General features: G+C 43.7%; 3 protein-coding genes and 1 pseudogene across 18 annotated transcripts; 2 read left to right on the top strand and 2 right to left on the bottom strand.

Moving 5' to 3' along the window:
* Positions 1-12,098: 12,098 nt before the first annotated feature.
* KCTD21 (potassium channel tetramerization domain containing 21) lies at positions 12,099-28,300 on the bottom strand. Of its 10 annotated transcripts, none has more exons than XM_034666277.1 (4): positions 28,186-28,242; positions 17,072-17,532; positions 15,954-16,035; positions 12,099-15,177 (listed from the first exon to the last, which is right to left on the bottom strand). In XM_034666277.1, exons 3-4 carry the CDS (start codon positions 15,954-15,956, stop codon positions 14,365-14,367), a joined length of 816 nt encoding a protein of 271 aa, XP_034522168.1. In that variant the 5' UTR covers positions 15,957-16,035; positions 17,072-17,532; positions 28,186-28,242; the 3' UTR covers positions 12,099-14,364. The 10 variants fall into 10 exon arrangements, with proteins under 10 accessions (XP_034522168.1, XP_019652011.1, XP_034522170.1 ...); XM_019796452.2 differs by having other exon boundaries at positions 17,078-17,532; XM_034666279.1 differs by having other exon boundaries at positions 17,120-17,532.
* Positions 27,979-78,442, top strand: USP35 (ubiquitin specific peptidase 35). The gene is made up of 11 exons (XM_034666267.1): positions 27,979-28,783; positions 34,728-35,172; positions 36,215-36,347; positions 37,879-38,008; positions 38,405-38,506; positions 40,016-40,174; positions 44,481-44,674; positions 73,446-73,539; positions 74,471-74,577; positions 75,067-76,318; positions 77,284-78,442. Exons 2-11 carry the CDS (start codon positions 34,737-34,739, stop codon positions 77,449-77,451), a joined length of 2,775 nt encoding a protein of 924 aa, XP_034522158.1. The 5' UTR covers positions 27,979-28,783; positions 34,728-34,736; the 3' UTR covers positions 77,452-78,442.
* Positions 78,443-79,458: 1,016 nt separating this feature from the next.
* On the bottom strand, positions 79,459-131,458 carry GAB2 (GRB2 associated binding protein 2). 7 transcript variants are annotated; one of them, XM_034666271.1, is made up of 11 exons: positions 131,158-131,289; positions 109,259-109,404; positions 106,572-106,741; positions 104,779-105,022; positions 88,947-89,539; positions 87,658-87,752; positions 86,297-86,561; positions 85,027-85,117; positions 84,686-84,788; positions 83,064-83,189; positions 79,459-82,511 (listed from the first exon to the last, which is right to left on the bottom strand). In XM_034666271.1, exons 2-11 carry the CDS (start codon positions 109,324-109,326, stop codon positions 82,368-82,370), a joined length of 1,899 nt encoding a protein of 632 aa, XP_034522162.1. In that variant the 5' UTR covers positions 109,327-109,404; positions 131,158-131,289; the 3' UTR covers positions 79,459-82,367. The 7 variants fall into 7 exon arrangements, with proteins under 7 accessions (XP_034522162.1, XP_034522161.1, XP_034522160.1 ...); XM_034666270.1 differs by lacking the exon at positions 131,158-131,289 and adding an exon at positions 111,059-111,195 and having other exon boundaries at positions 109,259-109,399; XM_034666269.1 differs by lacking the exon at positions 109,259-109,404 and having other exon boundaries at positions 106,572-106,670; positions 131,158-131,458.
* An 8,906-nt stretch (positions 131,459-140,364) lies between these two features.
* On the top strand, positions 140,365-141,655 carry LOC100470078 (annotated as a pseudogene).
* Positions 141,656-254,964: the final 113,309 nt, after the last annotated feature.

Below are 254,964 nucleotides of genomic sequence, written 5' to 3'. Positions count from 1 at the left end.
CAATAGGAGCTTAAGGGGTGAGCTAAAGAAAGCTTCCTGGAGGAGGCACCATTTGATCTAGATCTTAAAGAATTGGGAAGATTTGGCACACTGGAATGAATAAAGAGAAGGGATAAAGTTCATATGTAAGGCTCTCTTATAGCTTCCTGGACCTGACCAGGAGACATGCTGAGGCCTCATTAGTAAGCCAGTGTGGAGAGGAGGGTAGAGTACAGATGGGAAAATTCTGCTGTGGAACATACTAGTCCTCACTTGAATGGGACCGCCAGTGGCACTGGCATCTGGGGTCCAAATTAGAGCATGGGGCTGGGCGCAGTTGTAGGAGTCTGCAATGGAAATGTTTTCCCTCATTAAGAGCCCCTTTTGAGAGGGCTTGACCCCTGAGGTCTTGAGGGTACTATGAGGAAGCACCATGTATTAGAGTGGGCTCATGCTACTTAACGGCATCATAGGAGTGAGCTCTGGATTTTCTGCTGAGCTCAGTGAGGTATATTTCCATCAAACTGTCTATGTCTCCAGTATTTCATCTTCCATTGCAACATGATACAGTCTTCTTCCAGTGCCCAACTGCCAGCCCTTCATTCCCGTGACAACCCACATCTCATGATAGACATGTTGTAAGGAAAATGGAGACCGGAGCTTGCTAATGTTTCCCCTGCCCCAGCCCCTTTGGAGGTGATTGTTATTGCATCTTATCCCATGAACCTTCGGCATCTTATGCCGCTTCCTTTGAAGTTCATGAACACTGAAAATTCCCAGATGGAACCAGGCTGCATCACACATCATGGGAAGAGTGGGGTCTTCCTCTATCAGATGAACACCATGATTCCATAAATCCTGAATGTAAACTAGGGGACAGATGAGAATCAATCTGAGGCTCCCAGTTATCTGCCTCTCTAATACGTGGGAAAATGCAGGCAACAGAGGCTATAACTACCTAATGCCAGATTTGCCAGGAGAGCTTGGATTCCTTAGGCAACACTTCAGCAGGCCATGTCGAAGAGCTTCCCCAATTTGTACTGAAAATACTTCACTTGCTATGCCCGTATCGTAGCAGGTGGCAAGAAGCATATTTATTGCAGGGAGGTAGTCCTTAGGAGGCAGAGTCTCAACCTATGTTTGGAGAGACGGGTCCACGGGCCAGAGTGTAGACAGGAGGACTGACAGAGCTAGACAGTCTTCTGAACCCAGGCAAGGAAACGGGTTCAGACAAAGCTTTGGTTTCTGGCAGAAGAACTGAACCAACCCAGGGTAAGGGGAATGTTGGACATCAGAGTTCCTTGTAGGCTCACTGGACCAGGCTTGGGGCAGTGAGATCAACTTCAGCCTGGCTTGGTGTATGAGACAATCTGTCTACTGAAACTTATATGTGAGTTTCTCTTGTATGAATACAGTGGGAGTATTGGTTTTGATTAGGTTTGTTTACATATAAAAAAAATGGGCTGATAAGGCTGACATTCTTTCATAGAATCATGAAGGTCATCAGTCCTGGGCTGATAGAGCACTCCGTGATGTCAGTGGCCCAGGTTCCTTCTCTATCATGGCTCCACCATCCACAGCATATGGCCTTCACCTCATGGTCTGTGACGGCTACTCCTGTCACATGTCTGCTATTCCAGCCAGCAATGGAAGGGAGGGACAAAGAGGGGCACACTCCCTTAACTTAGGGACAGGCCTCAGAAGTAGCCCACACCACTTCTCACATCCTATTGGTCTGATTTTAGTCATATGGTCGTACCTAACTGCAAGGGATGCTGGGAATATGGTCTTTCTTTCTTTTTCTTTCTTAAGATTTTTTATTTATTTATTCGACAGAGATAGAGACAGCCAGCGAGAGAGGGAACACAAGCAGGGGGAGTGGGAGAGGAAGAAGGAGGCTCACAGCGGAGGAGACTGATGTGGGGCTCGATCCCATAACGCCGGGATCACGCCCTGAGCCGAAGGCAGATGCTTAACTGCTGTGCCACCCAGGCACCCCAAGGGAAATATGGTCTTTCTTTTGGGTGGACAAGTGCCTGGCTAAATTCATTTCTTATTACAGAAAGAAGTAGGGAGAAATGGATACCAAGGGGCAACTCGTAGCCTCTACTGTAGTCAGTTTATCATCTATTGTCCTAAGGGACTGGATATCCTGAAGTCATTGGGTAAGGATATCTTTGTGGGAAGACAAGTCTCTTTTTTGAGGGTATGATGATTCTTTGTGACAATCGTGAGAGAACAACCGAGTACCAGAGAAAAAAACTCTGTGAAAGATATGCCTGAGATAGGCAGGCGAGAGACCAGCAGTCTCTCTGGGGGTCTTTCTGGGGGTCAGGACTTGGAGCTGTCTGCATAGGCTGAACAGGACCTTTGGTGGCCTCTGATGCATGCACAGAATGAAGCCTCCCCATCGGGTGTTGCAAGCTGAAGAGCAGTAGACCGGCCCCGAAGGGGATCTAGCTCTTGCTGTCCTTAATGTTTATTTCCACGTTGCCATCCCCTGATCCCTAGGGTGAGTCTTAACTGCCTGTGTGTGGTCACAGCTGTGCCATGTGGAATTATAAGAGGGGGTTCCTAGCCAAGTTTGAAGGCAGACTCCATCAGGGCAGGCCCTTTTCTGTTATGTAAAGGTTGCACGATGGTGAAAGGCACATGCCTTCATGGATTGCTTCTACTGCATTTAACCTCTGCTGCTTCCCTCTCTTGACACCACCTAGCAGCCTTTCTCTGTGGCAGTGACTTGGAAGCAGGGAATGTCTCTGGCTTAGCACCATGTCCCCCGTGCCACATACGTGTGAAACACTCAGTGATTGAATTGAACGAAACTACTCCACACAAAACCCTTCATAGTCTGGTTCCGGGTACATTCTAGTTTATTCCCTCAGCCTAGACTCTGCCTAGTCTCTAGCCTCAATGGTCTGCATAAAATAATAGCAATATTGATAATGATCCTGCATTGAGTGTGTAACAGGTGCTAGGTGTTGTTCTAAGTGTTTATGTGCATTGACTCCTCTGATCCTTACGGAATTCTATAGGGTGAGTGTAATTATTATCCCCAGTTGTCTGATGAGGAAATTAGGCTCAGAGAGGTGGACTACTTTGCTGCAGGTCACATAGCCAGCAAGTGGTAGAGCCAGGACTTGAAGTCAGGTAGTCTGCCCAGACCCTCAACCATTCCCAGCCCCCGCCGTCCTCCACATCTAGTGCCTCTGTTTCAGAGGTGGCCTTGCTCCTTCCAGTCACTGAGCCTGGGCTCTGCTGGAATACCTTTCCCCAATTTCTGGCTCTGGCAAGCTCTACCTGCCCTTTAATGTCCAGCCCAGATATTGTGTCCCTGACCCCACCAGCCAGGGAGGGAGGCTGCCCCTCTTTCCTCTTTGTTCCCTTTACTAGTTACTCCCAGCCCTGCACTGGGAGCTCTCCTGAATTAGGCACGCCACCTCATGCCTTGGTATCTCAAACCCTCGGCATAGTGCCTGTATGTGGAAGGTCCTTTGTGTTTGTTGAATGAGTAACTGACCCCATTATTTCACACACAAGGAAACAAGTCCAGAGAGGCCAAGGGACTTGTCCACATCACAAAACAAGTGAGAGAAAGAGCCAAGCCTAGCCCCCAGGACTCCTGACTCTCAGCCCTGCTCTCTCTAATACACAACTACCCTGTCTGTGCGTGGAAAGTTTGGAAAAGCCTTCCTGCATCTTTGAGCCTTTCTTAATTCTGTCTTACATTTCATCCCCAAAACGACCTCTTTGAGAGTGCTAGTGGGAGAGTAAGTTTTGGCAAGTCTTGTCTGGGAGTCATGAGACAACAGGGAAAAACAGACAAACAATCCTGGGTTGTATTTTGCTGACCCAGTCCTCAAAAACAGCAGAACAAAACACTCAAAACTTGAGCTGGGGCCTCTGGCCAGCAGGGCACCAAATCAACTTGGATGGAATTCACTAAATGGATCTTCCTCCCTTTTCTTAAAATGGGGGCCTTTAGAGAGGAAATGTTTTCTAGTTTGTCTGGGTTTTCTTTAAGGCAAGGCAAAAAATATTGCACATTTCACAAGGCCCTAGAAGCTTCTAAACAAACAAGCTCTATGCTATCTCACTCCCCCATCCTGCCCCATCTCCCTGCCAAATTTGAGTCCACTGTGTCCCTGGATGTGAAAGCTCCCCCACCATCTGGTCAGAAAAGGCCAGAGAAAGAGCTGATCACCATTAATCACAGCTGGAAAAATCAGAGAAATTATTAGGGAAACATTAAAGTTCTTTTATTAATTTTCAGCTCCAGGCTTCTGTACAAATAGAGCAGCATGGCAGTGATGAGAACACAGGCTTTTGAGACAGCACATCAGGGTAGGAATCCTGGTCCTACCACTTCCCAGCTGTATGGCTTTAAGCAGCTTAATCACCCTCTCTGAACCCCAGTTTTGTTAACTGTAAAACTGGTTGTAGTACCCACTGCATAGGTTGTTGAGAGGACTGAATGAGATAATGCAAGTACGGTGTCCAGCATTGTGCCTGATACCTAATGCATGCTTGATCGATATTATTATTATTATTGTTATTATTATTATTTGCCCATGATGTCCTTCATGGCTAAAATGCCCTTCCTTGCCTTGTCTGCCTATGAAACTTCTACTCATCCTTCAATACCCATCACAAGGATGTCCTCCTTGGTGAGGCATTTCATCCTCTACTTCCTACAGAGCAGGAATCTCACTGGGTAGAAATCATTTGTTTCCCTGACTCTCTTTCCCCAATGGGTACTGTCAGCCAGGAAAACAGGCTCAGATCTGTGCCCCCAGGCCTTAGGATATGGTATGTACATCCTTAGATTAGAAACTTGAGGAGGTTGGGAACAGGGGAGGCTTATAGGGCTGGGGGCTGCACAACCCCAGGGAGCAGTAATGACTTGTATTCTCATCTTCCCTGTGAGTAGAACCCCCTGGAAGTGTGTGACTTGGTGGCTCCGAGCCTCTGTGTCAGGTAGACTTGGTCTCAAATCTTAGCTCTGCCACTTTCTGCCTGCATTCCTTTGGGCCATTTAATCTCTGTGGGCCTTAGTGTCTTCACTTGTAAATGGGTGTTATGCTAATGAGCTCTCAGACTGTTGTTAAGATTAAGTAAGATCATGCAGGTAACACTCCTGATGGTGCCTGGCCCATGGTAGTTGTTACTTGGCACTGGATTTTTAATGAGAGGATACACTCCAGAGTTGAGCATCTGACTGTGTAATTTCAAGGCAGTGTGAAGAGACGGAAGAACAGTACTCTAGGAGACAAGAACCCTGGAAACAAGGGCTGTGTGTGTGTATTTTCTGTTTTCGACCCCACCATTGTGGTCCGTCTTCTCATCTCTGACCCAGGCCCATGCTGGTGGTAATCACCATACTCAGTTGGAGGAATCAGAGACAGAGGGGTCACCAGGAGCACATCCAGGCTGGCCAGGCTGGGTTCAGAGCATGGGTTGTGGAGGCAATTGCCTACAACCCCCCCCTTCAGGCTCTTCCTGGTTGTTTGACTTCTCTGTGCCTCCACTTCCTCACTGGACTAGTCAGCCAGGGTGCCCTCCCAAAGTACCACAGGCTGGGTAGCTTAACAACACAGGTGTATTTTCTCACAGCTCTGGAGGCTAGAAGTCAAGGTGTTGGCAAGGGTGGTCTTCTTCTGAGGCCTCCCGCCTTGGCTTGCAAGTGGCTGACTTCTCCTTTGTGTCTTCACTGGGTCTTCCCTCCTGTGTCTGTCTGTGTCCAGATTTCCTCTCCTTATAAAGATACAAGTCATGTTGGCTTAGAGTTCACCCTACCTCATTTAACTTAATTACCTCTTGAAGACTCTCCAAATACAGTTACATTCTTAGGGACTGGGGGTTAAAACTTCAACATGTGCATTTTGGGGGAGATACAATTCATCCCATAACACTCACCCATAAAACGGAGATCAAAAATTGTTCTTACCTCACAGGGCTCTGGTGAGGATTAGAAATACTCATAACAGTAAAATACTTGGAATGTTGGTAGCTAAATAACGTTAGCCCTTATTGTTGTCAGTCGTATTTCTTGGTCATCGAAAGAGGGGGCCCTATGCTGGGCACTGGGGAGGGAGGTGGGCAGGAGCAGGTCCAGCCCACAGGAAGCTGACCCAGCCCTGCCACTGACCAGCTTTGTGGCCCTGGCCACTTTCCCTATTGGAGGGTGCCAGGGGCAGAGCTCAGAGGAAAGTGAGACTCCAAGCTCCAAATAGCCCAGGGGAAAGAAACAGCGCACAGACCTGCAGTGACACTGGCCTGGGCAGCTCAGGTTGGATCTCACTTTATCTAAGACAGTTTCAAGACACAATTTATTTTATATTCCACCACATAAGAATAAATGCTGCCAATTATAATTGTAAGATATTATCTATTGTCAAGTCCCTTCCTGGTTTCAGGGATTCTGGAATTTGAAAAAATATGTCTTCGAAATGATGAAAGAGAGTATGTCCTTTTTCTTTGCTTTTGGCAGCAAGGATCTGCCGAAGGGGAGCAGGCAAGGTCATTTGGCCTTCAGCCTCAGATTTTGGCCGTTGTTCAATGTCAGATTTATGCAGGGAAGTAGGGTGGTGAGGTATCATCCCAATGAGGCTCACCACTTGCCGCACTAACCAAACCCATGGCTGAGAAACAGATCTAAAAGGCTGCTTACACCCCACTCGAGATTTTGGTGGACCTAGTGAAATGAGCTAATGGCTCTGGAGCCCAAAAGATCTGGGGTCTGGTTCTGACGCTGTTATTCACCAACCAAGAGGTTGAAAGAAGAGAGTCTGGGGTGCAAAGAGGGTTTTGCTAAACATGCGTGCACAAGGCAGCGTATGGAGAGAGGGCTGGGAATCAGGTGTTCTGGGGTCCTTCCTGGCAATGTAACTGGGACAAGGGCCTCCACCACGCTGGACCTGTTTCGTCATGGGGAAAGCAGTGGAGTTCACTCACTCATTCAGCAAACATGAACTGAGGAGCTCCCTTTGGAGGCAGTGTGCTGAAGGCTGAGGGTGTGTACATGGGGTGTGCGAGGTGGTCCCTGCTTTAGGAGAGCTCTGTCCAGTGTGGAGAGCAAGCAGTATGGAGAGGAAGGAAAGAAGAGGGAACCAGGTACATTCCATGCATTTTCTCACTTAGTCCTTATAAGCACCCCATCAGGTAGGTAATACAGGTATTTTTATCCCCGCTTGGTAGATGAAGTCATTGAGACAGAGAGATGATGGTGCTTGCCAGGGTCACATGGCACAGCCAGAATTTGGACTGGTCGGCCTGACTAAAGGCCAGTTCTTTCCTCTTTGCCTTTCATGGTCGGTTATGTTTCCTTCTAGCACAACACTCTCAGGTTCTATGCCAAAAAATAGACAATTGATGTCACGATCTGATAGGCTTCTCTGTAAGGGAGCCCATCTCTCTGCTCAGGAGTGATGATGGGCCATCAGCCTGTCTAACCCACTTCTTCTTCGAAGGAGGTGGCGGTACCACGTTTCAGGGGAATGAACCTCACCCTCACAAAAGCTTTCAGACTCCACTCAGGGGAGTGCCAGTAGGTGTGACATGCCATCCAAGTGACTTCACTTTCCCTGGTGGTTTTAGTCCCAGCAGCACTTAGTAGAGTCCGTTGTTTTGCATTGGAAAGTACAAAAATCCCAGGATTGCTCCGTTACTGAGTATCACATTCACAGGATGAAAGGCTAGGAGAAGACATGCAGGGCCAATTCCATGCCTGAAGCCCCTTTGACAGCCCCATCAGGGGACTTGTGGTCTCTGCTCACATAGTCCCAGAGCTCGGGGGATCATTTTTCTATCCAGCTTCGCCTAGAAGAGATGGCTGGCTGGCAGAGCTGACTTCACCTTGCTGCATTTTCCCAAGAAAGCTTCCAGGCCAGGACAGTGAAGAGATTTGCCCACGGTCACCTAGAACATTGCAGGAAAAGCCTGGATCAGAGTCCTGGCACTCGGAAACCCAATTCTGTTCTTGGCTTCACAGTTGAGTAGAAATAATCCTGAAGGAGGATTCGGACTGGGTTCTCACCTCAACTTGGCCACTTAACTTGAATTAAACGACATTTAATTCAATAGCCAAGGGCCTACTATGTGCCGGGCACATACTTACACTCAGTGTGGTCACAGGACAGTCATTTCCTCTCTGTACTTCGGTTTCCTTGTCTTTGAAAAAAGCTTCTCCTGTGCTGCTTCTCTCAGAGTGCTGTGAGGATGAAGCGAGAAAAAGGAAACAGAGTGCTTTGTGCCCCAGAAAGTGGTGTGTACACTGGGGAGTTGCAGCTAAAGCTGGCCATCCCATTGTGGTCCAGTCTGCCTTAGCACTGCCCACGGTACTGGGATATGTTTACTTGTCTTTCTCCCACTGTACTCTCCGTGGGGGGGGGGGATGTTTGGGTTCATCTCTGATTTCCCTGAGCCCCGCCCTGGGTTTGGAATGTGGCGGGTGCTTAATGGAGTATATGAATAAACAGAACATGTGATGATCCAATTCTCACGTCCATGGAGATGCCAACCAGAAGGGCACCTGAAGACTAGAGGAGGGAGAGCTCAGTGGGAGGGTGGTGGAGGGTGAGAATGCTGTCCACTGTGGCTGGGCAGGGTTTGGGTCACTGGAGAGGAGAGGGTGGGACAGTCCAAGCAGTGGGAGTGGGTTAGGCAAAGATCAGGAGATGGAAACCCACGTGTATTATGCAGGGGACACTGAGAGATTGGGCAGGTAAGACGGAAAGAAAAGATGAGGACAGAAAGTGACGATGAAGATGATGATGATGATAAGGGTAATAAGTATTATAGTTAAGTATACACTTTACTCCAGGCACTGCTCAAAAAGCTATAGATGTATTTCTCATTGATCCCTTGTAACAACCCTATGAGGTGAGCATTATTACCTCCACTTTACAGACAAGGAAACAGAGAGGTTGAGGAACTTGCCCAAGGTTACATAGCCATTAAGCGGCAAAGTCAGGATTTGAGTCCAGGCAGTCTGACTGCAGAATCTATGCTCTTTACATAGGTTGAAGCCTGTCTGTAAAGGGCTAGGAACTGTGGAATTTTTCTCATGCTATAGAAAAAAGTTTGAGCAAGACTTTGGAGCAAGAGGGAGTCTGAGCAAGAGAGGACATCACAGGGTAAGAATGTCTTATTTTGCAGGGGGCAGAGGTCTTTCAAACATCTATCAAGCACCTTCTGTGTGCTGGGCACTGGCGATACGATGAGCGAGACAGAGCCCCTGTCCTCCCAAGCACGGGGTTCTTGCTGGGGCAGGCTCCCTGTGGCTCTCCAGAGCCCACTGTGTGCTTCTTTTTCCTCATGATCAGCGACATCACTTTGGTAACTTGAAATCGACTACAGCGAGAGTATTTGCACCATGGAAGTTGGCCAATGCTACCAATCAGGGCTTTTCTCTGGGAGCCGGTGGATACATATTCAGCAGCACAGTGCTGACTGTGACCAGCTGCAGTGTGATGGCGAAAGTCCTCACCCGATATAGGGCGGTACAAAGGGGGGTTGGGGCTGATTCTGGGCGGTGAGCAAAGGAGGCAAGGCTTCCGCAGAGCACGAAGGATGAGCAAATGCTTGCTGCGAAGTCAGGGCAGGAAAGGGCAGCTCGGGCAGAGGTGTGCAAGGGCACGGCGTATTCAATCCAGAGTCCTGTGAAAGGACACTATGGATGTGAAGGAGCTTGGGAACCTATGAGGCACCAAACAAAAGGGTGTTTATTAAGCAAACCCAATATGGGATTTATAAAGTGAACTAATTGGGGCTGCAGAGGGAATACCCATGTCACAACACATTAACCTTTGTCTTTAGCTGGCAGCATCTTAGAGGATTTCCAATGTGACTCAACTGGGCCTTTACCCAAAACCTCAGTAAAAGGGAACCTAGGCTTTGGGGAGGGACCTGGCATGAGAATGGACTAGAACACTCTAGGGCTGCCAGCTAGCTGGGAAATGTTGACAAAAGCTTTGAAATGCTTTGTATATTGGGGTGGAGGGCCAGGGAAGTCGGCGGGAAATAGGACCAGGCTAAGTGAGGGTCAGACACATCTGGCTGGGCATGCACTTCCTGCCCAGAAATCAGAGCCAGAAAGTGGCACCACAAGGCTTGTTCTCTTTCGTGTCAGATGGGGTTCTGGGTGTTATGGGTTGCTCAGTGAACTTCTGGCTTCCATAGGCCGCCTTTTCTCCTCAGGGCTCCCTCAGTCCCTGTGCCCCAGACAGGGGTGAACATGGCATCAGATTGTCTCCATGGTTCTTTGCTTGGTGCCACACTGTCCTGAAGGTTCTGAAGGAGACTGAGGTCACGGGGCTGTCTAGGCAGAGCTGGGACCCCACAGGACCTGGAAAAAAAGCCCAGTCCTTACTTTTGATGGGCTGGTCACTGAGGTGGTTTAGCTCTGCAAGATAATCACAGGGCGTCCTTTCTCTGTCAACTGCCCCCATCATCCCTGTGTCACCCCCCCACCCCCCCACACACACCCAGGCAGACTCAGGCTGTCAGGAAAGGGGTGGGCTAGTTATTGAGATATGTGAGCTGAGAAACTGGTCTCAGACTGACCTTGGCCCAGCCCCTAATCATAGTAGCCGGTTTTAGGAATGCTTTGTAAAAGAAAGCTGGACATTTGGGGTGAACCAAGGGGCAGTTACAAAAGTGCTAGGTTTGGGGGGCGCCTGGGTAGTGCAGTCGTTAAGCATCTGCCTTCGGCTCAGGGCGTGATCCCAGCGTTCCAGGATCGAGTCCACATCGGGCTCCTCCGCTGGGAGCCTGCTTCTTCCTCTCCCACTCCCCTGCTGTGTTCCCTCTCTCGCTGGCTGGCTCTCTGTCACATAAATAAAAAATCTTTAAAAAAAAAAAGTGCTAGGTTTGAGATCATACATCTGTTTACAAAGCAGAGTGATTGCACCCTGGTCTATGAGGCTGTGTTGGGCACTGGGGTGTATGTGGGGGAAAGGGGGCACCATGGCCACCTCTGCACAGGGAGCTCTGGCCTGAAGGCAGAACAGAGAGGCACAAGGCTTGCCCTTCAGAAAAGGGCAAAGGGCTTTAGGTGGTTCTGAGTGTGTGAGGTCACAGGAAGGTCACAGGAAACAGTGCCTGAGGTGGCCTTCAAGTACGCAGAGGCCCTATGTGGTGGCTGGCCTCAGGAACTGGTAACACCAAGGGGCCTTAGGATCCCCTCTGGCACCCTTTCTGACCGTCCCTCTGCATGCTTGGCACCATGCCTGGGGCAGGAACAAAGAGCTGACAAGCTCCCGTGTGCCTGCAGTTGCCCTTCAGTTGGGGCAGAGCTCTCACTGTGCACAAGGCTGAACAGTCTTCTTGAGATGGCTGATGACCATGAGATCTTGCTCAGGGCAGGGAAGAGCTCACAAGGTGCACGTCCCTGCCTCCCAGGGCATGCTCACCCCAGCTCCCTGGCCCTCTGGGACTGTCTACCTGTACCACTCCGTGTTCCGTCTCGGCTTGGCCAGGCAGACGCTGCACTCACCGGAGAGGCGTGCAAGGCGAGGGTGCTGGATGCACCACCTGTGGCTCCCCCGGTGCTGGAGCCCCGTGTGAGAGCTCCCCCTTCCTGCCTGCTTCCGGCTCTCTGCTGTTTCCTGGGCCCATGGTACCTGCTTAGCTCTGTCCCAACCCAACCTACACTTAAAGGCCCAACTTGGCCTTCTATCAGGCCCTTTGTGAGAACTGAGCTTGCTTTCCCCAAGTTCCCACAGCACATCTGTGGTTCTCTAAGCCTTTTCCAGACTGAACTTATTTGTGGCTGTTCGCATGCTCAGGGCCCACACACCAAATGCTCTAGGCAGGCCTGCTGAGTTGTGCTCTCGGGGTGCTCCTGGCACGGCGGCGCATCACGATTACGTCCCGAAGGAGCAAGCGTTTACGGAGTTCCTAGGCGCCAGGCCTCGCTAGGAATTGCCACAACCACCAGCTCATGGAAGTCTCATAACACTGGGAGGTGGGGTTGTTACCCCAGGAGGAAACAAATCAGAGTGGCCCGGTTACTGGTCCCAGGTCACACAGCAAGCGATGGAAGCCAGAACTCATTCAGGTCAGCTTGATTCCAAGGCCAGGGGTTTTTTCCCCTTAGAAGCAGACACGAAATAGCAACACCATTTATCATGTACACTGTATTCTCGCATCCATTATTTCGTTTGATCCTCACAACAGCCCTGTGAGGTAGGTAGGGTTATGTATTACTGTTATGCCCATTTCACAGACGCAGAAATGGAGGTGGCTCAGTGAGGTGAGTGACTTGCACAAAGTCACACAGCACATTAGTGGCTTCACAGATCCTTTACTTTCTCTAACATCAAGCTGCGTGTATTAAGAAGCACCGAAAAGATGGGAGAGAGAGACTTTTTATGGAGGAAGAAAGGGCAGCGGTGATTTACAAGATTTCTTCCTTCAACTGTTTTGTTGTCACAGTTTCTGCTGTCTGTTCTGATTTGGGTTCTCCTGGGTGACCTTCTTGGCCTTGGCCTGGGACAGCTGTCAGAGACTCCTGGGTCCCACTGTTGGGGGAAAAGGCTTTTATTCCCTAACAGAGGCAGCCTTGCCCACAGCCCAGCATACTGGCTCCCTACTCCCAGGGTGTAACTACGGGAAGACCCTTCCTCAGCCCATCTCCTGTGGGGGACTGTGTCACTAGGCTTCCCTGGTTTTGTCGGAAGGCCTCTGCCCAACGGGGAAGACTGTGGGACTTCCAAGGCCATACTCCAGGGATGGATCATAATGCGCAGTTTTGAGGCCTGCACTGTTCCTCACCTCCTGGGAAGTGTTGGCTTGGTGCGTCTTGCCCTGGACCTTCCCCCAAGGAGGTCCACAGGCTGGTTATGACCAGAAACAGTACCACAGGGGAAGGTCACTTCTTTCAGAGCAGTGTTGTAGGGGCTGGACACTTCCTCCAAGAGCAGTGCTATGGTTCAGCCCAGTCCCAGACTCCTTGCTGCACACTGCCCTGTAAGCCCCTGGTCTCCTTCCTCTGGCAACATTTTCTTGGGGTGGCAAATCTTCATCCTTCAACAGGAGGTGGTCAAAAGCTATGCAGAGCCATGGCTGGTGAGAAGGTGTGTGGAATGAGGGTCACAAACAAAGCGAAGCCATCAAAAAATGGGGCTGATTTACAAGGGATGGCAGGGGGGTGACCCTGGTTCTGAAGACAAATCCCAGGGGGAATCCTAATGCCAAGTAATAATATTGTTAGGATAAGTGTCTGGCTTCTTAATAAGGGTGACTATTTTGAAAGAGGAAGTAAATATTTGGGTGAGAAGGAAGGTTTAGAACCAAGACTAGAAAATGGGAGTGAAGGACAGATTTTGGTTCGAGGTAAGGAAGGGTTTTTTAACAGCCAGCGCTGGCCAACCATGGCAGGGACTGCCCTGGGCATGACGAGCTTCCCTTTGCTGGAAGTATGCAAACAGGGATATGGGATTACTTGAAGATGCAGGGGAGAGGCACTCAGCCCCAAATGGGCTGGGGTGCGCTGGGGGCCGGGGAGGACGAAGCGACCATTGGATTATTTTCCAAACCCTGAGAGTCCATAATATTATTTGTTTAAAATGACCTGTTTCAATGATACTTCAAATTCTTGGGGAAAAGGATTACAAAAGTCAGATAAGAGTCCCCATTGTGAAATGCCTTTCATCGCACCGGCTCCAGATACTCTAAAATCTTCATAGGGACAGCAGCTCATTTTTGAAGTGAGAAATCCCCAACTGTCTACATTTGGCCCAGTCAAGAGGGATATCCCCATCTTCTGAACCTTGCTTGGACACTCGCTCCTCTTGGCCGTGCCACAGCTTAGATCTCTCCCCGCCACAGTGGGAGCCGAAAACGCTGCTCTGAAGTCCTACCGCACTTCCAAGCCGGCCAAACATGGCTGCCCCTGGGCGAACAAGTCCAAGTCCCGGCTGCATCCTCGGGACAGAGGAGCAGACAGGGTGGGACTCTCTGGTGACTCTACGTCCTGGAGAACTGAACGGAGCCTCCTGTTTTCACCCTTCCCCTCCACTGGGGGCTCCTTTCACAGAGGGCTACTGCCTAGTGGTACAGACAGAGCCGGTGCCTGTGAAGAACCCGCCATTCCTCTGTAGCCAGCAAGCCCTCCTGTGGCCTTTCGGACACACCGGCAGACACTTCACCTGTTGTGACAAACTGCCCATCTCTAGCTCAAAGCGGCAAGGAAAAAGGTGGCTCTGTTGAGAGGACACATGGATTCCTATAGGGAGACTGCATTGTGGGGGGAAATCAAGTCCTGCTACGCGGTTAATAGATTAGTGTAGTGCCCTGCCTCCCACCACTGGCGAGACACTCTCCAAGATCGTGGCTGACGTGGAGCTTCTTGGGAGCCCCCCCTCCAGTGCTGCTGGGGTCCTTTTACCTGTACCGTATTAATCGAATAATCTTATTGTTCATAAAATCCACGGCGTGTGGGTGAGAAGAATCGATGCAGAAGCCGTCACTCAGAGCGATTTTCAGCACCTCTTCCACGAAGACCTGGAAGCTGTTGATCTGCTTGTTGGCCGGCACCACCCAGAGCCTCTTGAGGTTCTGCTTTGTGTACTCCTCCTCCGGCAGGCCCTCCACGTTCGCCACCCAGTCCAGAGTCAGGTGGTTGGGGTCCTGCAAGTGGCTGGTGATGGAGGACAGATTGCCATTGGAGCAGTAGAAGAGCTTGGAGCCCAGGAGCTTGAGGAAGAGGCAAGAAGTACTGAAGATGTTGGCGTTGAAGACCTCCATGCTGGAGGAGGAGAGGCTGTAGATCTGAGGTGCCTCCCGCACGGTGAAGTGGACTGTTTGTACACGCTGGTTCAGGGTGATGTTGAGCATGGCGTTCTTCTCGGCCTTGGAAAGCTCCACCTCCTTCTCCTGCAGCGCCTCAATCAGGGGCTGCACCTGGTAGAAGTCAGCCTCCCTTCGGAGCAGGCCCATCTCCTGGAAGTCCTCAGGCAAGTCCAAGTGGGAGGTCCGCAGGAAGTTGAGGATGTAGCGGAACACTTTGCCGTCGCGGTCAATGAAGCAGTTGCCCTGGCTGTCCCTCTTGGTGGGCATCTTCCCACTGAACATGGCGCCCAGCATGGAGTCGGGGAAGCTGGTCAAGGTTGCCAGTGAGGTCGTATAGAGCTTCCCTCCAACATTCAGGGTGATGGGGTCAGACATGGCAGGACGCTGGGGTGCTGGAAAGTAGTCCTGGGCAGGGAGAAAAGTGAGAAATTACCCAACGCTATCTGGGGTCTTAGTCTGTTGGGGCTGGTATAAAAGAATACCATAGACCGGATGGCTTAAGCATTTATCTCTCAGTTCTGGACGCTGGAAAGCCCAAGATTAAGGTGTAGGCAGATTTGGTATCTGGTAAGGGCCATCTTCTCACTGTGTCCTAATGTAACAGAAGGGGCAAGAGAGCTCTCTGGAGTCTCTTTTATAAAGGCATTAATCCTGTTCATGAGGGCTCAACCCTCATAGCCTAATCACCTTCCAAATGTCCTACCTCCTCATACCATCACAGTGGGGATGAGGATTTCAGCACAGGAGCTTGGGGGGACACAAGCATTCAGTCCCTAACATCTGTGTATGCATAGCTCTCAACTCCTCATTATAGATCAAGCCTATAGTCCTAGAGGTTGGAATGAATTAATATGGAACAAACGAATGGTTGATAATCACCACACTGTCTAAAGCATATTAGGTTCACTAGGGAGTTTAAAAAAAAAAAAAGGAAAAGAAAAAACAGAGCATGGGTCCTACCCTCCAGAGATGGTTGTAATTGGTCTTTAATATTCCAGCATTGGTATTTTTTTAAAAAGCACCCTTGGTGATTCTAAATGTTAAGACAGAGAACCACTGTTCTAAGGAATGAAAAAAAAAATGTGCTTGGATTGGATGCTCTGTCACCTGCTCTTACACACATTTGTTTACGTAACGGTCATACAACTTTTGACATAGATGATACCACCATCTATCCCTACCATGCAGACGAGGAACACTGTCAGGATTCATTCCCCACGCTGAGAGACGTGAAGGGCCATGCCAGGATTCAAACCCAGGTCCCTTTATATGAGAGAGAAAAATATGTAAATGCTTGCTAGCCAAATACTGGTACCTTCTAAGTACCTAGCAAATGCTCTGAGACTGATGTCTTCAAGCCCAGCACTCTTCCTGCTGTACCAATGATGCCTTCTTATTATTTTTCTTTTTTTTTAATCTTTTTTTTTTTAAAGACTTTATTTATTTATTTGACAGAGACAGCCAGCGAGAGAGGGAACACAAGCAGGGGGAGTGGGAGAGGAAGAAGCAGGCTCATAGCGGAAGAGCCTGATGTGGGGCTCAAATCCCGTAACGCTGGGATCACGCCCTGAGCCGAAGGCAGACGCTTAACTGCTGTGCCACCCAGGCGGCCCTTCTTATTATTTTTCTATCTCAAGGCATTTATGATGACTAGCTATGATTAGTGCCATTTCCATCTATCTCCCAGGCTTACAACGGGCCACTCGGCCCTCTGGGCTCTGACACCCTTTCTTGGACTCTCATCCTCCTGTAACCTTGCTATAAGATGCACTTGGCTCCTGGTGGCCTGCCCTTTCCCATCATGATGGCACCTTGCCTCCTCTGAAACCTTTAAGTTTCAGTGCAAATGTGGGGCTCTGCACTGAGCACCCTTTACCAGATCCTTAACAAAGCTTCCACTGTCTAAGGCTGGTGAGTCTCCTTCGACCTGAAGTCTTGGAGTCTAACTTCTCTTTAAGGTTCTAGAAAGCAGGGGATGTCCCCTCTCAGCTTCCTACATGATACTTTCCCAAGATCCCACCTGTGGAACAGATTAGGCAATCCTTCCCTGATGCTGGGCCCGAGGGGCACAGAGAAGAAATGGCCCCTGGCTGCCCTCAAAAAGAGCCCAGCTGGCGAGGACACCAAGACAAGAGGTAGTGAGGGTGCAGTGACAAGGGGGACGGACCAACAGCTGTGGAAGTAGGTCGGAAATGAATCCTGGTATCCTTACTGTCCAGATGGGAAAACAGAGGTCTGAGGCAGGACCACCCCGAAAGTCACCCAGCAAGGGTGGCGAAGAGGTCAAAGTACTTCTCACCCTCACCATGCCTGCCTTCTGAGGTTGGCCGCACTAAGACCCCCTTACTCCAGAGGATGGAGACTCTTGCCAGAAGACGGAGGCCATGCTGGCAGACAGACCTGCCCCATCCAACTGTCTGGGGGGTCGCCTTATGATTCCTTCCTCATCTCACGGGGCACCTTGATATTGCAGAGGCATTAACCATCTGGAGTGCCTGAAGAGAAACAAGCCATGATGAAGTTGCAAAATCGGCAGCAGAAGCCTGGAGCAGATGGGCTGCGAGACGGTGGGGAAGTCCAACAGAAGGGGTGTGGCGAGGGGCTGAGGGAGGGGTGGCTGCTGTGTGGAGACGTGCAGCTGCGGGGGAGATGTTTGGCTCAGGGCTGAGTCTGGTCAGTTCGCTCTCCAGAGGGCCCAGGCAGGAGACGGACCCAGGAGCCAGGGCCACCCCTTCCTCATTCCAGGATCTTCCTTTCTTTCTAGAAGGTAATTTGCATATTTTAGTTTTCAGTCTCTCTTTCTCCTTAAGGCCCAGCCTCTGCGAAGTGGCTCAGCTCTATGGAAAGAGCAGACTCAGGCGTCAGAGAGGCTGGGCTGTCTTTGCTGATGGTTCTGTGGGCCGCAGACCCCGTATCTCCTCTGTTCGTTAGTGCTGAAGAGCTCAGAGCACTGGGGGTGGGGGAGACAGTCAGGAGCCGGAGGGCAAATCTGGAGGCTCTTGGGTGGGCACCCAAACTCCTCTTTTTCTGCCTGCAAAAGCAGCAGAGCACCTGCTGTCCTGTCATCATCTGGGGAGAGGGCTGCGCCGGCAGATGGGGGGAGGCTGGGTAGATGCCAGGTCTCCTGACCACCCCACCCCCAGGCTAGGGTGCTCTCTGTGGTATTCTCCCCGTGCCCACAAGTCACAGAGCTCCTCCAAGTGCCTATTCTCTAGGGGCAGAACCATCGTGTCCACCATCACACACGCACAGGCCCCGGCCTAGAAGGCACAATCACAAGTGAAGACAGGAACTGGCCGCCTGCGGGGCGCTGAGAAGCTTCCTGAGTCTGCTTCGTGCTCAGGTGGGGATGGACCATCCTCACTGAGCTACAGCCCCCTGGGTGCACTCAGCGGTCTCCTGGACATCTCCCCCTGGATGTCCCACGGGTACCAGAAGGCCTAATGCAGAATTTCTCTTCCCCCAGACCCACAGTGAACTCTTCTCGGCCACCCAAATGCCTGAGCTCAAGACCTGGGAGGCAGCTCTGACTTTTCATCCCTAAAATTTTTCTCGTTTTCTCCTCGAACCCATCCCTAAAGCTACTCCCAGAGCTCTGGCCTTGCCGCCACTTTCCTTCCATCCTCATTTGGTGCCCTGCCTTCTTTCTGTCCACCTTCCATTTCAGTCTTCCTGAAGCACTACTACCTGCCCATACCACCTTCCCCTTCCAGGCTCACCTCCAGCGCCGCCCCCCATTCTATGCTCGGGCACTCCAGACACCCCTGCACACATCCTCACACTGTCACCTGCCCTGCCTTTGCTCTCCCTACACCACCCTTCTCCACCTTCTGTGCTGTCAACCTTTACAGCCCCACCTGTGAGTCACTGCCTCTGTAAGGCTGTCCCCAGGAGCTCTCCTCTTGGGGCTTCCTGGCCCTTTGCACAGTCCCCCTGGCAGTGCCCACCAATCCATCACGTTATGAACATGGCCCTCCTCCCTCGCTTTAACAAGATGCAGATCACTGGACATCCACATGCAAAAAAAGAACCTCGACCCACATTCTTAGACCATGTAGGAAAAATTAACTCCAAACAGATCATGGACCTAAATGTAAGATCTTCTGAAAACTTTAAAACTTCCAGGAGAAAACCTTTGTGACTTTGGGTTAGGCAAAGATTTCTTGGCTGGGACCCAAAAGGCACAAACCATAAAAAAAAATTGACAAACTAGACTTCATCCAAAGGAAAATTTTCATTTCAAAAGACACTGTTAAGAAAATGGAAATAAGTGAACTGGGAGAAAATATTTGCGGAACATAGATCTGATAAAGGACTGTTAACCAGAACATATAAAGAACTCTCAAAACTCAGAAGAAAACTGACAACCCAATGAAAAAACAGGCAGATGATCTGAACAAATATTTCACCAAAGAAGATATATAAATGACAAATAATCACATGAAAAATGCTCAAAATCAGTAGTCATGAGAGACGTGAAAATTAACGCCACAATTAGATACCATTACATACCTATTAAAATGGCTCCAATAAAAAACGTAACAACACCAAATACTTCTGACTACACAGAGCGATGGACACGCACATGTGTTGCTGGTGATAGGGCGACATGGTACAAGAACTGTGGAAGGCAGTTTGACATTTGGTTTCCACATGACCCAGCCATCCCACTCCTAGTTATGTGCCCAGAGAAATGAAGACATAGGTCCATGCAAAAACCTGCCCCTGGATAAGTCTAGCAGCTCTATTCATAATTGCCCAAATCTGGAAACAACTGAAATGGAAATAGTAAACAAATTGTGGTACAACCATACGACGGACTGTCTCAGGAATAGAAAGGGACTAGCTCCCGACATATGCCGCAACAGAAGCGTCTCAAAAGCGTTACGTGAAGTAGAAGCCAGCCTCAAAAGGTTACATGGTAGGTGATCCTATTTACGTAACGTTCTGGAACAGGCAAAACTGTAAAGACAGCATTCAAGAGCTGTGATTGGTCCAGCCTGCACTGGGGAAGAAACTGGCTACACAGAGGCATGAGGGGATATTTTAGAGTGATGGAAATTGTGTCTTGATGTGGGGGTAGTCAAATGACTCTTATAAAGGTTCTAAATTCAGTGAGTTCAAGCTCCATGTGGGCATGGAGCCTATTTAAAAAAAAAAAAAAGGTTCTAAAAATTAATTTAACTGTAGACCTCAAAAGGGTGAATTTTACTCAATGTAAATGACTTCATAAACTGGAAAAAGAATCAAGAGCCTGATTATGTCATGAAATCATACAGTGGGTTGTGACCAGCTACATACACTGTTGGGAAACTTTGTTTCAGTTTGTTTGTGTATGAACTGGATGGTGATATGAAGTGTATCTTCATACTGGGGGTTGTGATAAAAAATATTTTTGAAAACCACGGCCCAGGTTGTGATCTCCTTGAGAGCAATGACACATCTCATGTCCCTGCAGGGGCACTGCCTAGCACACAGTAGGTGACGGTGACATGGTGACGGGGGAGGGGTAGGCAGCAGGGATGGAGTGAGACAGAGAAGGAATGAACATTTACTGAGTGTTTTACTACATCCAAGGCCTTTACACTCACCAGCTTTAAAAATTCTTACAGCAACGCTAAAAGTAAGCATCATTCTCCATTTGGCAGATATCAAAGTGGGACTCAGAGACTGGTGACTTGCTCAGGACACACAGCCAGCTCGCGGAGAACCCATCCTTGGCCCACTCAGGCTGCAAAGAGTTGTAATAGTGATAAAAGGCTGTACTAGCTTCAAACAAGTTTGAGACTCTGCAAAGCAGCCTTAGGAACGCTGCCCTGCGGCTTGCTTGGCAGGATGGCTACCACTTACTGAGTGCACACCTCCTGCTCTCACTACGTTAGGAACTTCATTTCACGCTTGGTAGCATTTATTTGTAATAAAAATATATAGAAAAGTATAGACGATGGTATTATTGTGTTAAATGCTGGACATGCGTTCTCTCATTTGATGTCGTCGCAAGCATCCTGTGAGATAGAGACTGTTACCTCCGCTTGATGGGTGAAGAAACCGAGGCTCAGAAAGTGTAAGAGTCATTGGAGGAGCTGGGACCTGAATCCAGTTGTGTGTGGGTCCAATGCTTCTGATCATTCCTCCTCCCTGCCACGGGGTCTCAACGTGAGTGAGAGATGCACACTCCCTTATTCTCTGTCCAGACCAGAAGGTAGGGTCCTTGGGTTGGCTAGTCCGCTGCTAGCCTGGGCTCTACCCATTCCCATCAAAGGACATGGGGACAGGACCCGAGGATGGCCCAGAGAGCCTCCATGGCTGACATAGGGCAAGCCCACTGAGAGACCCAACCCGTCCTATTTCAACAGCAGCAGATGATGTCTAATGACAAACTGTGGAACACAAAAGCCAGGTTTTTCAAAGCCACATTAGAAAAGAAGGATGAGAGGGGCACCTGGATGTCTCAGTCAGTTAAGCATCTGCCTTCAGCTCAGGTCAGGATCCCAGGGTCCTGCGGTGGAGCCCTGCATAGGACTCCCCGCTCAGCAGGGAGTCTGCTTCTCCTTCTCCCTCTGCCCCTACCCCCTGCTGTGCTCCCTCTCTCTCAAATAAATAAATAAAATCTTAAAAAAAAAAAAAGGTGGATGAGAATGCAAACTGAACCAGGAAACAGATAAAAGAAATCGTACCACTGCTTCCGAATGAGTAATTTTTTCGGAAGCAGGAGACTTTCCAAGTCTGCCTCTCGACTTGAAAAGAACCAAGAAAAAGATCAGCCCTATTTCCCTTTTGGGAAAAAAAAAAAGACTAGTGTCAGACCAGGAAATTATGCCCTGTTGATCGTCGGACCATCTGACTGGGGTGGGAAGGCCAGGGGGCCTGAGGACTTGCAGTTGCTGCCGGAATTCTGTCCTCCCTGAAATGGGTCTGTGGCCCAAATGGGAGGGCCTCCTGAGTCCCAGCCTGGTGCCGTGTAAAGGGCAATTCCAGCCTGGGGCCTGAAAATCACCCAGGCGCAACCTCTACATTTCTGTGACACAGAAAATAGAATTCTTTGAGAGCAGATGTCCTGTAAGGCAAGGCAGCCAACATGGCTCTAGAGTCCTACTTTAAAACTCTGTCCTGGCACCCACCCGTCCCTGCGGGGCTCATGAAGGACACAGCTAATGCTCGCTGAGTACCTGCTGGGTACCATACCCGCTCTAGCTGTGCTACACACATTAGCTCATTTAAGCCCCATACTGCTCCTTCAAGGAAAGTATTATCTCACTTTACAGATGAGAACCTCAGACTCTAAGAGGGAGGGAACTTGACCCGAACAGCGACAGGGCCAGGATCCAAGTCTAGGCCTGTCTAACGGCAAAGTCTGTGCTGTGAATAAAGGCCATGGAGAGATCTGGCACTTGTGCCCTTCCTACCTCTTACCAGGTTATCTTACACTTGCCATCTCAATTTGATTCTGACCTACATAAAGAGCAGGGCGTAGAGAATCAACATTTCCTGAGAACCGAGCACATGCCCTGAGCTACGTGAGGCAATTTTCTAGAGACAGTTTCATTAAAATACCAACCTGACGGTATGAGTATCACCCCAATTTTTACGGTTATAAAACTGAAGCACCAAGTAGTGAAGATAGCTGCTTAAGATCACACAGCTGTGGGTAGCAGAGCTAGAATTCCAAACGAGGTCTCTCTCCAAAGCCTGTGCCCCCTGCAGTAATACAAGCCATAATATTTTATTAGGAAGCATAAATAGGGTTTGAAAAGACACCTGTAATTCTTCGGAGATGACATATCTTAAAGTTGTTCTAAAATTAACTACAATTGTTATGTTATCCTTATCCAAATCCCAATAGTATTTTTTTCCCAAGGATTAAAAAAAAAAAAAGATTAACAACCACTCTGGAAAACTGTATGGAGGTTCCTCAAAAAGTTGAAAATAGAGCTACCCTACAATCAGCAATTGTACTCCTAGGTATTTACCCCAAAGATACAAATGTAGTGATCCAAAGGGGCACCTGCACCCCAATGTTTATAGCAACGATGTCCACAATAGCCAAACTATGGAAAGAGCCCAGATGTCCATCGACAGATGAGTGGATAAAGAAGATGAGGTATATATACACAATGGAATACTACTCAGCCATCAAAAAATGAAATCTTGCCATTTGCAACGACATGGATGGAACTAGAGGGTATTATGCTAAGCGAAATAAGTCAATCACAGAAAGACAATTATCATATAATCTCACTCATGTTTTAAGAAACAAAAGAGAGGATCATAGGGCAAGAGAGAAAAAAATAAAACAAGGTGAAATCAGAGAGGGAGACAAACCATAAGAGACTTTTAAACTGAGGGTTGCTGGAGGGAAGGGGAGGGTGGGGTAACTGGGTGATGGCCATTAAGGAGGGCACATGATGTAATGAGCACTGGGTATTATATAAGACTGATGAATCACAGACCTCTACCTCTGAAACCAATAACACATTATATGCTAATTATTTGAATTTAAATAAAAGAAAAAAAAAGACTGAAATCTTAACTCTGACAGAACTGATGAGTGATAACCTGAAAGAATATTTCAAAGAGTAACTACCTTAAATGCTAGTTAAGATAACTAGTAACTACTAGTAATGCATTAAAAAGAACTATAACGCAGTGACATTTCAAACTGTGGTATTAAAACAATAAAACAGAGAAGGAACTTTGTAATACATGTGTTGAAAAGACTGATTAGCAATTATACACACACACATACATATATTTATCTCCTTACAACAATAACTGAGATCCTGGCAGGACCGATCATATTATTTTTATTTCACCAATGCAGAGAAAATAAATCCCTGGCCCAGGGCTTCATATACATTCTTGACTTCTGAGTCATGATCTGGAGGAGGTTCTGGGCTTGGACATTCTTCAGAGAACCAGTCCTTTGGAGGCAGCCTGGGTTCTTCTCTAATCTGGGTCTTGAGCAAGAGACTGAACCCTGCCACAGAGGTTTTAGCCAATAGTCTGTATATTCATGGAGTCCTGGCATAGGCATGAACTTTCTGTGCAATTTCCTACAGTACTGCCCACTGGGCTTCTATAATGACACTACTTGCCATGCAATCTATTCCTTCGACACAGTGAGGACCACATGCAAGAACAATAAATCTACTGATAATTATTTCTCTCCCTGCCCATTCATCCGTTCATCAATTCTTAGCTCTGCTCAAAAAGCCTAGAAATGATTCCAGTAGCAATGAGCACACCTGGCCCCAGATCTTGGTTTCTAAATGTTATCTCCTACAAAAAGAAACCAGGGTTTCCTGGGGAAATCAATGATTCCAGGACTTTGACAGAAAAAGTGCAAGGCAAGCCTGGGACAGCTCTTGCCAGATAGCAAAGAAGCAATCAAAGATTAATGAGATCCTGTCAGAAGAACACAGGAGATTTTAAAAGTTCTCATCAAAAGAAAAAAAAAAACCTGATTTTTGTAACTACGTGTTGTGATGGATGGTAACTAAACTTATCATGGTAATAATTTCACAATATATACATATATCAAATCATTATACGTGATTTATGTCTCAATTAAAACAAAACACAACATGACACAGGAGCTGGCCTGAAGGGACACTCCTTGGCCAACTTTGGAATAATCTGAGTACCAAAAAGGATTAATGATGATAATGGGCTATATTACACACTGAATTAAAAAAAAAATCATGAGTCTATGTCACTCCAAAAAGAAAAAAGACAGGGAGAGGAGAGCGAGAAAGACACAAACACAGAGGAAAAAATTATTCTATAACAAAGAATACCAGTCAATAAATACAGAAAGAATGGCATAATTAGAAAATCACCATTTTGCAACCCTCAGTGTTGCAATTTGGGCAAGGATCGTCAATGGATGTAGTGAGAGGTACAGGGAACACACAATTTTGACAGCCTTGACAATTACAGAGATGGAGAGATCAGGCAGTCGTGACCTTAACCAACAATCAAATTCAGCATTCATGAACAGAAGAACGCTGATACCATACGCTTCCTGATGTGATGCAGTAAGTACACAGCATTGTGAGAAAGAAAAAAAATCCTGAATCTGATCATTGATAAAAGAATCAAACACAAATTTACACAGGTTAAGGAGGCTTTCTAGATTAAATGAGATGCTTAAGGAGATAGAACTAAATATGACACATGAATCTTGACAGCATCTGGTAAAAAAACTACATAAGATATATTTTGGCAGTTGAAGAAATTTGAGTACCCACTGTCTGTTAGATAATATTGACTTCTTTCAAATTTTCTCAGGTATGAGAATGGTATTATGGTCATGTCAGATAATTCTGTAATTAGGACACATGCTGAAGAATTTAGGGGATAGGTATCAAGACATCTGTAACTTTTACATAGTTCAGCAAAAAGGTGTGTGTGTGTGTGTGTGTGTGTATAAAAGCAAAATCAGCAAAGGGTGAATTAGTTCAGCTAAGTGAAAGGCCACTCTTTAAACTTTTCTGTAGCCTTGAAAATTCTAAAAATATTTTTATTTTGAAAGGGGGAAGAAAAGAATGCTCCCCTCATAGGACTACAGATGTAAAATTCCAGCCAAAGTGCCGGACCCCAATAAATAGCCAGGTTCAATAAACAGGTTTGTTATTACTACTCCCAAGAAGCGTTATAATCTGGTCATTCTCCTCTCCACGTACTGCTGTGCTTTGGAGGATGAGGTAGCGAACCAGGGCAAAGCTAAAAGAGCCCACAGTTGGGGAGGAGATAGAATTTAAACCTGAGTGGTCTCTCTCCATAGAACCACCACTCACAGAAAGCACAACGTGAGGCCTGCCTGTGTCTGTGCTGGGATCCAGGCTGGGAGAAGACGGCTGTCCAGGCCTTGCTTCCCCTGCCTCCTCCCAAACCCAGGGTCTCTGCTACTACGGCAAGAAAGAAACTCCTGTTACAGCTCACCGAGAATGTTGACAAAGAAGGGCCCATTCTGGGCCTCAGAAATGAGGATGGGCAAAAAGAACTGGAGGAGTTTGGCATCACCTAGGCCCGTGTTCGAATCAGGCTCTGCCACTTCACTAGCTCTGTGGGCCTGGGCCAATTCCCGGATAGATGGTGACTGTAACTTCAGCAGTAATGATAACGGCTGACATTTTTGAGCAGTTATTCCTACGCTAGGCACTTTATGTCTGTTAAGTTCATAGATGAAACAGATCCTATTATTACCCGTACTTTAGAGGCCAACCATACCGGCCCTCTCCTATCTCTGCAGTTTGGTACCTGCCATCCCTTCTGCCTGCACTTTGAAGGAAAAATCCCATTCATCTACCAGGCCCTTCAGCTGGAATTCCTTCCTTCCTTCTCTAAATTTCCAGAGCATTTTATTTTCACCCCTTACCAAAGCCTGCTTTACCTGAGTAGACGGGTGCCTGGCCATCCTGTCGGGGCTAGGATCTCCCCTCTCTGTATCTCCTGAAGCAGGCAGAGTAGGGGAAGGGGAAGAAATTTCTTCCCCTGCTTAGTCAGATCCATTTTCCTCACCCCAGACTGACACCTACCAATGGGGGGGCAGTTATTAACATCTCCCGAATTTTAAAATATTTTTATTTTAAAATACTTTCTTGGGGCGCCTGGGTGGCACAGCGGTTAAGCGTCTGCCTTCGGCTCAGGGCGTGATCCTGGCGTTATGGGATCGAGCCCCCACATCAGGCTCCTCCGCTATGAGTCTGCTTCTTCCTCTCCCACTTCCCCTGCTTGTGTTCCCTCTCTCGCTGGCTGTCTCTGTCGAATAAATAAATAAAGTCTTTAAAAAAAAAAAAAAACTTTCTTGAAGTTTCAATTTGGAATCTATGGCAAGGCCCAGGTGACCACCTGAAAGTAAATGTAGGAATTCCCACCGTGTAGGAGATAGCTTGAACACGGCCGGGTAGATTTTAAGGGTGACAATACTCAGAGTGATTAATGTGTTTCCCAGTAAAACCAGATGAGACTCCTACCACCCCCCCAACCCCAAACCACCAAGATAAAAACTGGCTCACAGCCCTGGGGACTGTATGGGAGCACTGCCCTTCACCTCCCCTTCCTGGCCTCCCCACACCCAACAGCTGTATCTTCAGCCCTGTTTTGCCCAGTTCATATCTCTAAGAAGCCTACAGGCTGCTCCATTACCCCACAACCCACACTGTAGTGGGAAAAGGTGCCGTCTACATTCAGGTGATACATATGGATCCTGCGAGGAGCTGCCCAGTAGGGCACAGCATAGGCAAAGGTGAGCTGGAGGAGGGAAGCCACCTCACCTGGCAACCTGATTTGCCCAGGCACAGCAGAGTATGCTCTTACCTCGTGCACACTCCCAATAACCACCACCATCCCCTATCCCTTTCCAGATTTTTCTTTCATCCTCTCAGCTTACTCTCAGGCTTCATCTTGTGGTTTTCCTCAGGCACAAGCACTCTATTTCAACCGCTCTCTTCCTTATGGCCTTTCTGCTCCTCGCAAACATTATAATCTATATAATTCAAATGCATCTCCTCATTTCATCCTCACACCGTCCATAGGAAGGTTGCCTTACAGGCTGGCATTCAGAAGGATTGAAGCTGGTCCTGTCACACAACCTGCGTAGGGCGAGACATCTAAACTTGTTTCTTCCCTGCCATTCACTCCAGATTAAACCTCCGCCTCCTTGAGGTGCAGGAAATAAAGCAGGGCATTTAGAGTCGGGAGTCCTGAGTAGTTTTGGGCAAGTTAGTTCACTTCTCTTTACTCCTGGAAGCAGATACGGTGATGCCTCTACAGTGTGTAAGCGTTGAATGAGATCATGTGTGTGACGCACTGAGTTCAAGGGATGGGCTCCTTATTTCTATCACAAGGGAAGGAACGTGTTCTGTGCATCCACGGGTGTTTCCCCACTCGGGCACCCTGGTACCCAAACCATATTAGCGCGTGGCCGACCCTGGGCTTTCCAAGGCCGTGAAGGATCCTTTCCATCTTTGTGTCTCTGGCCCTCCTTCTCCAGTGCTTTTTGGCCCATTCCAACCAGTCGAACCTAGGCTTGCCTTATCGGCTTTTTCAGCACTCACTCCCCAGCCCTGGCCACCCGCTTCTCCGACCTCACCCGAGTTCTCCTCCTCACCTAGAGACTCCGCCCCTCCTTGCCCCACCCACCAGACTCCTCCCACGGTGTCGACCCTCTTTATCCGGGCTTTTCCAACCCTCCCCATCCTTCAGACTCCTTCCACCAGCTCCGCCCCCTCTCCCCAATTATCGCCCCCTCCCCCGCAGCCTCTGGCGTTGCCATCCCCATTGCACAGATGAGAATGGCGAGGCTAAGGTAGGTAAGATGACCTCTCATAGTAGGACAGGTGCCAGGTGGGCCCGCGTCCCCTCACCGGCTGTCTCTGCGTCCCGCGTCCCCGGCCGCGCCGCACCTACCTCCTGCCCTCGCTCAGCAGCCTCCCCTCCACGGGCGGCCAGCGCAGCTTTGCGAGGGTGGGGAGGAGAGCCGGAGCCCAGCCCAGGGGCGTGGCGGCGCGGGAGGCGCGCGCAGCGCTCCGGGATTTGTAGTTCTCCCTAGGCTCTTTGCGGCACCGCACGCTTAGAGCAAACTCCAACTCCCAGGAGGCATTGCAGTGAGCCCTCCAGCTCCCCGCCTCGCCCCCTCCAGATCTCAGACCTGCTGGCCTTAAAGGGGACGCGGCCTGAGTGGCGGTTCGCGGGGTGGCCCCCGCTCCGGCTCCTCCCCGTTTCCCGCACCTCGCCCCTCCCCACGCTTGGTCCCGCAGCCCCGCAGCCCAGCGGCGGAGCTGCTGACTCGGGCTCCCGGGGTTCAAGCTTGTGCAGAGCTGGGTGGGGAATTTGGACTTTGCAGTGAAAGCAGCATCCCTGCCAGCTGGGACCTGGCGGAGGGCGTCCCCACTCCAGGGGGAGCAGAGGACTCGCCCTGACCTAGCCTGGCCTAGCCTAGCCCTGCCAGGCCTGAGCGCCCCGCCCAGGAGCCGGCTCTGAGGCCGGGGCCACCGAGGTCCCAGAGGTAAGGGGGCCGGGGGCGTGTGGGCAGGTTGTGGGGAGGGAGTGTCTGCACCCGGGCGGTTCTAGAGCCTTGGGCACGCGCGAAGGGCTCTGAGAGTTTGGGGCTGGGAGAAGGGAGGTCTAGGTGCATCTTGGGCCTCGCTGTGTGACCTTGGGCGAGTAGCTGCCCCTCTCTGGGCTTCCACTTCCTTCATCAATTGTGTTTGGAGGTGATCCCTCCCTCTCTCGCAATACAATGAAGCTCACCGGCCTTTCGTGGGGTCCGCAGCTCCGACCTGGGCTGGGTGCCAGTGCACCGGTATAACTGGAAGGAGGGGTGGGGCTAGGATAGGGCACAAACTGGGGGGCCAAGAGGTTGCAACCGCTTGGAATGGGCTTTTGCTCTTTTCAGCATCCTCGGCCAGGCGTACCCCCCTACAAGACTTGAGACTCCGTGTGTTAGCCTGGTGCCCGCCCTTCCAGAAAACCTGGTGTGGGGGTGGGGACGTGGCTATCTTAAGTATGTGAGGGGTGGCCCCAGAAGGGATGGGTGATTGTGGTGGGTTCCTGAGAAGGGAATACATGCTCTCTCCTCCCATTCCGCTTCAGTTAAAGAGCCCTTGCTTTTTACCAGTAAAATCCTTTCTTTCTCTCTAGCAGACAATTTGGTGGCCCAGACAAGGGCCTCCCAGTGGGAGGGCAAGGGGATCCTTCCCAGGGCTGCCTTGGGGAGAAGAAATTCAGTCAAAAAAATTCAGAGACAGATGCTGCTGTCCAGAGACCTGGTAGGGGGCTGCCAAGAGGGACAGTCTAGTGCTCCCCAGGCAGCTCGGGCACCCAGGGGAGTCAGAGGAGGTAGACTGGATGTGAGGAGGCGAGAGGAGAAGAAATGGGCTCCTCAGCTCTTAGGTGCTGAGTTGGGGCTTGGAGGGTCATCTGTGCTCTGGAGTAGGGAGGGGTTGAGTGCTGAAGCCCCCTCCCTGTCCTATGAGATTCTGTGAGTTTTTGACCTGAGGGATAACCAGGGACAGGGTTTTTTTTTTTTCTTTCTTTTCTTTTCTTTTCTTTTCTTTTCTTTTCTTTTCTTTTCTTTTCTCTTCTTTTCTTCTTTTCTTTTCTCAGTTTTGGTTGTTTGAGTCATTTCTAAATGACTAAATCCTCACTCAGTCCTGTCCAGTGACCTCTGTAGGGACTTTCTTGGCTAATGTTTGAGTGTCAGGGTTATGGATATGCAGGACCAGACCTGGCAATGACTGGGCCAGTCCCTGGAAGGTGCTTTTCTAGTGATAGCTTTAGTTTTATCTCATCTTGCTGTCACATATCTCCCATTGGCCACTTAGCACTCCTTCACCTTTGTGCCTGGTCCTTTGCTGGGCACTGGGCACAGATAGGGGATTGGACCTCCTCCAAAGGAGGTCCCAGCCTGGTGAGGGAGATAGACATAGAATCCAGTGACACTGCTGAGGGATGAGAAAAGCAAAGAGGGCCTTGGGAAGCTCAGAGACTTAGACTGCAGGGGGGTTAGGAAAGGCTTCCCAGAGGAGGGGGCATGTGACCTGGGCCTTGGAGGATGAGTCAGAATTTGCCAGAAGAGGGAGAAGCCTTTCCCAGCAGAGAGGACATCACCAAAAGGTGGGAAAAGCCCACTGCCCATATTCCTTCAGATTTGTCACCAAACAGTGTTTGTCAAGTTCATGTCCACCCCTGCCCCCCATCAGCCAAGTGTCACAGAAAGGGCTTGAACGTCAAGCTCAGGAGTTCAGATCTTACGCTGAAGGGGCTGTGGAGCCTTGAGAGTTCTGAGCAGGGCATGGCAAGATGGAGCTTATCATCTCAGGAGATTAATCTGACTGTGTTTGCAGGGTGGGTCACAGAGACCTGGGAGGGATGAGGAAGCCTGAATTGGGGGGCAGGGCATTGGACACACACACACACACACACACGGTGCTTTGGGGGTGGTGGAGATGAGTCAGGCTTCACCATGCAAGAACAGAGATCTGTCAATACACAGTGGAAATGTGGAGGGTCATCCAAAAGGGACAGATAAAGGGATCTCCCCCTCCCACCTTCCAGGGGAGAGATCGTGATGTTCCTATATGCTTACTGTGTGCCCCGGAGCAGACTGGGTGTTGCTGGGACTCTCAGGCTGTCATGCCAGCAATGAGAGATATAAGCCTAGGGCTCGGGGGAAGAGCAGCAGCATTGGGTGGGAAAGGCTAAGGGGTGGTCAGGTGGTCATCTCCCATTTGGGGGCTCAGAGGCTCAGAACGGTGAAAGATCACCTGCCTTAAGGCTGTGGGCACCATGGGGCATAGTGCCTGGGCTAGATTCGAAGGCTGGACTCTATTCTGCAGAACACATACCTCTGTTGGAAGATGGATTGAGGGAGGGAATGAGGAGATGGGGTTAGAAGGCTACCGCGCTAGTCCAGGCAAGAAGTAAAGAGGAGCTGATCTTGGGGGCTGCTGGAGTTCAGGGGGAAATACTAAGTTGGCAGTGAGGGATGAAATTACCAGGAGAATTGGTGAGATCAGGAGTGTGTATCTGCTTGTCTCCTTGCCTGACAGTGTCTGTTTCCCCACTTGGTGCCAGATAGCCCAAGAATAGACTCATGAGTGCCCCAGCCTTCATCTTTTTTATACCTTGTCCCTTTCCCTGTCAGGGCTGAAATGGTCCCCATTTTCCAGGTGAAAAAGCTGAGGAGCCTGGCAAGGACTCAGCCAAGGTCACCCGGTGATTCAGAAGCAGAGAACCTGGGTCTCATGCTTTTCATGCGGGCTCTGCTAAGGGACGACAGGGCCGCTGTGTGCTGCTGGACGCTGCTGAGCTTGGTGCGGGGCGGCTGTCTCTGGGTCAGAGCCAGTGTCGACAGGCTGTCTCCTGTCCAGAGCCTAGAGGAATAATCCACCCTCCCCTGAGGAATGCTGGCGGTCTGCTGCTTCCTCCCCCAGGGAGACCAAGTACAGGTTCTTATCCCACCCTGTCAAGGCTCTGTCCCTCTCCCATGTTGATCCTCCCTTTCCCATGAGTGCCCTAGGGAAATCAGGCCTTGTCCTGCCTGCCTTCTGTGGCTTGTGATGAGGTCAGGTGAGCTCCAAGCCTCTAAAATCCTTTTGCATGAATGCACCCACGATATTGAGTGGATTTAGTTGGTGACTATGGTGACAGCTGACCTCAGACTGCCTGTGTGGGAGTGGGGGCAGGTAGGCAGGGTTTGCCTGGGGTGGCCAGGCCACGGACTGCACGGAGGCTGCATGGCTGGCCTCGGAGATCACAGCCCTCACAGAATGGCACCACTGCCGGGCTTCCAGTTGCCAGGTGCAAAGGTATCGGGCAGAATGATATGAAATTGCCAACATCTGCTCCTTTGCTTTCATGTGGTTCAACCTAATATCACTTATCCCCATTTTACAGAACAGAAAAGAGGCTCATGATGTGATTTACTCAAGGTCACATAATGAGTTGCAAGACTAGAATAAAATTTGCCCAAGGTTAGAATGTAAGACTCTCCATTCCTAGTCTGTTTTTCTTTCCACTTCCAGAACCTTCCCTAGACCCAGAACTCCATTTCTGCCTGCCCCCAGGTCCTCTTCCTGCATGCATGATGTCAATATCCCATCGATTAGGGTTTCTTCTTGGCTGCCTGAATAACAGGATTTCTTGGCATCCTGGGTTGAAAGCATATTAAGTCCACTAGCCTGGAGGGCAGGAGTAGGGGCTTGCAGGGATGGTCTACAAGGGAGGTTGGTCACAAGCACTGCCTAGGAAAGAGAAGACCAGGGGTAATGGGAGACCAGTTTTTAAAGACCCGTGTGAAGGCATTTTGAGATTATGCCTTTCGTCGGCACTCTTTACCAACATGTCTGCCTCCACCACCAGAGTGGAAGTTCCTAAGGGCAAGGGCTTTGCTTCTAAATTGAAGGGGACTGATTCACTGAGCACTTCCCTGTGCCCAGCAGCACACCAAGGACTTTATATTTGCTTTAACAACAGCCCTGCAGGGTGGAAACAGACTCAGAGAGCATAAGTAACAGGGATGGTAAGCGGACTTCATTTCCAGATGAACCTCATTCAGAGTTAAAAGAGTTTAACACACTATTCGAGGAGGCTTGGAGTGGTCCTTGGCCATATGAATTTATGCTAAGTTACCAGGTGGTTCTGAGGCAGCGAAGCCAGTGTTTGGGAACCACTGATCTGTACTCTGGCTTCACCCACAGTAATCTCAGAGTTGCCAGCCACTGAGAAATAAGTCCTAGTCCCTGCCTTGGGGAGCTCACAGCCTCATGAGAGAGACAAACAAATGGGCCCATTGCTTTTAACACATGCAATAATGGAAGCTTGGTCTCAGCCAAGAGCTAGGACAGAGAACGGAGCATCTCCACAGGGCCTAGCACAGTGTCCGGGTCCCACAATATCTGTGGTTCTGAATAAAAGTTTCTGGCCCCTCATTTAGTAAATGTATGGCTTGTCTTCACACCAACTCCAGGTCTCAAGAATAGTTCTTGCTGAGCCAGTAAGTTTAAACACCTACTGTATGCTGGACTTTATATCAGGTCCTGCCTAGACTGGGATTATACAAAGAAGAAATGGCCCTGTCTTCTTGTAGCTGAAAGTTGGATATGAAGAGGACAAGCTTTACCTCTGTGAACCAGGATGAGAATCAGGAGTAAAAGTGGGTCAGCTTGGGAGAAAGGCTTCCAGGAAACTGCCCGAAGGGAGAGGAAAGGCAAAGGGAAGGCTACTATGCTCAGAGGAATAAGGTAGCAGTAACTCACACCATATTTTGCATTTGCATCTTCAACAAATGCCTACTATGTGCCAGGCACTGGGCTAGGTGAGTGAATAAGACTGACATGGTTCCTGCCTTCAAGAACCTATATAGTATAGTGAAGGAGGCTGACTCCAACCAAGGAATCATAAGTCCTGCAAAGGAGGACAAGGTGCTCTGAAATTAACAGACATGTTTGATCCAAACAAAGAGGTTAGGCAAGTCTTCCCTGAAGAAGTGAGTTTGAGCTGAAGTCTGCAGGGTGAGTCAAGCAAGGAGGGGAGGGAAGAACCTATGCAAAGGGCCCAGTGCGTCAAGAGTGAGGGGCTGGTGTGGGCTCAGGCTGGGGAGGGGCAGGCAGGGCCTTGAGTGAGCAAGGCTGTGGAGCTAGGCCTGGAGGCAGGGCCAGGCCACAGACACAACATGCTCTGCTTCACTGGAAGGAATTATGTGATCCCAGCTGTAATGGAGGAATAAGCCACAGGTGGCTGTAGGAACGGAGGGTGAGGGATGTTCTAACTGAAAACAGCTTGTTTGAGGTAAGCTTTGAAGGAAAACAGGAGTTTGTCTGACTGTGAGCGTGCGGTGGTGATGGTGGTGGAGGTCTGGGGAGATAGGATGTTTCAGGCAAAAGGCACAGCATACACAAAGAAGTGGAGCCTTGGAAAGGTGTAGATCACTTGGGAAACAGCAAGAAGTTGATTTGGGGCAGAATAAAGCGTGCAGGGATCTCCCCGTTGACCCTTCCTTGGGACCCTAAGCCTGCCCTCCCTCACTGGAGGTGTGATTTTGTGTGTGCTCCCTCTCATCTTCCCCGGCAGGACAGGACTTGGCCAAGATTCTGGACAGCAGCTTCTATATCCAGCTCCTACCAGCCCCACGAGTGGTTGAGGTCACCAAGGAGGGCTGGGGAGAGAAGGGCAAGAGTGGGGGAAGGGGTGGAAGGTTCAGATACTGCCTTCGTGAGATTGAAGGCGCCCATCAGCAAGAACCACAACTCCCTGGGGGCTCATCCCATGCCAGGCATTGCACTTTACTTCATTGCAATACCTCCCCGTGAAGTATCCTCTCCCCATTTCACAGGTGACAAAACGGAGGCCCAGAAAGGTGGTTGCTCGCCCCAGGTCTTAGTGCAGGGGACTATTTGGGGAACTGGATCTGTTGGGCCCAGTGTGACCCTGTTCCCTGTCTCCTGTAGCGTGGCGCCATGGACAAGATCCTGGAGGCGGTGGTGACGTCCTCGTACCCCGCGAGCGTGAAGCAGGGGCTGGTGCGGCGCGTGCTGGAGGCGGCGCGGCAGCCGCTGGAGCGGGAGCAGTGCCTGGCGCTGCTGGCGCTGGGCGCGCGCNAGGTGCTGCGCACGGTGTGCGAGCGCCCAGGGCCCGCTGTTTGCGCGCAGGTGGCGCGGCTGCTGGCGCGACACCCGCGCTGCGTCCCAGACGGCCCGCACCGGCTGCTCTTCTGCCAGCAGTTGGTGCGCTGCCTCGGCCGCTTCCGCTGCCCGGCCGAGGGCGAGGAGGGCGCCGTGGAGTTCCTGGAGCAGGCCCAGCAGGTGAGCGGGCTCCTGGCCCAGTTGTGGCGCGCCCAGCCCGCCGCCATCTTGCCTTGCCTGAAGGAGCTGTTCGCTGTCATCTCCTGCACAGGTGCGTGTGGACTGGGGTGGGAGTGCGTGCGCGCCAGGGGCCGGAGGTGCGCCGGGCAGGTCTGCATGTGCAGGGACTTGTGCTTGGTGTGCCCGTGTCGAAGTTATGGCGCGCGTGCGTGTGTGTGTGTGTGTGGGGGGGCACTAATGCACAGGTGGGGGAATGTGATGTTCCTTAATTAGCAGGGCTCTCCTGATCTCCTGCTGTGAGTCCCATCCTGTGGTGGGTGCTGGGCACGTATGGAGGAGCGGACCCAGATCAAGCTGGCCAGGAGGAGGACCAGGGCTGAGTGAGACAACAGAAAGGGGTGGGGGGGGGAATGTCATCATGCCCTTTGGGTCAGGTGGATTTTGTAGAAGTGGTGACCTTTGATTCAGGTTTTGAGAGCTGGGCAGCAGCAGGGGCAAGGTGTTCAGGGCAGGCAGAGGTGAAGTTCTGGACACCCGATGGAGCCTGCACATCTCAACTCTGAAATGTAAACTCTTGGTCCTCCATTGACAACTGTGGTCCTTGGACTACAGTATAAATGAGCAAAGTAAGGTCTGTACTTTTCCCGATTATAGGGCTATTCAGTTGAAAGGAAGAGAAAGCACCGGGTAGGAGAAGGAACCAAGACCCGGTGTATAAGCCCTTATCCAGTTGGACAGCGCGTTTTGATGACTAAATGTTCTTTTTCACCTCTAGGCCTTTGTGTGTTCCCATCTGGAATGTCCTCCCTCCCCTCAAGTCACACAGCCCTTCTATCTGTTCTTGCCAGCTCCAGTGTTACCCTTTCTTACAGCCCTTGCCTATATAGGCACAGCTGGGGGTGGGGGGTAGTGCTTTTGTCTGTGCTCAGTACAGAGCTGGGCCCCAAGCCATGGCAGTGAAGGTTTGTTGAGCAAATAAGCTAAGGTGGGATCGGAGGCTGTGATGTTGTAGGAGGTGGGGAGGTGGCCCCAGTGTGTCTAGTTCCTTGGCAGCATGAGGGCATGGGGGGATTGGGGGAGGTAAGGAGCCTACCTGCCTTGCTGAGCTCATCCCAGTTCCCACACTGTTCCAGAGGAGGAACCGCCGTCTAGTGCCCTGGCCAGCGTGGTCCAGCACCTACCATTGGAGCTTATGGATGGTGTTGTCCGGAACCTCAGCAATGATGACAGTGTGACAGACTCTCAGATGCTGACTGCCATCAGCAGGTGGGCTGAGGGTGGGGTGGTGGTCAGGTCTCTCTCCCTCCTTCCACTGGGTGGGGTTGCTGGACTAGCCTTAGTGTCAGAAGGCCCAGAACCTCATGCTTTTTTCATTCATCCATCCTTTCTTGAGCTGTGCTCTGTGCCTGGCCCAGGGCTGGATGTGGGAGATGCAAAGAACCTTTCCCTAGTGATGTTCTCAGGTTGGGTGCCAACTGTCTGATCCTGGACAAGTCAATGAATTCTCTGAGCCTCAGTTTCCCCCTCTAATAGCAAAGATGGTATAAGATAGTTGTCAGGCTTCCATGGGGTCATACTAGAAGTTGAAAGTATGTTACAGAGTGCTTTTTGAGTTTGGCAGGTATGATAAATGGAATTTGGGTGCTTTTTAGCTCACAGCTTTTGTGCATTCTCTCATTTCATTTGAATGTCATCGCACCTGTGGTCTAGCCACACCTGCCTATCAGTGATCCCAGAATATGCTGCCTTCCCTCCTGCCTTTGGCTTTGTAGATTCCATTCACCTGGCATGCCTCCCCCGCCATGCTTTCCATACCTGTGTGCAGATCTCCCATTTCCATTAGGCCTTCTTGGATTTCTTGTCTTTAGTGTGTTAAGAGTGTGGGCTCTAGAGGTAACCTGGTTGGGTGCAGATCCTGGCTCTACTGCTTCTTGCCTGTGTGACTTTGGGCAAGTCACTCCACTTCTGTAGGCCTCTGCTTCCTCATTTATAAGATGCAGTGTAATTGAACCCATTTTACAGGGTTGTTGCAAAGATTAGATAAAATGGGATAATACACGTATTAAGTGTTTAGAGCAATGATGGTAGCTACAGTCATCATAATTACTATTGCTTTGCTCTGTCATTGTTCTGTCTCTTTATGGCATGGTCTTATGAGTCTAAAAATAATGATATAATGCCATTTTCCTGGGCATGTACTATGCGGCGGCTTCGTGCTCTGTGCACAGAAGCATTATCTTGTGGGGGTCAGATGGGTTAATACACGTAAGGCAGGTGGAGTAATGCGTGGTGCAGAGTGAATACTATGAGAGTTAACTTTTAATCCATACGACAGCAACCCTGAGGTAGGTATTGTCCCCATTTTACAGAGGAGGAAACCGAAGCTAGAGAGAGGGACTTGTCCTAGGCCACAGGCAAGGGTTTGCTGGAGCCAAAGCTTCCAGTGTGGCAGGGGTGTGGGGCAGTGCTCTCCTGCTGTTGGGCCCCATGGTCCAGGCAGAGACTGCCAAAAACCCTGTTCTGCCACTGCAGCCTACTGTGTGGGGTGAGGTTTGGGGTGTTGAGAGGGTCAGGCTCCCCTCCTGCTGGGCTGGAAGCCTCAGTCTCTGCCAGATGCCTGTGCTGGCCTCATTTGAAGTTCTCAGAGGTGTCTTGTCCATCCCACAGACCCCAGGGCTGCTCTCTGAAGGTGTGGGTTAGCATGGGGTCTCAGGACATTATAGCTTGTCCCAGGGCTGCTCCCACTGAGGCATTTGGGCCTCCCTGGTCTTTGTGTCATTGTCACTCCCCTCTCCAGGATGATCGACTGGGTGTCGTGGCCCCTGGGGAAGAACATTGACAAGTGGATCATTGCACTGTTGAAGGGCCTGGCCGCTGTTAAGAAGTTCAGCATCTTGATCGAGGTTTCACTCGCCAAAATTGAGAAGGTTGGTGGGCCCCTGTCCTGGCCCTGGTTTATGGCTTTTCCCACTTAGCTCTTGCCAGGGATAGTGTGGGTCTGGGAGGCAGAGCACTGGGGCTCCCACCCAAGCTTGCTGTGACCCAGGACAACTCACTGGGCCTCAAACTTCCCCCATTCATTCCTCTGCTCATTCAAGAATATGTGTCACTTTTGGTTTGTCTATCCCTCCATCCCTCCTATCAGATATCTGTCTTGCTATCCATCTGTCCATTAACCTAGATCTGTAAGACTACCTGTGTCTTGGTCCTGCATGGGTCTGCTCCTTCAGCTCTGATGTGTCTGACCACGTCTCATGTCTGTGGCTACACTTGGCCTCTGGGGCCCAGGCTTGGGAAACTCCTGACCAGGAACTCTCTTCCAGGTTTTCTCCAAGCTGCTATACCCCATTGTCCGGGGAGCTGCCTTGTCTGTCCTCAAGTACATGCTTCTGACCTTCCAGCACTCCCATGAGGCCTTCCACCTGGTAAGGGCCCTATGTGCTGCCCTGAAGAGGGGTGGTCCTCCATCCCCCACTTGTTTGGCTGGAGTCCGGACATGCTGTCTCTATTGGGGTTGGGGGTTGGAAGCCCAAGACCTTGAAGTCCTGGACGTTAGGACTGGAGGAGACTTGAAACTTCATTTTACAGACAGGAGACTAAGGCCAGAGGATGTGTACGGCTTACCCACAGGCCCACAGTAGAGTGACAGCCCTAGAGTGGTGATGACTAATGTTGCTTAGGTGCCTGGTGTGTGCCAGGGATGGTACTAAAGACAGCACGTATATTAACTTTCAGTTCAGCCCTAAGAGAGGGAATTCTATAATTTTTTCCATTTTTCAGCTGAGGAAACTACAGTTTAGGGAGGTTAAGTCCCTTGTCCCAGACACACAGCTGGTGAGCCATGCAGGAAAGAATCTAAGTTGGTCTGACTTTTGACCAACACCCAGCACCCAGGTGGCCTGGCCTCCAGGTCAGGGCCCTTTCTGTTATCTTTGGGGCCATCCCTTTGTGGGGGGAGGAGGGGGCTGGGGAGAGAGGCTACTCTCTTACCTTCTTTTCCCCAGGCCTGACCTGCAGATGGGGCCCTAGATTCTGATGGCTCCTGGTCAGGGCAGAAATTTCATGCTTTTCAATTTGCTGCAGTGGGAAAAGCACAAAACAAGGGATTGGGGTACTGGGGGTTGAGTCCCATCTTCGCCATTTGCCAGATGTGGTGACCTTGGGCCAGGTGCTTACCTCTCAGGACTTGGAAGAGGGTAAGCCCCTAGGATGGTGGGAGAGGGTTAGACGAGGTGATATTTGTCAAGAGCCTGCTGCATACTAAGGACTGGATAGATACTTGTTTCTTTCCATCCTTCTCCTGGGCTCCCTTATCCCAGTTCTTGTGGGCTGACTCTGTCCATCCTTGGGGCATTATGGTAGAGCACCCCCATGGGCTTGAAAGTTAGCACTCTTTAGGTCAGAGGAAAGAAATGGGTTTTGTCTCAGACATCAGCTTCTCCTATAACACATGGGGGGAATTTCTTGGTAAATTATATAATGTCTCCAACTTCAATTTCTTCATCTAAAAAATGGTGATAATAATTGCCAAATAAAGTCACTGTGAAGGTGAAGTGTTTGACACTAAATGTTTTGTGAAAGAATGGTGGTGGAAAGAAGAGTAGCCCTGGTCACTCAGGCCTCAGGCTGTTCTGGCAGGCCAGTTGGCTGTGGTTTAACAGCTGGGACTTGTGCCCAGGCCACCCCTCAACTGTGAGGAGGGAATTGTATATCCCATTTAACGGATGAAGAGACTGAGGTAGGATATCCAAGGTCATATGTCTTGTAAAAAGAATCACTTGCCTATATAGTACAGAGCTCTGTGTAGGCAAGGGGACAGTGGCCAGGTGGTCAGACCTCTCTGCCTTGAGGAGCTCTGGGTGTTTTCAGCGTTGACCACCAACCTGTCTCGGGTAGTAAATGGAACTGAGCCTAATTCTGCTCTGCTGTCTCAGCTCCTCCCACACATCCCTCCCATGGTGGCCTCTCTGGTCAAGGAGGACTCCAATTCGGGGACCAGCTGCCTGGAGCAGCTGGCGGAGCTGGTCCACTGCATGGTCTTCCGGTTCCCAGGCTTCCCAGATCTGTACGAGCCTGTCATGGAGGCCATTAAGGTGAGTGACAATCTTCCCCCTGCTTCCTTGCCCTGCTCCAAAAAGGGTGCTGGTTTGGGTCTTGCTCAAGGCCGTAATACAGATTAATGGCAGCCCCCCATCATTTGGTCTCTGCCTGTCTCCCATCACCTCCCCTGGCCCATCCTGTGCTTCAGGCACACTGAGCCACCTGCCCTTTCCGCGGATGGGTCATTGCTCATGATTGCTCCGAGCCTTTGCATACGCCATTCTCTCTGACTATAAACCCTTCTCTTGTTCTGCCTGGATAGCTCTGATTCCCATAGAATCTTATCCATGAAGGCTCTGCTCAAGTGTTACCTCCCTCAGCCTTCCCTGACAACTCTCGATACCCCCTCCCCACCCCTGGCTGGGGCAGGACTTTTCTGGGGCTCCCATAGTTCCCACATCCCTTTGTCATGTGTTGTCACTGTCTGTCTACCCCCCTAGCCGGAGCACTCCAGAGCAGGGATTGTTTATAAGTGTTCACATGGCTTTACTGATGCCCTGCTTTGTGCCAGACCCGGGCTGGGAACTGGGGACACAGGCACGAGGCAGACCAAGTCCCCTCCACTGAGGAGCTTGCGTCCTCGCGGGGTGACAGGCTTGCACAGAAGTAACTCTGATGTAAGTGGCTTAGGACGTTCCTGTGAGGACCAGAGAAGGGAAGGATCATCTCCAGTTAGAGGAGGAGGCTGCAAGGACGAAGGGGCTTCTGACCTGGGCTTGCTAGGTGCTAGGACAATAGCATGTGTAGGTAGTGCCACATTTGATAATGTCTTCCATATATTTTGTTTTTTAATGCTCACAAGACACAAGGAGTAAGAAGCAGGTACTGTTGTCACCTGAGTTTCATAGATGAGGGAAATGAGGCTGGAGAGGCCTGGTGACTTGCACAGTCATGCAGGTGGTGAGAGACACACACAGGCAGGGTGTGTGGTTGCTGAGCCCTTTCTTATTGCCTGATACAGAGGGCAGGTCTGAGCCGGGTGAAAGGTGTCTAGGTAGGTGGTGGAGCTTTATAGAACCTCTGAACTGACTTCCATTTCTGTAGCACAGCAGGTAGATAACCTGAAAAGCATCCCACTACAGAACATCTAGAAATGCTTGTTAAAATATAACAAACGTCTTTTTAAGTACATAGCTGAGCTTGCAAGAAAGTAATGGGGAATCCCCAAGGGCCAGAAAGGAAGCAAGAACTGGAATCCAGAATGGTAAGTGAGAGATGATGCTCTTTTGCCCTGTGGTGGGGAGGGAGGGGGGAAGGGTGTAACGGTAGTCACTAAGCCACTTGAGCTTGTAGGGACAGGAGGTGATGCTTAGGGCCTGCTCCACGAGGCTATTAGCACTAAGAGGCCCATGTAAGCCAGCACCCAAAGGCTTTACTGTTAGTTAAAAGAGTGATCTAGAAAAATGATGGTCTCAAATAGATGTTAAGGAAATCTTTATGGATTGGTCTGCACTCTGGATTAGGAAAAACAAAATTTTTCGTCATTGGCTTGCTCTCATGTGGGTTTAGGAGTTTATGTTCTCATTGTCTTTGGGGTTTTGGGACCCCTAAGCCCAAGCCCTCACATTAAAAGTAGTTACTAACTTGTAATACCCAAGAGTTGCCTTGTAGGAACAGAAATGAAAGTGCTTTCAAGTCACAAAGATAAAATTCTGCTAAAGATGAGTTTATAATCCAAAAATTACACAACACACAAGGGAACAATCCACCATGAGTGAGAGTCAGTTGATACTTTAAGTGAAACCTCCGGCATTTACTTGGATCTTCTCAGTTTTTCCAACGTAAGAGGAAAATGCATTTTTTTAAAAATAGAGCCAATCTATAAGAGAAGCAGCTACCTTGCTAGACCACAAGCTGCCTGTCACTGGAGCTAGACGAGCAAAGGGGGCAGGGCTTTGACTTGTTGGAAGGGACTGTTACTCTTTCCTGCTAGCTTGTGAGCTTCTGGTGGGCAGGGACCATGTTATGATTTCTGTGCCCGGCAAATATCTGTGAGTGAATGAACGTGACTGTCGTGTGAAGGGTGCGGTCATGGAGGCATGAATAAAGAGGAGGGAGCATGGCCCTGCACTGGGCACTGATGGAAACCCTCACTGAGTGAGACTCAGGCTTTTCACGCTGGGGCTGTGGCCCGATCCAGGGGACGGTGGATCTGTAAATACCGGTACCACTAATGCAGGCAGCTAGACTTTGTAAGATAGGTGTAGATCGCACGTGTACCCCACTTGAGAAGATCCTGGAAAGTCTTCTAGAGAGGGGCTATAGGAGTGAGGCCTTGAGGGGACTGGCAGGATGAGGCCCCTCATGCATCAGAGGGAGAGGTGTGGGAGTGTGCAGTTTGTTAGCAGAGCGGAAGGGACGTCGGAAGATCAGACTGGGGGCCTCATACCAGACCGACTGTGCTTCATCTAGCAGATGTGGGCTTCTCCAACCTTTCCTCCAAAGTACTTGAGCCTAGATAGGGGCTTGCTTACCCAAGCAGGCTGACACAAGCTCAGTGTTTCTCTAAAATCTCATTTTATCTCAGAGATTCAAGTACATGTTTCATAATTATAGACATTTGTTTTAATGCAAACGTTTTTCTTCCTTGAATATTAGAGAATATGGCTCCAGGGAGATATGCTACCTTTGTCCTGTGGCTTTGAATACCTCTTGGTGTGAGTCAATGTGAGAGGCAAGGCAGCAAATTATCCATAGGATTTTATTGTTTATAAAACTTTTACATGTTTTCTATGAGCACATCCTTCTTCAAGGCTCCTTTATAAATAAACTCTGAAAAGTTCTTTCAGGCAGTTTCTCTGGGAGCTGTGGTTCTTGCTAAGGCAGCCGTTGCATGTCACATGGGGAGCTTGAAACTTATTTCATAGTTCTGTTTTATTTTTGTAACAGTACCAAGCCACCTTCTTTGGGGAAAATGGCATTTTTTTCCTACTGTGGATAATTTTGCATCATGCGTGTGTGCACATGCGTGAGGTTCTGTCTTCCTGCCTTTTTGTCCCTATTTGTTCATGTTGTGTATGGGGTGGGGATTGGATAGGGGATAATAGGAAGAAAAAAGGAGGGACTAAGAAGATAGTCCCCCCCCTTTTTTTAAATTTAGAGATGGGGAGGGGCAGAAGGAGAGGGCGAGAGAGAGAATCTTAAGCGGGGCTCCATTTCATGACCCCTGAGATCATGACCTGAGCTGAAATCAGGAGTCGGACACTTAACCATCTATGCCACCCTGGGGGCCCCAAGCCTGTATCTTTTTATCTTGCTTTTGGCAGCTCCTATATTTTTTATCATCTGTGAGAGGTGACTGATCTGATAAATGTTTGTGGGAAATGAATGTGCAGAAGTGTTAAACCACTGCTTGAGCTGGACCTTCTGCTGTGACCAGATGGTGTGTGCTGGGGAGACCAGGGCCTTCAGTGCTAAGCTGGTCTGAAACTCTGGAGGCTTGGAAAATCTAGGGTCTGTGCTCAGGATCTGGAAATGATAGGGCTTAGAGGAATGTCACTTAAATCTATTAAGTAACTCTGTATTATGTTTAGGTGTGGTTTTTTTTGTTGTTGTTGTTTGTTTGTTTTTAATAGATTAGAACCCGTGCTGGGGAATGTTCTTTTAGGTGCATCTGTTTTAATATAAAAAAGAATGAGTAAGAAAGCATGCTAATCCCTGGTCCCTTGACCAAGGACTCGTATGCTCCCACCCTCCTGTCTGTGGGATCGTGCTGGGGAGTGGATGGCAGACCTAGAAGGTGGAGGGCAGGTGGGAGCATCATTGTGCTCAAGAGCTGTGAAAGTACGGAGTAAAGTAGGCGTGGCCTCACTTGACAATGTGGAAATGGAGTCAGAGAGGCTCACTGAGTATTGCCAGGCAGTTAGGACAAGAGTCAGGACGAGGCCTGAGATCTTGACATCGTCAGATCTGGCCGGTGTGCCTGTGTTGTCATTGCTTAGAGTGTGTCATACTCTGGGCTCCTCTAAGAATATACAGATTCTTTGTTTATTGTCTCTATGTCCCTGGAAAATTCTTTTCTCTGAATCTTAGTTTTTTTTATCTATGAAGTGGGCATTTTACACCTTCCTAAGGCAGTTGTGACACGAAAGGTGATATAGAAGGCTCACGTGTCAAAATGAGAACCTAGAATAAGTTTGGAAGCAGAAGGCTGTTAACATCTATATCTGGAACATTTGTGGGGCCCTGTGCTTGGGTGGGGGTGGGGTAGGCTGGAGTCCAAGAAGGCTTCCCAGAGGAAGTGATACATTTAGAGCTGACCATGGTCCCCACCATCCTGCTGGCTTGTTCCCTCCTCAGGACCTCCATGTTCCCAATGAAGACCGCATCAAGCAGCTGCTGGGGCAGGATGCCTGGACCTCGCAGAAGAGTGAGCTGGCTGGTTTCTACCCCCGGCTCATGGCCAAGTCAGACACGGGCAAGATTGGTTTAATCAATCTGGGCAACACATGCTACGTGAACAGCATCCTTCAGGCCTTATTCATGGCTTCTGAGTAGGTGCTGCTTTTGAATTTAGTGTCTTTTCCTCCTTCTCTCCTTTGGGCTCCCTGGTATATGGGGTGTGGATGAGGGGTTGGAGAGGGTAGTGGAGTGTTGGAAATGCTTTGCATTGAATGGCGTAATTCCCTGAGGTTTGTGGGCACATGAAGGGACTGATGAGAGGCCCCTGAGGGCTCCAGGCCATTGACAAGGCAGTAGGTCAAGACTGGATGGGAACTTGAGATGGGACTTCAGAGGCTGGCCTGTAGCGGGAGGGGGGTCTGCTCTGGGTTGGTCAGCATCACTGATTTTTTTCCCTGGAGTCCAAGGGGATGGATTGTGTTTTCCATTCACTCTCATATTAGGCATTCTTTGCCCCCTTATTAAAACAAAATCTTAATTGGCAGTGGCTACCTATCTAACTTCAGGCTTGCTTAAAAATCACTCAAGGTTTCAGTCACAGAAGTAGGCATCTTTTTTCGCCCTGGTTTCGTGTGTGTGTGTGTGTGTGTTAAAATGCATATAACACAAAATTTACTATATTAACCATTTTCATTGTGGAGTTCAGTGGTATTAAACACATTCACATTGTTGTGCAGACATTTCCACCTTGTAACTCTTTTCATCTTGTAAATCTGAAATTGTATACTTCCTAAACAATAACTTCTCATATTCCCATTTTCCCTTCCCCCAGGCTCTGGCAACCCCGTTATACTGGCAACCCAAGTGTTGCTTTTATGTTTTGGCCATTGTGAATACTGCTGTAATGAACATGGGGGTACAAATAGCTCTTTGAGATCCTGCTTTCAATTCTTTTGGGTGTATATACCCAGAAGTGGAATTGCTGGGTTGTAGGGTAGTTCTGTTGTTAACTTTTTGAGGAACCTCCATCCTGTTTTGGAGTGGCTGCACCACTTTACATTCCCACCAATGGTGCACGAGGGTTCCAGTTTCTCCACATCCTTGCCAACATTTCTGGGTTTTTTTTCTTTTTAAGAGAGTGGGGGAGAGGCAGAAAAAGGGAGAGAGAATCTTAAGCAGGCTCCACGCCCAGTGCAGAGCCCGAGGCGAGACTCCGAGATCATGACCTGGGCCAAAATCAAGAATCCGTTGCTTAACTGACTGAGCCACCCAGGCGCCCCTCTGTCTTTGTGATATTAGCCGCCCAGTGAGTGTGAGGTGCTGTCCCATTGTAATTTTGATTTGCATTTTTCTAATGATTAGTGATGTTGAGCATCTTTTCACGTGTGCCTTGGCCATTTGCATATATTCTTTGGAGAAGTGTCTATTTAAAGTCCTTTGCCCATTTTGAATCAGGTTGTTTGTATTTTTATTGAGTTTTAGGTAGGGGTTCTCTATATATTTTGGCTATTAATCTTAGATACATGATTTGCAAATATTTCTTCCATACCGTGGGTTGCCTTTTTGTTCTGGAGAGTCTTTTTTTATTTTTTGTTGTTAAAAGAGTTTGCATATGTTTGTTTTTTATTGAGCTGTATTTGACGTTATATTAATGTTGGGCATACAGCATATCTGATATATGTATGTATCATGGAATGATCAGCACAGTAAGTCTTATTAACATCCATCACCACACACAGTTGATATTTTTCTTTCTTGTGAAGAGGACTTTAAAGATTTACTCTCTTAGCAGCTTTCAGATATATAATACGGTGTTAACTGCAGTCATGTGCTATACATTACATCCCAGGACTTGGTATATAACTGGAAGTATGTACCTTTTGACCACCTTCACCTCTTTCACCCACACCCCCACCTCTGGCAACCACCTGTCCATTCTCTGTATCTATCATTGTTTTGTTCTGTTAGATTCCACATGTAAGTGAGATCACACAGTATTTGTGTTTTTCTGTCTGACTTCATTTTGCATAATGCCCTCTAGGTTCATCCAGTTGTGACAAATTGCAGGATTTCCTTCATTCTCATGGCTGAGTAATATTGCATTATGTATATAGGGAATATATGTATTTTCTTTAACCATTCATTTGTCAGTGGACACTTAGGTTGTTTCCGTATCTTGGCTATTGTAAAAAATGCTGCAGTGAACATGGGGTGCATATATCTTTTCAAGTTAGTGTTTTCATTTTCTTTGGATAAGTACTCTGAAGTGGAAATGCTGGATCATAAGGTAGCTCTCTATTTTTAATTTTTTGAGGAACCTCTAGTTTACATTCCCATCAACAGTGTGTAAAGATTCCTTTTGTTCCACGTCCTTGCCAACACTGTTATATCTTGTCTTTGATATAGCCGTTCTTTTTTTTTTTTTTTTTAAAGATTTTATTTATTTATTCGACAGAGATAGAGACAGGCAGTGAGAGAGGGAGCACAAGCAGGGGGAGTGGGAGAGGAAGAAGCAGGCTCATAGCGGAGGAGACCGATGTGGGGCTCGGTCCCATAACGCTGGGATCACGCCCTGAGCCGAAGGCAGACGCTTAACCGCTGTGCCACCCAGGCGCCCCTGATATAGCCGTTCTAACAGGTGTGAGGTGGTCTCTTATTGTGGGTTTGACTTCCCTAATGATGGTGATATTGAGCACCTTTTCATGTACCTGTTGGCCATCTTCTTTGAAAAATGGTCTGTTGAGATCCTCTACCTGTTTTTCAGTGGGATTGCTTTTTTCCTGTTAAGTTGTATGAGTTCTTTATATATTTTGGATCTTATTAACCCCATCACAAAGGTGATTTGCAAATATTTTCCCTCATTTTGTAGGTTGCCTTTTCATTTTGTTGATGGTTTCCTTTGATGTGCAGGAGCTTTTCAGTTTGATGTAGTCTCACTTGTTTTTCTTTTGTCATCTTTATTTTTAATGTCAGATCAAAAAAATCATTGGCAAGATGTCAAGGAGCTTACCGACTATGTTTTCTGATGGGAGTTGTATGGTTTCAGGTCTTACGTGCAAGTCTTTAATCCTTTTGAGTTGATTTTTGTGGTGTAAGAAAGTGGTGTGGTTTTATTCTTTTGCATGTGGCTGTCCAGTTTTCCCAACTTCATTTATTGAAGAGACTGTCCTTTCCCCACTGTATATTCTGGGTTCCTTTTTTGTATATTAATTGACCGTATAAGCATGGGTTTATTTGGGGGCACTCTCCTGTGTTGTATTGATCTATTTATTTTTTTATGCCAGTACCATATTGTTTTTGACTGCAGTAGGTTTGTAATGTAGTTTGAAATCCGGAATCATGATGCCTCCAGCTTTGTTTTTCTTTTTTAAAATTGCTTTGGCTATTTGAGATCTTTGTAGCTCCATACAAATTTTAGGGTAGTTTGTTTTATTTCAGTGAAAAATGCCGTTGTCAATTAGATAAGGATTGCATTGAATTTTAGATTGTTTTGGGTAGTGTGGACATTTTAACAGTATTCTTCCTATCCATGAACACAGAATACCTTTCCATTTATTTGCATCTTAATTTCTTTCATCGATGATCCTCATTCTGACACATCAGAAGACCAAGGTAGTGGCCTAACACTATGTCATAATGCCTACATCATTCAGTTTGCTTCATCTCATCACGTAGGCATTTTATCATCTCACATCATTACAGGAAGAAGGGTGACTACAGTATAATAAGATATTTTGAGAGACAGACCATGTTCACGTTACCTTTATTACAGGATGTTGTTATATTTTATTATTAGTTAATTATTGCTAATGTCTTACAGTGCCTTATTTATAAAATAAATTTTATCATAAGTATGTATAGGAAAGAACTGTATATATATAGGATTTGGCACTATTTATAGTTTCATGCATCCGTTGGGAGTCTTGGAACATATCTCCTGCAGGTAAGTGGGGACTACTGTACAGGTCTTTTACCTTCTTGGTTAAATTTGTTGCAATCGTAAATGGGGTTTTTAAATTTATCTTTCTTATGGTTCGCTTTACTGTATTGAAATGCAGCAGATTTTTGTATCCTACAACGTTATTGAATTCATTTATTCTAAGGATTTTTTGGTGGAAGCTAGGGGTTCTTTTTATATGTAATATCATGTCATCTACACATAGAGCCAGTTTTATTTCTTCCCTTCCAATTATGATGCCCTTCCTTTTTCTTGCCTCATTACTGGCTAGGACTTCCAATACTATGTCGAATAAAAATGATGAGAGTGGAGATCCTTATCTTGTTCCTGTCTTAAAGGAAAAGCTTTCATGTTTTCACCACTGAGTATATTGTTAGCTGTGGGCTTGTCATAGATGGCCTTTATCATGTTGAGGTATGTTTCTTCCATACCTACTATTTTTGAGAGTTTTTATTAAACATAAATGGATATTGAGTTTCCTGCATCTATTGAGACAATCATCTGATTTTTATCCTTCGTTTTGTTGTGTAATGTACCACATTGATTGCTTTGTGGATCCATCTTTGCATCCCTCCAATAAATCCCACTTGGTCATGTTGTATGAACCGTTTTGTGTATTGTTGAATTTGGTTTGCTAATACTTTGAGTATTTTTGTATCTGTGTTCAGGGATATTGGCCTGAAATTTTCTTGTCATTGTCTGATTTTGGTATTAGGGTAATGCTGGCCTTCTAAAATGAGTTTGGAAGTGTTCCTTCTGTTTTTTTGGGAGAATTTGAGAAGGCTTGGTATTAATTCTTCTTTGAATGTTGGGAGGAATTCACCATTGAAATCATCTGGCCCTGGTCTTTTGTTTGTTGGGAGTTTTTAATTACTGAATCCATTTCCTTACTAGTAATCAGTCTGTTCAGATTTTCTACTTTTTTCTGATTCACTCTTGACAGTTTGTATGTTTCTAAGAATTTCTCTATTTCTTCCGGGTTGTCCAATTTGTTGGTGTATAATTATTCATAGTAATATCTTATCCTTTATATGTGTGTGGTATTAGTTGTAATGTCTCTTTCACTTCTGATTTTATTTTTGTCCTTTCTCATTGTTTCTTAGTGTAGCTAAGGGTTTGTCTAGTTTGTTTATCTTTTCAAAAAAAACAGCTTAGTTTTATTGCTATTGTATTTTTAGTCTCCATTTCATTAATTTTTGTTCTGATCTTTATTTCCTTTATTCTATTTTTGGGCTTAGTTCTTTTCCAGTTCTTTGAGATGTAAAGTTCGTTTATTTGAGATCTTTCTTTTATCGTAATGTAAGCATGTATCACTATGGTTTTCCCTTTTAGAATTGCTTTTCCTGCGTTGCATAACATTTAGTATGCTGTATTTACATTTTCATTTGTTTCGGGGTATTNTGGGCTTAGTTCTTTTCCAGTTCTTTGAGATGTAAAGTTCGTTTATTTGAGATCTTTCTTTTATCGTAATGTTAAGCATGTATCACTATGGTTTTCCCTTTTAGAATTGCTTTTCCTGCGTCGCATAACATTTAGTATGCTGTATTTACATTTTCATTTGTTTCGGGGTATTTTTTGATTTCTTCTTTGACCCATTGGTTGTTCAGTCGTATGTTGTTTAGTCACCACATGTTTGTGAATTTTCTGGTTTTTTTCTTGTAAGTCATTGCTACTTTCATACCATTGTGGTCAGAAAAGATTCTTGATGTGATTTCAGTCTTCTTAAGTTTATTAAGACTTGTGGCCTAATATATGATCTGTTCTGAAGAAGGTACCATGTGAACTTGAGTAAAATGTATATTCTGTTGCTTTTTGCTAGAATGTTCTGTAAATGACTGTTATATTAATCTGTTCTAACATGTTACTGGCTAGAGTATTCTTGGTCAGAAGTTTTCTTTCCATACCAGTCCCTTCTGGTCTGCAAAATTTTTGCAGAAGATATGGTGATATACTTATGAGGGTTCCCTTGTATGGAACAAGTTGTTTTCTTCTAGCCACTTTTAAGGTTCTTTTTGTCTTGAACTTTCAACAACTTAATTATAGAGTGTTAATGTGGGTCTCTCTGGATTCATCTTATTTGGAACATTCTTGGCTCCCAGATCTGGATGTCTTCCTTCAGAAGGGAGGATCTTCAGAAACAAAAGGATCTGTTTCCTTCCCCACATTAAAGAAGTTTTCAGCCATTATTTCATCAAATAAGCTTTTTTTTTTTTAAAGGAGACTTTTTTCTTTTTCTTTTTTTTTTCTAAAGATTTTATTTATTTATTTGTCAGAGACAGAGAGTGCGAGAGAGCACAAGCAGGGGAGTGGCAGGCAGAGGGAGAGGAAGAAGCAGACTCCCCGCTGAACAGGGAGCCTGACATGGGGCTCAATCCCAGGACCCTGGGATTGAGACCTGAGCTAAAGGCGGACACTTAACCAAACTGAGCCACCAGGTTCTCCTCATCAGATAAGTTTTGCGCCTCTTTCTCTTTCCTCTCCTCCTGGGTCACTTTATATTGTGAATATTGGTCTGCTTAATTTTGTCCCATAAGTCCTTTAGGCTATCTTCACTCTTTTTTTTTTTTTTTTTAAACTTCTCTGATGAGATGAATTCCACTGCCCTGTCTTCGAGTTTGCTAGTCATTTCTTCTGCTTGATCTAATCTGCTGTTGAATCCTTCTGTTCTATTTTTTGGTACACTATTGTGTTCTTCAGTTTTGTGATTTCTGCCTGGTACTTTCTTATATTTTCTTTTTCTTGGTTCAAGTTGTCACTCTGTTCATGCAGTGTTCTCCTTGCCTTGGCGAGCATTTTTATGCTTATTGTTTTGAACTCTCTGTCTGGTAAATCACTTGTCTCCATTTTGTTAACATCTTTTTCTGAGGTTTTATCTTATTCTTTCATTTGGAATATAGTTCTCTGTTTCTTCTTCATCCTTGACTGTCTGTGTTGGTTTGCGTGCATTAAATAAAACAACTACCTCTCCCAGTCTTGAAGGAGTGGTGTTGTGTAGATTAACCTTTTTGTTCATCCTTGCTCTTGCTTTTACCTGTCTCTCAAACCATTGTGATTGTCCGAGCAGCCTACTTTGTTCGTATTAGCTCTCAGTAGTTCAGACTATGCCCAAGACCTGTCAGTGTCCTAAAGGGAAGGATCTCCGGCATCAACTAGATGCAGGGCTTACTGGAAGCCAGAATCTCAGGCAGCAGCTTTTAAAGTGTACAAATATACCTCTTTCAAGGGAAGACTGGGAGATGGGCATTTGCATCTTTGAAGATAACCTAGTAGTTAGTCCTCTTTCTTGGAATTACTGTGCATTTCTGTCTGCTGCCTTTCTGCTGTTCCCTGGTACAGTAGGCCAACTGTTTTCTCTTTGTTATAGTGCTGTGTGAGTTGCAAGTGCAGGCTCCATTTGCCACCAGAGCCAGACATTCAGGGATGTTCCCTGGGTGGCAACTGCAAGAACCAGGGCTGCAGATGTGTGCATAAGCTCCTTTCTGGGAGACTCTGGCAGCCTGGAGTGAGACAGAGGGAGAGTGCAAAGATAACATCTGTTAGTCTCTGCAGTCTTTGGAAAGTTTTTCAGTTGGCCCTAGATGTGTGTTAAATTAGAAGCGCACACCTCAGGCTGAACTTTTAAGATAGACAAATGGACTTTTTTCACAGAAAGACTGGGTGTGATTCACTCAGCCGCCTCTGTGCTGGCTCCTGGGGGGTTAGTCATGAGTGGGTCCATGCAAGCCGTTTAAGTGCTGTTTCTCAGTTTGCTCTAGCATTGTTGGTCTTGTGGGCATTAGCCCCGTTGACTTTCAAAGGTAGATGCTTTGGGGGTCCATCCCTTAGGTGCAGGTCTTAAAAGTAAGGGTGCCAGATGTGGGATTCATACCCTTCCCTCCTCAGGGAGAAGCTAATAGTTGTGATTTTCCTCCGGATTGTGGGTCACCATGCTGGAGGTGGGGTTTTTGGTGAAATTGTGTCTCCACCTCTCCTACCCATTTCAGTGTGTTTTTTTTCATTTGCCTGATGTGTAGAAATTGTTCAGCTAGTTTTTAGATTTCTTGCAAAGGGAATCGTTCCATACGTAGCTGTATGTTTAGTGTGTCTGTGAGAGGAGTTGAATTCAGGATCCTTCCATCTTGACGTGAAACCCTGAATGGTGCCTTTATGTACAAATTTTTTAATTTTCATGAGGTCCAGTTTGTGTAATTTTATTGTTTGTGCCTTTGGTGTCTTCTCTTAGATCATTGCCCAATCCAATGTGAAGTTTTTGTGCAATGATTTTTTCCAAGAGTTTTATTGTTTTGGATTGTAAATTTAGGTCCTTGATCCATTCCGAGTTTTATACATGGTGTTAGGTAAGGGTCCAACTTCATTCTGCTTATGGACATTTAGTTTGCCCAGCACCATTTCTTGAAAAGCCTGTCCTTTCCCTCATTGAATGATCTTGGCACCTTGTCAAAAATCACTTGACTGTGTTCATGAGGGTTTATTTCTGGGCTCTGTATTCCATTCCATTAGTCTCTGTGTCTGTCTTTATGTCAGTACCACATTCTTTTGATTACTGTAGCTTTCTGTAGTAGGTTTTAACATCAGAAAGTAAGAGTCCTCCAGTTCTTTTCATCTTTTTCAATATTATTCTTCATTATTTGTGATCCTTTGGAATTCCATATGGATTTTAGAATTTTTTTTCTGGTCCTGCAAAAAATGTCATTAGATTTTCATAGGGATTGCATTGAATCTACAGATCACTTTGGGAAATGACATTTTGACAATATTAATTCTTCTAATCCATGAACATGGAACGTGTTTCCATTTATTTATGCCTCTAATTCTTTCAGCAATGTTTTGTAGTTTTCGTTGTGCAATCTTTTCTCTCTTTTTAATGCTGTTGTAATTGGAATTGTTTTTGTAGTTTTCTTTTTGGATTGTTCATTGTTGGGGGTATAAAAATGCAACTGGTTCTTGTGCGTTGACTTTGTATCCTGCTATTTTGCTGAATTATTAGTTCTAACAACTTTTTCTGTGGTTTTAAGGATTTTCTATGTACAAGGTTATATCCTTTGCAGACAGTTTTACTTCTATTTAGTTTTTGCCTAATTGCTCTGGCTAGACCTTCTAGTCCTTTGTTGATCAGAAGGGGTGAAATTAGGCATCCTTGTATTGTTCCTCATCTTGAGGAAAAGCTTTTAGACTTTCACCACTGAGTGTTATGTTTGCTATGGATTTTTAATATATGGTTTTTATTATGTGGGGGTCATTTCCACAATTTTTATTGTGTAGAGTGATTTTATCATAAAAGTGTATTGACTTGTCAGTTGCTTTTTCTATATCAATTGAAGTGATCATGTGGCTCTTACCTTTATTTTGGTGATGTATATACATTACATTGATTTATTTTTTTGTATGTCGAACCATCCTTGCTTTCCAGGAATAAATGCTATTTGGTCATGGTATATATGGCCTTTATTATTATTTTTATTTTTTTAATAGTACAGTTCACTTTTTAAAACATTTTTAAAGTTTATTCATTTATTTAAAGTAACCTCTACACCCAATGTGGGGCTTGAACTCACAACCCCAAGATCAAGAGTAGCATTTCTTCCAACTAAGCCAGCCAGGTGCCTTGGTGTATACTGCTTTTAATGTGCTGCTGAATTCTGTTTGCTTATATTTTGTTGAGGATTTTTGCATTAGCACTCATAAAGGAGATCGTTCTGTAGTTTTCTTGTGTGTCTTTGTCTGGCTTTGGTATCAGAGTTATGCTGACCTAATAGAATAAGTAGGAAGTGTTCCTTGCTTTTTGAGTTTTTTTGAAAAGTTTGAAAAGGATTAATATTAGTTCTTTAAAGATTGGTAGAATTCTCTTGAGAGCCCTGAGGTCCAGGGAGATTTTTGATTACTGATTCAACCTCCTTACTAGTTTAGGTCTAGTCAGACTACTGTTCATACTACTCTCTTATTATCCTTTTTATTTCTAGTGAATTGGTACTGATGTCCCCACATTAATTTCTTTTTTTTTTCCCACGTTAATTTCTGATTTTAGTAATTTGAGTCTTTTTTCTTAGTCCATCTAGCTAAGCATTTAATTTTTTTTTTTTTTTAAAGATTTCATTTGTCAGAGAAAGATTGAGTGCACAAACAGGGGAAGCAGCAGGCAGAGGGAGAAGCAGGCTCTCTGCTGAGCAAGGAACCCCATGCAGGGCTCAATCCCAGGACCCTGGGATCATGACCTGAGCCAAAGGCAGATGCTTAACTGACTGAGCCACCGAGGTGTCCCATAAACATTTGTTGATTTGTTGCTCTTTTTGAAGAACCAACTTCTGGCTTTATTGTTGTGTGTGTGCGTGTGTGTTTTTTTTTCCTATTTTTATGTTTTCTGTTTTAATTTTCTCTGCCCTAATCCTTTATTTCCTTCTAGCTTTGGGCTTAGTTTGTTCATTTTCTAGTTATTCAAGTTGTGTATATAGGTTTGCGATTTGAGATCTTTCTTGTTTTTTAATATGAGCGTTTATAGCTGTGTTTCCTCTTATCACTACTTTTGCTGTATCCTGTAAGCTTTGGGATGTTGTGTTTTGTTTTCATTTGTATCTAAGTAGTTTCTAATTTTCCTTGAGACTTTTTTTTTTTTTTTAATCTTTGATTGTTAAAAAGTGTGTTGCTTCGGGGTGCCTGGGTGGCACAATTGATAAAGTGTCCAAGTCTTGATTTCGGCTCAGGTCATGATCTTAGGGTTGTGAGATCAAGCCCTGAGTGGGGCTCCTGCTGGGCGTGGAGCCTCTTTCAGATTCTCCTTCTTCCCCTGTCCCTCCCCCGACCTCTGTCATTCTCTCTCCCCACCTCTTAAAAAAAAAAAAAAGTTTAGTTTCCTCAATTTTGTGAATTTTCTAGTTTTCTTTATGTTACTGAATTCTATTTATCCAGGTGTGGTCAGAGAAGATACTTTGATATTTATCTTTTAAGATCTGAAACTTGAAGTCTCGTGTGCACTTGAGAAGAATATATATTCTGCTTTTGGGTGAAGTGTTCTGTATATGTCTGTTAGACCTAGGTGGTTATTGTGTTGAGTCCTCTATTTCCTTACCTTCTTTCCGGTTGTTTTATCTGTGATTTTACGTAGGGCAGGTTGAAGTCTCCAACTGTTACTGTAGAAACGTCGATTTCTCCCTTTAAGTCCTCTCAGTTTTTGTCTGTCATTTGGTGCGTAAATTTTTGTTAATTGTTACCTTTTTGCTGTATTGAGCTTTTAATCAATATATAATGCCTTTTTTGTCTCTTGTAAGTTTTTTGATTTAAAGTCTATTTTGCCTGATATCAGTACAGCTGTCTCTGCCCTGTTCTGGTTTTCATTGGCATGGAATATCCTTTTCCATCCTTTCACTTTCCACCTGTTTGTGTCTTTGGATTGCAAGTGAGTCCCTCACAGACAGCCTAGAGTCAGATTGTGTATTTTTATCCATCCTGCCAGTCTTTTTTTTTTGATTGGAGAGTTTAATCTGTTTGCTTTTGCAGTAGTTATTGATCAGGAGAGACTTCTGTCACTGTGCTCTTTGGCTCTTACATACCCTATAACTTTTTTATCCCTGATATCCTGCATTCCTGTCGTCTGCTGTGTCCAGTTGATTTTTCATAGTGAAATGTTTACATTCTTTCTTAATTTCCTTTCGTGTATATTGTACAGTTGTTTTCTTTGTTGTTACCATGGGGATTACATTTAACATTCTAAAATTAGAACTTTCCAGTTTTAATTTATAGCAGCTTAATTTCAATAACATACAAAACTCTGCCCCTTTATAGCTCCTGTCACACCTGTTTTGGTTGTTGATGTTGCAAAATTACTTCTTTATACTCTGTATGCCCCCAAAACATAAATCAGTAATTCCTTTTTTTTTTTTTTAAGATTTTATTTATTAGAGAGTGAGTGAGAGCGTGAGTGGGGGAGGGGGGGTGGTAAGGGGAAAGGGAGAAGCAGACTCTCCACTGAGCAGGGAGCAGGAAGCAGGGCTGAATCCCAGGAGCCCAAAATCATGACCTGAGCGAAAGACAGCTGCTTAACAGACTGAGCCACTCAGGTGCCCCTAAATCAGTAATTCTTAAAAAAATGTATGTCACCTAAATAACATAGAGGAGAAGATAGTTACAAACCAGAGTTAGAGAAATTCCTAGCTATTACATTAATAATTTTTTCTTTACATGTATCACTCTCAAATAATGTGGAAAACAGAAAGTGCAGTTACAAAAATACAGTTACAAACCATTGCTGAAACAACAGTAGCTTTCGTAGTTGTTCATGTATTTGCCTTTGTTGAGATCTTTATTTCTGCATATGGCTTCAGGGTACCGTCAGAGTACTGTCCTTTTACCCCACAGGACCCCTTTGAGCATTCCTGCAGGGCAGGGCTAGTGGTCACAGAGTCTCAGCTGTTGTTTATCTGGGAATGTCTTGATTTCTCCCTCACTCTTGAAGGACAATTTTGCCACATTTCTAATTCTTGGTTAACAGTTTTTTTCTTTGAGCACTTTGTTTGTCGACTGTCTTCTGGCCTCCAAATTTTCTGATGAGAAATCTGCAAATAACTATTTGCATAATTAGTATTAATGATCCCTTGTATGCGATGATTCATCTGTCTTACTGCTCTGAAGATTTGGTCTTTGTCTATTGATTTGTCATCTTGGTTTTTTTCCCTTTTGTCTATTTGATTATAATGTGTCTCAGTGGGTCTCTTTGAATTCATCTTACTTGGGGTTTGCTGGGCTTCTTGGCTCACTTATGGTTTAATCCAGTTTGGGTAATTTTCAGTCATTATTTGTTAATATTCTCTCTGCCCCTTTTTCTCCGTCTTCCCTTTCTGGGACTCCCACGAAGTGTATGTTGGTCCTTTTGATGGTGGCTTTCAGGTCTCCTAGGTTCTGTTCACAGCTGTGATTATTTCCATTGTTCTGTCTTCAAGTTCAAGGGCTCTTCTGCCTGCTCAAATCGGCTTTTGAATCCCTCTAGTGAATTTTTCATTTCAGTTACTATTCTTTTCAGACCCAGAATTTCTTTTTGGTTTCCGTTTGGGTTTTCTGTCTCTTTGTTGACATTTTCATTTTGTTTACATTGTCTCCTTGACTTTCTTCTCACCTTCCTTTAGTTCTTTAATCACATTTTTTTTTTTTAGAAGGGAAGGGAGGGGCAGAGGGAGGGAGAGAATCCTAAGTAGGCTCCATGCTTAGCAGCTCGACTTCATGACCTGAGCTGAAATCAAGAGTCAGACACTTTACTGACTGAGCCCCCCAGGTGCCCCTTCCTTTAGTTCTTTAATCATCTTTAGGACTGATACTTCAGTCTTTGTCTGATTCATTGGCCCTTAAGTCTTTCTCGGGGACAGATTTTGTTGGATTATTTTTTTCCCCTGGAGTGGGCCACACTTCCCTGTTTCTTTGTATGTTCTGATTCTTCATTGAACTCTGGACATTCGATTTTAATATTGTGGTAACTCTGGAAATCAGATTCTCCCCCTTCCCCATTGTTTGCCATGGGTTGGTTGGTTTTTTGTTTTTTAATTGTTGTAGGCTGTCTCTGTGTTGAAGATCAGCCTGAGGTGTAAACAAAATGTCTTCTTTTTCGTTTCTGAGCCTTTCCTTGGACGTATGCAGTCACTTTCTCTGTCTATGCAGTGTCTGAATGTTCTAGTCTTTAATGTCTGGCTTCTGAAATGTGAAAGGTTAAAAAGGAAAGGAAGGCAGAGGAGTGCTGGCCCTTTAAATCTCCTGGCGGTTGCTTCAGCTTGAGGCGGAGGGGCTTGCAGTGGTACTGGGGGTGTCTGTGTCCGGCAGCAGTGGCTGCCTGCCTCTGCACCTCTGTGATCAGAAGCAGCACTCAGAGCATAGATCCCCAATATTGGGAGGTCGAGTACTTTTTACCCACCCTGTGTCCTGCAGGCTGTGTGTAAGCTGTTTTAGAAACATGTACACAGCTGCCTGCCATTTGGCTGGCGGGTGAGGGATGGATAACGGCTACTGTGCTAAGAGGTGGAACTGATAGCGGTTTACGGTGGAAGCCTTCCCCGCCAAGCTGCAAGCTTTCAAAGGACTCCAGAGTGTTCAAATCGTCAACATTAGACAGATTCTGCCAATGCAGTTGTTGTTTAGGTCAGGAGACTGTTTCCTGGTACTTACTACTCTGCCATCTTCCCAGAATCCCTCCTCCCTCTCATTTTAAGACTTTTATTTTTTAACAGCAATTTTAGGTGTATAGTAAAACTGAGAGGAAGGTATCAAGATTTACCATACACTTTCTGTCTTCATAGTTGCATTGCCTCTCCCATTATCAACATCACTCAGCAGAATAGTAGAGTTTGTTTTTTTTAAACCAAGGATGAATCTACATTGACACATCGTCATTCCCCCAAAGCCTGTAGCTTATGCTCACTCTTGGCGTCATGCATTGTGTTGGTTTGGGCAAATGTATAAGGACGTGTATCCATCACTATGGTATCATACAGAATATTTTCATTGCCCTAAAAATCCACTCTGCTCTGCCTCTTTGTCCCCCTCCAGTTCCTGGCAATCTCTGATCTTTCCACGGTTTCCATAGTCTTGCCTTTTCCAGAATGTCATATAGCTGGAATCACACAGTTTCATATCAGTTTGTACTTTTCACATTGGTTTCTTTCTCTTAGTATGAATTTAAGGTTCCTCCACTTCTTTTCATGGCTTAGTAGCTCGGTTCTTTGTAGTGCCGAATAGTAGTCCATCATCTGGATGTACCACAGAGCATCCATTTACGTACCGAAAGACATATTGGTTCCTTCTAGGTTTTGGCGATTAAGAATAAAGTTGCTGTAAACATCCATGTAGAGATTTTTGTGTAGACTTGATGGTTGAACTCCTTTGGGTAAATAACAAGAAGCATGATACCTGGATCAGAAGGTAATAGTATGTTTAATTTTGTAAGAAATTGTTAAAAAAAAAAAAAAAAGAAAAGAAAACCTGCCAAGGTCTCTTCCAAGGTGGCTGTACCGTTTTGCATTCCCTCCGGCAATGAATGAGAGTTCCTGTTGTTCCACATGCTTGCCAACATCTGGTGTTTTCTGTGTTCTGGATTTTAACTATTATAATAGGTGTATAGTAGTATCTTGTTATTGTTGTTTTATAGTAGATCTCTAGAATTCATCTAGCATAACTAAAACTCTGTGTCCTTTGATCACTTTCTTCTCTCCCCTGCCCCCGTCAACTACTTTTCTGTTCTCTGCCTGAGTTTGACTGTTCTGTGTATTTATTTATTATTGAAATAGAGTTGACAAACAATGTTGTACAAAATACTGATTTGACAAATGTACATTATGGTAGGCTCACAAGTGTAGCTACCATCTGTCACTGTATAACACTATTACATTGATTATATTCCCTTTTATCCCTGTGACTTATTCATCCCATAACTGGAAGCCTGTATCTACCATGCCCCTTCACTCATTTTGCTCATCCCCTCAGACTCCTCCCCCTGGCAACCATTAGTTTTTTCTTTGTATTTATGAGTCTCTTTCTGCTTTTGTTTGTTCATTTGTTTTCTAGTTTCCACATATAAGTGAAATCATATGGTATTTGTCTTTCCCTGTCTTATTTCACCTAGCATAATACCCTCTGGATCCATCCATGTCATTGTAAATGGTAGGATCTCATTGTTCTTTATGGCTGAGTAATATTCCATTGTGTGTATATATACCACATCTTCTTCATTCATCTATGGACAGACACTTGGGTTGCTTCCATATCTTAGCTATTGTAAATAATGCTGCAGTAAACATAGGGGTGCATGTACATTTTCAAGTTAGTATTTTTGTTTTCTTTGGGTAAATACCCAATGGTGGGATTACTAGATTGTATGGAATTACTGGATTAATTTTTTGAGGAACCTCCATGCTGTTTTCCACAGTGGTGGTACCAGCTTGCATTCCCACCAGCAGCACACCAGGGTTCTGTTTCCTCCACATCCTTGCCAATGCTCATTTCTTGTCTCTTTGATTCTACCATTCTGACAGGTGGGAGGTGGTATCTCACTGTGGTTTTGATTTGCATTTCTCTAATGATGAGTGCATCTCATTGAGCATCTTTTCATGTGTCTGTTGGCCATCTGTGTCTTCTTTGGAAAAAGCGTCTGTTTAGGTCATCTCATATTTAAATTGGATTATTTTTTGTGTCAAGTTGTACAGGTTTTTATATATTTATATAGTAAATATTAATCCTTTTCTTAATCCTATATTAATCCTTCAGAGGCTATAACATTTGAAAGTATCTTCTCCTATTCAGTAGGTTATCTTTTTGTTTTGTTGGTTTCCTTTGCCGTGCAAGAGCTTTTCCAAAAGTTTTTTTATGCTTTTGTTCCCCCTTGACTGAGGAGACATATCTAAAAATAGGTTACTAAGGCTGATGTCAGAGAAATGACTTGCCTATGTTTTCTTCTAGGAGTTTTATCATTTCATGTCTCACATTTAGGTCTTTAATCCATTTTGAATTTATTTTTATGTATGGTGTGAGAAACTGGTCCAATTTCATTCTTTTGTGTGTAGCTGTCCAGTTTTTCTAGCACTTTTTGGTGAAAAGACTTTTTTCCCCATTGTATATTCTTGCCTCCTTTGTTGTAGATGAATTGACCATATAATTGTGGTGTTATTTTTGGTGTCTCTATTCTGTTTCATTGATCTATGTGTCTGCTTTTGTGCCACTATCATTCTGCTTAGATTACTACAGCTATGTAGTATATCTTGAAATCTGGGATTGTGATGCCTCCAGCTTTTTGCTTTTTTTTTTTTTAAAGATTTTATTTTTTGAAAGAGAGAGAGTACATGAGCACAAGCAGGGAGAGGGGTAGAGGAAGAAACAAACCCCCTGCTTAGCAAGGAACCTGATGTGGGACTCAATCCCAGGACCCCAGGATCATGACCTGAGCCGTAGGCAGATGCTTAACTGACTGAGCCACGCAGGCATCCCTCCAGCTTTGTTCTTTCTCAAGATTCCTTTGGCTATTCAGGGTCTCTCGTGGTTCTCTACAAATTTTAGGATTGTTTGTTCTAGTTCTGTGACACGTGCTCTTGGATTTTGATAAGGATTTCATTGAATCTAGAGGTTGCTTTGGGTAGTATGGACATGTTAACAGTATTAATTTTTTGAATCCGTGAACATGGAATATCTTTCCATTTGTGTCGTCTTCAATCTCTTTCATCAATTGTTTTATTGTTTTCAGAGTTCAGGTCTTTTACCTTCTTGGTTAAGTTTGTTCCTAGATCTCTTATTCTTTTGGTACAATTATAAGTAGAATTATTTGCTTAATTTGTCTTTCTGCTACTTTGTTCTTAGTGTATAGAAATGCAGATTTCTGTATATTAATTTTGTATTTTGTAACTTTACTGAATTAGTTTATTCGGATAGTTTTTTGAAAAGGTGGAGTCTTTAGGATTTTCTACATATAGTATGGTACCTGCAAATAGTGACAGTTTAACTTCTTACTGATTTGGATGCCTTTTATTTCTTACCTGATTGTTGTGGCTAGGACTTAAGTTCCATATTGAATAATAGTGGTGAGAGTGGACATCCTTGTCATTCTTGTTCCTGAACTTATATGAGGGGCTCTGTTTGTCACCATTGAGTATGATGTTAGCTGTGGGTTTTTCATATAGGATCTTTATTGTGTTGAGGTATGTTCTAACACAGGGAGAGTTTTTTTTACCATGAACAGATGTTAAATTTTCCCAAATGCTTTTTCTGCATCTATTGAGATGATCATAAGCTTTTTATCCTTTGTGTTGTTAATATGTATCACTTTGATTGATTTGTGAATATTGTGTCATTTGTACACCCTGGAATAAATCCCACTTTATTGTGGTGAATGATCCTTGTAATGGATTAAATTAGTTTGCTAATACTTGGTTGAGGATTTTTGCATCTGTGTTCAGCAGGAATGTTGGCCTGGGGTTTTCGTTTTTTGTAGTATCTTTGACTGGTTTTGGTATCAATAATGCTGGGGTCACAGAATATATTTGTTTTTAATTTGTTGTTGTTGTTTTATCATAGAATATATTTGGAAGCTTTCCTTCCACTCTATTTTTTTGGAATAGTTTGAAGAGAAGTAGGTATTATCTCTTCTTTAAATGTTTGGTAGAATTCACCTGTGAGTCTTTCTGGTCTTGTACTTTTTTGGTAGTTATTTGATTACTGATTGAATTTTGTTATTAGTAATTGGTCTGTTCACATGTTCTATTTCTTCTTGATTCAGTTTTGGAAGATGGTATGTTTCTTGGAATTTATCCATTTCTTCTAGGTTGTCCGGTTTGTTGGCATACAATTTTTTGTAGCAGTCTTTTATGATCCTTTGTATTTCTGTGGTGTCAGTTGTTAGTTCTCTTTTGTTTCCGATTTTATTTAGTTGAGTCCTCTCTTTTTCTTGATGAGTCTGGGTAAAGATTTATCAATTTTTAAAAAAATCTTTTTAAAGAACCAGCTCTTGATTTCATTGATACATATTTTTTTAGTCTCTATTTCATTTATCTCTGCTGTGATCTTTATTATTTCTTTCCATTTACTAACTTTGGGCTTTGTTCTTTTCTAGTTCCTTAAGGTGTAAGGTTAGTTTGTTGGTTTGAGGTTTCTCTTGTTTCTTGAAGCAGGCCTGTATTAGTATAAACTTCCCTTTTAGAACTGCTTTTGCTGTATCCCAAAGACTTTGGACGGTTGTGTTTTCATTTTCATTTGTCTCCGTGCATTTTTAAAAAATTTCCCCTTGATTTCTTCATTGACCTACTGGTTGTTAAGTAGCATGTTGTTCAGCTGCTCCGTTGTTGGCTGCATAGATACTTTTAGTTGTTACATCGTCTTGTTGGATTGATCCCTTTATCATTATCCCTTTCTTTTTTTTTTTTTTTTCTTTTTTTCTCATGTCACAGTTTTTGTCTTAAAGTTTATCTGAGTATTGTTATCCCACCTTTTGTTTGCTTGCTTGCTTCCGTTTGCATGGATCACCCCAGAACACCCCAGGCTGCACTGGCCTTGGCTCCAGACACCACCACCAGGCTCCCCCTGCCCTGAGCTCCCCAGACCTTCCAGCTTGCTTGCAGTTGAGCTTCCTCTGCCCCACCAGGGACACAGGGGAGTGGCACGTTTCCTTTCAAAGCAGTGAAAGGAAAAAACCTACAATAAAGAATACTGTACCTGGCAAGGTTATCATTTAGAATTGAAGGAGAGATAGAGTTTCCCAGACAAACATAGTTAAAGGAGCTCATCATCACTATAGCGGCTTTACAAGAAACACTAAAAAGATTTCTTTAAAATGGGGCGGGGTGGGGGGAAGGCTATAATTAGAAATAAGAAAATTATGAGTAAAAAAAAATGTAGTGTTATGTCAACATATACATAAAACATGGTGGGGGGAGTAAAAAGAAGTTCTTTTAGAATGTGTTTGAACTTAAGTGACCCTCAACTTAATATAGACTGCTGTATACTTAGGATGTTATATATGAACCTGATGGTTACCACAAACCCAAAACCTATAATACACAAAAAATAGAAAGCCAAGCTTAACATTAGGGAAGGTCATCAGTCACAAGGAAAGAGAGTACAGGAGAAGGAGAAAGGAACAAAGAAGAATGATAAAAACAACTAGAAACAGTTTTAAAAATGGCAGTAAGTATGTACCTATCAGTAATTACTTTAAATGTACCTGGTCTGACTGCTGCAATCAGAAGACATAGGGCGGTGCAATAAAATGGATAAGAAAACAAAACCCGGGGACCCCTCAGTGACTCAGGTGGTTAAGCCTCACACTCTTGATTTTGGCTCAGGTCATGATCTCAGGGTCAAGCCCTGCATTGGGTTCCACACTGGGCGTGGAGCCTCCTTAAGATTCTCTCTCTCCCTCTCTCTCAAACAAAAACCAACCAACCAACCAACCAACCATCTAGATGCTGCCTACCAGAGACTCACTTCAGACCCTGGCAGGGTAGCTGTAGCTGAAGCAGGTGCAAGCCGAGGTGGTCCCAGGGTGCTCGGTGCAGAGGGCATCCTGGAGGGGTAGCTGGAGCTATGGCCTTTGTGGTCCAGGATATGCCAGGGTGCTTCGTGCAGGGGGTACCTTGGGGTGGCTAGAGCCGAAGCAGGGTGTGGGTAGGGGCATCTCAGAGTGCTCTGCACAGACCGCTGAGGCTGGAGTGGTTGCAAGCTATGTCCAGGATGCTTGGCAAGTTGGGGTCCCCTGGTGGGGCAGCTGGAACTGAGGCAGGGTGTGAACTAGGGTGCCCTGGTGGGGTGGCTAGCACCAAAGCAGGTGTGAGCTCTTAGGTCCTGGAGCGCGCCGAGCTGGGGGTGCCCTAGCAAGCCATCTGGAGCCAAAGTGGTGCAGGTCTGGTGTGTTCCAGGGTCCTTTGTGACTGTGTCACCTTGGGGAGATGACTGCAGCTTAACAGGCTAACCAGGGGTGACCGGGTGTGTGCTGTGCTGGGGTTGACCTGGTGAGACGGCTCAGCCTTGGGTGGGCGAGGGGCCTGGGGTTCACCGAAGGGTCAGGCCAGCCATGGTGCCTGGGTCCTGCTCTCGTCTGTGCTTTCAAGGTGGAGCGGACCATAAATTGTGGTGCTCGCCAGCCCCTTTATCCGAAGAAATTTCCAGCAGCTCCCCTGCTGTTTGGCAGGGTTCTGGGGCTGGTTCCTTTATATTGTAATTGCTTTTTTAAAGTAAGGGTTTTGTTTTTGTTTTTGTTTTCTGTGCCTCTGCATAGACAGATCTGCTCATGGTCCCTCAGGACTATTCCTCCCCACTGCAGAGTCAGTGGTGGGGTTTTGAGCATTGGTTTCTGTGTCTCTGTCTTTCGTGTCCTCTGTGTGGTCTCTCTCTGTCTGTTGTGCAGAAGCTCTTCAGTCAGCCCTTACTTCTTCAGGAGGAATGGCTCTATAAATAGGTGTAGATTTGGTTTCTGGAGAATGTGAGCTCAGGGTCTTATTGCCATCTTGGACCAGAACCCATCTCGTTTTAATTTGCGTTTCTCTGATGACCTATGATGTGGAATGTCTTTTTATGTGCTTTTTTTGGCATCTGTAGATCTTTGGTAAGGTGTCTGTTAAGATGTTTGGCCCTTTTTAAAATTGAGTTATAATTGACGTACAGTATTATGTTAGTTTCAGGTGTACAACACAGTGATCTGACATTTGTATACATGGGGAAATGATCACCACAAGAAGTCCAGTTACCATCTGTCACTTTACAGTGTTAATACAGTATTATTGACTGTATTCTCCATGCTCATGATTTATTTTTAACTGGAAGTTTGTACTTAATTCCCTTCACCCATTTCACCCCTACCAACACTCCTCCTCCCCTCTGGCAATCACCAGTCTGTCTCTGTGTCTGTGAGTCTTGGTTTTGTTTCTTAGATTCCACACATAAGTGAAATTGTGCTGTATTTGCCCTTTCTATTTTACTTATGTCACTTAGCTTAATAACCTTAAGATCCATCGATGTCAGAAAGGGCATGATTTTTATTTGTTTATTTTTTTAAAAAGATTTATTTATTTGAAGAGGGTGGATGAGGAAAGCATCTCAAGCAGACTCCCCACAGAGCCTGGAGCCCGACGTGGGGCTTGATCTCAAGACCCTGAGATCATGACCTGAGCCGAAATCAAGAGTCAGATGTTCTAACTGACTGAGGCACTCAGGTGCCCTATTTTTTAATTTATTATTTTTTTTATTTTAATGATTGAGTAGTGTTCCATCATGTGTGTCTGTGTGTGTGTGTGTGTGTGTGTGTGTATGGAAAATATATGTGTATATAGTGTGTGTGTGTGTGTGTGTATATGTGTATTGTATGCCTTTTATTTCTTTTTCCTGCCTAATTGCTTTGCTTAGGACTTCCAATACTATGTTGAATAAAAGTGGGGATATTGAGTATCTTTGCCTTGTCCTTCTCTTCGAGGAAAAGCTTTAAGCTTTTTACTGTTGAGTATGATGTTAGCTGTGGGTTTGTCATATGTGGACTTTTGTATGTTGAGGTGCATTCCATGTATACACATTTTGTTGAGAATTTTTTTTGTAAGTGGATATTGAATTTTGTCAATCTTTTTCTGTATTGAGATTATCATATGAAATTTACATTATATTTAGTCAGTGTGATGTATCATTGTTAATTTGTGGGTGTTGAGCCTTCCTTGAATCCCTGGAATAAACCCCACTTGGCTATGGTATATGATCCTTTCAGTGTATTGTTGAACTCAGTTTGCTAATATTTTGTTGAGAATTTTTGCATCTATATTCTTCGGGATATTGGCTTGTACCTTTCTTTTTTATGTGTGATGGTGTCCTTGTCTGGTTTTGGTATCAGGGTAATGCTGGCTTCATAAAATGAGTTTGGAAGCTTTCCCTTTTCTTCAGTTTTTTGGAAGAATTTGAGAAGGCTAGATACTCATATTCTTTGAATTTTTGGTAGAATTCACCAGTGAAGTGTCTGGTCCTGGACTTCAGTTTGTTGGAACTTTTTTGATTACTGATTCAATCTCCTTATTAGTCATCAGTCTACTTATATTTTCTATTTCTTCATGATTTCGTCTGGGAATAATATTAATTTCTAGGAATTTATCCATTTCTTCTAGGTTGCCCAATTTATTGTTTAATAGTTCATAGTAATATCTTATGATCTTTTGTATTTCTATGGCATCAATTGTAACTTCTTCCGTTTTTGATTTTATTAATTTGAACCCTCACTTTTTTCTGTGTTAGTGTAGCTAAAGGTTTGTCAGTTTTGTTTGTTTTCACAGAACCAGCTCTCAGCTTCACTCATCATTTCTATTGTGCTTTAAGTTTCTATTTCATTTATTTATGCTCTGATCTTTATTTCCTTTTTTTTTTTTTTTAAGCTGTGAGCTTTGTTCTTTTTCTAGTTCATTTAGGTGTAAAGTTAAATGGTTTGAGATTTCTTGTTTCTTGAGGTAGGCCCGTATTGCTCTGAGCTTCCTTCTCAGAACTTATTTTGCTGCATCCCATAGATTTCGGGATGTTGTATTTCTGTTTTTGTTTTTGTTGTTTTTGTGTGTGTGTATTTCTGTTTTATCTCTAGATAATTTAAAAATTTCTTCTTTAATCTCTCCTGTGACCCAGTAGTCTTTCAGTTTTAACACGTTGTCTAATCTCGACATATTTGTGATTTTCCCATTTTCCTTCCTGTAAATGATTTCTGGTTTTAAACCATTATGGTCAGAGAAGATGCTTGATATGTTTTCAGTCTTCTGGAATTTATTGAGACTTCTTTTGTGGCCTAATGTGTGATAGATCCTACAGAATGTAGCATGTGCATTTGAGAAGAATGTATATTCTCCTGGTTTTGGTTGGAATGTTCTGTATTTATCTGTTAAGTTCATCTGGTCTAATGTGTTGTTGAAGGCTGATGTTTCCTTACTGGTTTTCTGTCTTGATGGTTGATCCATTGATTTAAGTGAGGTGTTAAAATCCCTTAATGTTGTTTTGTTCTCATTTTCTCTAAGTGTGTTAATATTTCCTTTATATATTCTGGTGCTCCTATTTTAGGTGCATACGTATTTAAAATATTATATCTTCTTACTGGATCAACCCCTCTATCATTATGTGGTACCCCTCTTTGTCTTTTGTTACAGTGTTTGTTGTAAATTCCATTTTTTTGATGTGAGTGCAGTTTTTAAAAAATTTTTTTACAACTGTTAAGGCACTTTATTTATTTTATTTTTTTATAATAATATTTTTTATTATGTTAGTCACCATACAGTACATCCCTCGTTTTTGATGTAAAATTCTATAATTCATTAGTTGCGTATAACACCCAGTGCACCATGCAATACATGCCCTCCTTACTACCCATCACCGGCCTATCCCATTCCCCCATCCCCCTCCCCTCTGAAGCCCTCAGTTTGTTTCTCAGAGTCCATAGTCTCTCATGCTTCATTCCCCCTTCTGATTGCAGTTTTACCAGCTTTCTTTTCATTTATATTTGCATGGAGTATTTTTTTTTTTCATCCCTTCACTTTCAGTCTGTATGTCCTTATCTGTGAAGTGAGTCTCTTATAGGCAGTGTATGGATGGGTATTGTTTTTTATCCATTTTAGCCACACTTTTGATTGACGAATTTAGTTCATTTACATTTAAAGTAATTATCGAGAGGTATGTATTTATTGCCATTTTGTTAATTGTTTTCTGCCTGTGTGTGTAGTTCCTTTCTTTTTCTCTTCCTCTGTGTTTTTATGATGTTTTAAAATAGTATGTTAGATTCCTTTCTCATTTTCTTTTTGTATTTACTATAAGTTTTGGTTTGTAGTCACTGTGATGTTCGCAGGCATAGTCTTGTTTATCTAATAACATTGTATTTTAAGTTGATAGCAGCTAATGGTTGAACACATTTGAAAAGTACATTTTTACTCTTCTCCCTAGTTTCATGTTTTTGTTTTTTTGTGTTTCTGAGAGAGAGAGAGTAAGAGCACATGTGTGTACAAGCAGAGGATGGGGGAAAGGGAGAGGAAGAGGGAGAGAATCTCCAGTAGACTCCTTGCTGAGCGCAGAGCCCAGTGCAGGGCTTGACACAGGGCTCGATCTCGCAACTCTCAGATCATAACCCAAGCCGAGACCAAGAGTTGGATGCTTAACTGACTGAGCCACCCAGGCGCCTCCCTAGTTTCATGTTTTTTATATCACTTCTTACATCTTTTTTTGTGTGTATATTAGCTAATTATTACAGTTTCAGTTAATTTTGTGAGTTTTACCTTTTAACCTTCTATCTTTATAACTGATCCATTATTTTTACTATATATTCAGCTTTTCCAGTGAGACTTTTACTTTTGTGCTTTTCTTGTTATTAGTGACATTTCTTTTCAGTTTGAAGAATTCTGTTTTATATTTTTCATAAGGCCTTTTTAGTAGTGAATAATTCCCTTGGCCTTTGCTTGTCTTTAAAGCTCTTTCTCTCTCCTTCAAATTTGAATGATAACCTTGCAGGGTTGAGTATTCTCGGTTCAAAGTTTCTCCTTTTAGCACTTTGAATGTGTCATGCCACTCATCTGGCTTGTCAGATTTTTGCTGAGAAAGCTGCTAGTAGCCTTAAGGGTTTTATTTTTATTTGAAAAATTCTTTTGTATGTAACAATTTGTTTTTCTCTTGCTGCTTTTAAGATGCTTTAATTTTTGACATTTTGATGATAATGTTTCTTGCTGTGGCTATCTTTGGGTCCATCTTATTTGAAACTCTCTGGGCTTTCTACGCTTGGACATCTGTTTCCTTCCCCAGGTTAGGGAAGTCTTCAGCCTCTGCTTTTTCAGATATGTTTCCGGGCTCTTTCTTTCTTCTATGTCTGGGTGAGTTCACGGCTTTGTCTTCCCCCTTGCTGCTTTCTTTCAACTCATCCATTCTGTTGTTGAGCCGCTCTAGTCTATTTTTCATTTGAGTTGTTAATGTTCTTCACCTCTGTGACTTCCGTTTGGTACTTTCTTACTACCCTGTTTTGTCGTTGTTGAAGTTCTCATTGTGTTCATCTAGTCCCCACCCACACCCCTTTCCCAAGCTCGGTGAACATCTTTATGCTCATTCATTTGAATTCGTTATCAGGTAGATTACCTATCTCTGTATTCTGACGTTTTGTCTTGTTCTTTTGTTTGGAGCACAGTTCTCCGTTTCCTCATCTTGCTTCACTCTCTGTCTGTTTTTACGTATTAGGCAGAACAGCCGCTCTCTGTCTTGAAGGCGTGGCCTTTTGTAGGTGGTGATTCTTGCTCATCCTTGCCCTAGTTCTTGGTTATCTCTTGAACTGTGATTTTTCTCAATCACCTGATTTATTCTTCATCTGTCCCTGTTGATAGGGCCCTATATGAGCATGTGCCAAGACCTATTAGTGATCCAAGGGGAGGGATCCCATTTAGCACCTCGTTGCAGGTGATGGGAAACCAGACTCTCAGGCAGGTAGCTTGTAAAGTATGTGAATATATTTGGTCCTGTGCTGCTGCAATAATAGTCCCTGCTGGCCTCCAGACCAGATCTGGAAGCATCCCCTGGACAGCAGTGTTAAAAACCAGGCTTCCAGACAAGCTCCTTTCTGGGAGTTTCCTCCAGCTGGAGTGAGGCGAAGGGTGTGCGCTAGGATCGGTCTCCTTGCTCCTGTTCCCGGGGAGTGCTTTCTCAGCCTCTAGATAGGTGGGAAACCTGAAGCCTGTCCCTTAGGCTGATGCTCCGGGCTAGGTATTTGGCCTTTTTCACAGGCAGAATCAGGTTGTGTTTCAGTCTGTTGGTGCAGTGCCCTGGCGGTGGTAGCCTGCCAGGAACTGTCTTGTGTGTGTTACCTTTCTGTGGAGCTCCCTGACACCAGCCCTCTTCGGCCACCAGGGCCAGGTGCTCAGGGGGCATCTCCTGTGTGGATGGTGCGTACCCACTTGCTTGAGCAAGGCAGCTGGAGAGTGTAGGGGGTGGCCTTGTTTGCCGGCTTCAGAAAGCCAGCGAAGAATGGCGTGACTGCATATGCTCTTGGGCTTCAGCAGTGAGTGGCAGAGTGCCTCGTCTGTACACACGCGCCAGCTTGGGGGCCAGGGACCGTTGCAGCCACCGCCGCGCTAGCAGATTGTAGCTAGGGAGTGTGAGCAGTCCGTGACAGTAGGCGTGCGTCTGTCCCAGCTGGGGAGCAGGGGAACAGTGCCGCCGCCTGTGTTGTCCGGCTCAGCCAGCGCTGGGATCACACTTGCTCCTTCCTGTCTGTCCCGGCGAGGTGGTGGAGGTGGTGGAAGGTGGGTGCCTGGACGGGTTCGCCTGTCTGTGCTGGCAGCCTGCGTGCTGTGCAACAGTGGTGGCCCCGCCGCCCCTGTCAGCAGGGAGCTTCTCAGCTGTCACCGCTCCTCCACCTGTTGTCTCCAGATCAGGAAATAAATTGATCTGATATACAGTGTAGGTACTTTGCAAACCACTGTGTTTTCGCTGGAGCTGGGGTCAAGCCCTCCAGGGGGGATGCTCAGTGTATTAGAGCATTTGGGGACCCCTGGTTCTGCCGGTCACGTGCTGTGGAGGCTCCTCTCTGTCCAGTGCAGATCCCAGGCTCTGTGTGCCAGCTGGGAGGCATCAGCTCTTCTGTCCCCAGGCAGAAGCACCTGTCTAGGGACGCCCCCCCGTTGTGTCTGTGCCCCCGGCATGGGGTTTTCTGCAAGACCCTGTCTCTGCTCCGTCTAGCCATCTCAGGGTGGTCCTTCTGTCCTTTGTTGTGGAAAAGCAGTTCCTCTAGTTTTCAGATCTTTCTCAGAGGGAACCGATGCATAGGTGGCCGTGGATTGGGTGTGTCTGTGGAGTTCTGGATCTTACTGTGCTACCGACTTGGACCCTCACTCCCTCTATATTTGGTCCATTTTTAAATCAGTTGTTGGTTTTCTTACTGTTGAGTTTTAAGAATTCTTAGTATATTTTGGATAATAGTCCTTTATCAGATGGGTCTTTTGCAGATATTTTCTCCAAGTCTCTGGCTTGTCGTTTAATTCTCTGGATGTTTGCTTTCACAGAGCAGAAGAATTTAATTTTAAGGAAATCCAGCTTATTATTTTTGCAGATCATGTCTCTGGTGTGGCATCTAAAAAGGCATCACCATACCCAAGGTCATAAAGGTCTTCTCCTGTGCTACCCTCTGAGAATTTTATAGTTTTGCATTTTATATTTAGGTCTGTGATCCATCTTGAGTTAATTTTTTGGGACGAGTGTGAGGTGTGTGTCTGGGTGTATGTGTGTGTTTTCCGTGTGGATGTCCAAATGTTCCAGCACCATCTGTTGACAAGACTGTTTTTTGCTTTTGTTCCTTTGTCAAAGGTCAGTTGACTGTATTTGTGGGGGTCTATTTCTGGGCTCTGTTATATTCTATTGATCCATTTGACTCTTCTTTCACCCACACCACACTTAGACATCTTTTTTAAAAAAAGTCACAGTGCAGGTAAGCTTTGCCCTGGCTTAGGGTATGACCTCAAGTAGGTTTCTCCTCTCTGAGCTTCAGGTTCCAGTAAGGGGAGGTTGCAGCTACATCTCTAGCACTTTCTCATGGGTGCGCTTCTCAGACCTGGTGAAGGCCTTGTTTTTCCACTTTACGGTCTGCTGCAGGCAATGTTAATTTTTGTAAAATACAGTCAGATGACTTACCAGAAGAATGATCACGTGTTTATAGGGTTGTAGTGAGGTCACATTGCTGTACACGTTCCTAACCGCTCACTCAGCTTCTGAGCTTAACCTTTGTGACGGATGGCGAGGGGGACCACACTTGGGTAACGCTGTTCTGCGCAGCGAGCTCAGGCTGGAAAAGTGCCTGACCTGGCTGCCCAGAGCTGCTTGTGAGAACAGGAGCTCAGGTGAGGCCTGGGAATTGGCTTGTTCCAAGACAATGCGGGTGTCAGCAGAGGCTCCTTCCCCTCTCCGGCAGGATCAGACCCCATCGTTGGGAGCCCGTTCCCCCTCCCCACCCCTGCCATGTCCTCTTTGTGCCGCACATTGACCCCTGCCTCCCTCATTCGAAGGCAGGGGAACCACTCAGGTGGTGTTAGGGCCATGGCGCAGGGACCCTGGGGGGGTGGCTGTGAGAGCGGACTTGGAGGGGCCAGGTTGGAGCAAGGCCAGCTGCCCTGAGCGGGTCTGAACACTATTTCCCCAGGAAAGAGGAGATGGGTGTGAGTGGCTGTGGTGGCTGGGGATGATCCTGGCACAGACCAGCGCGTGCCACAGAGCTCCGGCCCCACCACTCGGAGACTGTAGAGCTTGGCACATTGGAATCTTTGAGTCTTAGAGTCGTGGGCTCTCTCAGCTGGAATGAGCGGCAGGGCTCACTTCCTTGTCCAGGCTGGGTGTTCACCTGCACTTCTTCCCTGGCCTCTGGCCCAGGCCTGAGCTTTATGCAGCTGCTCCGCCTTTAGGCCAGATGCCCTGGCTGCCTGTGCTGCAGGCGAGTTGAGGCTCCTTGGATGCCCTTGGCTTACCCGGGATGCTTTTGCTTTATTTTGAAGCTTCAGACATTGTGTGCTCAGATTGACTGAGAACAACTCGCAGCCCCTGATGACCAAGCTGCAGTGGCTCTTCGCCTTCCTGGAGCACAGCCAGGTCAGTTGGGGGTTGATGGGGGGTGAGTGCGGGGGAGTCGGGGTATGATGGAGAGGAGGCTCTGGTCTGACACCCTTCCCTGCATCTGGCTAGAAGGCCCTATGTCGTGGTGTAAGCTGTTGAGCCCCAAGTTGGGGCTGGCATGGGTTCATGGTTGGTTTAGTGCCTTATGGGACAGAAGAGGGAGTGCTTCCTTGCACCCCCTTCTGTGTCCTGATGCCCAGGTCTCTCCCATCAGTGATTCACACCCTTGCATTAAGCGTTGCTTTCTCATCTGTCATATTTGGGCACTTGCATTGCCAGGCACCCCGAGGGCTGTATTTGGTTTGTTCACTGTCTCTGCCCTCGTGGGACCTGAAACCCTTGGGCAGGCATTTTGCAAGGCCCTGTGGGGGCCACGGAGAGGTAGAAGCCACAGCTCCTGCTTCATAGAGCTCACAGTCTGGTGGGCAAGGTGGACCTGCAGATAACAATCGTGACGCTTGAACGGAGGGAAATGCAGTGTTGTGTGCATGCAAGGGAGGGAAAAGCTGATTGTGGTGGGGGAGGGGACCATTGGGACGACCTCACGGAACAGGTGTCCGAGCATCTGGGTCTTGAACTCTGTAAGCTTGTGATGGAGGAAAGGTATTTTAGGCAGAGGGAATGGCAATGAGTAAGGGTCTGGAAAGAAATAGAAGGTGCGCTGGGGAGGAGCGAATTCCTGGAGGATTGGTGCATCTCCGCAAACCTGGTGCCGTACTCATAGGCTGCATGGGCTTGGTGGGAGTGGATGGGTCAGACACAACGAGGAATGAGGAGGGCTTCAGGGAGGAGGCCAGGAAGTTGAGGACAGAGTCTCCCCAGGGTCCCTCAGGCTCAGGACATGGCAGAGCTGGTTAGTGAGTGGCCTCTTGCTCCTGACCCTGCCTTTCACCTACCTTGGTCCTAGCGGCCTGCCATCTCTCCAGAGAACTTCCTGTCTGCATCCTGGACACCCTGGTTCAGCCCCGGCACCCAGCAGGACTGCTCAGAGTACCTGAAGTACCTGCTGGACCGGTAAGGGGGGCAGACCCTGCGCGGGGGCTTCAGAGCTGGAGGAGGGTGCCCGTGGGAGAGCCCACCTCTCCGGCTGCGCGGCCTCTCCCTGCAAACAGGTGCCACACCGTATTCGCGGAAGGCGCGGAGATGGTGCCGTGAGGGGTGGGCAGGGCTGCGTGTGAGGGACCTTTGGGAGCCGGGGTGGGGTCAGCGCATGCACACGCGTGTGCTCTGCTTGCCCGAGTGCATGTGCGCGTGTTCGGAACAGCGCATGGAGAGGGGACATATCTGCACGTGGTGGGTTTGTGTGCCTGTGTGGAGGGAAGTATGTGCACGTGTGCTTGGCTCGTGAGTGTGTATGCGTGGATGTTGTTTGCACACGCATGTGTAGACCCTGTGCGTACGTCCACACGTGTGGCTCCTAGATTAGGTAGATGGCCCAGATTGGCCTGAGCCCTGGGAATGGATCTGTGCGGATGTATGAAGGCCCCGTGCTCTCTGCTCCAGGCTACACGAAGAGGAGAAGACGGGGACGAGGATCTGCCAAAAGCTCAAGCAGTCCAGCTTGCCCTCCCCTCCCGGGGAGCCCCCCAGTCCAAGCCCCACGTCTGTGGAGAAGATGTTCGGAGGCAAGATTGTGACCCGGATACGCTGTCTCCGCTGCCTCAACGTCTCCTCCAGAGAGGAGGCCTTCACGGACCTCTCTCTCGCTTTCCCCCCCACCGAGCGCTGTCGCCGCCGCCGCCTGGGCTCGGTGATGCTCCCTGCAGAGGACCTCGGGGGCCGGGACCCCCCACCACCCTCCCCAGCCCAGGTTCCAAGCAGGGTGGGTCCTCGGAGGCAGAGGAAACACTGTGTCACTGTGTCCCCCCCCTCCGTCCTGGACATTGAAGGCCTGGGCCCCCAGGGACGTGGGGGGCAGAGCAGTGGGGAGGAGAAGGTGGAGAAGGAGGAGGAAGTAGAGGAGGAAGCACAGGAGGAGGAAAGGACCCAGGAGGAGGAGGAGGAAGAGGAGAAAGAGAAGGAGGAGGAGGAGGAGAAGGCGGAGAAGGAGAAGGAGGCCGAGACCACAAAGGAGAAGGAAGAGGACGGCCCGGAGCCAGGGAGCCACAGGGGTGCCGCCGCCCCCGCCGGAGAGGGTTCCCGCTCCGTGCTGGACCTGGTCAACTACTTCCTGTCCCCCGAGAGGCTGACGGCGGAGAACCGCTACTACTGCGAGCCCTGCGCTTCGCTGCAGGACGCCGAGAAGGCGGTGGAGCTGAGCCAGGGGCCGCGCTACCTCATCCTGACCCTGCTGCGCTTCTCCTTCGACCTGCGCTCCATGCGGCGCCGCAAGATCCTGGACGACGTCGCCATCCCCTTGCTGCTGCGCCTGCCTCTGGCGGGGGGCCGCGGCCAGGCCTACGACCTGTGCAGCGTCGTCGTGCACTCCGGAGTGTCCTCGGAGAGCGGCCACTACTACTGCTACGCCCGCGAGGGCGCCGCCCGCCCGGCCCCCTCTCTGGGCGCTGCCGACAGGCCCGAGCCGGAGCACCAGTGGTACCTGTTCAACGACACTCGGGTGTCCTTCTCCTCCTTCGAGTCTGTCAGCAACGTCACCTCCTTCTTCCCCAAGGACACGGCCTACGTGCTGTTTTACCGGCAGCGGCCCGGGGAGGGGCCCGAGGCCGAGCTGGGCTCTCCCAGAGGCCGGACGGAGCCCACGCTCCACAAAGATTTGATGGAGGCCATTTCCAAAGACAACATCCTTTACCTGCAGGTGAGCAGGGCCACCGGGGCCTCTGAGCTGATCTGGGTGGCGGGCTTCCCTGCACAGCCTCCGGCCTGGAGGGTGTCCTGTGTCCTTTTTCTCTACCCTTTCATTGACCCCTTATGCTGGGAATATACTGGTGGAGAGAGAGAACCCCTTACTTCAGAGGAGCAGACGTCCAGTATGCCCAGTTGTTTATTAACCCTTGTCCTGAGTGTGCGAGGGGCACCATGGGGTCATGTGGTGAGAAGTCGAGGTTTGCGGGGGCACCTGGGGATCAGATGCTGCCCAGAACGTTCTCTCATGTACCGCCCCTCTTTAGAGTCAGGGGTGGGATCAGAATACTTAGCAGCTGGAACAGCAGAGCCCCGACCCACCAGACTAGTGCCACCGGGCCACTTGGACAGCAGCGGCCGGAGTCTGTGAGGACACTGGGCCGGCTTTACATTTCTGCTGGGCCTTCCAGGCAGAGGCAGGGCCGCGGGAAAGGACCGTCTGTGAGGCTGGCCTCCGTTCAGCCCGGGGAAGAGGTTTCTCACAGGCAAGTGCTTTCCCAGTGCTTTGAGGGGCAGTGAGCTGGACACCTGTGTCCGGACACCAGGGGGACCCTGTGTGGTGTGACATGATCCTTGAAGTCCCTGCACCACGTCCTCCCCGGCGCCCTGGTGAGTCCTTGTCAGTGACTCAGTCTTGTGTGCTGAGTTCCTTTTTCCCAAGGGGCTAGGAGTTTTTACTGGGAGAAGAATGGTTTTGCAGCCTAGATGTGGGGTGGAAGGATGGAGCCATCCCAGCCATCCTCCCCGAGGGCAGAAGCTGAGGCTCCTCTGTGTTTGGCCCTGGGCACCACGGGGACACTCAAATGCTCTGCTGGATGGCACTAGGGTGGGGCTGGGGGCACAGTGCAGGGAAGACTGGCTTGGGAGCCTGANAATTTTAACCCCCCCCCCCCCCCCCCCCGGCATCTGTGTTCCCAGGAGCAGGAGAAGGAGGCCCGAAGCAGGGCGGCCTACATCTCTGCACTCCCCGCATCTCCGCACTGGGGGAGGGGCTTCGACGAAGACAAGGATGAGGACGAAGGCTCTCCGGGAGGCTGCAGTCCTGCCGGTGGCAGTGGCGGTGACTTCCACAGACTGGTCTTCTAATGTGGACCCTGCCCCAGCCCACCGCAGGGGAGGCCTTGACCCTTTCCTTCTGGGAACTGGGTGGGGACCGAGGCAGAGGCGCTCTGCCAGGTGGGGTCTGAGGGAGACTGTGGGGGCAGGTCCAGCCCTGAACACAGGCCCTTCCAAGGGCAGGAAAGATGGAGAGGAAGCTTCTGGGACACTGGTTCTCAGCCTGAAGGGTGTGCAGAGACGCAGAGACAGAGGTGAGAACCAAGCGCCTGACACTGGGCCTCAGGCCCTGACACTGCGATCAGCCCTATTAAGACGTCTCACCCAAGTGTCCTGGTCAACTTGAAGCAGCGTAGATGGACACTCTCTGGGCCTTGTCCCTCCGTCCCCCCAGCAGACTACGTGACGGGGCTGAACTTCACAGCTCTAGTGTTTTGTCATCAAACAGCATGTCCCTCCTCACTCCTTTCAGACAGTCCTGTCGCTCTGCAGTATAAAAAAGCAGAGCGGGATCTGGGGCCTGTGTGTCGTACTGCGGCCACCTCTTGGGCTCTCTGAGGGCGTTCCAGAGCCGCCGTATGGGGTTGCCTGCACCCTCGATGGTACTTTGAGGGGAGTGTAGGGGGGAAGCAGCCTGGCACGGGATCAGAGACTGTCCATGCATAGAGGGGAGAACAGTCCCCCCCACCCCACAGCGGGAGACCCTTAACCCCCAAACCCCATCTCCCCTAGCCTGCCTCAGTGCCTGAGATGCCACCATTTGCATCCCCTTTCTGGTGAAGATAGAGAATCCTTATTTTACTGCAACTATGTTTGTGTTTCTCCTGAAGCCATCGTCTGACCTGAGGAAAGCTGGCTGGCTCAGCGCCTCATCATTTGAGCCGTGGCCTAGGGGCTGGGGGGGGTGGTTTGGTGAGGAGCAGATAGTGACCTCATTGTGCCCTGACACTGCTGTACCCTTCTACATGGAGAGAAGAGACTCGGGGTCTCAAACAGGAATAAAAATAGGTTCTGCGAAGTCTTTAAAGATGTCATTCTTTCTGCCTCAGTGGCTGTGATGGCGGCTGTGCCCTTTGTTTCTTGCTGTGTCTGGGCAGTGAGGAGGGTAGAGCCCGTGCCCTGTTGGCTTGTGTGACACACCACGGGAGGTGAAAGTGTGCTACGCCGAGGCGCTTGCAAGTTAAAGGTGAGGACTGGGAGGACCCAGAGGGTAGAGCTGGGACCAGCAGTGGGGATACCGCCCAGATGCAGGCACCGGCAGAGGGAAGGACCTCTCATTACCCCGAGAGGCAGGTACCCAGACTCCGGGCTGCCCGAGGAGATCCTGTCAGGGGGACTCACCTATCGGGTGAAGCCAGAGCCCCTGTATCTGGGGATTTTTCAGACCCCGAGAACTCTGGACTGCCCAGAACTGGCTACGGCTGCTCCCACATTCTTTCCTCCTTCCTTGGGAGAACGCGGTGCAGGTGTGTGGCTCCTCCTGGGACAGACTTGGGCACCGGCCAGGTGGAAAGGGGGGTAGGTAGCCCCCCAGTCTCCGCAGGTGCCAGCCCATTCTTGGAGCTGGAGAGGCACGCAAAAGCCCTTTCCACCCCAGCCCTGCCCATTTGGGGGAACGAAGCAGGGGGGAGGCAGGGACAGAGGCTGGGCTAGGGGCTGCCTGCCCGTGCTGTAGGTGGAGTTGAGTTTTGGCCCACATGTCCCAGACCCTTGGGACATCAGCCCTTAGGGATCAGCAGAACTGGGCTGGTAGTCTGTCAGAGACCAAGTCGTGCCCAGAATTCATCTCGGCCCTCTGTGCCCCTTCTGAGTGGGTAGAAGTTACAGTTTCCATGTTATGCGTCAGGAACACACATTCCAAGGTAAGGAGGATTCATTCTTGTTCCCGGTCAAGACAAGGGCCCCATTACTTCCTATTAAAAGGAAAGGGAGCAGACTGGCACCGAGCCCTCCTGAGGGTAACCCCCGGGCAGGAATTCTGGGCGGGTGGGTTCCCTCCCCGGCGCCTTCCGACGAGGCAGGCTCCAGTGGCGTCTCTGGTTGCTTCTAATGGACTTTATTGTTGTCCTGCTCCAACAAACAGCACAGTAAAAAGGCCCCTGCAAGCTCCAGGCCTGCGCTGTGTCACCACAGCAAAGACAGGACCCACCAGAACACGTTCCCACCCCACCCCAGACCTACTCCCAGGATAAATACATGTTACACATTTTTTTTTAAAAGAAAACAGAATAAATTAATAACTTAAGTGATTAGGCACCAACAGTGATTTGAAAAATTAAATGTCAATTTTAAATTGTATAACAGGGCAAGAACCTAAGACTGGGCCGCTAGCCCCTTTTCTCTTCCCGACAAATAGACAATTCTGTGTGAAATGATTCTAAATTTCAAGACACGTGTAACCAACACACAAGAATACACACCACCAACTAGAACAGGACAGCTTGCACCTCGAGGGGCCCCCTCCACAGGCAGCCCAGGGAGCTTGGGAAGTCCCAGAGTGTTGGCTCCCAGAGGAGGGAGCTGCAGTGCTCCTGGGCCCAGCCTCGCCTCCCTCACGGGTTGCAGATGGAGGAGTGCGAACTGCATCCGGAGCTCTTGTCGGAAGGGTGCGGGGAGGGTGGGTCAGCCAGGGCTTGGGGCAGGCCCTCGCTCCGCTCACTTCAGAAGGGGAAGGGTTGTGCTTCTCTCCTAGGAATGGGGCATATTTGAAGGGTTTCAAATGTAGAAGTCTCCAAAGTCCATCTCGGGGCGGGGGGGGCGGTCACGGACTCCTGCTCTAGGTACGCTCCACCCTGGGAAGCCAGGGCCTCCGTAGCGGGAGCGCTCCCTCGGCACAGCTCAGCCGCCGTCTAGTCTAACCACCTTTCACGGTGGTGGCTCCGTGGGACCTTGCTTCGCCCATCTCCCTGGAAGCCCCCCCCCCACTCCCTCCCTGCTGCTTGTTCCTGCTGGCCCGGTGCCATGAGTCTGGGTCTGCCCTTGCCAGGCCACCAGGGAGGTAAACCAAACTGACAGGTGTGTACTAGAGACCGGGTCCTTTGAAGCCCGTGAGCCCGTGTCCCCTTACACTCCTGTCTGCCCCTCCACCTGAGGGATTGGAGCTGCAGGAACCAGGAGCCAGAAGGAGGCCTCCTTGAACATTAGATCTGAACACTCAGTTTCTAAAGACTCTGACCAGTTTCATTCACCTCGTGGTACGCTCAGAAAGTGCTCACGGCTGGGGGCAGCGCCACTCAGCGCTCCCCTAGGAAACCCTTGCAGAGAGGGCCTTAAGGGCACACGGTGGCAGCCACTGCCATCAGCCCCAGGACCCCAGCTTTGCCCTCCTTCCCTAGAAAACTGCTCTGTCTTCCTGCCTCACAAGCCCCTCTCGCACTCGCTTTCCCAGACCCCACCTTCTCTGGATCTGCACCATCTCCTGCAGAAGCAGCCTTGCTTCCAGTCTCTCTCTTGGCTCTTACCAATGTCCCGTGCCTCAAGTGCATGGCCAAACTGCTTAATCCCCACGTTCCCAGAACCTAGCCAAGGCAGCCATTAATCAGTGCTCGCTGAGTTGAGCTGAACTGCTAGGAGAGGGGCTACTGTGGAGAAAATCCTCCCGACCGGAGTGGGGCTTCTGTGACCATGGCCAGGTGTGTGCTCGTGGGAACCCAAAGGTGAGCTGGAGTCACCTCCATGAGCCAGGGTGGGAGGAAGCTCTGCAACCCGCAGATTGGTCTCTCTCCTCCCCAGCCGAGGACAAAGTGCCTGGTGGTGGGGGGCACAGCTGATGTGCCGGCCTTCACCCACGGGAGCAGAGCCAGGCCTCTCCTGCGCCCAGTGTGGCTCGGGACCACCAGGGAGCGCAGCTGGAAGATGAGCTGGGAAAACACCAGGGGCTCCCGGGACCACACTCCTACCGGCCTGGGCCCCGGCAGAAGCCCCAGGCCTCCCCCAAGTCCTCTTGGCTCCCCCCTCACCTGCACTGCTTCCCCGCCTCACTTCCGCCCCACATCCCCCCACTGGCTGCACTGCCTGCCTGCCTCCTGCCTCTCAGCCCATCAGTGACCTGCCCACCCCCACCACCTGTCTTGCAGAGACACACTTGATGTACCCTCCCCACTACAGCCGACGGCCCCTCAGGGCCTGCAGCACCTCCCGTCCACCCCACACGCCCTCCCCACCCGGCACCGCCTTCCCTCGGCACCAGCCTCCACCTGCACCCTGCAGCACCCAGCACTGTCCCAGCCGCCTCTGGCGGGGTGCACCCATGGAGGAGGGCCTGAATGCTCCTGGGGCCCTAGTCACCCCCTGCTCCTGGTTTGTGGTTGCCCATCCTCCTCTGTTTTCCCTCCCTTGCCGCTGCCTCCTGCCTCTCCCAACCCACAACAGCTACACGGTGGCGGGGCTGCTGCCTTCTGTGTCCCTCGAGACCACTGCCAACCTTCCTTCTCAACTCATCTTTCAGGGGCCTTGCCTCTCCCCTACCAAGACAGACAAGGAGGAAAGTCCATGTCCACTTTGGTCTGCTGGTCCTGGGCTCCCTGGGTCAGCGAGACGACATGGCATCTTCTGGGACTGAAGGAGAGGTAGCCCAGTAGCTGGAGGGAGGAGGGCTTGAGGGCTCAGCCCCAGCCCCTCCCCAAGCCTAGTAGGTATTCGGGTCTAAAGGACAGGAAGAGGCTGAAGGATGCTTTTTGGCAATAGCTCTAACTAAGGTGGGGAGAGGCATGGCCATTACTGATAAAAATCAAAGGTGGGCCCCGAGTGGGCAGAGGAAGTGCCTCGATCAGGCCCTCGCCTCTCAGGAGAAGGGTTCAGGGTCCCTGACATCAAGTGCTTCAAAGGCCAGAGTGGCAGGAGGGGGCACCGGGAGAGGAGAAGGTGTGTGAGTGGGGGATAGGCGGGAGGAGCCAGCTCGGGAGATGCTGCCCCCGGGCACCTCCCCAGGCACGGTGGCCCCTGCGTCACAGCTTAGCGCCCTTGGAAGGCTCCGAGGACTGCCGCACATCTGTCCACTCCTGCATGGTGTTCTGCAGGGCCTGGGTTTTCTCCTTGTCCACCTGAACGTAGTCCACCTTCTCATCGGAAGTGACGGATGACGTGGATGGCTGAGGACAGAATGGGGAAGTGGCTGTGAGTTATCCGGACGGCGGGGAGAGGAGATGGGCCTCAGGAGCCTGTATTGTTTCTGAAAGGGGCCTTTAAAGCCCAAAACACATCATCTCTCCTGATTTCCCAGCTCCAAGGGCACCCAGGCCTTCATCTCTGCCTCCACCCACCTCCCCGTGAAGGAATCAGCCGGGTGCCAACGAGCACCAGCCAGAGGGGAGCACTGGCAGCCACCCTGGTGTCTGGACGGGGCAGCTGAGTGTGCTTCCTGGGGAGGCTTTCCGGGGCCCAGGAGTCCCTTCTGGAGGTCCCTGTACCAAAGGCAGGGAATGCAGGTGGACAGTTCTCAAAGACAAGCCAGGACACAGGATCCCTGAGCCTTGGGTCGCTCCCCAACTCACTTCGTAACCCCGAGCAGACCGCAGCTTCTGGTGAGCAGTACAAGGGGGGTGGACTGGCTGAGAAGGTCGGACAGACCTCGAGCCCTCTGAGGCCCAGACTAAAAGGCCAAGCAGTCAAGCAGTATGAGGCTGAGTGCTGGGACACGGTACCTTGCGGTGGGGACTGGGGGAGCCTGGCTGGAAGTCCAGGGCCAGGTAATCAACGCTGCCCGTGCTCTTCTTTGGGGCGGGACTGTTGGTGCCACTGGGAATGGGAGATGCAGACACTGGATTTTGCTATCACAGAGGAGGGAAAACCCGTTAGTAAGTGTCGGAAACAGGCTAAGCCTCCACCCAGAAAAACCCAGATCTCTGGGAATCGAGTGCCCACTCGGAGTCACACACTGGGCCAGGGGCTTCTCATGTCCTCATTTAAACCCTCAAAACAATCCTGTGATGTACGTTTTCTCACTACAACTGTGGTTCAGTGTACAGCCGGCGAGCGGGGATGGGAGCGGGTCTGGTGTCGGGCTCCCAGACCCGCCGAGCCCTGCTGTCCTGCGCTGCCTCCCTCTGGGGGCGGCGGGCCAGGTCTCCACAGGCTCCGGACAGACCCCGTGTTTGCCTGCTGGCCCCCAACAGGGGACCTTTCCTTTATGCCCTGGATGCTGGAAATTCTTCAGTGTCCCTGGCCTCGAGCGGGGCAGCCTTTTCCCCGGGCTCCCCAGCAGCTCTTCAACGGAGACAGTCCAGGCTCCTGTCTCTGTCCCCAGGCACCAACACCAGCTTGTCTAGGATTTTCTTGAAGTCTTATTCTAATGAGAATGCCAAGAGTCCTATGTTCTGTTTCTTGGCTCCTGACTGGTTGATTTGTTCTTTCATTACTGTTGCAGCAGCTATGCCTTTTTCAATGAAAATGTCAGGGGGGACGCTTCTCATGGGCTGACCGTATTTGTACCTCTGTGATGGCCTTGGTCACCGTGCGTCATGGTGCACGTGTGCCCTCACCACTGAGGAGATAACTCAATAAATGCTTACGCTCACATTCCTGCTCATGGTTATGGCAACAGCACAATAAGAAACGAAGAGGTCTTGACTTTTGAAAGATTTTTAACAGGACAGAAGGAGGAAGTCAACTTTGAAGGCCGCTCTGGTCATGCTCTATAGGCTCCCAGGGGCACTTCTGAGGCACCTGTCTAATCCCCTGGCCTTTTATTTTTTTTAAAAGATTTTATTTATTTATTCGACAGAGATAGAGACAGCCAGCGAGAGAGGGAACACAAGTAGGGGGAGTGGGAGAGGAAGAAGCAGGCTCATAGCAGAGGACCCTGATGTGGGGCTCGATCCCATAATGCTGGGATCACGCCCTGAGCTGAGGGCAGACGCTTAACCGCTGTGCCACCCAGGCACCCCTCCCCCCGGCCTTTTAAACCTTCTGTGGCTCCCTGTGGCCCACAGAGAAAGCCCAGACTTCCCAAGACAGCATTCGGGCTCATTCATGATCTGGCTCCAGCCCAACCTCCACCTGTAGCCAGCCGGCTACGCCCGCCCATCCTGCAAGTATATCCCCACAGCACAGTGAGAGAGGCGGGCCTTCCTGGCCCTTTAAGACCACGGCCTCCTCGAGGGCAGGGACCGTGCCTTCCTTGCCTCTGATGACGACCCCGCTGTGCTCAGCACCCATGCACACGGGAAGGATGGCAGCCGCAAAGTAGTCCCATCCTGTGGGGGGCGTGCGGGGGGTTCCAGGCTACTCCGGCAGGAGTCACTCGTGCGGGGTGCAGAGGACTCACCATAGGGACATAGTTCTCTTCGCTGTCTCCGGAGTCCGTGCTGGTGATGCTCTGGGTGGAGATGGGGCGGCAGTACTGGGACGAGCTGCAGTTGAAGGTGTGGCTGTGGTGGGGAGAAGACCGTGACCGCGGTCACACCCAGACTCTGCCCCTGGAGCTCTGTGCTCCATCACCAGACGAAGGTCTGACACGGGGCAGGTGCAATGACCCTCCCTTCAGAGATGAGGAAACCACGCCCCCAGAGCCCGCTCCGCTCACGGCGCGAGCATCAGCATGCAGCCACTCCCCTCACCAGCCTAACAGCCTGGTTCCAAGCTCCCACCTCCCTGGCGGACACTCACATGGCCCTAGACCAAGACTTGGTGACAGGTGACTTGAAGGGGAGCTCATCGATGACAGTGTTGTTTCTCAGGTCCAGTGGTGTTGGCTTTACTGGAGCAGGAACAGAAAGTCAAATGATCAGCCTCTGATGATAATGCCGCACATACACACACGTACTTATGCACATGTGACGCACAAGTACATTTACACAGGGAAACTGAGGCTCAATACGTTCTGGGATCTTTGCCTGTGTCGGCAGGCCTTGAAGTCGTGTCTCCAGATTCTGAACGATACTTTCTTTGCAAGCATATCCTGCAGGAATCATATTTTCAGAATCCAAAATGGAGACACTGGGTCTGACAACAGACTGTTCCCCCCAGATCTGTGGCTGTATATGAAAACAAGAGATGGGGACTGCGACGGACAAAGTCACCGGGACTGCTCCCTGCCACTCGTGGACCAGGACAGTAGAGCCTGCCGTGGAGGAAGGCGAGTGCCGTAGGCCCTAAAGGCTCCACTTCAAACTCGAAGATCTCGATTCCCCGTTGACCAGACCAAGTGGGGGGGCAGTTATCCTGCCCAGTTACTCTACTTCTCCTTTCGAATTCCTGCCCCGGACCCCCCGCCAGCAGACTGAGGGAGCCAGTATTTCTTCCTGGTCTAAATGCAGGGGGCATGGATCTAGCTTTCCCGAACATCCGCTGGGTACCAGACTCTGTCCTAGATGCTTTCCTCCAAAACACACCACTGTCCCCACCTCATAGGTAAGAAAACTAAGGCTCAGAGAAATTGAGATGAGTTAGCCAACCGAAGTCGCACCCTAGGAAGCGCTGAATAAGGGTTCCAGCCCGCACGCCGCTGGTTCGGGAGCCCACGCCTGCTGTCACAGCGGGGGTATCTCATCAGTTCATACAGTTCATACAGGCACTTTTAGACACAGTATCTGTGTTGCTCAGTGCTCTGCCAGGCAAGTAGTCACAGTTCTCAGATGAGTAACAAGGCTCAGACACACAGAATGATTTGCTTCTCATCTCAGGTGGTGAGCCGGAACCAGAACGTGTCCTGTCCTTCTGGTGCCCACACCCCTGCCCATCAAGGCTACTGGGGTGGCCGGTCCCTAGGCTGCTGGGCCACTGGAACGAATTTGAGCGTTTGTGTGTGAGAGTTTGGGGTGGTTTAGGCTCCAGAGGCTAACACTTCCTGGCAAGGAAAGTTCAGGATCCACCCGATCCCTAAATGAATGCAAACAGCTCCTGGACACTGTCCAGCGATGGGACAGGGGAGACTTACCTTTCCGGTCAGGTTTGAGGTTGCGGTTGACAGGCGGTGGCTGGATCTCACTCCCTCGGCTGGGGCCCCGGTGCATAGAAAGGGCTGTTGAGGGGTAGCTAAGCCCCTCAAAGTGGTGGGGTCCTGGGCTCATGGGGATGTAGACACTCTGGGAGTTATCGCCTGCTCGCTCCGTGGCCAGCAGGGTGGAGGACCCTGGATTCATGGGCACATAGTTGTCCTCGGAATTGGTGCTCTCTGACCGGCCCACAATGGTTTTCCCTGGCTAGGAGGGAGAGCAGAAGAAATACAGCGGTAACTAGTGAGAAGAAACAGGAAGGGGGTGAGAATCTGTCTGCAAGGCGAGGAGAGTTCTAACTGGGTTAGCTGCCCTGGGAAGCTAAGAAGGCAGGCCCTGGCAAAACCAAGCAGACAGGCACAGTAGGAGGCAGAAAGAAGTGAGGTCTGTGGGTCCCTGCTAGTTTACACGATCCCTTGGGACCCACTTGCAATTTGTAATAATCCTCTAGTATCACATAACCCCTGGTGGCTCGGTCCACAAGGCTTTGTGGGGGCCTGACCAGGCTGAGGGGGGCACAGGCCACAGACCGTACAGGTTTGTTTTAGGACCTGCCCTTCACCTCAGGTCCAGACTCCCCATTAGGGGGCTGGATCTGAAGCCCGAGCAGGGCCGGGAGCCCAGAAGAACCCTGAGCCCTGGCCAGCGAGGTCTGGGCCAGCGCGCTCCCCAGGCCAGCTCTCAGGGCGAGCGCCAGCTGCAGTCGGAGCTGCCGCCAAGTTACACAACGCAGGCACCCTGGCCACGGCCTTTCTCCAGCTCCTGCCCTGTCTGTCCACACAGACGAGTAAGCTGCTTCTGCTTCGGTTACCCAATTTTCATCATTTCGGTGGGTGTGACGCCAGGCCCTCGTTGGCTTGGAGAGCTGTGGCCGGCCCCCTGTAGAGGTCAGCCTGGGATCCAGCACTCACACCGTAATTCTGTCACCAAGTCTGCCTCTGAGTAAGGCCCTTACCCGGAGTCCCCCGCTGCAGCCCCTCCTCCCGGTGGGGCCTCACGGAGAAGCCTGCTGCCTTAGGTTCCCCACCCCAGAGCCCGGGGCCTCTGCATTCTAGACCCGTCCTACTGACCTGAGGGGTTGGCGAGCCTTGTGGTCTAGCTCCCTAAGGACACTCCCTTCCTCCACAGCAGACACCTGCACCTTACTTTCTGAAAACCCAACCCAAGCATCTGGACGGAGAAACCAGGCGGGGTCTGAAGAGGCAGATGCCATCACTCTTGTGAGCTGTACTTTTTGTTCCCTGGGGTGTGACCTTTAACCCACCTGGGTGGGCCTGAGGACCCCTGGCTAAGCGCCACTCACCAGGAAAGAAGTGACCGCATCACTCACGGACTCGGCAGACCGGCCTGCACTGTCTCCACCGCGCTGCGGGTACTCGTAGGACTCACAGGAAGAAGCTACGAGACAGGAAAGAAGATCCATGTGCTGACACTTCCCCAGACCCTCACCAGTGTTGCTCGGGGTCTTACGGATACTCCAGAAGACACTACTCTCAAACCCAAGTGATAAGGTATTGCTTCCATCCATCCCTCCTCAGTTCAGAAACTCCTCCCAGGCTACGAAATCTCGCTCCAGTGTTGGCACCTACAGAGGATCTGTCCTTAACTTGTTCTTCCCTCAGGCACACCCCCCTCCTCTAACTCCTACGGCACTCCACGCCTGACCCACTCGGTCCCGCCATCGGTTATATGAATACTACAGGAATAATGATACTGGACTAATTTATACATGTTGGCTTTATTTCTCCAACTCGATGCAAGCTCTCTGAAGGGTAGGGACATGTTTTATGTACATCGGTTTCATTTCACTTCCAAAGCACAAGGTGATTGAGCCAATGGACTGGAAGAGTACTGATGGACTGAAAGAGTACTGAGCCAAGACTCAGGACCCCAGGTCCAAGTCCTATCTCTGTCCCTGATTGACTCTGCAACCCTGAATAAGTCTCTTCCCTACCACCGGCCTCATGTGAAATGGAGACATGGAGGCTTTGTCCCACCACATGCTCAGGGTCACTACGTGGCTTAGCCAGCAGGATGGATAAGGGCGGGCATCGCAAGCTATACAGCATGATACAAAATGAAAGGCATTAATGCTGCTGTACTTTTTCATCAAACAGACGAGGCTTATTCAGGGTTGGAATATGCTCAGGGCAAATGAGTGACAGTAAAATTTACACACTTCACAGAGAAATCCAGACTTTAGCCAAAGAGACTCTCGTGTGGTTTAGAAGATATTTAGTAGCTCAAAATTTGTTTTAATAGTCTGTTAGTCCACATAGGTTTGGCTCCAGTTCGAACTGGTCCTCTAAGATTTATTTTTTCAGTCTTTGATTTATATAAAAATGAATTAAATACTATGATTTGGACTTCCAAACCCATAATAAGTTGTGTTGTGGTTAACCGAGTGGAACAGTAACTGCTCTCCAGCAGGGTCTGCTACACTCCTGCATTGCAGGCACCCACTAACAGCCTCCAGGGCTGGAGGACCAGCCAGGGAGGGGTTTGGGTCTCCTCCGCACGGATGCCAAAGATTACTGAGAACTCCCAAGCTACCTCCCGTTCCCCGGGGTCACGGCTGGAGCTTACACCAACCTCGGTGCAGTCGGCTGTTGTCCATGGCTGGGAGGGTGTTGCGCCTGGGGATGGTGGCCGCGGCAGAGATGGATCTGCTGCTCTCATTGATTGGAGGTCTCTGTTGAGGGCTGCCCCATCGAGGTGTTTCTGCCTGACTTGGCTTGGGAGGCCGGGGCGGGGGAGCGATGGCCGAGTCCCCAGGAGTGGCCACTGCCATGGCATTATGGTTCTTGTCCAGCGTGAACGTCCTAGGGATCTGGTAGGCTGAGAGCGGGGTGGCTGGAACGTCCATATTGTCCACTAGGAGGTCCCCAAACTCCCGACACAGGGTGTTGCTGGGCGTCTTGAAGGTGTATACGTCCTCGTTATCGGTCTCAGAGCCTGTGAGGCTACCCTTGGTGTGGCCGTGGGAGGCCAGGCTCCGGGGCAGGTCGTAGGTACTGTCTCTGAATTCCGTATTGTGCCGGCTTGGCTTGGGGAGGCTATAGAAGCCATGGACTTGACCACTGACGCCGTTGACACAGTGTCCGTTGCCCTGGGCAAGCTTCTGTACGGCTGTGTCGCTCCTCATGAGAAACGAGGCCCTCGTGCCCTGAGAGAAGCTGGCACTCCTGAGAGAGAGAAGAAGGGAAGGGATGCGGCAGGTTAGAGGGGGCCAGGACTGTCCACCTGGCGAGGCAAGCTGGCATGTTCCAAGTCCCATGCTGGCTGGCTGGTGCAGAACACCAGGCTGAGGAGGCCAGCAGGCCTGAAGTTTATCACGGTTTACTAGCTGTGTGACTTGCATGAGGCACTCTTTCTGAGCTTCGGTTAATGCATTTGCAAAAATGGTGGTTAAGCAGACGTGGACATTAGACTCCAGTAGATCTAATATACAGACGTTCAGTCAATGTTTCCTGCCCCTCCCCCAGACGGCTGTGATTACCCCTCATCCCTCCAAATAAACAAACACTGCAGCTGTACCACCCGCCTGTTCTTTGGTTTAAGTACCACAGAATGTACACTTTTGTATACAAAGGCTGTGAGACAATGGAAAGAACCCTTAAAGTGCGGTTACACGCTAGCAAACAGGCCGTTTTACCTCAGTCTCCGTCTTCCCACTGTAAAACAAGTCAGCTAATGGCTGTGGAAGTTATAAGTTATAAAGAACTGTTCCAACGGAAGCTATCAATTTATTTTCTATCACGTATTATGGTTTATGGAAAGGCATTCAGCAGGGAAACAGCTCTTTCCAGAAGACTAAAATTTTATAGGAAAAATGGTTTCCCCTTTGGGAACTATATTACAGACAGAAAAAGTTTTGAGGATTACTGTTTTAAAATGTAGGTTTTTGGGAAATAAGGCAAGACTGAACAGTAAGAAAAGACCCAGGAGTGGAAGGATTTGTGTGAGCTCCACTCAGGCACCCCCCTCACCACCCCCACCCCCACCCGCCACTCCGAAGGCATGGCCTGGAGGGCCTCAGTGGCTCTCCAGGGTTCATCTGGCTGTGAAGCTGCAGAAGCCATTGGCCTTATGAATGTGGTTTTTAAACTGGATTCTGTGTTGTGTGGAGGTGGGTAGTGTGGGAAAGTGGAAGGTGAGGTTCTGAGCAAGTAGGGATCCAGGTCTGCTTTCCTCTCTCACATTATGATTCTTCATAGGATTTCATCGAATCACTGTTCTAGAACAATCCTTTATAGTAGCAATTCTCAGCCTTCTGGAAGCTGTAAGCTTCTTTAAGAACCCGATTCAAAGTTCTTGGCACTTCTTACCAGCATGAGGCAAATCTTGTATACATATAAATTTACATGCTATAGCTAGGGTGGGTGAAGCGCTCATAGCCTTCTGAAGCAACATGCTGGAACTTTTGCCTTGTATGAGCTCTTTTAGCTCCTGGGGAACTTGTTATTTATGGATGCAGCCACCAGATGGTGATAGAAAATAGGGCGTATTGCACTGAGCACTGGGTGTTACACGCAGACAATGAATCATGGAACACTACACCAAAAACTAATGTACTATATGGTGACTAACATATCATCATCATAATAATAATAATAAAAAAAAAGAAAACAGACCCAGTAGTTTAGAAAGAGGAAGGGAAACAGGTGTCTACGCCAGGCTCTCCTGTAAACTGGCATCCTTGACCACTGGGGAGTTCCATTTCACTCCCCAAACCTTCAGTGGCCCTCTTCTCTAGGCCTCCGTGTTCTTTCTTTCTTTTCCATTTCACACACATAACCAAGACAAGCACCATGGACCTAGATCACTGAACATCTAGCCTTTAGATAATGGAGTGCTTGGAACACAGGATGGGAGAGCCAATGGTAGATAGAAGGTTGGATGTCCCCACTGAAAGCTGTTCATTTAACGCACGTTTACTGATGTCCTATTTTCCATTTGGGCCGGCACAATGGATACACAGATGCCTCCTGCCCTGGGGGACAGAGCGGTAGAGAAGGTGACATGCATACAAATCATTACAATCAAGTGGGTGAGTACTCAGCTCTTGACAGATTGATACTAACCCTCCCTGGTGCTGGTGGCACAGAATGTCAGGGGAAGCTTCTTCAAAGATCTGACCTTTGAGGGAGTCTTGAAATTGGCCAGGCAAAAGACAAGAGAAGGAAAAAGGTGTTCTAATTAGAGGCACGAAGAAGTAGGACCACCTAGCAAGGGAAAGGATCTGCACGCTGCTCAGGCCGCCGCAAGCATGTTAGGAGCCGGGGCTGAGACGTGACCTCACAGGGACTGGGCTGGAGCTGCTGGGAACAGGGGAGCCCCTGGGGGGTTTTAAGGCAGGTTGGGGAGAAATCACAGGTGTCTTGCAATAACCTTAAACACTGATCCATGTTTCACATAATTTTATTCAAACCTTAACCTGATTCAGAAATGAACTCATCACCTTCTTCCTGACTCTCCTGTCTTGAGAATGCACCAGTCACTCAAACCAGAGACCAGGGAGTTACCCACATGATAATTTTTCACTCAAGAACCCTATCAGGTCCTGTTGAATCCACCCCAGTTCAGGTCCTCCTGGGTTTCCTTCCACAAAAATGAAAGGGCTGGTAACTAGTCTCCCTACCACCCTCCAGGACCTCTCGGATCCCCTCAACGTCCTCCAGACATTCACTTTCCTGACTTGCCGCTTACACTATTTTCAACACTGTGCCACTGCCTTTAGGACTAAGCAGTATTCCGGCTCTAATTCACCTTTCCAATCTCTTCTCCCTGTGCCCCTGCCCACTCGCGGATCCACTCAGCAAACGTGCCTAGTTCCCAGCAGGCCCCGGGGCAGTTAAGCCTCTGGGCTCGGCTGCGCCATTCACCCTGTCTGAAAGGCTTCCTACTACAATCCGGCAAGCTCCTGATCCTACTTATCCTTCAAACTCAGCACAAATGGCACATTAAAAAAAAAAAGATTTTATTTATTTGAGAGAAACAAAGCATGAGTGGGAGGCTGGGGGCGGGCAGAGGGAGAAGCAGACTCCCTGCTGAGCAGGGAGCCCCACGAGGGGCTGGATCCCAGAACGCTGAGATCATGACCTGAGTTGAAGTCAGACGTTTAACTGCGCCATTCAGGTGCCCCGACACACCTCTTTTTTTTTTTTTTTTAATGATTTTTTATTATATTATGTTAGTCACCATACAGTACAATCCCCGGATTCCCATGCAAAGTTCGATGCCCCACCAACACACCTCTTAAAGCTGTTTCTTGCCATCCTCTACCTCCAAGCACAATCAGTCACTGGCTCGGCTCTTCTTGGAGCGGGGAGCAAGTGTGATCTGTGCTATGTGCCACCGGCACTGGTCTCCTCCACCCACCCGCGATTCCCTCCAGGAGAGAAACTGTCTTATTCCTGCTCTCTTCTCGGCACCTGGACTAGTGCTGTTCCATGGAGACTGAGGAAGAAAGGCTTGGTGAATGGACGAGCAAATTCCTATAGAAATAAACGAATAAATAAAGGAGTGTCGGTGCTGCCATCCTGAGCTTCCCGAGCGCGGCTGACGCTCCAGTCGGCGGACTGAGACCCTTGCCCTTCGGAGCCCAGCAACTCAGGTGAGTACGTGGCGCTGCCCTGGCACCCTCCTCTGGAGCTGGCCCAGCTGCTCACGCACCCCCGAGCGTGTCCCACCTGTCTCTGCTCCAGCCCTGGGCCTGTCTTATTTAGCTGCCTCTGGAATGCTTCTTTGATGCAGTGGAACTTTACACCAAGTACCAGAAAGAGCCTTTTTGCTCCACAAAGGTGTGACAGGCCTCCCCCTCTCCACTTCCGTTACTCCTTCCCGCCGCACCGCCGCACGCCGCGACCCGCAGAACCCTGGCCGCGCCTCGTGCTAAAGCGGCTCGGGTGTGGGTTTCACGCTTCCACCCGGGGCCGCGCTCCCAGGACGCAGGGGACACACCTGCCATCCCGAACCCTGGCCCAGTGCCCTCGTGGGGCCGGGTCCGATGAGATGCGAGGCGAGGGGCGGGTCACCGCTTCAAGAACCGGGTGAAAGGAGTTACAGGAGGGAAACAAGCTCGCCGGAAGCTGTGCACTCGGACAGACAGACGGACAGCAGCAGGGCTGTATCCACACCAGCCTCTGCAGTCCGCTCCAAGCCGCTGCCACGGTGTGCCCCCTCTTTCAGCAGATCCAGAGGGGGGCTGTGAGCACTCGTGAGTTCTGCGGCCTTTACTACTGTCGTTAAACCCTCATGGAGGCCTCGGTCACCGTGGGGTCCTGAGCTGCTCTCCTGGGATGAATACTGGGAAGCGGTGCATTTCCAGAGGCTTCCCTTGCCTGGCTCTGGGCTGACAGGGGGCTCCTGGAAGGAGCGAGGTCCTGGGCGGGGCATGTCCCGCGCGAGGCCATCTGAATCCCCCCACAGTTCTGAGATCGGAAAGCCCGCAGATGGCCGAGTTGCGCAGGCAGATGCCGGAACACCAGCGTGTAGGGGAGCTCGCTGGAGGCAGGGGCAAGGTGGAGAGAACGCACCCCGTCCAGCCCGCAGCGCCTGCCCCTGCTCCCACGCCCGTGGCCGCTGGTGGGTGGCCCGAGCCCATCACCTCTTGCTGCTGCTGCCCCGGCCTTAACACCGGCCAGAAACTGCTCCCTTATCTTTTAGGAACGGTTTCCTAGTTTTCCTCAACGCTTAGTTTTGCAATAGTTCTTTGGCCTCTTTCCACATAATTTCACATACCACAGGACACCTTGATTTCACTGTTTTCCACCGTACTCTTAGTACCTTCACGAAGAAGGCCCAGTCTCATTTTTAGTAGCACGTTCCCATTTAAAGAAAGTGACTACGCACATGGTCGTAAGTACACTGATCACCATTTGGTTCTGTAACAGTCACTGGCCGTCTGAAGAGGTTATACGGACCATTCTTCTGCATTTAACCCATCCCACGTGGATCCTTCGATGAGGGAAGAAAATTCAGAAAATGCTATCTCACAATCTCTGAGAGGTGAGGTGATCTTTGCATCTCAAACCCTTCTGGCGGCAAGTTTGTGCCTGCCTTCTCATCGTGGTTACAGAGCAGTTATAATAGACGAACTAAGTGAAACTAAAAGTTGTATATTCTCTGCCTTTGGTCAATCAAAGGCACTGGGTGAATGAGTCAGAGATCTTAGAAATGATTAATCAAAGGTAAGTTCTCCATCGCCATTCGCCATTGCTCCTTTTACTAATCATGCACCGTCTCTGCGCGGAATACCGCTGCAGGGTCCGTGACGCATTCGGGCTGGAATCCCATCCCTCGAAACCGCACTCCCCCCGCCTCCGGCCCCCCTGAACTATGGCCTTCCGAGGCACGTGACTCTCCACACCACATCACCTGCTAAGGGTTAACAGCCTCCTGGAAACAGGAGGAAAGAGAAGGTCCGGAGTCTGAAATGAGGCCCTAAAGGCTGGAGGGCAACAATAAATCCAGGCAAGACAAAAAGGACTCCGCTTGTCTTGATGCTGTCTGTTCAAAACTCCCTCCTTGGCGAGACTTACTACTTTGAGGAGCTACTTATTTTTGCCCAGGGGAAGAGTGAGATTTTGAGAACTGAAGTCATTTTAGCCGGAACGCCTATCCAGTACTTGAAGGAAGAATAGTGGCTAAAACTGTAGTGAAGGATAAGTAACTCAGAGTTTTATCTCTAAGGGGGTTAATTTATTGTATAGTATGTCAGGTTCCCCCATAAATGAAAAAAGGAACAGATAAAGGCTGGTTATTATTAATCTCAGTAAATACTCTTTCATTATAGTAATCCCAACAGACATATTTATGTGTATGCTAGCCAGGGATGAATGAGCTGGGTCTCTCTCCCAAGTTCCCACTCAGAAGGAACCCTATGAGGGGCGCCCGGCCAACTCAGGCAGTGCAGCGAGCGACTCTTGACCCCGGGGGTGTGAGTTCGAGCCCCACACGCTGGGTGTGGATATTACTTAAAAATGCAATAATTAAAAAAAAGATGTAACCTTCTGAGATTATTTTGGAGATCCCGTGAGGTAACTAATATGAGTGGGCTTCGTAAACTGTAAAGCATTCTTTCTTTTTTTCCAGAGCGCCTAGCATGTAATGTGAATGTCAGAAGCAGGACGGCAGTACATCTGTCAACATTCGGCATCATCAGTCTTTTTTCTTTTACCCATTCCTGTGGACATGAAGCCAACGTTTCCCTGGTGACTCAGCATCTTTTCATTTGCCATTTCTGTATCTTTTTTGGTGAAGTGTCTATTTAAATCTTTTGCCCATTTAAAAAAAAATTGGGTTGTCTTAAGTTGTAATAATGCTTTATATTTTCTAGAAATAAATCCTTTGTCAGATATATTTGTTTTGAGTATTTTCTCATATTCTGTGACTTGGCATTTTGTGGGGTTTTTTGAAGAAAAGTTTTAATTTTGATTCAACTACTTTATCAATTTCTTTTATGAGTCCCCTCTTTTTGTATCCCGTGATACAAATCTTTGCTTACCTCAAGAACACAGAGAAGTTTTCTTCCAGAAATTTCATACTATCAGATTTTACATTTAGGGTCTCTGACACATTTATAACTTTTGAGCAGTGTGGTATCAATAAGGGTTTTTTTTTTTAATTCTATATGGACACCCAGCTGTTCCAGCACCATGTGTTCAAAAGACTTTCATTTCCCTATTCGCACCTTTGTCAACACCTGTGTGCACATGCACGTGCGTGCACACACACACACACACACACACACACTTTTCTGTTCTAGGGAGCTCTGTATGTTTACCTTTTCATCAATACAAAACGGTCTTGAGGAAGATAAAGACAAAGATTTGTTTGAGAGTCTTGAAATCAGGTAGTACAAATCCTCTAACTTTGTTCTTTTAAAAATCATTTTGGTTATTCTAAGTTATTTGGAATTTCATATCAACTTTAGAGGCAGCTTATCAATTTCTCTGAAAACTCTTGCTGGGAATTGGATTTGGACTGCACTGGAGCTATAGGTCAATTTGGGAAGATGTGCCCTTTTAATAATATTGGGTCTTCCAATTCACAACAATAGCCTATCACTCTCCTATTTAGGTCTTTCACTTTCCTCAGCAGTGTTTGATTTCAGCGATGAGGTCTTGCATGTCTTTTTTATTCCAAAGTAGTCCAAGTTTTTTGGCATCATTATATAAGGATTTTTTTAAAGTTCGGTTTCCAAATGTTTGGAAAAATTAGTATGTAAAATTATTAAAATTAATTAAACTAATTAAAATTAGTAAGTAAAAATTATTTTGTATATAAAATCCTTTATCCTGTAACGTTGCTATAAATTCACCTCTTCATTCTAGTAGCTGTTTTTTAGACTCTTTAGAATTTTTATATAAACAATGAAGTTACCTGCAATACAGAGAGTGTTCCATCTTCCTTTCTCATCTTTGTGCCTTTTACACTTTTTGTCTCCTTATTGGACAGGCTAGAATCTCTAGTACAATGTTGAACAGAAGTGGTGAGAGCAGGGGCGCCTGGGTGGTGCAGTCATTAAGCGTCTGCCTTCGGCTCAGGGCATGATCGCGGTGTTATGGGATTGAGCCCTACATCAGGCTCCTCCGCTGGGAGCCTGCTTCTTCCTCTCCCACTCCCCCTGCTTGTGTTCCTTCTCTCGCTGGCTGTCTCTATCTCTGTCGAATAAATAAATAAAATCTTTAAAAAAAAAAAAAGAAGTGGTGAGAGCAGGTATTCTGTCCTTATCCCTAGTATTATGAGAATATGCTTAATATTTCTCTGTTAGGTATGATATTAGCTGTAGGTTATCCTGAGAAGTCTGCTATTAATTTGAAGAAGCTCTCCTCTATAGTTTGCTAGGAAAATTTTTATGAAGAGGCCTTGAGTTTGATAAATGCTTTATGTGCATCTACTAAGGTGATGATTATATTATTTTTCTCCTTATCCTCTCTCCTTTTATTTATTTTTTTTTTAAGAGAAGTGGAGAGGGAGAGAGAGAGAAAGAGGAGGGGGGATTGGCAGAGGGAGAGAGAGAATCTAAAGCAGGCTCAATGCCTAGCGCAGAGCCTGACCTGGGGCTCAATCTCACAATCCCAAGATCATGACCTGAGCTGAATTCAAGAGTAGGATGCTTAACCGATTGAGCCACCCAGGCGCCCTCTCCTTATTCTCTTGATGTAATGAATTACAATGGCTGGTTTCTTAATGTAAAACCAACCTTGCATTCCTGGGATGAACACCACTTTATCATGAACTATTATCCCTAATGATGTATATACACACATATATTCCCTAATATATTAATATCCCTAAAACACACACACATTAATTATATATTTTTAAGTTGGATTTGATTACTGTTGGTTGTTTTTGTAAAAGAAAGGATTTCTGCATCTATATCCACAGGGCCTTCCGATTTTCTTTCCTGTAATTCTTTGTCTTTGGTATCTGGGTTATTCTGGTCTCAAAAAAAATGAGTTGCAAAAGGACCCTCTCTTCTTATGTTTCCTGAAAGAATATGGGTAATATTTGCGTTACCCCATTTTATAGAATTCACCAGTAAAACCACCTAGGTCTGGTTTTCTAGGTATTTACCCAAGAGAAATGAAGCAAATGTCTACACCAAGATTTGTTAGTGACTGTTTATGTACAAATGCATCTTGATTTGTAACAGCTGAAACTGGAAATGATCCAGGTGCCCATTAACATAGGAATGGATAAATAAGTAGCGATATAAAGGTACACTGAATTACTACTCAGCAATAAAAAGGAACAACTAATGATACATGTAACAACATGGATGAATCCCAAAAGCATTATGTTGTGTGAAAGAAGTAAAAATAGTGACTACTATATGAGTCCACTCAAGTAAAATTCTAGAAAATGATGATTAATGTAGTGATAGAAATATTGTCAGTGGTTCCTGAGGAATGGGGTAGAGGGAAGTATGAATTACAAAGGGACATGAGGAAACTTTGTATGTATTGACACTGACTGTACTTTAATTACACCTCAGAAATTGTAAAAAAAAAAAAAAAGTAAATAAAAGTATGGGGTGGGGGAAAAGGGGGAGGACTCTAGAACTGAAAATTCAATAAAAAATCATCCAAAATGAGCACAGAGAGGAAATAAGATTTTTTAAAAATGAGTAGTATCAGTGATGTATGGGTCAGTAGTAAGTGGTCTAATGTGAAGAATAGAAGGAAAGCAGAGATGGAATGGGGCAGAAAAAAAATTTTGAAGAAGAAATATTGGTAGAAATTTTGTTGTACTTGGTCAAAAAGAGCAAAAAATAGAATCAGAAAGCTAAATGAAGCCCAAACCAAGAAAAATACACCTAGGAATATCAAGTCAAACTGCTGAAAAACAACGAATAAAAGTCAGCAAACAGACAGAAGTACAAATAGCCAAAATAATCTTGTAAACAAAATGAGAAGTCTCATACTTCCCTGATGTCAAAACATATTATTACAAAGCTACAGTAATTAAAAGTGTGGTACTGGCCCAAAGACATAAAGACCAATGGAATAGAATATAAAGCCCAGAAATAGCCTTCACATATATGATCTAATGATTTTCAGTACAGATGCTCAGACCATTCAATCTTTTCAACAAATGGTGCTGGGAAAATTGGATATCCATATGCACAAAAATGAAGTTAGATTTTTACTTTACATCATATATAAAAAATTAAAAAATAGATCAAAGACCTAAACATAAGTGCTAAAACTATAAACTCTGAGAAGAAAACACAGGAGGAAAATGTTCCTGACAGTGGATTTGGGAATGCTTTTTTTTTTTTAAAATATATGACACCAAAAGCACAGGCAACAAAAGTAAAAATAGATATATTGGACTGCATCAAAATACAAAATTGTGCATCAAAGGACACAATCAGCAGAATGAAAGGCAATCTACAGAATGGGGGAAATATCTGTAAATCATGTATTTGGCAAGCTGTTAATATCCAGAATATATAAAGAACTTCTACAACCCAACAACAACAACCATCCAACCAGATTAAAAAAAAAAATGGGGAGAGGCCTACATAGACATTTCCCCAAAGAGATACAATAGCCAACAAACACTGAAAAGACGCTGAACATCCATTAATCGTTATGGAAAAGTAAATAACCCACAGCGAGGGGTGCCGGGGGAGCTCAGTCCGTTAAGTGACCAACTCCTGATTTCGGCTCAGGTCATGATCTGAGGGTTGTAAGAATGAGCCCCTGTCTGACTCTGCACTGGGTGTGGAGCCTGCTTGGGATTCTCTCTCTCCCTCAGCCCTGCCCCACCTCTAAAAACAAAAACAAACAAAAACAGAAACAGAAACAAAAACAAAAACAAAAAAACCCAAACCCAAACCAAACAAACAAAAAACCAGAAAAACTCCCAAACCACAGTGAGATACCACCTCACAGCCGTTAGCATGACACTACCAAAAAATAACAAATACTGGCAAGGATGTGGAGAAATGGTCACCATTGTGCACAGTTCTATAATAGTGCAGCCACGACGAAAAACAGTACAGCAGTTTCTCAAAAGACTGAAATTAGAATTACCAGAGTATCCAGCAATTCCACTTCTGGGTATGTACCCCAAATAGCTGAAAGCTGACTCCCTGAAGAGTATCTGTATACCCAGGTTCACAGCAGCGATATCCACGACAGCCAAAGGTGGAAGCAACCAAGGTGTCTATTAATGGATGAAATAGACAAAATGTGGCATAAACAGGCAATGAAACTGCATTCAGCCGTAAAAAGGAAGGATGTTCTGACACAGGCTATAACATGGATGAACCCTAAAGACATTATCCTAAGTGAAAAAAGCCACTCACGAAGACAAGTACTGTATGATTCCATTTATATGAGTTACGTAGAGTAGTCAAATTCATACAGACAGTAGAAAGGAAGGTGTTGGGAAGTAGGGGAAAGGGGAAATGGGGAATTTTTAATGGGTGGAGGGTTTTAGTTTTGCAAGATGAAAACAGTTCTAGAGACTGGTTACATAACAATGTGAAAGTACTTAACACTAACTGAACTGTACACTTAAAAATGGCTCAGATGATAAATTTTATGTGTATTTCACCACAATTTTTTTAAAGAGGAGAAATAAAAACATTCAGAGGAAGATAGATACATTACTATAGGATTCTAACAATAAAAATAACAGCTCCCCTCTCATACAATGAATGGCAGAAGACTACAGAAAGTTATCCTTTAAAATGCCGAAAGAAAATAAAAAAAATAAAACCATCATTCCAGAATTTTATATCCAGCAAGATATCTTCCAGAAATGAAGGTGAGGTGCGCCTGGGTGGTACGGGAGGTTAGGCAACTGACTCCTGGTTTTGGCTCAGGTTGTGCTCTCAGGGTCGTGAGATGGAGTTCTATGTCAGGCTCTGTGCTCAGTGGGGAGTCTGCTCAAGATTTTCTCTCGCCCTCTCCCTCTGCCCCTCCCCTCCACGCACGTGCACTCTGTCTCAAATAACTAAAGAAATCTTTTTTTAAAAATGAAGGTGAAATATAGATTATTTCCAGATAAATGAAAACTGGGAAAACATGTCACAAGGCGACTCATATAGAAATGATAAAGGAAGCTCATCACGCTGAAGAGAGGACCAGGTGAAAACCCCACTAGGCAATGTTTAATATCTGCATTCAACAGTCACATATAGTAATGAACTGAGGAGGGAAAATTATGCAGATATTTACTATTTCTGCAGCTCTTCCTTCATTCCTGAAGGTTCTAGTTTCCTTCTGGACTATTTTGCTTCAGCCTGAAGAAACTCTTATCACATCTTTAAATCAGCTCTCTTGGATATTCTCTTATTTTTCTTTCATTTGGCAAACTCTTGTTTTCATCCCTAAAGGACAATTTTTCAGGATATAAACTTGTGGGTTGATAGTTTTTCTTTTCTTTCCATTCATTTTTATGGAATATGGTTATAATACAGGCTTTTCGAGTTGGGTCTGATAATTCCAACAACCAGGTCATGCTGGGGTTGGCATCTGGCTTCCCTTTGAGGACCAGTTACATTTAGCTGGTTCTCTGTATGCTGAGAAATTCTGGATTATACATCCTTAGCATTGTGTTATCATGTTGTGTAGATGCTGGGTTCTGTGACAGTCCTCTGGAGAGCGCTGAGGTTTTTGTTTTGCAGCTGTCACTGTGGTCAGACTCAGGCTGCAAGTTCCGTCTCTCCTCCCGTATGTGGTGGTGCAGATCTTGGCTGAGCGCTCAAAGCGCTTGCTGTGCTCGGCAGGTCTGTCCCGCACATGCACAGCTCATGGTGAGCCCGAAGACTTGTGTGGTTTCATTCTTAGAGTCAGGAAACCCCTTCCCCAGCTCTCTTCACTCTGGGCACTGCACCGGTTCCTCTAGCAAGAAAGATGGGCTTGCTCTCACAGTTTCAGCTGTCTGCCCCAGCGCGCTGCTGTGTGAGTGGCCCCGCGCCCCCCCGCCCAGGGCAATGCCAGGAGATACAGAGGATTCACCTCTCTAGCAGTGCCCTCTCCACGTTTTGCTCCCCTTTATCATTTGCCTCATTTTATTTTTATACAATCAAGACGATTACAGGGCAATCGTATTTTGTCCGTAGTTTTTACTTGCGATCGGGGGGAGGGGTAGCCTGTGTGTGCTGCTGCGACCACACAGGGATTGGCACTCCCCACCGATTTTTTAGTTTCTCTCTCTCCTAAATTTCACCATCTCTTCACTCTAGCCAGCCCCACCTCTTAATACCGTGGATTAAAGCAATTAATGCACTTGCCGTTGTATGCTGCTAGAACCCCCCCTTTTTTTTGAGAGAGAGAGAGAGAGCACAACACAAGCAGGGGAGGGGCAGAGGGAGACAGAATCCTAAGTAGGCTCCACACACAGTGTGCAGGCGGATGCAGGACTCGATTTCATGATGCTGAGATCATGATCTTGAGCCAAAATCAAGAGTTGGATGCTTAATCCACTGAGCCACCCAGGCGCCCCTCTCCCGCCAGCTCCTTTTAAGAGTTAAATCTCTTTCAGTTTCTGCCTGCCTTGTGATTGCTCTTCAGTGCCTTCAAACAGTTGTTTTTTTATGTTGTGCCCAGAGTTTATAATTGTTACAGTATGTTTAGTATCATGCAAACTACTCCAATACCTCTAGAAATTATATGGTGTTTCTGGACCGAAGAAAGCTTCCTTCCCACCCTCCATCACTTGGGAATTCCGTTAATGTTGTTTGAACTTATTTTTTCAAAAAATCTCCCGAATCCTGCTCCTCATTCCCCTGCTCCCACACCCCCACAAGTGAAAGCAAAGACACAGAGAAAAGCACAGCTTGCTCAGGGCCCCACACTAAGGCTGCTTCCCCAACTGCAGATCCGTTTTGTCTCCCCTATTATGTTCTCTCTCTGTAACACAGATGTGTTTGGATGTTTTTTATGTACCTACTATATGCCCTTGGTCCTGTCTTCAAAGGGCGGTAATATATTAATATAAGTATCCACACTATGAAGCAGAGCATTCCAAATGTGTGAGAGAGAATAAAAACTGCTGTGGGAATTCAGAGACGTGGATCTCAGCTAGGCAAATTAACCGAGGTTTTACAGAGGAGGAGGGGGTGCAGAGAGTGGACCCTAACTGCTAATTCAAGCAGAGACATTTACACATCTGTTCCCTGCTGCTCTCGCAGCCGCATGGGAGCGGAGGCGGTGGTAGTTATTAGTATTATATAAAGCCTTCCACTTCAAGTGTGATCCGAAGGCAAGCCCTGGAAGCGAGCAGAAAGGTAGGCTCAGGACCTGCTGCAGGCCTACTGATTCAGAATCGGCATTTTAACCAGATCCCTAGATATTTCATAGGCACCTTAAGGGTGAGAGGCATTAATAGGAAGTCCACTTTCAAGAGAATGATGATTTTAAGACCTCACCTTCTCTACTCCGAGGCAAGGTCACGTGAAGTGGGGGTGGGGCACAAGGAGAACAAATGCTCAGAAGCACTCGGAAGTGCTCCTGTCACTCTGCTCATCAGGGAGCCTGAGGAGGAGCTCTTTCCATTCTACAGGTCTGGAAATGGAAGCTCAACGAGGTTCAGTAAGTGGCCTGAGATCACAAAGAAAGTGGCAGAACCTGAATCTGGACCCGCACCTGACGGACTCCCAAGCCTGTACACGCTTCTAGCTTCCGCACCCTGCCTGCCCGGCGTGGGAGCCAGGGGCATCGGGGCTGTTTACGGTGCGGCCGCGAACTCATTCCATCATCTCGGCTCATTCATCCCACCTGTTTCTGAGCTCAGCTCTTCCCGTCTAAGTTGATGGAGTTTGAACTAGTGAAAGTTCACAAACAAAGGAATCCCGAGGCGTCAGGAAAATGGGTATTTGAGGCCACCTTAAGACAGAGCGCAGGCAGCAGGGTGACGTAGTGTGGAGTGCAGGACCGGAGCCGAGCAGCCCTGGGCTCTAGTCCTGCCTCTGTCACATCATAGCTGGGAGCCTCACTGTCCTCATCTAGGAGACGGACAGAATGATCTGTATCGGCTATCAGTGCATTTGACTGGTTCGAGTAAGATTCTGCTTAAAAATGTTCTATGACGTAATACATAATACAGTGAGTTCTCTAACTGCCTTAGTTTTCATAACACAAATTAGGTGTTTCTAAATGAATTGAGACACATGATTGGTCCTCTGCTGGCCAGGATTAGCAACCGGGGACTGGCTCTGGCAAAGCCCATCACCTCTGTGCTTTTGTTACCCTAACAACCAGAATAAACGATAGTAAAAATATGTATAGGCTCAGCACCTGTGAGAGAACTAGTGGTGTCAGAAATACATAGACTATTATTCTAGAGCAGAGAGTCCTTGTTCTAGAACCTTCCGTGGTGATGAAATGTTTCCTTACCTGTGCTGTCTGAGAGGGTAGCCGCTAGCCACACGTGGTGACTGAGCACTTGAAATGTGGCCAGTGCAACTGAGGAACCTCAATTTAAGTTTTATCTTATCTGAACCCATTCAAATTTAACTAGCCACCTGCAGATAGTTCACGACCACACAGAACAGAGCAGCTCTGGAGCAAAAGTGAGATATGGATTTGTTCAATATTGTAAGACTTTATAGCTATACTCTTATTGCCAACAAGTAAATTGACGGTTTTTTTTCCCCCAATTCTGAAACTCTAGTCCCTAATGCCTTTTTCCCCCCAGATTAAACAAAACATTTTTATAGCGTGATTTCTGATAATGAGAGGTTCCTCTGGAATCTGATCACCACTCTGTAGCAGCACAGCTGACACCAGTACCATGTGAAGGTTACCTAGGCAAAAGAACGATGCTTTGTTAATAAATCTGTTCGTCTGAGAAAATAGTTTACTCCCTTGTCTTTGAAATTAAAAACAGTAGGACTGAGCTCCCGAGTCCCGAGTGGGCACCCCAGGCACCGCTGCTCTCTGCGGTCTCCTACCTGGCGTTTTCCGCTCTCCGGCTGATGCACTGATGCAAGTAGAGATATTCCTGAGGCGCACTGGTGGACAAGGCAGGCTGCATGTGGTTTGACACCGGGGGCTCAAAGGTGAACAGGGTGGGCTGGCTGGAGTGCGATGGGGCCGAGGACTTCCGCTCTCGGAGAAGGTGCTGACTGGAGCTGCTGAGCTCAGCTGGAGAAGAGCGGGGGCCATGACTGGCGGAGGAGAGGTTTCTCAGGGAGTCTGTGAAACAAAAAAGGAAGAAAGGTGTCCTTATCCCCAAGTGGGCTGTCAGAGGAGCAAGAGATATTAAGAGCAGAGGCAACGATCCAGCCATAGTCGGCAGCCTCCTCTCCCCGTCACACACCTGCTCCTCCTTCTCTGCCTCCAGGAGAGGAGGGCTGTGGCCTCCTGGTGGACAAGGAGATGCCCTGTCCCTCAGTGCTGCTTCCGGAGTCACCTGGAGGCCGCTCCCTGTCACAGCCTTGATGGTGTTCGCCCAGCTCCCAGGAGGTGTGGCCGCCCATGGCACGGGGGTGTGACTCTGGCCCTCAAGCCAGGCCAGCCCTTAGAGCAGTAAGTGCCACTGCCTTCCTCCTCTTCGGAGGCTCCTGCTGTCATCGCCTCCATCAAAGCTCAGGCTGGCTTTGTTACATGAGCTTTGCTTCCTGAAGACTCATTAAGTCAGACCCTGGGCTGTGACTTATTGCATTAATGATAAAAGCACAAATGTATTTGGAGCAGACTGTCCCATAAGACTGGTCCCAGCTCCTCCTGCCTGCCCTACCAAGTCCTCTTAAGAACAACAATGGTTCCCATTCCCCAACACTTGTGCCCACCATTCTGAGTTGGTCTTTTTTCGCTTAACTCTCCTCTTAGACTTCCCTCTGTTGTGCTAGAAAAGAAGCAGGGTATTAAAGACAGATCACAACTGAGAGTGCTACCCCCCCCCAGGCCAAGGGCATTACTCATTCGGCTGGTTCTCTAAGCCTAGTTCAAGTTCCTGAGCCTAACACACAAGGCCTTTGACAGTCTCACCTACTTCCTGCTTTTCTCCTCCTGGACCGAGGCATTCGGAAGCTTCATCAGTCCCCAGGCACACCAGCCCCTTTTATGACTCTTTCTTATGGGCTTCTGCTGTTCCTTCCGCCTGGATTTCACTTCTACTCTACTGGCACTCATTTGCAGACTTTAAGACCCTGCATGGATATCATATTCTCTCTGAAACCTTCCTAGATGTGGTGTTTTTCTGGCTGCCAATAGCACTTGGCCCATGCTTCATTGTATCCACTGTCCCTCTGCCTCCTTCTCTAGCCCATGAGTCTCTAAGACAGTGACTGATGCCGTTAACGCCTACGGTTCCAGGATTTACCCAATAAAGGCCAGGTGCACAGAGAGTTCTTAGTCTGCGTTTGTGGAACAAGCAAAAATGTTCATTCGGCATACAATAATTCCACAGTGAAACTTCTCGTTCAAGAGAAATAAAGGTTTAAAGATGTAACTTCTGGCGATGTGACAGCTAGTGGGGTGTGATGTTTTAGTGGTGGTGATGGTGGCTTGCTAGGGCTGTTCAAATCTTTTCAGAGGGGACACACTTCTGTTTCTACTCCCCGTTATCTGACCTATGTTCGTGCCCTTCTCATGGCCCTAGGCAGGATCACCAGCTCGTTAGTGCTCTATCGGATTAATAACTCTCCAGGCTTCTCTGATGCAAGACAGAACAGCTTCTGCCAGTGTCCGACAGCCGGAGCCACGCGCCCCTGGGGAAACTTCCATCGACAGCTGTACTGACCTCCAAAATGAATTCCCATTACAGGTCTTCCAGTGAACTGGATGTTTGTTAGCAGAATCAATGGCTTCATGACTCCATTAGATGTGCAAGATGAACTCTCTAATGGCAGGGGGGAAGGTTTATGCTCGGGGATGGAGAAGCAGGGCGCCGGAGACGGACACAGCTGCGGCCTGAGAAGACACAGGGAAGGTGCAACGAGAAAGCCTCTGGGGCAATTCCACCTTTCCCGTGGTCTTTTCGGACTCCTCCACCCCTGCCTTCCCTTCAGTGGGGGCATTTTCAGGGTTCCACCCAGACCGTCCTACAGCTTCACTCACTCAGGAGACTCCCCTGGGGTAATCTTTCCCAGCCAGGTGATGACGGCTCTCAAAAATCAATCTTCAGCTCAGTTCTCTATCCTGGGCTCTCGTCCTAGAACCCTCTGTGGGCTGGGCATCTCCATTCAGACGTCCCACATGCAGGTCAAACTCAGCGAGCCCCCTCCTGTGGTCTCCCACTCTGCGAAGTACGTCAGCGCCACCATGCCATCGGTCCTGAGCCAGAAACCTAGGCATTTTCTAGGGCTCTGCTTCTCAACAACTACACCCGCCACTATGTCGCCGCCTGGCTTCAAAGTCTTCAGGGGATCCCTGTCATGCTCAGGATGACCTGCAAAGCTCTCTCTTTTTAAAGCCATTTTCCTGTTTATTCCTTCAACCTTGTTTCTAGCCAGTCCTTCCTTGTGTTTCAAACAGAATTTTGGGAAGACAGTTAACCTTTCTCCCTCCTCACTCCATACATTCAGCTGTAAACTCAGCGAGGGCAGAGACACTCTCTCTTCCGTAACAGTGTCATCCCTGGCATCAAGCCCAGTGTGTGATACAACTCCATAAATACGTGTAGATTAATAAAAAAATGAAATACATAGCAAGAGGTCATAGTCCCTCCATATCGCTCACTGATTCGTCACCACCTCCAGAATCAAGTCCAGGTCCCCAAGTCCAACAAGAAAGGCCATTCTGTCACAATCTACTTAGCCCGCCTGTCACCCCACACATCCTGCGTGCCCCCTACACTGCATGCTTTGGGCTGTGGGTCTGTATAAAAGAGGAATGAGCTGTTCTCAGGGATGGGGTCCTCTGTTCAGGCTGTGGAATCACATCTGTGACCCAGGCTGTTTACCTACAGAGCTGGATAAATCATTTCACTTCTCTGAGCCTCAGTTTCCTTATTTACAAGTTGACACAGGTGGTCACAAGGATGAAATGCATAAAGGGTTGAGACAATTTGGCATATTTTAAGTTCTCAAAATGTGTCCTAGGCACTTCTGTATTCCTGGCGCCTAGAGCAGTCTCAGCTCACTGTGGGTATTGAGTACATACTTGCTGAATGACTAAAAGAATTTTCACTAGCACAGAATCAAATATGCTTGTTTCTTGTGGTCAAAATAAGAGGGAATTTCAAGGTCTGCTAATAAGATGAAGTAGGGGTTACAATGAGGTGGGCCCACTTGGAATTCCATTCTATAAATACAAAGCCATGTCTATGCAATCAGCCAGCTCCATAATGATCTGCAGTTTCAGAAAAATTCCTTCAAAGCTGTTCTGGGGCTAACCCTTGCCCAAATCTCACTTCTGCTTGCTACTTTAGAAGATTTCTACCTGAATGTAAGTGATTATTCCTTAGGGTCTATACTGGATTGAACAATGTCCCCCCAAAACTCACATCTACATGGAACCTCAGAATGTGACTTTGTTTGAAAATAGGGTCTTTGCGATCTTATTAGTTAAAATGAGGTCATACTGGAATAGGGTGGGTCCTAATCCACTGATGTACCCAGAGACAGAGCCATAGAAGGAGAAGACCGTGTGATGGCAGAGGTAGAGACTGGATGAACAATGTGATGTAGTTCTAGAATGGACTAGTACTCAGCCATCTAATGAGTGAAGTTCTGATCCATATTACGACATGCATGGATCGTCAAAGCACTATGCTAAGTGAAAGGAACCAGCGATTAAAGGCTACAGATTGTAATGATTTTATTTATATGAAATGTCTAGAATCGGCACATCCATGAAGACAGTAAGTAGACCAGTGGCTGCCTGGGGATGGGGGTGGGATGGAGGAGTGGGGATGGGGAGCGACTACTGATGAGTATGGGGTTTCTTTCTGAGGTAATGAAAACGTTCCAACATTAGATGGAGGTGGTGGGTACACACAAACCTGTGAATATACTAAAAAACAATGACTTGTACACTTTAATGTCATAATACATAAGTGAATTTTAAAAAAACATACACATGCATAAACACTTTCGCGAAATATTAAGTCTGTGCAAGAGAAGAATGGTCTAATTAAATACATCTGACCTTTCCTTCCTCTCTAAAGAGAATGCTGAACACTCAGTAAATACCAAGTCCTTACCAAAGTAGATTGAGTAAGAGACAGTCTCCCTTTCCTACCTTCAGTTCCCTGCACCTCCTCCAACCCCACCGTCCTGGGCTTTGCTCCACAGTCATAGCAAGGCAATGGGAATTTCAGCAAAACAAAACAGCAAGAACTCCTTGGGGTCAAAAGACCCAAGGTGTAAAAGGTGAAGGAGATATTGGTGTGAAAACAAATGCTACACTCACATAAAACGTGCATAGGATTTGTTTTTATTGCCTGGGTACCCCTTGAGGAAAGAAAAGAACGAGAAAGGACATTACGCGATGTGTGGCTGGGCTGTTTTTGGTATGTGGCCACAAGGCTGTTGTAATGATGTGTCTTGGGTCATTAGGAAGGGCAGTAATACAGCAAGAAGAAAATGGACGTTTCCAGACTTCTGGCCCGGGCTTCCATCTCCAAGTCTAGACTTAAGATAATGCCAGAAAACACTTGAGTCAAATTTGTTTTCTTTTAAACAGGGTTTTATTTTTCCCTCTTCTCCCTGGCTTCTTTTTAGGGCCCTAAAAATCACTCCCCTTCCTTTCCACAATCACCCCTGGGAAGCCTGCCCAGCACACAAACACTCCGCCCACCTTCTTGCAAAACTCTAGAACAGGAAAGCTCTGAAGGATTTTAGTAGAGGGGCCCAGCCCAGCCCAGCCCAGCCCAGCCCAGCCATCAACTGGCTAGTGATAACAGGAGCAGGAAAGGGGCGGTTGGCGGGAGTTTCTGGAAAAGATGACTGGCCAAATAATGACTGGCTCCCTTATCTCAATGCCCTTTTTATCTTTATCCTTTCCCCCCTAAATCCCCACCCCAAGCCTCAGTGCGTGTCAGAACCCATTAAGTGGTAGACCAAAGCACATGCTGGAGCCCAGGCTGGACTCAGAACCTGCTTCTAACTCCTCGCTTTATGGCCTTGCACAGGTTACATAAACCTCTTTGATCTTCACCTGTTCAATGGGGAAAATACATAATTTTCCAGGGCTGCTGCAAGGTTTGAGATCATACATATAAAGCATTTAGCATAGTGCCTGCCGTTCTTACTGCTCCCATTCCTTAGTACACGGGGAACTGCTGAGGCCTTGACATTGGCCAATAGGTATGGAGTTGCTTTCCGAGCAACAGTGAATGCTTGGAAGGTCACTGTTGCCTCTGTTTCTGTCCCAACTATACCCTGTACGATGTTATATGTGGAAGGAGAACAAAAAGGACACTACGGACTATAATAATCACAGCTACCATTTATTAAGCACGTACTACGTGCCTCTAGTCTACTCTGTGAGGCAGGTATTATTTCCATTTTCCCCCCTTCTTTTTTGGACGAAGAAACTGAAGCCCAGTAAGTTAATAATGAGCTCTGGGGTCACACAGCTAGAAAATGGCAGAGCCTATGGGAAACAGATCTCACTTTCTTCCAAAGCCAATTCTTTCCATCCATGTAGAGAAAAGAGTTCCCACAAGATCCCTATGTGGTGAACGGTGTTAGCTTTATGAGAGGCAGAATCAAGTAACGGAACGGGGGTCTAGGCCACGCTCTGCTGTCAACTGGCTGAGTGGCCTTGGGAATGCCTTTTCACCTTACTGGGCCTCGCTTTCTCTGTTCAAAAAAGGAAGAACTGGGATGAGATTGGGGATACACATCAAAGCCATCTTTGGGAAACATAAGAGAGCGGTTCAGCATGAGACCTAATGAGTCATATGTATACAGGGATTTAGATAAGATCCACTGGTTTGGCTTTTTACAATCTCTGGTTCTTAAACCCAGGGCAGAGGTAGAAGGGTTGGGGGTCAACTGAAAAATCAGGGGCAAAGCAAGCCAAATGAAAAAACAAATTCTTCCAAAAATCGTTTTTTGGGTCATCAAAATTATACACTGGAAACCACCCTTGTTTCTCACTGGCTTTTCACATCATCTGCCTACAGCTAACTCCAAAAGGCACAACTAGTAACAGAACGAGCCTTGATGTGGGTTCAGAAACACGGGTTCTGACGCTACCCTACTACAGGGCCTCACGAAAAACTTTTAGTCTCTCTGCACCTCCTTTTTCATACTGCCAAATGCCGAAGAGAACACCCACCTTCCAAGGTTCTTTTGAGGATCTGATGAGATGGAATATGGGTAAACAGTAATTATTAAATACTCAGTAAATGCTTGCTGGCTTGACACCCAGAAGTGGAATGGCAGTAACATTCTAAGGGTTCCAACAGGGAAAAGACGATCGATGAAAGACTTCTGAAAACAGAAGGGTATAGGATTCTATGGAGTAAGTCGTCCCTGCAGAAAGCTGACCGAGAAACAAGGACCAGAAGGTGCAGAGGTCGAAAAACAAATGCATGCTGACAGGGCCTGAGGGCAAGACGGGATCGAGAGCTCGAGGTGATTTTAACTCACAATCACATGAAATCATTTAAAAATGAATAATCCTCAAAATCGTCTGACACACATCATAATTAGAGGAATATTTCACAAATTTAAAGCCAAGCACAAAAGAGCTTCACTCGACACAATAACTCACATAATACGGCAACTGGAAGGGGCCTGGAGTCTAACTGCTATTCATCACTGCCGTCTTCCCACGTTCCCAAAGCTTCTCGTTTCCGGTTGGAGACACTGTGGCCCAGAAAGGTGAGGCTACTTGTCCAAAGCCACACAGTAGGTCAGACCTCAATCCTGCAGTAACAATTCAGAGCTCCTAGTGTGGGGGTCCTTCCCCTGCACTGCAGGAAAGATTTATCAGTATCTATCAGTGTGAATGAAGACGTAGTCTCCATAATGTGTGGGGGAGGGGAGGGGCAATCAAGTCAGGGCATCTGATCACCAGGACACTGGATGGCAGGATTGGTATTTTGTTATGAGTTTATTATGTTACATTTGCATGGTAAGTAAACATTTGCTGGATCAAACTACTAAAGACTAGTATAAATAATTCCCCAAGCTCAAAAATACATCTCCTAGTGTTTACAGAAACTATAAAACAGAGGAAGAAAAAAGGGGAGGCAGAGACAGGCAGTAACATGAGCCCCTGGGAGACCTTTTCGGGACTAGGCTGCTCATGCGATCCCCCTTCCAGGAAAGGATCTGAGAAAGAACACCCCCCACCCCCACCCCCCCAGGCTCTGTGAGCCAAGTCAGAACATCCTGACCTTGACACAGAGGATCTCTAAGCATACTTTAGCAGAAATCGATTGTGTGAAGGGCGCAGGGGAAAGAGAGTGACTGTAGCTGAGAGGCATGTCAGTCTCTGGTCACACACCCTTACATAACCTCGTCTGCCTGGGGGCCCCTCACGTTAGAGCAAATGCCAGGCTTTCCATCAGGTCTCCAGTTAGAATGAATCACGCACGCCTTCCTCTAAACCTTTCACAGTACCTCGTTCTGTCGGGTATTCTCCATCAGGGGCTCACAAGTCTGTCACATGGAAGGGGACAGAGGGCTGGTAGAAGCCAGGATCTGGCCCATTTCTGTTTCTCTGACAGTGTTTAGCGCAATGCTCTGTGCTTAGCAAAGGTCTGGTTGAGAACAAGGTGTTCGATAAACATACCACGGCGGTCGGTTATTCTTCTTTGGGTCAGAAGCACGAACGAATAGCTCCAGGATCCCAATGTAAACTGTTCTTGAAGGGTGGGAGGAACTGTTACCACTTTGTGGGGTTTTCTGGGTTGTGTATGTATCTGTTTTAGGACAGCCAGCCTATATTTAGCCACGCATTGTCCTGTTGGTTTTAGAAAGATCAGGTTCCAAATTTTGTTTTCCCCTCACCTGCCGCACGTATGGCACACCTTAGCTGTGACAGAACTCACTCCTGCTCCTTTGAGTGGGGCTGGCTTGGCCAGGTGGTCCCCCCTCCAGGAGTTAATTCATATTTAGAACGAAACACTTGTCATTTACTTAGGGTCATGAGCAGGGACTGCAGATACCCTACTCGGAGGTGCAGGCCCAGCAGAAAGAACGGGTCTTGTCCTTGCTCTACGGGTTTATAGCACAGTTAGAAAAACCGAAGGATTTCTCTTCAGGGCAGCACTTCCTCCTTCCCCCGAGGAACTTTGGGAACCTAACAGTCGTCCCATAGGAATCAGTCCATCCAGGGGGCACCATAAGCTCACACGGCAATGATGTATTTGACTCCTGTGACCTTCCCACAAAAATAGCAACAATATATCTCTGTATTTTAAGCTTATCGGCTTTATAAGAGGTGAACTCCCCTGCCTTCTTTTACAATGACTTTCACTTAAGAGACAACTGGCAAACGGTGTGAAACACGAATGTCAGACACTAACAGGAGTTCACCAAGATGCCTGGCTGGCTCAGTCAGAAGAGCCTGCTACTCTTGATCTCGGGGTTGTGAGTTCCAGCCCCACATTGGGTATAGAGATTGCTTAAGAATAAATCTTAAAAAAAAAAAAAAAAGAATCATCAGCAATGGCAGAAATCACCAGCATAATACCTGAAACTCTTCTATTTTGGGCGGGGAGGCTGGGACTCTCGGACCTCAGCTTGCTGAGGGAATTAGGAGATCTGAGCATGATGCGAAGCCGAACTCTGGCTTCAGGAGATGTAGTGTGGTAGGGAGAATGAACGTGGATTTTGAAATCTGAATCTCAGCTCAGAAGCTACAGAAGCTTCTTAGCTACAGAATCTTAGCTACAGAAGCTAAGGACGGTATGTGAAACTAAGAGTCCTAATGTGTATGTGATGTGAAACAGCAGCCTGCAGGGCTTGTGCTAGGGAGTAGAGAGACGCCACAGTCCCTGCGTGTCAGTGCTCCATGGAGGGGGGTTCTCCCTCGGCACTCCGTTGTGGGAGAAGAGCTTAAGCTGTGTGTTCACAGGCCTTCAGGGTTTGATTGGAGCCGGGACTGGTGCCAGAGCGTGCGAATGGCCTCAGCTGACCTCGGTGTGGTGAGCAGAAGACCCCAGAGGCAAAGAGGCTGGCAGGACCTATATCACAGGACCCTGCTGTAACCGGCAGCTCTTTCTTAGCTGCTGTCTCGAGTCCTGGGTCACAATGGGCTCCTGGCTTCATATGTGTAGCTTTCCTACTCCTCTTCCAGCCTCGTATTTTGATGCTTCGGCAACTCTAGGCTTTCTCTGCTGGCATCCAAAAAGAATCATATCTTTTTAACACCTCTAAAAGGGCCAACACCTGAGACCACATGCACGTGTGTCTCGGAAGGCCTGCCAAGATGTATTATTACTACACTAGAACAGGAGTTGGCAAACTGTGGGCTGTAAGTCAAATTGGGTCCACTGGCTGCTTTTATAAATAAAGTTTTTTTGGGACACAGCCATGCCTATTCATTTACATACTGTTTATGGTTGCTTTATATACCACAAGAGCGAAGTTGAGTACTTGTGAGAGAACAGAAGGGTGGTGAAACCTAAAATATTTCCTACCTGGCCTTTTACAGAGGAAGTTTGCCAATCCCTGGACTAGAAGTTCTCATTCTGGTTTGTGTAATCACGTCCTCTTTCAAAATATTACCATCTAATTTAAGTCCATCATTAAGGAGAGAGAGGCTGAAACCAAAACCAATGAATCCCAAACTAATGCTTTGAAAAAAATCAAGAGGAGGGGCGCCAGGGTGGCTCAGTCGGTTGAGCACCTGACTCCTGATTTCAGCTCAGGTCATAATCTCACGGTTGTGAGATCGAGACCCGAGTCGGGTTCCACACGGGGCGTGGTCTGTGCTTAAGAGTCTCTCTCTCCCGGTGTGCCTGGGAGGCTCAGTTGGTTAAGTGTCCAACTCGCAACTGTGGCTCAGGTCATGATCTCATGGGTCATGGGATCAAGCCCTGTGCTGGGTTCCACGCTTAGCAGAGAGTCTGCTTGGGATTCTCTCCCTCTCTCTTCACCCCTCTCCCCACTCATGTATGCTCTCTCTCACTAAAATAAATAAATACATCTTTTTAAAAAATTCTCTCTCTCCCTTTCCCTCTGTACCATCCCTTCCAAAAAAAGAAGAAAGAATCAAGAGGAGAAATCCTAAGAAAGGCCAGTTTGGAGACAGCATTAGTATTATTATAAGATCATATTCTTTTTCATTTTAGTATGTCTTGGTCACAGACAACATGCTAATTGCTGCCTAGCTTATAGAATATTAAAAGGTTCAAGAGAATAACATGATAAACTTATTGAACCAGGCTTGGAAAGAAATCACCAGATTGTTCTTGCTGATCCTTAATGATTTATTCTTCTTCCATATCACAGATGCACAGTTCTGGAAATGACCAAGGGATCATTTAGTTCAAGATTTTATTTTACTGATAAGAAATCTAAGGTCCAGAGAGACCACATGATTTTCTTATCAGTGACTGATTGGTCGGCCTAAGCAAGAATGTCAGTCTCTCGTTTTTCAGTTCAGTGTTTTTTTATGGAATACATCAGATTGGAAGAACAATAAACATTATAAGCTCGAGTGGACTTTTCTACTTCTAAGGAAAGTGAAAAGAGCTTTCATTTAATAATCTAACACTGTTCCCTGAAGTTCTCAAAAAAGTCCAATATTATGACTGGAAAGGGTCAGAATTATAATTGACATGTTCTTTGATAAAACAGTAATGTTTTCATACGTGTACATAGTACCTTCTCATTTGCTTTGGTATAATTAATACAGAAAAGCATGCTGGGATTATGACAAAGATTGAACCGAATCTACAGATCGATCTGGGAGAAATAACATAGTAACAATATCGAATGTTCTACTTTACAACATGATATCTCTCTTCCTTTGCTGGGTCTTCTTGAATTTCTCCTGGCAGTGATTTGCCATTGTCTGTATAAAGATGTTGTATTTTTTTTGTTAAATTGATTCCTAAGTGTTTTATTTTTTGTAAAAGAAATTTTTATTTTTATTTTCCAACTGTAGGCTGTTCTCAACAACTTTGACATTTATAACAGCCCTGAAAAGTTGGCAGGGCAATGATCTTTCCAGATTCATTTCAAATAAGAAGACTAAGACTCAGAGAAATAAAACGACTTACTCAGTGTTACAGAGCTCTCCGGAAATGCCCAAACCAGGACTCAAACTCAAGTCTTTTTCACACCAAGTTGAAGGGTCATTCGATTATGCAGCTCGATGTGAGGGTAGAGAAGGAGGATATACTTATAAATTACAAGCACTACACAAATATCCAGTGGCATGAAAAAAAGGAAATTATTTTAATATGACTAATAAAGAGTCCAAGGCCCAGAGAGGCCTTTCCTGCTCACCTGACCTAACTGGGTTTCCAGTCACCCCTTATCACGTTACTCTGTCTTCTCTTCATCAAAGTGCTTATCGCTACCACTTAAATATTTTGTTTTTCATCTGTCTTTTCCCACTTGACTGTCAGCTAGTTTAAGAGTTTGAACCTCACGTGTTCTGTTCACAGGTGATGCTTCAGTGCGTTAGCCATAAAAATCTGCCTCTCGATCTCCTGATGTGGGCAGCATAACTGACTGACAGCCCCAGCTGCTGGCCTCCTGCATCCCTCCTGATTTCAGCTCAGGTCATAATCTCACGGTTGTGAGATCGAGACCCGAGTCGGGTTCCACACGGGGCTGTTCTCATCCAGTGTCAAAGGAATGGCAGTAGTTACTAATACAGGCCTGTTCCTGTGAGGCACAGGACTCCTTTAATGGGAGACCTTGGCTTGAGAACCTTTGCTGGTCTGGTGGAAACTGTCCTAGAATTGCACTGCAGTCTAGTCCTCCTTCCTGCCTTCTCTCCATCACAGGTGTCAGCCCTGACCCCACTGCAGGCTCTGCCCCCTTCTCTGGCTCCTTTCCATGATCCCTCACAGGTGTCTCACCCAATAAATCTCTTGCAGGTCTTAACTCATCCTGCAGCGGCTTCTCAGAGAACCTGAGCTCACATACCCAGGGTCTAAAACAGTGCTTGAGGAACAAATGGTTGGCTGAGGTTCACACTGCAAGCAAAACCACAGACCTAGAATTAGAACCCAGATCTCTGGTCCATCCGTCCAAAGCCTTCTACACTCAGATCACTGATCATCTGAGAAACATGTCCTTGGTGCCTCTGTTCAGGGGGGATAATTGCTCTGATGAATTTGAGGGCAAAATGTATTCACTAACGGCCAAGCCCCACAGCTGGCCTCTCAGCTCTGTTTGTAATTATGTGGACTCTAGTGGGCGTAAGAACATCTGTCCTAGATTCAGAGAAAACTGAAGTGATGGTTTTGGTCAGTGAAGAAAATCTGGCTTATGTTTAAATTAAAAGCAGCAAGAGCTCTGTGTGATGCCCTCTTAAAGGAGTCTAAGGAGAGCACCTACAACTGGCAGACTCAGAGAGCAAAGGCAGCGGTGAGGCTTTCCCGGGTCTTTGGGCAGGTGCTGAAGACCTGGTACAGGGACCACGATGACTTGAGGAAAGAACTCCACCTAGAATTTCAGGATATGGTTTAACAGTTAAGGGCATGCATGCTGGGACCAGACTGTCTGGGTCTGAAGTTACTGAACATCTCTGTGCCCCGGTTTCCTCTTCTTAAAATGAGAATAATAATAGGGATCTACCTCGTAGGATGATAGGAGTGAAGATCTGCGAAATGCTCAGAATGGTGCCTTGTACACAGTAAGCTCTACGTAAATATTAGCTTTTATAATTAACAGTAGTAGTAGACACCGTTGTTTTTAAGCACCTCAATAAATTAAGTATAATGTATGTCAAACCAAGCAAGGTTTATTTCATAAACATACTAATCACACACAGTAAAAAAAACGCTCTTGAGTTTGGGTAAAATAGAGATAGGGTTACTTCGGATGTTTCGGTTTGGGGGACAGAATAGCATGGTCCGACTACTCAAAAGGCTGCCATGAAGATCACCGGGAAGGCAGTGACAATTCATGGGCCATACGTTTACGTGATATTCAATGCGCACTTGTCATGTACCAAACACTATGCTATGTAACTGAAGTGGGCTCTTATCTAATCATAATGACCTGGTGAAGAATGTCTCGTTTCTATTTTACTGATGCAGAAACTGAGGCTCAGAAAAGTAAATTAACTCATCCGTGTTAAGACTGAACTCATCTATGTTGTGGGTTCATGTATTTATATGATGGCAAGACCTATGCTCTTTGTACTAAACTGGCCTTCTGAACCAGTACATACATAAAAGCATTTATAAATCATATGGCCTCATGTAAATTCAAGACGGCATCACCATCAACATCATCTGGAACGCTAGCAGGAAGCCAAGAAACCCACGTGCCAATTCTACCCTTGTCAGTTAGCTGTACGATCCCGGGCAAATTAAGTCCCCTCCCCTGACCTCTGGATACTCCGTTACCTGAGGAGTCTGGAACTAAACCTCCTCTCAGGGCATTTCAAGACCTCATATTCTAGAATTTTCTCCTTCTATGAAATCTATTCCCTTCTCTGTCTTGGCTGCGTGTTTTGTCTAATATGATTCACCAGCAATGAGGAATTTTGTTCGCTGACTTCATCTACAAAAGGGGTAAGGAGGTGGGGAATAAAAGCAAACAATAAACAAATGATAGATACGTAAAATGAAGTTTAGGTCACTGGCACACCCTGACTCTTCAGCCTAGTTAATACATCATTCATCTTGCATTTTTCTTTTTCTAAATGTTTCTTCATTTTTGTTCACTACTGTACTTTATAGCATTGTTTCCATAAAGGGAATTTTATTCTCTATGTCCTGTGAAAAAGGTTAGAATGTTTTCGAAGCTTCCTTTTTTCCTCCACAGTGAATTTCTCGAAACAACAATATTTACAAATAAGTTGGAGTTTTTCAAACATAATTGTGTAACTATTTACAAAGGCATAACCAAATACAGCAACTAAATCATTTGAATATTCTTTGGGCAGCTACCATGTCTCTAGAATGTGGTGTCAGAAAGATGAAAGTTGTTTCTCACCCTCAAGCCTCTCACACATCCCCCCCGCTTCCCAAACTTTGTGTTCGGGCCTCAAAGAACCAGATCCAGATCCTCATGTCTCTGGGCACGTGAACAGCAGGCCCTGGAGAAAGTAAGAGAAACCTGCCTTCTGAGGTGATTGCTGTGTTAATCAACCTGATTGTGGTAATCACTTCACAATGTATGCCTATATCAAGTCATCACTATGAACGCTTTAAAAGCAGTTTGCCAATTATACCTCGATAAAGCTGGGGGGGGGGAACCTGGTATGTATAATTCTATTTATAAAAAAAGAGAGAGAGAGAGAGAGAGAAATCTGAATTAACTGAGAAAATCCTGTATTGACTCATTTTATCTGAAGTTGACTAACACTTCAGCCTCTATCTCTGACCAGATGGGGCCCTGACACTGACGCTAGATTTAGAAATTTAAAAAACAATTTTTCCCCCATACTTGAGGTTTACCTCCAATTTTTTCCATCTGCTAAACATATCTTGGCACATAGCCAGGCATGGTTCAGTTAAAAGCAGGTGAGTCTTGGTGAAAACTAGGGGGCCTGGGACCGGGAACTCGACACAGATCAGGCGGGCAACCGCTGGAAGAGCTCAAGGGTAGTCTGGAGGAAAGAACATAAACTAGAGAACATGGCAAGGCTCCTGAGTCCACGGAGAACTCATGCTCCACGTGTCACGCTCCTCCCTCTCACCTGTCCCTAGAACAGGACCTGGCTGACTGAGAGAACAGAAAGAGAAACTGGACATCACCTAGAAATGTGGAGTCGAGTCCGTGAGGAGGAGGAAGCCTGGGCCAGGAAAGCAGAAGCAGATCTTCAGAAATTCAGGCAGAGAGACCACTGGTAACCCAGCAGTCTGTCACTGGGCAGTGGGGCCCCAGCCTCTGGGTTAAGGGTTTGGGTAAGACTGTAGTCTCTGAGAGGGGCTAAGTAAGATCAGGACGGAATCCAGTCCTCAGTGGAACTGGAGACTACAGGCAGGTTAACAGGCAAGTAACTTAAGAGCTGGAAAAGCAGGCAGAATCCTGGGGTCAACTCCAGCTTACACACCACATTAGGGTGAGAACTGAGTTAAAGGGACATGGAATCTCAGAGCTCCGACTTTATGCTGGGACGCACTGTGGGCGTGAGCTTGAAGGAAGAGCTCGAAGGCCTCTGGCCATCAGTACAGACACAGAGGCTGGGGATCAGGTGGTCCTGACACCGGCATCACCTCTAGATCACCGTTTCCCAGACCTTTCCCTTTTATGGATGAGTTAACGCACTGCCTCTTTTTTACCTGTTTGTGTATTTTTAAAAACCAACATACAGGGCAAACACTTTTTAATTATGTCACACACACACACACACACACACACACACACACACTTTAACAGATGTGCGCACCCATACAAGGAGGATCTCAGAATGAAGGGAAGTTTTAAAATCTGACTACATTTAGTTTTAGGAAACTGACTACATCTTCCTCATGTTTTTCATGTTTGTTGTGGACGGAGAAGGATTCCCGTGGCTCAGCACTGATCTGCATTCCCTCTTTTGAAACATCTGCAGAGGACCAATATTCTCACCCTGTGTTCCCCATTCCCAGGCCGCCAAGGGAGGGGGAGGGCAGGCCCTCTGGGTCTGGCTCCAGCTGCAGCACCTGACTCACTCCCCTGCACTCTTCAGGGTGGCTTCCTCTCACCTGCCTCAAACGTTAGGTTCCACGCGCGATACAGTTCACAAGCAATGCAAAGAAAGATGGTTGAAAATTATCATTTTGGTCCTCAAACTTTAGTGTACAGTTGAAAAAACTGAGATCAACGCACTGAATCAGTAACAAAGCTGAAATTTAAAACCAGGACTTTGATTCCCAATTCAGATCCTAGAGAGAGATGACCGTACCTCCTGATTTTGTTGAGCTCAGAATCCTGCCCAGAGCTGTACCTAAGTGGATGTTTAACCAGAATCAAGGTCTCCCGAGGTCCAAGGTGACCTTACCCCTAAAGTCAAAGTCCTGATTCTACCTCTGGCGAGAAATTAGACTAGGCTATGGAATCTGGTCTAATACTTTAGTACCTTCCTTCTCCAGAGATAATCAGAAGCACTCAAAGAACAAAAAGGGGAGACTCCTTTCTAGCAGTCTGTGGGTTTTGGCAGGTAACACTAGACCTAATCCATGCTGGTGGCCTGGGTTGGCTAGGGGGAGTGTCTGGTATAAAAGGGAAAGCAGGAAGAGGGATCAAGGCTTAGAATGAGAAGAGGGTCGAGTTTCTCCCTGTCGCCCTCTCCTCCTCCAGAGGGGTCTGGGCTTCCCTGCAGGCTGAGGCTGGGGGCTGCCGGGGTATCTGTGGGGGATTTTACGGAGTTCATGTCCCAACTCAAAGCCTACTCTCGGGGTGACCAGACCCAGCTGTAGACAAAAGACAACAAACAAACAAACAAAAGATTGAGGAGGAAGGCCTGATATTTCTGGATTATTTAGAATAACATTTTTCTTTTTAAAAAGGCATGAGGATTTCAGATCTGGCTGGAAACTGGTCTGGATGTTTATTTTCCTCATTGTCTCAGTGGAAAAAAAGGGTGGGTGATTCAGACAGCAGCCTCCGCCTCTGGGCTGGGGCCCGGGTCAGTCTACACTCTGTTCTTTGCTCCTCAAGGGACTTGTGTCGGCGTGGGGAGAAGCTGCATTTTACCTCCCACATTTGCTCTAAGCTTCCAATAAGGATCCCCCAGAGGAGCTGAGAGATCTGAGCTCAGCCAAAAAACCAGAGAGCAAAAGGTAGGGGAGGGAACGAGGAAGGAGATGGTCCTCCCAAGGATGAGAAGAGAGAAAGGGTGAGGTCTTTGAGAAAGGCCTGTTTCCTTCCCACCCTCCTCCACTCCTGGCTCTCCCACTCACTGTGTCTGGGGAAAAGGACCAAGGTCACCAGAAGGCATCTGGGTTGACTGTGTGGCTCCACCGCAGCCCTCCCTGCTGTCAGATTTCCAGAAGAAGGGGTCTGGTCCTGACCTTTAAGGCACCATCCTTTCTAGAGAGGAAGGAGCTCTTTGAAGACACCACCCTCCCAACCCCAGTAATATTCCACCACTAGAGACTGAAGATTTCCCAAAAGCATTCCTCTGGGTATCATTTGATCCCAGGGGGACCCAGGACTTAAAACAATTCTGTCGTTGCGTTACTGGGGAAACTCAGGGATTATTAGAAGTTTCCATACTTATAAAATACTTAAAAGGTGGGGCAGCCTCACCCAAAACTGTGGTAGAGAGAAGGTGGGGAAGAGATAAAGAACAGTTGGTTGAAACTCTGGGAAGTCCTCATTCTACAGAGTTAGATATATGCGACTACTGTGAGACTCCCGACAAGGAGCTCAGGAGAGGGAAGATGCTAAAATAATACCCAGGGCACGGAGGAGGCTCTGGCCTCACTTCAAGATCTTCAAGAATTACTAACTATACTCCCTGAGCTCTAATTCGCAGTAGTTTGTTGGCTACTCAAGATGGATCATGCTGAACGACAAGTGTTGGCAAGGACGTGGAGAAAAAGGAACCCTCTTACACCGTGGGTGGGCATGCAAACTGGTGCAGCCGCTGTGGAAGACAGTATGGAGGCTCCTCAGAAAGTTAAAAACAGATCCACCCTACGATCCAGTAATTGCACTACTGGGTATTTACCGCCCAAATACAAAAGCACTAATTCAAAGAGATACGGGCACCCCTATGTTTATTGCAACATTATTTACAGCAGCCAAATTATGGAAGCAGCCCGTGTCCATCGACTGATGATGGATAAAGATGATGTGGCGTGTGTGCATGTGCACACACGTGCACGCACACGTAATGAAATATTATTCAGCCATAAAAAAGAATGAAATCTTGCCATTTTCCATGACATGGATGGAGCTAGAGAGTGTAATGCTAAGCAGAGTAAGTCAGAGAAAGACAAATACCATATGATTTCATGCATATGTGTAATTTAAGAAACATGACAAATGAACAAAGAAAAAAAAAGAGAGAGAAACCAAGAAACAGAGTCTTAACCATAGAGAACAAACTGATGGTTACCAGAGGGGTAAACCATGGGTGGGGGATGGGTGAAAACACGTGATGGGGATTAAGGAGGACACTTGCTGTGATGAGCACGGGGTGATGTATGGAAGTGTTGAATTGCTATACTGTACACCTGAAACTAATATAACACTGTATGTTAACTATACCCAATTAAAACAAAAGTAAATTAAAAAAATAAGACGGATCATGCTGCCTTGCTAATTTAGCCCTCAAAGGTTAATATTAACGTATAGACAGCACTTTACTTTCTAAAGGGTCAGTTCTTGGTGACTTAGAAACCTCCTGCTTTTCCCTCCAGCTGGCTATTTTGTGACCTACGAGCCACGGTGGTAAACAGGTCTGTGAAGCAGGGCTAGGACTAATGAGGAGTGAGAGCGCACAGCCTACGGATGGAGTTAAAGCCTTGGACCGGAGCCCCAGCAACACTGCTTTCTGTACTGTTTAACCCTTAGCATCCTTACCCGAACAAGAGGAATAATGTCACAGCCTGCCTATCTCATTTTGTTTCTTTACACTCAAAGGAAACTGCATTAAGTGTTTTGTCATCTGTAAGTTCCGCTAAGAACACCAGACACTTAAATCACATCCTGTTCACCTTGACCTAGAGATACAAAAATCATCACCACCACAACCACTACAGGGAAAACAGTGAACCAAGCAGCTAGTGTTCACGTTGTGCACCTATCCATTTTCTTACTTTCCTTCCAACAACGGACAGGGAGCATCGTGTCTACTTTATAGACGATAAAGCCTCAAAGAGATAAAGTTACTTATTCAGTACCATAGAGCAACGAAACTGCAGGGCTGGGACTCAAGTACAGCTAGTGTGGCTTTCAGAGTCCCCGTGAGAGCAGCACGGTCACTGAATACATAACAGAGGGAGGGGACCAAGGGAAGGAGGAGTCCTAGGCTCAGAGGATTCAAAGGGGTGAGGGCTTCCTAACAGTGGAGGACTCCTGAGCCCATGAATAATTCATCAAAGCTCTGTGCTGCGAGCGGGTTCTTTTTGTGTATGGTGCATCTGCTCAGGGACAGCTGCCTACCACTGGGCCACAAATGTGAGGACTTGGACCCGCCCGCTCATAAACAGCTCAGAGAAGCTTTCTGCTCCCTTACTCTGGGGACTGAAGGCTATTCGGATTCCCAGAGGAAGATGGGGTTCTTATTTTTGCTTGCGTGCACACCGCCCCTCCCCCTCCCCCACAAACACACTAAACTCCACACATGTGATATGAAGTCTTCTTGATATTCTTGGAATTGCTTTTCCTTCCTGAGCATCATCCCTAGTTTCCTTTTGGAAAGAGTTCCCTGTCAAGAGGTTGTTTCCTCCACCCTTATGCCAGTATTCAGACTCCGTTTCACTCCTGGTCTGTTCTTGAATCCTAGACATTGCTGGCTAGAATATGCAAGGAATTGGAGGGTGGCAGTATACAGAAGCTGGAGGTGGCAAGAAGGCTTTAAAAGAAAAGACTCCATCTGCCGTGGAACCTCTTCCAGATGAAAGGGAAAAACAGAAGGTTGGGGTTTTTTTTTTTTTGCTTTTTTTTTTTTTTATTAGGTCCCATCACAACTCTTACATAAAGAAAGAAAGAGGGTGTATGTGCTTGAAGGAGGCTTCTCCAGGAAGAAATTTCTCCAGGACCACGCAGCGAGCAGGGACACCGCATTGCACAGCTCTAGGGGACAACTCCACACAGAATACAATGCGAATACTCCTCTGCGGAATATGAAACTCGAGGGGCTGCCAGACATCTGAAGTCTGTCTTGGTGAATCCACAGAGGAGCAGAGCCATTGGGTGAGAAGATAATTTTATCTCTATTCAACAAAAGGAAACTGGGAAAACATGTGACCTGTTCATATAATCCCAGAGTTGTGATTCGAAGTCAGGAATCCTCACCTCCAGCCCACAAATTCACCAGTAGAGTGTGGTGACTGGTTTCGAGGCCTGGAAGTTACTAAATTCTTGGAATATTCCAGCTGAAGGATGTGAGCAATATGAGTTGGTGAGGACGAAACCTGAGTTGGCTGTAGGACCCTCTGTGGAAGGGGTCAGAGAGTGCTTCCAGTCCAACACGTAGTGTCCAAGGGGGCAAAAGTGCCTGGGCTTGGTCCTAGCAGATGTCTGTATTGCAGAAGGTCAGAGACAAAGCACGTATAATAATACAAAGTCAGACCTGGGTTAGACGAGGCTCCTGGCTCTGTCATTTTCTAGCTGTGTATTTGCAGTCAAACCGCTCCTACCGCAGAAGACTCCTATGAATTTTTAGTGCAGATTTATGCAGAGCTCCTAGGACACATAGAGTAGATGCTGACTATATTGCTCCTACTGTTTTCTTTTGTGGCCACTGAGGGTTAGGCGCCAGTACAGGGTGCTTTCCCCATAAGCTGGCTGCTGACACAGACACCCCAGAGCCTGGGCTGTTCTCCGTAAGCCGCGGCACAATGACAGCAGTGTTGAATTCAGGAAGCCTCCGGGACAGAGGACACTGGGGAGTCCACGTGAACCCGCCAAAGCAGGCGTGAGGACAGAGAGGAGCTGTAGTCCTGGAGTGCTAGACAGGGAAGAAGAAGCACTCAGTCTCCTTGCTTGAAAAAAAGGGGAGCATAGTTAATAAAAGTGATGAAATGAAATAAGCGAAAGTAGGCAGTCAAATGTTAATTTCCTTCCTGCTTTGCCTCTGATCCTGACTCTCAGCTTAAAAACCCCCACTGATTTGGGTGATTAAGCTTTAACCCCTTATCTGAGGGTTTTATAGATATAATCCATTTTAAAGAAAGTCTCTAAATTAAAACATAACCCATTATGTGGCTGAATCTTTTAACACACCAGATTCTCCTATGACAGGGAAGAAAAGCCTACTGTCTCCCTCAGAAAGATCTCACAAAGAATCCTAACCTCCTGTCACAGACAAGTAACATCTTTGCTCTCATAATGAAACCACCTGGCATCTAATAAAAATAATCCCCTTAAAAATGAAGTCAAAGGTTTAAGGGAATATATTTTTTAATAGACAAAGCTGGTGAAAATATACTAACTTGATTGTCACCCCCTTAAGACTTTCCCTCCCTCAGTGAGCTGGTGGTGCACAGGCTGGGGTCTCCATCCATGGTCATGCCTCTATTCCAGCACTCCCCTGTGACTGCCTGTTAGCGGTCTGTCCCTTCCACTAGACTATGATATCTGAGCACTGGAACCCTTCTGGTCATCTTTGTAGCCTCGGTGGTTGTGACAAGGACTGTCACAAAACAGATGTTCCATAAAGGTTTGCTGGATGAATAACTGAATAAACAATGTTTGAATGGGCAAATGAATCGTCCTACTAAAGAAAGCAAGCCCAGATAACGTGGTTCCACACATTTGTATTTGAACTGTACTTAAATCCTATACAGTAAAAGTAAGGATTCAGGCATTAATCACTTTTTAAATATGTGATTAAAAATATATTTGCACCAAGAGTAATTTTTGTTACATCTCAAGTACATTTCTCTTGGTAGGAACACCTCTAATCCCACAAGGAAATAATTCAATTAAAAGCAATTTGCTCATATAGATCAATGGAACAGAATAGAAAACCCAGAAATAAACCCACAATTATATGGTCAATTAATCTCTGACAAAGGAAGAAAGAATATGCAATGGGAAAAACATAATCTCTTCAACAAATGGTACTGGGAAAACTGGACAGTTACGTGCAGAAAGAGTGAAACTAGACCGCTTTTCTCGCACCACACACAAAAACAAACTCAAAATGAATTTAAGACCTAAATGTGAGATCTGAAACCATAAAAATCCTAGAACAGAACACAGGCAGTAATTTCTCTGACATTGGCTATAGCAACTTTTTTCTTGATATGTCTCCTAAGGCAAAGGGAAACAAAAGCAAAAATAAACTACTGGGATGTCATAAAAATAAAATGCTTCTGCACAGAAAAGGACACAATAAAAAAACCTAAACTAAAGGCGGACTACTGATTGGGAGAAGATATCTGCAAACGGCATACCTAATAAAGGGTTAGTATCCAAAATATAAAAACAACTGATACAATTCAACACCCCAAAACAAATAATCCAGTTAAAGAATGGGCAGAAGACATGAACAGATATTTTTTCAAAGAAGACATCCAGATGGCAACAGACACATGAAAAGATGCTCAACATCACTAATCATCAGGGAAATGCAAATCAAAACCACAGTGAGATATCTCCTCACACCTGTCAGAATGGCTAAAGTAAAAAACACAAGAAACAACAGATGTTGGTGAGGATGTGGAGAAAAAGGAACCCTGGTGCGCTGTTGGTGGGAATGCAAACTGGTGCATCCGCTGTGGAAAATGGCATGAAGTTCCTCAAAAAGTTAAGAACAGAACTACCCCAGGATCCAGTAAGCACACCACTGGGTATTTACCACCAAAATACAAAACAATGATACAAAGGAATACATGCATTGCTATGTTTATAGCAGCAGTATTTACAACAGCCAAATTATGGAAGCAGCCCAAGTGTTCATCAACAGATGAATGGATAAGGAAGATGTGGTGTGTACATATGTATGTATGTGTGTGTGTGTGTGTGTATGAATATCCCATTATATATTCCATATATATATTCATATATATGTATATATTCCATATATAAAAATAAATATATTCATATATACTACAATGGAATGAGATCTTGCCATTTTTTTTTAAAGATTTTATTTATTTATTTGACAGAGAGAGACAGCCAGCGAGAGAGGGAACACAAGCAGGGGGAGTAGGAGAGGAAGAAGCAGGCTCCTAGCAGAGAAGCCTGATGTGGGGCTCGATCCCAGAATGCTGGGATCACGCCCTGAGCCGAAGGCACACGCTTAACGACTGCGTCACCCAGGCGCCCTGAGATCTTGCCATTTGTAACTACATGGATGGATCTAGAGGGTATAATGCTAAGTGAAACAAGTGAGAGAAAGACAAATACCATACGCTTTCACTCCTATGTAGAATTTAAGAAACAAATGAGCAAAGGGAAAAAATGAGAGAGACAAATCAAGAAACAGACTCTTAACTATAGAGAACAAACTGATGGTTACCAGAGGGGAGATGGGTGGGGGATGGGTGAATCAGGTGATGGGGATTAAGGTGCACTTATCATGATGAGCACTAAGTAATGTGTAGAATTGTTGGATCACTATACTGTATGACTGAAACTTATATAACGTATGTTAACTATACTGGAATTAAAATAAAAACTTAAAAGCAATTTGCTTTCTGATTACTTCCTCCCCACCCCACAATTACCTATTTTCTAAAAAGCTGAGGTATTTTTTGGACCTATCTCTCACATTTATGAAAGCTTTGAGACTGGGGTGGGGGAAGTAGTCTATGGTTTTTCCTCCCTTGTTCTTTTGATTCCTTTTTATTTTCCCCCTCTTTGCTTGTTTCTTTTTTGCATGCAATGTTCCTTCATCGGGAACAAAATAAAGGGAAAAACAAAAAAATCCATGAAGCCTATAAATGACAACGATTTGGGGAAAACAGGAAATTCCATACAGGAAACAAAGATTATACCAAAGATTTTAAGAGTAAAATGGGGACTCCTAACCCTTCTGCAAGGAAGATGAAAATCACAGAATTCCTAGGACAGCATGTCCAGTCCAGGCACGACAGACTACATAATTTGGAGAGCCTGGCGCAAAGTGAAAATGCAGTCTGTTCAAAAATTAAGAACTTTGACACAAATAAATAGAAAGATATCTCATGTTTATGGATTGGAAGAATTAACATTGTTAAAATGCCCACACAGTTTCAGGGAATCCCAATGAAGATTCCAATGGCATTTTTTACAATAATAGAAAAAACAATCCTAAAATTCATATGGAACCACAAAAGATTCCAAGTAGCCACAGTCATCCTGAGAAAGAAGAACAAAGTTGGAGGCATCATACTTCCTGATTTCAAACTGTATTACAAAGCTGTAGTAATCAAAACTGTATGGTATGACATAAAAACAGACACACAGATCAGTGGAACATAACAGAGAGCCCCACATGTATGGTCAACTAATATTTGACAAGGGAGCTAAGCATACTCAGTGGTGAAAAGACAAAAAATGGTGGTAGGAAAACTGCGTATTGATATGCAAAAAAAAAAAAAAAAAAGGAAACTGGACCCCTATCTTAACTACTCAGGAAAACTAACTCAAAGTGGATTAAAGATTTAAATGTAAGACCTGAAACCATAGTACTGTATGGTGACTAACATAATATAATAAAAAATCATTAAAAAAAAAAAAAGACCTGAAACCATAAAACTCCTAAAAGAAAACTTAGTGAAAAGATTCCTTGACATTGGTCTTGGCAATGAGTTTTTTGGATATGACACCAAAAGCACAAACAAGAAAAACAAAAACAAACAAATGGAACTACATTAAACTAAAAAACTCCTGCACGGCAAAAGTAACAAGATGAAAAGGCAACCAAAGAAATGGAAGAAAATACATATTTTCAAACCACGTATCTGCTAAGGGGTTAATATCCAAAACACATAAGGAATTCCTACAACTCAACAGCAAAAACAAAAGCAAAAACAAATAACCCAATTAAAAAATGGTCATAGGATCTGAATAGACATTTTTCCAGGGAAGATATTCATATGGACAAGTTACCTGAAAAGATGCACAACATTATTAATCATTAGGGAAATGTAAATCAAATCAAAACCACAATGAGAGATCACCTCACACCTGTTAACTGGCTATTATCAAAAGGTAAGAGGTGAGTGCTAGCAAGGATGCAGAGAAAAGGGAACCCTTGTGCACTGCTTGTAGGAACATAAACTGGTATAGTCAGTACGGAAAATGATTTGGAGGTTCCTCAAAAAATTAAAAACAGAACTACCATATGATCCAGCAATTCTGCTTCTGGGTACATATCTGCAGGAACTGAAATCACTATCTTGGCGAGATACCTACACTTCCACGTTCACTGCAGCATTACTTAGAACAGCCAAGACATGCAAACCATCTGTGTCCATTAATGGGCGAATGGACAGAGAAAATTTTATAGATGTAATATTACCAGCCATAAAAAATAAGCAAGGGTGCCCCAGGCCCTCGCCATTCAGAATGAAGTTGTGAAAAGACGCTCATGGCGAGGGCCCACCCTTGAGACTCCTAGTGAACTGATCTGGCATGGATCCTTGGCACCAGCATTTTAAAAATGCTCCTCTTTAATTCTGTCATGCAACCAGGTTTAAGAACTACGGATTTAGGCTCTCCACCTGTCTCAGAATAAAACCTATTTCTCAATCATCCCCAAGTTGAGGATGAGCCCAAAAAAATATTAAAGAGCATTTCTGCAACTCAAAACTCAGTTAAGAAAGTTGGGCTACTCGGAGTATCTGGGTGGCTCAGTCGGTTGAGTGTCTGACTCTTGGTTTTGGCTCTGGTCATGATCTTGGGGTCATGGGATCAAGCCGCATGACAAGCCCTGTGTCAAGCCCCAGAGCCCCATGCTGAGCTCTGCGCTAGGCAGGGAAACTGCTTGGGGCTCTCTCTCCTTCTTCCTCTGCTCCTCCCCCACTTACACTCAAGCGTGCTTTCTCTCTCAAATAAATAAATAAATCTTAAAAAATACAAAGTTGGGCTACTCTTTTATGAAAGTCCACAAAACCCAAATATATATCCGTATTTCCCCCTTTCACCTCTCCCCTCTCAAGTGAACATAAAAAAACACTGGATTATGCATCCACAATAATCACAGAGGACCCCAAACCAAAAGAAAAAAAAGGTGGCAAGTGTAACTATGGAGGGTGGTCTGAAGCAGACAGGCTAGAACAGGCAGAGCTGGGCCAGAGAAGGAATCCCGGTGCGGGCTGCCCTATGGGGTGAGTGACACGTGAAGAGCACAGAGCGCTGGAAAGTGGAGGGAAGGGGGGAAGGTGCAGGGCTGACAAAGGGGTGGTGTTGGGGTACCTGAAGAAACACCACAAAGTACCTTTAGCTTCATCATAACCTCAACACATCTCAGGGTCCCATCGGAACGTAATTAGGGCCAGGGGTCCCTCTGGTATTTGGCCAAACGCTTCCCACTCTCACTCTTTGCCTATTACTCCTCTGCCAGACAGGAGGGCTTTTAGCGGCCGTCAGCTGTCCCTGCTCAAGGAATCTGAAGGCCTTCATTGCAGCCCCAACAGCTAAGTCCCCTCCAGGAAGCATCCTGGTCCTCGGGAGAAAGGAGTGGGTTTGTTCTCCTACCTGTGCTCTCCTCAGCCTGATTGAAGCCACAGATCTGGCAGATGCTCTGGACCCACTTATTCATGTCCTCCTCGGTCTCGGCCACCAGATAAAAGGTGCGCTCGCTGGTCTTGATGTCAAACACAAAACTATCTTGCAGCTCCTTCTTGTTGAAGGTCAGGCCTGCATCCACCTGCTCACAGAAGTTCAGGTTGATGATCCTCAAGGGCTTCTTAGAGTGATCATTCTTGTAGTATTCCAGAACATCTGGGTCACCACTCATCCGGCCACTCCGTAGGATAAACCAGCGTTTCTTCCAGGCCTGAACAGGAAGGAGGAAGAAGACGGAAAAAGTCATTAGTTATCTCAAAGCCTCTCACAGGTGTTCAGAAATCACCAGGTAAAGGATGGGGACTGTTGCACCTGCAGGCTGAACAGGGCCCCTTTCTCCTTCATACTTCCCCGGAGTTTAAAAATTGGAGGATGATTTTAGAATGCGTATTAGTGCAACATTTCACTATGGAAACAGGGTCTTATCACTATGAAATGAGATGTGGCATTCCCATGTTTTAGATCAAGAAGTTAGAAGGAGACTAAAACATTTTTGAGCAATTATTCCCTAGGCTAGAATACAGACTCAAACTCACAGTGCTTATGGACGGGGATCGCACCAAGGCCTGGTGAGTTGAAGCAATGTCACGTACAGCAGGGAGCAGAAAAACAAGTTCCCGAACTTTTAGTACACTGTGCTTTTTACCAAATGATTATGCCTTGGAAGAGTCACATAGAAAGCCTTTTAAAACTTCTCAGAAGCACAGAACTTTAGGATTTTTTCCCACTATCTTGCTCACTGTGATAGCCCGAGTACTTATAATAGGGCCTTGCACATATTAAGCACTCAACATTATCACTGAATAAACTCCTTGTATCATGCCATATGATAGAATTTAACACTTGATTACATGTTTTCTTATGCTGTCTGCTACATTCCATCTCTTCAACAAGACTGAGTCCTTTGTGAGCAGACCCATTACAACGTGGTAAAAAGATGTTACATGTAACGGAGCTTTGGGTGAGTCTATGTTTAACCACTGACTTGCTCTGTGATCTGCAGACTAAGTCACTTATTGCTTTGGAGCTTGCTTCGTGTGTAAAATGAGAATCAACGTCACCACTACCTGCCCTCGCTACCTGGCAGGGTTTTCATTATGCAAATGCACCTAGAGCACTTGGTACACAATCTGGGAGCACCAGCAACGCCAAGGACTGGATTACTGTATTGCAAGTGGGCCCCCAGGCCACCCAAAAATTCTACTATGGTGATCTTGTCTATCATTTTCTCATGCTCTCTGGCAACAGTCTCTGAACTTTCTGAGTCTCCAGCATGTCTACTCCTTTGTTTCATGAGAAAATATAAGCAATTAAGAGAATTTACACATGTGTCAGCACCAGATTTACCCATTGGCCTACATCTGCAGCAAAGGGGCCTGTTACTAGGGAGCGTGCACAGTTCATCCGATCGAAAGCCAGTGTCCTTCCGTTTGTGCGTCCCCTCTCACCTACAAGGGGACACCACTGTATCATTCCCCCATTCTCGGGAATCACTGTGTTTTCCCTTCCTACTAGGATCATTTCTATCAGGACACCAACATCCCCCATCCTGGGAAAAATATTTAGAGCTTGACTTGATTCCACATTCCCCTCCAATTCTGGCCCAGTTTTCGGATCCACTTTTCAGGAAAACTTCAGAGTTTTCTACACTACTGGATCTTTGTTTCCTCTCTTCCCATTCTTTTTTGGAAAGCAATCTAATCAGGCTGCCCCACCCCTACCACTGACATAACTCAAGAAAGGTGTCAATGACTTCAAGGCCATTAACACAACTTTTGGGTTTTACTTGATCTCTCAGCAACACCTGATACAGGTCTGTTCTGTTCTCTCTGAAGCACCTTCTTCCCCTGGCTTCAAAACTCACCCTCAATTCCCCTATCCCCTGGCCTCTCTTTTTCAGACTCCAGGGCTGGTTCCTCCTCATCTCCTTGACCTCTAAATATTGGAATGATCCCAAGCTCAATTCTTAGACTCTTTCTCTTCTCTTTCTACACCCGCTCCCTAGGTTATTGTATTGTTTCACAGCTTTAAAAACCACCTAACTGCTGCAGTTCCCAAATTTATTTCTCCAGCCCAGATTCATCTACTGAACTCAAGTCTTGTATCCAACTCTTCACTAACAGGCATCTTAAATCCAATGTGCTCAAAACTCTTCGTATCCTCCAAGCCTGTTCTTCCTGCAATCTTACCCGTCTCAGTTAATAGCAACTCCAGCTTTCCAGGTGCTCAGACCAAAAATCTTGATGTCATCATTGACTCCTTTCACATTCCACATCTAACCCAACAACAAATCCGGTGGGTTCAAACAGTTGAAAATATATCTACAATCTGGTCTCTTTGCACCTCCACTGTTATTCACTTGGTCTAGCCCACCATTTTGTCGTCTTCCTGCTTCCACCCTTTCATCCTGCCACCAAGGCTCAACATGGAAGCTGATATAAATCAGATCATGTCACTTCTCTGCACAAAATCCCCAAAGGCTTTCCATCTCAGAGTAAAAACCAAAGTCAGCAAAATGGCCAGTGGGTCTGACTTGCTGGGCATCGGTCTCCCATGCTACATCTCTTAAACCATTTTCTGCCACTCCCTGCCTTGGCCATTCTGCTCTCACCACACTGGCCACATACTTCTGCCTCAGGGTCTTTGCTCTAGGTGTTCCCTCTACCCGGAATACTCCTTCCCCAGATAGCTTTCCTTCAAGTCTCTATTCAAATGTCCCATTGTCAGGGTGCATTCCTGATCACCCCAGCCTAACACGTTCTTTCCCCCTTATTCTTCAATACTGTTCTTACTCCTACTTATACCACCTAAAATACCACATTTTTGTTGAGTTTCTGTATCTACCTCCCAAAATGTAAACAACAGGGCAAGGATTGGTTCTTTTTATTCCATGTAGCATCCTCAGTGTTTAGAATAGTGCCTGACTACTGGAGGAGATAATGCTAAGTGAAATAAGTCAAGCAGAGAAAGACAATTATCATATGATTTCTCTCATCTATGGAACATAAGAACTAGGATGATCGGTAGGGGAAGAAAGGGATAAAGAAAAGGGGGGTAATCAGAAGGGGGAATGAAACATGAGAGACTATGGACTATGAGAAACAAACTGAAGACTTCAGAGGGGAGGGGGTGGGGGAATGGGATAGACTGGTGATGGGTAGTAAGGAGGGCACGTATTGCATGGTGCACTGGGTGTTATACGCAACTAATGAAGCATCGAACTTTACATCGGAATCCGGGGATGTACTGTATGGTGATTAACATAATATAATTAAAAAATCATTAAAAAAAAAAAAAGAATAGTGTNCGGAATCCGGGGATGTACTGTATGGTGATTAACATAATATAATTAAAAAATCATTAAAAAAAAAAAAAAGAATAGTGTCTGACACATAGCTGGCTATCAATGAATAGGTACTGGATTAATTAATTGACCAATCATTTTCTTACATGAACTCCTTACAGCATCCAGTAGGTTATAGGGATATAACTGGTGCCTAATAAGCCTTAGACTGAAATGAAGAAAAGGTATAGATAGATAGGACAGAGCTGAGGGAAATAAAAAAAATAAGCACTATTTATTTATAGTCACCTAAAATCTTGCCCAGGCCACCACTGCTTATAGAATTCTGTGTGTGTGTGTGTGTGTGCGTGTGTGTGTGTGTGCAGCAGGTGCAAGCATATACAAGTGTGTGGGTAGCCAGGTGCATTTTAAAAATGTATTGTTAATAGTTTAGCTTGTGTTTCAGTTCATGTGTCTCCTTCAGTGTTTGTCTCTGCAGAAAGAGCTGTCTCCCAATCACTGGGGTGCAAGTGCAAGAATAAACACACACAGACACAACCTCATAAACAAGAAAAAGGTGTCTGCTACAGATAACATCGGAGCCTGTCAGGTTCTGCTTCCAAGGAAGTGGTGCAGGCTGATAAATGACTGCTTATCAAATGCTGATAAATTTATGGCAGAGCAGCCAAGGCTGTCTAGTCTAGTCCCAAATTCATATCCCTCTTCTGCCACACCACTTTCTCTCCAAGTCAACGCACATTTTTAAAAAATCAAACAACTGAGAACCAAGTATAACCAACTCCAAAAAGTCTAGCTCCAATGACAAGTTCTCTGATCCTCTCAGCTGAAATGGACCTCTACTTCTTCTTAACCCTCATATACTTTTTCTGACCTGTCATTTTTTACAACATTTTACAGATATTTTTGGTATTTGTTGTTGTTTATTTCCAAGTAGATTATGAACATCTCCTATTCTTCTATGAATCTTTATGGTAGGCATTTGCTAAATGTTACTAAGCAAGGGTCTTTATTGCTGAAACTTTCTTATCTCTCTGGTCTCATTTATGCCTCCTGTCTTCCTTCTTTCCATTCATCTATCCAACAAATATTTGTTTAGTGCCTACGATGCTGCAGGCATTATTCTAGATGCTGAGGATACAGCATGAATTATTGGTCTCAAAGAACTTACTATAGGTGCATAACAAACTACAGATTATTCTCCAAATATGCCACCTAACTGCATGACTTCATGTCTCTGCACAAGCTACCGCATCTTCCTGGAATAACTCTCATCTCACTTTGTCTATCTAGAAAATTCCTATGTCCCCTCAGTGCCAGCTTGTATCACTTCTCCTGGAAGGCCTTTACTAACTTCAACAGGTAAAGCTGGTGCTCCTGTCTTATATTCCCTTAATAACTTGTGCTTTCTTTGGCATTTCATGCCTCAACTCTGGCATTTCAATTGTTTATATACCTTCCTCCCCTTTAAGTCTGAACATCTTGAGGCTAGGGTCCTATGTAGTGAAAAGTTACTTGGCAAAATGCTTGGCCTATATGAGAACTCAGTAAAGATCTGTTGACTTTCTTCATTCTATAAATATATTAATTTATTCAAACTAATAAATGCAGTTTAAATATATAAACGTTCATGGTAGGAAGTAGGAAAGGAGGACAGCAAGAGAATTACAGCAAAGAGATTAAGAAAGATAAAGGTATACTGTGGATTCTTTATGATGTGAGTTCTTTAGCATCTCGTTCTCTTCATTCTGTTAGGAACAGTGGCCATGTGATAAATATTCATAAGGAAATCTGGGACCTTCAGCTTGAAAGTGTCCCATGACACAGAAATGAAAAATTTACTGTTGGATTACTGATACATAATGCAAGAAGAACATGAGAACATGAGTCCTGAATATGTTATTAAGAAGAAAGCTTTTACAGGACTGTTCTTTTAGCTATACAAAATCTCTTACAAAAATTAAGTTAAAATGGATCATGGACTTAAATATAAAATACAAAGAGAATTCAGCAAGATATAAACAGAATTATATAAGATAACCAAGTGGGGTTTGTCCCAAGCATGTAAAACTAATTCAATATCCAAAAATCAATCAGTGTAATCCACCATATTAATAGGCAAAAGAAAAACCACATGGTCATATCAATTGATGCAGAAAAAAGCATTTGACAAAATTTGACACCTATTCATAATAAAAACTCAAAAAAATTGGAAGATAGGAGGAGATTCCTCAGTTTGATAAAAAGCATCAACAAAAGATCAACACCAACATTATACTTTGTATTGAAATAATTAATGCTTTCTCCCTAAAATCAGGAACAAGGCAAGGATGTCTGCTCAATCTCAGCACTCTTATAAAACACAGTGCTGAAAGTTCTATTCAGGGCAATAAAGACATAGATATAAAAGGCATACAGATTAGAAAGAAAGAAAAAAATTGTCCCTATTTGCAGATGACATAATTTTCCACATAGAAAATCCCAAGGAATTTAGAAAAAAATACTCAGAAACTCCTGGAACTAATAAGTGAGCCCATCAAAGTCACAGGATACCAGATGAACATATAAAAATCAATTTGCTTCAATGTATCAGCAGTGAATACGTAGGGATAGAGAATTAAAATACTGGATTAAGAAGCTGTGGTCCATATATACAATGGAATATTACTCAGCTATCAGAAAGAATGAGTTCTCAACATTTGCTGCAACATGGATGGCACTGGAGGAGATAATGCTAAGTGAAATAAGTCAAGCAGAGAAAGACAATTATCATATGATTTCTCTCATCTACAGAACATAAGAACTAGGAAGATTGGTAGGGGAAGAAAGGGATAAAGAAAGGGGGGGTAATCAAGGGGGAACGAAGCATGAGAGACTATGGACTCTGAGAAACAAACTGAGGGCTTCAGAGGGGGGGGGTGGGGGAATGGGATAGGCTGGTGATGGGTAGTAAGGAGGTATTGCATGGTGCACTGGGTGTTATACGCAACTAATGAATCATCGAACTTTACATCAGAAACCAGGGATGTACTGTATGGTGACTAACATAATATAATAAAAAAATTAAAATAAAAAAATAAAATGCCATTCATAGTTTGTTTTTAAAAAATGAAATAGGTATAAATCTAACAAAATATGTACAGGACATGTATGCTGATAGCTATACAATGCTGACAAAAGGAAAAAAAATGGAGAAGTATACCATGTTCATGGAATAGAACAGGCAACATAGCACATTTCCCCAAATTGATGCTCAGATTTGACATAATTTTTATCAAAATTCCAGCAAGAGTTTTTATAAATGTAGACAAAATTACTCTAAAATGTATACGGGAAGGCAAAGAAAGTACAAAAGCTAAAACAATTTTGAAAAGGAAGATAAAAGAGGGGTTGTTAATTCACTAGATTCCAAGAATTATTATATACCTGCAGTTCTTAAGACTATGTGGTGTTGGCAGAAGCACACACGCACACAGAACAAAGGAATAGAACAAATGACCCAGAAACAGCCCCACACAAATAGGCCCAAACTGATTTCTGATGAAGGTGAAAAAGCAATTCAGTGGAGGAAAGATGGTCTTTTCAATAAATAATGCTGAAGCAACTGGGCAACCATAAAGAAGTAAATGAACCTCAATTTAAATCTCACTTCTTATACAAGAACTAACACAAAATGAATCATGGACTTAAGTGTAAAACTATAAAACATTTAGGGGGAAAGAAAAACTGTGGAGGAAATCTATCAGATCTAGAGCTAAGCAAGAGTTCTTAGACTTGACACCAAAAGCATACTCCATAAAAGGACAATCTTATAAATTAGACTTTAATGAAATTTGTAAAACTTTTGCTCTGCAAGAGCCTTATGTTAAGAGGACAAAAAGACACATACAGACTGAAAGTGAAGGGATGAAGAAAAATATTCCATGCAAATGTAAGTGGAAAAAAAAAAAAGCCAGAATGACAATACTTGTATCAGATGAAATAGACTTTAAAACAAAGACTGTAATAAGAGACAAAGAAGAGCATTACATAATGATAAAGAGATCAATCTGAAAAAAAGATATAACAATTGTAAATATCTATGCACCAACAAAGGAGCATCTAAACACATAAAGCAACCAGTAACAGACATAAAGAAACTGACAATAATACAACAATGGTAAGGGATTTTAACATCCCACTTAAATCAATAAATAGATCATGCAGAGAGAAAATCAATACAGAAGCAGTGCCTTTGAATGACATGTTAGACCTGAAGGACTTAACAGATATATACAGAATATTCTATCAAAAAACATAATACACATTCTTTTCAAGTGCACATGGAACGTTCTCGAGGAAAAATTGCATGACAGGCCACAAAAAAAGGCTCAATAAATTTAAGAAGACCGAAATCATATCAAGTATCTTTTCTGACCAATGGTAGGGAACTGGACCTCAACTACAATAAAAAACAAAACAGGGGCGCCTGGGTGGCTCAGTTGGTTAAGTGTCTTTTGATCTCGGCTCAGGTCTTTTTTTTTTTTTTAAGATTTTATTTATTTATTTGACAGAGAGAGAGAAAGAGAGAGAGAGAAAGACAGCCAGCGAGAGAGGAAAGGCAACCAGGGGGAGTGGGAGAGGAAGAAGCAGGCTCCCAGCAGAGCAGGGAGCCCGACATGGGGCTCAATCCCAGAACCCTGGGATCACACCCTGAGCCAAAGGCAGATGCTTAATGACTGAGCCACCCAGGCGCCCCTCAGCTCAGGTCTTAATCTCAGGGTGTTGAGTTTGGGACCTGCACTGGGCTCCGTGCTGGGGATGGAATCTACTTAAAAAAGCAAAAAACAAAAAACTAGAAAAACCACAAACACATGGAGGCTAAACAATGTGCTACTAAGTAATCAATGGGTTAACAAAGAAATAAAAAATGAAATAAAAAAAACACATGGAGACAAACGAAAATGAAAACACAATGGTCCAATATCTTTGGGACACAGTGAAAACAGTTCTAAGAGGGAAATTTATAGTGATACAGGTCTACTTCAAGAAACAAGAAAAAAAATCTCAAATAAATGACCTAACTTTACATGTAAAGGAACTGGAAAAAGAAGAACAAAGCCCAAGGTTAGTAAATGGAAGGAAATAATAAAGATCACAGCAGAGATAACTAAAGTCAAGACTAAAAAAAGGTAGGAAATTATCAATGAAATCAAGAGTTGGTTCTTTGAAAAGATAAATGAAACTGATAAGTTTTTAGTCAGACATATCAAGAAAAAAAGAGAACTCAAAACTAGAAATGAAAGAGGAGAAATAATAATCAGCACCACACAAATACAAAAGATTGTAAGAGACTACTACAGAAAATTATATGCCAACAAACTGAACAACCTACAACCTACAAGAAATAAATTCCTTCTTCCAAAACTGAATTCCAATCTTTCAAAACTTAATCAAGAAGAAACAGAAAATTAGAATATCTCATTTACTAGTAAAAAAATTGAACTGGTAATAATAATAATAAAAAAAACAACTTCCAACAAACAAAAGTCCAGGACAAAACAGTTTCATGTGTGAATTCTACTAAGTATTAAGGAAGAGTAAATACTTATTTGTCTCAAATTATTGCAAAAAACAGAAGAGGTAGGAAAGCTTCAAAATTCATTCTATAAGACCAGCATTATCCTGATACTAAAACCAGAAAAAGATACTGTAAAATAAAACTACAGGCCAGTATCTCTGATGAACATAAATGCAAAAATCCTCAACAAAATATCAACACCCAAATTCAACAATAAATTAAAAGGATCATTTGTGCTTTTCCTACAGGAGCCATGGGGTTGAGAGAAGCATGGCCCTGTCCTCTCCCTGAGATGGTGTGTGCTCCTCCACTGACACCGGTGTACTCTGAAAAGGGGGAGTCATCTGCCAAAAATCTTACTTTGCCTGCTATGTTCAAATCTCCCATTTGACCTGATATTGTGAACTTTGTTCACACCAACTTGCACAAAAACAACAAATAGCCATATGCCGTAAGTGAATTAGCAAGTCATCAAACCAGTGCTGAATCTTGGGGTACCGGCAGAGCCGTGGTTCGAATTCCCAGAGTTCGAGGTAGTGAGACTTACTGTTCTGGCCAGAGTGCTTTTGGAAATATCTGTCGTGGGGGCCGCATGTTTGCACCAACCCAAACCTGGTGCTGTTGGCACCGCAGAGTGAACACAACACAGAAGCGATATGCCATCTGCTCTGCCCTGGCTGCATCAGCCTTACCAGGGCTGGTCATGTCTAAAAGTCATTGTATTGAGGAAGTTCCTGAACTTCCTTTGGTGGTTGAAGATAAAGCTGAAGTCTACAAGAAGACCTAGGACACTGTTTTGCTTCTTAAGAAACTTAAAGCTTGGTATTGTATCAAAAAGATCTATGCCTCTCATTGAATTAGAGCTGGCAAGGGCAAAATGAGAAACTGTCCTCATATTCAGTACAGGGGACCCTACACCATCTATAACAAGGATGATGGAATCATCAAGGCCTTCAAAAACATCCCTGGAATTACTTTAATGTAACCAAACTGAACATTTTTTAACTTGCTCCTGGTGGGCATGTGTCACATTTCTGCATTTGGAATGAAAGTGCTTTCTGCAAGTTAGATGATCTGTGTGGCACCTGGTGTAAGCCTGCCTCTCTCAAGAGTAACTACAACCTTCCAATGCATAAGATGCTTAATACAGACCTTAGCAGACTCTTAAAAAGCTCAGAGATCTAAAGAGCCCTCTGAGCAATGTGCAAGAAGATTCACCACAGACTCCTGAAGAAGAAACCACTGAAAAACCTGAGAATCATGTTGAAGTTAAACCCACATGCACAGTCCATGTGCCTCAACATCATTCTTTGTCAGGCCAAGAATCACAAACTTCAGATGGATAAGGTAAATGAGAAGCCAAATCATATGAGAAGGGGGTTCCAGGCAAGCCTGTGGTAGGGAAGAAAGGAAAGAAGGCTTTTAGTGTTAAGAAGCAGAAGAAACCTTTGGTGGGAAAAAAGGCTGCAGCTACCAAGAAACCAGCAGTCAAGAAGAAGCCTACAGAAAAGAAACCCACCACGGAAGAAAAGAAGTCTGCTGCATAAAAACTTAAATTTGCTTATTCCATAAAAGTCAAATCATTTTGGACAGCAAATTTTGAATAAAGACCTGATCAAAGGCAGTGAGAAAACAAAAGGATCATTCACCACAATCAAGTGGGATTTATTCCAGAGATGCAAGGATGGTTCAATATCCACAAATCAACCAATGTGATATATTACATTAACAAAATGAAGGAAAAAACCATATAATCATCTCAATAGATGCAGAAAAGGCACCTAATAAAAGTCAATATCCATTCATGATAAAAACTCTCAACAAAGTTGGTTTAGAGGGAACATACCTCCATATAATAAAAGCCATAGATGAAAAACCCACAGCTAACATCAAACTCAATGGTGAAAAACTCAATGCTTTTCCTTTAAGATCAGGAAAAAGACACAGATGTCCACTCATGTCACTTTTATTCAATGTAGTACTAGAAGTCCTACTTGGCAGCAAGCAGGTAAGAAAAATAAAAGGCAACCAAATTGGTAAGGAAGAAGGAAAACTTTCATTATTTGCAGATGGCATGACACCACACATAGAAAACCCTAAAGAATTTAACAAAATACTATTAGAATTGATAAATGAATTCAGTAAAGTTGCAGGATACAAAATTTAATATACAGAAATCTGTTGTGTTTCTATGCACAAATAGTGAACTAACAGAAAGAGAAATTAAGAAACAACCCCACTTACAATTGTACCAAAAAAAAAAAAAAAGATAGAAATAAATTTAACCAAGGAGGCAAAAGGCCTACACTCTGAAAACAATTAGAAAGTAATGGAAGAAATTGAAGATGATACAAACAAATGGAAAGATATATCATGCTGATGAACTGGAAAAATTAGTGTTAAAATGGCCATACTACTCAAAGCAAATGACAGATTCAATGTAGTCTGTATCAAAATACCAAAAGCACTGTTCACAAAATTAGAACAAATAATACTAAAATTTGGATGTTACCATGAAAGACCCTGAATAGCCAAAGCAATCTTGAGAAAGAACAAAGCTGGAGGCATCACAATCCCAGATTTCAAGATATACTACAAAGCTATAATAATCAAAACATATGGCACTGGCACAAAAATAAACACATAGATCAATCAAACAGGATAGGGAGCCCAGAAAAAAACTCATGCTTATAAGGTCAATTAATCTATGACACAGGGGACAAGAATATACAATGGGGAAATGACATTCTTATCAATGGTGTTGGGAAAACCGGACAGCTACATGCAAAAGAATGAAATTTCTTACACCATACACTAAAATAAATTCAAAATTGATTAAAGACCTAAATATGAGACCTGAAACCATAAAACTCCTAAATGAAAACATAGGCAGCAGCCTCTTGAACATCAGCCTTAGCAATATATTTACAGATATTTTTCCTCAGGCAAAGGAAACAAAAGCAAAAAAAAAACCAAGTGGGACTACACCAAAATAAAAAGCTTTTTCACAGTTAAGGAAACCATCAACAAAACAAAAAAGCAACCTACTGGATGCGAGAAGATATTTGCAAATGATTTATCTGATAAGGGGTTAATATAAAAAGTATATAAAGAACTTATGCAACTCAATCAAAAAAATAATAATAAAAATCAATCCAATTAGAAAATGGGTAGAGGACCTGAGCAGACATTTTCCCCAAGAAGACATACAGATGGCTAACAGACAAATGAAAAGATGCTCAACACCACTAATCATCAGGGAAATGCAAATCAAAACCACAATGAGCTATCACCCCACACCAGTCAGAATGGCTATTATTAAAAAGAAATAACAAGTGTTGGTGAGGATGTGGAGAAAAGGGAACCCTTATGCACAAGGGTTGGTGAAATTAAATGAATCCTTGTGCACAAAGGTTGGTAAAAATGTAAATTGGTGCAATCACTGTGGAAAACAGTATGGTGATTCCTCAAAAAATTAAAAAGAGAAATACCATAAAATCTGGTCATTTCACTCCTGGATATTTATCCCCCCCCAAAAAAAGTCCCTGAAAATACTAATTTGAATATGCACCTCTATATTCATTCAGCATTATTTACAACAGCCAAGATATGGAAACAATTCAAGTATCCATCAACAGATGAATGAATAAAGAAGATGTGGTGTACACATCCACAGACATATCCACACAAATGTCACTCACCATTAAAAGAGTGAGATCTTGCCATTTGTGACAACATGTATGGGCCTAGGAGTATCATGCTAAGTGAAATAAGTTAGTCAGAGAAAGACAAACACCATATGATTTCACTAACTGGTGGAATCTAAAAATCAAAACAAGCAAACAACAACAACAACAAACAAGAAACAGACTCATAAATGTAGAGAATAAACTGGTAGTTGCTAGAGGAAAGGGGAAGGGGGGAATGTGTGAAAAGGGATAAAGAGGTATAAACTCTCAGTCATAAAATAAATAAGTCACAGAGATGAAAGTATAGCATAGGGAATATAGTCAATAATACTGTAATAATGTTGTATGATGACAGATGGTAACACTATCATGAAGAACACTGCATAATGTAGAGAACTGTCAAATCACTATGTTGTGTACCTCAAACTAATAACATTGTTATGTCAAGCATGCTTAAATAATGAAATTTTAAAAAGATAGAAAGACAAGCTGTAGAGCAGGAGAAAATATTTGCAAACCACATAGTCAACAAAGAATAGTATCTAGAACATATAAAGAACTCTCAACACTCAACAGTTATAAGAAGGAAACAATCTAATTAGGACCAGGGCAAAAGACATGAAAAGACATTTCACCGAAGAGAATATACAGATGGTCAAGAAGCACATGCAAAGATGCTCAACAGCTTTAGCCATTCTGGAAACACAAATTAAAGCGCAACGAGATATTATCACAGACCTATCAAAATGGTTAAAATAAAAAACTGTGACAACACAAAATCCTGGTAACAAGGCAGAGAAAATGGGTCACTCAAACATTGTTGGTAATAATCTAAAATGATATAGCCACCCTGGAAAACAACTTGGCTGTTTTTGTTATTGTTGTTGTTGTTCATTTTGTTTTGTTTTTTTGGGAGAGAGGGCTCTTGTGACACAGGGCTTGATTTCATGACCTTGAGATCATGACCTGAATAGAAATCAAGAGTTGACATGTAACTGACTGAGCCACCCAGGCCCTCCTACTTTGGCCATTTCTTAAAAAACCAAACATGCAACTACTATATACCTCAGCAATTGTTCTCCTGGGTATTTATCCCAGAGAAATAAAGATTTATTTCATACAAAAACTTGTATGTGAACGTTTAAGTTTTAATTATAATAGCTCCAAATTGGAACAATCTAAGTGTCCTTCAATGGGTGAACGGCTAAATAAACTGTGGTATATCCACACCATAGAATACTACTCAGCAATAATTAAAAAAAAAAAAGTATTGACACATGCAAAATCTTGAATGCATCTCCAGAGAGTTATGCTGAGTCAACAAAGCCAATCCCAAAAGGCTACATGCTGCATGACTGCACTTACCTACCATGCTTGAAATGGCAGAATTTAGAAATGGACAGATTAGTGGCTGTCAGTGGTTAAGGAGGCTCTTGGAGTAGGACAGATGTGAGTATGGCTATAAAAGGGTGGTATGAGAGATTCTTACGGTGATGGAAATGTTCTGGATCTTGACCATATCAATACTAACATTCTTGTTGTGATACTGTAGTATAGTTTCAGAAGATGTTACCACTGGGGGGACACTAATAGAGTGTATGATCTCTGTTATTATTTTTACAATTACCTATGAAACTAAAGTTATCTCAAAATAAAGTTTAATTAAAAGGAAACTGTTCCATAAGAGAATTAGAATGTTCATAGCTAGGGGGTTGCCTGAGTGGTGCAGTCGGTCAGTTAAGTATCCAACTCTTGGTTTCAGCTCAGGTCATGATCTCAGGATCATGGGACTGAGCCCTGTGTCAGGCTCCACACTCAGTGCAAAGTCTGCTTGAGATTCTCTCTCCCTCTCCTTCTGCTCCTCCCACTTGTGCTCTCTCTCTCAAAATAAATAAAATCTTAAAAAAAAAAAGAACATTAATAGATAGGAAATGTATTTGAAGAAAACCATAAGGAGGAAATGACTATTTCTCAGACAAGAAAAATAAACATCATGGAGAGAAAGGTTGTTAATAGCTGGCTAATGACTATGACCAGCTCCAGCTGTCCTCCATCTTTCCCACTCAGGGATGGGAGAGGATCTTAGGAAATCACAATATGAAAATATGAATGAACTTCAGAGTTCAGGCTTCTGAGCAGGAGGATACAATAAGGAGTAGATTAAGAGTCACTGGTCTTTCTCATCCTTCCCAACTACATGCCAACTCTAGAGATTCTTGTACTATAAAGACAAGGCATGATTCTTGGCCTTAGAGAATAAAAGTTCCCAGATAAATAATAAAAATATACATAAGATGCCAACTATCTTCCCTTGTTTTTCTGTGTAGTAGCTAGTCTCCAAGATAGCCCCCAATGAGTTTCACTTCCTAGTACAGCTTTCTGTGGTCCCCTCCCACACTGAATAAGGATGACCAACAGGATATTGCAAAAACAACAGTGTGTGACTTTGAAGGCTAAGTAATTAAAGACACAACAGCTTCTTTCCTGTTCTCCTTTGGATCAGCTGCCATATTGTAAGGACACTAAAGCAGTACTGAGGAGGAGTGCACATGGTGAGGAACTATGGCCTCCTGCCAGCTGTGTAAATGAGCCCGTCTTGGAAGCACATACTTCAGCCCCAGTCAAGCCTTTGGATGTCTGCAGTTGTAGGCAACTTTCTGACTGCAATTTCATGAGAGACCCTGAGCCAAATCCACCAAGCTAAAGTGCTCCTGAATTCCTGACTCACAGAAACCATATGAAATATTAAGTATTTATTGTTGTATTAAGACAGTAAGTTTTAAGCCATTTGTTATGCTGCAATAAAGAATGAATACATTCTACGTTCCATTTCCAGGCCTAGGTAGGTATAACCAAAGGTAACCAGTGGGAGGAAAGCCTTCTCTATTTAGAAGATTAAAAGACAGCCTAAAAGAGAGACTAATAGGCAAATGGAACAGAAGAATTCAGAAACAGACCCATACATACTTCGTCACGAGATTTATGAAAAAGGTGATACTGCTATAGAGAAAAGAACAATCTTTTTAAAAAATGGTGATAGGTCATTTGATAATTATAGGGAAAGATTCTTAATCCTTATTTCATGCCATATGTGAAAATTAATTTCAGATCATTATAAATCCAAATGTGAAAGATCACGCAATAAAGCATTTAGAGGAAAATGTCTTCATGACTTTGGGGTAGGCAAAGCTTTCTTGACTATTCAAAAGTCACTAATACAGGAGAAAAAGTAATCATGGTACTACATTAAACTTAGTGTCTGGCACATTCAAGAGTTTGTAAAGCCAAGTGAGTAAAAGGAGATACTGGCAATATATATATTCAGTGGAGGACTCATATTCAGAACATACATAAAAGAAAACCCTCCTACATATTAGCAAGAGAAAGACTACTTGATAGAAAAATTGGCAAAAGATCTGAATAGCCACTAAACAAAAGACATCCAAAAGGCAATAAGCATATAAAAAGATCTTGATTTCATTAGTCATTGGGAAAATGCAAATTAACACCAGGACACAACCACAAGCATGGCTGTAACAACAAAGACTGATAATCATAAGCACTGAGAAGAACACGGAGAAACTGAAACTCTCATACCCTATTAGCAAGAGTGTAAATTGGTATAAACACTTTGGGAAACTATGGCAGTATCTACTAAAGCTGAACATATACCCCAGGACCCCACAGTTCTACTCCTAGTAATTACATACATATATCCACCAAAATACATGTACCATATCATGCTTGTTTTCTGCTCTATTTTAAACACTTAATGTGTATAGTCTGGGCTATTGTCATAGTTTCCTAACTAAATACTTACCAATGCGTCCAGTTTAATCTTCCAGTTTAATCTGAGCAAAATTCTGATCATGTTACTGCTCACACTATCCAAAAATTTCATGACTCTCCATCATCTGCACAGCAAAGTTCAATTTCTATGGCTTAGGGGTTTTTTAAATTAAAAATTTTAAAATTTATTTTCAATGTGGTAAAACATACTGAACATAAAATTTACTATTTTAACCACTTTAAGTGTACAGTTTTGTGGCATTAAGCACATTCACACTGCCATACAGCCATCAACACCATCCTTCCCCAGAACTTTTTCATCTTCCCCAAGTGAAATTCTGGGTTCATTAAACACTCCCTATTCCCCACTCTGCTAAGTCCCTAAAGACCACCATTAAATGTTCTGCCTCTACGAATTTAACTACTCATATATGTTGAATCATACAATATTTTCCCCTTTGTGACTGGCTTATTTCACTTAGCATGAGGTCTTCAATGTTAATCCATGTTGTAACATGTGTCAGAATTTCATTCCCTTTTAAGGCTGAATAATATTCCGTCGTGTGTATGTGTCACATTGTGTTTATCCGTTCCATCTGTTGATGCACTCTTTGGTTCTGTGGCTCAGTTTTAGGGCCTTTACAATTTAGCTCAAACCTACTTTCCCATCTCATTTCTACTCCTTTATTTATACTTTGTTATATACACACATACATTTATATATATACACACACTGTAACTACTCAAACCAAGTTGAATTTTCACTGTTCCCTAAACATACTTTTCTACCTCCACACTCTCAATTCCTCCTGTCTGAAAAGTCTCCCAATCTTCCTTCTTTTCTAAATTATCCAAAGTTTTGCTTATATTTCAATGCTACCCTTAATGTGACCATTTTTGATCATCCTTCACCCAAGGTTCCAACATCTAGAGCTCTTTCAGAATAGAGGTTCTGGTCTTCCTCTTCCCCAGATCCTTCCTTCGGTGCATAGTACTCTTATTATAGAACTATATAAAGTAGCTAAATTTCATTAAAACACAAGTATACATACTTAGGCTTGCATATCTCATCATGAAACTGTTAATAAACAAGTTTCAATAATAAACTGTATTAAGCCACTTAAAAATGTCAAGTAGAATATATGAGATTTAAAGGATATCACATTCTGCCTAATTCCTGGTGTAACCGAGCCAAGCAGAATAAATACTATTAATTCAAATCAACGAAAACTCAAAGAAAGGGGCACAAATGCAGAGAAATGAGGAGAGCAGAATGAGGGAGATGTTGTAGAGTGAGATGAGAAAAGCTTCAGATCAGAGTGAAAAGGCACAAATTACCATCCTAGTTCTTGCTCTATAAACTTGGACAATTTTTTTAACTTTCCTAAGCCTCAATAACCAAATGTATAAAATGGGGAAATATGAAACTAATATTAGTACATAGGGTAATAAGTAAGGTTTAAAAATCAAAAATCACTTTGAACCAGACTTGACATGATAGGGGCAAGTACATAGCTCTTGAGTCTAAAGCAGTCCAAGGAGACAACGAGATCATGAAATTGGCAAGAGAGTTCTCACTACAGAAGACCCCCACGTTTCCCACTCATTGTTCTTTCTACTTGATCATCATTAAGAAGCCAGCATTTTCTCCTTCTTCATGCCCTGTATCAGCAACTCCTCCGAGTTCTGCCTCTTTTGGTCAAAGGTATGATTATTCTTCCAGTCTCTCTGGCTCAAAATCATCTACTTCCACTCAGTTCTTCCTGTTACTTCAGTGCTCAAGCCAAATCAACAAGCTCCTTTCACAGTATTCAGGAAAACAAGCACAAATTCTGCTCAGTGTTTTGAGGGATATAGAGAAGAGGCAAGATCTAACCACTCCTTTCAAGTAATTTTTGAACTTATAATGTTGCAGGAAGAAACGACATGAACACATGTCCCTAAAATAAAAAGCAAATTTTGGAGCACCTGGCTGGCTCAGTTGATAGAGCATGCAACAGTTGATCTCAGGGTCATGAGTTCAGAGTCTACACTGGGTGTGGAGCCTACTTAATAATAATTCAAAAAAGCAAATTTTTATTAGTACCATAAAAAGAGACATAATATACTGTTAGGCCACTTTAAGCAGGGAAATCAAACTGGAAGGGGGGCAGGGAGAGAAAGAGAGAAATATGAATGAATATGAACAATGAAGAAGATAGGCTTTGATATATGGTTTTATGAAGGAAGGAGGAATTAACATTTCTTACAGAGTACACACTATGACCAAGGCCTTGGGACGGGAACATATAAGACAGTTCAGAGAATATGGAATAATCTATTTTAAATGTGGAAAAGGAGAAAAGGAAGAGCTTGGTGGTTCTGGAAAGCCTTGAACACCACCCTAAGAAATTTTTTCTTTTATTGGTAATGCGGAGCCAACGAAGAGTACAGATCAGCAGAGACAGGACTGTCGTTGCTGTGCTGTTTTCTGGCAGAATGATGACAACAAACCAGAGAAAGGAAAAATAAGACGCCGATAAAATTATTTAGAAAGCTGTTGCAGTAATCTGTAATCGTGAGAGAAGATGGCAAGGAGACAGAAAGGAAAAGACAATGTAAATCACTTTATTCAACAATGGGGCTTAAAGAAGTATATGGTAGAGGGGCCTACTTTCAAGAAAGAACGTTCCATGTGTGTCTGTGATTAAGAGAACACCATCATCTTCTCTTTGATGAAACAGAAGTGACTGTTTTTCTTTTGTACCCAAATTCAGTAACAACAACAACAAACCATTTCACAACCATTCAGACCACAGACATGTACCATGGGTACATATGACCTGGAAATTGCATCACTCCCTGTGGCTGAGCAGAGAGCGCATGTTCCATAGGAACCTGTCTGTTCTTTAGGTTAGATTCCAAAGTAGCATGTAGAATAAGGCATGACGTCTTCCTATTGCTCTTGGCACCTAGAAAACTCCGGGGGACCCCAGTTTAGCTTTACACTGGCCATAACGCACAGGATGTTGTGTTCAGTTCTGGTGGTGGTGACGGGACTTGAAATCCTATGGTACTAGGATTCAGTGAGGTTCCGTCTGGAGTCATGATTGTAGTGTTCTAAGATATAAGGGGCTGACATGTGGAAGAGCAATTTGATTTATTTTGGGTGATCCCACATACTAAAGTTGAACTAATGCCAGTAGGTGCATACTACAGAAAAGCAGATTTTGGCTCAGTGTATGTAAGCACGAATTGTCTGAGTGGTCCACGGCAGGGCCCTTGGAAACTGGAGAACTACTCAGTGTTGGAGACAATGGAGATGAGATGGCCCAGGACACGGGTCAGCGAACTTGTTCTGTAAAGCGTAAATACTTCAGGCTTTGCAAGCTGTATAGTCTGTCACAACTACTCAAATCCATAGAGGGAAGAACCATAGATAATTTGTAAGCACATGAGAATGGCTGTGTTTAAACTATGTAGAAAAAGAGAGGTTTTGGGCAAGATTTGTTTGCTGACCTTTGGCTTAGGCTAGGGGTGGGGAGGGAAGACTGAAAAGGGGGCTCAAGCAGTGGATCAGTAGACAGACAAAGGACAAAGGTCTCTTCCAATTTCGAGAGTCTTATGTATTTTTAACCAAGAAAATCTAATATGGTAACACCTCATTCAATCAGATATTCAGGTTCTTAAAAGAGAAGGATGTGTGCTTCTACATAACCTATTAATTAGAACCCTCTTGCACTTTCAGCCTGAACAGTTGAAAATATTTCTTAAACTCCAGAATCTTCTACCCTGACTTAGGTATTATACCAAAGATAACAGAACTTTTCTTTGATGACTAAGGACTTAGAGCCTCATATCATCTTTCTCATACCAAATCTCACATGTCTTGCGGTTAAAATTGTAGAAAGGTCAAGACACTTCTTGGAAGAGGGTTTTGTGTAACTCCTAGAAATGGGTGTGTCCTTTGAACTTCCCTCTTTCTGATGAGGGTAAAGCCAAAAACTGCCAATAAACCAGGAGAATCCTGTCAACTGAGGATAACAGTTAGTTACAACATAACCTCAGAATCTGAGGTTACTGGATGGTATCAACAGACTGAACTTGTTAGTCAGGGATATTAAAAACATAATATCTGCATCTTCAAAAAGTTCTCTGCCTTATAGGTTTAAAAAAAAAACATTCATCAATATCACAAATGCATACACACACATGCTCTCATTCACCTTTCTCTTAGTGAAACTCCAGCTCAATCACAAAGACGCAGAAGAATTTGACTTGATGTGTGAGTACGTGAGGCACCGCCATATCCCAACACACTGCAAAATGAAGTACACTAGGCCAATCTCATGTCTCGTAACAGTTAAGGACAAACAATAAGAGAGTCCAGGGGATCACGTAATGGTCACATATTTCTGGAGGAATACTTCCTGAGTGAGGAAGGGCTTCTTGCTATTCTTACTCCAGGAATTCTTCAACTACTCTCGGCCACAGTGGCTTTACACTCCGAGGGAGGAAGAAAAATGGCACTTGCTGAGCTCCTGCTACATATTATGTGCTTTCTACCCATTATCACATTTTAATCCAAACCAATGCCGCAAGGCAAATATGATCCCCTTTTTACAGATGAGAAAAATGAGTTTCATCGAGGCTAAACAATTGGCAGAGATCACAACCCCAGATCTTCTGGCAGGTCAGAGCTAGGGCCCAGAAAGAACTTGAGAAGCTAATATAGATAAACTGATGACTACACTTTGGGACACACTGGCCAGAGCATCTATGAAAGGTCAGTTCACAGCTGGTGATAGAAACAGAGGGATTAGAATGCAGGTCTCAGCTCCTAGTCCAGAATTATTTCCACTCCTTAATTCTAAATCCCCTAGGAGAGAGGGCAGCATAATTACATGCTCTTGACTCATTCAAGTAATTACTCTTAACTGAGTAATCAAGTTTTCCTCTGATTCCAATGAACCTTATTTGTTCCTAGGGAAGAGAATAAACTTTATCTCACCACAAGACATTGTGAGGTCAGGGAGCTTTTGTACCACCAGCATTTAGGAAAGTACTTTGGTACATGTTATGTACTTTAGAACTCTTCAGTGAAAGTATAACAAAAAAAAAAAAAAAAAAAAAAAAGAAAAGAAAAAAGAAAAAGAATATCTCTTTGTTCCTCTTTGGTAAAAAACAAACAAAACCTTTTAGTCAGATGTCCTGCTCAAGTAACAATTCCAGGATTCTAACCATCTCTTTCCTGGGTGAGATGGCTCACAGAAACCATAAACACAAAAGATCACTTCTATGTGATATTTTACGTGAACCTGACTCCAACCCTAGGCTTCAGGGGGTAGAAATCATGGGATCCTAGATTAAGCCAATTAATGCTTGGTTCAGCCATGGGCACATGATTGCAGCCAGCTTGCACAGTCATTAAGATTCCACTCCAGGACTTCAGTTTGTCTTACTCAAAGTGGGCTATCTCTTTCACTGGACAGAAAGTTGTAATGATAGGAGCCTGAAGTTGTAGTGACCACCATTTGGAATCTGAGGACAGCTAAGCCAGAGACTGTGGAGTTAGAAAGATGGATCCTGATGCAATGTGAGTCCTAAATCAAGCTGATCCTGGAGCCAGGTTTTCCACCTTCTGGCTTAGCAACTTAAACTCTTTTCTCATTTAAGGCAACTGAGGTCACTAGTCAACACTGGTTTTCAGCATGCATCCTATACTGAGACCCAGAATCGTTTGCTACCACAAAAGTCACTCAGGGGCCCTGCCCAGAAGGTCTTACCATATTTGTTCTTCAATCCACTTTCAGTGTCCTTCACTTCCCATTCCTTTTCCAATCCTTTTTAGTTCCCCCACCTCCTTCGATCAACATTTATCAAACCTATCAGTACCAGGTCCTTTAGGACCTCACGATCTATGGTAAGGACACAGGTAACTCAGTCCTCTGAGGTCACCGCTCTACTAGTGGTTGTGAACAGAGAACCACTCTGCCTGAGAACCACTCTTGGCCTGAGTCAGGGAGAGCGGCAGGGCACAAGCAATATTTGGGTTGTGTCTTGGAGGATAAGAGGAGTTTTACTAGTTGAAGAAACCGTGCTGGAGGGGCAGCTTTTCAGGAAAAGGGAATAACAGGAGTACAGTTAACTCTTGTTATTCACAGTAGTGATGGTCTAGTCACCGTGAACACTAAATTAGTGAACGCGGATTCATTTTTTGTAGCGGAAAACCAGGGTTGGGCTCCTGCAAGCCTACAGTCACAATATTTTTGTTAATCAATATATAATCTTATTTCATTCATGTTTGTGTTTAAAGACTCCTTATTTAATAGATATTGTTGACTCATTAATACTGAATTCAGCCAACAACACTGTAACTCAAGTCTGAATGAAGCTTGTAAATGTTCGTGTTTTCTCTGTAAGGCACGGTGCGATTTTCTTGAGCTTTGGAACCCTAGACAGCACTCTAGAACTCTGCTTCGGGGCCTTTTTAAACAGCAAAACCACTAATAAAAAGCACAAAAATGTGACAAACATGGCATTAAACAGGTGGAGAAAAGAACACTAGTTTACGGCACGAGAGCTGAAGCAAGAAGGCAGGGCATCACTCTGTGCTACCTCAGCTGGGAGAGTATGTGTGAGCGACTGAAAGTTTTCACTGTGCTACACACGTGCATGTCTGTGACCGGCTGTGAAAGAAAACACTCTGGGTTTTGCTTTTGGGGGGGGGGTGTCATAAATCAATTTTAGCAAGTAGGTGAATTTGCAAATGCAGAATCTGACATCTGTGATTAGGAGAAATGACTATATATGGGAAAGCTTGGTGTGTTCAAATAATAAAGCTAAGTTTGGTAAAGCTGAAGGAAGGAGGATGAACAACTGTGTGGAAAGGAAATAACTGAAAGGAAGGTTGGAAAAGTGGTTTGAGATGATTTTAAGATCACATGCTGAGTTTTACGGTTTGTTTTTTTCCGTAGGTCAATCACTTGTTTTAAAGTTGTAGTTGACACTCAGTGTTATATTAGTTTTGGTGTACAGGCCAATCATTCTTAATATCAAGTATTAATGTAAAACTTAAAGTTTGAGAATCCCCCCACAGAGCAAAATGACGTATAGTATTTATTAGCTAATAAATAAAAACCACTATCAATTCATTAACTCTATTTTATTGATTACTATGTCTACATTTTTTAAAAGCATGAATACTTATAAATTCAGCGAATTGGGTAAGTGTACATGTTTTCAAGGACTCAGTCCACCATGTGGGAACCACTGTCATGTCCCCAGGTGAGCAACCAAAGGCCCTGAGGAGAAATAAAGCTTGGCTCATGGGAGGACCTGACAAGGGGTCATGGATGAAGCATAGTGAGCAGAACGGAAGCTAGCAAGAGGGAAAGGCAGTGATAGATCACGATTGCCTTGTAGGTCATTTAATGAAGTTTAGATTTTATCTTAACTAGAACAAGATCCCAACCTATCAGGGATAAATATATGTATCGATCTATAAGTAACTGAATAAACAAGCTCAAGAACAATGTAGTATGATCCTATTCATGGACACATGTATAGGCACATCACCATACATGTATGTGTATGTACAGTATACATACACGCGTGTGTGTGCGCGCACACACACACACACACACACAAATCTTGTGTTTTGCAAATGCTTAGAAAAGCATTCCAAAATGGTACCAGTGGTTCCTTGTGGAGGAGAATGGGTATATAAGAGAAACGAAATAAGGGAACTTTACATTTTAATCTATATACTTAGGTACTTTTTTAAAAAATAGAACATGAGACTACTGGTTTTACTTTTTTTTTTTTTTCATATTTACATTTCCTAAAGATCATTCTAGCTTGTGGCAAATGGAGTGAAGAGGGCAAAGAGCATGAACAGAGAGGCCAGACAGAGAGCTGCTCAAGAAATAACGGCGATTTGGGGTGCCTGGGTGGCTCAGATGGTAAGCACCTGCCTTTGGCTCAGGTCATGATCCCAGGGTCCTGGGATTGAGCCATCGGGGGCTCCTGGCTCAGCAGGGAGTCTGCTTCTCCCTCTCCCCCTGCTCATGCTCTCTCTGTCTCAAACAAATAAAGTCCTTAAAAAAAAAAAAAAAAAGAAAGAAAGAAAGAATGGCGATTTGGACCAGTGGCAAAGGACATACATATCCAAGATACACTTCAGAGGATGAAATGACCAACTTGGCAATACGGGGGATGTGGGAGGATATGGGAGATATGGGGAATATGGGAGAAGGAAGAGTAAGGATGGACTCCCAAGATTTTCTCCTTGAGCAAGTAGTTGGGCTGTGTCATGACTAATGGTGAGAACCACAGCCACATCTCTCTGACAAGCCTATCACAGTGCACTCTGCCCATTCTTTGCCTTGAATGCATCAAAAACAAAGAAGTAAAATGAATTTGACATGTGTGAGAGAAAGAGGGTCACATCTGGGAAACCAAAGAGCCTTGTATGAGTGATTACATTGACTAAATTCTATGAGATTGATTCCCCAAAGACCAGGTCAATTTTTCTGCAGAGGACTCAGGGAATCCATTAGTGGAATTACCTCTCCCATTGACAAAACAACAAATGAGCTGTTGCCAACCCTTTGTGTTTTGGAGAAACAAAGGTCATTCCATTGAGGAGCCTCCCTTTCATGTCCCTGAATGCTGTAAGTTGTATTTAAAGCTCTGAATTAAGTAAAGGTTACCAGAAAAAAAACAGGGCAAAGTTGCAGGAAAGATAGATAAATAATGCCCATCAATATAGTTAAACTGTTTCCTTTCCTCTAGGACAAAGTCTTCTCTTATCAGACTACCCCACTTCAAGTAACAGGAGAAGAGAAGACTCTTGGGCTTTGGCTTCCCTAAAGACCTGGTTTCATACTTTCTTAAACACATACTTGATTATGTGACTTCCTTGCTTCAACAGCAGTACTCAAAACCTGAGTGTATCAGAATTTCTGAGACACATGTTCTAATGCAGATATTCCCAGGTCCCAGGCCCAATAGAGATTTAGACTCGCTTGGTCTGGAGGGGGGTTAAGGGATATAAATGGTCCAGGGATACTACAGAGTGTCCAAGAATCCCACTTGGAGAAACACAGAACTACATTATTAACAATGGTTGATAAAATATGGTTACAATTCAGTGAGCTGCACTGGAAGAATAAATGGATCATGGAGATCTGGGCTGTACTTCCAGAGGTTTTTTGTTTTTTTTTGTTTTTTGTTTTTTTTGAGTGGTAGGAGTTCTTTATATATTTCTGGGTACAGTCCTTTGTCAAATATACGTACTGAGAATATTTCTTCCAGTCTGTGGCTTGCTTTTTCATTTATTAAATGGTATCTCTTAAGAGCAAATATCTTTAATTTTGAAGACATTAAATTTATCATTTTTTAATAGCTCAGGCTTTTTTTCTGTCTTCTATTTCTTATCTAAAAAAAATTCCTGTCTACCCCAAGGTCAAAAAGATTTTCTCTTAGAAGATTTATAGTTTCAGTTTTTATGCTTAGGTCTATGTTCCATCTTGGTGCAGGCTGTGAGGTAAAGATCATGATCTATGTTTTTCATACAGATATCCAGTTGTTCCACTGTGCTCTGAAAAAAAAAATCCTTTCCATATGAGATTGCCTTGGTCTTTTTGTTGCAAATCAATGACCAAATATATGTAGGTCTACTTCTGGATTCTCTGTTATATTCAATTTCTCTCTCTATATATATATCTATATATATACTTATGCCAATACCATGCTGTCTTCATTACTAGTTTTATAGTTAGTCTTGAAATCAGGTAATGTGAGTCCTCCAACTTTGCTCTTTTTCAAAATTGTTTTGGCTATTCTAGTTCCTTTGTATTTCCATACAATTTTTAGAAACAGCTTGTCAATTTCTACAAAAAACCACCCCATGGTGTGGGGATTTTGACTGGGATTGCATTAAATCTAGAGATCAATTTGGAGAAAAACTACATGGTATCATTTCTTCCTTAAATGTTGGATAGAATTTATCAGAGAAGCCATCAGGCTTGGAGTTTTCTTTGGGGAAGATTTTTTTTTAAAAGGTTTTATTAATTTATTTAACAGAGATAGAGACAGCCAGCGAGAGGGCACAAGCAGGGGGAGTGGGAGAGGAAGAAGCAGGCTCATTGCAGAGGAGCCTGATGTGGGGCTCGATCCCATAACACTGGGATCACGCCCTGAGCCAAAGGCAGACGCTTAATGACTGAGCCACCCAGGAGCCCCTGGGGAAGATTTTTAATTAGAATTTAAGTTATTTAATAGATACAAGGGCTATTTCGATTCTTACTTTCCTCTGTGTCAGCTTTGACTTTCATGGAATTTGTCAACAGCATATAAATTATCAAATTTACTCAGATAAAGTTGTTCATACTATTCTTATTTTACCCTTTTTAAAAAACTGTGATATAATTCACATGCCATAAAATTCACCCTTTTAAAGTATACAGTTCAATGTTTTTTTAGTATATTCACAAGGCTGTACAACCATCACTATTACCTAATTCCAGAACATTTTCATCACCCCAAAAAGAAATCCTGTCTCCCTTAGCAATTGCTATCCATTCTCCCTCCTTCCCAGACCCTAGAAACTACTAACCTATTTATCTTTTAAACTCTGTAATATTGGTAGTGATGGGCTGATCCATTTTTGATGTACTCTTTTTCTACAGTTTGGGAGGCACTGGCTTGCAGTATGAAGTTAAAACTCGTCTCTGGAGACTCTTTCATTTGGCCCCAGGTTGCTTCCTGTAATTGCTTTCTACACCATTCCCTCTACTCTTATTCCTACTCATACAAACATCCTAGATTCCAGGCAGAATTACGAGCTTCAACTCAGAAGCCCTGTAGTTGGTGCCTTTGAGATGTTCTCTGTCAAATACTACTAATCCTTCAAGATTCTATTCAAAAGCATTTGGTGGGGGGACTCTCTGGAAGGACAGGGACCATGCCCATCTTCCCCTTCACAAAGCAACAGCTAAACAGAATGCTGGTTGAAGAACCAGTACTGATATGCTATCAGAGTATAAACCTTTTTTTTTTTTTTTTGTATTTTCAAAATTGTTTTATGAAAAGGCAAGAAAGGAATTATCATCATCATTTTACAGATCAAGGAACATTCATCCAAAAAATAGTAATGACTTACTAACCTCATACATGGAAGTTCCATACAGAGCTGGAAGAAGAATCCAAGTCTCCTTTATCACCATACCAGTATTTCTTTTTTTAAAGATAGGACCCAAAGTTTTTCACTCTAAAATGAGTATGTAAAAATATACATACTTTTTTTAATTTGAGGAAGCTTATTTTTTTCAGCTTTAATGAGGTATAAATGACATAAAAAATTGCAAGATAATCAAAATGTACATCATGGTAAGTTGATATACGTATACAACCTATCTTCTAAATTCCCAGAATTTCCTAGCAGTGGTCTATAATAATTTATATTTATTTTAGAATGATCCCAGATTGGAGATCAGATTTGAAGATAGGAATGAATCCTGAAAGTGGAACAGAGGATCTGACAGAGAAGGGAAGTGGCACAATAGGGCTCTGGAGGCCCCAAAGCCTCCATGATAACTATATAGACTAATGGCGGCCACTGAGCTGATTCAGAGTTGTCTGTGGAGTCAGGTACTGGCCACTTCAGGAAACAGAAGTACCAGGACCTTCCATCTTAAGAAGTATAAACCACCTACCTAATTCTTTTATTTCTAGGCACCCTCTCCACCTTTGTCTGAGTGAACAATAAAGCTGAATAAATACCAGACGAGGGACTCAGCTTTTAGATAATTTTTCCATCTTGAGGCACCCTCTGTGACATGGTGCCCTTTGGGGCTCTAGAAACTTTCCCAAAGGTCCCAATTTCTTCCATGACTTCAGAGCAAAAGTTAGCAGATTCCAGTTGGGGAGCTATGGTTTCCTCAAGGAAAAGTCAAGTATCTCCCAGGCTCAAACCACGGTAACTTTCTAAATAAAACTCTCTGACTGAAACAAACCATTTCTGACCTTAACTCTTATCTGATTAAAAAATGTTACACTGCAGCAGTCAAAAATACAGAATCAATTTCAGCAGTTTAATATGTAGAATGCATACCCCTATATTAAATTTATACCTCTTCACCATGCCTGACTTATACTTCGAAATTTGGTACTTTATTTTTGTTAGAATTTTCCACTTTACTATACTGTATCCTAAACTGAAATGAGCTTTCCAGAAACTAGAGCATGATTTATTAATCTGCATTAATCAAACCCAACCAAATCCAAACTTGCATACTTTCTAAAGCAATCAATGTAGAGCAGAATTAGAATAGGAAATTTCTCTAAAAGGATTATCAGTAGAGATTTCATGTGTAAGCAGTTCTTCATTCATAGCTCTAAGTTTCATTTTGAATGTTATTTATGTTATTTCAGATGCACAAGTGTTTTGTAAGATTCTTGAAAACAAAAGACAGAAAAGATGCATGGTAATGCGTGGTACAATGGAAAACAGGCAGGATTTAGAATTTGAAGCTGTGGTTCAAATTCCAGATATCACTTACTAGTTATATCTTACTAATGAGTCACTTAACCTCTGTGAGCCTTAGTTTCCTTATCTGTAAAATGGAGCAAATTCCACCTACCTCACATGGTAATAGAGAGGAAAAAATAAGGCAAAATATATACGTTTTTAAAAAAGTGTTATGTACAAATAAAAACTTTATCTTCTCATTGTTTTGAACATGTGTCCCTAATCAACCCTGTATTTGGGCATAATTCACAGACCATAGTAGGTAACTAAAAATACTGCCTGGTGTCTGTATAAAAGAGGGTCAATACAACCACACACTCTAAGGAAAGTTAGCTAGAGCACCCACATATAAACGGTTAACTGTGAAAAAAATTAACTTTCCAACTCAGTCACTGGAAGTGGCTCATGACACCAGTGCTTGTGAACACCACAGCCTCTCATGTTCACCTGCAGTCCTGGAGGTGGGTCCTTAGTATTATTCTCAGCCAAAGCAATCACACACTTTGGAGGGGAGTTGATTCTATATTGTGGCATAAAAAAAAAAGAATTAGGTCTATATGCACTGTTTATTGAATAATAAAAGCAAGGGCTGATTTAAAATGTACAGAGAGGGATGCCTGGGTGACTCAGTCAGCTGAGTGTCTGACTCTTGATTTCGGCTCAGGTCATGATCTCGAGGTTGATCCCCACATTGGGCTCCACGCTCAGCATGGAGTCTACTTGGGATTCTCTCTCGGCCCCTCCCCCCCACTCACTCTGTCTCTCTCTCTCTCTAAAATAAATAAATAAATCTTTAAAAAATAAAATGTACAGAGGAAAAAAACATTAAGAACTGCTGAAAATTAGGATTAGATTTAAAGTGATTCCTACTGTCCAAGTTGTAAGCTTTTAAGTCTAAAAGTTGAGCCTGTAAAAATAGGAGTTTATGATATTCAAAGGAATAAGTGTATAAAGGTTTTCTTTTTTAATACAAAATACAGGTAACTGTAATAGGATTTGTTTGGTATTTTTATTGAGTTTCCTAAGAATGGGGTCAATACGTTGGACATCTCCTCTCTTCTACTAAGCAATATATGTGATATAAAGTATAGATGCGTATCTGTTTCTATCTGCATAAGAAGAGAAAGAATCAATAAAGGAAGCCACAAGTAAGTAAGAAGTACAAGAAAGAGTAGAAATTAAAAAATAATCATCAAAAAAAAGAGTAGAAATTATACAAACAACAGGAACGATTGATCAGCATTGGTGGTCACACAGATAGCTAGCAAAAAGCAGAGGGGATTATCAGTTAAAAAGCGCTGGTGGTCATGTACACTGACTGGCCAGGTAGGGTGAGTGTGCAATAGTACATTTTAAGGCAATACTTCGGCCTGCAAAAGACAGCTGACTCCATGAACTCATATTCTCTCAACTTCTAGCAGTGCTTCCCAAACTTTAACATGCATCAGGAAAAACAAAGCATGCATCAGCATCACTTACAGGACATGTTAAATTGCAGATTTTTGGGCCCCATTCCCAGAGTTTCTGATTTAGAAGGTGTGGAGTAGGGGGTCTGAGAATTTGTATCTCTAAAAACTCTCCAGAAGATACTGATTCTGCTACTCCTAGAACCACACTTTGAAAACCACTGCCCTAGATACACCACTAATTATACTGATATACTACTGAGGCATAAGTACTGAATAACACTAACGTTCAGGTCATGACCTCATAATTACTGAACAGTATTTTATAACTCTGGCCAAGCAAAAGACTAAAAAATCCCTCATGTCAAGATAAAATATGAAAATACAAGAAAGTAAAAGATATATAAAAGTCCTTAGCTGAAGTTGCATTAATGTAACTGAAGCTTATCTCAAAAAAGGAGGCTCAGCCCTCATAACCAAAGGCAGGTCTACAACACTGGGACAGCAACCAAGCCATGTGCCCCAACCGAAGATCAATCAGCCTGTGACCGGAAACCAGCGCTTGGCCATTTCAAAAGGTGTTCTTTTCACTTTTCATTCTGGTTAGGTTATTTTCTTGTTACTTCTCTGGGAAAGGTTATTTTCCTGGGGAAGTTAAAATTATAACTTAAATCTTGGGAAGATATAAAAATAAACATAGCGATGCCAGAGGAGAACACGCAAATTAGTACGAAAATAATGTAATTAACTAAACTCAAGGTGCTGATATTTTAGGGTCAGATTAAGCATAAATATACACATAAGATTTGTGATCACTGTATTTGTATATGTCTTATCTACTATTTAAGGTTTTTGAAGTATTCAAGAAAAACAGCCAAATTAAGCTTACAACTGCAATTATATTAAGAGAATTTAAACAAGTATGTAAAGTAACTAATGTTTAAATGTACAATAAAAATTCATTTTCGAAGTTTTGAAATTAAACATTAAACAAACTATAAATAGATGACAGTCATCTTCTTTAGGCACAAAGCCTCTTGCAATCTCCAAATACCTGAGTGACTGCTCGCATCAGCCAGAAATTTGATCATTACGAAAGGTTTCAAAAGGATGCTCCTGAGTAGAGAAAGTAGTTTGCAATATCCTATACCGCGGAAGTAGAGATGGAACGCAGTCACCCTCAAAGAATTCAACTACAGGACTGAGCATCCACCATACAAAGTGGGGAAGAAAGTAACATTTATTGAACATCTACTTCATACCAATCCAACCTCAGCACCTGGCTCACTCTATATGTTCAATAACCATTATCCGTTATTCTAATTCAGGCATCTTGTGTTAAAAGGGGAGGAGGGCATAAAGAATTACAGAAAACAGGAAAGAGACTGATTATTGTACCTTGGGAAGGGAGTCACAGAATATGCCAAGGGGAGGAGGTAGGAGGAAATTCCAGATTTTAAGCACACGGAGGCACAGAAATACATGGCATCTTCTGGGAATGGCAAGTTCTTTGTGTGATTAAAGGAAACAATGTAGGGGGAGAGGTCAAAACAAATGAGGCTAGGGAGGCAGGTTAAGATCAGATCACAGAAAGCCTCGAATGCTGCCACACCATGCAGCATGGACTTACCATCTAGGTGACTGGAAGAAACAGAATCAGATGATGATCTAGGGGTCACAAGATGGAGCCCCATGTGGGCTCCACATTCAGCAGGGAGTCTACTTGAGATTCTTTCCCTCTCCCTTTGCCCCCTCTCCCTACTTGTGCATGCTCTCTAAAATAATTACTTTTAAAAATATATAACTGAGCTACACACAACAACATGAAAGAATCTTAAAGCTGAGAGAAGGAAGAAAGACTGACCATGTGACTTCATTTATATAAAGTTCAAAAATGGACAAAACTAACACTACTGCTTAGGGATACACATACTCACGGTAAAGCTATAAACAAAAGTACAAAAGTCGCCATACTTGGGTGGGGGAGGGGGCAGGAGTGAAGTAAGGATATGATTAGGAGGTGTTGTCAGTTTTTTATGACTTGAGTAGTAGCAATACGAGTGTTTCCTTGATTGTATTGTATGTTTCATTCATTTTTCTACGCATATTATATTTCACAATAAAACACTGTAGAAGACATAATTAGAAGTATCCTGGAAGGATAATGAGAGTGGGCAGAGTCTAGAGACAAGAAAAGAAACTGAAATGGTCACAATAGTACAGGCAAGGGAAGAGAACTTGAGTGGGGTCATTGGTAACAGGGACAGAGATTGGAAAGGAACTGAGAATGACTTAGAAGTTAGGTCTTAGTGACCCATTAGAAATGGAAACTAAGGGAAGGGCAAGTGTCCAAAGTGACTGTAAGATTGTTTAAGTTGCAAGCTTGAGAAACTGGGTGATAGGTGGGGAAAATACTAAGAGCAGACTCATGCATTTTTTAAAAAATTAAGATGTGATTCACATACCATAAAATTCACTCTATAAAGCATACAATTCAGAAGCTTTTACTATATTTAGAAGGTTGTGTAACCACCACCAGCACCTAATTCCACCCTAATTCTTTTCCACCCAAAAGAAACCCCACACTCATTTACTCATTAACAGTCATTCCCCATTCCCTACCTACCACCACCTCATCCCAGTGTGTGGTTAAAACTTGTTTTGACAGGATAACAGTGACATTCAGTTGGGTCTCAGCAGCCCAATCCCTGAGGAGATCCTATTTCAGAGCCTTCATTTGCCTCCCACAAAGACAGAAGCTCTGGAGAAGCTGGAAACCTTTTCTCAAAATGTAGGGGGATACATCCCCATTCCTAGATCTGCCCTGGACAGGGACAAAAGTCAACAGGGATCAAGCTGGCAGAAATAGGTATCAGGTTATAGTGGCTTTCAACCAGTGGCAGAACTGCCCACTATCCAAGGGCTTGGAAATATATGTGTGCTTGGTGAGGGGTAAATTGTCACAGTGCCTAGGGACCAATACAGGCATTATAGGACAGGGGACAAGATACTAACCTCAAACAATGCATGGAGTGTTCTGCATAACAAAGAATTGTCCTACCCAAAATTCCAACAGAGCCCCACCTCCCCTCTGAGAATCAACAGGGGCATAATTCCTATTATTTCTGCAAACACGAAAACCCAAAATGGAGAGTTATGATCCATAATTGGGAACCAGGCCTAGGCCCAAGAACATTTAGCTAAGAATAGCTTAGAGAACAGAAGATTTAAATTAGCTCACAGTGAAAAGCGGGTATTAATAGAAACTCGGATATTAATAGTGGTGAGTCCCAGTTAGCCCTGGAGGACCTTGGCCCGGGACTGGCAGCACTGGACCATCACTGTTCTCCTGAGTCTGTGCCATGTGTCAGCGTCGCAACTTCAGGTATGAGAAAGCGTAAAGGCTCTACTTACTGGTACCATCCACAGGCCGGGTATAAACCATCAGAAAGAGGACCCACAGGGGTATGTCCTACAGTCCAACTTGAAAAATTACGAAGGGCCATTAGGGAGCTCTACACAGGGAAAGATATTTGTCTTCTCCCTAAACCTTCTTTTTCTCTCTGCACTGATTCTGTATGAAATTCTGTCATTGGTCACCCCTTTGACTGCAGCATCGAAGAACCGTATTAAAATTGGCAATTTACCTTCAAACACTTATGTGTGAAGCCCTGGGGAACACAGGCAAACATATGAGACAGAGACGGTCCTTAGATTAAAAGCGGCTTCCATTCTTGTGGTGAAATTAGAACATGCACGCAACTGAATAAAACGCACGTTCACCTGCATAATATATTCTGACAGAAATAACTGAGTAGCTGAAAAAGTAAGTTCTTGGGTCAGCTTTGCTAATTATGAATGGCATAAACTTGGGATCTTTCTTACCCCTTAGGCCCTATTTCTTCAAATATAAAATGAAGATGATAATCCTTACATGGTTCTTACGAGAATTAGAGAAGTGAAAAGTTGAATTTTTTCTTTCCCTAAATAAAGAATATAGTATAAACTTTATATATACAAATTTTCTCATAAAGTTCTATTAGCATACAGAAGTGGGAGAATTTATATTTGATATGAGAACAGCTTTACAAAGGAAGCAGTATTTGAACTAGGCTTCAAACGCATGCTTAGGACAGTAAATGTATTTTACACCAAAAGTCATAATTTATTCAACAAATTTTCATTGAGCTGCTGCCTTGTGCCAGGCCCTGGGCCAGGCAGAGGACGTTATTGACTTAGTACTGCTTATTATATTGCCTCAATATATTTGTTTATTCATTAATTCTTTCCATGAATACCTAAGATGTAACCAGACACCTAGAAAGCGTAAGGCAACTGGCAGAAGGAAGAGGAGGCAATCAGACGGGGCTAGTGGGCCCTGAAAGAGGTGCCTACTAGCTCAGTCAGGCCAGCTCACGGGGAGGCCAGACCCTGGAGGGTCCCGAGATGGGGTGGGAGGCACAAGGGAAAAGGTATAAGAGAGTCCTACTGACATGATTTTATCTAATAAACAATGCTGTCCAGTGTTGGATCGATGGGTGGAAATCAGCTTTGTGCCTTGCTGCAAATGACTAAGAATACCAACCTTGTTCCCAATTCTAGGCCTGGAAACAATTCTTTTTCCATGCCTATGTCACAAGGCAGATAATTATATAAGATGCCCTGAACCAAACAAACGCCATAATCCAATGAATGTCCCTGATGTTTACCGTAAGCTCTGAGCCAGGCTGACCTGTGGAAGAAGGGGAAGAGGAGGAGAAGGAGCAGGGGGAGGAGGAGGAAGCTGAAGAACAGAGAGATTATTTCCCTATAACTCTTCAACCAGAAAGTAAGGAGAAAACAAGAGGGAGATTACTTTTTGCGGTTTTTACAAGCTGTGTGGTATTTACCATAATAATAAAAACTACATACACTTACAGTGTGCAAGGCACTGAACTAAGCACTTTACATATATTGAATCATTTCATCCTTACAACTATTCTATGAACAATTGCTATGATTATCCTATCTTAAAGATGAAGAAATTGGGGCATGAAGCAGCTAAGTAACTTAACTATAAATATAAAACCACGAAGTGGCAAAGGAAGGACTTCGGGCTCTGTCTTCCAGGCTCTTCTTGCTAACCAAGGCTTCCTCTCTTTAACTCAGACCTGCATTACATTTCCCAGCCAGGAATTTCTGCAACTTTCCAGGTTTGACTTACGAAGGCTCAACAAGGGAGGTATGCACCGGAGCCGTGACCTCTTCGACTCGTGAAGAAGTATCACCTGCTCTGCTTATCTTACCAGGTTGTTTACGAGAATCAGATGTGTACAAGCTTTAGTGTGATGGCTTTGGGAACACTTAACGGTTTTTTCCCTAACGTTTTTTTTAAGTTCTTAAAATGGTTTGGGTCAATGCAGCTGCCAGACAAAGTGTTTATTACAATAAAGCAGACAGTCCTGAGACTGGATCAGAATCCTGGACCGTTGAACTATTATTAGCCACTCCTGCTTTACACGTGAGTCCTGTGTAAAGCACCTCATGTGATTGCTGTCTGACTCAGACGCAGTGAATGGTTCCTTCACTTCTCCTTCCTGGCTTTGTGCTTTCATGGCCGAATTGCATGGGACTTGAGACTCCACCGGCTAAGGAATAACCCAGTTAGGAACAGAACACAGAACTCTCTGGTATTCCCCCATCTCAGGATCCCTGGGGGTCATGAACAAGACCCATAGTCGCCCTATGATTCGGTTTCCCCATCCCCCCAAAAGGCTGATTCATTTGTTCAGGGTACACCATGGAGTCCTGCCAAATGCAAATAAACTGTCTATGCTGCACGTGCCAAGCTATGCTGGGAGCAGGCTCATTACTGCCGCAGTGACTACAACAAATAACAACAAAAGGCTCTCGGAGCAAATTACCACACATAATAAACTTAATTCAAGAAACACTGAAGAGACCCTTAGTTGCATCTTAATTTACACGGCACCATTTATCACACAAGTGCCCTGGGGCCTCCACAAACTGAAAATAAGGCATCAGGACAGATTAGCTTCCACTGTGCCTCAGTGATTCTCCCAACTTCAATCTACCTACCACAGAAAAGGTGAAGAGAACACAGGAGAGACTGCAGAAAGAGTAAGTGCCAAGAACTCACTGTCTGAAAAATATGTGAGAATTCTGTGTTCTATTCCTAACTGGGTTAATTCCTCGGCCTCATGGACTTAGAAGCATCGAGTCCCATGTAATTCGGCCGTAAAAGCACGGAGCCAGGAAGAAGTGAAGGACCATTCACTGCGTGCCTGACTCAGACAGGAATCACATGAGTTGCTTTACACGGGACTCACGTGTGGCTCAGGAGCGACTAGCAATATTCCCAACAATCTGAGGTGAAACCACTGAGATGGTACTTCAGGCCTTTTTTCCCAAAGTAGTATGCAGCACATTACAACAGGGACAAAAATGCCAGATACACGACAAATACAGCCAGCATTTGAGCACCTACACAATGTGTCAGTATTGTGCTAAATTCTTTATTCGTGTGTGCGAGCGGATGTCCAATACACAACCACTGAGGATGCAGATGCTCTACTATCTCCGTATTGCAGGTGAAAGAACGGAGTTGCTTAAAGTGGTTGAGCATTTTGCCTGAAGTCAGTCACCCAGCTTCAAGTTCCACCTCAATCTTCCAGCTAGGTGACATCAGCCAACCCCCTCAACTTGGCTGTCCTTGAGTAGCCTACGAATACACTGGAGGTAAACCCAATCCTTCCGGCCATTCATGAACGTTGCAAGGACTACGTGTTTTATAGAGTAGTCAACGGTAAAGTGCGTGTAAAAGTGTCTTGAGTTCTCCCAACTAGACTGCAGTCACTGGTAGGCACAGACCACGTCACATGAGTTTTTAAAATCCCTAGAAGACTATATTGCATACGCTGAATGATTACATATTTGTAACCATTATGAATATAACTAAATGAAATGCACTAAAAGCAGCATGAATAAAATTACGAGGGTGTGCTGAGGCAGGGCCTGCTCCTGGAATAGCTCAAGGACAGGGTCATAGTGGCAAGAAAGGGAGTGACAGCAGATAAGGCTGAGAAAACAGGTTGGGGACAGACTGGGGAAAAGCTTTAAAGGACCCTCTTAAAAGAATTTCAAGAGACACCAATCTCAAAGAGTTACCTTAAAAGAGTCAGAGAAGCACAGACAGGAGAGAAAAAGGGCAGAAGGAGAGGGTCTCTCAAGTGAACCCTGAACACATTTCATAGTTCTGCTCAGGGCTAGCATCTCCATTACCCTCTTCTCTCCTTATATCATTGTATCTTCTTCTTTTATGCCTTTGGCACACCGAGGTTACAAAGGAGGCTGCTTTTAGGGCGTCCTCAGGGATAGTTTAACTTCTCTTTTTCTCATCCATAAAATAGTGTTAACACATCCCAGGATTATCATGCATATAAAATGAGACAACATGTATCTTTTCAACAAATGGTGCTGGGAAAACTCATATCCACATGTAAAGAAATGAACCTGGACCCTTATATCATGCACAAAAAATAACTAAAATGGATCAAAGACTTAAATGTAAAACCTAAAACTATAGAACTCTTATAAGAAGACATAGAGGAAAATTTTCATGATACTGAATTTGGCAATGAATTCTGGGATACAACACCAAAAGCACAGGCAACAAAAGAAAAAAAATTTAACACTTTTGTGAATCACAGGACACAACAGAGTGAAAAGACAACCCACGAAATGGGAGAAAATATCTGCAAATCATTTATCTGATAAGGGATTAATAGCTAGAATATATAAAGAACTTCTACAATTTAATAATAACAAAACAACCTGATTTAAAAGTTGGCTAGGGGCTTGAAAAGACATTTCTTCAAAGATGATATACAGGGACACCTGGGTGGCTCAGTTGGTTAAGCGTCTGCCTTCAGCTCAGGTCATGATCCCAGGGTCCTGGGATTGAGTCCCACATCAGGCTCCTTGCTCAGCGGGAAGCCTGCTTCTCCCTCTGCCTGCCAATCCCCCTGCTTCTGCTCTCTCTCTCTCTGGCAAATAAATGAATAAAATCTTAAAAAAAAAAAAAGATGATATACAAATGTTGCACACAAAAATGCCAAACATTACTAGTCATTAGGGAAATGCCAATAAAAATCACAATAAGATGCCACCTTATAAGGTGGTATAAGATCCTTATAAGGATCTGGAGAAATCAGAACCTTTGTGCACTGTTGGGAATGTAAAACGGTGCAATTGCTACAGAAAACAGTGTGGCAGTTCCCCCCAAAATTAAAAATAGAATTACTATATGACCTTGCAATTCCACTTCTGGGTATATACTAAAAAGAACTGAAAGCAGGGTCTCAAACAGGTACTAGCAGCACTATTTACAAGAGATAAAATGTGGAAACGACTCATCCATAGATGAATGGAGGAATGAAGCGCGTTCTATACACACAGTGGAATGTATTCGGCCTAAAAGGGAGGGAGATTCTGATGTGAAATAACATGGATGAACCTTGAGGACCATATACTTAATAAAATAAGTCAATCCTAAAAGCAAGCCCTGTCTGAGTCTACTTGCATGAAGTACCTAGTATAGTCAAATGCACAGGCACGGAAAAGGAGAATGGTGGTTTCCCAGGGGCTGCAGGGTGAGGGGACAGGGAGTTACTGTTAAGTGAGCAGTTTTAGTTCTGCAAGACGAAAAGTGTTCTGGAGGTGGACGATGGCTGTGGCTATACCACAACGTGGATGCACTTAACGCCACTGAAGCGTACACTTAAAAATGTCAAGACGGCAATATTTCACAATTTAAAAATTTAAAAAAGAAATACATTTCAAAAGTAAAAAATAAGATAACATATATTAAGCTCTCAGCAAAAAAAAAACTTAGCAAAGAAACTCAATTCCTTCCTTTCCCCTGATATAACCCTGATATAACCCTTTATTTCAAGGTTCTTTTCAATTCATCCAAGGAGCTCAGCTTCAACCATTAGAGCTCCCCCATTCTGCCAGTAAATCTGGCTGTGCATCCCACAATGAGCTCCTTCCCTTACTGGGCTTGGCTTTTGTTAATCATTTAAGGGGGGGAGGATTAAACTGCATTATATTACCTTTTAGCTCTAAAACACACACTGAAGGTTAAAGAGACATTAAGACTAGGCTAGCAGAAAGGAAGGAAAGGAAACATATTTGAGCATTTATTATGTGCAAAATATCGTGGCAGGGACTGGGGATTCACAAACACCAACAGACAAAGAAGGTGGTAACTCCTGATTTGGGAGGAACAAACACAGAGATCATGTCTGCTTGTAAGTGCTTCTACGGGGTTATAGGAACAGAGGGATCAGCTGTGAGGGAAGCCCAGGAAAAATCCACAACAGTGGTGATAACCGATGGAGCTTGCGTTTTGAGGAGAGATGGGAGGGATTAGAGGGAGTCAATCAGGTAGGACAGAGACAGAAAGGGAAAGAAGGCCAGGAGTCCAACTCGAGGGAGCACCTTACAGAGAATGAACATACAGGAAGAGCACAGTCCGGAGGACTGTGGAAGCCAGTCTGGAAAAGCAGTTTGGGATCTGGTTGTTAAATGCCCAGAAAGCTGGGAAAAGGAGCTTGGCTTTGATCCTGAAGGCAGTGGGGGAAGCGCTGACAGTTGAAACTGGAGAGTGACAAGAGCCAACGTGCATGGTAGAAATATCACTTTGGTAACAGTGTATAAGAGGCTAGATTAAGGGAAACAGGAAGCTATTGCCGTGGCTCAGACAAAACAGGATGAGGGCTGGAAAGAAGGCAGTGGCAGTGGGGAAGGAAAGGAAAGAAAGCTCTATTTGCTTCCTGCAGCTCCCATGCATAAAGGCAAGAATGATGCACAAACCCCCGAAGGCCGGCTCTTCAACATCATGGACCTTGAACCACGTTCTTATTTCTAAACAGTTTCTGACTAATTCTCAATGTCCTCAGGTCCAGGGCAATCACTCAAAGGGAGGAAACTGGCATAAAAGTTAATCTGTTTCAGCTGCTAGGCTACCCCCCACCCCTTCTCTCCAGAAATAATGGAAGGCAGCACTGGAAAAAGGAGCATCTGGCTGCAGTGAAGACCCATCCCTTCCCGTGCTGGAGCTCTTGGCTCATCCTTGGAAATCACAACAATCAAGAATGGAGAATCGTTCTTTTCATCCCTTCTAACAGCATTATCCCAGCGACCTCATCCCCTAACAATGGTGTGGTCTGTGTTATGTTTTCCCTCCATCTCTGCTTCTCTCCCCCCCACCCCCTCCCCTGGCCCGTGGCACAACAGAGATGCTGTGCCCAGAGGCTGCTGAGGTGGTGAGGCCCACAGCCTCTGAACAAGTCTTTGAGGGGCAGGAAGCTCCTTCAGAAGGAGCTGCATGAAGAATCAGATTGAAAAGACCGAACACTAAATGAAAGGAACGGGGAAGACCATGTCCCCCTGCTATTAAACTAGCAAAAGAGATTTTAATGACATTTCCCAGTGGTGGTAAGAGTGTGATTAAGCAGACACCCTTGTCCATTGCTCAAAGCTATTTGTTGATATGATGTGTCTGGGAAACAATCTGGCAGTATTTCAAGAGCCTTAAAAATGTTCATCCCCTTTTACCCAATAATTCTCATTTCTGGCAAGTGACTAAAGGAATAATTCAAAGGAAAGAAAATGATATATACATGAAGATACATATTGCAGCACTAGAAGGAAAAAAAGGTGGTAAAGTTTCTGTTCTTTAGACTTTTTTTTTCCTCCTGTGTCTTCCCCTCTAACTCTCCCTTAAGGCTTTGTGACGCTATCTCTACGGCACTTGAAAGAACCAGCTATGATGACAGAAAGTGCAATCTCTCACCTGAATACACAATTTAAAGAAGGTTTGCTGTAAGTAAATTCACTACATGGCTAACTAAACTTACCAAGTTACATTAGAGGCTTTCTATTCATTTTACAGGATAACAAACAATTAAAAATTCATGTAAAATAGTGAACTTGTTTACACACTCAGTTTTGTATCATGTACCAGGCACTGTGCAAGGGGCTGAAGGTACAGCACTAAACAATACAGACATGGCCCTTGACCTCAAAGATCAGTATATCTATCAGAGATATCAACATGGTGCAAGTAATTATAATGAAGCTTATCAATATTATGACAAAGGGAAATACGGTGTGCTAGTGGAATGAAGAACAAGAACGTCTAATCCTTATTGAAGGGGTCAGAAAAAGCCAGTGGGAAGAAGTAAGGAATGTGGACTCCAACCCAAGGACCAAAGAAGACACTGGAGTTTTTAAAAAGCAGAGTGCTATGATGGGATTTGTGCTCTGGAAAGATCACTGATTGCTGTGTGAAAAGTTGGAGAAGAGCAAGGCTAGGGTCAGGCAGATCCACTGGGAGGCTATTATAGTCCCAGTGAGAAATGACAGTGGCTTAGGCAATGGTGGGGCAATGGAGAGAGAGGGATAATAATGAGAAAGAGATATTTAATAGCTAGAATCAACTTCTTCATGACTGCTGGACTGTGGGGGGTGACAGACAAAACGACTTCAAGGCTTGGGGCTTGGGCACTGTGACTCTACTGATTCAGGCTTCCAGGAGCACGAGGAAATGCAGCACAGGGGAGATGGTACTGAGTTCAATTTTAAAGACCTAGAAATGAAGAGTCTTCAAGACATCCCTGATGGGGCTGAACTGTAGGCCAAGGATTTGGTCCTCTAAGTGGACTGGAGATAAAGATTTAGAAGCCATCATTATACAGGGATGCTAACCAAGGCAACAGGAGTAGACATGATCACACTCGTATCGAAGATTTATTGAGCTTAGCACAGTACTAAGCATCATGAGAGAGGAAAGAAAGGGAAGAGTTTTCTCAGATCCTTTCTTCCAGGATGCCCTCGCACAATCCCGGGTGAATGGAAATCACTATACGCGCTGCCTCTGTGACTGCCTGCCCTCACCACCATGTTATTCTTGTTGGCTCACTTCGCTCTTGCTTATAGATTATAAGTTCCTTGCAGGCACAACCATGTCTTTCATCTTTTTCCTCCCAGCCCACAGCAGAATCTGGGGCACAGAATGTGTGTTTAGTGTTGGGAGAACCTGGCTGCAACACAGATGACATCACATTTCCTCTAACACCTCTTGTTTTATAAACATTATGCCGGAGGAGGGAGGCAGCTATACGTATGTTTTAGATAGACTTTTGTTTTTGGACAACTTTTCAGAAGTATTCCACTTGCAGAAAAAAAAAGATATGTCTTTAAATTGTGAAACTATTTGCACCTGCTGTCAGCTCTTTGGTCATGAGCACCTACTCGGTGTCCGCCAACGAAACTCAATCTTCAGCAGCCTCCCCTGGTACTCGTGCAAGAGGAGCTCCTTTTGACAAAAGCCTTGATATAAGTTTGATCCCAAGAAGAGTGGCTTATTAGCATTCATTTGCTCATGGTGCAGCGATGCAGGATGATCTAAGAGACTTACACAGGGTTGGTCTCCACCTGTAAGTGTGCCTATAATCTCTGGCAGCATGGATTAGCAAGAGAAGACTGGATAGAAGATAAATACAGATAAAAAGTTACGAATATGTAATGTGTTCATTATTATATGAAAAACGGATGATGTACTATATGTTGGCTAATTGAATTCAAATGAAAGAGAAAAAAAGAATACGTAAGGTTAAATATTTGTATTGTGTTCAGACAGACGATTAAATACACTGGAGTAGGGGGTAGAGAGGAAAAGGGAATGTCAAGGGAGTACACTGGGTAGAAAAAGAGAAGGGCCAGAGGGAAAGCAATGGCTTGCCTTTTGTGAGTTGGGAAAAGATAAAGACACAATCTAACATAACAGTCCCCCCACACTGGTAAGGGGAGGGGAATACTGGAGAAGTCAGATGATCTTCTAAGCACTGTGTTAAGTACTTTTTATGCAGTCTCTCATTACTAACTATGATCCTATGAGATAGGAATCCTTAGTCCCATTTTACAGAGAGTATATCTGAGGTTCCTGGCAGTAAAAGATTTTCACCAAGGTCTCATGCCACTCAAGTATTTCCAGAGCCAAAAGACAGTAAGGTAAGAATTATGCCTCCAGATAAAATTCCATAGGGAGAACGGTCATTTTTCATTTACGACTATGACCAGTTAATCCAAAGTCATCGATTTTAAGTGATGTGGGAGAGTTACTTCTATCAGCTCATGACAGAGGGTTGCTAAATTTTCAGGAATTTTGCAACCCAGCTGACATCACCTAGTAATGTGAAATCAGCCACAGTGGGAGTGTTGACATCATGGACACTGGCAGCTGCGCAAGGCAGAGCATCTTCTTCTTTCTTCCCCTGAGAACCTGTTGTTAAACATTTACAAGCATGCAGCTGACTGAGAACCTTAGAGATGGAAGGGCATGACTTTCATCTCACTTGCCAAGTCCCACCCAAGTTCCACTTACTGGCTCTAGTTGTCTGGAAGTCTGCATCCTGAGGAGTCTGAGGCTTCACGAAGAACCTGCCAGAACTGTGAAGCGATGTCTGTCGCAGGCAAGGAGGGAGAACCGGCAGCAGCAGTGCCATGTACTGGCCAGTCGGCCCAGATGCAGTCTAATGCTCTAATTGTAAAAATGGGAAACAGAGACCCAGAGAGAGAAGGGACAGAGACCCAGAGAGAGAAGGGACAGAGCAGAGGCTAGATGTCAAATAAGCCAACTTCTGGTCCAGTGATGCTTCCAGGGTAGCACAGAGATCGTGCACTCGAGGCTGTCTGGATTCAGCTAGCATCTCTATTAATGATATCGGGCAACAACGTGATGGCAAGGACCACTAAGCAGGAATGTTGCAGAGGGCATACGAACACACAGAGAGAATGAACTTCTGGTTCTTTCAGCTCTGAAAGTCTATTAGGCTAGGTTTCCAAGAACTCTATCTATGCTCTTATGGGCCTTCTTCCTGACCACAGAAACTACTATCAGCCTGAAGTGTGTGATTTCTAAGAATCTTACATGACTTAGGAACACCCTGACAACCACTACTTTATCAGTAGTCAAAGATACAGAGATTATACTCGGAGGAGGATTTTACCAGAAAACATGAAATGAGTAATACCATGAATATTAAAGAACATTCGCAATAATCTATTTCTTTTTTAAAAACTTTTTTTATTATGTTCATTTAGCCACCATAGCCATCATTAGTTTCTGATGTAGTCTTCAATGATTAATTAGTTGCGTATAACACCCAGTGCTCATCACAAGACGTGCCCTCCTTAATGCCCATCACCCGGCTAGCCCATCCCCCCAGCCCCCTCCCCTCTAAAACTCTCAGTTTGTTTCCTGGAGTCCACAGTCTCTCATGCTTTGTCTTCCTCTTTGATCACCCCACCTTCAGTTTTCCCTCCCTTCCCCTATGGTCCTCCATGCTATTCCCTACGGTCCACATATGAGTGAAACCATATGATAATTGTCTTTCTCTGCTTGACTTATGTCACTTAGCATAATCCCCTCCAGTTCCATCCATGTCAATGTAAATGGTGGATATTAATCCTTTCTACACAATAGTCTATTCCTGTGAACTTTCATAGTAAAGTATCCCCAAACCATTTTTGTTCATTTTAAACACTGTACTTTTATAGAAGTAATGTAGCTTGGGAATCAAGAGGTATAAAATGGCAAACAGTAAAAAGTCTCCTTCCACCCTAACCCAGCCATCCTGTTCTGCTTGTGGAAATAAGTTGTTCTAAGTTTCTTGTGTTTCATTTCAGAGAAAATACATGTATGCAACAGTAAATATATATATTTCCCTCTTTTTTAATACAAATCATATAGTATAGTATAAATGAGGCTCACTTTCCCCACTCAAATTCTACCTTGGAGCTTAGCTTATTCCCTATCAGTATCTAAAGAAGTTCATTGCTTTTTATGGAAGATGGTTCCAACTTTGTGAGATAGAAATGGTGCTATTTTCAGATAAATGTCTTACTTTTTTAAAAAAAGATTTTATTTATTCATTTGTTAGAGAGAGTGCGAGCACAAGCAGGGGAGCAGCACAGGGAGAAGCAGGCTCCCCGCTGAACAAGGAGCCCAACGTGGGACTCGATCGCAGGACCCCAGGATCATGACCTGAGCCAAAGGCAGATGCTTAACCGACTTGAGTCACCCAGGTATCGATAAATGTCTTATCTAAAATCATTACAACTTGGTGCCAGAGGAGGACGAGCATACACAAACACCATTCAAATGTGAAAATTACTTAAATTCACTTTGATAGACTTTTAGGGGGTTTTGTGTTTGTATTTATTTGGTTTTCCTTCTAAAACAAAATGATACATTGTGGTCACAGGTCGGTAAGAGTAGTGAATTCTACTGAATCATGTGTGCGCTAATTTTTTTCTGTGGGTTCTCAAAAAAAAAAGGGCTAAATGAAGAGCAAATAAGTGAAATTATGGCTGTGAAAGCACTTTGAAGGGCTTTCCTATAAGAAAAGAAATTGTTACTTTAAATTAGTTCTTATTCCAACAAAGCAAACGAGTGAACAGAAAAAAAAACAAAAACAGAAGAGAGACAGAGGGGGCAAACCAAGGAACAGACTCTTAACTACAGACAATAAACTGACGGTTACCAGAAGGTGAGGTGGGCGGGGTGGGGGGGAGGGTGGATGAAACAGGGTGGGGATTAAGGAGCACACTTGCTGTGATGAGCACGGGGTGATGTATGAATCACTATACCGTACACCCGAAAGTAATATAATGCTGTATGTTAATGATACTGGAATTAAAATAAAAACTTAAAAAATAAATTAGTTCTTATTCCAAAAAGATTCGGATTCTTTATTATTTGTGCAGGTGTCTACATTTTGCTATGAGCTGCTTGAACTTCTTGAGGGTAACAGTTTGTTCACCCCTGTATTCTCAGACATAGACAAAGATACAGCATAAACTAGGAACTCAATAACTTTTGTTGAATAGACAAAATGAAATTATAGAACATGTTTAAGTCACCTGAGAACTCAGTTTAGTACCCTCAAATATGTCCAAAGAAGACACAGTTCTGACCTTGTGGGATGGAAACTAAGGAGAAGTTGGACAGAAATGTATGTATGTATGTATGTATGTACGTATGTATTTATTCTCTGCTCTATGACCACAGCAAGTAAGCCACCATCTTCGCCTATGTTCAAAGCCATTCCTATTTAGCCCAAATGCATCTATTATTCAGTACAATTCTACAAATATATACTGAGCATCTGTGCTGGGTAAACAGTAGGAACTCAGTAGATCTACACCTGGGTCAATTTCTAATCCTTACGTTATCATCACTTCTTTACTTGTCTAATTCCCCTAATAGACTGTAAACAACTTCAAGGGATCATGTTTTAATCATCTTTGTATCTGAATATGGAATAGGTCTGCTGGGCACTCAATTTCTAATATATGAACAGACAGGGACCCATGTACCTCATGCTGGGAATTGGCATTAATAGGGAGGGAATGCTGGGGGGAAATGAATGATCAGCGATGCTTCATGGGAAAGTAATAATATCCGAGATGAGTCTTTAAGGATGAAATTTATTCCCCAAGACAAATTCTGGTAACAAGAGATGAAGGATGGAAGGAAGAAAAACATTCTGAATGTAAGAGGAAGACATCATCATCAAAATGCATGGAGGTAGCAATATTTATAGTGTTCCGGAAACAATATACAAGTGACTGTTTCTGGAGCCCAGGAAAAGATGCGAATGAAAAAAGTAGGTCAAGTCTCAATCACAGAGGGTATTAAATGATCTACTAATGGTTTGCCTTGAAAAAGAATGTCAAGGCTCCAAAATTCTGAGTAGAAAGAACGTGATATAAAGAAAAAAAAACCAGGATTTAAGAGCAAGATAGAGCTGGGTTTATATCCTAAACTCTTAATCACTAGCAGTGTGACTCTGGAGAAGTAATTTAATCTCTTTGAGCTTTAGTACTTCCTCTAGGAGTAAAATAGATACCTTACTAGACTGAAATGAGGAAGAAATGGATGTTAAAGATCTTTATAAACTGGCAAGTGCAATATAAATATTAACTGTGCTTTCGGGAAAAAAAAATCTTACAACGTTGCTGAGGATTTGTCGGAGGTGAGAAGTGAGCCTGGAAGTAGAAGACAGAGGGTGCAGTGGTGGCACGATTATTTGCTAGTGCATATGAAGACACAGCCCTATGACCTGCAGACCCAAGAACCCAAAAGACCTGACCCTGAACTGCTCCTTGAGCAACACACTCTCAGGAATGGATATACATATCAACCCCCAGGTCCACGATTCCAACTTACTTGATAAAATAAAGCCTGGGTCAATAATGGGATGATAAAAGTGATTTCCTGCTACAGGTGATTTACTGGCGGCATTGCACTTGCAGGCTTCCCAAGCAGCAATCCATTAAGCAGTCAGCCAAAAACACTAAGCCAAAGGGGGTCTTAAAAAGGCCATCGAGTGTAAGGTGTTAGTAGTAGGGGAAACTGGGTGTGGGGTAGATGGGCACTCTCTGAATTATCTTCTCAATTTTTCTGTACACCAAAAACAGTTTGAAGAAACAGAAGTCTATTCTTTTAAAAAGCACACTACAGGTTCAGAGTAGATTTATTCATCATAGCCCCAAACTGGAAACAATCCAGGTATCCACCTACAGGAGAATAAACAACTATAGTATACTCATGCAACGGAATATTACTCAGCAATAAAAACGATGGGCTATGAATACAATCTACAACATGGGCGGATCTCAAAAGGATTATGCTGAGTGAAAGAAGTCTTACACAAAAGAGCACACACTAGAAGATTCCATTTATATGGAATTCTAAAATAGGCCAAAATAATCTACGGTGGGGACAAAATCAGAATGGTGGTTGCGGGGCGCCTGGGTGGCACAGCGGTTAAGCGTCTGCCTTCGGCTCAGGGCGTGATCCCGGGTTACGGGATCGAGCCCCACATCAGGCTCCTCCGCCTATGAGCCTGCTTCTTCCTCTCCCACTCCCCCTGCTTGTGTTCTCTCTCTCGCTGGCTGTCTCTATCTCTGTCAAAAAATAAATAAAATTAAAAAAAAAAAAAAAGAATGGTGGTTGCGTCTGGAAACTGTCTGGGAAGGGTCATGAGGAAACTTCCTGAGATGCTGGTAATATTTTACAGCTTGATAGGTGCCTGAGTTATGCAGGTCCACACACTTGTCCCATCTTAGAGAACGCTCACTCACGACTTCGGCATTTCACTCCAGGTAAGTTTACCTTACAGAAAAATATTAAACTAAGTAGATTCTAGTGAGTTCATGATGTGCGTGCTGAAATATTTAGGGAGAAATACACTGTCTGCAATTTACTTTAAATGCTTTTAAAAGTAAGATCGATAATGGATGGACAAAGGGATGGATAGATGGATAGGATGTGATTCTGCAAATACAATAAAATATTAATGGCAGAATTAAGATAGTGGATATATGGGTATACACTGTGAAATTCTTTCAACTTTGCTGTATGTCTGAAAATTTACATTAAAAAATGTTGGGGAAAAATAAGGAACATTTTGGGGTCTTATGTTGGGGTTTGGTGATTGGGAGAAAAAGAAATAATATTTAAGCATATAAAGCCAGGCTTGTAGGTTCTTAATATTAATAAAAATCCTTTACATTAACTCTTTACATGAATACAGATAGCTCTTTCATACCTATCCTCATTTATTTCCCAATCTGTTTTGTGCACCTCTCATCTCTACTCTTTTTTTTTTTTTTCAAAGAATAGCTTTTTCTGCCCCCATGGATCTCTCATCTCTACTCTTGAGCATACCTTCATCTTAGCATTTGTAATACAATTTTGTAACTACTTTCATCTCTGTATCATCCTAGTAGACTACCAAGAACCCCTTGAAGGCAGAGCCTTGTTTTTCTTTGTGTCCCCTTTGCCTAGCACGGTGTCTGACAAATACAGAGGGCGTTCATTCAAACATTTTTTTTATAATAATATTTTTTTTTATTATATTATGTTAGTCACCATTCAAACATTTGTTGAGTGCCTCCCATGGGTTACAAGGAGAGCTGGCTGAAGCAGGCTCTTTTCAAGGCCAGGGAAAGATATGGAAGAGCTTCCCTAGAGACACATGATCCAAAACAGTCTGTGGAAGTGATTCTGTACTTGGAAGGTAACAAGTTGATTCAGAGGGATTTGTATTTCCTCATCTAGCTTTTATCCTGTCATATTGCTATGTGCAATGCTCTCGAGATGAAGCAGGTGTGGTAAATAGGGAAGGTTGGCTCACTCAACCTCCACTCCACTCCCCTTCTAGAGCTGGAAATGCTGGGAAACTAAAAAAGTCACCTTTTCCAGATTTGTTTGCAGTTAATCTGCCATTTATTTGCATTCATATAAGCCTGGTAAAATGGATGCGAAGGGAAGACTATTTTTCTTTTCTCTTGGCTGCATGGGTACAGACAGGAAAGGGGCATTATCCAGCATCTTGAGTGCCATGGGGCAGTTGTAGCAGCGTCTTCTCAAGCCTGACCTCTCCATCCCTAGTTCACAGCCACTGTGTGGGGGTAGGGTGTTAGAATGATCGCTCTAGGGTAGTGGCGGTGAGGAGGAATGCCATTTGTGGAGTCCTAGACCAGAACACACAGCTTCAGTTCTTTATACCATTTGGTAAGCATCAAATTCCTTTTATTAAATTCCTTCCTGTTCAAAGTATCTGGAATGGTTTCCATTTCTTACACTGATCCCTGGGTATAAAAATTAAAAAAAATAAAAAAACAAGTTTGAGTGACTAAAGGCAGGCCCCTGTGAATGGGAGAAGGACAGCATTTCAGGGTTTTTCACAATGAGTATCTATTGAAATAATTGTTGAACCCTGATTTGTGCCAAACACTGGGCTACGGGCTGACCTTGAGAGTCAGCAGTTTGCTTCCAGATAGGAGATCCATGCTAATATGTGAAAGAAGAGCCCATATTGATGAGTGCCTGAGAGAAGGAAGGAATGAGAGCCTGGGTGAAGGGGGAGCTTTAGAGGGGCGAGAAAATGCTTACTCTCCGACCTCAAACCAAACAGTAACTAAAACGTCTAGCATTTTATGCATAGCATATGTGAATATGCTATTATCCATTATCTCATTTAATATCCCTATATACCCGCTCTTTTTTGGGGTTAACCTTTGGGTGCTTCCTATGTGGCAGGCACTTCCCATAGGTTTTCTTACTTAAACTTCGGAAGGCCATCTGAGCTGGGGACTGTTATTAGCTCCATAACTTGCCTGAGGTCTCACAGTTATTAAATAGCATGGTCAGCTCTTAAACTCCTCCTATCTTTTGATCCCAATCCTACATTCTTAAGGGATAACAAAGCCAGAATTTCATTTCCTCAAAAGCCATAACATGTTTAAAAACTAACGTTGTACCAACACGAGGGTTTGCTATCCTCATCACAGAAAACCCCTTTCTCCAAATTTGAAGTTTCTGAGGTAAAGGGAACAGTGGCCGCGCTGCTCCAGCCCTAGAAGGGGATCACAGAGGTCCTGGGCTGGCTCAAATCAGACCAGACTCACAATAGACAAAGGGGGGGGGGACAGAGAAGAAAAATCAGTTGCTGCCTCCATAGCCTCCTCTCTAAGGCAGCTCTGTATCTCCCACACCATTGTTTACAGCTCAGAGGACACCATCCGGACCTAATAAATGAAAGTGTCCATTGGGAAGGGGAAAAACACACACATGCCCCTCCACATACAAAAGGACGTTTGTGTCCGGCAGCCTAAGAGGCTGACACACACCAAGGGCTCGCCCCTCCTCTCCTCACCCCTAGAAACAGACAAGAAAGGCAGCTTTCTGGTATTCCACAAAAGGGGTAGGCTGTGGCAGGGAAGAGAACACACACTCTCCAAAACCGCTGATTTGATTCATCCCCAAACTGACACAATGCGGAGAGGAAGACTTCAGGAAATGGGTAGATTATGTCCAAGAAAAGATTTCCTGCAAGCAGTTAACGGGAAACTTACATGAAAAGCGAGGACTAAAAATACACAGGCTATTGGATGCTAGTGGGAGCCCCCCCGCCCCCTTCTTCAAGAAGTATCGGAGGAAGCTGCCACGCTTGGAGCTCTCTCCACCCTCAAACCTAGTGAGATCACCTTAGGATTGGCTTTACTCCCCAGAAAAGCACATCAGGCACCTGGTGTGACTACAATTTCATTTAACACTCATCAAGTCCGTACTGAGTTCAAGGCCTTCTATTCACGTCCTTACAGCACAGAAGGCAAGAACCCCAGTGCCTGAGACACATGGCTTGACAGAAATGATGAGGAAAGTAGAGCGGCAGTACAAATGCTATTCTATGTTTAAGGGAATTTTGATTATCAAGTCATAAACCTCAAAAATTTAGGCATTAGTAAGATTTAAAAGGCTGGAAAGGTTGGCACTGGAAGGCAGGAAATTGATTTGCCCTTGAAGCCATCTGTAATGACAGATCAAAGCTTGGCTTGAATAGTAGGGAAACTAACATGCAACACTAGGAGACCAACAAGTAGCCATAAGGGAGTGTTGTCTGATTTTGAGAAAGACGCTTAGAGGCAGGTAGGTGCTGAGAGGCAGAAGCAGGCCCACAGAGCTCCGTCCTAGGCCCGGAGCAGACATGTGAAGACGGAGTTTGCTTTCAGAGCTTTCTTCTTCCCCTTCTCTTCTGCTTCCAGAAGTCTAAGTCTGCCAAACATTTATTGAGCCCCACCACTGGTGTAACCCCCACCCCAGCCCACCGCACTGAACAACAATGGATCAAGAACCTCACAGTCTGATAGGAAAGACAGGTCCTACAAACAACAGAAAGGAGGAGAGCAGGGCTGGGCTGCCTGGGACCTGCCCTTCTTTTGAAGAGCTCATCTCCCTGCCATTCCAACAGCACACGCCTCCTAATTGAGCGACTTACAAGTCCTCATACCCAGTAATTTGGGGCCCTGATTACAAAGGAAAGTCTTATCACCAATCATTCTTTAAACACAAACACATACGCTAAGTCCTTCTTCCAGGTTTATAATGAACAATGTGAGGCCAAAGATCTTTCAGTGTCGTATTTTTTATACCCAATGGGAGCCAGAAGTGCAGGTACGTTGGAAAATAAAACGTAGGTGGTCCTATGTGATTACAGTCTAGGGAGGCAAGGCTGGGAAAACAGGACTTTTTGTTCTTTTTTTTAAAAAAAAACAAGGATGATCGGAGACTTCCTTTGTTGTAAAACCCTGTGGATACATTTGTTGCTGCCGCTCCTACCTTCACTGATTGCTGGGCGGCATCTGAGGCAGCCAAGCACTCCTTTCCTAAAAGCCGCTCCCAAATCCTTTGGATTATCTGACACCACAACTTCCTGCACCTCTGAGTTCCTTTTCAGTCTTCGTGGGGATCCTTTTAAGGTCTATGATCCTCGGCTTCCTCTTTTCCTACTGAATAGATTCCTTAGTGATTTAGATTTCTCTCCTTGCACAGAGTAGTCCTAGATTTACATCTGCAGACTCTGCCTTAGGAGCTATTAAGTAGCCATGAGTAGAGTCCATACCCATCTCCATTTGGCTCCTTCTTCCTGTTCTCCACATCAGAAGAGAGAGAAGGAGGATAAATAACTGGCAACTCAAATCTCCCAAGCCAGAGCTTCATAATATTAAAAGACAATAATTAGGATTTTGTGTTTTGTTTTGTCTATGGATGTCTGCACATTAAGTTTATTTTAGAACTTGGGACATATAGGTACCACAGCTGTCACTTCATTTGCTATATTTAAACAACAACCAGCATCAGTCAGGAATAAAAAGTATTGGAAAATTAAGTGGCCAGAGGATATGAGAAACATGATGCTTGGAAATTCTTAGTTTTCATGCAGTTAGAAACAAAACAAACAAGTTGGGTTAGTGATTTAGGAAGTGATATAAGTTAAACTAAAATGTTAGCAACTACTCTCATCTCTATTTCTAAAATTGCAGTGTCACGGTAAAGAGAAGAACTCCTCTGGGTTCAAGTGCTCAGAAAACTGGCTATGTTTACTCTGGCATCCAGGTTCCACTATGGACTTCTGAAGACTATAATCCCAGCAGAGAACAATGTTACAAGAACCCTGGACTGGGCAGTAGTGTTCTCCAACTAGCTTTGCTACTAAATACGCTTTGCTAAACGTTCATCTAATAGCCTCAAGTCCCAAGATCCCCAGACATTCTTATTAGCATTTGGTCTCAGCAAAAGATCCGATAATCATTTACACCTTATTTAGATTCCACTGGGCTTGATTTCCTTGCCCAGTACTATCTGCCTCTTAAGTCAACTCCAAAAAGACACAGAAACCGTGGCAGAGTGTACAAAAAGCACCAAAGAACGTGCACGGGAAGGTCTTACAGATGGCAGTGCGGAGGCAGGAATTTTTGCCCTACTGGAAAGTAGGGCAAAATCCCTCATAGCTAAGGCTTAGTTAAGAAGAGATTGGAGAGTATAAAAGATGGAGTGATTTATCTCATCCCCTGAGAATCCATACTACTCTCTTTGGAGGAAAAGAGCAAGAAGGGGGGGATGTTGGAGGAAAAAATGATGGAGGTTTGAGCAAAAGAAAATAAATTCCTCTCCCATAGAAAACCATCATTCTGATCACTTCCCAACCCTACACTACCTCAAATCCAGGTAATGGTGAGAAATAGAAAATGTTCTGTAGATAAATGCATAGCAAAAGAGTTCCTCCCTACATTCCAGAGGGCACACTTTATGCAGACCCTGAAGGAGCTCCAAATCTAGCTAAGAAGCCATGTGTATTTAAAACATATAAAGCAGCAAATAAACATTATGTCATAAGTGGTATTAGGAGTTCAGAGTGGTGAACACCTGCTGTGGTTCTGGGTGATCGAGAAAGGTTCTGTCAGCAAGTAACCTGGAGCTGGGCCAGGTCAATGTGAAGGCCTGGATTATGCTATCCTTCCTGGTTGACATCTTCTCCCAATCAATCATCAAGGAACTTCCAGACATGCGATAACAACAATAACCACCAAGACACTTCTCACACAGGTAAGTAAAAGTACTTCATAAAGTATAAAATGTTTAAGAGCCTATCACTGGAATCTTCGGAAGAGCATGAGGTGGGCTATCTGTTACCGTCATCACCATCACAGCATTTAACAGGAACCGAATGTGCCAGACACAGCAGCGCTGGCTGGATAACATAACCCATCCACAATCTCTGTCTTCCTTATTTGCCTTCATTACAGAGTCTCGAGAAGCAGGCGCCTTTTCTAGCCTTTCTTCTAACCAGAGGTCTCCGTGTGCCACAGTTCTGAACAACAGGACATAAGCAGAAATCCGCTGGGGGCTCATGAGAAAACTTCTGATTTTCCTGCTGCCGTGAAGTAAAAAGCCAACACTTTATGGAAAGTTGAATGGGAAGAGACAAAGAATACGCATCCTTGACTGCAACACTGAGTCTTTAAGGCAGAAACTGCTTATTGTAGATTTCTTGTAACGTGGTAATGTTATTCAAACCATTCTCAGTCAGCTTAATAAATTGAAAATATTCCTGATATAAATACTTATCATGTGCTTAACCAAGGTTATAGAGTAGGTAGGTGACAGAAACAGAATTCAAGCCCATGTACGACAGATCCAAAACCCTGACTTTTTTTTTTTTTAAGATTTTATTTATTTATGTGACAGAGAGACAGCCAGCGAGAGAGGGAACACAGCAGGGGAGAGGGAGAGGAAGAAGCAGGCTCCCAGCCGAGGAGCCCGATGTGGGACTCGATCCCGGAACACCGGGATCACGACCTGAGCCGAAGGCAGATGCTTAACGACTGCACTACCCAGGCGCCCCCAAAACCCTGACTCTTAACCACTATGCTAACCAGGGTGCACGTGTGCTGTAAAACTCAGGTGTCTTAATGACCAGTCTTGTGGCTGTTTCGTTTAGAGGGACTACTCATCCTATGATGGTCACAGCCATTCTTATCATAAAACTTTATATCCTGGATACATCTTAATAATAGGTTCCAAAAAAACAATGACACCAATTTCATTGGCTCTCAGACTAGGGAAAAAGGGATTCAACTTACTGACTTACATCAGTTATCTTCTCATGATTCTCTTCTTGGCAGTCTGTGATCCTCTTCTTCCATTCTGAGATCCTTTCACATTTGAAATCCAGAAAAATTTAACATTTGCCTACAGACACTTTCCATCTCCCCTTTCTTTTTTTGCACCCATTTGGACTTTCGAGATGGCCACAAATGAGTTCTGCCCTTGTTTTCTACACAACAGGCAAGTGTCATTTCAACAAACTAAGCATCTGATAACACTTAAAAATAAACAATACACTGTTTCTGGAGGGTCACTTATCTCCTTACAATAGAGCAAATTAGAAGATCGTTCAGAAATATTTCAAAGCCTAAAACAACGCTGAGCTGAAATGGCACAGTGATCAGCTGTTGGCAGCTGGTTGGGTTTTCATGGCTTTACTCTGAAGTGAAATGCACTCCTTATCTGTGGTTATGACTGGCCATTACATAGGAGGATTAATGGGGTTGCTTTTGGCTGTCATGGAAAGCTTAAGATGTGTTCTCTATGTGGATCCCTAAAAGCAGACATCCTCTCTGCAAAGCTGACAGGTCACCTCCCTCAACCAATTAGCTAATTGTCTGAAATCACTCCTCATAGATCAAGAAAAACTGTCTTGTGAATGAACTCTGTTCATGCAGAAAGCAAGAGCCTTTTGTTTCCTTCTGAAGACCCTATTCAACTCTAAGGCCCCTTCCATCTACAAAATTCTAAATTCTACAAATGTGAACAATCAGCTCCAATGAATGAATCCTTCCGGCTTTACAGCAAATGAGTGCTTTTTTGACTACAGGGTTTTTGTTTTGTTTTATTTTTTAAAAGAATATTGTTTTTTAAATGTAGCTTCCTGACTACACCAGGTGTGAAATGGTAAATGAAAAAATAAGCAGTTGTGTTGGCCATCTTTGGTTGATCCCTTCAAAGCTTGCCAGACTGATGTCATTCTGGATGCTTCCTATTCTGCTGACCAAGCTAGGTCTTCCTAGGAAAATCTATAGACTGTCCAGTTCTAATCAAGACATTGCATCAAATTCTAAAAGCTCAGGGCTATCTGGGTGATTGGTAACTAGCTCTCATTGAATAAAGAGAAGTGAGTGGTCCCTTTTCTGTGGTTAGTACTAGGAACTGGAGACAACCTTCATCTCTGGCCCACTGGAATAAGATGGGCTGAGAATCAATCACTTTGCATTGAGTGACAAAACACCCTTATTTATACCATTTGCATACCATCTTTCACTGACCCTTATTTTCCTGCTTCCAAATAGTGTTATTTTGTTCAGACATCTATCCTTTCCTGTACCATTCCCCCTAAACTTAGAACTCCTTCTTCAAAAGTCTAAAATCCTACAAACAAAGCATAGATGAAAACAGAAAGCCCATATCTCTTGCATCTGAGAATACTGGAAAAGCTTTACTAGAGATGTAAACTAAGGGATGGGACAGAATTTTAATAAATACAGATGGGGGAAGGAGTAAAAACTCCCCAGGAAAAGGAGAAAAGAAAGAATAGTTACCACGTGACAGATACTATGCTAAGCACTTTCACATAAATCCTCATCAATACATTATAACAGCTGACACTGGAAAAGGCATGCATTGTTAATTCTCTCAAAGCCTTTAACCAGTTTACAAAATTTGCCCAAGGTTACAGAGCAAACAAGAGGTGAATGTAGGTCTCAAACCCAGATCTAGCTCCAAATCCTGTCTTTCCCCACCAACCTGATGAGTAGTGGTGTGGAGGCAGGGAAGAACAAGGCTCATTTGGGGAAAGTGAACGGGATCAATACGGTGGGTAAGTGCATAGCAGCTTCTGAGTATCTGCTCTTTGGGAGTCACCACTGAAACAAAAGGGCCCCGTGACACAGACCCCAGTAGTGCTACTAGGTGTAAACACAGTGAATTTGTCAATCGTTTTGACAAGATGAATCAGAGGAAGTGATGTTTTTCAAGAAACTATCAGTAGTTCTGATGTTGATGACTCGAGTTCAAAATCAGGATGGCTACTTCTTTTATGATTTCTATTTGGCAATATATTTGAATTGAACCTAAATGTTACCAGAGCCTTGATCTCAGTATGTATGCACCAGTGATGCAGCTCAGCATGGCTGAAGGCAATGATTATTCAAGGAGACTACATCGGTACCTCCTGTCACACCTAAATTTTGTAGGCTATACAGAGTCCACAAATATATCTCAGGGTCTTTTCCCATTTATCAATATTATCCCCTTTCCTATTTCTCTATTCACAGGCTCTAAAACAAGGCCTAGAACACAGCAGTTGCTTAACAAAAGTTTACTGAGGAAATGATACATATTAGGCATTCAGTAAATGTTTGGTGAGTAAATAAATGAATCAGCCACTCCAATTAGAAGTGGATGAGAGATGTTAAGTCACAGACTCGAGATTAGAGTAGTGGGGTTCAATGTAAAGTAAGATGATAAATACAAGTTGGAGCTGCCAGATGGGCTGGGGGAGCCCTAATTGCTAGACATAGGAACTTGACTTCATTTTATAGGCAACAAGAAAGAGAATCCTGAATGTTGTGGAGGATGAAAAAATAGTGGGCATGGTGGGTAGGGAGTAAAGAGAGTAATACCCAAAATGGTTGTGGATTGTCAGAGAACAGCCTAAAGGTACCAAACAATAAGTGAAAGGACAGTGAACTCCCAGAAGGAAGACGGAGAGAAAGATGGATAGAAAGCAGAATCCTTGTCTTTGTTTCATGAAACTCCTTACCTTTTCATGATGATACCAAAGGTCTAATTCCTACACTATGCTCTCTTTACTGCCACCTTCTCCTTTGTCTCAGTTATTCTTCTCTTCAAGAATCTTCTTCCTCTGACCACACCTTAAAATTTCTGATCCAAGTTATCATTTGATTGTATAAGTGTAATGTGTCATAGCCTCAGAACTGTGTTAAAATGTCTCAGAATTTCCAATTTCTGTGGGAGAGAAAGGCCAGTGTAAATAATATATTGTGTTCTTGTCCCTATGGGCAAGATGGACTTCGCCTACTCAATCTGGTCGGAGCCAAAGCAGAGTAAAATGATTTCTCTGCCTTCCCTATCAAAGCACAGCAGAAATAAAGATAGGGAGTAACCCATTCTGCGGCACAGGCAAATAAGTATAGTCAGAAAAACAAACATTTCTACCCACAATTTTTCTTTGCCTTCTGCCTACACTTGAGTGAACACTACCAACTGATCTGCCNGAAAAACAAACATTTCTACCCACAATTTTTCTTTGCCTTCTGCCTACACTTGAGTGAACACTACCAACTGATCTGCCCTGAACTCACGCTTGTGCCTTTGCTCGAGCTCACTGTCACAGCTCAAGTACCTCCATCTTACTCCCCAACTATGTTGAAATTATACTCCTCCTTCAAGGACTACCTTCAGTGCCACCTCCTCCAGGTTGTTTCCTTTGATTTTTAAGGGGAATGAAAAAACTCATCTAAACCCCTTTAACACCTTGTCTCTACCTGTTCTTACAAATCACAAAAAAACTTGTGAGATAGTTTCTTATGAATGGGTCTTGTATTCCACTCTATTCTTTCCATAAGAAGTTAGTTTTGAAGCCAGGATCTATATCATTTGGACATCCCGCATGGTTCCTGGTGTAGCATATGTACCTAGCCCAAGTAGGAAGCTCTCAAACACTTGCTGAAATGAGTTAATGAACGTATTACTTGCAATGAGCATTCATATACATACTCCGGGGCATGATTATCTCCATTTTACAAATAAGAAAATGAAGCCTCATAAAAGTTAAGCGATTCAGAAAACAGGCCATACTTTCTACAAAAGCTGAGCTAAAAGACCCACATAAGAGGATTCAGACTGAATCTGGGTACCTCTTGGATAACAGCTCCTATCTTTTATTGAATAATCAACCGAGACTGTAAGTTGGTACTTTTGGGGGTAAAAGTTTGTCGATGTATATATCAAGAGCCATAAAAAATCATATAATCTAAACTAGTATGTCTACTTCCAGAAATCCTTAATATCCAGAGCTGCAGACAAACTTATGCATAAAGACGGCCATCGTACTGTTGCTCAAAATATGACAGAATTAGTAAAATCTTCTGTTTCCCATTTGAAAGACTAAAAATATGTTTACTTCTCTTCCCTCCCAAATCCCAAAGACACGACAATGTAGTACACGGTTGAATAAATTAATACCTGTGCTTAGGGTGGGAAAGAAGAATAAAGGAAGAAAAGGAACAGACCAGAACATTTTTTCAAATGCATTTTATTATTATTTTTTTAAAGTAATTTCTACACCCAACGTGGGGCTGAAATTCACGACCCCGAGATCAAGAGTTGCATGTGCTACTGACTGAGCCAGTTGGGCGCCCCCAGACCAGAAATTTTCAACACTTTTTAAAAGATGGCAAGTAGATGGAATTACATTGGTAAATGTACTACAATGTAGATATATCTATAGCCAACCTAAGCAAAGGAAGCCAGGTAAAGGAACATGGGGAAAAGCTGCATGTAGTAGCCAATGCTGCTCCTTGATAAGGGCCTAGCAAGGTGCCATGTTGGGAATCAGAGCATCACTGTCCAATAGAAATGTAATATGATACATACTACGTATGTAAATTAAAAAAAATTTCTGTTTACATTTAAAAAGTAAAAACAGATAAAATTAATTTTAATAGTCTATCCAAAGTATTATCATTTCAACATACAATCAATATAAAGATGAGATCTTTTCTTCTCTTGTCTTTTTGTTCTTTGACATCTGGTGTGTATTTTATACTTACAGCATATCCTAATTCAGATGAGCCAGATTTCAAGGGCTCAACAGCTCACTTGTGGCTAGTAGCTATTTATTATAATTGATATCTCAGAATGAGAGAATAAGGAGAGCAAGGCCAGGAAAAGGGGCAGAAATCAAAATGATTGATTGAAGAACTGTCTAAAGAACTAGCTGGGCAGAAACATTTTATATATGCAAGAACTTAGAAAATTTAATTTCTATACATTCTTTCTGAGAAATTACCAAGGATGTTTTACAACAAGGTTAGAAAGGATTCTAAAAAGGAGATGCCATGGGGTGCAAGAAAGGAGATTTAACTCAACCCTTCAGTGAAATGACAGTAGGCTTTGAAGTTAGAACAGGAACTCTGTGGATTGAGAGAAAAGTATGTCAAGATGAAAGTTATTTCCCTAAAACAAACAGTATGATTAGGAAGCCAAGTCATGTTAGTTATAAGGTAAAGGCAGATGCTTCTTTCTTTAGTCAGGAAAAAAAAAAGGCAATGCAAAACTCCAAAGAAAACAAAAACTGAAGACAAGGTATAAATATGAAGCAAAGAAAATGTGGCAGGTGATGGAATATAGACAGAGAATCTGTTGATCTTTATGTTTGGGATAGTCTCCTTTAAGTGTCACAGATTTAGTATCATAGAACTTTATTTTCTTCTCATGGGTCAAATTATGCAACTCCACTCTGCTGTAAATATTTACCTAATTGTAATATTGCAAAGGATATTTATTAGTTTTTAATTCTTAGAATCAATCCACAGGTGAAACTTAAGACTTCTTTATTTTATAGATCTGAACGTAAATGTTATTTAGCCATACAATACATACCTCAAGATAGGAAGGGACTAATTTTTCTCATCTTACTTGTTGGAGAGTCAAAATAATCGATATACAGTTAGGGAGAGAAAAAACAGAATTTGTAGTGTAAGTGGTAAGCTGCATAAGACAAGTCTGACCAAGGGGCTTTAATGATTCAATGATGCCTATTTCTTTATCCAGGAACACTAAGGCTCCAATATTCTGGTGCTACAAAATGGTCTAATGAGTGAGTCACAGTAAAGTCATTATCTTCAAAATTTATAATAAGCATTTTTCAACTGATAACGTTAAGTGAAATAAACTGTATCCAAAACTGTAGACAGTATGGAGCCTGGGCAAATGAAATACATTAGGAGAAATTTAGGTTAAAGTTATGTAATCGCCAGACTTCTGAGAGGCTTGAGAATCTGGTTAAGGAAACACAAGTGGTACAAGCAAGAGTCAAGTGTAAGTGCCAGGCACTGGTACTACCTCTGATCTATCTCTGTAATCAATCTCCCTTCAACATACACAGTTTGTACTTACTAATATTCACAGATTTAAATTCTCAAGGCTACTTGAATGATTTAGGATGGCCAAGGAACCATTCAACTTGGCAGTGTAGCCAAAGAAACCTTCTTGAAGAGCAAAGCCCTGAACTGTATCTCAAAGGATGCACAGTTTTGAAATTGTGATTAGGAAGAACTCAGACTCCTTAATGGGCAAAGGGCCAGCCCCCCAGGCTGAAACGCAAAGGAGACTCTCACAGAAGAGAGGAAAATGAGGCCACTTTTAAGGTATGGTAACGAGAATTTACTGAGAGACACTGACTTGTCCTCATCCCACCACTGACACAGAGATTGATGTTTTTTAGGGCTGTATTTCAGAAGATGGAGGTATAACTTCCAAAGTATAAACTGAGTTCCCTTTTTCCTCCCATCAACGTATACTTCATCCTCTCTGTATTAGCCAGATAGACTACCTTTTTTCCTCCATTATTCTCCCAGCTTACACTTCTGCCCAGAAGATAAGCTTCTCACTAGCAAATAATTACATCACAGCAGAGTTTGCTTCTAGAGACTCAGGACAATCTACTTAGCAGCCCAAGGGGAAAAAAACAGGCAGAATGACTACAATGCTTCACCTATGCTGGACTTTGGAATAAGACTGCCCAGCTCGGCCAAAGAGAGCAGTATATTTGTTAAGGCACCTTAAACAGGGCTCTGTACTCAAAAAGCATTCTCTATAAATCTCAAACACTGGACTTTTTATGAGTAGCCCATAAAAAGAGCCTTTATTCTATGGAAAGAGATCTAGTAGAAGAGGAGACTGGGAAGAGATAATATAGCATACACATTTGCCAGACACTGTAGGGATATTCTGCAACAAATCCATAGGGTACTTGTCATGTCCATTTTACAGACAAGGAAAAGGAAGTTTAACTTCTTAGAGATTGAGTGATTTGCTAACTATGTAAATACTGGACCTGGGATTCAAACCCACAAACTTCTTACTCCAAAACTCGGTTGCTCGTCCCCCTACACCATACAGCCTCACAGAAACAAAGGAAGAAAAAGGAGTGAATCTACCAAGCTACATCGTTGGAAAGCAAGAACAGAGAGGTACACCTCTTATCTTTACAATCCCTCCCGTATTTTTTTAAAGAAACAAAATGGTCCTACTGAATAAGACTCAGACTTCTCAGATAACAAAATTGAAGAGTCTTAAACAGACCTTTCTTTCAAAGGGGAAGAGGGGCATTGAGTATCAGAAATCAGGGGACTTCTCCTCTCTCATTATTCTGTCACAGCTCAAAGGATGTTGTAGGGAAAAGATATTTACCTAATGTGACCAAAGCTTCTAAGAGAATCCAGAAGGCGTAGTAAAGAAGAGAGAGAGAGAGAAGGGAGACTGACTCACTATTTGTTTTCCAAATACAAAAATTCAAGCAAAACACAGTGAGACTCGGCTATCCAGCTGGGTGCTCTTAAGGATTAACTGTGTGTGTGGCCAGGCACTTAACTTCATATTTCTGATGGACCAGCTGTAAAATGGAAGAACTCAGAATAAGGCTTCTTGTCAAGAGAGCAGCAAGACATTTGTATTTATAGCTTCTGAAATACAGACCTAAGCAAATGGCCTGACGTGGAGCCCCAGGCCCTAGTTCAAATATCCCTGCCATAGTTAATGTCATAAGGTTGTGCTCAGGGATTAGAGTGTCCTGACAATGGGATATTTTATAACCTTTTCACAAGTTACAGCTGGGCTTTTAAAGTATAAATTCTTATTCAATGTTGAAAACAAAATGCCAGTATAATAGGGTAGAAAGTATTAAGGATGTTGGGCCATCATGGGTGTGAATCTTGGCTGTATGATTTGAACAAGTTAATTTTTCTGAGACTTATTTTCCTAACCATTAAAATGAGGGCTAATTACCTACCTGAGAAAACTTATTTATTGAGAATTAAATAGAGTTTCTGATACATAAGACACTCAAAAGACAATTTCCATATTAACCCTTACCTCATACCATATACAAAAATTAACTTGAAATAGATCATAGATTTGTGTAAAAGCTAAAACTAACAGTTCTTAGAAAAAATATAACAGAAAAATCTTTGTGACCATGAGGCCGAAAAACAAAAAAACATTAANGAGTTTCTGATACATAAGACACTCAAAAGACAATTTCCATATTAACCCTTACCTCATACCATATACAAAAATCAACTTGAAATAGATCATAGATTTGTGTAAAAGCTATAACAGTTCTTAGAAAAAATATAACAGAAAAATCTTTGTGACCATGAGGCCGAAAAACAAAAAAACATTAACATAAAAGAAAAATACAATAAATAGACCATCAAAATTCAAAGCTTTTGCTCCTCAAATGGCACCATTAAAGAAAATGAAAAGGGAAGCCAGACTGGAAGAAAATACATGTTTTCACAGACTAGCAGAAAAATTACAGATATTTCTACCTTATAAAAAGCTAGTATCCAGACCATGTAGAAAATTCTTACAACTCCGCTCCTCCCATAAAAAGCCTGAGGTGACCTCTGAAAATGGTTCGCTATTCACTTGACCCAGAAAACCCTACAAAACCATGCAAGTCTTCGTGCCGACTGTAAGAACGCATGTGAAACTGCCCAGGCCACCAAAGGTACGCATATCTGAAAAGCCACCAAGTAGGTGAAGGATGTCATTTTGCAGAAGCAATGTGTGCCATTCCGTCACTCCAATGCTGGAGTGGGTAGGTGTGCTCCAGCCAAACAGTGGGGCTGGACACAGGGTCGGTGGCCCAAGAGGAGTGCTGAAGTTTTACTGCACATGCTTAAAAATGCTGAGAGTAATGCTGAACTCAGGGCTTTAGATGTAGATTCTCTGGTCATGGAGCACATCCAGGTGACCAAAGCCCCCAAGATGCAGCATAGAACTTACAGGGCTCGTGGCTGGATTAACCCACACATGACTCTCCCTGCCACACTGAGATGCTCCTTACTGAAAAGAGCAGACTGTTTGTAAACCAGAAGAGGAGGTTGCACAGAAGAAAAAGATATTCTAGAAGAAACTGAAGAAAGAAAAACTCATGGTCTGGGAGTAAATTCTGCATAAGATGAATGTAAATTAAAGGAGAAGGGTAAAAAAGAAAGACTGACCTTACTAAGTGTTGATGAGAATGCAAAGCAAGTGAAAATCTCACACGCTGATGCTGGGAATGTAAAATGGTACAGCCAGTTTGGAAAAGAAGTTGGCATTTTCTTAAAAAGTTTAACAATTACCATATGACCCAGCCATCGACTCCTTGGTATTTATACAAGAGAAATGAAAAAACATACACCCACACAAACATGTACAAATGAATGTTCATATCAGCTGTATTTAAAATAGTCAGAGACTTGGGGCACCTGGAGGATGGCTTAGCCGGTTGAGTGTCCAACTCTTGATTTCAGCTTAGGTCATGATCTCAGGGTCCTGAGACCAAGCCCCACATTGGGCTCTGTGCTCAGTGGGGAGTCTGCTTGAGATTCTCTATCTCCCTCTCCCTCTATCCTCCCCCTGCTACAAATAAATTAATTAAAAAAAGAAAATAGCCAGAAATTGGAAAACAACAACAACAAACCCATGTCTATCAATAGGTAGTATATCCGTATACTGGAATCCCACCTAGTGATAAAAAGGATCCATGCACCAACATGGACACATCTAAAAATCGTTATGCTGAAAGAAGCCAGACCAAAAGTGTGCACATTATATAATTCTATTTATATAAAATGCAAACTCATCTGACAACAGATGAATGCTTGCCTGAGGCTGAGGGCAAAGGAAGGGACAGACTGCAAAGAGACAAGAGGAATCTTTTGGGACTAAGAGAAATGTTCTGTATGATTACAGTAGTCATTTCACGGGCACAGTGACTGACAAACTTACCGAATTTAAACAGATTTATTGTGTGTACATATTCCTCAAAGTTGATAAGGAAACACATTTAATTCACTTTGCCTCTCCTACTGCCACTAGCATCAAGTTAAAAAGCTACTATCAGGGCGCCTGGGTGGCTCAGTTGGTTAAGCGTCTGACTATTGATTTCAGCTCAGGTCATGATCTCAGGGTTCTGAGATGGAGTCCTGCATCGGGCTCCCTGTTGGGTGTGGAGCCTGCTTAGGATTCTCTCTCTCCCTCTCCCTCTTCCCTGCACCCCTCCACGCTCATGTGCTCTGTCTCAAAAAAAAAAAAAAAGAAAGAAAAAAAAGAAAGAAAGAAAAGAAAAGAAAAGAAAAGAAAAGAAAAGAAAAGAAAAGAAAAGAAAAAGAAAAAGCTACTATTGTCCACTTCTTAGTCACAGAGAAAACAGGAGGCTGTACGTAAGGGGGTGGTATTACAAAAGCCTTACATTTTAGTGAGTATCAATCAGGTGTTTGGCAATGTGTGAAGCAGCTTATATACATTATCTTATTTAATTCTAACAAATCTGATGAGATAGGCACTAATATCTCTTTTACAGATGAGGAAGCAGGTTCAGAAAGTTTAAGAAATTCATCAAAAGCCATCCAGATGTAAGCGGTAGATTTGGATTCAACCATAGACCTGGACTCAAAACAGCAAGCCTGACTTCAAAGACAATGCTATTATTTCCTACAGTGCTTAGGGCATCCTCAGAAAGGCAAAGCCATGATGGCCCTAAGACAGGAAGTGTTCCTGAAGATTTCCTTCATCAAGAGAGGGAAATCCTCTCAAGTAGGGGAGTTTTAGCAGTTTTTTTCAAAGGATGCTGGGAGGATGGGAAATGGGATACGCCTCTGCTTGTGAGGCCAGAGAGAATCCTCTCACTCGGCCCAGCATCTGCTGGTATTTTGTTAACTCTTGGCTCCTCTATATTCACCCACCCACTGGTTTCCCAGGGAAAAAAAGCCAAAATATCTTGGCTGAACAGACGAATGGGTCACAGATGACAGAGGTAAAAAAAAAAAAAAAAAAAAAATCAAGAAGTTCTGTAAACATGCTTCTTTTTTAAAGCAAAAACAAACTGTATACTTCCTTGTTCTGCGTTTTCCTTATTCTCTTTGAGTTGTCCATCTTGTGAAACATTTTCTTGTCTACATTTTCATTCATCACAGTGGAAAAAGTGAGGCAAATGGGTCATGTTGAAAGTTTAAATAAATTTACAGTCTTCCTATTTCAGACCAGCTGTAGCCCCTCTCCCCTGAAGCCAAGCCAACAGATCAAGAAGGTGGCCTGGGCTGCAGAAAATGGGCCATGAAAACCAGGATCTGGAGGGGACCAACTCAGGGTAGGGACCAACACCGTGGACAGAGCATAAAGACACCTGGGTTCTGGGATTAACTTCATATAATCAACTTTGAGCCTCTGTCAGGTCACTGTCCCTCTCCAGGCCTCGTAAGATTTTATTGATCGTGTTTTTCAACTTTTAACAAAGGCCCTCCATTTATAACCAAAAATAATCTTCCCCTACACCCTCAGATTCTCATGCATTTCCTCTTTGAAAATTGCTCCACTGCCTGTTTATTCCCCAGCAGCCAAGCTTCCCTTTCTGAAATTTATACTTTATTATAAAAACAGGCAGCTTCGGCGTATTAGGATACCATCATTCCAAATAAAAACTTTAAAAAGGGATATACAAACCCATACTGAAATTCGGTCATAACCCCGAGTGTGTGTTATTAAAAGTCAAGGATTAAACGCCCTAACGCAATCTGCCGCGTTTTTGGTTGTTCTTCATTTCCTTTCCTGATTTAGCTTGAACTGCAGCTTTACTAAAGCTCCCTGCTCCCTCTTCACACACGGTAAGAAGTCACAGGGCCATGTGCTTTTGTGCTCCTTTAATAGGGCATCCACCCCCAAACCACACTCTGCCAAGTCGTTTCTGGTAAGCAACTTTGAAAGAAAAAATTCCCTAGACGTTCTGGACAGGGTGTGAAAGGAAGACCCACAACCCTGCAGGGGAACTGAAACATTCTCCCCTTGTGTCCACTTCTGTCCCGGGAGGATGGGGGCAGGGAAGTTACGGAAGAAGCTTTGAGAGGAAACAGACTTGCAGGACTTCTGCTGCAAACAATTGCACACTGTATCCAGCTGTTGACTGAGGTGACTGTCAGCCCCAAACCATGGGAGAACAAAGGGGTCAGAGCTCCTGCTCCTAAAACAGCCACGTACAATACTTCTGCTTCACCTGTTTACAGCTTAGTACCTGTTCCTAGCTTCCAGCTCTGGAGTTCAGTGTCCGTGTTGGAAGGCAACTTGACATCAGTTAGTGTGTGCCCCGCCTGCCGCCCCTCCCCCCAGCTTTTTAAAAGAAGTGGAACCCTTTATTTTGACATACAAAATGTTGTGCAGAACCATAATACAAAAAAATAAATTAAAGCAAAACTGCTCTGGGGGGTAGGGGACATAGAGGGACAGTTTTGCCAGCCCAGCTGCCATCATCCCTTTCATCAGGAACCTCTTTGGACGCCCACGGCCATAGGAACACTACTAGGTCTAAGGAACACTACTAGGTCTAAGGAACAACACTACTAGGTCTACTGATGTGTGTTGGTTTGTGTGTGACAGGTAGGTCTACGGATTTGTGGAGTTTATAGATAAAAACACAGAAGATCATGCCCTTAATTATTTTCAGTAGGCTGGGGTGCATGCTCTCAGCTTTTTTTCCCCCCTTATGTCTCCTTCAATGATCTCATTAATTCCCAGTGCTTTGCTTATCATTTCTATATGGACAACTCCAACCACACATCTTAAGACATGGTCTCTTTACTTAGCAGAGCATCTGAAGCATATTGATGGGAGGAGACAAGCAGGATCCAGGCACGCAGTCTGGCAGCAGAATCCAAGTGTTTGGTCCCAAAATTCAGGACAGCACTCAAGTCCTGAGGACTAGTGAGAAAAAAAGAATAATGGGAATCCCTACAGAATCAAAGTGCAAGGCAGGGACTTGGCTAAAAGCAACCAGGCAAGAGCTCTTCTTAGAACTGGGGGCCAAAGTCAGAGGGGGGCTAGCTTTCAGGCTGACTTCATGCTGATTCCCAGAGGCCTGGATCAGGTTTTTAAATTCCACCCCACCTCATCCCCATTACAAGCAGAACTGCTTTACAGACCTATCCTAAGGTATGAGAGGACACAGCCAAGTAAATCTTCACAGCTGAGCATGTCCAGGCCCTACTTGTGTCTAGCAAAGCTGAAAGCATATGATAAGCTGAAAAGATGCAGCATAGATGTTCTTAATGTTTTCCAGGTCACTCGCAGAGATGGACACAGATCCCTATCAACTCAATAGCCATTTCTCTCTTTATACCTTGTTATAGAACTGATATTTTGTTCAGAGAACTGGTAGAGGCTCCAGGTTTGGGGGTGGAGGTGGGGTAACCCCCCGCCCCAGCCCCAGGGGTTGAATTACAATTGTCTAAAGCAATTACGCAGACCAATTTCCTTTTGCCAGGATTGGGCCAGAGGTGTAATCCAGTTCTGACCAAAAAAACCCATAAGGAGTTCTACAAAGGAGAGGCAAAGCGCCTGGTTTTCTTGGTGACGTGATTAAAGCCAATGAAAGAACCCTGAAACTACCTCCCTCTTAGTTTGCTAAATGAACATCAATGTCCTTGTCATTTAAGTCACTGTTACCTATTTCTTATTTCTGTTAAATGTAGCTACAAATATTCCTGACTGATCGATATGCTTACCCACTTGAGAACCAGATTAAAACTATCAGCCCTATACCCTATGACTTTTATTACATGGATATATGCAATATTTTACCTTCAATTTTAGGAGGTTTACAGGTCAAGAATCCTTACTCTAGATCACCAGTTCTCAAAGCGTGCTCCCTGGACCTGCATCATCAGCATAACTCAGAAAACTTGTTGTAAGGATAATTTCTCTAGTCTAACCCCAGACCTACTGAATCAGAAATTCTTGCAATGGAGTCCAGCAATTTGTGTTTTGTTTTTGTGTTTTTATTTTAAAGATATTTTTATTTTTAAGTAATCTGTACACCCAACACGGGACTTGAACTCACAAACCCTGAGATCAAGCAATGCAAGCTCCACCAACTGAGTCAGCCCGGCGCCCCTGGCACTTTGTGTTTTACTAAGTTCTCCAAGTGACCTGATTCATGCTAGAATTTGAGGACCACTGCTCTGAGCTCAGCATTATTTAATGACTATGGTGACAGAAATGCAGCCACAGCCACATGTGTCTACTGAGCATTTGTGACGTGGCCAGTGCAGCCAAGAAACTGGATTTATAATTTTACTTAGTTTTAATTTATTCAAATTTAAATAGCCACCTGTGGCTAATGGCTACTGTACTGGACATTGCAGCTCTAGATAAACAGAAGGCTTTTTATGTTATCAAATGGCTCCCAGTCCTAAGTCATAAAATAAGCAGTGGTTCTCAAAGTTCAGCATGCATCAGAATCACTAGAAGGCCTGGTAAAACACAGATTATAGGCTTCAACCCCTAGAATTTTATGGTTCAGCAGGCCTAGGTTGGGGCACGAGAATTTGTACTTCTAACAGGTACCTATAGGTCGCTGATGCTATTGATCCAGGCATTGCCCTTGGAGAAGCAATGCAGTAAGCAAAACTTTTTTGTGCCTTCCTATAACCTATATCAAAGCCACTTTTCTGCGGTTCTAACCAATGTTTTCCTTTATGTTCATCAAATTAACAAAAAAGAGCTGATATCTTCTGACTGTGTATGTCCCATAGTATACACCAGCTCAGTGCCTGGGGTCCAGCAGGTACGTGATATTTCTGAAAGAATAATGGCTTCTCCCCCCACCCCAAAGAGGAAAAATTTTGCAAAGAGTCTGTCATGTTTCCAAGACCATGATTACCTCCTCTTAATCACCAGGCTGTATGTTTCAGAAGAGGTGCACAGAAAGGTTAAGTGATCTGCCCAAGGCACTAGGTCATATTTCTTATTCTTTTGTATATTAAAGTATTATCTCAAATTGTTTGGATCTAAGCATATTTGTAGAAGAGTGTGCATATATATGCATGTATGTATTTTTAAAAAAGATTTTATTTATTCTGAAAGAGAAAGAGAGAGAGAGCACGAGCGAGGGTGAGGGGCAGGCAGAAAAAGAAGCAGACTCCCGGCTGAGCAGGGAGCCCCGATGTGCGGCTTGATCCCAAGACCCCAGGATCATGACCTGAGCCGGAGGCAGACACTTAACCAACTGAGTCCAGGCATCCCTGTATATTTATAATATATTTTACATATATATTACATACACAATATGATTATAATTTATATTTATATATTATATACATGTATATGCATATATATTATATATATCAGTACAGAGATTTTGATAACTAAAATATTCAAGAGTGAAAAAGACTTTTGATGCTATAATGGTGGTATGAAAGACAACAGGCCTGGTAATCTGGATGGGGATTACGCCTTCTCAAGTAACACTGCATATGAAACCATCTATGCCAAAGACCTGGCCTAGCCAGCAATGCAGCTTTCAAGCATTAATGGGAAAGGCAAGAATCAAGGACAAACACACAGGGGACTTTTCTGAAGGTCAAAAAAGCAACAATAAATACCATGCCCAGAAAAGCTTTTAAATCTGACCTTTTCCTCTGCTGAAGCCATTCGCCTTCTAGCATCTTCAATCTAATAGACTGAAGTAGGCTGAAATGGCTCTTAGGAGAGAACTGGGCTAGTCTTTTCCTTAATGCTGCCTCTCCACCACTACTCTCGCAGCATTACTGGTAATTACATCATTATACCAGAATGGAACACATGCGGCGCAAGTGAAACAGCCCAGCAGCTCCCCAGTTGGGGAGAGGAGAAAGGGCTCCCACTTCACTGTTCAATTCCTATTAACCCTTTGGGTTCTGGCTTATTCTCAAAGGCAAACCACCCTCAAGACATTTCACAATCTTAAAACACAGACCGTGAAAGAAGAGCACAGTTGAAGACCTGGAGTGAAGTTAAATTCATTAGTGTGATGAAAATCCTCCACTGGAAGGGGAATTAGGACATACAGCTCTGGCTTTGCTATGAACACCTTACACGACCTTGGGGAAATCATTGGCATCTTTTAGGTTTCAGTTTCTCCTCTGTAAAGAACAGCAAAGCTCCCAGGGAGAGGATCCTCAAATGTCCCTGTAGGCAATATGGGACTGGACTGAGTGATCGCAAAAGTTCCTCTAGCTCTAGCATTTTCTTATCTAAAAAGACTCTATGAATAGGGCAGACAGGAGTGGAGTAAAATCTGGAAGGCCAACTCTATTTGGTCTTCAGGCAGTTAATCAGATGAGGATTTCTGTCTCCGCTCTGACCCATGTATCAGTGTCAAATCATCTTCACCAACATCCATAGCAACTTTTCAAAAGACCAAGCTCAGAACTCACAAATAGATCACAGGAAGTCTTCCCAAAGAGAGAAAGGACACAGAAGTACATGGTATACTGGGACAGAAGCAAGGCAACCAAAGTTCTAGCTGTCACAGACTCCTATGGCCCTGAGCCAGTCCCTTACCCCTGGCCAACTTGTCATCAAGACACAGTGAGAGGGATGCCTGGGTGGCTCAGTTGCTAAGCGTCTGCCTTTGGCTCAGGGCGTGATCCTGGGGTCCTGGGATCGAGCCCCACATCAGGCTCCTCCACTGGGAGCCTGCTTCTTCCTTTCCCACTCCCCCTGCCTGTGTTCCCTCTCTCGCTGGCTGTCTGTCATATAAATAAATAAAATCTAAAAAAAAAAAAAAAAAAAGTGAGAGGGATTAGAATCAGACCCTTTCAGTTTAAGCAGTCTATGATTTTGGTATCTTTATACAAATTTCGAATGCTACTACTATTCCAAGACAGGAGAGAGGGATTAGAATTAGACCATTTCAGTTCAAGCACTCAATGATTTTGATATCTTTATACAAATTTCAAATGCTACTACTGGACATTGGGGCATGCAGGGGTAGGTGGAGGTTGGAACAAACAGCATGCTAAGAATGCCAAATTCTGCAAGAAAGAGATGAGTTTTCTTATGACAGTCTAAAGGTCTACTCACAAATAAGGAAAAAAATTACCTGCCAGACCTCAAGGGAAGAATTAAAACATATAAAACTATATATTAATTTGTTACATATCTCAGAATCTTCCCTTTCTAGCATCCAAAAGAAAGAATGTAAAAACTGTGTTCTCTGCAGTTGTCTTCTGGTCTTCATATAAACGGTATGAGACTTTGGTTTCCAGGAGTAAGGCAGACTAGATAATCGAGATGAACCCTCCCAAAGAAAATAATTTAAAAAGCTAAATAAAATATTCCTAAAAAATAATTTTTAAAATGCATTATGCTGAGCTGTCAAGAAAGTAAGGAAGCTGCACAAAACAAAAATTAAATGAAAGCAGGTGGGAACAGCCCAAGTGTTCATCAACAGTGAAAGCATAAAGACAATATGATTTATACATACAGTGGATTATTCAGCCATATTAAGAAAGGCAGTTCTGGTACATGCTACAACATGGATGAACTTTGAAGACACTATACTAAGTGACATAAGCCAGACACATGAGGGCAAATTCTCTATGATTCCACTTACATGGAGTACCTAGAGTGGTCAAAATCATAGAGACCAAAAGGAGAATGGTGGTTTCCAGGGGCTGGGATAGGGTGTGACAATGGGAAGTTATCGTGTAATAGGTACAGAATTTCAGGTTGAGTTGAAAAAGCTCTGAAGATGGTAGTGATGGTTACACAACAATGTGAACGTACCTATTCCACACTTCAAGTTTAAATGGTAAATTTTATGTTATGTATATTTTATCACAATAAAAACTAATTACATGAAAGCAGAAATCTTGGAAAGAGAACATTAAGCCAGTCATTTTCTTTTGGCTATGTAACAAACATTGGTGACCACTGTAATGACTGCTTGAGTGTGGTTAAAGAAGGTAAAGCGTGGGGACCTGCAATCTTTTATGAAACCCCTTATAAACTTGGGGTACCAATGGATTATACCTTCAGTGCAGAGATGAACCACAAATAAACCTGTAGCACTGAAAGGGACCACAAAGAAACTGTCCTCTTTTAAGCAGCAGAAAAGGAAAAATGTCTCTCCTTAGAATCTCTAACTAAAAGCTGGTTTGTGACCAAATCCACGCAACCTCAAGGGAAGATCTAAAATTCCAGTTAGTAATGCCTTCAGGCTATTGGCAGAAGCAACTCCTCATCCTTTCTGGTGGATAAAAACTTAATTCAGGCCCTCATATAATTTCTACAGGTAAAGTCCTAAAAAAAATTACACTTTAAAAACAAAACAAAAAACACACACCCAGAAATAAGCCACATGAATGATAACCAGGGAAAACAGACAGCAAAATCAGATCCTCAAAGGCTTCAGATACTGGAATTAGAGATGGAATATAAAATGTCTATGATTATTATATTTTAAGATTTAAAAGAGAGGCTTGAAAAAATTAGCAAGGAGTAAGAGTATAAAAAAAGAACGAAGTGCATTTGAAAACAAACAGAACTTTCAGAAATGAAATTAAATTAAAATTAAAATGAAAAAGTCAATGGACCAGGTTAAACAGATTAGATATAGCTAAAAAAATTAGTGAATTGGAAGAGCGATCCAAAAGAATTCCATAGCGGGTGATCAAGAAATAAAGATCTGAAAAATATGAGAGTTTAAGAGACATGGATGATACAGTAAGAGGGTTTAAAATATATCTAATCTTTTTTATTTTATTTTATTTTATTATATTATGTTAATCATCATACAGTACATCCCCAGATTCCGATGTAAAGTTTGATGCTTCATTAGTTGCGTATAACACCCAGCGCACCATGCAATACGTGCCCTCCTTACTACCCATCACCAGTCTATCCCCTTCCCCCACCCCCTCCCCTCTGAAGTCTTCAGTTTGTTTCTCATAGTCCATAGTCTCTCATGTTTCATTCCCCCTTCTGATTACCCCCCTTTTCTTTATCCCTTTCTTCCCCTACCGATCCTCCTAGTTCTTATGTTCCATAGATGAGAGAAATCATATGATAATTGTCTTTCTCTGCTTGACTTATTTCACTTAGCATTATCTCCTCCAGTGCCGTCCATGTTGCAGCAAATGTTGAGAATTCGTTCTTTCTGATAGCTGAGTAATATTCCATTGTATATATGGACCACAGCTTCTTAATCCAGTCATCTGTTGAAGGGCATCTCGGCTCCTTCCATGATTTGGCTATTGTGGACAATGCAGCTATGAACATTGGGGTGCATATGGCCCTTCTCTTTACTACGTCTGTATCTTTGGGGTAAACACCCAGTAGTGCAATGGCTGGGTCATAGGGTATCTCAATTTTTCACTTTTTAAGGGACCTCCACACTGTTTTCCAGAGTGGCTGTACCAACTTGCATTCCCACCAACAATGTAGGAGGGATCCCCTTTCTCCACATCCTCTCCAACAATTGTTGTTTCTTGCCTTGTCTATCTTTGCCATTCTAACTGGCGTAAGGTGGTATCTCAGTGTGGTTTTGATTTGAATTTCCCTGATGGCTAATGATTTTGAACATTTTTTCATGTGTCTGTTAGCCATTTGTATGTCTTCATTGGAAAAGTGTCTGTTCATATCTTCTGCCCATTTTATGATTTGTTTATTTGTTTCTCGTGTATTGAGTTTGAGAAGTTCTTTGTAGATCTTGGATACCAGTCCTTTATCTGTGGTGTCCTTTGCAAATATATTCTCCCATTCCGTGGGCTGTCTCTTAGTTTTTTTGACTGTTTCCTTGGCTGTGCAGAAGCTCTTTATCCTGATAAAGTCCCATAAGTTCATTTTATCTTTTATTTCTCTTGCCTTTGGAGATGTGTCGTGAAAAAGGTTGCTCTGGCCGATGTCATAGAAGTTGTTGCCTATGTTCTCCTCTAGAATTTTGATGGATTCCTGTCTCACATTGAGGTCTTTCATCCATTTGGAGTTTATTTTTGTGTATGGTGTGAGAGAGTGGTCAAGTTTCATTCTTTTGCATGTAGCTGTCCAATTTTCCCAGCACCATTTATTGAAGAGACTGTCTTTTTTCCACCGGATGTTTTTTCCTGCTTTATCAAAGATTAGTTGCCCAAAGAGCCGAGGGTCCATTTCTGGGTTCTCTATTCTGTTCCATTGGTCGATGTGTCTGTTTTTGTGCCAGTACCATGCTGTCTTTGTGATCACAGCTTTGTAGTACAGCTCGAAATCCGGCATTGTGATGCCCCCAGCTTTGTTTTTCCTTTTCAACAGTTCCTTGGAGATTCGGGGCCTTTTCTGGTTCCATACAAATTTAAGGACTATTTGTTCCAGTTCTTTGAAAAATGTCCTCGGTATTTTGATCGGGATAGCATTGAAAGTGTAGATTGCTCTGGGTAGTATGGACATTTTAACTATGTTAATTCTTCCAATCCATGAGCATGGAATATTTTTCCATCTTTTTATGTCTTCCTCAATATCTTTCAAAAGTTCTATAGTTTCTAGGATATAGGTCCTTTACGTCTCTGGTTAAGTTAATTCCAAGGTAACGTATGGTTTTTGGTGCTAAAATATATCTAATCTTTTAACTGAAGTTCAAGAATGAGATTAGAGAAGATGGAGGAAGGCACTATTCAAACAGCTAATGGCTGAGAATTTTTCCAGAATCACTGACAGAACCCTAAACTTCATATCCAGGAAGTTCAGCAAGTGTCAAGCACGATGAAACGAAATAAAACAACATATTGTAATGAAACTTAAGAACACTGAAGACAAAAATGAAGATATTAAAAGAGAAGCAGAGAGATTACCAACAAAAGAATAACAATTAGACTATCAGCTGACTTTTCAACAGCAAGATCTAGAAGACTATAGAATAATATTTTCAACATGCTGAGAAAAAAGAACTGTCAAGAGAATAAGACAAGCCACAGACTGGGAGAAAATATTTCTAACACATTCATCTGATAAATATACAAAGGAACTCTTAAAATTCAACAATAACCCACAATCATATGGTCAATTGACATCAAAGGAGGAAAGAATATGCAATGGGAAAAACACAGTCTCTTCCATAAATGGTATTGGGAAAACTGGACAGCCACATGCAAAAGAATGAAACTGGACCACTTTCTTACAGCATACACAAAAGTAAATTCAAAAGAGATTATGGTTTCAGGTCTCACATCTAGGTCCTTAAAAATCCTAGAAGAGGGCACAGGCAGTAACAGGCAGTAAGAAAGGTAGCAATACCTTTCTAGATATGTCTCCTGAGGGTAAGGAGCAAAAATAAACTATAAACTACTGGGACTACATCAAAAAAGTTGTACGGCAAAGAAAAAAAAAAGATCCACATTGAGACACATTAAAAATCAAACTATTTAAAGACAAAGAAACTTCTTGTACACAAAGGATCTTCAATATGATTAATAGCTGATTTATCATGAGAAATCATGGAGGCCAGAAGGCAGTGAAGTGATAGATTTAAAATACTAAAAGAAAAAAATGTGAGACAAGAATTCACTATCTGGCAACAACCAGAAACTAAAAGACAACCTAGTGAATGAGAGACAACATTTGCAAATGACATATCCAATAAAGGGTTAGTATCCAAAATATATAAGGAACTCCTACAACTGAACACAAACAAACAAACAAACAAACAAACACACAATCCAATTAAAAAATGGGCAGAAGACACGAACAGACATTTCTCCAAAGCAGACAGACAGGTGGCCAACAGACACATGAAAACATGCTCAACATCACTCATCATCAGGGAAATGCAAATCAAAACTACAATGAGATATCACCTCACACCTGTCAGAATGGCTAAAATCAAAAACACAAGAAACAAGTGTTGGCAAGGATGTGGGCGGGGGAGGAATCCTCTTGCACTGTGGGTGGGAATGTAAACTGGTGCAGCCACTGTGGAAAATAGTATGGAGGTTCCTCAAAAATTAAAAATGGAACTACTGTATGATCTAGTAATCCCACTACTGGTATTTACCCAAAGAGTGAAAAAACACTAATTCAAAAGGATACATGCACCCCTATGCTTACTGCAGCATTATTTACAATAGCCAAATTATGGAAGCAGCCCAAGTGTCCACTGACTGATGAAGGGATAAAGATGTGGCATACATATATATATACAATGGAATATGATTCAGCCATTAAAAAAGAATGAAATCCTGCCATTTGCAACAACATGGATGGAGGATATAATGTTCGGAGAAATAAATCAGAGAAAGACAAACATCGTATGATTTCACTTATGTGGAATTTAAGAAACAAATGGGCAAAGAGAAAAAAAAAGGATAGGTGAGCCAAGAAGCAGACACTTATCTATAGAGAACAAACTGATGATTACCCAAAAGGAGGTCGGTGGGGGGGATGGGTGAAACAGGTGATGGGTATTAAGTGGATTAAGAGTACACTTATCATGATGAGCTCTGAGTAATGTATAGAATTGCTGAATCATGACACTGTACACCTGAAATTAATATAACACTGTATGTTAACTATACTGGAATTAAAATAAAAAACTTAATAAAATAAAAATACAGTAAGAAAACCCCTCAACAATAAGGAAATAAGTACCCTGATTTTTAAAATGGGCCAAAGACCTTAACAAACACCTCACTAAAGAAGATATACAAATGGCAAATAAGCATATGACAAGATGCTCCACATCATATGTCATCAGGGAAACACAAATTAAAACAAGATAACACTACACACCTACGACAACGGCCAAAATTCAGAACACTGACAACACCAAATGCTGGCGAGGTAGTGCCAACAGGAATTCTCATTCACTGATGGTGGGAATGCAAAATGGTACATGGTACCATTGACCGTGTGATGCAAAATGATACCAATGGTACCAATGACCATGGAAATGCAAAATGGTAAGCCATTTTGGAAAACAGTTCGGTGGTTTCTTAGGAAATTAAACACACTTTTAGTATATGATCCAGTTATCATGCTCTTTTGGAATTTACCCAAAGGAGGTGGAATTTACCCAAAGGAGTTTACATACCCAAACGTATGTCCATATAAAAACCTGCACGATGATATTTATAGCAGCTTTATTTACAACTGCCAAAACCTGGAAGCAACCAAGATGTCCTTCAGTAGGTGAATGGACAAATAAATTATGGTACATTCAGACAGTGAAATATTATTCAGCACTTAAAAGACAGGGACTATTCCCAACACTAGAAGAAACAATAATATGTGACATGATAGAGGTGTTAGCTAATGCTACTACGGCAATCATATTGCAAATAAACGTATCAAATCGCTATGTTGTACACATTAAACTTATACAACGTTGCTACGTCAAATATAACTCAAGAAAAAAAGAACTATCAGGCCAGAAAAGACACAGAGGAATCTTAAATGAATATTAGTAAGTGAAAGAAGCCAATCTGAAAAGGTTCGCATACTGTATGATTCCAACTATATGACCTTCTGGAAAAAATAAAACTATGGAGACAGTAAAGAGGTCAATGGTTGCCAGAGGCTGGGGAACAGAGGGGTGAGATGAATAGACGAAGCACAGAGAATTTTCAGGGCAGTGAAAATATTCTGTTTGATATCATAATGACGGATACATGTCATTAATACATCTGTTCAAACCCACAGAAAGTACACCACCAAGAGTGAGTATGTAATATACGCCATGTACTTTGTGTAATCATGATATATCAATGCAGGTTCAGCAATTTGAACAAATGTACCATTCTGATGGGGGATGACGATAATGGGGGAGTATATGCATGTGTAGGGGTAGGGGTTATATGCAACATCTCTATACCTTCCCCTCGATTTTGCTGTGTACCCAAAACTGCTCTAAAAATTAAAATCTTAAAAATATTTACTGTCAATGCAGAAGTCTATAGCTAATGAAATTCTTTCAACAATGAAAGGAAAATAAAACCATTTTCAGAGAAAACAAAAGAGACTACCACATACAGACCATCACTAAAGGCAATCCTAATGGATGTACCTGAGGAAGAAGGAAACTGATCCCATATGGAATGTCTGAACTAAAAGGAAACAAAGATGAGCAAAGATACCGATAACTCTGGGAAATCTGCACAGTGCCAGTGTGAAACAAGAATACTACTTAATTTATGTGGTTATAAAGAAACAAGACAGAATGAAAATATTAGACAACAATAACACAAGAGAAGTGATGGGACGTTTACTATTCTATGAATTCTCACATAATTCAGAAGGAGAGTGTTGAATTGTGGCTCCCCCAAAACCTATGTTCACATTCGAATCCTTGGAACCTGTGAATCTTATCTTATATGGCAAAGGATGTGACTAAGGTACAGATCTTGAGAGGAGGCACATATCCTTGATAACGCAGGTGGTCTCTAAATGCAATAATAGCTATTCTTTTGAAGGAGAGATAGAGGGAGAACAGACACCCAAAGGAAAAGACACAGAAGAGGAGGAGACAATGCAATCACGGATGCACTGAATGGAATGATACAGCTACAAGCCAAGAAGCAACTGGAGCAACTAGAAACTGGGAGAGGCACAGAAAAGATTGTCTCTAGAGTCTGCAGAGGGAGAACTGCCCTGTGACACTTTGTTTTGAACTGGCCACTAGAACTGTGAGAGATTAAATTTCTTTTGTCTTAAGCCAACAGATTTGTAGTAATTTTACACAGTAAACACAGGAAACTAATACAGAAAGAGTATGACTTTAGGCCAAATTAAAATGTCTGTGCTAATAAAAGAGCTCAATTCTAAGTGAATTTATAAATTTAACATGAATTCAGTAAAAATACCAACTTATTTTTCCCCCAATAGGAAAGGCAGTTCTAAGATTCATACAGAAAAATAAGCAAGAATAGCAATAAGGGGAGACTTAGGCAATTATATGATAAAACAGACTATAAAACCTTATTAGTTAAAACCAAGTGTGCTGCCATATCTATAGACAAACCAACTACTGGAATTTAATATGTCTTAAGTCCACAAATGGGTACTAATGCATAAAATACTTAGGTTATGATACTAGTGGCATCTCAAATTGTGGGAAAAAGATTTCAGACAGCATTTGAGATTTAAATGACACCGTGACAAAGTTGACTCTGTCCCTCTAAGTATAGATCAGAATAAATTTCAAACAGAGCAGAGATTTAACCGTAATATAAAATGAAACTATATAAGTAATAGAATAAAGCATAGTACAGTTTCTTTTATAACTTCTGAGTGGGAGACTCATTCTATTACATGATGTTTAGAAGCCATAAAAAAGAAAAATGATTAGAGTGGCTACCCAAAAATCTACAAATCCTGCATGGCAACATTAATAAGCACACAAGTGTGCATGCACACACAAACATACAAGTGTGCACACACATACACATGCACACAAAGCAAGAAAACAAATGATAAACTGGGTTTGGAAGTCATAAATATTGTGCTAAAAACTGCAATTTCTATTACAAAAGGCTAATCTCTTAAAGAGTTCCTATAAATCACTAAGACTAACAACCCTGTGGAAAAATAAGCAAAGCATATGAACGGATTGTTTACAAAAAAAGAAATACAAATTAAAACTGCACTAAAATACTATTTCCATTAGACTGGCAAAAATCCAGAAGTTTGATAACTATGTGGGCAAGACTGTGGGAAAACAGACACTTTCATACACTGCTGGTGGGAGTAGAAATAATTATAAACCCTCTGGAGGGTGGAGTGGCAAAATTACATATATTAAAATTATAATAGTACTTATCCTTTAACCAAGCAATTTCTTTTTAGAAATTTACCTAGAGACAAACTAATACATTTTGCATATCTGTTTAAAAGAATAAGATGGAAAACAATGTAAATGTCCATCAACAAAGACATTCTGTTATGGTTCCATTAATTGATGGAATATCAGTTGGCTGTTAAAAAAAAAAAAGGAAAGTCTTCATGTACCAATATGGAAAGAGCATCAAGATAAATTATTAACTGAAAAAAGCTAAACATGGAGAAAGTTGTACCTTATGTTACCATTCCATTTGTATGAAAAAAATACATATTTGTATCCATATTTATAATCTATGTTGAAATATGTAGACCAGCACACGTGTGTGTGTGTGTGTGTGTGTGTGTGTGTGTGTATACACACACAGATTGGAATTGAGCAGATGGGGAAGAAAGATATGTCATACTCTTCACAGTATACTTTTCAAATATTTGTTATTGAAACCATGTGAATGTATTCTCTATTACAAATTTAAAAATTTTAATGGGGTGCCTGGGTGGCTCAATCAGTTAACCGTCTACCTTCAGCTCAGATCAGGATCCTAGGGTCCTGAAATTGAGCCTGCATCAGGCTCCCTGCTCAGCAGGGAGTCTGCTTCTCTCTCTCCCTCTGCCCCTCCCCTCAACTCATGCTCTTTTTCTCTCTCTCTCAAATATATAAAATCTTAAAAAAAATTTTTAGTAAGTAGGTGTGCCTGGGTGGCTCAGTTGGTTAAGCATCTGCCTTAGGCTCAGGTCATGATTTCAGCGTCCTGGGGTCAAGACCTACATCAGGCTCCCTGCTTATTGGGAAGTCTGCTTCTCTCTCTCCCTCTGCCCCTCCCCACCCCCACTTGAGTGTCTGCATGCATGTGCGAGCTCTCTCTCTCTCTCGAAAAAATAAAATCTTTTTAAAAAAGCAAAAAAAATTTAAGTAAGTATGCATAATAGAATATCTGTTAACAAAATAAACAGAGGATAACTTAAAAATTAGTAGAGGATATGCAAACAATGAATCATGGAGCACTACATCAAAAACTAATGATGTACTGTATGGTGACTAACATAACATAACAAAATTAAAAATTAAAAAAAAAAAAGAAGTTGCTTCAAGGGTCATATGGAATCCCGTCATGAATGTTTTCTGAATAAACATAACATGCAGAAATAAGGTGCTTCTATTAAAATTGTTCTTGCCGACTTTAAAAAAAAATTAGTAGAGGAGTAAACATAAAAGGAGAAAAAGTAAAATACTCAATCCAAAAGGCATAACCACACAGACAGAAAACACGATGTGAAATAAATCTAAATATTTCCATAATTACAATAAATGTAAATCAATTAAATTCAGTTAAAAAACAAATATTGTCTCACTGTAATAAACATCAATTACCTAAACTCCTCCGTTAAAAGACAAAGACTGTCAGGTTAAACAAAAACATAATCTAGATACATACCATTCTTAAAAGATATACCTAAAACATAAAAGTACACGTAGGCTGAAGGTCAAAGGATGGAAAAAACTACATGAGGCATATATACCACTCAAAAGAATGGTGCTAGAGCTATATGACTTATATTAAGGCAAAGGGGTCACTTCGCGAAAACAGGAGGTTCAAAGGTCCTGAAGATACATAATTCTAAGATATAGCCTCAAAATATATAAAGAATTACTATCATTGAAAGAATTATCATCACTGACAAATCCATAATCAAAATGGGAGATTTTAAACAACCTCTTACAGTATTAGCAATTGATACAAAAAGGGTGAGGCTCCTTTTGCCTCCTCAAATTAACATACTTTGGAACTGTTAGATCACCATATTGGAAACAAGGTTTCTTACTTCCTGAGAAAATAAATCAGAATGGAGAAACATACTTCCTGTCTGGTTTTGGTGACCGGCATACAAATGCAGAAATGGGAAGTTATACATTAGCTGCACAGTGACCATTATAGCCAGACACTAATACTAATGGCTTTGTCAGCAGCTCTATGTGCTTATGCTTCAATTCCTTAATCTCTGAGCTCCTCAAGGGAAAATGTTCTTTTACACATATTTGTGTCTATCACAGCACCTACCGCGTGCTCAGTGTTCTACTAAGTTTATATAAGTATATAATAAGTGCTCAGTGAGTGTATTATTGAACATCACACACCTTTATTTAAATAATTTTTATTTTGTTATATTAGTTACCGTACAGTACATCCCCAGTTTTTGATGCAATGTTCCATGATTCATCATCTGCGTATAACACCCAGTGCACCATGCAATATGTGCCCTCCTTAATACTCATCACTGGCCTATCCCAGTCCCCCACCCACCTCCCCTCTGAAGCCCTCAGTTTGTTTCCCAGAGTCCACAGTCTCTTTAAAGATACTATTCATTCCAACATTCATGAAGCACCTATTATATACTAGGCAATATGTTAAGTGCTGGTAATACACAGAAGAATAAAACAGTTTCTATTCTGCAGAAGAGAAGCAGAAATATATCTTTTAAAAGGCTATAAACAGGGGCGCCTGGGTGGCACAGTGGTTAAGCGTCTGCCTTCAGCTCAGGGCGTGATCCCGGCATTATGGGATCAAGCCCCACATCAGACTCCTCCGCTATGCGCCTGCTTTCCTCTCCCACTGCCCCTGCTTGTGTTCCCTCTCTCGCTGGCTGTCTCTATCTCTGTCGAATAAATAAATAAATCTTAAAAAAAAAAAAGGCTATAAACAGGTTTGAATGGAGACCTCCTTCCTGACAAAGTACCTGGAGATCTGAGGGAAAGTTCTCAACCATTTAACATGTATTTCTAAGTACCCACTGTATTTCAGAATCAGGCAGGTGCTAGAGAAGGGATATTTGAGTTAAGTCTTACCATGCAAGTGTGGGGTGAAGTCAGGCAGAGGATATTAAGGGCAATGAGAAAGAAGAATATGAAATTCAGGACAAAATGTGATGTGCTCAAAGTCAAACAGCTTGGGTAAAGACTAGAACTTCCACTCCTGGTGTCTTTTCACATGGCTTCTCGACACTCCTTCCCCCGGGACCAATATAGATACCTGTCTAGATCGATGGCTTCTGAACAGTCCAACAAGAAATTCTCTTAAAATTCCAGTACAGTATTCATAAATTTAAATACTTCATTAGACGGGGGCGTGTGGGTGGCTCAGCTAAGCATCCGACTCTTGGTTTTAGCTCAGGTCATGATCTCATGGTCATGGGATCAAGCCCCCTTTCGGGCTCTGCACTGAGCTGAGTGTGGACCCTGCTTGGGATTCTCTTTCTCCTCTCCCTCTGCCCTTCCCACCTGCTCATGTGGTTGCCTGCTCTCTCTCTCTCAAAAAAATAAATGAATAAATTTTTTAAAAAAGTTTCATTAGATGTCTTTATTGTATACAATGTGCGTCATTCTCTATTCTATTTCATTTTTTTAAAAATGCTGGTCACAACTCACTACTGCTGACTTCACACCCAGTTAATAACTCTCAATCCCATTTTGTAAAATGTTTACTGCTTGGGATGGTTTATAATGTGCTTTTCTCTGTTGCTTCTCCTAATTGGAATGCCACTTCTAGCTCCTCACTTGACAGCCCAGGAAAAGCCCCCTCCAAGCATACTGCTGAGCAACTATTGTGTGCAGAGGAAACACTGTGCTAGCCTCAAGCTTGCTGTTTGTGGCTAAGTTCTCCAAAAGGCATAAACCAAGGGTATTACCAAACCTTCCCGGGAAATTTGTCAAACCATTCATATTTACTATGTGTCTACTCAATCTATGAGATAGATAGACAGTGAGATGTGGATATGTGAATGCTGGGACAAACTTCCCAGGTGATAGTGAATTGATGATCTGAGGTCCCCTGCACTCTTGAAAAGTATTTGTTTAGGAAAGAAGGTTTAGCAAAGGAGTAGACACAGACAAGAAAAATGAAACCTCAGATAAATGGAGGGGCTTGCCAAAAAACCACTGGTAAAGCAAAGACTAGAATCTAGCTCATTCGATTCCCTGTGCATTTCAGAAAGTTCCCACTCGGAAAACCAAGTCTATCAGTGTTCCTTCTCATTTGCGCTGACCTTTTCTTTATCAGAAATTCTCCAAGGGGCCTTAGCTTACTAAGTGCTAATTAGATTTCCTCCACCTGCTCTGGGATTTAGCAGGCGGTGCTAATGCAGTGCCCTAGCAGCGAACAAAGCCACTGGCATTCCCGGTATGCAGGGGCTGGCCTCCAGTTCTTTAGTCCACAGCAATTAAAGGGCTCCTATCCAAAGCCCTAAGGAGGAAGACGGAGAAGGGAGGGGTATTCCTTGATCCAAAAAGTGGAGTACAGCCACTGATTGGAATTGATTGTTACTGAAGAGCTGGGTGGAAACAGGGAAAATTCTGGGAGGTAGGAATGGAATCTGGGTGAGGCAAGCAAACTAATGAATACTCATCATCGCTCTCACCCCCCTAAGGAATGCTATTGTCGTCCAGATTGAGGGGATAAAGCCTTGGATGGCAAAGAGCCCTCATCCAAAAATAAGTTATCAAGAAACATTTCCCTTTCTCTTGTTTCAAGACACAGGTCCCAACTGCTCAGCCAAGAATGACAAGCCTTCCACAATTCTATCCCTTCTATCTAGGCACCATAATTTAGCAAACATTCAGCCACTAACCGGCAAAGGGCAGCCTGGATGTTCAGTCATTCTAGCCATGTGACTCTACACTGGTCACAGTTTCTCTGGCTTTGATTTTCTCCTTTGCAGCTCTCAAAGTTGATTTCAAGATCAAATGAGACAATATAGAAATGTACTATAAAGCTGTGTAAAACCTTTAATTCAACTCCTAATACCAACGCAACTAAATTCAAACATTTACTGAATTCCAAGAACAGTGCTTATACAGAGTTTGTGCACAAATGCTATAAATATTTGCTGTTAGGATATACAAAAACAAACCAAACAGAATTCTTACCCATGTGAAAATCACAGACTGGTGGTAGGAGACAAGATCTCCAGTAGCGTATAAGTACTAAGAGTATACGCAAAGTGAGGAAGGGAGAGCAATTTATCCTGCTACTAAAGAATAGGGGTAGGACTGTCCAAAACCTTCTTGATGGTGAATAGAATATAACTGGGGCTGAGAGTCTGGAAAAAATACAGCTGCAGAAGAAATTCAAGTGGGCCATTTCGTGATCCCCCACTAGAACATACTCATTATCATCTCCCTGCCTTTATTCACAAAGTTCTTTTTCATGAGAAATTTAAAAATTCTGCCAATCATTCAAAGAATATTTAAGCATCTATTATGTGCAAGGTATTATTAAGGATACAAAATATTACAAGGCAGGTCTCTGACTCCAACGAGCTTTCTATCCCACAAAGCAAATAAGTCATAAATTAAAATTATAATGCTAAGCCATATACAATGCCTCAAGGGTAAAGGGGAACATTATCCCTCTCTGGAAAGGCTGAAAGTCAAAAAATTCTGTCTCATTCCCTTGTCCCCTTCATAAAGTTAGACCAAGAGTCAAAATTCGTTCTTTCCAGCAAATAATATTCTTTAACCTACTATGTGCCAGACAACACTCTGGTCATGAGGAAAAAGGAGTGAACAAAATAGACAAAAATCCTGCGTTCAGAGGACATATGTTCATGAGGTGTAAAGAGCCAAGTAGGTGTATATCTGTGTGACCCTATGGTGGGGGAGGGGAGAGAATACAGAGAATCTAAAAAGCCTATCTTCTGGCTAAAGTGGGCAGTGGCCAACCGCTTCTAATTAATGGCTGTGAAGCAAAAATTTAGGCCCAGTGTTCCCAGATCTGGATGCTGGAAATTTTACGTAAAATCTCTCAGCTTTTCATAATCTATACTGATTAAAACGGTTCAAAATATTCTGTGAATAGAATTCAGGCCAAAGATACCAGTTTATGACTTTGTCTTAGAACATGTACCATGATTTCTGGTCACATATATAAGCATCATAAACTAAGTGATACAGGACTTGAGGAGGGACCAGTTCTAGCTAAGTAGGTCTGAGCAAACATCAAGGAGGTGAAGGCCTCCTTCAGATAATACCCCAGAATATTCTTATTCTTAATTTTCCCCTTGTTAATTTCTCATAGTACTTACTGGCTACATTGACTTGTGGACACTTGCCTCAGAACTTCCTTGCTAAAAATGGCTGGAGCTCTTTCTTCAAACAGAAAGTCCGCAAACAGCAACACTAAGCGGCTGCCTTGCTGGTTTGTCTGACCAATCAACAGATTAACACTGCTTATTAATATGATTAATTTCCATCTGCTCTATAATAGGCTTGCTATCTGGAAAGATATTCAGAAAAGGTCTGTCACCTCAAATACCCAAAGCAGGGACTTTATGTCTATTATTCTAGGCAAAAAACCCAAAAAACAAAAAAACAACGAAACAAACAAAAAAAACCTCAAACAAAACAAAAACCTTAAAAATATATGGAAAAAAAAAATGAACCCACTCCATCCTCCTTCATTTCTCGTCACTTCTTACAGAGGTGAGTTGAAGATGTCGATCAAAATTTAAATGCACATGCTCTTCGACTCAGAAATTCTACTAGAAATTGATTGTACAGCGAAATCACATTTGCCCAGAAGTCACGGAAATATGGTACTGGTGATTAAAAAGCATGCTACAATCTAAAACAAATGTACACAAATTACTATACAGGTAGCCACAGTATAAGCAAATACTTTTATAAAAATTGGAACAAAGCATATTATATAAAGCAAGAATGTCACTATTTGTACATAGCAAGTGAGAGAGGAAACAATGTATTCTAATAGAAGCTGGTATTTAAACGAATGTGACTATATACCTATAGAAAGAACCGCAGACTATGATAACAAATAAAAATTAAAAAATCTAATTGTAGGAATTTTATTCTTCAACCTCAGACCCTAGAAAATCATCTTCAAAGTCAGGTAATTCATCCCCAATGCCAGGAAAACTCATCATCCGTGCTGGTCTCCAGATGATTCTCTTAATCACTGGCACATACTACATTAGGAACTGAGTCGCCCCTGCCTTCAAAACAGGGTTCTGTTGCCCTTTAACTGGGGTGGTTTTGCAGTGTCCGTGGTCTTAATGATACATCAGTGCCTCCACTACTTTTCATCCGTGACCTAGTAGCAAAATTTAAATCTAAACTGTAATGGAATAACCTCAAATATATCTCTGATCAGCTGTGTGTGGCTTATGGCGTCTTTTGGTGCCTAAAACTCTAGGATGTGCAATTCCTATCCCTGTAATATTCTGCGTTCTCATTAAATCACAGTTCACCTTGCTGTTGAATACCTTTTGCTTTGGCCCAGAGACTTTCACTGGCGTTACAGGTGCATTCGACACAAGGTAATATCTGGGTACAATTTTGGGGTTGAAGGGAGAGAAACATGTGTTATATGCCAGTGAATTATGGAAATAACAAAGGCACTAACACTTATGGTATCTTATACAGTTGCTGTGAAAACTTGAGGTTCACGAGAACTGCATGGAATGTTGTTTGCTTAGTTATTTGCGGTGGGGTTTGAGTGAATTTTTGCTTTTTTGAATTTTTCACCATTTTTTGATTTATAATGAACATTTATTATTTTGACAAAAGTGATAATCACAGATGCCTGGGTGGCTCAGTTGGTTAAGCATCTGCCTTCAGCTCAGGCCATGATCCCGGGGTCCTGGGATCGAGTCCCACATCGGGCTCCCTGCTCAGCAGGGAATCTGCTTCTCCCTCCCCCTCTGCCGCTCCCCCACTTGTGCTCTCACTCTGTCAAATAAATAAATAAAAATCTTTATTAAAAAAAGAGTGATAATCATTCCTCCAAAAAACAAAACAAATGCAAATCATCTCTACATGCTCATATGGAACTATCTCCGTGGTTTATTTTATCTCATAGGGTTATGCTGCACATTAATCATAAGGACTTAAAGTCTGGCACATAAGCATTCAACTACTACCTACTATTACACTGTTAAATATACTAAAGAAAACAAGGTACAGAACAGGGTAAACTGGGCAAGGGTCTGAGATGGGAAAGATATTTATTTTTCATTGAATACTACCCTGCTCAGTTTCCCTAGAAAACAGAGCCTATGGCAAAACTTCCCTGCTTTATTCAGGTGTTGAAGTGTCAGAGCAGAGAGGGAATAAAGATTAGCAAGGCAGGGTAGGAAGGAAAGGAAACACAAGGCAATGCATCAATAAACTGGCTATAGCTTAACATGAAAACATAACCAACTGCAAGATCATTAAGAATTTTTCAGGATAGAACATACAGGGGCACCTGGGTAGCTCAGTCAGTCAAGCACCTGACTCCTGATTTTAGCTCGAAGATTGCTTAGGATTCTCTCTCTCCCTCTACCCCTACCCCATCCCTACACTCTCTCTTGCGCGCTCTCTCTCCAAAGAAAGGGCATAGACTGTACCGAACTTCTGTAGCTGAGAACAGTGTATGTGAAGAAATGGGGAGGGGAGGAGGAGAAAAAGAGTGAGCAGTTTACCTGTTGGCTCCTTCCCTTCCCTAGCTTCCAAATCTTTGGTCGGAGGTATTAGCTACCCCACCTCCAGGCCGTGTTATCCAGCCCTCTGGGTGGTCACTGGGAAAGAGCAGCCAGAGCCCTTTTGGGTCTGGTCAGATGGGAGCCTAGGTCTCTGAGCTGCTGTGGCTCTCTCCGCAGTGGGCACAGCAGAGACCATACCAGAGCCCAGCCCTCACTCAGAGGAAGGCTGAGATGGCCAGCAGTGTTAGGAAGTATGGCAAAAGCAGCAGCAGCTGTGACTCACCATTTCACAAGCCAACTAGAGCCTGAGGGTCAGGCAGAACCAAGGGAATCTGGGTAGATGTATTGAGTCCCATACAACACACATGGTTGTGTATAGAGTGGAACTTTCACTAGCATGTATGTATTATTTTTTGAAACATCAGAAAAAAATGTACTTAGCCTATACTCAGTGGCCTAATGAAAAGGGCAGGGACCTGGGGAGCCAGACAGTTCCGAGTCTGAGACTCCTATCCACCTAGCGCTTGCTGGGAAACTTTGGGTGGGTTGCTCATCCATGTAACTGGGATACTCCAAGGCTACGTGAAGATTAAATGAGCCCGGGCGGCTGAGAGGGATGCTAGGCATCCCTCTGACAGACATGGGTCTGCCTGTTCGATCAGAGAGGCTGATTCTTCTCCCCTCCCTCGTTTGATGCCCTCCATGCCCCACCAGGAGACCTCAGACTACACTAATTCTGCCCAGCATGATTTGTGTATGCTCACTCACAGGGAGCTCCTTGAGGACAGGGTTATTGATACTTTCACGTCCCCCTCCGGTGCTTAGCACAGCTCCTGTTCACAGGTGAGCCTGACCACACATTTGCTGAATGTACCAGAACTCCAAACACCAATTTTTAGGGGAGATCTCTTTTCATATGACTATTAGTAAAGTCACTTGAGAAACCCATGAGGCTCCCTTAACTTAGTCCGACAACTGTTCTGGCCACAAAGGTAGAGGTGGGAGAAAAAGCAAAGGCAGATTTGCGTTCCAATCCCCGTTCCATCCCTTACTACATGGTCACATTTGGGCAAGTGATACAAACCCTCTAAAACTGCAGTTCCCTTAAACATAAAATGGGGATCCCAGTACCTTTTGCAGGATATTGTAAGGACTCAAGTAGTAGAAATGATGACTGACATGGTGTTAGTCTATGCCTCCCACCCCCACACGCTTAACCCTGACCAAGGCTGCTCTGTTCCACAGCTCCTGTGGTTTGAAAGGTCTCATCCTTTTCCAGATCTTTAAGGGTACTTTTTGGCTGGAGGGAGATCATGCAAACCACGTGAGGGACATATAAATGACAGTTTCCTTCCACTGGGATAGAAGCTTCTCTTATTTATTTGAGGGACACACACTACCGAAGAGGCTCCAAGAAAAGGAGAACTTGAGCCCTGAGAACAGCATCCTTTGACTTGTTGCTTCCTTCTTTTCTGATAACTTACAGCCAGAGAGAATCAATGGCCTATTTCTCTTCCTAGGAAAAAGAAACTACTTTGAAACATAACTGGGAAATCTGTCCAGAACACAGATTTCCTTCAGTCGTTGGTATTGTTCTTAAAGATTACATAGACAGCAGAGATAGAAAAGATTCAGCAGCAGTTCACTCTGTGTTTGGGAACTTTTGGTACAAGTTGACTTTTGGAGCACCACCATTATTTCTACAGGTTAGGTAGCAATAGGAAGGGAAAAGAGCTTTCCCAGCTGATTAAGGATGAAAGTCCCCAGCAGCAAAGACAGAAGCAGCCTAGGTCTCTAAGACTCCATAGAGCCATTATACCAACCTGGTTTCCAATCTCTGAACTTCTTTTATGTGAATAATCCTTGCATGGTTAAGACACTAGAGCTCAGTTTCTATTGCTAGCAATCAAATACAATCCTAACTTACTGAATGGTGGCCCACAATGTGGGCAATACATATACAGGAAAATCACCAGTTACGGGTGATTTGGGCAACTCTTTGGCAGATGTCCCAAGTTGTAATCGAACGGCTTTTTTTTTTTTTTTTGGTGGTGGGGGGGGGGAGGATCAGAAAAGCAGTATCTGGTGTAACTGAAAGGCATTTGCTTTTTTCCCCTCTTCATTCAACACAATTTTACGGAATGCCAGCCATATGCCAGGCTTTATACAAAATATCATTCTTTGAAAGTTTACAAAATGCTTTCACATCAGCTTCTCTCTTTCAGTTCTTAGGCTCCTGCCTTTGCTTTAGACCTGCCAGGGATACCCGCTGGAGCTGGTGACAGATGAAGAGCTTCTGTGGCCCCTGGAACAGAAGTGGATTGTAGCTGCATCCACAAATGCAATAAATAAGAAAGATATCCAAGTCTTAGTTGATCTCACGGTAAAAAAATAACAGTATTTCAAGTAAATTCAACCAGCCTCTTAAGGTTCAATAGCAGATACGTAAGGCTTGTGTTATTCCCTAGGCTCACTCTAAAACTTTTCTTTCAGGAAAAACTCTTAAAAAGAAACGTAAGAATTCCTCATTTATCAGTTACTTGCCTAAAGAGAAAAACTATTAAGCACAGAAAGGGACAAAAAGCCGGTTAAAGTGGAAAGACAGGATATGTGTAACCTGAATAAACCCCAGGAATCTAGATGCCTTAGTCCCGGGCAGAATGGTATTTAAAGCCATCATTCCAGCAATCCAAGGTAGAAAGAAAAGAAAAGAAAGAAAACAGAAAAGAAAAGAAAAGAAAAGAAAAGAAAAGAAAAGAAAAGAAAGAGAGAAAGAGAGAGAGAAAGAAAGAAAGAAAGAAAGAAGAAAAGGAAAAAGAAAAGGAAAAAGAAAAAGTAAATCTTGTCTTTATTTGCAATTTTTCAATGGGTATCCAAAGCAATCAAAGTTTACTCCACACTTTTTATCTTCTCACCAACTGCTATAGTTGTTCAAGGGTCTCTCACACCAACCTGCCCCGCCCCCCATCCTTCAAAACCCAGTTGTAAATCTGCACTCTGCCCTCTTCATCTTCCAATTTTTTTTTATTATGGAGATTGTGTGTCTTCCTAATTTTTATATTTTCGCTCCATTCAACCTATTAGAGTCCGGGGAGAAGACCCAGAAAGCAAGAGCCCGTGCACCTTGGAAATCAGGGAGAAAGCAAGGGGGAAACAGTAAATAGTGATATAACTCTTCCCTGTTATACAGACTATGTAAACAGGCAGCTCTAATCTGCCAGGTGGTTGTAATGACTCTCTCTGATCAAACAAAACAGCCCAAGTCGTAAAACAAAAAAGGTCAAAGGTTCTGACTGCAGAGATAAAAATCCTTTAATATATTGAAGGGACCCAAGACAAGGAAAACGTCCAAAAAAATCAGCAAATACTTGAGCAACGCATGCAAAATTGCTTCAATCAGGGCCTGACATGGTCCTCAATTAATGTAGCTATTTGTTATTATTATTGATCAGGTCCTCTCCACCCCCAGCCTCTCTGTTGTTTGATTATCTACATATACCTCTGTCACAGAACTTACAACTTTGTGCAGACATTCACTTTCGGCAGAAAGCTGCCTTAATAGCTCCCGAGGCAAGGAGCTTCTTTCTTGCTCCAGCCTAGCACAGAGCCTGACACATAGCGGGTATCCACACATGCTTGCTGAAGGACGTGCCTTTGGTAAGTGCAACATTCCAGTTCCAGTTTAGTTCTGTGAGACAGCCTGGCCGAGATCTGACAAATCAGAGGGTCTGACGGAACTAATAACGCACCGTAACACATGATAAACAGACCAAGTGCAGTCACACGTTCCAACAAGTGACTTAAAAAGTCGATCCCAATTTAGTTTTGTAATTCAAAAATACCACTTCCTCAATAAAGATTTTCCACACACTTGACTACTGTATGTGTCTGTCTGATCTCATGACCTCGTCTCAACTGTCAAAAAAAACCAAAAATTGAAGACCGGGCTTTACAATACAAACGACCTGGTATTTGTCACAGGCTTGGCTTTGGTTGTGCCATTTCTGAACTCATTATAAAATTATGTCTTTGTAGGACCTTACTGTCTACTGCCCATGTCCAAAAACACCTACTATAATGGAAAGACCCAGGGCAGGGGTTCTGTTTCTAGACCTGCGCTGACTTGTCAAAGTCATTAAACTTCACTAACCATCCATTTCTTTATACATAAAATGATGTTTCATTCAAATATTTGCTGAATGCCTATTATATGCTAGGCATTGTGCTGAATGCCAAAAACACAAGGATGAATGAGAATATCCCTTTGTTCAAGATTTTGATATTGAGATCTAGAGCTCGAGATAGATCATACACAACTGTTACACAAGTGTGGTGAGTGCTGCAATGTGAGGATGCACACGGTTCTACAGAAGCATGAAGGTGACACCCATTATTCTAAGTGGGAACTAAGAACTAAGAAGGAACGTGTTGGGGGTTTGTTCATTCTATGCATACATCAAGCAGAGGGGTGGGAAGAGAACAAATGCAGTTGCTAAGCTGGATCTCAGAGCAAGAACAGCATCAAATGTATTCCAATATTCTTTTCACTCCTATAAGGAAAATTCTATTTCACACACAGGGACATTTGTAACATGCACACTTTGCAACATTTGGGAATTTGAGTTAAACTACTATTACAAAATATTCTCATCCATCCTATGAGCTTTTTGAAATCAAAGGCTGTAAGTATTCACTTTGATTTTGAAGTAGTCTGACTTTTGATCCAGATACAGTTTGAAAAACCCAAGGCCCTGCCTCAGGATAAAATGTATTTTAAGTTGCAGAGACATGGGGGAAGTTTTTGTTGTAAATGTTAACATGGAAAAATCTTTTAACTGTAGAGCAAATATACGGCAAAATTACAAAGAGAGGGGTGCCTGGGTGGCTCAGTAGGTTAAGCATCTGCCTTCAGTTCAGGTCATGATCCCAGGGTCCTGGGATCAAGTCCCACATCAGGCTCCTTGCTAGGGGCAGGGGCTGGGAGCAGGAAGTCTGCTTCAGTCAGCAGTGGGATTCAAATACAGGCCACGTAGATCTTCTTACAACTCTTCCCTGTAAGTAAAAAGCTCTTTTCAGATACGTGTTCTCCAGTTTTAGGTCAACGAACAAGTACTTCAGTTTCTAAAATGGGGAACACATCCTTCGTCTGCGATGGGATGAGACAAGAATGTCCTTATAAGTCTCGAGAAACCCAAGTTTCAAGTTCTAACGCAGGCTCATGATGGGGAGGGAGGATGAGAGTGACTAGGGCTGACCAGGTAAGTATAACTTACTTCATCCTGAGAAGCATGGTACACTCAGGAGACAAGTGGACCCTGCTTCAGCTACTGGCTCTACCACATCTATATTTTGTGATCTGGGGCTAGTTTCTTAGCCGGGGCTTGTTTCTGGCCGAAATGGCAATATTATCTACCACATAGAAATGAGATGTAATAGGCTAATACATGCAATACACAGTGAGTGAATAAAATTCACACTTAACCTCCCCCCCTCCCCCGCTTCCCATTTTCCCCACCTGGCCCCCATTAGAGAGATAAGGAGAAGACATCTGTTTAGAAAGAAAAGCGACACTGAATAACTATGGACACCTGTTTTACTCTACAGCACCATTTGGGGGGAAACTCTTTCTTTATATAAACGTGATTCTGGGTGAGGCTACAGCTCACAGCCTGCCCCCCCCCCACCTTCCTAGGGAGTGTCCAGTAGGTGCTCTGACCTGGCAAATTGTCCAATGTCCAATCCCTAGCCAGAGCCATTGGTCCAGGGGTATAAGTATGTCCCAAGGCGTCAGCATCCTTTCCCAAGATTTTTCACTTTGGAGTTCCAGGAGTTAGGACATTGCCTTTTGGGTCACAAAGATGGGAAGACTGGGGGCTGCTGGTGACTTTCTTTCTTATCACCTCTCCGAGAAAAGAAATCCTACCACAGAGAGAGTACTGAGGGCACCGAAATATGATTCTGGGACCAAAGTCCCCAGACTTGCCCAGGTATCCGGAACATTTTCTTCAATTTTCAGAGCTTCCTTACTACTGTTCCAATACATTTCTATTTTTTGCTTATACTCATCTGAGGTAATTCCTGTCATTAGTAACTCAAAAGTCCTTAAAACATGAATTATATTTTATGCCAGACTTTTTGTAACGTGCTTTTTGGACGGGATGGATCCCATTCAATCCTCACAGCAGCCCTGATGGGAAGGTCCTGGTTCTCTTACCCCTTCACTCCAATGGTACATCCACATAGCGTGAACCCTTTCATAAGCCTCGGAGTCACCACTGATGGTCGCTTCTTGTATTAACCACATCACAACCACATACCACACCAATGAGCAGTTTGACCAGATTGCACTTGCTTTGGCCACATGTCCAATCCAAAATAATCATGGTGGCCAAGGGAATGGAATGGGCTGACTGGCCAAATCTTAAGGGCAGATGGAACCAGCTGCCCAGAACCACACAGATGTCTTAATAGAAATAAAGATGCTGCTAGAAAGGAGAAAGGGGGCAATGCACATAGGGGAAGCAATCAGCAACTGTTCACTATATACCCAAAAGGAAAACTGAAATAAACAAGTTTTTAAGATTATCTGCATTTCTGAACCATCAATCAATAATTCCCTCCGTTCATATTATTTTCTACTGTGATCGCACACTTCCTCAGTCTAATTTAAGACTGCTGTCCTCCAGAGGTTTCAACTATTCTCCACAGGAAAGCTAGTTAGTTCATCAATGACTCTCTAAACACTCGTGAGTACCAAATTGAAATGCTGATTTGGCAAGATTAATAAGAGATTGCAAGGCACTTTCCAGAAGTTGTAACACTGAAGACTTGATTAAAGCATGTCCCACTTGACTCAATTAAAATGTTCTTGGCTGTCTCCTTGCCTTGGCTTCCTCCTTAGTAAGCATAAACTCAAAAAAATGGGAAAATAAATAAGGGAAGGTTTTCTGTTAGAAAATGGTTTTATCACCCAACTGACCAATAAAACAGATTCCCACTGTTTGGACTGACAATAGGGAGCAAATGGTTATTTTACAAAAAATTTCTGTTAGAAAGTATTAAGAAGATGATATAGATTCCTAGTTCTACATTAGGATTCCGGAGAGTTGGCTTCTAGATCCAACACTCTAACTCACTCTTTAAACTCTTGAGTAGAAAGAACAGTTTGCAAGTTGAACAGATGTTCACTGTTTATCTTCATGGTGAGACACGTCCCACCTCTAGTGATTGCCATCTTGAACAAGACCAGTCTTCCTCTGAACCTTGTTTCCTGACTTATAAACAGGAGGGTGCCACAGTCTACCTCATTTGACTGATAAGATAATTAAATAAAGTCCAGCTGTGATTCGCATGTATTACCTGAACTTGTAGTACTTGAATCTTTGAAAAGAAAAATAATTCTGCAGTTGTGGAATACAGTGCTCATTTGGGAGTTTCTAGTTTTTGACAACTATCAATAAAATTGCTGTAAACATTCTTACACAGACCTTTTTTTCTCTTCAAATTGAGATATAATTTGTATATAATTGAGAATATAATTTATAACTACTCACTGTAGTTGAGTCTTGGATTTTTATCCAATGTAACAATCTCGGTCATTTAATTAGTTTAGCTCATTTATATTTAATATATTTATTGACATAGTTGGGTTTAAATAGACTTTATTTCTGTTTCTCCTCTTTCTTCTTTTAATCAAGTTTTTAAGCTTTTATCCTCCTCTTCTCCCTCCCTCTTTTTCTCTCTTTAGAGCTAGTTCTGAAGATTATAATATGCATCCTGAATTTATCACAGTATAGTTAGAATACTATATCACTTTAGATTATAATGCAAGAAACTTCAAATTCCATTTATACTCCATTCCATCCTTCGTGCTATCATACATACATATTTTTCTGTCATACATTTTACTTCTATGTATAAATCCCAAAATACACTATTACTAATTTTGGTTTAAAAAGCCAATCGCCTTGGGGCACCTGGGTGCCTCAGTCAGTTGGGCATCTGGCTTCCACACAGGTCATAATCCTGGGGTCCTGGGATCGAGCCCCACATTGGGCTCCTTGCTCAGCAGGGAGCCTGCTTCTCCCTCTGCCTGCCGCCCCCCCTGCTTGTGCTCTTTCTCTGTCAAACAAATAAATAAAACCTTTTTAAAAAATAAAAAAAAAGCCAGTTGACTTTTTAAAAATTGACGAAAAATATTTTTTTTTTAGATTTAGTCATATATTTTTCATTTCTTCTGCCCACCCTTCCTCCCTTCCTATAGAATTAACTTTCCATGTGGTACTAATTTCCTTCAGCCTAGATTATTTCTTCTAGCATTTTTCTATATTGTGGGTCATCTGGTAACAAATTTTCTGTTTGTGTTTATGTTCTTGTTTTAATCTGAAATTGATTTTGCCCTCGTATATTAAAAATGAGGCTTCCCTAGGTATAGGGTCAAAGATGATAGTGTTCTTCCAGGACCATGGAGATGTTACTACGTTATCATCTGGCCTCCACTATTTCTGACAAAAGTTGGCTGTCATTCTGGTAGAGAGAGAGAGAGAGTGTGTGTGATTCCCTCTTTGGGCTATTTTTAAGATTTTTTTAAATCTTATTTTTATTATTATTTTTTTATAGCAGTTTGACCATGATGTGCCTGGGCATGCCTTTCTTTGCGTTTTTCCTGCTTGGAATTAGCTGAGCTTCCAGGATTTGTGGGTTGCTGTCTGTGGTCAAATTTGGCAAAATTTCAGCTAATATTCCTTTGAATATTTTTTCTGCTTTAAGCTCCCCCTCTATCTCCTCCTCCTCCGGAAATCCAATTATACATATATTAGATTTCTTGATACTATCCCAGAAGTCACTGCGCTTCTATTCATTCTCTATTAAACTTTTTTCCCTGTACTTTGGTTTGGATAATTCCTCTTGAACTTATGTCACTTTTCCTGTCTTTTTCTTCTTCAATGTTCTGTTAATCCCACTAATTTATTTCACATTACATATTTTACTTAATGTGAAAGTAAAGTTCCAGAATTTCCACTTGGACTCCCACCCCTGATCTCCAAATCTTTACCGAAATTCCCAATGTATTCACCTACTATCTCCATTTTTCGCTGTACACATGAATGTATTTATCATAATTTTTCCCCAAGAATTTTATTTAATTATTTCTTTAAATAAATTGTCCACCCAGTGTGGGTCTCTTGACCCTGTGATCAAGAGTCACATGCTCTACCAATTGAGCCAGCCAGGTGCCCCTATCACAGTTTCTTTAAAGCTCCTGTCCCCTAATGCCAACATCTGGGGTGTCTGTAGTTCTCTAAAAACTAATTTTTCCCTCGAGTATGGACATATTTTCCAGTTCCCTCACATGTTGAGTCTTGTGTGTATATGTATATGTGTGTGTGTGTGTGTGTGTGTGTGTGTGTGTGCGCGCGCGCGTGTGTGAGATACATTGAGGAGATTCTGGATTCCATTATCTTTCTCTGAAGAGTAATTTTGTTTGGCAGGGAGTTCACTTACTAAAGGAGAACCTTGAACTTGTGGGGCTTCATTTTGTGCTTTGTTGGGAAAGGTATGTTTTGGTTTTTGCCTTTAGTTGTAGGGTGGTTCCCTCTGTTGTCCGGGGAGAGCATCTGTAACTCCAAGCTGTGGATCTTACAAGGTCTCAATGAAAACTTGAGGTGTTTACCCTTCCAACCCAGCAGGTCTCTGACTATAAAATCCATCTCCCTGCCGGGAAGCAGTTCAATCTTGGATCAGCAGTTTCAGCCACCAGCTGTCGTTTCCTCCATGGGCCCTGAAGGTCTCACTTATTCACGTACAATTCAGAGGTCAACCCAATATTTGAGGGGTGTTTATACACACACTCTGTTGCTCCCCTCTTCTTCCAGGATTTTCCCTCTCCATCTCCAGTTGTTTTGTCAATCCCAAACTTCTCAGGTCAAGAATACAGCTTTCTGAGTTCCAGCCATCTGCTTTAGGCAGGCTGGGGACTAAACCCTCAAAAGAACAGCCACACAACTGTGGCTTTCACCCAATATCTATCCCTAATTTTACAAGTCAGATCCTCTCTAGTTTTGGCCTGCCCTGGTTGCTTGCTCTTCAGTGATTTCAGACAATCATTTTTTTTTATATTTCGCTGAGAGCTTATAATTCTTTTTTCTGCAGCAGACTGAATCTGATAAAAGTGACTTCACCATCACTGGACCTGGAACTTCTCCCACCTCAAAATTTAAGGATGAAAAACTCCAAAATCAGAGAAGATAAATCATCTTCAATCCAGACATATAAAAAACAGTATGAAGAAACAGTGTTTGAGGTGCTTGATTGAATATTGAGTATTTTATTTATATGTTGAATATTCATTGAATTTTGTGATAGAGCATGTTACTCTATTAGCTAACCACTTAATTCCTTCATAATGAGTGTAATAAACACTCTTGCCTGACTCAGCTAAGATGAAATTCCTCTCAATGCCCCAAGTTTTCTATTTCCCCATTACCTCTTAGGCTTCGTTTCCTACCACACTTCTCCTTACTGGGGCTGTCCAAATGATCTTTGCACTCAGAGCCTTTGCCCCTCCAGTTCCTTCTTTCTGAAATTCCTGTTCCAGACAACAGCATGGCTGCTCCCTGACCTCCTTTCAGTTTTTACTCAAAAGTCAGTTTCTCAGTCAGAGACCTTGCCTATCTTTCTTGAAACAGCACCCTATACATACACACTTCCTAATCCCTGTCTGTGCTGTCATTTTGCCTTCGCTGCACACCCCCTGACCCCAGGCGTAAGCACCACTGTCAGGCACCTTGTCACCCTTATTCAGGATACGGCCTCACCGAGAGTGTTTACTAAATACTGTTCTATGAATAAGTACTAGTTTTTATTATTCATGTGTAAAGTACAGGCTTCTTCAAAGGCAGAGAACTTATTTTCTGCTGCATCACTAGTACATCCTATTGAGGCTATAAACACAGTGGGGGCATAACTGTTTGCTGAATTAATATAATACGATCAGCTATAAGGACTCAAATATCATGTGACAACCAGATATGCTTTATGATGCCTCAGTCTTCATCAGGGGCCTTGAGTACAGAGGTTTTGCTAAGAAGATACTGTATTCCTGGTTTATACTCTTACCTTCCACTATTATGGTCATTTATCCTTCCAACCAACATGTCTAATATAGCAAAAGAAATGGGCAAATGTGGGTATCTAAGGCTCTGACACTGTAAAATAAGAATGGCAACTAATTTGGGGAGTGGAAAAATAAGGTGGAAACAAATGACTAGACAATAATAAAGATGAACATAAAAGGAGTAAGCAGAATTAAAGCAGAAATTTCTAAGAATCTTGAATTCCAAGGAGAAGAAAGATCTTTTACTTTAGGCTTTAAGTAAGGAAATTATACAAAAAAGGCAAGACAATTCGTGAAAATAATAGAAATAGGATGTGTGAATTCCTAACCATGAAAGAAAGCAGATGAATCCAATGGAAGGGAGGGGGGGACAGAAAGCAGGATAAACAGCATGAAATACCATAGCAGAAATATACCCAAATATGTCAGTGGTCACAAAAAATCATTAACCGTGGTTTGGGGGAAACTCTAGATAAACTAGTCGAGGAAGATCTCTCTGACAGTGACAATTTCTAGTAATAGCCGTCACTCTTACAGAGCTTTTTTTCTACATACCACCCACTCTCCTGTGTGTTACACAACAGTAATTCATTTAATCCTCACAATAACTAATGAAATAGACATTATTACTACATTTTAGAGTTGAGGGAATTGGGATGCACAGAAGTAACTTGGCCAGGGTTACAGAGGCAGTGACTGGGAGAGCCAGGATTCGAATGCAGAGTCCATACTCTTGCCACCATCTTGCTATGCTCCTTGAAGATACTCACTGACACCCGGAGGGTGAGAAGGAGCCAGACATGGGGATGGGCATGAGGGAGCGTGAGCTATTCCAGGCAGAAGGAGAACAACTGCAAAGGCCCAGAAGTGGGGAAGAACTTGGCTCTTTCAAAGAGGAGAAAAGGGGCCCCTGCCGCTGACTTGTAGGGAACAAGAGGGCATTGTGGTGGAGACAGAACCGGGAGGCAGTATGGGCCATATCAAGTAGCTTCTCTGACTGCTTACTGTAAGTCAGAGATGGAGCTAAATGCCTTATATTGACCTTACCTTGTATCAGTTCTTCATACAACAGTCCTGTGGTAGGTATTCCTTCCCTTCCCATTTTGTAGCTGTGGTAAGCAAGGCTCGACAGATGAAGTACATTTTCCTAGGATACACAGCTATCAGGCAGAAGAGCCAGGATTGAAACCAGTTGGTTCTGACTCTGAAGCTCAGACTATCAGCCACAACAACACATGACATCAAGTTAAGCTAAATATAATCATCTGTCCAAAACAAGCCTCTACCTTTCTAGAAAAGCATCTGGCTATACACAGAAGATGCACCTAAGTTTCTGAAGTTCTGCTGAGGAATGCAGCTTGGAGAGAAATGCTGTGTGCCGTGGGACCTCAGAGCACAAACACCTTGTCTCTGAACCTGGCTCTGACCAGCAAAGCCAAGGTCTCTTGTTTATTTCCTGTCTTCATCCGGCCCTTTGGTTCTGAAACAGAATCTGTATTTTAGACTCGTATGTTTGCCACCGTTTGTTCTTGCCGAGGCAGGTTCCTCTCAGGGCCTCACTTAAGCCCTTGTACCCTGTGCTGACTTGTGTCCTCTATCTCCTTGTCAGACAACTAGAGACCTCGGGTGCTGGGGAAAAAGGGACACTGAAGAGCCAAATGTAGCAAGTGAAGAAAGACATGGCCCCAGGTTATACCCTATACCCCCAGGGCTGCAGCAGAAAGGAGACATGGCAACAGAAGCAGCTCATTTGTGGAAGAGCCAAGCCTGGGGGAAAGAAAGGAGGAGAGAAGAGCCTCTTCTATGCATCTTGTTTTTCCAGGGACAGACTTTGTCTTCACTTGTTCCCTCTTTCCCTCTCTGCTTAGACAAAGAATGGCAGAAATACTAATAAATGGTGTACTAGGCGTGACTGCAGACAGGTGACACAGGACCTTTAGACATGCCTGACAAGGAGCAAGCTACAGTGGCCTCTTCAGGGAGGACACAGGCCCTGCATGTCCCATCCTTGAGGTCACAGGGTCCAAGTCTTGGTCAGCCATACCAAATCCAGCTTCCCTGCTATATATATATATATTTTTTTAAAGATTTTATTTATATATTTGACAGAAAGAGAGAGCACACAAGTAGGGAGAGCAGCAGGCAGAGGGAGAAGCAGGTTCCCCACTGAGCAAGGAGCCTGATGCGGGGCTCCACCCCAGGACCCTGGGATCATGACCTGAGCTGAAGGCAGACGCCTAACAACCAAGCCACCCAGGTGCCCCTTCCCTGCTATATTTTTAACATCAGAAGACATTCACACTAGGTGGATAATGCCTGTGACGTTACCTTCATTCCAGAGATCTACTGATCCTCAAGGTCACAAAGCAGATCCGATCTTACAGACCGCACTGGGGACAGAACTATTCTGATGCCCCAAGATGCCTAGATATACCTAAACTGCAAACACACCTATCTGGCAGCCAAAGATGATGACTCCTCCAGGACTGCGAGTAAAGGCGCCGTAGTGAATGTCTTTCCTGAGACCACTATTCGCTCTGACCGTTGGCTAGCACTGCAGAGCCCTGCGGTATCGATGTTTCCGACAGAACCAGTAGGAAGGGAGACGAAGCAGAACAACGCAGAGAGCACTGCACAAAACCAGGAGCCCAGGTCTGCCACTGACCAGCTGTGAGGATGTGAAGGAGCAGACAGTTTCACGTTTCTCCATCTACTAAAGAGGCCCAAAGAGTAAGCACTGAAGATAGACTAAAATGCCCTACAGGTATCGATCTGTTCTGTCAAAAATAATGTTATTAACGGCAGAAGATAATATGTATACGGACAGAATGCTTAATAAGTACCAGGCACTATTCCAAGCACTTCGTAGTTTTTCTTCTCAACAACTCTCTAAGGCAGGTGTTACTATCCTAATTTGACAGATGAGGAAAAAGACTCAGAGGTGGAGAAACCTGCCCAACATCACGGAGCTTGTAAGTGGAGGGTCTAAGCAGTCTGGCTCCAGGATCCATATTCCTTACTTCTGAATGCTCGTCCTGTGACGTTTACCACCATGTGACTTTCAATAATCTACCATATTTCATTAATTCTAAAATCCTTTTCTTTTTTCCTTGAATATTTTAACATCAAAATCAGAATGTTCCTTACGTTCAAGCTGCAGTCGGGACAGAGCCGTCAACAAGGGTGCACTTGGCTGTCATTTCTGGTGGTGTGACTGCTCAAGGACAAGCCAGAATAAATAATTCAAGGCCCCTTTCAGGGAGAAATACACAATCTCAGTCACCGTGAGAAGACTTTTTGTTAAGATCTTCTGGTAAGATCAAGGAAGTGCCAGCACTGAAACCTAAAGAGTATGTGTCTGTGACTTGGAAGAAAAGTACGAGGACAAAAATAATGGAACTTTTTAAAGAAATGTTGTACCATCAGTGCTCTTGATGGCACAGAGGAAAAAAGTGGAAAAATGTTGATAATGAGTCAGAAAGCGATTCGAGGCTGGAATCACATATCAAGAAGTTTTAGGAAACCTTTACCAACATACCTCGCTGATATTTTCCTTTTTGTGTATATAAGACAGCGACAAAGGTAAATCCATGTCCTGCTCTGTGAGCACTCTTCCAGTACAGCGTGTCTTTTCTTAGTGCTGCATAAAATAACAGTGTGTGTTTACATATATACCATCTTAGAGTCAGTGAGCACTGAATGAAAAGTAAAGCCTCTGGGAGACCTCATTTGGAAACTGGGATGAGAAAGATGCTGTCGTGTCTACAAAATAAAATGCAAATAAGACAGCATTCACGGGGTGCCCGGCTGGCTCAGTCAGTAGAGCATCTGACTCTTGATCTCGGGGCTTTGAGTTCAAGCTCCATGTTGGGCATAGAGCTTACTTAAAAACAAAAAAGTCCCACAGCATTCAAAGGCCCTCTATGACCCAACCTAAACCTACCTTTCCCACCATTCTTCCAAACAGGCTACACACTAGTTTATAATATATGTGGTTCCTTGAAGACTGCCTGCCCCTGTTCACTTCTGTGCCTTTACATGGTTTCTTCCACTGAAAATGCCCCATCCCCCACTTACCTCAGAACCCTCACTTACTAAAAAGTGACCTTGAATCATTTTTTCAATCCCTAAATTCCTCAGTTTTCTCATCTTAGAAATGGGAATCTAAGTTTAGGTTTGCTTTGAGGATTTAATGAGCTAATGCATGTAAAATGCTTAACACACTTCCCAATTAATTTGTGGTAAGGCAGCATTGTTTGTGTCTTGAGAATGAAGTCTCAAAACAATGAACTGGCCAAGGGCACACAGCTTATTACACAGCTTATTTCACAGCAAAGCCAGAATAAGAACCAAGACCACCTTAAACCCAGCCTGGGGCTCTCTTTGGGTTTAAGAAATAGCTCCCTTATGGATGGCTTCCCAGGGGAATTCTACCAAACATTTAAAGAAGACTTACTACCTGTTCTTCTGTAACTGTTCCAAAAAAATAGAAATGAAAGGAAAGCTTCCAAACTCATTCTATGAGGCTAGCTTTTTCTTGATCCGAAAACCAGACAAAGATCCCACTAAATAGGAGAATTACAGACCAATATCCCTAATGAACATGGATACAAAAATTCTCACCAAGATACTAGCTGATCGAATCCAACAGTACATTAAAAGCATTATTCACCACGATCAAGTGGGATTTATCCCTGGGCTGCAGGGGTGGTTCAATATCCGCAAATCAATCAACGTGATACACCACATTAATAAAGGATAAGAACCATATGATTCTCTCAATAGATGCAGAAAAAGCATCTGACAAACTACAGCATCCTTTCCTGATAAAAAACCCTCAAGGAAGTAGGGATAAAAGGAACATACCTCAACATTATAAAGGCCACATACAAAAGGCCCACAGCTAATATCATCCTCAATGGGGAAAAACTGAGAGCTCTTCCCCTAAGGTCAGGAACATGGCAGGGATGTCCACTCTCACCACTGTTGTTCAATATTGTACTGGAAGTCCTAGCCTCAGCAGACAACAAAAAGAAATAAAAGGCATCCAAATTGGCAAAGAAGTAGTCAAACTTTCACTCTTCATAGATGACATGATACTCTATGTAGAAAAGCTGAAAGACTCCACCAAAAAAACCTGCTATCAGCAAAGTCACATCATATAAAATCAACATACAGAAATCTATTGCATTTCTACATACCAATAATGAAGTAGCAGAAAGAAAAATCAAGGAATCAATCCCATTTATAATTGCACCAAAAACCATAAGACACTTAGGAATAAACTTAACCAAACCGGTAAAAGATCTGTACTCTGAAAACTATGGAACACTTATGAAAGAAATAAAAGAAAACACAAAGAAATGGAAAAACATTCCATGCTCATGGATTGGAAGAACAAATATTGTTAAAATGTCTATACTACCCAAAGCAAATCTACACATTCAATGCAATCCCCATCAAAATAGCACCAGACAAATAATCCTAAAATTTGTATGGAACCAGAAAAGACCCCAAATTGCCAAAGTAATGTTGAAAAAGAAAAGCAAAGCATAAGGCATCACAATCCCAAACTTCAAGCTGTATTACAAACCTGTAATCACCAAGAAAATATAGTACTGGCACAAAAACAGACACCTAGATCAATGGAACAGAACAGAGAACCCAGAAATGGACCCTCAACTCTATGGTCAACTAATCTTTGACAAAGCAGGAAAGAGTATCCAATGGAAAACAACGATCTCTTCAACAAATGGTGTTGGGAAAATTGGACAGCCACATGCAAAAAATGAAACTGGACCATTTTCTTATACCATACACAAAAATAAATACAAAACAGATGAAAGACCTAAATGTGAGACAGGAATCCATTAAAGTCGTAGAGGAGAACAGATGCAATAATCTCTGTGACCTCGGCCGCAGCAACTTCTTCCTAGACACGTCTCCAAAGGCAAGGGAAACAAAGGCAAAAATGAACTACTGGGACTTCATCAAGATAAAAAGCTTCTGCACAGCGAAGGAAACAAAACTAAAAGGCAACTGATGGAATGGGAGAAGATATTTGCAAACAACATACTGGTTAAAGGGCTAGTATCTAGAATCTATAAAACTCATCAAAATCAACACCCAAAAAATAAATAATCCAGTTAAGAAATGGGCAGAAGGCATGAACAGACATTTCTCCAAGGAAGACATACAAATGGCCAACAGACACATGAAAAAATGCTCAGCATCACTCATCGTTAGGGAAATACAAATCAAAACCACAGTGAGATACCACCTCACACCTGTCAGAATGGCTAAAATTAACAACTCAGGAAACAACAGATGTTGGCACGGATGCAGAGAAAGAGGAACCCTTTTGCACTGTTGCTGGGAATGCAAACTGGTGCAGCCACCCCGGAAAACAGTATGGAGGTTCCTCAAGAAGTTAAAAATAGAACTACCCTACGACCCAGCAATTGCACTACTAGGTATTTACCCAAAGGATACAAAAATGTTGATTTGAAGGAGCACACGCACCCCAATGTTTATAGCAGCACTATCAACAATAGCCGAAGTATGGAGAGAGTCCAAATGTCCATCAACTAATGAATGGATAAAGAAGGTGTGGTAGATATATACAATGCAATATTACTCAGCCACCAAAAAGAATGAAATCTTGCCATTTGCAACAACATGGATGGAACTAGAGTGCATTATGCTAAGAGAAATCGGTCAGTCAGAAAAAGATAAACAATCATATGATTTCACTCATACCTGGAATTTAAGAAATAAAACAGATGAACAGAAGGGAAGGGAAGAAAAAATAAAAACAGAGAGGGAGGTAAACCATAAGAGACTTTTAACTATACAGAACAAACTGAAGGTTGCTGGAGGGGAGGTACGGTAGGAGGATGGGCTAACCGGGTGATAGGTATTAAGAAGAGCACTTGTTGGGATGAGCACTGGGTGTTAGATATAAGTGATGAATCATTAAATTCTACTCCTGAAACCAATAGTACACTATATGTTAACTAATGAATTAAATTTAAAAAGCTGAGGGGCACCTGGGTGACTCAGTTGGTTAAGCATCTGCTTTTGGCTCAGTTCATGATTCCAGGGTCCTGGGATCCAGTCCTGTGTCAGGCTACCTGGTCAGCAGGTAGTGGGCTTCTCCCTTTCTCTCTGCCCCTCCCCCTCACTTGTACTCTCACTTTCTCAAATAAATAAAATCTTAAAATTTTTTTAACAAACTGAAAAAAGAAAAGACATGGCTCCCCACTTCCTAACTGCCATCCTGTCCCCAAATATTGATAGATTAGTGAGCAAGTTTCTTCTTTTTCTAGAAACGTGTTGTTCTTCCTCCTCCTTTCCTTGTATCAGATGTCCTAACCATTATACTAAAAGATAAAAAATAAAATAAAAATAAAAAAGAATTCCACATTTAGGGGCGCCTGGGTGGCACAGCGGTTAAGCGTCTGCCTTCAGCTCAGGGCGTGATCCCGGCGTTCTGGGATCGAGCCCCACATCAGGCTCCTCTGCTATGAGCCTGCTTCTTCCTCTCCCACTCCTCCTGCTTGTGTTACCTCTCTCGCTGACTGTCTCTATCTCTGTCAAATAAATAAATAAAATCTTAAAAAAAAAAAAAGAATTCCACATTTAAACACATTTGACTGAGTTTTAAACAAGTTAAATGGTTTTATCATCTCAGAGCCTTCAATCTGCTTATGTACATAAAATCTTCAAGAAAGAGAAACACAGTATGCAATGCTTCCCAAATTATGTGACCATAAAACCAAAGATTGCTGTACCGCATGTCTGAGGTCAGGCTGTTAAAATCTACACACGTATCTCCATAGTTCCCTGTACTTAAAGAATAAAAACTCTAACTTCCTAACATAATATACAAGAATCTTTATTGCCTGGTGCCATTTACCTTGCCAATCCTCCCGTCCCGCTCCCATCAGCTCCATTCTCATCATGGCAGGGCCCAGTTCCACAAGGTGTTCTCTCTGCCTGGAACACCTTTCTTCTCCCCTTCCAATCCAGTCTCCCCCAGGTCCTTCCAGATGTGGTTCATACAAGACCACATGGAAGCCTTCTCTGATCTTTCCCACTCAGGGAGTTGTACCCTCCCGTGTGTTCCCACAGCACTTTGCTTATGTCTGTACTGAAACACTTTTCTCAGTGGGTCTCGGTTAGCTATCGATTGACAGATTGATTTCCTTCTAATCTAGGCTCCTGAAAACCAAAGACTGTATCATTTACATCCTCAGTGAGAGGCATCCTGTAGGTACTCAGTAAAAGCCGACATCTTCTTAGCCCTCTTCTGCCAGGGCCTTCATATACCAGAACAAAGCTTTCCTGGATCCACAAAGGGGAAGACTCGAGTTATGCCTTTTTTTTTTTCTAGCACAATTAACAAGAGGGACACTGATATTTTTATGTCTAAAGGACTTTCTAAGAACAGCATTTATGTAACTGTGTATTGCATAGTTCCCTACACAAAGCCAAGTCGCCATACACGGAGAGCAACTCATTCCTATCTTCCCTAGCCAACTGTAATCATGAACCTCCTTTAGACTTAGTCATAATAAAGTCGATTCTTCTAGCAGCTCAAAACACTAGAAAATACTGTCCATCCAGTTTTAATATAGTCCCTGTAGAGCTGAGAGCAGAAAACATTTTATTTTTGTGTCTACTAATAATAAGGGATTCCAACAGGATCAATGGTATGGGATCAAAACTAGTGATTATGAGCTGTGGTTCTTCCACTCATAGTGAAAGTTTTCTCTCAGACTTTCTAATGTTTCTCAAAAAATACATTTAATATAACTTTAGTCTGATTTTATAAACAGCCTTCCAACAAAGGCAGTAGGTCATACTACTATGTGCATGGGAAGTAAGAATAAGATACAGAATTCATGAACTCAAACACTGAAGCACAAGAAATATCATAGCTAGAAGAAAATAAATCTTCTTTTCCTTTCCCTCACACCAAGAGGTCTCTGAGGCTCCAAATGCTCCTTTTTTGACCTGGTTCCCACACGAGCTCCTGACCACCTTCCTCCAGAGGTACTCGCGCTGATCAAGATCTTAAGATAAGAACCACACACACACACAAGACACACACTTTCTGAAATATGCATTCCTGAAGTCTGGGGTACAATATTCTCTCTTCACTGACAGTAAACTATATTGGCCATCACATTCCTAAGCTCTCATCAAGTTCATATTACCAAGGTATTTCCCACTGGGTCAGAATTAGGTCCACAGTCATGATGGTCTCTCAGTGAGGTGAGAAAGCAAAGTTGTCAACATAGCAGAAAAGGACATGTTCAACAGTAATGTTAGCAAAGACACACCATAAAGAAGTGGCAGAGGGAATTAAAATGGAATGAGGAACTTGACTCACGATTCGCCAACTACCCCACGTAGAAAGGAGGCGGAAAGAGATTAGATCGCTTGTCCAAGGTCATGTTCTTATTAAGCAGTAGAGCTAGGATTCAGACTCATTTGTCTGACAAGAACATGTCCTTATTCTATATAGGGAGGCCAGCCAGGCACTGGGGGAAGACAGCTTCGGGTCAAAAATCTGTCTTCTTTCTTTTCTTTTTTTTTTTTTTTAAATTTTATTTTATTATATTATGTTAATCACCATACAGTACATCCCCAGATTCCGATGTAAAGTTTTGATGCTTCATTAGTTGCGTATAACACCCAGTGCACCATGCAATACGTGCCCTCCTTACTACCCATCACCAGTCTATCCCATTCCCCCACCCCCTCCCCTCTGAAGTCTTCAGTTTGTTTCTCATAGTCCATAGTCTCTCATGTTTCATTCCCCCTTCTGATTACCCCCCTTTTCTTTATCCCTTTCTTCCCCTACCGATCATCCTAGTTCTTATGTTCCATAGATGAGAGAAATCATATGATAATTGTCTTTCTCTGCTTGACTTATTTCACTTAGCATTATCTCCTCCAGTGCCGTCCATGTTGCAGCAAATGTTGAGAATTCGTTCTTTCTGATAGCTGAGTAATATTCCATTGTATATATGGACCACAGCTTCTTAATCCAGTCATCTGTTGAAGGGCATCTCGGCTCCTTCCATGATTTGGCTATTGTGGACAATGCAGCTATGAACATTGGGGTGCATATGGCCCTTCTCTTTACTACGTCTGTATCTTTGGGGTAAACACCCAGTAGTGCAATGGCTGGGTCATAGGGTAGTTCAATTTTTAACTTTTTAAGGGACCTCCACACTGTTTTCCAGAGTGGCTGTACCAACTTGCATTCCCACCAACAATGTAGGAGGGATCCCCTTTCTCCACATCCTCTCCAACAATTGTTGTTTCTTGCCTTGTCTATCTTTGCCATTCTAACTGGCGTAAGGTGGTATCTCAGTGTGGTTTTGATTTGAATTTCCCTGATGGCTAATGATTTTGAACATTTTTTCATGTGTCTGTTAGCCATTTGTATCTTCATTGGAAAAGTGTCTGTTCATATCTTCTGCCCATTTTATGATTTGTTTATTTGTTTCTCGTGTATTCTTTCTTTTCTATGCAGAAATCTTACTAAATTCCCTAAATTCCCTGTTCTTCAATTCTTTATCCACGAAACAGAGAAAATAAAAGCGCCTATCTCTTACAGCTGCTGGGAAGATTAAGTGAGATAATACACGTGTGTGTCTGTGTGTTGTGTGTGAATACACAAATCTATCCATATAGGAGTAGGCGAGTCCACATACACCCACACACATGTATGTGTTTGCCTCACAATATATTCTTACAAAATAATTTCTCTTACCTTCACCCAAATGCTCTTTACCAAGCTTTTGCCTTGAGAGCTATGGATATACGGAGAGAATACAGCTTCATAATATGTAATGCTCTTATTCCTACCATCAGTCTTGCTTACATTTCTTTTCTTAAAAAAAGAAAAAAAACAGATAACTCTTACTTTGCCTTAAACCATAGCTCTTTGGGTGGAAACAGAAGAATGAGAAACTCCACTCAACAGAGAAGTGAACTATGGATATCTTCATCAGAATAGAGTTTTCCTCTTAATATCAACTTGAAAAGTCTAAGGATATTAATACAATTCAGGTTCATTTTAATGGCTATATGTTAAGCATATGCTTTACAGGTACTGCACATACAAACACATGAACAGTCTTTGCTCTCAAAGTCCTCATAATCAAGCAGGATTAGACCTACCAGCTCCTGGGCAGAATGAGCTATGTGCCAGGACAGAGTTTCAATCAACATTCTCTGAGAAGAGAACAGGGAAGGTAACATTTTATGGTGGGGGAAGCATCTGAGACTGACACCAAGAACAAGACCATGTTCTTCCCCCTCTTTTCTTTTAGAGACTCTAAAAGAAGGGAAGTAGATCTTCTGTTCTGATTCTTGGACTTTAATTTTTTATAAAGGCAACAGAACTTGGCATGTTCCAGAGAATACAATCAGAACTGGGTATATACTCTTAGCATCCCCTGTAATACTTACTGTTCCATTTTAAAAGTAACTTAAAATTGGTTTGTAAGTACAAAAATAGCACATGAATATACTCATTATTTTAAAAAAACTGAGACGAATAGTTTGGCAGCTTCTTGAAAAGTTAAACATAGACTACCCGTATGACCTAGCAATTCCACTGGGTCCTTCAGGAAGAATGGGACGGGAAACTGGTTTCCATGCAAATTATTCAAGCTTCGTTTAACAATCATATTAAACTTGTTAAATAAAATGTGATCTATTCACACAGTGGAATATCATTCAGATGTAAAAAGGAATGAAGGAGATATACACTACATCATGGATGAACTTGGAAACCATTATGCTAAGTAAAAGAAGCCAGTCACAAAAGACCACATATTATATGATTCCATTTACACGGAATATCCAGAATAGGCGAATCTGTACACACAGAAAACAGAAGAGCGGTTGTCATGGGCTTTGGGGAGTAGGCAATGGGGAGTAACTGCTCGCTAGCTATGAAGTTTCCTTTTGGGAAGAGAATGTTCTGGAATTAAATAGTGGTGGTGGTTTTACAACTTTGTGGATATACTGAAAACACTGAACTATACACTTTAAAATGGTGAATTTTATGGTCTCTGAATTATATTTCAATAAAGCTGTTATTGGAAAAAAAAAAACCAAAAAACAAAAAACAACCCGAGACACTATAAAGTTGCAACCCCTCCCGCCGCCCCTCCTACACAATTCCCCGGTGGTTACCAAGGTCAGCTCAGTAGGACCCCTGTTAGAACACTCCGGTTCTTCACAACGCCTCGCAGAGGTCCCTGTGCACCACGGGCATTTTAGGCACTCGTTGCACGTTCCCTTTGTACAAGGATAAGATACTACTGCTCCCTCCAGGATAACGTACGCCCTGTCGTATCCACCACCACGCAAATTCATTAGCTCAGGCCCGGGCCACCTTACTGGCACCACACACAGCGAGCGCAGTAACAAGAGCAGCGGACGGCGCTTTCAGGCTGAAAGCTTACCGATCACAAACCCAGTTAATACAACACTCCCATGTGAACGCTCATGTAAATAAGGAGGCGCTCTGCATCTGTCCTCTCAGTTTACAAACGGTTTGGAATAAATGAAACCGGGCTTGGCAAGGCGATTAGTACTTTGGAGGCCACGAGAGCAAGCTATAAATAAACGAGTTCTGACTTCGTCAAGTCCAACTTAAACAGAAGGCTTAGACAATCTCAAAGACTCGCAGAATGTTACAATCTTGTATGTCTCATCTTTTAGTTTTTTTTCAGAGGTTTCTGATGGGGGTACGCCAAGCCACACTAATTCAACTTTTCAACACTCACCCCTTAGCCCCAACCTTCCGAGGTTCTGATTTACTTAGACCCCAGCAGGCTGGCATCTGAATTTTTTTTAAAGCTCTCCAGATCAATTGGAAACACTCAGTTGTTAGGAACTTTTAGGAAGAATGGGATGGAGACTGGTTTCCATGCAAATCATCCGAGTATTCATGTAACGATCCCATTAAACTTGTTACAGCTGCCAGTCAGAAGATGGAGAGCATATCCTCATTTGACTGAAGAGAAAATGGAGGCTCAGGAATTCAGTCTTTAAAGTCAGCAGCAAGGACAGGGAAGCACTTCAGGGTCCTGATGATGACCTGCATCTTCCTGCTATAAAGTTTCCAAACTTCACTGGAATTGTGGTACTGGAGTTGTGAAAATGTGCTTTAGGGGAAAGAAGCAAGTCTATAAGCAATTTTTTTTTTTTTTGTAATTTTACTTGGGCTTCAATATAATACAATTTCACTCAGACTTCAGTATTTTTGAACTGTTTTCTAATTTGTACCCTCTTGTGGACAGAGCAGTTTCTCTTCACGTACTCCGTCTGTAAAGTGCCTCCTGAATTAGCAGCTAAGCTTGAGCAGGAAAGGATGGGATCAGGAGCAGCTCTGGCCATGGAAGGGGAAGTAAGAGAGAGAAGCCTGTGCCTTCTGGCTCTACGGGGAAGGAAAGGGGGAGAAGAGATCAACAAATACATGATTCTCATTCATATGCCTTCTCCGCACATACACACTCCTCCTTCCCATCAGAGCAGGTTCAACTCAGGGAGCCGTGGAGCTTCCGAAACATCAAGACTCCATTCTCCCAGACATAACAGGGCACGGGCTTCAGGCTACTGAAGGTCATTTTCAGCTCTGTGCTAATATATGGTATGAAAGCAAAGGCTTGGCCATAGCAGCAGGAAGAGGCCAAAAGATGAGCTTGGGGCAGAACTGCTCACTCCCTAAAGCCTGAGTATGGCGTGTGGGGCTTTCAGAAGTTACTAAGAGACTGCTGGACCAGCAGAGGTCTGTGGTTGAAGCAAAGAGTTCTCCTTGTACAGGAACTTTGAGACAACACACCACAGCTTCCACAGAGGGTTTCGGCACGTCACATCCAAAGGACAACACAGAATTAGTTACAGCTCAGCCAACAACTCCAGGGTATATTCCAAATCCGACAATGAAGCAGAGGACAGCACACAGATACCAGAGTAGATATCCTCACGGATCCTCTTTAACTCCCGCAGAGACACCGTACGCATTCTCGTGAAGCAGGCACTAATAGGGGTTATGGATGTGCCTGCCAGACACCATCCCAGGCTGATAAGGATTTGGAGATAAGTGACGCATAGTCCCTGCCCTGACTTGACAAGATCTTAGGGTGGAGGAAGGGAAGTGGGCAGAACTCTGCACGATGAGCATTTACTCAAAGAGCTCTTCCTAGGAAGCTGAATTTTGAGAAGACTCGAGGGAGACTGTTTATCCTGAAAAATTATATGATGATGACAGACTTAAAAATGCCCACAAATTCTTTGATGTTCTATCTAGCGGGAGGTTGTGAGTCTATTTACCTTCCCTTAAATCTGAGTGGGCTGGTGACTCCTTCGACCACGGGAGTTTGACAAAAGGAACACTGTGTAACTTCTAAAAAAGGCCATGAAGTATCCATTTTGGCCCCTAAGACATTCACTTTTAAAGGGAGCCCCTGAGACACAAGGTAAGAAGTCTGATCACTTGGAAGCTGCATGGAGAGGCCACTTGCAGGTGCTCCAGAGAAAGCCCCAGCTGGGCACAGTCTCCACGTCATCCCAGCCCTGGTGACATTTACGTGTGAAGACATGCTCAGATGACTCCAGTTCCTAACAGCCGAGGAAACTTTGCCATCCAAGGCTTCCCACGTGAGGCCCCAGACACTGGGGAACAAAGACAAGTTCCTGCCGTGCCCTGTCTGAATTTGTAACCCACACAATCTATGAGCAAAACAAAATGGTTATTTTATGCCACTAAGTTTTGGGCATGCTTTATCATGTCCAAAGATTTATCATGAAGCAAAAGTAACTGGGACAACAGATGGGAAATGGTAGAGAAGCAGATCAGTTTAAAAAAAAAAAAGGCTATATTTTCTCTGTCTATGCCTGGTTTGAGATAAACTTTTATCTCATCACAGGAGACTAAATAAACTGTAACACTATTGTTAAGAATATCTATTTTATCGGGGCACATGGGTAGCTCAGTCAGTTAAGTGTCCAACTTTTGACTTTGGCTCAGGTCATGATCTCAGGGTGGTGAGATCAAGCCCCACGTCGGGCTCCATGCTCAGTGTGCAGTCTGCTTGAGAGTCTCCCTCTCCCTCTGCCCCTCCCCCCACTTGTGTGTGCTCTCTCTTAAAATAAGTAATAAAATCTTAAAAAAAAAAAAAAAGGAATACCTATCTTATCTACAGCAGCTATAATCTGGGCCATCCAAAAAAGAATCTGGTAAGACACCATTCTCTTGTCTATATTTTCAATATGGCACTAACATTCCCAGAGCTGTCCATGAATTTTGCTTTTTTCCCTTGGCACATGATATATAATAGGTATTCAGTAACTCCTGGAATGACTGATAGGGTCTGAGGAGTCAGGGGAGAGGGAAGAAATTCCAGACAAAGCAAAGGGCTCATGGTGAGTAAAGGTGGGGTCCTGGGGAGAATGAAGTGGGCCCCTTGAACCTCATTCTTAATCCTTTCCCCATCCAGTTTCCCTCAACATTCATGTGCTCATAGCTTTATTAAGTTGTTCTCATTACTTGAAATGTTCTTTTTCCAACTGTTTGATGAACTCCTACTCATTCTTCAAAACCCTACCTCAACTGCCATTTGCCCTGAGCATTCCCTGCTACTGCTCCACTCCAAGTGGAATCAATCACTGTACCCCACTCTCTTGTGACACTCTCCTCTACCCCTGGCATAGGAGAATACTCTCCATTATATTTAATAAGTTTAGAGGTCTATTTTCCTTGATAAACTGGGAGTTACCAGACAGCAAGGATGATTCCTATCCATCGCCTTATCTCCTGCGTGAGTACCTATGTGCCAAACACTATGTCAAAAAAGAAAAATAACTGCCTTTGAAGAGGGCACACAACTAAGGAGAGAGAGATCTAAAAACGCAGTCACATAGCAATGTCATAAGAGCTGTGCAGAGGTATAATGAGATGATGTGGGAAGACAAGCTCCCTCAGAAGGAAATCAGGAAGTGGTACAAGGAAGGTGACATCTGAGGTAGGCCTTGAAACCAAATTAAGATCAGATGGCTGCATGGGGGGAAATCTATGGAATCAGAGCTAAAAAGGTCTAAGAAGGGAACCACTAAATAAGAGGAACGTCTGGGTAGGTCTGGTCAGTCTTTCCCTCCCTACTGCTGGAGAATCCCTGCTCAGGTTATTCCAAGTTCCCTGTTTACCTTACCCAAAGCCACTCAGTCCTCCTTCCCAATTACATCAACTATTTATATCAAAAAGTACCTATCATTTGAAGAAGGAACTCATTAAAAAAATGAGTCAATAATATGTGAAAATATATTCAAATCAGTAGCAAAGAAATCAAAATTAAAACAAGGAACTACTTTTTTACCTGTCAAATTGTCAAGTATTTTCAAAAATAACACTATCTGTATCAGAGAAGAATCAGGGAACTAAAACTTCATCGCTTCTGAGAGGCAATTTGGCATGATATAACAGAAACCTTGTAAATAATTGTACTTTTTTTTTTTTTTTAAGATTTTACTAATTTGAGAGAGTGAGTGAGAGAGAGAGAGAGAGCCTGGGCAGGGGGAAAGGGAGAAGTAGGCTCCTGCTGAGCAGGGAGCCGATGCAGGGCTTGATCCCAGGACCCTGAGATCATGACCTGAGGCCAAGGCAGACACTTAATGACTGAGCTACCCAGGTGCCCCATAACTGTACTCTTTGAATTAGAAATTCCATTTATAGGAATTGTCCTAAGAGTATAAGTCTTTGCTATAAAGATCATCACAGCATTATTTAAAATAGCAGAAAATAGTAAACTACCTAAATGTTGAACGACAGAAGAGTCAAATAAATTTGGCACTGCCATGAACGTGACAGTTACCATTTACAGAGTGCTTACCATGAGTGAGACTTTTCAAGTGGTAAACAGAACCCACAGTTTAAGATTAGAGAGGTGGTAAGTTTCTCATAAGGTAAAGAGAGCAGTCAGTAACTAGGGCTGGGCTAATTCAAGAATTTATTAAGAAGCTATTGTATGAGACCCTCTCATGCAACCATCACCTGTGCCTCCACACGGCCTCTCTCCCTCCTCACTATGCAAAGGAAGAGCAGCGATGAGGAGAGGAAACCATGGGTCCCATGCCCTAGTGGGTAGTGATTTATTTTGGCTGGTAGTCTCTCTACCCCTATGGAGGGTTCTTCTAAGAGAATCCGTTACAGGGATTAGAGGCGGGGAAAAAAAAAGGCTCGGGACAAGAATTTTTTAAAAATTATAATGTAATGAACACCTGTTCAGGCAATTAACTTACAGATCTGCCCTGCACCATTCTGGACAGGGAAAGGGGAAATGGAGCGAGAAGGGGCACCAATACTGTTCCCCCATTGTTTGGCATGGATGGGAGTCTCCTGGATCAAGCAGTCCCATGGAAATTGCTGGCCTTGAGCTCTCTTATCAGATCCTCCCCCCCGACCCCACACCACCCTAAGAGTGCTGTCAAATGAGCAAGTGGAGCCCAGCTGTGGGATGCAAGAGAGGGAGGGATTGGCCTGAAAGAGGCTGAAAGAACTTAACACCAGTTTCGTCTCCAAGTCTACAAACCATGCAGTGGGAAAACCCTCCCAAGAACTCACAAGTGTAGGGAGCACACACACAGGCAGTGCTGGTCAGGCAACAGTAAATGCCATCAAGGAGGACACAACAGTGGCCATTTGAGACACTTATCCCTGTCCCTCTCCCTCTTGCCTGTCCCTACACATGCCTAGAAGAGGCAGAGCAGAAGTATCCCAGACAGACAACCTGTCCCCCAACCCTACATTCTCCAAAATGAGGAACAGAGAATGGAAGTAGGCAAATAAACCAAATCTACCTTCTTCCACTTAATATCACTGGAACCACAAGTCTGGGTCAGTAATAGGAGGAGGAAAAGCTTTCGATTAGGTATACTGAAATTTTAAAATGTGGCCTATCAATAACCCTGAGTGACCAGAAGGCTGTGGACTCTGCCAAAGGTATCAAGGGATCTGCCCTGCAGAGAAGATTTTGACGAAGCACAGCTGGGAGTTCTGACTGGACAAAGATAAAAGCATTCATGATTACACCACTCTGAGTTAAAATCATTCAGTTAACTAGCTGAACTTACCATTATCTGCGCTTCACAAATTGGGAAATCAAAGCTCTGAAATAAAGAAATTTGCTTCTAACCCAGGGCTGACCCCAGAGCCCATGCCTTTTACAGTACACCCAGAATTTTTTTTTTAAGATTTTATTTATTTATTTGAGAGGGAGAGAGCGAGCACGAACAGGAGAGGGAGAAGCAGGCTCCCCGCTGAGCAGGGGACCCAATGTGGGGCTCAATCTGAGGACATGGGATCATGACCAGAGCCAAAGGCAGATGCTTAACCCACTGAGCCACACAGGCATCCCATACCCGGATTTTTTAATACAGGGCCCAAAGCCATACTCCCAGGGATCTGCAAATCCATTTCAAACATTTTTTTCAATACTGAGTTTTCACCTTATGGTTGATCTTAAAATACACAGTCTAGGTCATCTGAATGATCATCTTATGAGTAAATGCTGCTTCTTGATTACCAGCATTTACATTTATAATTTCATTAATATCAAGTATTAAGTTCTTTAATTTTCATACACTAATGACTGAGAAAAGACAGAGGTGACAGCATATAAATAATGTGGTCATACCAATTAAACGCCAAATGGCTTGACAAACAAACCAAGGTTTCACTGTAGTTCAAACATAGAAATGTGGTGGGAGAGAAGAACGAGGCACAGAACAGACAGGTTCCACAGAAGTAAGGGCCATATTCATATTTCAAGGAGCAACTTAGTTTCACCAAAATATCTACTGTTGTTAATGTGAATTACATTGGTTCTGAAGGATTTCCTTCTACTTTGTTAATCTGTTTGGTTTTATAATTGTAGAGGAGCTCTAAGTATATATTTATATCTCATAGTTCTTGTTTATAGACATTTTGGTAACATAATAAAGATGATTTAATTCAACATCAAAAACCTGTAAAATTGTTTAAAGTGTCGTTATATTACACATACTTGAGAAGCTCTGTGTTACCTTATTCTGCGTAAGCAGCCATTAAAAGCCGTGTCTTAGAAGACTACTTTCTAACACGGAAATATTTTCAATATACTGAAGCACACAAAAGGTGATACAGTCTTATACTTTGTAAACAGCACATGTAGAAAAAAAGAGACTGGGAAATACACTAAAATGTTAACATTGTTTATGCCATGGGAGGGGTATTATAGGTGCTCCTTATGCATACTGTTGCTTCTTGTAATCTTCTGTTTCCAATAACTTTATTATACGGGTGACATTTAAGTATTACAAAAAATTAAATTTTTAATAGCCTATCCCATGAAAGTTCCCAAAACTTATTGCTTAAAAAAAATTGCATTTTCAATCCAGTTCTAGCTCAAGCTCTTTTTTCTCCAAAGAAAAGTAACCAATCCTAAAGTAATATTTATTCAAAACTTAAAAGCATATAAAGTACTAGCCAACCAATAACTTACTATGTTTTAGGCAACAGGGCTACAAGGGTGCACTCTGGAAGCTAAACCAACAGTTAGTCACTGGTACTAAGGCTATATAATAACGCAAGAGCTAGGAGAAGGGGTCCTAGAACTCATTCTATGTGGAGGGCAGGATCAAAGGCAGGCACAAGGTGACACGTGAAATGAGTCCTAAGAAGGTATCAGGAAATCAGTGTAGAAATGTGAAACTGCAGATTACCCAGCAAGTAAAATACAAACATGGGTCATGTGAATCTGAACTCACTGACCACGCTAGACCAGCCTTTCCTGGGCGCCTACAGCACTGGTCCTTGGCATGTGTACAGCCTGCCATCAGAATTCAAGCATGTCCCCAGCAAGATTATAAACTCGAAGGGGAACACCATGTACTTTGTAGACTCTTATTACTTGTTAATGAGAGTATCTTCAGAAAGACCTCTAAAGGGCATTAACCTCAACACAAGGTAGCCTCTGCTGATATCTAAAAAAGCGTCTGTATACCTAGCCTATATTCATTTTTCCCTCTAGAAAACTGTACCAAAAGCTCAAAGCAACAGACTCATTCCTATAATCCTCATAAGGAAATCAGCCTACTATATATAAAACTCAGCACTTTCCCTTGTTTTTGCAAGCCAGCAGAACTCCAACCCGAACACTCTTCCAAGGCAGGCGAAGGGAAGACACAGTGATAGCCGGTCCAAGAAAATCTTCCAAGTAAGCGGCAGTGATACTGTGTGATACTTAAATGCCATCAGCTGGGGTGAAATTCTCAGAAATTCCACCTATATAGCAGAAGAGGTCTGTACAGTCTATCACAGTGAACAACTGGAAGTAACAATATACGTCTAACCGGGGCGCCTGGGTGGCTCAGTCGTTAAGCGTCTGCCTTTGGCTCAGGGCGTGATCCCAGCGTTCTGGGATCGAGCCCCACGTCAGGCTCATCCTCTGGGAGCCTGCTTCTTCCTCTCCCACTCCCCCTGCTTGTGTTCCCCCTCTCACTGGCTGTCTCTCTGTCAAATAAATAAATAAAATCTTTTAAAAAATATATACGTCTAACCAAAGGACACGTGTACGTAAGGTATGGTACGCTCACTTCCGTGCTATTTTTAAGACTTATGTACATGTTCAGGGCCTGCTTTAAAATACTCTAGCAAAGAAAAGTAAAAGGGATAAAACAAATGTGATAAAATCTTGATAGTATTTGAAACTGTGTGAATTGGTGTTCATTAGACCATTTTCTCTACTACTGTGTATGATTGAAGTTTTTCATAGTTAAAAACTGGAAAAAATACTATGAAGAAGTGAAAATATTCACAGGGCTGGATTGTGGAGGAAAAAAAAGCAGAGTACAAAGTGATAGCTGAAGTTGCTTATAACCATGTAAAATTATACGTATGAACAACCCAACAGCAGTAAGAGCCCCTTAATGCCCATGTGGGTTTCTAGATAACATTTTTACTCAAAGAAAAGGATTCTTTGAGCAAATGGCTAATCCTAGGTCTGGATCAGAAAATGTACAAGACAAACCTGAAATATCTTGCCATACCAGATAACAAAGAAGCTATCAAATACTAGTAAGGTCATGTCGAAAGGACTCAGAAGGCTAAAGATATTCTAGCCACTGGCTAAAGATATTACAACATGAGCATCGATAAGAATAACAACTAGGGGTGCCGGGCTGGCTCAGTCGGCAGAGTGTGCAACTCTTGATCTCAGGGTGGTGAGTTTGAGTCCCACGTTGGGTGTACAGATGACTTAAACATAAAATCTTTTAAAAAAATTTAAAAAAGAACTAGAAAAGATTCAAACACATCAAGTGTATTTAAATATGTAATCTCATAATGATATTACAGATGTCCTAATTAATTACTTTGAAGGATCCCAAGGGACCCACTCACTATTTTCACAATTAGCAGATGAACGGTAAGAACCAAGTATACAGCTGGTGGTGGGGGGTGGCGGGCAGGGGAGGAGGTTGTTAAGAATAAATGACAACCACTTTGCCTTCCTTGTAGCTGCTACCGGACAAGTGGCTCCAAGCCTGCATCAAAGCTCTGAGATACTTACGTTGTCATGTAAAGTGCTCATCACCTAGCAAAGGGAGACAGATACAAGCCTGATGTGAGAATGTCGAACTAGAGGCAGAAAAACGCCATGGAAACAAGCCAAGAAGAGGGCTCACTTTGGAGGAGCCCTGAGGGTAGAGGGACATCTAGGCTTAAAGGGTTACCACTTACTGGGAAGTTTTTGGAACATTTTTGAACATGGGCTTCAGAATCTCCTACATTGATCTTTACATCCCCATAGCACACCCAAGTTCCCCAGGGACTGGCCAAAGTTATAGTTTCAGACAAACCCCCATGCGGTTTTATTCCCCTTCTCTGAGATCAGAAGGCCCTTGAGATGTTCCTTTCAGGAAAAACTTAACTTCCTAGAGCTTAATGTCATATCTAGCTTGGGAATTTCACTTACATTTTGATACTATAAAATTCAGGTCTGGCCCAAATTTGAAAAGGATGCGAAGACACTTGTGCTCACATTCAGAGTTCCTATGAGAGGGTTAACAATTATAAATTGACATCAGCCCCTACTGCCACATCCCCCAATATTAAATACCTACTCTGGGCTAGACACTGCGTTAAGATTTTTTCACTTGATATCCTAGTTTATTCTTTAACCCTGTAAAAAAATATTATACCAGTTTATAGACAAGGAAATAGGCTCAGAGAATCAAGTCATTTGCTCAGGGACCCAAAGGCCTTTGAAATACTAAGAGAGAGATATTCTGAAGACAAAAATGTCAACACGCCAGTGACACTTCACCCTGAAGGAGGGAATGAGAGGCAGAGACTCACTGAGTTAGAGTGATACTCTTCATTAATAAAGGTTCTATCATCTAAGGTCTTCCAGGGACTATCCCCCACAGCTCTCCACTTATTTTCAAACCTCTTTTTGATTTCTACTATAGACCGCACTGTGGATGGAATTTCACTGCCCCATGCCCCCATCCCATGTGCACTGCCCCTTTCCCACTTCAATTGCTATGTTCCTTCCTGGGCCCCAACTCATACCCCCACCTCCTCCTCCAGGAGGCCCTTCTATCTTTTTCTATGCTCATAGCTCTTGCCTTCATGAACATGCTACCTGGACCATATATCTCTATGTAAGGGCACTGATCTGTTTTACATGTATACTTCTGGTCTCCCTGGCCTGCTGGTTCCTTAAAGCCAGGGTTGAATATTGATTTATTCCTTTGGGAAGACAAAGGACACAAAACATACTCTATAAATGCTTGTCAATGTTACTTGGATGCAGGCAGTAGCCTGCTCAGGAACCTATACTCCTCAGCATTTCCTATAAGCTTGAGGTTACCATATTTCACTGTTCTCTCTTTTTTATTATTATAATA

This window comes from Ailuropoda melanoleuca, chromosome 8 (genome assembly GCF_002007445.2).
Source record: "Ailuropoda melanoleuca isolate Jingjing chromosome 8, ASM200744v2, whole genome shotgun sequence".
Taxonomy (NCBI): Eukaryota; Metazoa; Chordata; class Mammalia; order Carnivora; family Ursidae; genus Ailuropoda; species Ailuropoda melanoleuca.
Note: the sequence above shows the minus strand (reverse complement) of the source record. Positions and strands in the feature narration are given on the sequence as shown.

Bases quoted from the DNA above. Each gene is read 5' to 3' on its own strand.
- GAB2 (XM_034666270.1), bottom strand. From the start codon at position 111,171: ATGTTACTGCCATTCCACTTCTGGGTGTCAAGCCAGCAAGCATTTACT. The intron at 105,023-106,571 runs GTCAGTACAGCT...TTTGTTTCACAG, and splicing joins AATGGGAATTCATTTTGGAG to ACTCCCTGAGAAACCTCTCC. The intron at 83,190-84,685 runs GTGAGTCCTCTG...CCTCTGTGATAG, and splicing joins AAGAGAACTATGTCCCTATG to CAAAATCCAGTGTCTGCATC.